The sequence below is a fragment of the Loxodonta africana genome, chromosome 18 (genome assembly GCF_030014295.1).
Source record: "Loxodonta africana isolate mLoxAfr1 chromosome 18, mLoxAfr1.hap2, whole genome shotgun sequence".
In the NCBI taxonomy this organism is placed as follows: Eukaryota; Metazoa; Chordata; class Mammalia; order Proboscidea; family Elephantidae; genus Loxodonta; species Loxodonta africana.
In genome coordinates, this window is record NC_087359.1 from 23,740,347 (window position 1) to 23,960,959 (window position 220,613).

A 220,613-nucleotide genomic window follows, 5' to 3' on the forward strand; every position below is an offset into this window, starting at 1 on the left:
TTGGTCTCTGCTGCTGGCAGATTGGGTGCTCAGCAGAGGCTGTAGCTAAGTCAGCCTTGGTGAGTGGAAGTCCATGTTGCTAGGCCCATGCAGAGCCCCCATTCCTGCCACCGTGACCACTTTGTTCATGAGCCTATTGAGCAATGACAGGAGTGGCTGGGGAAAGAGGTGACTGATTTCCACAGAACACATCATCGTATCCCCTTGACTCTTAAAATCATCCTCTGCTAAGATAACCCTTTGGTGAGCATTCACACGAGACACAAATATCTTCACTTCTTTGGCCCATTCAGAGAGGTCTATCCACGTACTTCTTTCCCATAAATCATTGTCTCTGATTTTCCAATCATGTTTCTTCCAAGTCCCTGAACATCCAGCCAAACCATTGGCCACAGCCCTTGAATCAGTATACAAGCCCACATCTGGCCATTTCTCCTTCCGAGCAAAGCGAACAACTAGGTACTCTGCTCGAGGTTCTTGCCATTGGGAGGATTGCCATTCACCACTGTCCTTCAGGGTGGTCCCAGAGTGGGGCTGTAGAGCTGCTGCTGTCCACTTTCGAGCAGTGCCTGCGTATCGCCCAGAACCATATGTAAACCAGGCACTAATTTTCTCTTCTTCAGTCAGCTGATCGTAAGGAACTCCCCATGAGGCCATAGGTGCAGACTGGGAGATGGAAGGTAATGTGACAGGAGTAGAGACTGTGAGCATGTGGGCCACTTCCTCACGTGACTTGCTCGTGCCTTCAGGTCTTGCTCAGGCCGGATTTTGTATACAACACTTTCATTTAATGACAGAGTGCGGCTGTGCACGTCCAGCTTTATGACTTTGTGGGTCAGACAACATGCAGTTCATGATGGGCAGCTCAGGCCGCATGGTGACTTGGTGTCCCATGGTTAAGCATTCAGTCTCTACTGAAGGCCCAGTAACAAGCCAAAAGCTGTTTGTCAAAAGGAGAGTAATTATCTGCAGAAGGTGGCAAGGCTTTGCTCCAAAATTCTAAGAGTCTGCACTGTGATTCACCAATAGGGGCCTGCCAAAGATTCCAAACAGCATCTATATCTGCCACTGACAGTTCAAGCACCATTGGATCATATGGCCCAAATGGCAAAGCAGCTTGCATGGCAGCTTGAACCTTTTGCAGAGCCTTCTTTTATTCTGGGTCCCATTCAAAACTAGCAGCTTTTCAAGTCACTTGATAAATAGACCAGAGGAGCACACCCAAATGAGGAATATGTTCCCTGAAAAGTTCAAAGAGGTCCACTTTTTAGTTGTGGGAGCAGCCAGATGCAATAATTTATCCTTCACTTTTGAAGGAATGTCTCAACATGTCCCACACCACTGAACCCCTAGAAATTTCACTGAGGTGGAAGGTGCCTGAATTTTTGTGGGATAATTTCCCACCCTCTGTCATGCAAATGTTTTACCAATAAGTCCAAAGTCATTGACACTTCTTCCTTACTCGGTCCAATAAGCATAATGTCATCAATGTAATGGACAGTGTGATGTCTTGTGGAAGAGGAAGGTGACCAAGTTCCCTGTGGAATAAATTGTGACATAGGGCTGGAGAGTTGATGTAGCTTAGGGTAGGCAAGTGAAGGTGTGTTGCTTGCATTGCCAGCTGAAGGCAAACTGCTTCTGATGACCTTTTGAAACAGGCATGGAGAAAAAGGTGTTAGCCAGATCAATAGCTGCATACCAGCTACCGGGAGATGTATTAATTTGCTTAAGCTATGAGACTACAGCTGGAACCCCAGCAGCAATTGGAGCACCACCTGGTTAAGTTTTTGATAATCTACTGTCATTCTCCAAGATCCATCTGTTTTTTGCACAGGCCAAATAGGCCAGTTGAATGGGTATGTGGTGGGAATCACCACCCCTGCATCCTTCAAGTCCTTGATGGTAGCAGTAATCTCCACAATCCCTCCAGGAATCTGGTATTGCTTTTGGTTTACTATTTTCCCAGATAGGTTCAGTTCTAATGGCTTCCACTTGGCTTTTCCTAGCATAATAGCCTTTACACCATTTGTCAGGAATCCAGTGTGGGGGTTCTGCCAGTTTCTGAGTATATCTATTCCAATTATGCATTCTGGAACTGGGGAAATCACTGCAGGATGCATTCAGAGACCCATTGGACCTACTGAGGGACAAACTTGAGACAAGACTCCATTAATAACCCGACCTCCATATGCCCTCAATCTGACTGGTGGGTCACCGTGACAGTTTTTTCTCCTGGAATTAGTGTCAGTTCAGAGCCAGTATCCATTAATCCCCGAAAAGTCTGATTATTTTCTTTTCCCCAGTGAACAGTTGCTCTTCATAAAAGGCTGTAGATCCCTTTAGGGAAAGCTGGGAGAGAAATTAACCATATAAGTTTTGGGCAGTGTATTGGAATCTTTCCTCAAGGGGGCCCGGCCTCCCCTTCATTCAAGGGGTTGTGGGTCTTTAAACTCACTCAAGTCTGGGAATTGATTGAGGGACCACCCCTGACCTAGAATTAATCCAATTGTACAGATCAAGTAAATATTTAGTAGGTTTCCCATCTATTTCACTCCTACTTAGAACATTGACTAAGTAGCCAAAGCGATAAGTCCATACAAGTCAGACTATTCTGATTACTGCTTTGATTCTGCTGTCTATTACTGTAACCACGCCCACCTTGCCTTTGTCGATTGAGTGCCGCCACTTAGCCTCTACCACCATGGGATCCAATCAGTCCTATTATAGTTAGGTGCCTTAATTCACTTAGGGCAATTTCCACTGTCAAATATGGTTTACATAAAGTAGGAGTTGCAGCCATCTTCAAGGATGCTGGAGTTCCCTTCACAAATTTGTTCCTCACAGTGTGGTAAAAGTTGTGTTCTCTGGGCATTCCACGTGTGAGTCTGTGGGTCTGACCTGATAAATCTGCTCTAACATACTAATTTCCCTAAGTCTTTGGATACCTTCTTCTGCACTATACAAAGACAGGTCTGGTACTTCAACCTGATTTAGTGTAAGCCACCGCATAAAACATGCTTCAGCAGCCCAACCAAATAAACTATTACAGCCTTTCCTAACTTCTCAAGCTGAAGCATTGAATGAAAATCTGTGCTTAGTGGACCCATATCAAAAAACTCAGACTGATCCATCTGTATGTTCCTTACACAATTATCCCACACCCTTAATAGCCATTCCCACACACATTCTCCAGCTTTCTGTTTGTACATATTAGAAAAGTCAAGCAGTTCTTTTGGAGTGTAGCATACCTCCTCCTGGGTCATACTTTATACTTCACCTTTTGGGGTTCTCTGGGACTTAAGTTTAATTATAGGTCTAGTTGCCAGAATCAGTAGTGTGGAGTTGTTTTGAGAAAATTCAGCGTTGTCTTGTAAAGCATCTGCCTCAGGCAATGACTCAGGCAAGGGCTCTTTAGAGGCAGCTGGGCCAGGGCTAATCTCATTAGATGGGAGTGGAGGGGCTAAGGGTTTTTCTGGGCAGGGTGGTGTAGCAGACAAACATGAAGTAACTGCTTCAGATGGGAGTGGTTCTGTTCACAGGAATGATTCAGCAGGATTTAGGGGCCCTGTGTCTCCAGCTTCCTGATTATCTGCCCATATGTCCCCCTCCCAAGTTTTGGCATTCCATTTCTTCTCAATCAATGGCCCGTACTTTAACTTCAGACACCTCTCGAGGTTGGCAATTGAGCTGGCATTGTAATTCTTAGACTCATGTTTTATACATCTTCTTCTCATCCATAAATTCCTTGACTACCTACAGTAATAACAAGTATATTTTTTAAACTTTTCATGTATAATTTTTTCTTGGAAAAAAAACTTCTAAGTGGGAAAAATTCTTTTTACGCACTTTTGTTGCCTTCTTAGGAGGCACTGAGTGAGGTGTTGTGTGTAAAGATGCAAGAATAGAGAATTAGAAATAGAGCCAAAGGCTTTTGCACGGGAAGCAGTAGAACACCAGGAAGGCTAAGGTGAATGACTCCATGTGGGAGAAGAGTAAAGAAAAAAAAATAATAAGCTGGAAAGAGATTCAGTGGACAAAAGAGAAATTTTTGCTGTGTGGTGTGTAGTTTAACACTTTTCTCCATGAAATCTGAGATCTGAGGTAAAATAAATTTATTGTGTCAGTGGAAACCCTGGTGGGATAATGGTTAAGAGCTATGGCCCCTAACCAAAAGGTCTAGCAGTTCAAATCCACCAGGCGCTCTTTGGAAACTCTATGAGGCAGCTCTACTCTGTCTTATAAGGTTGCTATGAGTCGGAATCAACTCGACGGCAGCAGGTTTTTTTTTTGTATTTTATCAGTTGTCTGTTGCCACAATAATGCTGTGTAAGAAACCAACCAAAACTCAGTACCCTTAAATCAATAAGCCAGAGGATTGGCAATTTATGGCAGGTTCAACTGAGGGGATTTTTGGGTCTGCACAGGGTTCACTCATGTGTTCAGGGGTTGGCTGACCATTGGCTGGGGTGACTTAGGTGACACAGTCCTGCTCTAGGTGTATTTCAGCCTCCAGGTAGCTGAAAGCTCAGGCATGTCTTCATGGCAGTGGCTGAGCCTAAAGAGAGCAACTCTTGATGCATGATCCCATTTTAAGCCTCTGCTTGCCCAGTATTGGCTCATCTGCCACTGGCCCAAACGAGTCAGATGGTGGAGGCCACTGTCAAGGAGTGGGCAGGTCACTCTTCCCATAGTGGCAGAGCACTGCAAAGTTACACAGCAAAGTGTATGGATAACAGGAGAGGTTGTGAATTTTATGGCAGTGGTCTAGCTGTGGGGGATGTAGTAGACTCCCAAGTCCTGCTTCAAGGAAGGCATGGGAATAAGAGGTGATGTTGAACCCAGGGGCTCAATTACATCAAGGTTATATTTAAATAAAAAAATTCATTCAGCTTACTGATATCCAGAGTAGAGAACTGTGATGGTTAAGATCATGTGTCAGCTTGGCTGGGCCATGATTCTCAATGTTTGTATGTGATCACTCCCACCATTGAATCTGCTGTGAGTGGCCCATCAGTTGAAAAAGAGTTTCCTTGGGGGTGTGGCCTGCATCCAAATATAAGCAGACATTCTGGCTCTTTTGCTCACTCTGGATCCTGCTCTGCCTCCTGTTCATCTGATCTCGGGCTCTTGGGACTTGAGCTATCAGCTAACCCGCAGATCTTGGAATTTGTAGATCTTCACAGCCTGAGAGTGTGAGCCCTGCTCTCTGACCTGTCAGTCTTGGGTTTGCAAGCCCCTTAGGCTACATAAATTGAGAGAAACCTCTATCCTGATACACGGACTTGGGACATTTCAGCCTCTACAGTCGCATGAGCCATTTCCTTGATATAAATCTCTCTCCATATATATACAGTTATACAATTTACTGGTTTTGCTTCTGTAGAGAACCCAGCCTAAGGCAATAACATACTCTCCTAAGGAATTAGAATTTATTCTTTCTTTCTTTCTACTCAGATAGGAAAGTGTTTCTGTCTAGTGGGAAGTTGAAATGTGTAGAATCATCATCGTTTCTGAAGTAAAAATGGGAAATTGGATATCTTTTAAGGTAGTGCTTGTTAATGTATTCTGGGAAGGAATTTTTAATACTAGGGTAATATTTCACTTGATTCTTTAGAAATACAAAAAAGTCAACTGAATTATTAGTGGAGACTGATTTACAACAAGTAATGCAAAACGTTCCTCTCATTAATATTTTCCTTATTAATTATCTCTTGGTTTTAAGCATGTAAATTCCTAAAAGCATATGTATCATTCAATGCAACATTTTTGGGGCTGATATGTATGTAGGGGAAACCCTGGTGGCATAGTGGTTAAGAGCCACATATGCTACCCAAAAGGGCAGCAGTTTGAATCCACCAGGCGCTCCTTGGAAACTCTATGGGGCAGTTCTACTCTGTCCTATAGGGTTGCTATGAGTCGGAATCGACCCCATGGCAATGGTTTTTTTTTTTTTTTTTGTATGCAGGAGAAAATGTGTTTTTATGTTCTCAAAAAGCAATTGATCCCTTTTAACAAAATGATCTAAAAGTCCCAGAAGTCTGAAGTTGCATTCCAAATCCACTTGATAAAGTGTTAGAATCACATGTGATATTTGGGAAAGCACCTCTTGTCAACAAGAGAGGGTCTGCAAATAGGAACTGCTGGCATTAAGAGAGGTCATTTTACTGCATAGAAAACAACTATTTATTAACAACCATAATAATTTTTCTGTTACCCAGAAGAGCAATCTTTCAAGCATTTTACATGTTATCATGATTTTATATATAAGATGTAAATATGTATATTTATACAGATGTGTGTGTGTGTGTATATAAAATATATTCCCCTGGGTGGCTCAAACAGTTTGCACTCGACTACTAACCTGAAGTTTGGTCATTCAAACCATCAAGAGGCACTGTGGAAGAAAGGCCTGGCAATCTGCTTCTGTAAAGATTACAGCCAAAAAACCCACATAGAACAGTTCTACTCTATAACATATGGGGTTGTCAGTCAGAATGAACTTGATGGCAGCAGGTTTGGTTTGGAGTGTGTGTGTGTGTATATACACGTGTGTGCATATGTATACACACGCATCATATATATACACACACACTTATGCACGCACATATACACACGCATACACACACATACGTGAAGCATCGGTGGTTCAATGTTAAATTCTCACCTTCCATGACAGAGGTGACCTGAGTTGAATTCCTGGCCAACGTACCTCATGTGCAGCCCCCACTGGTCTGTTAGTGGAGATCGTTAGTTGTTATGATGCTGAAAAGTTTTCAGTGGAGCTTCCAGATTGGAGAGCAGTCTACTTCCAAAAATCAGCCAATGAAAAACTTATGGGTCACAACAGAACATTGTATGATCCACAAAAAATCATGGGGATGGCGCAGGGATGGGCAGTGTTTCATTCGGTTGTGCATGTGGTTGCCCATACACATAAACATACTACACACACACACACACACAATGTTCACTGTGCTGTTGGCATGTAGTGTGCCATATTTTTCCCCATTTGAAATAATGTGATATAGACTCCCAATTAGCACTTAAGATGGAACATCTGATTTGTAGGAACTGATTATGAGGTTTAGCAAGATGTTTCTGTAACATATACAGACCATTTAGTCAAAAATTATCTTTTTCCTGAGTGGTGGTGTTGATGAATTCAGAAGACTTGTCTTCTTTTGAAACATTAGTTTACACATGGGTGGAATGTGTGACCCACAAAGAATCACATCTCTCATTAAACAGCACACCCCCAAAGCCAAACTGAGAGCTGAGAGTGAAGACAAGCTTGTGTATATTTTATCCTTGGAAAGGACAAATTTCCAGATGATGTACTGTATGGTCATATTGAATGCAACTGAGGGTCAATGATTATGCTTATGGAAATGCAAATGAGGGCCCAGGATCATGCTCACATGGAGCACCACTGAGGGCCCATGGTCATGCTCACACAGAATACCACTGAGGGCCCATGGTCATGCTCACACGGAATACCACTGAGGGCCCATGGTCATGCTCACACGGCATACCACTGAGGGCCCATGGTCATGCTCACACAGAGTACCACTGAGGGCCCATGGTCATGCTCACAAGGAATACCACTGAGGGCCCATGGTCATGCTCACACGGAATACCACTGAGGGCCCATGGTCATGCTCACACAGAGTACCACTGAGGGCCCATGGTCATGCTCACACAGAATACCACTGAGGGCCAGTGGTCATGCTTACACAGAATACCACTGAGGGCCCGGGATCATGCTCGGACGGAATGCCACTGAGGGCCCATGGTCATGCTCACATAGAATACCACTGAGGGCCCCCTTGCTCACACAGAATACCACTGAGGGCCCATGGTCATGCTCACACAGAATACCACTGAGGGCCCGGGGTCATGCTCACACATAATACCACTGAGGGCCCGGGGTCATGCTCACACAGAATACCACTGAGGGCCCATGGTCATGCTCACACTGAATACCACTGAGGGCCCAGGATCATGCTCAGACGGAATACCACTGAGGGCCCATGGTCATGCTCACACAGAATACCGTTCAGAGTACATGATTATGCTGATTGCATTTTGTATTGTTTTATGAGTTGGATTTTAAAGCCAATACAAAACATTTAATTAATTTTCCTTGGATTCTTTTGACAGCCCTAATATGAAAATATTTTAGATTTGTCAATTCTGAGTCAGCTTTGTAAAATAGTATTTTAACTGTACTCATTAGCAATTTCAAATGCATCAATTTGTTATCAGCTCTTTAGTGATCTTGATAAGTGTTCTGACCAGGGGGTAGTGAATTATGGTGTTTCCATGACAACGCTGAGCAAAGTATTCTTGAACCTAGAAGGAAAATCAGCAATTGATGAGCCAGGTATAAAAATTCGTGTCTAACAGAAAATTTAAAAAAAGAAAAAAAAAAAAAAAAGCCATGAATGAATTCATATTTGTAAATTTTTACGTGGAATTCTGCCTAGAATATATATTAGATGCAAGATACGGTTGTCTACTTTTTAAAGTATCATAATTATTTTATAGCTAACATAATCTGGCTTGGTGCTAGGCAGATTATGAATTTGTCTACTTCCCATGGCAATGATGATCACATCTTCTTGAGATGGCCACTTCTCCCTTATCATCAGTATCTCTGCTAGTGTCATGAATTCTGGGTTTGTATTCTACACGCTATTCCCTATTAAAATGTGCTCAGTCTTAACTAATAAACTAATTCTTATTGATGTATTAATAACAGATAATAAAATAAGATCTTTTTAGTCTGTAATCATAAAAATGAGAAAATTTAGGAGCCTACTATGTGCCAACCACTGTGCTCAGTTCTTAGATTATGTTGCTCTCAATTTTCATAATAACTTCATGTTGAGGTGAGAATACCGAGATGTACAGAAGTTGGGTTATTAGCCAGGGCCATACAGCTAACGTGTGGTATATGTGGGATTCCAACAGAAGGTCTTTTTATGGACTTCGCATTTTCTAAAACCACCAAGTCTCAATCCAGTCACTAGGATGTCAGGCATAGTGATAAACTATTCCTGTGAAGGGAATTCCAGATGACAGAGGAGACCTCCTAGAAATCCAGTGAAATAAATTTATCCTTGTGATTTTGCATAAAATTTGCCCTGCAAAAAAAAACCAAAAAACAACAACAAAAAACCCTTAGTGGAGAGCTGCTGCCGTTGGTTTGAAAGCGTAAATGCTTCCCAAGAAGCCTAAACAATCCTTGGAATTTAGTTTACTCGCTCATTGGAATTGAATCCATTATATTGTTTGAAGGAAAGATTTTGCATACAAGATTCTGGATATCAGTATTTTAAGTTGTTAGAAATATTGTCCAAATGTTCTAACATTGTTTTAATGTTTCTAAAGAGAAAGTGTAAATAACATAGCTTATTATAATGGTTTATTATATGATTATAGATTTTGGCATTTGGAAACAAGAAAAAATAGATATGACAGGAGATATTGAAACTAAGTCTGAAATGCAACAGGCTCTCTGTTCTCTTCCTGAAATGAGAAAATCCACCAGGGATGGAACTCTCTGGAGAAGGCAGGTCTGTGCTGTGGCAAGTCTTCAGTTTTTAAAGTTAAGGCATGACAGGAAAACTCTTTTGTCTTTGTATCAGGCTCCTTTAAATCCGTTTAATCAATATACTGAAAAAAGTTTCAAATCTGAAGGAAATAACTCTATTCATTTCTTCACTTATTTAAAAAAAATTCTGAGTGCCTTAACCAATTCTATAGTGGTTGGTAAAATTGACCAAGTCTTTGAACTTACTCTTTAGTGGGGGAGAAAGTGGCCAATTAAATAATCAGACAATAAATATGTTATTTATTCACTACACGCCTCTGTGGATATATTTCTCCCTTCCTGCCTTCCTACCTTCTTTTCCTTCCCTCTTCTCTCTCTCTCCTTCCTTCCTTCTTTCATACAAGGGTGTTTCTGTCTGATGGATTGTATTTTTTTCCCAGGAAATATGAGGCTGAGAGGGAGGAGAAAGGACGTAGAGTCTGTGGTTTGAGGAGAATTAAGTATAAAACAGTCATTGAAAAGAGCAGACTCACACACTTAGTAGAGAAATAGATTGCTTGGAAGTGTTTTATTCACAGTTTGACTTCTGGAATGAATTCTAAGATCTGAAAATAATACATTAAGTATTATATCTAGTTTCCGGAAATTAAAATACACATAACAGCTGATGAAAGTTAAACATTTACTTGCAAATTGTGCATATTTCAAGCTTGGGGCCACAGCATGAAATAAGTCTCAATTTCCTTCAAAACCACCTAAACAGGCAGTTTGAGACCCTGGTATGTCATAAAATCAGACCTCTTCTTGTCCATGTTGTCCTGGTCAACTAGCATACCCACAGAGGAATGCCCCTGTATTCCACCTTTTTTCTTGAAGTGTCACCCTTGGGTATCCTGCAATCTTATGCAAATCATATAAAATCTTGAGCTCATTTTCAGAATAATCTTACCCTCTCATGACCTATCGTACATTTGATATACTACCCATTTTTTCCAGCTCTCAGGTTCTTTGGGAGTATACTTTTACTGCTGAAAGCATTTGCTGCCCCTCCGGTGGGGACTTGTGTAATGGCAAAAGTCAAAAGAAACGTTAGTTGAAGCAAATTAGCTGGGGCATGAGGCTTGCAAGTAAGGTAGTATGACCAGGAAGTGTGATTGGATAAAAGTTTTGTCTCTTTTGGCTTTTGTAGCCCTAGATAAGCCTTGTAAGCATATTTATGGATTCCTTTGTGTATTTAGGGATCCCTGGTGGGTTTTGTTTTGTTTTTTTTTTGTGTCATATTTGGAAAAGTAGCATTTCCCCATGTAACTTAATGAAAACCAAACCAAACCTGTTGCTGTTGAGTTGATTCCAACTCATAGCAACCTATAGGACAGAATGGAACTGCCCCTTAAGGTTTCCAAGGAGCAGCTGGTGGATTTGAACTGCTGACCTTTTGGCTAGCAGCCAAGCTCTTAACCGTTGTGCCACTAAGGTGCCTAATGGAGGGTGTCACAAAAAAAAAAATCAGCAACCAAGATTCATTGGTACAGATGGGTGACCGCTAAGTATAGGTTCAAGAACTTTAAAAGTTCTGTGGTAACCATGTAGTACCAGATAATATTTCTCAAAATCCATATTACCAACCAAAAATTTAAGCACACTCCTCAGCTCAGCATGCTTCCATTAATGAAAACACATGGTATTAAAAAAAAATTCAAAGCAGAAAATAATTGGACCTTGAAAGGGTTAAATTTTATTTGACTGAACTAAACACTGTGTGCATAATTTCCATAGGCTGGCATTTATGTAACATGTTAGTGACTTATATAATAAAAGGGAAATTGTTCTAGACTCATTTTTTTAATTTTCTTTTACTTAGATTACTGTTGTTTTCATTTGTGCTTATCTCTGTCATTTTGGGAAAGGTAGTACATAAAGTATAACGTCAGGCTTATTGGGAATTTTCACTAGTTTTTTTTTTTTTTTATGTATTTCCTTTCACTGGAACAGCTTCCACAGGCTCCTGTTACTGGCTTATTAATCATTGATAATGCAGAGAAGTAGGACTTTTGTTTATTCTTGATTTTTATTACCAAAGGTCTATAGAAAGCACAAACTCGAGAGGAAAAAGAGAAGACCTATATTAAAAACAACTTGAGGGACAATAGGGGAAATGGTATCTATCCAACTTGCTCTCCTTTTGGAATTGATGGGTTCATTTTCAAATTAAGGAAAATAATGAAAAAAGGCAAATATCAAATTTGCTTGTTTTCATAAAGATATTTTAAGTAGGTCACTAGTACTGTAAACACACTCTTTTGGGTGTTCCTTAACATCAGTGGAAATTATTATTTTAAAGCTTTGACATTGATTTTCTCAGTTTTAACTGCCTTCCTAGGATCAAATATTGACTAAACCATCAGAATATAGTTGTGGAAGTAGATGACTTTGGAAATAGAAATGGCTTGGATGATCCTTTGTACAATAGAGCCATCATTGTTGTCTGATGATGAGAAGACATATTTTACTTCCAGGTGTTATTTAATTGTAAGTGGCTTTTTGCCACATACTAATGTTTTGAAACTCTATTAAGGCAACTCTATCATTCTATATAATCATAACTCAGAACACTACCTAGACCCTTTTTGAGTAAGGCATGAAATTTTAATCCTTTAAAGGGCATGTTTTCCACCTTCAGTTCTTTTTTTAAATTGTGTTTTAGGTGAAAAGTTTACACAGTTAGGTTTTCCTTTAACGGTTTCTATACAAATTGTTTCATGCCATTGGTTACAATTTTACATTCTGTCAGCATTCTTAACATTTCCATTCTGTTTGTTCTGTTTCCTTTGGTCTAGCTTCCCTTCCCCTCTTTGTTTTTGGGTAAATGTTGACCACGTGGTTTATTTTATGGGCCAATCTGTTATTTGGCTGAAAGGTGGCCTGCAGAAATAGCTTTAATTTCAAATTCAAAGGTTATCTTAGGGCAATAGTCTCAGGAGTTCTTCTAGTCTCTATTGGTTTAGTAGGTCTGGTGTTTTTTAGGAGTCTGAGTTCTGTTCTACATTTTTCTTCCATTCTACCTTGGGACCTTCTATTGTGTCCCTTGTCAGAATGGTCAGTGGTGGTAGCCGGGCACCATCTAGTTCTTCTGGTCTCAGGTTAAAAGAGGTTGTGGTTCACATGGGCTATTAGTCCTGTGGATTCAGTTATTTCTTAAAGAAATAATTTTTATTGGTGATTTTATTTGTTATAAAAGTAATACGTGTTTAATAGAAAAATTTAAACATTACAACAGTGTACAAGATAGAAGGTGAAATTCTCTCTGTAATATCATCCCTTTCTTTTTCCATATTATAGCTCTGTTAGCAGTTAAGAGTTTGGTAACTGTTCTCTGTTATTTTCTTACATAAAATCACAAACCCACTATAGAGAGAATGATTTCATATTTTAAAAATTTTAAATATATTTTGTAAATTGAAATCATGTTAAATGGGCTCTGCAACTTTGCCGTTGCAGAGCCCACAACTCTATGATGACACCTAACAACAACAACTGTAACATTTTGTAGGATTATTATGAGGATTAATGAGTTTACTTAAGTGCCCATAACCTAAAAAACAAATCCATTGCCATCAACTCGATTCCAACTCAGAGCATGGCATATATATATATATTTTTTTTCATTCATTCAACAAATACTTCTTGAGTGACTACCAGGTACTTCTAGGTGCTGGGGGTATAGTAGAAACAGAGCAGATAGAAGTTCTTGCCTTTATGAAGCATTACATTACTGTAAGGAAGAGAGTAAGCATTACACATTAGCTATAACTTAATCTGAAAGATCATGAATTTGTCAAACCAACTTAAGTTTAGTTTCATTAATTTTTTTAAATTAAAAATTTTAATGGAAAACTTTAAAAAGTGTGACAAACTTCCTTTAGCAAATTAAGTGTACCTATCACTTTCTTTCCTTGAATCTTGATCTTTTTCCTGTTACATTTATCACTGCTTAATTATTTTTAATATACTACGTAGTTATTTTTCATTGCTTATCTCTCTCGTCTAGTCTAAAATCTTGTCTAGTCAAAAATTGCAGCTCACTTTCCGAGATATAGAATGTTAAAAGAACTAAGACCCAAGAAGACTGTAGAATTTAAAACGATAGAGAAAAAACTAAGAACAGTGAAAAAAATCATAACTTGGGCTTTGGTTCAATGTGACAGCGGTAGTGTCTTGAACAGCGCTTGGCACCTACTAGGTACTCAACACATGTTTGTTGATATCAATGAATAGACAGATTTGCAGGGAAAATTAGAACACCAGAGAAGCCTCAAACCCCAAATCTCTAATCTCGTATCAGATCTTCTTAGGGGAATTTGCATATAAGTCATATACACTGATAAAGCACCGCAGTAGGATTTATGAGAATGTATGACCAACCCTAAAACTACCATTCTTTAACAGTTCTATAGATTTTCTCTATCATTTAATTTTGCAGTGTCCTCTTCGCTCTTTTTATGTTTAATATCTTGGTGAGTGGAGTACAATTTTTCATCAGATATAATTTTGATAAACCTTGCTTAGCCTTCAAATAATTCCTTACAAGTATTTTTCATTACGGTAGAAATTGGGTGAATGCTTGCAAGAATATGAATAGAAACTGTGGAGAGTGAAATTTTACTAGAAAATTCCATGATAACAAATTAATGTTGTGTTGACTCTACTTCCTTGCAAATGAAATAGGATGATTTAATTATAAGTATAAAAGCTATCTCTATAATATAACCACCAAAACCAAACCTGTTGCCCTCGCAACAATTCCGACTCATAGTGACCCTATAGGATAGAGTAGAACTGCCCCCAGAGGGTTTCCAAGGCCGTAATCTTTCCTGAGGCAGACTGCCACAACTTTCTCCCGTGGAGCAGCTAGTAAGTTTGAACCACTGACCTTCAGTTAGCAGACCAATGCTTAACCACTGCACCACCAGGGTTCCTCTATGATATAATTAAAAATAAAAAGTTAAAAAAAAAAAAAACCATTGCCATAGAGTTGATTCTGACTCATAGCGACCCTATAGGAAAGTGTAGAACTGCCCCATAGAGTTTACAAGGAGCGCTGGTGAATTCAAACTGCTGACCTTTTGGTTAACTGCCATAGCACTTAACCATTTTGCCGCCAGGGCTCCATGATATAATTAGAAGAGAGCAAATAATCTTTCTTGGCTAAATAATTTCTAGGCCTTTAGAAATGTTTAAATTGTGCAGCTAGGAACAACTTCTTTTTAGTGGTTGTTATTTAGAATTTATCTGCTTGGAAATAGGGAACTGAAACAAATGACAACTTAGTTCACTGATTCAAAGATTATAAATGTAGCCTTAAAGAGCGTTTGTTCTCCTTCGACAATTCCTAGGCACAAATGTAAAACAGAAACTGCTCACGCCCTTTGGTTTTTTTTTTTTTTTTTGAGTATACTCTTGTAAAATTATGAGTTTGAATTTCTTTTGAAATCACATTTTTCCTGGGAATGGAACCTGCTGCTAAGGTGTCAGACGTGTTTATTTCTTTGTTTGCTTCAGGCGTATGTGACCATTTTGAGTTGTTCACTATTTCCCCAAAACATACCTTATAATTATGTTTGATTATATGATCTGTAACAATTTCAAAAGATTACAGATTTTTTTTTTGAACTTTCTGGATGACGTAAAGCTGGGAATTGGCGTTTTGGATGAGTCGACATCTTTGTTGTTGGTGGCAAACTGCATTTCTCCTTACGTTGGCATAAGCAGTGTCAGTGATCACAAAGTAAGAGAGAGAGATTGATTCTATATGACTTTATTAATTAGAATTTCCTTGTTTTATACTCACAGGATTTTCCTTCTAGAAAAATGTATTTACATATATATCACATTATTCTAATCTCATTATGTTGTTGTTAAGTGCCTTCCAGTTGCCTTTCCACTTACAGCTGCCTCATGTGACACAGTAGGACTGCCCCATAGGGTTTTCAAGGCTGTAACCTTTACAAGAGCAGATCACCAGGTCTGTCTCCTGTGCAGCTGCTGAGCGGATTTGAACCACCAGCCTTTCGGTTAGCAGCTGAGTGCTTAACCTTTGCTCCACCAAAAAAAAAAAAAGCTTGACATCAAGTTGATTCTGACCCATAGCAATATAGTACAGGGTAGAACTGCCCCATAGGGTTTCCAAGGAGCAGCTTGTGAATTTGGGGCAGTTCAAATCCACCAGCTTCTCCTTTTGATTAGCAGCCAATCTCTTAACCATTGGCTCACCAGGGCCCCTTAATCCCCTTATAGATTCTAGTAAATACTTATTCATGATTTCAAAGATGTCAAAAGTTCACTACTCAACACAGTACCTTTGCCTCAGCTTTAAAGGGAACCATGATAAATCAACTTCAGAGATGAAGTTGTGTTACTTTTCATTGCATGCAGTTATTTCACAATTCCAAAGGGAATATAGCATGAACTATAAGATGTAAACATTTCCCAAACTTTTTTTAAAATAGTAGATTTACATATTTTATTGTGCCCTAAGTGAAAGCTTACAATTCAAGTCAGTTTCTCATACAAAAACTTATACACACATTGTTATATGATCCTAGTTACTCTTCCTACAGTGTGACAGTACACTCCTTCTCTCCACCCTGTATTTCCCACGTCCGTTCAACCAGCTCCTGTCCCACTCTGCCTTCTCATCTTGCCTCCAGACAGGAGCTGTCCACATAGTCTCGTGCGTCTACTTGAGCTAAGAAGCACGTTCCTCGCCAGTATCATTTTATGTCTTACAGCCCAGTCTAATCTTTGTCTGAAGAGTTGGCTTCAGGAATGGTTTTAGTTTTGGGCTAACAGAGAGTCTGGAGGCCATATCCTCTGGGGTCCCTCCAGTCTTAGTCAGACCGTTAAGTCTGGTCTTTTTACTAGAATTTGAGGTCTGCATTCCACTGCTCTTCTGCTCTATCAGGGATTCTCTGTTGAGTTCCCTGTCCGCCTCTCCCAAACTTTTAACTATGATTTTATTAACTGGGATTTCAATAAAATATGGTGTAGTCATTTTCATTTTTCTACATTGTTGTTGTTGTTAGGTGCTGTCGAGTCGGTTCCCACTCATAGCAACCCTATGAACAACAGAATGAAACACTGCCCAGTCCTGTGCTATCCTCATAATCGTCATTATGCTTGAGCCCATCGTTGTAGACACGGTGTCAATCCATTTCGTTGAGGGTCTTCCTCTTTTTCGCTGACCCTCTACCTTACCAAGCATGATGTCCTTCTCCAGGGACTAGTCCCTCCTGATAACATGTCCAAAGTATGTGAGATGAAGTCTTGACATCCTCGCTTCTAAGAAGCATCTGGCTGTACTTCTTCCAAGATAGATTTGTTTGTTTTTTGGCAGTCCATGGTATATTCAATATTCTTCATCAATACCATAATTCAAAGGCATCAATTCTTCTTCAGTCTTCCTTATTCATTGTCCAGATTTTGCATGCATACAAAGTGATTGAAAACATCATGGCTTGGGTAAAGTGCACCTTAGTCCTTAAAGAGACATCTTTGCTTTTTAACACTTTAAAGAGGTCTTTTGTAGCAGATTTGCCCAATGCAATGTGTCATTTGATATCTTGACTGCTGCTTCCATGGGTATTGACTGTGGATCCAAGAAATGAAATCCTTGACAACTTGAATCTTTTCTCTGTTTATCATGATGTTGCTTATTGGCCCAGTTGTGAGGATTTTTGTTTTCTTTATGTTGAGCTATAATCTTCATCAATAAGTGCTTCAAGTCCTCCTCACTTTCAGCAAACAAGGTGTGATCTGCATAAGGCAGGTTGTTAATGAGTCTTCCTCCAATCTTGATGCTGCATTCTTCTTCATATAGTCCAGCTTCTTGGGTATTTGCTCAGCATACAGACTGAATAAATATGGTGAAACACTACAACCCTGATGCACATCTTTCCTGACTTTAAACCATGCAGTATCCCCTTGTTCTGTTTGAACAACTGCCTCTTGATCTATACAGGCTCCTCATGAGCACAATCAAGTGTTCTGGAATTCTCATTCTTTGCAATGTTATCTATAATTTGTTGGGATCCACACAGTTGAATGCCTTTGCATAGTCTATAAAACACAGGTAACCATCTTTCTGTTATTCTCTGCTTTCAGCCAGGATTCATCTGACATCAGCAATGATGTCACTGGTTCCACGCCCTCTTCTAAATCTGGTTTGAATATCTGGCAGCACCCTGTCAATGCGCTGCTGCAATTGCTTTTGAATAATCTTCAGCAAAATTTTACTTGTGTGTGATATTAATGATATTGTTCGATAATTTCCACATTCTGTTAAATCACCTTTCCATGGGATAGACATAAATATGGATCTCTTCCAGCTGGTTAGCCGGGTAGCTGTCTTCCAAATTTCTTGGCATAGATGAGCATGAGTTTTCCGTGCTGCATCCATTTGTTGAGACATTTTAATTGATATTCTGTCAATTCCTGGAGCCTTGTTTTTTGCCGATATCTTCAGTGCAGCTTGGACTTCTTCCTTCAGTTCCATCGGTCCTTGATCATATGCTACCTCCTGAAATGATTGGTCATTGACCAATTCTTTTTGGTACAGTGACTCTGTGTATTCCTTCCATCTTTTGTTGCTTCCTGTGTCGTCCAGTATTTTGCCCATAGAATCCTTCACTACTGCAACCTGAGGACTGAGTTTTTTCTTTCAGCTTGAGAAATGTTGAGCATGTTCTTCCCTTTTGGTTTTCTATCCCCAGGTCTTTGCACATTTCAGTACAATACTTTACTTTGTCTTCTTGAGCTGCCCTTTGAAATCTTCTGTGCAGCTCTTTCACTTCATCATTTTTTTTTTTTTTTTTTTTTTCGCTTGAGCTACTCAGTGTTCAAAAGCAACTTTCAGAGTCTCTTCTGACATCCATTTAGGTCTTTTCTTTCTTTCTTGTCTTTGGTTTCTTCATGTGTGATGTCCTTCCACAACTCAGTCGTTAGTGTTCAGTGTGTCAAATTTATTGTTGAAATGGTCTCTAAATTCAGGTGGGGTGTACTCAGGGTTGTACTTTGGCTCTTGTGGGCTTGTTATAATTTTCTTCAGCTTCAACTTGAACTTACATATGAGCAATTGATGATCTGTTCTACAGTTGGCCCTGGCTTTATTTTGACTGATAATATTGAGCTTTTCCATCATTTCTTTCCACAAATACAGTCAATTTGACTTCTGTGTATCCCATCTAGTGAGGTCCACATGTACAGTCACAATTTATGTTGTTGAAAAAGGTATTTTCAATGAAGAAGTTGTTGGTCTTGCAAAATTCTATCATGCAATCTCTGGCATTGTTTCTGTCACCAAGGCCATATTTTCCATCTACTGACCCTTCTTTGTTTCCAGTTATTGCATTCCAATCACCAGTAATTATCAATGCATCCTGATTGAATGTTCAATCAATTTCAGACTGCAGAAGTTAGTAAAAATATTCAGTTTCTTCATCTTTGGCCTTAGTGGTTGGTGCATAAATTTGAATGATAGTCACATTAACTGGTCTTCCTTGTAGACGTATGGATACTGTCCTACCATTGACAGTGCTGTACTTCAGGATAGGCCTTGAAATGTTCTTTTTGACAATGAAAGCCATTCCTCTTCAAGTTATCACTCCCGGCATAGTAGACCAGATGATTGTCTGATTCAAAGTAGCCAATACCAGTCCATTTCAGCTCACTAATGCCTACCATATCGATTTTTATGCATTCCATTTCATTTTTGATGATTTCCAATTTTCCTAGATTCATACTTCACACAATCCACTTTCTGATTACTAATGGATGTTTGCAGCTGTTTCTTCTAATTTTGAGTCATGCCACATCAGCAAATGAAGGTCCTGAAAGCTTGACTCCATCCAAGTCATTAAGGTTGACTCTGCTTTAAGGAGTAAGCTCTTCCCCAGTCATATTTTGAGTGTCTTCCAAACTGAGGGGCTCATCTTCTGGCACTGTATCAGACAACGTTCTACTGCTATTCATATGGTTTTCACTGGCTATTTTTTTTCAGTAGATCTCAGGTCCTTCTTCCTAATCTGTCTTAGTCTGGAAGCTCAGCTGAAACCTGTCCATCATGGGTGACCCTGCTGGTATTTGAATACTGGTGGCATAGCTTCCAGCATCATAGCAACACGCAAGCCCCCAGAGTAGGACAAAATGACAGACATGTGGGGACATTTATCTATATCAAAGCATAAACTAGCTTTACAAATAGGTTAGACTTTTCCTGTTGAGTCAATGACCACACATTCTCCATTTTAGCAGCAGATACTTAGGGGGTTGCTTTTTGTGCTTCTGATCATAGAGGTACTGTTTTCTTTGGGACAGTACTAATGTCTTAGTTGTCCTGATGCCTGCTTCTCTAAACCTGGGCTAGGAAGTTACTGAAACTCAAATTTATTACATGAAATAACATAGACCAAAAAACTGGCTGCTGTTATAAAATACTTTTAAAATGTATTGAAAATACATATTTTCACATAACTAAAATACTTCTCAGTTTACTATTTCAGTCTCTCGTGTATCCTTCTCTTTATTTAACAGAAAAAACCTCAGTCCCAGTTGAGGATTTCAGGCCTCTGCCCTTCAGCTAACTGGTGTGGACAGGCTCTGGTGGATATACCATTATACTATTTGATACTCCTTTCAATGTTTTTAATTGAACACTTCATATTTTTAGAAAACACAATTTCAAGGGGACTCATACTTGCTCCGGTAAGTGATCATTCCCCCTTCCTCCACCCCCCGGCTAAATCTAATAATAGAATCAAAATGTTTTGTCATTAACAAAAGGCGTATATGTGCAAGAACATAGTCTTTGTTGGCTTTATGACCTGATTCTCTTCCTTCACCCCTCATCCTTCAGACCATACATGACCTGCCATCCCTAATCTTGCTATTATTTCCTTTTTTTTTTAATGTGCTGTATTTGGTTGTGTAGCTTCTCTTGTATTCCTTACGTGTGATTTCATTCATTTTTTGCAAGGGGAGAAAAAATAATGGCCTTTGGTTTTTTGGCTTTCTTAATATAAGTATCTCTTTATGTATGTGTGTTTGTGTATAGATATAGCTGGGGCCCTGGTGGCACAGTGGTTAAGAACTTAGGCTGCCAACCAAAAGGTCAGCAGTTCAAATGCACCAGCTGCTCTTTGGTAACCCTTTGGGACAGGTCTGCTTTGTCCTATGGGGTCACTCTGAGCTGGAATTGACTTGAAGGCAATGGTTTTTTTTGTTTTTTTTTTTTGGTGGGAGTATAGATAAAGATATGTAGATAGAGATATACACAATCTCCACATGTATATTTATATTAAATTTTCTTGAAGCTCATTTTTTTTAAATGCAGAGTTAGGTATAAATACATTCCTTAAAAGATAATAAAGTTATTTCTTTTGTAGCTCCATTGATGTTGGACCACATTCATCATTTCAGTTTTTTTTTTTTTTTGTAATTTTCATTCCCCCATTCTCCTTTTGTTCTTTGAGATTTCTTTTATAAACCTCTCTTTCTTTGGAAAGAAGCAAAAATCTGTAAGAATCCTGGCATGTCACAGCTGAAAAATGAGATTCCCTTAGGGCAGTCCCCGACATTAGAGGGCAGGAATAACTGACCCCACTGAGGTTTTCCTCCTAAATAATTCTCCCTATTTAAAAAACCAAGTGGAGTAGGTAGCCATCTAGACTAATAAATTATAAACAAACAAACACATAAATATGAATGGATGTATGGAAGGATGGATGAATGGATGGATGGATGAATGGATGGGTAGATGGATGGATGGGTGGATGGATGGACTGTGGATGGATTTGTTTGTTCCTTCAAATAAACTACTGCATCTCCTTCCCCACCCCTTGTGGATACTTGAGTAGATACCATAGCTTTCTAATCATCTCAGACATTAAAATAGTCTCATTTTATTAATTTAGATTCATTTTCAGAACAACAACAACAAAAGTGGCCCCTCAAGTACAAATAGAATAACTTTCATCTCAGAGGCAGTGTAATGCATCTTCTTTATTTCTCGCATGCATCTCAGGCAGGCCCTGTAGTTTGGGGATCAGTGGTGGGAAAGTGAGCAAGACGAACTCTTACTCCCCTCTTTCCTTTGGATCTCCCATTCTCCTCCACTGCTATGGGAACAGAGAAGAAGGATTAGAATAAAGGTATTTATGTCAGACCTTAGTATAAGCCCATATGTTTCAGTTGTATAATGATAGTTTGATGCTTCCTAAAGGAGAAATCCTAACAATATTGCTGTAGGTTAAAATTGAAAATGGTAATATCTCCTGGGAAAACTGATTATTCATAGAAGAGGCCTTAAAACAGTAAATAAGACTGAGATAATTATAATATCTCTGGATATTTTCTTCTTCTAGATCTCAATAATTATACTCATCTCCATGGTATCAGATCATTGGAGGGAAATCCCAGCTTAATTGTATACATGATTTTAATACCTTCCTACACTTCAATTGGATTTTTCACATAGTTGATAGAGATAAGCAATGTTATCCACTGTCTCACTAGTCTTGACCATGTATCCCATTAAAATAATCTTTGCCCAAAGAAGGAACAGGGCATTATGTGAAATTTAGATATATTCAATGCTGTTAAGTTATGAAAACAAGATTTTAAAACTGTATAAATTTGGAAGTTTTCAAATTCACTAAAACCAGTATTCATACTCATAAAGAGGACAGTAGATCTATATAGAAATGCATCAGAAAGCTCATCCTTGGTTTAGGAATTCCAGAGGAAATTATGGGAAAGGACTAGAACTTTTCCACTGTTAGAAAACGCTCTTGGAGAGAATCAGTCTTACCATAACATAAAAGTTTCCCATTTCAACTTTGACGACTATGCAAAATTCTTATTGTGGTTAAGTGTATCTTTTCCTAAAATATAGGATGACTTGGAAGATGTAACATATTTTGTTTACTGATTGCATACTGCTTAGTGTCAATAAATTGCTCTCTGGGGCTGTGACGGGTAAGGAACTGGCACACAAGGGTACTAAGAGCTTCTGGGAGAAACCAAGCACCCCTGACGAGTTGAGGAAACAGCTGACAAATCTTGCCTACTTCCCAGTTTGATATTTCATCACTCCCACTAAAAAGAAACTTGGAAAACCCTGCTACATGGATTTGGAAAACAAAAAATGTTGGAGGTTATAACCAAGGAAGGATGTCAGCATTAACAACAGTTATTAGCATCAGAGAACAAATCTTTTTTCCCCTAATTTATCCACTATTCACTGGTGCTTAGTGAAATAACAAGTACAGTGTAGGAATATTTAATGTGTAAATTTGATGTTCATAAAACAGAGAAACTTCCATTTGATTGTTTTTATTTGCCAGCTCTCCTTTATCTATATGAGCAACACTGAAAGTGTGAACAATGGAATAAATGAAGTGAATGAAACCATTCTCATAACAATTTTAATTGTAAGAAAAAATTTCTACCTGAATATATATTATGTAACATCTGTAAATATGTGATACACTCGATTTTATTCAAGAATGTCAAATTTAAATATCCTAAAAATACCTACTCTTACTATATTTTTATATTTCAGTATAATGATGGTAGAAGTCAAAATTATTTTTTCTATAAAGCCATAGATAGTATAATATATACCAGAAATTCTAAAGAATTGATTATTATTATGATATACATTGTTGATATGTATCCAAAGACAATTTAACATAATTTTAAAACAATACCACGGATACTGTATGACTGAAAATCATTTAAATATAGGTAAAAAGTCAAGCATTTTAATAATGAAGAAAAAAGAAAAACTCAAATGAAATTTTATTCCAAAGGAAAATATTGAAACAAAATATCCATGTTATTTCTGTGCATCATGGTAGCCGAAGCAGAAGGGCAAACACGATTGATTATAAGTATCTTGATTTCTCTTAATAGAACAGCAGTTTATCAAGGGAGAAATTTTCTTAAATTTTAGAAATTTATACATTTTCACAAGGGTCTTTATATAATGAATGTATATTCTTCTTATTTGCCAAATACATACCAATATATTTCATGTACAATCATTTTTAACTGACCATTAATGATACTTAAAAAAAAATCCCATTGCTGTTGAGTAGAATTCCAACTCTTAGTGACCCTACAGGACAGAGTAGAACTGCCCCCATAGGGCTTCCAAGGCTGTAAATCTTTTACAGAAATAAATGGCACATCTTTCTCCCGCAGAGTGGCTAGTGGGCTCAAACCATCACCCTTTGGGTTAGGAGCTGAGTGCTTAACCACTGCACCACTAAGGCTCCTTTTATTAATAATACTAAAGGCATAAAATTGTTCTAATGGGGCATATATTGATTAGCATCTACAACTCTGGCTAACATAACAAAAAACTCTGGAATCTATGAGACACAAAACAATAGAGATTTACGTTTCGCTCACATAAAGTCCAGTGTAGGTCGCATGGCCCTCCTCCATTTTGTAGCTAGGCCATATGAACTCTTGATTTCCAGGGTTGCTCCTGCAGGGGAAGAGAGGATTACGTCCAGGCCTAGAAGTGGCTTGCAGCACTTCCTCCTGCAAAATGCTCCCAGGCTCCTTATCTATTACTTTTCGGCTGTGAAGACAACTACAATTGTTTTCCAGATATAAGTTTTATACCCAATGTATTTATTTAGTCTGTCTCTTTCTCTCTCTCAATATAAAGATGGCCACTTTAAGGCAATCTTGACAAACAAAATCTGGGAATATCTTTATTTCACCTTCAATTTTGGAGGGCAGCTTTTCTTAGTGGTTGGTTGTTTTTTCTTTTATTTTCTTCTGGCCTTTTGAATATGCCCTTCCACTTCCTTCTGTCCATTGTTTCTGATGAGAAGTCTCACCTATGAATTTTACTGATGATCTTCTTTAAGGGATGAGTTATTTTTCTCTTGCTGCTTTCAAGATTCTCTCCGTCTTGGGTTTTCAACTGTATGTCTGTTTCTAGGTATTTACCCTGCTTGATGCTTGTAGAGTTGCTTTTATGTATGAATTTTTTCCATCAAATTTTAGAAGTTTTCAGCCACTATTTCTTCTAATATTTTTCTGCCCTTTCTCTCTTTTCATTCCTTCTGTGACTCTCATTGGATGTATGTTAGCATGCTTGATGTCTGACAGTTATGTGACACTCTGTTCATTTTTATTTCATTTTTTTCACACTCTGTTCTTTAGATTAATTTCTATTGATCTATCTTTAAATTCATAGATTCTTCTGCAGTCTCAAATCTATTGTTGTGCTCTTTTAATGTATTTTTCATTTGCTATTATATTCTTCAACTCCAGAAAATCTACTTGATTCTTTTTTATAATTTCTATATCCCTATGGAAAATTCCTATTGAAGAGCCATATTTTCCTTTAGTTTTTTAAAACATGGCTTCTTTTCGTTCGATAAACATATTCCAGTGACTGGCTTAAGTCTTTTTCTGCTAAATCCAGCATTTGGGGACACTCAGAGACAATTTCTATGACTGCTTTTTTCCTGAGTATGAATCACTCTCTCCTGTTTTATAATTTTTTGTTGTTTTTCTATGTTTAAATGCTTACCCCTCTGGATAATTTGTATGGTTTGAGATGAAATAGAGACTAACTTTTTATTTTAAATTTTCCAAAATGGGGCATTCAGTTATTTTAATGTCATTTCTGAATACTCCGTTTTATCCTTTCTGAGTTGAAACTGCTCCTTCATCAGCATTAAATTTGCTTGTATAGATGAATCTGATTCTGGTGGTATTCTCTTTTACCCTGTTGATCCATTTGTTCACATCAGTGCCAGGGCTACATTGTTTTAATTATTTTAGCTTTGTGCAATTAATATGAAATGACAAGTACCCCTTCACCATTCTCACTTTTAAAAAATTTTCTGTTTTCACATTCTTTTTTTTCCTGGTGAAAATTAGAATTGAGTAGTTAAGTTCCGGAAAATAGTATGTGGATAATTTTTTGGACATTGTTTTGCATGTCTAATCTATTAGAGCAGAATTTGTGGCTTTAAAATACTGATTTTTAAGTATCTCCTGCTTTTATGTAAGATTTATATTCTTCAATTTTTTTCAAAAATTTCTGGTTAAGTTTATTTTATTGTGTACATTTGCTTATTTATTTTCAGTGTAAAAAGATCTTTATTCTCACTGTGTATTCTAACTAGTTTTTAATGGAATATAGCATTTTTGTATATTTGTTTAATTTAGTAACTTTTCTTAATATTTCCAACCCCTTTTCAGATGTTTATCTTACATTTCTAGTTAGACAAACATATTGTTGTCAAATAATTGTATTTTTAAAATGAAAATATGGATTACATTATATATTCTTGCCCCATGAAGTTGGCTTGACTCTCTAAAAAAAAAATGCCTCTTTCAAGCAGACATCCACATACTGTTTCTGATTTTACTGAAACTGTTTTCAGTGCTTTACCACTAAATATTATATTTACCAGTTGTTTATAATAACGACAATTTATCTTATTCTCAATTCCTAGTGAGATTTTAGTCCTTTTTTTTTTTTTTTGCTTTTAGTTTTTATCAAGAATGAAGTTTAAGTTTTATCAAAAGGCAATGAGCATCTATTAAGTTTGATTGGTTATTTTTTTCACTAAAATCTATTAATGTGATTCATAGTTTTTTAAAATAATTTTTAACGTTTAAGAAATCTTTCTCTCCCCTGTGGTCATGAAGATATCCTTTTATATTATCTTCTAAACAGTAAGTGCTCTTCCTTTCACATTTATGCCCTCAATTATCTAAAATTGATTTTTTTTTCATGTGTTGTAAGGTAAGGGTCCTGTTTCATTTCTATCTTTAAGGATACCCAATTGTCCCTGCACTATATATTGGAAAAGCCTGTGCCTTCCCCATTGATATTCAGAGCCACCTTTGTTCACGTATCAAATTCCCGTATGTGCAGGGTCAGTTTCTGGGATAGTCTTCCCATTTTATTTGCTTCTGCCAAGTTCCTAGGGTGCTACCAAGTTTACTACTTTAAACTACTTAAGTTTTTGGGATTGTTCAGGTGATGTGAATTTGGGCTGAAAATCTGTTCAAGGGCTGTCTTGCGTTTCTAACCTTACTCTCCATGGTCAGTACCCAAGGCAAGTACCTGAACGGTCTCCTGGGTGCTCTTTTCACCCTTTCACTAAGGATGTACTCTTTGAGGTCCAGGCTTTACTAGAGAAAGGACCAACTATTTGCCTCCTCCCTTGGAGAAGACTCTGTGTTTCTGTCTTCTGTCTTCTGTCTTCTGCTTCTGGACAGACCATGAAAAGTAACTGAAGTTTGATGGTTTCAGGGTTTGGAGAATGTTTCAGGGGTAAGAGCTGCTGCAGTGCTCAGCCTAGTTCCCGCATTCACTGAGGTTTGGCTTAAACATTTCTTTCTATTTTATCAGCTGTTCTATGTTTTAAAAAATTTTTTTTAATTAATCTAGGATTTTTAGCTGTATTGAGTGGTACAGTTAGTTTGAATAAGCTCCTCCATGTGAGAAGAATTTTATAAGAATTTTGTGAAATTTATAAGCAAGTGGGCAAATCTATGACAAAAGGTAAATATCACACATTGAATTCAAATGCCATGGTGATGCCAATTCTGATTATCTTTCTTTGCCTTTAGCCATACTTTCAGAGTTTTGTTTTCCTTTTTATTACAAGATGTCTGGAAATGAAGTATGGAAGTGAAACAATGAGGAAAGATCCAGTTTTCAGGTTGGGAGAAAATTAACGAACATCTGAATTTAATTTACACATTTAATATTTATGGTAGTAGTTAACAGCAATTTATTAAAACAGATTTACTAACCAACCATTTGCTAGGGAGCTTGGACAGTGTGTTACTTGGAAAAAAATAAACAGGATTAGATTGAATACAATGATATGTAATTTCCAAGTCATAGATATTCCTGATTTTCGGCAAGCTGAGTTTTAGTTCTGAGCATCTCTACAAGCAACGATTAAACACCAAAACTTGTTTCACTCCTGCTTAAGTCCATTATGTGTCCTGGGGTAAAAGAGACAATACCAAACTGGTGTTCAGTACAAGTGGGTAGAATATTTTGAAAAGGCAGGAGTAGTCAATAAAGTAGTCTTTATTCACGAACATGTGCTTGGACATTTTATTTGAAAAAAGAGGCTGAATTACCACTGGCACAAAATCTGGCTAGGTTCGTGGCCTAGAAAATGGAAGGTAAAACATGAGTGCATAAACTATCTGAAATATAACAGGAAAATCATGCTTTGTCATGCTGTCTTAGTCATCTAGCGCTGCTGTCGCAGAAATAGCCCGAGTGGATGGCTTTAACAAACAGAAATGTATTTTCTCACAGTCTGGTAGGCTAGAAGTCGGAATTCAGAGTGCCGGTTCTAGGGGAAGGCTTTCTCTCTCTGTCAGCTCTGGAGGAAGGTCCTTGTCTCTTCAGCTTCTGCTTCCTGGTCCCTCAGAGATCTCCATGTTTTGCAACATCTGTCTTACCCCATCTCTCCTCTGCTGGCTTGCTTGTTTAATTTCTTTTATATCTCAAAAGAGATTGACTCAAAACACACCCTACACTAGTCCTGCCTCATTAGCATAAAAAACCCATTCCCAAGTGGAATTATAACCCCAAGCATAGAAGTTAGGATTTACAATGTGTATTTTTGGGAGACATAATTCAATCCATAGCACATGGCAAGCTGTTTACATAAAGAATATAAAGAAAAGAAGAAAAGCTGCTTTTCAACGAAAATAGCAATTAGAAATGTTTCCTTCTAAGTTAAAAAAGATTTGATAAATATTCTTTTGTTAGGATGTTCGTTATCTTCTAGGCTTTGGACTACACAGGTGATTTTTTTTTCTGTTCTTGGAGACTGTTCATGTGCCTTGGTTAGCATGTAATTATAAAAATCTTTCACATGTCAGCAAAGAATCTTTTCTACTTCAATATCATGTCATTTCAAACAGTCAGAAACCCAATCTTGGCTGAGAAAGATCAATTTATTCTACTTTAACCCTAAAATCTTTCCATTAACATTTGTAATATAGGAAGTGATGAAGGCGTTATAACTCAGAACCAATCTGACTGAGCATTTTTGTTTCCAAATGTTATTGAATCAAGTGAGTTTAGGTTAGTCGACCTTTAAATTGCATGTATTTATAGGGACTCTTCCTTCCAGGTGAAGTTTTGGGGTTTCTGGGACACAACAGAGCTGGTAAAAGTCTGTCTATTGGAGCAATAACTGGGGACATAAAGCCAACTGCAGGAGTGGTAGATGACATGAAAGAATTATATACTCATTGCTAGGAGAAATTTCATTTTAAAATTAAATACTAATGGTAAAATATATATATAAAAAAACAAACTCATTGCCCTCCAGTCGATTCCAGCTCATGGAGACCCTATAGGACAGAGTAGAACTGCCCCACAGGGTTTCCAAGGAACGGCAAGTGAATTTGAGCTGCTGATCTTTTGGTTAGCCGCAGAACACTTAACCTCTGTGCCACCTGGACTCCAGACATCGATGGTATCCTTATATTATTCCTATTTATAAATCAAAGGATTTTTAAAATTAGTAAATAAGTTAAGGAATTTATAAAATATCTCTTGCAAGCTCAGAGAATGTCGCATCTTAATGGCCACTTTCATCTCCGTTAGTAGAAGGGGGATTGGTGCAAAAGCCCTCTATGAGCCTGACATTTGAGTGTTTTATGTAGGTGGCTTTACAAGGCAGCAGAGCATCACTGAGGTGACAAGAAGACAACACCCTCCAGTTCCTGGGCTACTGTCCTCCGGAGAACTCATTGTGGCCCAACCTCACGATGAAAGAACACCCGGAGTTGTATGCTGCATTGAAAGGACTAGGCAAAGAGGATGCAGCTCTTAGTATTTCACGGCACAGAGAAGCCTCAATGATGCACTGCAGCTGGAGGAAGGGAGGAATACATAATTGCCTCATTAAACATGGAAAGGAGATCATAAACAATATATTTCAATTTTCATGCAAATAGATTAATTGAAAATCTGAATGAGAACCAAATCATAAGATTTAGTATTTGTGAAAATTTATTCATCTTCAGCACTAGGGTTCTCCATACTACTGGTTTAGATAGGTACATTTGCCACGTATTTTCCGTGTAATCACCTCAATTTTTTGGTCAGAAGGGTGGACATGCTCAAGCTGCAGAACCAGCTGGAGGTGCCCATGAAGACCTTGTCAGAGGGGATAAAGAGGAAGGTCCAGGCAGGGCAGGGCTCAGGGTCCCTCCACCCACGGCACAGATGGGGTGGGATGCTGCTCCTCTCGTTCCAGCTGTGCCTTGTGCTGAGCATCCTGGGTGGCCTGGTGGTGGTGCTCCTGGATGAGCCGTCCACGGGGATGGACCCTGAAGCGCTGCAGCAGATGTGGTGAGGAGGTCCTCCTAAGTGTCAGAGCCAAATACTATGAGTCTAGAGTGATTTTTTTTTAATTTAAGTTTTGCTTCAGTGACCTTTGAGGTTCAAATTCTCTATTATTTAGTTCAGTGAAGCCAACATAGCAAACAAAAGTCCTCAAGGAAGAAAGAACAGACATTTTAAAAATCAAATAAACTCGAATGTATTTGGCTGGACTTTTTTTCTCTGACTCCTCCCCTGGCTGCCTTCCTCCTTCTCCTGTTTTATTTTCCTGTCATGGAAAATTCTAGAATGTGGAGTTTCTCTATTTTACTCCAACTTTTGCCCTGGTGCTGCAGTGGCTAAGAGCTCGGCTGCTAACCAAAAGATCAGCAGTTTGAATTCACCAGCCACTCCTTGGAAACCCTATGGGGCAGCTCTGCTCTTTCCTGTAGGGTCACCATGAGTCGGAATCAAGGGTTTATTCTTTTTTTTTTTTTAAGTTTTGTTTTTTTCAGAAAACATTTTACTCCCTATTTCCTAATCCTCTGCTTTGGTTTTTCTCTACAAAGCACAATATATGTCTCAGTCATCTAGTGGTGCTACAACAGAAATACCACAAGTGGATGGCTTTAACAAAGGGAAATTTATTCTTTCACAGTCCAGTAGGCTAGAAGTCTGAACTCAGGGGGCAAGCTCCAGGCAGAAGGCTTTCTCTCTTTGTCGGCTCTGGAGGAAGGTCCTTGCCATCAGTCTTCCCTTGGTCTGGGAGCATCTCAGCGCAGGAATCTCAGGTCCAAAGGACGCACTCTGCTCCCAGAGCTGCTTTCTTGGTGATATGAGGTTCCCATGTCTGACTGCTTGCTTCTCTCTTTTATATTTCAAAAGAGATTGGCTTAAGACACTAATCTTGTAGACCTCATCAATATAACTGCCACCAGTCCATCTTATTACATCATAGTAATGGAATTTACAACACACAGGGAAATCACATCAAATGATAAAATGGTAGACAATCAACCAGTCATACAAAGGAATCATGACCTAGCCCAAGCGACAGATATCTTGGGGGAACACAATTCAATCTATGACAATATGGTAATATAATTAATAAAGTACATTTTCTCTGCTTCTTGTATAGCAAAGACCTTTTATTATAACCTATTATAAACTTTTTCTGTATAGGTTTCATATTTAAGTCTGTTCATTTATCTTCCCAATTTAGTTATTCTAAATGCAAGCAATCCCTTCTTTTATTTTTAGGCAGGCAATTCAGACCATTGTCAAAAACAAGGAGAGGTAAATGCTCATAAAAAGACCAGACTTAATGGTCTGACTGAGACTAGAGGAACCCCGGAGGCCATGGTCCCCAGATGTTCTGTTAGCCCAGGACAGGAACCATTCCCAAAGCCAACTCTTCAGACAGGGATTGAACTGGACTATGGGATAGAAAATGATATTAGTGAGGAGTGAACTTCTTGGATCAAGTAGACACATGAGACCATGTGGGCAGCTCCTGTCTGGAGGGGAGAGGAGAGGGCAGAGGGCGTCAGAAGCTAGCCGAATGGACACGAACATAGAGAGTGGAGATAAGGAGTGTGCTGTCTCATTAGGGGGAGAGCAACTAGGAGTATATAGCAAGGTGTATATAAATTTTTGTATGATAGACTAACTTGATTTGTAAACTTTCACTTAAAGCACAATAAAAAAAAAAGTAAAAAAAAAAAACAAGGAGGGGGTGCCCTCTTGACCGTCCACTACATGGCCGAAGCTGAGGCTGTGTGCAACTGTGTGGCCATCACGGTGTCAGGTGAGCTAAGGTGGGTGCCGGTCCTGAGCCCACACTTGACCACCAGGTGTTAACTTCACAGGGAAGGAATATTGCTGTAGAGAGAATTCCAGTTCAGTGTAAACAGCTGGTGCTCTTTGGAATCTTGATCTATGATGAAAAATTTTTCTCCTGTTTTTGAAATTGGGGGAGAAATTAAGAGGCAGGTACTTTTTCTTTCAAATCTTCCTTCTTTTCCCTGAACTCAGGTATATTGGTTCCTTTCAACATCTGAGAAGCAAGTTTGGTAAAGATTATTTACTAGAAATAAAAATGAAATAACCCATTCAAGTCAAGCCCTCCACATGGAGATTCTAGAGCTTTTCCCACAGGCTGCTCGACAGGAAAGGTAAGGGACAGTTTTTGCTTGTGTGACTAGTGTTAAGGGTTTTCCAGTCTTAATATCATTTAGTTTTAGACTAGTCTGGACAGTTCGATCCCATAATAAGGAAGATAAAATACAAGCTGGTTTGTTCATTACAAACCAAGTTGTTTAGTGGTCACTAAGATATATAGAAAAAAGACAACTATCGAAAAGTTATCTTTGGTGACTTTTTTAGACCTCAGAAAATGTGGATGGTGTGTGTGTGTGTGTGTAAACGGTGGAATGGCTTAAAGATGAGGCACAAAATACAGACAAACTAAATCATCAAATTTTTTTTATTTTGCCAACTTTAAAGAGTGCAGGCATAGAAAGTTAAAAGGAAAATTCCAGAAGTGTGGTTGTCTCAGAAATCGAGAGAGAGAGAGCACTTTAAGAAAAAGTATACACTTTAATGCTTTTGAGAAGTCTAATAAATAAGGACTTCATAGTGTCCACTGGATTGTGAACATGGAGATCATGGATGAACTTTTTTGCGGGAGGAAGTTAAAGGTCAAAGAAGATTTTTTTAAATAGGAGAGGGTTAAACAGTTTTCATTCCTTGAAAATTAAAGACAGAGGGGAAAAATTGAAGCACATGTTCCAGGGGACACGCTGAAGGATTGGCTTTTGAGGGTAACGGCAGTAAAGAGAATAGCACAGGCTGAGGATGAAAGGTTCTTTATCAGAGCTTTTTTCAGAATTTATCTTCAATATTAATCTAGAGGCAAGCAGAATTTTGTGTTTACCAAAATTTTTTTTGTTTAATGACTAAACGTTTGACTCAAATTCATGCTTTATCGAATCAAAGTATTTACATTTTTATTTAAAGGAGGCTTTGAAAATTATTTATTTATTTTTACTATTAATTCCTCCCCATTATTATAATACTGAAATGCAGTGGTAAATTTCACTCTTCCTTCCTCCTTGGTATTCCTCTTTGATGGTGTACACATTGTCTGTGGATGATGTTTACCTTCTATCTCAGGCATTTTTCAAATTAGAGGCAGGTAAGTTTGGACATATTTAAATAAGACTATATATATTGATAGGAAACCCTAGAGCATAGTGGTTAAGAGCTATGGCTGCTAACCAAAAGGCTGGCAGTTCAAATCCACCAGACACTGCTTGGAAACCCTATGGGGCAGTTCTACTCTGTCCTGTAGGGCCGCTGTGACTTGGAATCAACTTGGTAGCAACAGGTTTTTTTTTTTAATTTTTATTTATATATATTGGTAGGAGTCCTGGTGGCAAAGTGGTTAAGAGCTCAGGCTGCTAACCAAAAGGTCAGCAGTTCGAATCTACCAGCCACTCCTTAGAAATCCTGTGGGGCAGTTCTACTCTGTCCTATAGGGTTACTATGGTTCAGAATTGACTTGACAGCAATGGGCCTTTTTTGTTTATTTTTAAAATTTTCATATAGAATACACACTGTATGATCTCAAGTAGAAAAGTTAGATAATCAATCAAAACCTGGAAAACCCTCACTGGAATAGGCTTAAAGATTCTGAAGGGAATAGAGTGGTAACCCTAGATTCCTGATTAAATGTTAAGGATGTTTATGTGTTCACCATTCCATCCTGTGTCAGAAAGTAGGTGCCAACTGAATAATGAGATTGCGGCCACCTTCCCATCTCCCTAGGCAAAGGCAGAGGAATGAAGTTTTGAGTCTGGTCCACTTTGGAAGAGGATGCCAAGTAGCAGAAACTGCCCTGATTGAAACTCCGTGTGAGGGGCTATGGAGTTTTTTTTCCTTTCTTTTCCTGCACAGAGGGCTGGCTCACAACCATTGACAGCAGTCACTGTCCTGCCATCTGGATAACGATGTCTTTTGTCCCTCATGAACTTTATTCATGCTTTATCAGCCACTGGGTGATCAAGTCACTGGGTGGTACAGTTAATGCGCTTGGCTGCTAAATGAAGGGTTGGAGGTTTATGTCCACCCAGAGGTGCCTCAGAAGAGAGGCCTGGTGATCTGTTTCCAAAAAAATCAGCCATTGAAAACCATATGGAATACAGTTCTACCCTGACACACACAAAGTCTTAATGAATCAGAGTTGACTCAATGGCAATTGGTGCTGCTGGTGTTGTGTTTTCAAGAGCAGGAACAGTATTCTAGGGTGGGATAGCATCATATGTTAATTGCTGACTGGTTCAAAAAATACATTGCCTCTGCTATGTAGGTATGTATGTGTATGTGTACATGTGTGTAAACAGATTGAAAACAGGGGCTACTTTATGGAGGGTGGCAGGAGAGCCTGGGAGGTGGATGGTCAAAGGCAATGTTAGTTTTATCTGAAATATTCTAACTTTTTAAAAATAAGGCTCCATTCTTGTATTAACTGAGTAATTAAAACCTATCAAGAAATCTGTTTGTCATTTTGGTAACTGAGGCTTTTTCTATCCCTGGATTACTGTACACATTTGGTTTGGTGGTTCTCAGCTGGGGGCAATTTTGGTAATGTCTAGAGATTATCACAACTTGGGGGTGTTATTGGAATCTAGACAGTAGAGGACTGGGATGCTGCTAAACATCCTACAGTGCATAGGATAACCCCCCACAACAAAGAACCATCAAAGTGTCAATAGTGCTGAGGCTGGGCAATCCTGATTTAGTCTAACCACAACTATTAGCCCATGATTATGCTCTCTCAGCATTAATTACTGAACATCTAGCATTTGGGACTTCCTCGAATCCCTATTACATTTGTGATCCTCCAGACATTTCTTTTATGAGTCTTTTCTTCTAAATTATAATGGCTGAACCACAGAAGAAGGTGCTAGAGGTTTGCTTCATATTTGAAAGTAGATTATCACAATTGGTCAAAAGGAGGAGTTCAGAAAAAAAGTAACACCTCCCACTTTCCCCAAGTGTTCTCATTCCTGTCAAGCAGGGATTTACTTTGGCCAAAAAGGATGCAGCAGCAAGGTTCTATGATTTCTTCTGATACAGCAATTTGGCAATGGACAGTGTTAGCTTCTGGAGTGCTAACTATAGGATAAAAGGACTTCCTCTAAGTCAAGGCAATATAAAGAAATTAAAATAAGGTTAATATTTTGGTAACCATAAAGGAAACTAACAATCCTACACACCAAAATAAAAAAACAAGAAAGACATAAAGACTCAGCAAATACCAAAGCAACAACAATGAAAAAGATGAAAAGACAATATATAAAGAAAAACTACTCAGCATAGAAAATTAAGTGGAAAAAAGAAACTGTCAATAACACACACACACGCACACACACACACACAAAGACATCAAAATGACAGCACTAAACTGATAAAAGAAAAATACCTATCAATAATTATGCTGAACATAAATGGACTAAATACACCAATAAAGAGACAGAGAGTGGCAGAATGGATTAAAAAAACATGATCTGTCTATACGGTGCCTACAAGAGACACACCTTAAACTCAAAGACACAAACAAAGGATGGAAAAAAAATATATCAAGCAAGCAACAATCAAAAAAGAGCAGGAGTTGCAAAATTAATTTCTGACAAAATAGACTTTAAAGTTAAATCCACCAAAAAGGATGAAGAAGGACATGATATAACGATTAAAGGAACAGTATACTAGGAGGATGTAGCCGTATTAAATATTTATGCATGCAATGACAAGGCTTCAAGATACATAAAACAAACTCTAACAACACTGAAAAGTGAGATAGACAGCTTCACAATTATAATAGGAGACTTCACCACACTGCTTTCTGTGAAGGACAGAACATCTAGAAAGAAGCTCAAAAAAGACACGGAAGATCTAAATGTCACAATCAACCAACTTGATCTCATAAACATATATGGAACACTCCACTGAACAGCAGGCAAGTATACTTTCTTTTCCAACACATGTGGGGCATTCTGCAGAATAAACCACATATTAGGCCAGAAAGCAAGCCTTAACAAAATCCAAAACATCAAAATAAAGCCATAAAAGTAGAAATCAATAATAGAAAAAGCAAGGAAAAAAAAAAAAAAAAAAAACACATGGAAACTGAACAACATCTTGCTCAAAAACTACTGGGTTATAGAAGAAATTAAGGATAGAATAAAGAAATTCATAGAATCAAATGAGAATGAAAACACTTCCTACCAGAACCTTTGGGACACAGCAAAAGCAGTGCTCAGAGGTCAATTTATAGCAATAAGTGCACACATCCAAAAAAGAAGAAAGGGACAAAATCAAAGAATTATCCCTATGATTTGAACAAACAGAAAGAGAGCAAAAAAGAAATCATCAGGTATCAGAAGAAAGCAAATTCTACAAATTAGAGCAGAATTAAATGAAATAGAGAACAGAAAAACAATTGAAAGAGTTAACAAGACCAAAAGATGATTCTTTGAAAAGATTAACAAAATTGATAAACCATTGGCCGGACTGATGAAAGAAAAACAGGAGATAAAGCAAATAACCCAATATCACAACAGAACCAACAAAATCAAAAGAATCATATCAGATTCCTATGAAAAACTGTACTCTAACAAATTTGAAAACCAAGAAGAAATGGATAAATTTCTAGAAACATACTACCTACCTAAACTAACACAGAGGTGGAACAACTATATAAGAGATTGAAAGGTAAGTAAAAAATTCCCCAAAACAACAAAAAAAAAAGCCTGGCCCTGAGGGCTTCATTGGAGAATTATACCGAATTTCAGAGAAGAGTTAACACCACTACTACCAAAGGTATTTCAGAGCATAGAAAAGGATGGAATACTCCCAAACTCATTCTATAAAGCCAGCATTTCCCTGATACCAGAACCAGGTAAAGACACCACAAAAAAAGAAAATTACAGACCTACACCCTTCATGAACTTAGATGCAAAAATCCTCAACAAAATTCTAGCCAATAGAATTCAACAACATATCAAAAAAAGTAATTCACCATGACCAAGTGGGATTCATACCAAGTATGCAGGGTTGGTTCAATGTTAGAAAAACAGTTAATGTAACCCACCATATAAACAAAGCAAAAGGCAAGAACTCCATGATCTTATCAATTGATGCAGAAAAGGCATTTGACAAAGTTCAACACCTATTCATCATAAAAACTCTCAGGAAAATGGTAATAGAAGGAAAATTTCTCAACACGATAAAGGGCACTTATACAAAGTCAGCAGCCCTCATCCTAAATGGGGAGAATCTGAAAGCATTCCCCTTGAGAATGGGGACCAGGCAAGGATGCTGTTTATCACCACTCTTATTCAACAATGTGCTGGAGGTCCTAGCCAGAGCAATTAGGCTAGATAAAGAAATAAAGCACATCCAAACTGGCAAAGAAGAAGGAAAAGTATCTCTATTTGCAGATGACATGATCTTATACACAGAAAACCCTAAAGAATCCTCAAGAAAACTACTAATAGAAGAATTTACTACTACTATTTACTACTAATAGAAGAGTTTAGCAGAATATCAGGATACAAGATAAACATACAAAAATCAGTTGGAAAAATTGTTGAAGAGGAAATCACCAAATCAATACCATTTCCAATAGCCCCCAAAAGATAAAATACTTAGGAATAAATCTAATCAGAGATGTAAAAGACCTATACCAAGAAAACTATAAGACATTATTGCAAGAAACCAAGAGACCTACATAAGTGGAAAAACATAGCTTGCTCATGGATAGGAAGACTCAACATTGTGAAAATGTCTATTCTACCCAATGTACTCTATAGATACAATGCAATACTGATCCAAATTTCAACCACATATTTTAATGAGATGGAGAAACAAACCACCAACTTCATACGGAAGGGAAAGAGTCTTGGATAAGTAAAGCATTACTGAAAAAGGACAAAGTGGGAGGCCTCACACTACTGGATTTTAGAACATATTATGCTGCAACAGTAGTCAAAACAGCCTCGTACCGGTACAACAACAGACACATAGATCAATGGAACAGAACTGAGAATCCAGAAATAAATCCATCCACATATGAGCAGCTGATATTTGACAAAGGCCCAAAGTCAGTTAAATGGTGAAAAGACAGTCTGTTTAACAAATAGTGCTGGCATAACTGGATATCCATCTGCAAAAAAATGAAACAAGACCCATACCTCATGCCACACACAAAACCGAACTCAAAATGGATCAGAGACCTAAATACAAAATCTAAAGCGATAAAGATCACGGAAGAAAAAATAGGGACAATGCTAGGAACCCTAATACATGGCATAAACAGAATACAAACAATAACTAACAATGCACAAACACCAGAAGAGAAACTAGATAACTGGGAGCTCCTAAAAATCAAACACTTAGGCTCATCCAAAGACTTCACTAAAAGAGTAAAAAGATTACCTATAGACTGAGCAAAAGTTTTTGGCTATGACAATTTTGATCAGCATCTGATCGCTAAAATCTACATGATACTGCAAAACCTCACAACAAAAAGACAAATAATCCAACTTAAAAATGGGCAAAGGATATGAACAGACGTTTCACCAAAGAAGACATTCAGGTGGCTACCAGATACATGTGGAAATGCTCACGATCATCAGCCATTAGAGAAATGCAAATCAAAACTACAATGAGATACCATCTCATCCCAACCAAAAACAAGGTTGGCATTAATTAAAAAAAAAAAAAAACACAAAATAATAAATGTTGGAGATGTTGTGGAGAGACTGGTACACTCGTACATTGCTGGTGGAAATGTAAAATAGTACAATCACTTTGGAAATCAATTTCATGCTTCCTCAAAAAGCTAGAAATAGAACTACCACACAATCCAGCAATCCCACTTCTTGAAATATATACTAGAGAAATAAAGACCCTTCACACGAACAGATATATGCACACCCACGTTCGTTGCAGCACTGTTTATGATAGCAAAAAGACGGAAGAAATCAAGGTTCCCATCAATGGATGAATGGATAAATAAATTATGGTGTATTCACATAATGGAATACTATGCAGCAATTAAGAACTATGATGAATCTGTGAAACATCTCATAACATGGAGGAATCTGGAAGGCATTATGCTCAGCAAAATGAGTCAGTTGCAAAAGGATAAATATTGCATGAGGCCACTATTATAAGAACTCAACAAAAAGTTAAAACACAGAAGAAAATATTCTTTGATGGTTATGAGGGTAGGGAGGGAGGGGGTATTCACTAATTATATAGCAGATAAGACTATTTTAGGTGAAGGGAAAGACAACACACAATACAGGAGAGGTCGGCACAACTGGACTAAACCAAAAGCAAAGCAGTTTCCTGAATGCAACCAAACTCTTTGAAGGCCAGAGTAGCAGGGATGGGAATCTGGGAAACATAGTTTCAGGTTTCAGGGGACACCTAGGTCAACTGGCATAACAAAATGTATTAAGAAAATGTTCTGCATTCCACTTTGGTGAGTGGCGTCTGGGGTCTTCAAGGCTAGCAAGTGGCCATCTAAGATGCATCAATTGGTCTCAACACACCTGGAGCAAAGGAGAATGAAGAACACCAAAGACATAAGGTAATTATGAGTCTAAGAGACAGAAAGGACCACATAAACCAGAGACTACATCAGCCTGTGACCAGAAGAACTAGATGCTGCCTGGCTACAACCGATGACTGCCCCGACAGGGAACACAACAGTGAATCCCCAGATGGAGCAGAGCAGTCAGATGCAGATCTCAAATTCTCGTAACACGACCAGACTTAATGGTCTGACTGAGACTAGAGAGACACCAGAGGTCATGGTCCCCAGACTCTCTGTTAGCCCAAGACTGGAACCATTCCCAAAGCCAATTCTTCAGAAGGGATTGGACTGGACTATAAAACATAAAATGATACTGGTGAGGAGTGTGCTTCTTGGATGAAGTAGACACCTGAGACTATGTGGGCAGCTTGGGTCTGGAGGTGAGATGAGAAGGCAAAAGAGGACAGGAGCTGGTTTAATGGACATGGAGAATACAGGATCAAGAGGAAGAGTAGGCTTTCTCATTAGGGGGAGAGCAGCTAAGAGTACTTAGCAAGGTGTATGTTGTTGTTTTTAGCTGCCTTACAGTCAGCCCCTGCCTCATGGAAACCCCAGGCACAAAGAAACAGAACGCTGCCCAGTCCTGGGCCATTCCTATGATCAGTTGCAGATTGGACCATTGTGAGTTATAGGGCTTATTGGCTGATTTTTGAAAGTAGATCATCAGGCCTTTCTTCCTAGTCCATTCTAATGCAGAAGATCCCCTGAAACTTATTCAGCATTGTAGCAACATGTGAGCCACCACTGAAAGATGCTGGTGGCTACTCATGAGGTGTGTTGGCTGGGCATGTGTTCCTTATGCCTTTAATTTGTTGTTTTTTAGCAGTTGTAGCCTCTTCATCTTTGGCCACATGGTATGGTTCCCAAGAAAACACATTTAAGAGCTTAATTTTGGAATATGGAAAACATTCTCAATGGTTACTGGCTGTGATATCTTAAGCAATTGCAAAATATCCACATTCTTGCTGATTTCTCTAACCTGTTAGCAATTTCTGTGTTTATTAGGCTTCTCTAGTTGCCTAGAATAGATTCGTATGTGCTAACTCAGGTAATGAGACACAAGGCATATCCAAGAATAAGGTCAGAACTACAAGAGATAACTTGAAGGTCATTGTGGATTCAAGGTAGCCACAGGGACCCCCATAGCCAGAGTTTGTGAAACATCACTAGAGTACTCCTCCAATAATGGGGGCTCAGATTCCTGTTCTGCTGTGTTTATCATTGTGTATAATCTCACTTCTTTCCCTGTTAACTGGCTACCTTATCTGTTGCCTCATACATCTCTTCTCAACCTCTTCTTTCTACTTCCCAAAATTTCTGTTTACTGCTAGATTTGACTTACCCCCTGGCTTATCACATCCTTTCTGCATCATTGCTTCTCTCTGTGAATCCTTTTTATCTTTCTCTGTATTTTTCAGGTCAATTTCCAGAGCCAAAGCTTGTAAGTCCCTTTCTCCCTGTTTCAGCAGAGTTTCTCCAACAAATAAGGTAGGCTGAATGCTCTGAGATTTTGTGCTTGTTGTGGATTGAATTGTGTGCCCCAAGGACACATGTCCTAGAATGTTCATCAAGGGCATGGCCTGTGGCTGATGGATCAAACCAACTACTATAGCAGAAAGCCCATCAGCTTAGACTGAAGGGGACAGAGAAAGAATGAAAGGAAAGAGCACTGCCTTTTGAAATTTTACGGGCAGGAAACAGGCCAAAGGAACTACATCTGTTGTCCTACTAGAAAAGAAAAGGACTATCCCTGGAGCAGCTCAGAGATCAGCAGAACTGTTGGAAGGAGCATGGGAAGCAGGGCCTTCTTGGTTTCAAAGAGTGAGGCCACAATCTCCTGGATCTCAACATGTCGGGCCATAGCCTCCTAGGTTTCAAAGAGTCTTATTTTCCCCAACTTGGTTCCTGAGTGTGAGGCTGCCATTAATATGTGCCAGGGGAATGGGGCCACTGCCCAAACCTGAGGGGTTGGGGCTGTCATGCAAAAGGGGTAGAAGAAGGGATTCTGCTGGGGCCAAGGGTGTGGGATCGCTACTCAGATGGACTAGGAGAATGGGGCTGCCCAAAGTGAGGGAGCAGAGTTGTTATCCCAGAGGGCCTGGAAGGCAGAGCTGAAGGCCAGGGCAGAGAGGCTTCTACCAGAATTCAGAGGATGTGGCCACAACCCAGAGTCTGGAGGGCAGGGCCATTGCCCAGATGGTCTCAGAGAAGAGAGGGTTATTTTCAAGCCTTGAGAGTTAATGTAATTTGTTTTGCTGAGTTTTGGACTTCTTTGGTGCCTGTTATTCCTTCTTTACCTCCAATTTCTCCCATTTGTAATGGAAATGTCTATCTTGTGCCTGTTCCACCACTGTACTTTGGAAAGAGATAACTTGTAGACTGGATTTCATAAGGTCGCACACGAAGAGGAATTTTCCCCCAGGATGGAATATGTCTAAAATCTCACCTATATTTGACTTAGACGATCCAGAAGATGACACTTTGGACTTGGAATTGATTTAAGACTTTTGGGATGATGTGATGGGGTGAATGTATTTTGCACTTGGGAAGGACAAATTTTAGGAGCCAAAGGGTGGAATGTTATGGAATAAATTGTGCCCCCAAAAATATGTGTGTAAATTCTAACCTTTACGCCTGTGGTTATAATCTCATTTGAGAATGGGTTGTCTTTGTCACGTTAATGAGACAGGATTAGTGTAGGGTATGTCTTAAGTCAATCTCTTTTGAGATATAAAAGAGATTAAACAAGTGAGCAGAGAAGAGATGGGATGAGATAGATGCCAAGACACCTAGAGGTATCCACTGAATCAGGATGCAGAAGCTGAAGATACATGAATCTTCCTCCAGGGCAGAGAGAGAGAGCCTTCCCCTAGATCCAGGGTTCTGAATTCATTCTTCAAGCCTCCTAAACTGTTAGAAAATAAATTTCTGTTTGTCGAAGCCATGCACTTATGGTATTTCTGTTAGATCGTAACTGAGTTGGGTGAATTGCAAATATAATCACTTCTGAGTTACAAAAAGAGCAGAATGAATGCAGAGACACACCCAGGAAAGAGGAAGGGAGAGACTAGGGAGGGAGATACATCTACAAGTCTTACTGGAAGATACTAGAAGCTTAAACAGACCAGAAAGGGCCTCCCCCTAGATTCACACCTTGAATTTAGATTTCTGGCTTCCTGAACTATTAGAAAATTAATTTCTGTTCTCTAAAGCTAGCCACTTGAGTTATGACAGCACTATATATACCTACATTTAAATCTACATCTAAGAACTTTGTAGTAATATTTCATATACCTGAGGTTAGAGGGAAAAATCCTAAAATATTCTAGACAGTAAGACAAATACTTCAAATTAACTAGAATCCAAATTATGTCAGCAAAACGAGATGCCAAGAGGGCAATGATAGACTGCTTTTAAAGTGAGTCACTTAGGATATTTTCAGTCTGGGCCAAAAGAAAAAAGAAAAAGAAATGATAGAGTAACAGAAATATAGGTAAAGAGCATGGACAGATTTCTTACAAGGGAAAAAAAAATGTCCAAAAATTATAGTGAACTATGATTGAAGTCACAAGTAATCTAAGATATGTACTTTAAGTCATCAAAGTATACTGTTTTTTAAATCAGATTGGTAAAATAAAAAATTTCTCTAATCTCATAAGAACTACTTTAGGTGAAGGGAAAGACAGCACACAATACAGGGGAGGACAGCACAATTGCACTAAACCAAAAGCAAAGAAGTTTCCTGAATAAACTGAATGCTTTGAAGTCCAGCATAGCAGGGGCAGGGGTCTGCGGACTATGGTTTCAGGGGACATCTAAGTCAATTGGCATAATAAAATCTATTAAGAAAACATTCTGCATCCCACTTTGAAGAGTGGCATCTGGGGTCTTAAACGCTAGCAAGCAACCATCTAAGATGCATCAATTGGTCTCAACCCACCTGGATCAAAGGAGAATGAAGAACACCAAGGACAAGAGACAGAAAGGGCCACATGAACTAGAGACTACATCATCCTGGGACCAGAAGAACTAGATGGTACCCGGCTACAACCAATGACTGCCCTAACAGGGAACACAACGGAGAACCCCTGAGGGAGCAGGAGAGCAGTGGGATGCAGACCCCAAATTCTCATAAGACCAGACTTAATGGTCTGACTGAGACTAGAATGACCCTGGTGGTCATGGCTCCCAGATCTTCTGTTGACCCGGGACAGGAACCATTCCCAAAGCCAACTCTTCAGACCTGGATTGGACTGGACAATGGATTGGAGAGAGATACTGGTGAGGAGTGAGCTTCTTGGATCAGGTGGACACTTGAGACTTTGTTGGCATCTCCTGCCTGGAGGGGAGATGAGAGGGTGGAGGGGGTTAGAAGCTGACGAAATGGACACGAAAAGAGAGAGTGGAGGGAGAGAGCGGGCTGTCTCATTAGGGAGAGAGTAATTGAGGGTGTGTAGCAAGGTGTATATGGGTTTTTGTGTGAGAGACTGACTTGATTTGTAAACTTTCACTTAAAGCACAATGAAAATTATAAAAAAAATTTCTCTAATCTCCATTTTGACAAAGCTATAGAGAATATAATTGCTAGCATTTATTGAGTGCCCACTAATTTCTAGGTACAAGGTTTATTAAGGAAACCCTGGTGGCGTGTTGTTTGGGCTTGTTAAATGGTGTCCTGGTGGTACAGTGGTTAAACTCTTGCGTGCTAACTAAAAGGTCAGTGGTTCGAATCTGCCAGCAGCTCCATGGAGGAAGGATGTGGCAGTCTGCTTCTGTAAAGATTACAGCCTTGGAAACCCTATGGGGCAGTTCTATTCTGTTGTATAGGATCGCTATTAGTTGGAATCGACTTGATGGCAAGGGGTTTGTTTTGGTGCTTATTAATACTTTACATTTTCATTTACTCCTTAAACCAACCCTAGGTGGGTCCTATTGTATCCTCTGTATCTTACAGATGAGTAAATGGAGGCTTCCAGGGTAAGTCAGTTGCAAGCTTTGCACAACTACTAAGAGGCAGAGCTGAGGTTTCAAGACAAAATAATAAAATATCCTGTGATGAGTAGGATGAAGGCACTTACAAATCTTTGTTAACATTCAAGGGTAATGACTAGTAGAATGAAATACTGGCCCAGACCTTTCGTTTAACAAGAAATGGAGAAAGGAGAACCAAAAAAATAAAAAAAGGAACAAAGAAAACACCATGAGTATAGAAATGGAGAAATAGAAAACCACAGGAGAGCTTAATCTGAAGAGACTATAAAATAACATGACTGAGCAAAATGGATTGGCCATCCTAGGGACTTATGGCCCTACATGGAAAGTAGATTTGCAGACTAGGTAAAACTAAAAATAAAATCGTGCTGTTTCAAGAGACATCCTGTGGGCAAAGGATAAAGGTTGTTCATAATATACCTGAGCATTGCAAATAAAAACGAAAGGCAGGTATATATCATACTAAAGATGCTTCAAAGCAAAAAAGCCTGAACCATGACCGTGTAGAATTTGTATATTATATTTCTAAGTAACAAAGAGCAATTGTTGAAAGGGAGCATTGGTGGGTCAGTGGTAGAACGCTCACCTCCCACACAAGAGACCGAGATAGGTTCCATTCTCGGCCAAAGCACCTCATGCACAGCCACCACCTGTGTGTCAGTGGAGGCCTGAGTGTGATGGTGCTGAGCTGGTTTCAGTGGAGCTTGCAGACTAAGACAGGCTAGGAAGAAACACTTGGAGATCTACCTCCAAAAATCAGTTAATGAAAACCCTCGGGATCACAATGGTTCGATCCACAGCTGATCACGGGGATGGCATAGGACCAGGCAGCATTTCACTCCATCGTGCATGGGGTCAACATGAGTTGGGGGGCAAACTCAGCAGAGGCGAACAGCAACATCTGACAAACCTAAATGTAGGCAACGCAACTGGGTCTGAGGAAGGACGAAAAGCCAGAGCAGAAAAACCCCCGGGAAAGGAACAGACATTCTCAGCCTCATTCTTTCTTGGGCTGCTGGACTGCTTCATTTTTCTCTCTTTGCAAGTCAAGATTTTTTTGCTCTTGTTTTTGATTGCACGGTGCTGAGGATGGCTGCACACAGACCTTATGATGAAGGAATCCAACAGGAGGAATGTTTTAGCCTGATGCAAAGTCCGTCACATGAAGACTATGAGACTTCTAGTACTGGAGACTATTGCTTCAAGGTTTATGAAGCGAAAAGCAAAGAGAATCAGAAAATGTGTGTACCTGAAGTGATAAGTGAATGAACAAAGGACATATACAAATGGGCAGTGTAGCATTTATAATTTAGATTCACAGTCTCGAGCAAGGTGATCAAGATTTTAACCCAGGCTCTGCTCCCCATCAGCCATGTGAATTTGGGTATGTTATTGAAACTGTCTGGATCTCGCTTTTGTCATCTGTAAACTAAGGGTGATTATGATAGTAGGTAATCTACTTTCTTAAGATTGTTGTTGTTAGGTATTGTTGAGTCAGTTCCCACTCATAGTGACCCTATGTACAATAGAATGAAACACTGCCCAGTTCTGCGCCATCCTCACAATCATTGTTATGCTTGAGCCCATTGTTGCAGCCACTGTGTTAGTCCATCTCTTTTTAGCTGACGCTCTACTTTACCAAGTACGATGTCCTTCTCCGGCGACTGATCCCTCCTGATAACATGTCCGAAGTATGTGAGGCGTAGTCTCACCATCCTTGCTTCTAAGGTGCACTCTGGTGGTGCTTCTTCCAAGACAGATTTGTTTGCTTTTTTTGCAGCTCATGGTATATTCAATATTCTTTGCCAACATTTCGCCCATTGACACTTCCAGGCGTCAATACTTCTTTGGTTTTTCTTATTCATTGTCCAGCACTCGCATACATATGAGGCCATTGAAAACATCATGGCTTGGGTAAGATGCATCTTAGTCTTGAAGATGATATCTTTGCTTTTAAACATTTTAAAGAGGTCTTTTGCAGCAGGTTTGCCTAATGCAATGTGTCTTCTGAATTCGTCACTGCTGCTTCCATGGGTGTTGGTTGTGGATTCAAATAAAATGAAATCCTTGACAACTTCTTTTCTCCATTTATCATGATGTTGCTTATTTGTACAATTGTGAGGATTTTTGTTTACTTTATGTTTAGGTGTAACCCATACTGAAGGCTATGGTCTTTCATCTTCAACAGTAAGTGTTTCAAGTCCTTTTCACTTTCAGCAAGCAAGGTTGTGTCATCTGCATAACACAGGTAGTTAATGAGTCTTCCCCCAATCCTGATGCTGTGTTTTTCTTCATATAGTCCAGCTTCTCACATTATTTGCTCGGCATACAGATTGACAAGTTATGGATAACATTGCAAAGAATGGGAATTCCTGAACACATAATTGTACTCATGAGCAACCTCTACATAGATCAAGAGGAAGTCGTTCCAATAGAACAAGGGGATACTGTGTGGTTTAAAATCAAGAAAGGTTGTGTCAGGATTGTATCCTTTCACTATACATTTCATAAAAATACAGCCACTGAAAACCTAACAGAGTACAGTTCTACTCTGCGCACATCTGGTTGCCATGAGTCGATGTTACGGATTGAATTGTGTCTTCCAAAAACCTGTATTGTAAGTCCTAACCTCTTTGTCTGTAGTTATATTCCAGTTTTTGGAATGGGTTGTCTTTGTTATGTTAATGGGACAGGATTTGTGTGAGTTTGTCTTGAGTCAATTTGTTTTAAGATATAAAAAAGATTAAACAAGCAAGTGAATGAGCAGAGATTGGGTAAGATAGATGGCAAGACACATGAAGATCTCAAAGGAACCAGGAAGCAGAAATTGAAGAGACAAGGGCCTTCTTCCAGAGCTGACATAGAGAGAAAGCCTTCCTCTAAAGCTGGCATAATGAGTTTGAAATTCTAGCCTCTTAAACTGTGAGAAAATTAATTTCTGTTCATTTAAGTCACCCACTTACAGTATTTCTGTTATAGCAGCACTAGGTAACTAAGACCTAAAATATGGAAGTGGTTTTGGAATTAGATAATGGATGCAAAGACCTGGAGTTAGAATACTAAGCTGAAAGAACTGAAGAAAAAATTCAAGCCTTGAGTTGCAATATTGAAGGATTCTATTTTATGGGCAAAATATTGAATGACACGTGAAGCATCAAAAGAAGATGGAAGGAATACACAGAATCACTGTACCAAAAAGAACTGATCGATGTTCAACTATTTCAGGAGGTAGAATATGATCAAGAACTGATGGTACTGAAGAAAGAGGTCCAAGCTGCACTGAAGGGAATGGCAAAAACAAGGCTTCAGGAATTGATGGAATACTGACTGTGATGTTTCAACAAACAGATGCAGTGCTGGAGGTGCTCACTCATCAATGTCAGGAAATTTGGAAGACAGCTTCCTGGACAACTGACTGGAAGAGATCTATATTTGTGCCCATTCCAAAGAAAAGTGATCCAACAGAATGTGGAAATTATAGAATAATATCATTAACATCACACACAAGTAAAATATTGCTGAAGATCATTCAAAAGTGGTTGCAGCAGTACATCGACAGCGAACTGCCAGAAATCCAAGCCAGATTCAGAAGAGGACGTAGAACGAGGGATATCATTGCTGATCTCAGATGGATCATGGCTGAAAGCAGAGAATACTAGAAAGATGTTTACCTGTGTTTTATTGACTATGCAAAGGCGTTTGATTGTGTGAATCATGTCCAATTATGGATAACATTGTGGAGAATGGGAATTCCACAACACTTAATTGTGCCCATGAGGAACTCGTACATTGACTAGGAGGCAGCCATTCAAATAGAACAAGGGGATTCCACATGGTTTAAAGTCAGGAAAGGTGTGTGTCAGCATTGTATGTTTTCACCATGCTTATTTAATCTGTATGTTGAGCTGTATGAGAGAAACTGTACTATATGAAGAAGAACACAGCATCAGAATTGGAAGAAGATTCATTAACTGCCTGCATTATGCAGATGACACAACCTTGCTTGCTGAAAGTGAAGAGGACTTGAAGCACTTAGTGATGAAGACCAAGACTACAGCCTTCAGTATGGATTGCACCTCAACATAAAGAAAACAAAAATCCTCACAACTGGACCATTAAGCAACATCATGATAAATGGAGAAAAAATTAACGCTGTCAAGGATTTCATTTTACTTGGATCCACAACCAACATCCATGGAAGCAGGGGTCAGGAAATCAAATTACGTATTGCATTGGGCAAATCTGCTGCAAAAATCCTCTATAAAGTGTTGAAAAGCAAAGATAATCACTTTGAGGACTAAGGTGAGCCTGACCCAAGCCATGACATTTTCAATCACCGCATATGCATGTCAAAGCTGGACAATGAGTAAGGAAGACTGAAGAATTGGCACCTTTGAATTATGGTGTTGGCGAAGAATATTGACTATAACATGGGCTGCCAAAAGAATGAACAAATCTATTTTGGAAGACGTACAGCAAGACTGCTCCTTAGAAGCAAGGATGGCAAGACCTTGTCTCACATACTTTGGACGTACTGTCAGGAGGGACCAGTCCCTGGAGAAGGACATCATGCTTGGTAAAGTAGAGGGTCAGAGAAAAAAAGGAAGACCTTCAATGAGATGGACCGACACAGTGGCTGCAAGAATGGGCTCAAGCCTAACAACGATCGTGAGGATAGCTCAAGACCAGGCAGTGTTTCATTCTGTTGTACATAGGATGGCTATGAGTTAGAACTGACTCGATGGCACCTAACAACAACAACAACAACAAAATATTAAAAACAATTATCTTGCTTAGTTAATACACACACACAGGATAATATTGTATCTAGTGGTTTCTGATCTTCTTATCTTCAGTTATCTAGCAGCATGCTAGGAACATGGCATCTTCCCAGTGCATTATATACCTACATAGCCATGTCATTTGTTGGAAATGCCTATGGTAGTATTTCAGTGTTTTCTTGTACCAAAAATTTTTAGACAAAAATTGATTCAGGAATATGTAGGTTGTTTCTAAATTTCCCCAGTACAAACAATGCTGTAGCTAGAAATGTTACACACGTATCTCTGGCAATGACCAACACTTGGAACACATTTCCAGAACGCCTGGTCAAAGCCTGCATGCTTCTAAACTTCTGACACATGTTGTCACAAGGAGTTTCCCCAATACATTCCAGTCTGTTTCCATGGCTTTTCATCACGGGTGGCTCCTCTGCAGCAAATATTTCCCAAGAAAGGCAGGACTTGGAGACTGCTGGCAATAATAACAATAAACTACTGATTCTGACTCATGGAGACCTCATGTGTATCGGAGTAGAACTGTGCTCCATAGGGTTTTCAAGGACTGGTTTTTTGGAAGTATATTGCTGGGCCTTTTTTCCAAGGCACTTTTTGTTGAACCTGAACTGGCAACCTTTCAGTTAACAGCCCAGCATGTTAACCATTTACACGACCCAGGGACTCTCAATAATAACAATAGAAATGCTTATTTCCATAATGCCTTTACTCATGTACACTAAAATGAAGAAAAAGAAGACCCAAAGCAAAAACAACCCTGTGTATGGGGGGGAAGGATGGAATCTACAATGGAGCTACTAAAGTTTCTAAACTCTTATCACACCCCCAGTAATTTTGCTGGCACCCCAAATAATTATTTACTAAGGGAGGGTTACAGGAACCCACACCCAGCACTCCAATTTGTAAGCAGTATAGCAGGTGAAAAGATAATAGAAAGCTGAAAGCCCCTATTACGTTCTCCCTCCTCTGTTGAGAGAGTCCTAAAAGCATGGTCAAGCTAAGGGGAAGTTGTTCTATCACTGAACGTACCCGGAGAGGTGAGTCTGGGAAAGAAAATGCTTAGACAATTGGTATTTCTATCAGGTAGCACTGTATTGTGATTCTTTTCCCCACTCAGAAGCCGTGTGGGGATCACCTGGAGAGAGAGAGAAAAAAAAAAAAAAATATATATATATATATATCCCAAAAAAACCTACCAAAAACTCTAGCAACTGAACCAAACCCCCGGCTGTGGTAGCAATTTCTGTGAAGGGAGCAGATCTTCTGAGGGGTCTTGCATCGACCTTTCTTACAGAGAGAAAGGGAGGGGAAGGCAAGAAGAGAGGTTGGCTTGACAAAGAAAAATAATGGCCTAATCAGTTTCCAAGGGATTTCGTCTGCAACTAACCATACTGATCAGTTTGCACCTCTTTTTACACTATGGGCCAGGAACGGAAAAAATTACTGGCCAGGTGAGGAGAATGAGGCTACAGAAAGACAGAACCAAAGGAGAACCATCAGCAATGGTCTCCACAAATAAAATGGCTAATTCCAGAAACAGAAAAAAAAAAAAAAAATTTTTTTTTTTTTTTTGAAACAGAGGAGATATTAAATATAATACACATTAGAATTATGTAATAGTCCCATTTGGGAGTGCTTGCTCAGCTCACACCAGTGTCCCCTTTCCAGGGAACAGCTTTATCTTCTGTTGGCAAACTTACAGCCAGGGCTTCCAGCAGCTGCACCTGTATCACACGACTCCATCCTTGGGGTAACAATTGATTGGAGTAGGGCCAGGAAGGCTCATCATACCATGTCCTGGAAGTCTGAATAAGTTGTGAGATGCTGGCAGCTGGCTGGAGTATCTATAGAGAGTGCCACTAACACTTGGTGCTGAGATTCTGTTCTAGGGAAAACTAGTATAATCCAATCACGGTATTGGGTCCTAGCCATTCTGGCCACGAGTGAAAGTCTGTGTACGTTCTTCATAATATAGAAGCTTGTAAGAGAAAAGCATGCAAAAATGAGATGAAATAGCTGGCTACAATTATTGCTGCAGCTAAAATTCTGGAAAACTTGTGGTTAGCTCGAATATACTGCCAAACTGTTACGTTCTAGTTTGGTTGCAGAGTTTCTTTCTTTAGGAGATGAATCATGGCTGCCTGTTTGTTTTTCCTCAGTGAAGCTTTGATATCTTCTCAGATGGCACAGCTCCCCGTTGGTGCCCTAAATTCTCGACATCTCTCTGTAGAACAGTTTGTGTTTTCTCTGTGGGACTTGGGCAGTGGCAGTGGCAAGGGTACTACATAGTAGTGGCAGCAGCAGCAACAGATACCATTTGCGAACTTTTGCTGTTTTCCAGGCACTGTTCTAGGTACTTATATTAATGAATTTAATCCACACAAGGACTTCGTTATACCCATTTTTATGGATGAGGAAACTGAGGGGGAAAGGTTAAATAAATGGTGCAAGGTTATGAAGCTTGTAAATGGCACAGGCAGAATTCCAACCCAAGTAGGGTGGCTGTACAGCGCACATATGGGCTGGACACATTACTATGCAGGGAGAATAAATCCAGACCCCTCTCCTATTTCCTGTACCTGACATATGCTGGGGTTTTCATGTCCTGTGAAAGATATATATTTTTTAGCCTGGAGATTAGGTAGGAAGCATATGCTCTTACTCTTCTCTGGGGCAGCAGGTAAAGTTTTCTAGTCTCCATTTCTAGCGCTGAACAGTCCTGCCAAGCTCTGGATTCATGAATGGATATTGCTTCCAGCTTCCCAGCTTGACCAAACTCAATCCCTGGCCACAGGGATGTTAAAACACTGGGGTCTGTGTCTGAGTCCAGTATCTCCTTGGACAGAGAGTGGCAGAAAAACCACCCACAGCTTGGTTTTCATTTCCCTTTCCATTTTTAACACCTGGCATGAGCCTTCCTTTCTTTCTGGGTTTCTTCCATTGTTTTTTCTTTCTTTCTTTTTTGTTTTTTTACTGTTCTTTTAAAAAAAAAGTTTGGCTGCTTATCTGAACTTCTATTTTGCATGTATTTTATCCACTCTTTTCCTGTGCTTCTAGTTGGAGGTCGGCAACTTCTTTATCACATTAGATCACCATTTGTGGGGAAATAGTTAGGCTTAAACAGGAAAAATGGCCCCAGAAGGATGAAAAATGGATCAGAATAAAGAAATCAAGAAAGAGGAAGACAAGGCATACACAAGAAACCATGGTAAGAAGTGAAGCCAGTAAAATCTATTTAATCTAAATAATTACTGATATTGTATCCATTCTGAGTTTTAATGCAACTAGAAAAAAGGCCGGGTAAAAAGGATGCCTAAAATAGAATATATAAAATAGAAAAAAACTATAACAGCAATGAAATTCATAAAAACCTGAGCTACATTCCGACTGATTAAAAAAAAAAAAAAAAACCTTATAATTTTGTTCTGGGCCATTGACCTATTCAGTGATTTAAAGTTTTAACCGTGTTTATGACCTTCCAACCCAATCCTCCCCACCCACATGAGACGTTTAGAAAACCTTTGCTACCTTTTTTCGTGCCGGTTTTTAATGCAAGAGTTCTGTGCTATTTCCCTGTTGACTATTTTTAAAAATAGATGTAATTACCAAGGAGAGAAATGTACATACATATCATAGCTTCAGCTGTGTGTGTGTGTGTGTGTGTGTGTGTGTGTAGGTTTTTAATTATTCCCCTTTTCTCCAGAACATCTCTCGGCTTTATGATTATTAACATCTGTAGACTGGGAGCCACGTCAAATATTTGAGATTTCCCAATTCATAGACTTTGGCTTCCTGTTTTGCCCTTCACTTTGGCAGGAGAAGAAAAGTTTGCAACATCCTAGAGAGATACATATGCAATGAGAATTGAATAAATTTTGTATTTTTTCCTATGTCTTTATACACACACACACACAATTGCCGAAATATTTTTTATGTGCTTTTTATACCTTAGCAATCAATTTGGTTTCATTTTGCTCATCTGTCTTATAAAATGATGTACCCATTATGAACAGAGTGGAAGAAAGAAATTTTTTCTCCATAATTTTTCATTTGTCCAACTTAGGTGATTCTCCAAGGTAGAATAGATTGCTTAGAGTTAATAGGCAAAAGTTCAGCTTCGCAGTATTCTGACCATTTATTCTAAGGGAGTCAAATATATATTTGGCAGTTGTGGTTCAAAAAAAAAGAAAAGGAAAAAAAAAACTCCAAGATTTCTCATATAAATGTAACTGCTTTGTTCTGTTAGCTATTGTTTCCACTTTTGTATTGCTTTGTCTCCCATTTTACTCTAATCTGGGAAACCATAAGGACTAGAAGTCTTACTGATACGTCTTTAAATAATCTGATGGGCTGGCTCCATTTTTCTTGTTTGACCATTTCCGCCCTGATCCCTGGAGTTGAGTTGAAAGGCCAAGTGCACAGACACAGGATTTGTTGTATTCCCTGTGACATGAGTAACCAACCATAGAACAGACATTTCCCCTCAGAATAACTGATTTAGGAAAACAAGACAGAAGACAAAGGAAGTCCAACCTATGCAGATTGGTCTGACTACACCCTTTTATGAGCCTGGGTAGAACCGTGGGAAGCAGGCACCTATTTAAGGAATAAATGAAGAAGCAGCAATAAAGAAGTTCTAATTGTCGCCTTAGAGAAAAAGAGAACTGTAGTTTAGCAGTGTTTCCAGAAAACTTTTGCTAATTTTCTTGACAGTAAGTGGAGCTCTGCATTTGTGTGTGTGCTATGCCAAATATCTGGGTGGACACTGCAAAGATCAATCTATTTTTTCAGATCTTTTCAAATACTTACGTGCTTTATACTGAAAGCCTAATAACTAAAATTGTCTATTTTTTCCCCAGCAATCTTTTATTATGCAGAAACGACAATGGAATTGAGGAACATTATGAAATTTGCTTCTGTGCTAAGGGGGAATTGTCTGAAGTTTGATATGTAAATCTGAAACAATTTAATTTTGATGTTTTTGATATGTAAATCTGAAAGAATTTAATTTTGAGATTATATAAACTGAAAAAATGCTTGTTATAAACATATGGGCAAAATTGCTTTCTAATGTGATTTCTTTCTTTCTTTTTTTAATCTTTCATTGTAGTTTATTTCCTGAGCTATTTAGAGACTTCTGAATCCAGAAAATTCAGACAAATATTTTTCTTCTTCTTGTGTTTGATTTTGGACTGTTATCCTATGGATTAAGTCTTTTGATAAAAGCTATTCGATTCAATCTGGAAGGTAAATCGAAGAGAAAATATTTCTTGCAGTTATATATAATACACATAATTTATTATTCAGATGAATTAAGTAATCAGAAGTTTGATGTTAATTTCTTTAGCTCTGAGATTTCTATCTAAATTCAAAGACAAGAAATTACTATAAATTGGATGAAATGTAATTCAACTACTCTATTCACAGAGTTCTATTATGAAAGACAAACAATGTGAAGTATCTTACAGGCTCTGAACTCTAACTATACTTTTTCACTGGAATAGTCTACATTTTTGTAAAATTGTATCATCACTCTATCCTCTTCCCACCATCATGCCTTCCCACATAAAACTTAAAGTTAATATATTTGAAGTGAAATTTCATATCCATGAATTTATTGAAATAATATTTTAAATCCTGTTTTTGAATAGTTCTCGAAGGTAGGAAATACCTGGCTCTAAAGTAAGATCAAGGCTGTTCTTATGACACTTAATTTTCTTCTAGTCTCTGCTCCACCATACTCATTTTCTCCTTGTATGTAAAATGAACAGGCTAAATGTATAAGAAAAAGAAAAGTGTGTATCAGCAAACCCAAGCGCTTCTGTGCAAGAATTTTCTTAAGAAATGGAGGATGAAAAGACAGAGCTTGTTGGTATGTTTAAAAGTTTACATCTTTCTGCAGTTTGCACCGGTCTTTTCTTTCATTGCCTAATGTTTCCTTATGTTATATTTTAATTAGTAGACTTGATTTATTGGTATCAAGGTCATCTCTAGTTGTTCTTGTTAAGCTGAGAGATTCACAGCAGTCGCTGAAAGTTAAAGTAAAATTGTCAGGACTAGTAGTATTACTCGTTTTTTTTTTTTTTAAAGGAGAGTAAGAAAAAAATTAACTATACAGTTAATTGCAGCAATGATTACAGCTGCTACCACATGTTGTACATTTAGAGCCAAGGAATATTAAAAATTTCAGCTAGCATAAATTGAGGAATTTTAATTTTGGCAACTTATTTTCAAAGCCATGACATTTCTACAAAGACTGTTTCTAAGAATTATGACCAAGTAATAAAACCACTGGTTGTTTGCATTAGGCAGGTGGAATGACTACTGGTAAAACAAAACAAAAACCAAACCCGCTGCCATCCAGTTGATTTTGGCTCATAGCAACCCTGCAGGACGGAGAAGAACTGCCCCATAGGGTTTTCAAGGCTGTAATCTTTATGGAAGCACACTGCCACATCTTTCTTCCACAGAGTAGCTGGCGCGTTCAAGCTGCCAACCTTTTGGTCAGCAGCCAAGCGTTTTACCACTGGGCCACCAGGGCTCCCCTTAACTACTGGTAACAACCCCAAATCTCAGTGGCTTAATACAGCAAAGGTTTATTTTTCACTCTTATGATAGTTTAAATAAGGTGGTTGGTATAAGCGCAGCGAGTGTTGGTGGGTGAGGGAATTTTTCTCCATGCAGTCATTCAGGGACCCAGGCTCCTTCTTCTAGGGACTCTTACACCTCCTAGGCCTTGGATCCTCTGCATCTAGTTACAAGGAAAGAGAGAGGCCAAAACAGAGAAAATATATAAGGTTGTATAAGGTTCCACAAGCCAGGCTTGGAAGCAGTACATATCACAACTGCTCACGTTTCATTGGCCAGAACTCAACCCCGGGGCTCTACTTAATTTGGGGGTGCTGAGAATGTAGTCTAGCGTTGTGCCAAGGAGGGAGAGATCACTGGTGTTGGTGAACCACTAGACAGTCTCTATCACTCAGTTCCTTTTCATTTTCTTTGGTTTCCAATATAAGGATATGACAACTGACAAATGGATTGCTATTTGCTGCCATGAACTCGTGTGGTGCCCTTGCTTCAGTAAACTTGAAATCTGGAATTCCCTGACTATATAGTAACTACAACAATGACCTCTGTTTTTTGTACTTCAGTTCTCTTATGCATGCTTTTCCTGGCATGATATTTTTGATGTGCTTACAACTTACCCTGACATCTGTCATTATTAAAAGTAAATACAACTTTCTAGGACATTAAAAGAAAGTGTCCCTTCTTCCCTCTCAAGTCTGCTGTCCAGACATACAGGGAACATTAGGCTGTTAGTCATCCTGTTAGTTTATCCCATGGTCTCTACAGTCGTTTTAACTTTAATGTAAACGTTTTGCATGCTGGTGAATACTATCTCAGTGTTTATCTTTCACTGAGTTCTCATTGCACTGAAGGACTGAGAGCAAAGAGATGTCAAACTACATGGCAATACTAGAGGTTATCTTCTATTGTTCTTTGATGTTGACTGAGCTGTTTATGGGAATGCAATCTAAATTTTTTCTTTTCCTATGTGTTTTAGGAATGGGGCCTCCCAATCATTTTAGGACTGTATATGGGCCTATTTTCATATTTCAAAGAAAGTAACCATATCCCTGAAACGCCTTCTCAGGATCTGGGAAGAGCAGATAAATTTAATAGCTCTTATATAATGATTGTGTACACACCGGTCTCTAATGTAACCCAGCAGATAATGAATAAAACGGCATCTGCTCTCTTTTTGAAAGGTGAGTGTACTAATGGCAAAAAAAAAAAAGTGTTATTGATATGATATTTCTTTATAAGATGTATGCATGTTAAATTTAAAGTCGCAGTGATACGTTAATAATTTAGGTAACATACAAATTTGGTTAGTTTTTGTCTTTTTTTTTTTTCTCACTACAGTTAGCGTTTTAAACCCTTTCAGCCTGATAGAAGTCCATTCTAGGGAGACCCACATTTCTATGGAAATGTGGCTAAACAACAGATCTTTAATTTCAGGTCTTCAGAATAGCGTCCAGAAAGAATATAGTCATTGGTGGGTATGGGGATATAGTGACTAAGATCAATAACTCAGGAAAAAACATCTAAATAACAGAAACCAAGCCATGGTTATTGAATGATAACTTCAGAACTATGAAAAATAAGGATGAGTAAGCTAAAGATTATTCCGCATATGTTGTAACCTGTAGACATCTTAGAAGGTCTTCATTCTAAATGAGGTCACTGTGTAACCGAGATAACCAAAATAGCCATGTTGGATGTACCCTGGCTATCAATTCTTTGACACTTGAAATTTGTGACTGCTGTAAACACAATCACCTTGTGGTCTTGGGTCCAGTATAAGGCAAATGTCATGCAAGGTGCCTCTGCTTCAGTAAATTTGGAATCTACCGCTGACTACATAATAACTACAACAATTACCTCTGTTTTTTATTCCAAATGTCTTATGCATAATTATCCTGGTATTAATGATTTTTATGTAGCTGAAACTTTCCCTGATACCTGTCATTCTTAAAAGAAAATACATAAATTCTCATGTCTTCCTCCTGATTCTAGATTCTAAAATACTGTTAGGACAAGTTTGAGTTCAATGGAAAATTAGTCTTAGTTTAATTCCAATGGAAAATACATGATGAAACAATTGGATATGCCATTCTGTTTTGGTGCATCTCTGTAACAATATCCTATATCTATTTTTACCTCATAATTCACAGGAAAAGGAGTCATTGGGACACCGGATAAAAAATCCATGGATAAGATAATTCTAGAAAATTTCCCATACGCTGTGGGAATCATCTTCAATGACACTTTCTCATATAAGCTAATGTTTTTTCAGGGATATGCCATTCCATACAAGAAAGAAGATGATTTCTCAGGTAACTTTCCATATAATATGTTATTAAGGCATTTTTCATATTTGCAACAAAAGGAATAGGTGGGGATGGGTGTCAGAAATGCTTCCAATAGCGCATGAGAAAAAAAAAAATGCCGTTTTATTGCCGAACTCATTCCTAGGTCAATCAGATCATCCCACTAAAGGATGACACTCAGTAAATCGTTAGAGTCACCAGACACATGTATAGTCAGTTCAGCATGTGCAAGATGCTAGGGATGCAAAAGTAATCAAAACTGATTGGTCCCAGTCTAGGCCAGATTTTAGTTTATCATGAAAGACAGACATTGAACAATTAATGATAAGTTCCGGGAAAAGTCCCCTGGGGACTTAGACATGGTGGTCCTAATAAGCTCTGGGATCAGAGAAGTCCTGCCTGGGGAAGTGATGTTCAAACTAAGAACAGGCAGAATAGTAGGTGTGAGCTGCTATGGGGGCTGTGTTTCAGAGAGAAGAAAGGCAAGCATGAAGGCTGTGGGATGAGAAAGAGAATCTGCTAGTTGACCTGAAAGAACAACATGAAGAATGTGGTGGGAGAATGAGGCTGAACTGGCACAATGGCTAGATCCTGGGGAGTCTTATATGCTTAGCCCAATGGATTGCCACCAAGGCCATTTAATCAGGGCAGAGATGTGATTAGATTTCCAAGCCTAACGGAGCACTCCAGATATAGCCCAGAGAAAGGATTGCAGTGGGGCCGGGGGAATGCAATGAAACCAACAAGTTAGCTGATGATGGCTGCTTCCTCCAGAGTAGAGGCAGCTGAGAGGGAGAGAGGCAGAGGGATTTGAGGGCCCTTTAGGAAGTAGAATTGATATGATTCAGAATTGTTTCTTTTCCATTCATTCAATGAGTGCCTACTGTGACCCTCATTATTCTCAGCCCTGGGAATTGAAGCAAACAAAACAAAGAGCTTGCTTTTCATGAAACACTGTAGTCCGGGCAGGAAATGGGGAAAAACAGTCAACACAAGAACACGTACATAGGCACTCAGTCAGGTTGTCATGAAAGCAGCGAAGCAAAATAAGGCAGGGCTACAAGATAGACTGCTAAGAGGAGTCATTTAAGATATTTTACTCATGGTGGCCAGGAAAGTCCTCTGTGATGAGGTTACTTTTGAGAAGAGATCAGGATGAAGGGAGGGCCTGGGCTGTGTATTCTTCTGGAGGGAGAGGGTTCAAGTGGCAGAAAAAGTTCTAGTGCTGGATTCATTTGGTGTTTAGAGGCACAGCAAGGAGTAGTTTTTGGCCAGAGCAGAATGTTCTTTGCTCTTGTCTTCTTTGTAATTTCTAAGACCTTCTATGTATGTTCGAAACCCTGGTGGCGTAGTGGTTAAGAGCTACAGCTGCCGACCAAAAGGTTGACAGTTTGAATCCACCAGGCACTCCTTGGAAACTCTATGCGGCAGTTCTACTCTGTCCTATGGGGTCGCTATGAGTCTGAATTGACTCAACAGCAAAGAGTTTGGTTTGGCTGGTTTTCTATGTATGTTGCTGTCTTCGAGTGGCTTCCTTTTTCAATGCAGTTAGAAGTTCTGATTGGTGGCGCTTTCTCTAGATGGTCTTTTCATGGATTCTTGTTTCTTATTCTCCAAATCGGCCTCATTCTATATGATGGTTGTGCTTTGTGCTTACAGCTCGTTGCTGGAACGGATATTATGGGACTTTTTGTTCACAGTCCCTCTATTGGGAAAGAGGATTTGTGACTTTACAAACCGCCATTGATGCTGCTATTATAGAAGTAAGTGCTTAATTGGAAAGTTCTAATAGTTAATGTAAGCTAATTCCAGAAGCATCAAAGATGCATGAAAGATGGCACAGACTCAAATTTTCATGTATTTATATATAATGTGGGTATGCAAACGTTGCAGCTGGGTTTAGACAAAAGAGTATGTTGCTTATTTAAAGCTTTGTATTTTAAAATAACTGTAGATTCACAAGAAGTTTCAAAAACGTTGTATAGGAAGGCCCCATGTACCCTTCACAAGGTTTTCCCCAAACGGCTGTGCTCCACTGTTAGCCTAAAATGTTGGGGATTCAAACCCACCCAGCGATGCTGAGGAAGTTAGGCTGGCAATCCACTTCTGTAAAGACTACAGCCAAAAAAAAAAAAAAAAAAAAAACCCATGGAGCAGTTCTACTCTGTGACACGTGGGGTACCCATGAGTTGGATTAGACTCGATGGCAATGGGTTTGGTTTACTTTACCAAAAAAAAAAAAAAAATTTATAGTTATACATAATATTGTTGTTGTTCTTAGTTGCTATAGAGTTCTGTGGTGCCATTGGGTGGGTTTGAGCTGCCACCCTTTAGGTTAGTAGTCGAGTGCAAACCATTTGCACCACCAAGGGACCTTGTGTGTAACTATATATTTAAAAAAAATGAACCCACTGCCGTGGAGTTGATTCTCATTCATAGCGACCCTATAGGATGGAGTAGAACTGCCCCAGAGAATTTCTAAGGCTGTAGCTACAAAAGCCTACTGCCACACCTTTCTCCCTCGAGGAGGCTGGTGGCTTTAAACCTCAGACCTTGCAGTTAGCAACTGAGAACTCCTTACCCACCAAGCCACCAGGGTTTCTTACATAACCATAGCCAAAACGCCAAGCCCGTTGCCGTCCAGTCCATTCCAACTCATAGACATCCTGTAGGACAGAATAGAACTGCCCCATAGAGTTTCCAAGGAGCACCTGGTGGATTCAAATTGTCGACCTTTTGGTAGCACTTAACCACTACGCCACCAGAGTTTCCTACATAACTATAAAAACAATAGTCTTAAAACTAGGAAGTTGATATTGGTGCACTCCACCGGAAGTCCCGTGTCAGTCCACACAGCAATCCACAGAGCTTATCAAGTTTCACCAGTGCCTACGCATTAAATAATGATTTTGATTTTGTTTGTTTAAACCCCTCTTTAGATCACGACAAATCACTCTGTGATGGAGGAGTTAATGTCGGTTACTGGTATAAATATGAAGATACTGCCTTTTCTTTCTAAGTATATATTTCAAAATGATATGTTTATTTTCTACTGCTTGATTTATTTCTCCCCATTTATATATTTTGCATCACTTGATGTTACAAAAGAAAGAAAAAAGCTTAAGGACTTGATGAAAATCATGGGCCTACAAGATTCAGCATTCTGGTAAGTGACTAACTGGTGGTGTTGTTAGCCATTGAGTCAGCTCTGACTCACGGCCACCCCGTGTACAAATGAACAAAATATCGCTCCGTTCTGTGCCATCTTCAAGATCATGGGTATGCTCATGTCCGTTATTGCTGCCACTGTGCATTTTGAGTGACTTCCCTCCTAGGGGTATCAGCTTCCAGCACTACATTGTACCTTACAAGGTTTTCATAGGCTAATTTTGGGAAGTAGATCCCCAGGCCTTTCTTCCTAGTCCATCCGTCTTAGTCTGGAAGCTCCACTGAAAACTGTCCACCATGGGTTACCCTGCTGGTATGCGAACTTTCAGCAGCATAGCAACATGCAAGCCACCACAGTATGACAAACTGACAGATGGGAAGTGGAATTCACACAGGGCATATTAACACACAGGGAAATTAAAACACAGTGAAAAAATATTACCGTTTCAGAACATCTTGACTTAAACTTGATACATTTGCTTCTTCTTTTGTTCCGATTTTTAAATTTAGTTTTGTTAAATTTTGCCATGCAAAAGCAGTGATCATAATTTGCTGAGCACCTTTCTGTGCCATGACTGTACTGAGCTAGCAATTTGTAAAAAAAAAAAAAATGAGGGTCAAAGAGAATACAGCACACATACACACACACACTCACACAATAAAAATACTAGAGGAATAGGAACAACAACAACAAAAAAAAAACCTAGCAAAATAACAAACAGGTAAAATTAGCAAATCGAAATGCAAACCGTGAAAGCTCTAAGCTTCCAAGTGGGAGAAGCAAAGAAGTTTACAAAACCCACACTCTAGGAAAAGAAAAAAAAAAAAAAGGAAAAATAAGCAGTATATTTTACCCCGAAAAAAACACAACAGTTTTATTATTGAATCCCAAGAAAGATTTCTCTGTATATTCACCATGTCAAGAAAACACTTTTTACAGATGTGAAATGAATGAGGAGCTATTTAACAACCCTCCGCAAGTCATGTGCTTCCCTGAAATGCTATGATGGCCTCGGAACTTTTGATTTTTCTATACAGTACAGTCAGCCCTCCGTATCCATGTGTTCCCCATCCACGGGTTCAGTCAACCGCAGAAAGAAAGAATTTGGAAGAAAAAAAGTTCCAAAAAGCAAAACTAGAATTTGCCACGCGCTGAGCACTACAATGAATCCTCTAGAATAAAGTGATGTGTGGGCACCCCCTGCTGTAGCCTCTCACCATTTCACAGCCCCTCAGTCTCTCTAGGGGCCCTGGTGGTGCAGTGGTTAAGTTTTTTGCTGCTAACCAAAAGATTAGCAGTTGGAATCAGCAGTTCAAATCCACCAGCAGCTCCTTGGAAGCCCTATGGGACAGTTCTACTCTGTCCGATAGGGTGGCTATGAGTTGGGATGGACTCCAGGGCAACTTTTTTTTTTTTTTTTTTTGGTTTTCAGTGTCTCTCCAGCACTCCCTGTTTGAGCATTGTTCACCTCAGGTCTTGTTATTATTCCCTAAACAATACAGTGTAACAGCTATTTGCTTAGCATTTACATTGTAACAGTTATAGGTAATCCAGAGATGATTTAAAGTGTAGAGGAGGCTGTGCAAAGGCCGTTCGCCAAATATTACACCAATTTATATGAGGGCCTGGAACATCCGTGGGTTTTGGTATCCACAAGGGTTCTGGAACCAATCCCCCCTACCCCCATAATGAGGGACAACTGTATATTTTATTATCAGAGAGAATTTTAATTTCAATAAACATGAATTGTGAAATAACAAAAGAGGAAACTGCCTTGGAATAAAAAAGAGAGAAGAAAAAGAGGTTTTTGCAGGGAACTTGGGAAAACACAAAGGAATAGACCTTCCGGCCATCTAGAGCCCTCCTAGGAGGGAACCTTAGGGAACCCCTGTCCTGAAAGGAGCTTCCTCTCAGTGCAGAGCATGGTTTTTGGAATGGCATCTCTGTGCCCACCTGAGGCCAGGGAGGATGGAGCCGGCTCTATATTAAAGTCAGAAAGATATTGGGCATTTGAGTGAGGATTCGGCCTCTATAGATAAAGGATTCTTAGTATGCGTGTACAATGTAATCTGTATGTATTTAAGTATGATATCTGAATTGCTTTATTTTTCAGCATATGGGTTTTCATAGGTTTATTAACATCTCCCCCCGCCCTTGCAACCAGTTCCTTTTTCTAGGTAATGTTTTAATTTCCTTCATTTGTAATTCTCCTACCTTCTGGTTTTTCAATTCCTCATGAAAGTAGCTCCCTTCTGTAACCAGGAAGTGGGTTTTGCAGAGTGTGGTGTGTTTTTTTCAAAAATGCCGATAATTTTAACATAGACTGAATCATTGTAATAATATGAAATTTAAAAAGAAGTCAAAGAAGCATCAATTCCAGCATAAGCCTGCTCTGCTGGGACTTACTGATGCAATGTCCTGGTTTTAATACCTCTGCTGTGTTCTTCAGCTGTTTCGCTCTTTAAACTGGGCAGTTTTATGTGGAGGAAGGAGACCTGTGGCTTCATTTTAGTTTTGTTACTGATTTACTTTGTAACCTTGGATAAGCCCATTAACTAATAATAGGGACTGATGTTTCCTTACCTGTAAAAAGAGAAGCTTGGACTAAAACACCCTATAGGCTTGTTAGATCTAAAATTGTATACTGCTTCTTTATAACTGCATTATAAAAATATCAATGCTAGGTCATCTAAAGCAAAACAATATGAACCTTTAAGTGTGTGTAATGAATCATATATATTTTTTTGTTTTTCTTTTAATGAATCATATCAGTTAAAGTAATGAGATCAAGAATAGAAATAGCAAGAATGGGATGGTCTTAGTGGAGATAAGAGATTTTAATTTTCCACTGCTAAGGAGAGTGGTGGAGCCCTGGTGGCGCAGTGGTTAAGACATCAACTGCTAACCAACAGGTCAGCAGTTCAAATCCACCAGCCGCCCATTTCAGTTCTACTTTGTCCTATAGGGTCGCTGTGAGTTGGAATCAACTCGACTGCGAGGGTTTGTTTGTTTAGTTGGTTTTTTAAGAAGGGTGGAGGGGCTGCCTCCTGAGATCCTCAAGAATGGTCAACTTATCATTGGCCACTGATGCTTTCATAGTTTCTTGATTGATAAGCAGCTATTAAGTTCTCTTACAATTCAACAACTGCAATATTTTTAAAGAAATCCTGGTGCATTTTCCCAAAAAGGCATGTACAAGAATGTTCTTAGCTGCACTGTAATAGTAAAAAAAAAAAAAAAAAATTGGAGATAGCATTGTGATGTATTCATAAAATGAAATATTATACAGTATTGAATGCACACAGCTGCTCTGTGGGAGAAAGACCTGGTGATCTGTTTTAGTAAAGATTACAGTTGTGAAAACACTGTGGGACAGTTCTACTTTGTCACATGGGGTGGTTATAAAGCAAAATTGACTCAATGGCACCCAACAACAACAAGTATATAATATTGCTAACATTGGTTGGTATGGGCAAGTTGCAGAAGAATATATACAGTATGATTCTAGTTATACAACATTTATACTATTTATACAGTAATTCAGCACAGAGCTGACACCCAGCCGGTAAGACCCGCATAGCCATGCCCATATTCACAGTCACATAATTGGTTTTGACAACCTTTCTAGTTGGTTCTTGTCTGTGTTGTACCAGTGTTCAGGATCTTGCCTATCGTCTTTGCCTGCATATGTAGTAAAGGAAATGAAAATGTGTAGGAATTATAAACAGCACGTTTAGGTATGTGGTCACCTTTGTGGGAGGAGAAGGGTTCACTGAGATCAGAAAAGGTGTGAACAGTGAGCTTCAACTATTTTAGTTTTAGTTATTAATCTAGATGGCAGGTCCAAGGGTAATCACTGTGTGATCCTTTAGGTATTTTTGTATGTTTTAAATAGTTTATAAAAATTTAAAATAATTTAAATAACTTTTTGTCTCTCCTTAGGCTCTCTTGGGGTTTAATCTATGCTGGATTCATCTTCTTTATTTCCATATTAATTACAATTGTCATAACATCTACCCAAATTATAGTCAGGATAGGCTTCATGGTCATCTTTACCCTCTTTTTTCTGTATGGCTTATCTTTGGTAAGTTCACAAATTTATTGTTACTTTCCCTGCTTCTGGTCTTAGCTGTATGTAGCGAATATTAATGCCTCAGGGGACTACTACGGTCACCTTTTCTGTAACTATTTTTTTCTGTTTGCTTGAGAATGTTTTTATGGCTGTGCAAAAGTGATATAACCCAAATAAAAGCTGAACTTTCTTTTGTGTAAAGATTTGAATTAACGAAACAATGACTCAAAAAGAAAAAAGAAAGTTTTTTACTCTAAATTTTTCCAAGACTATTCTAGGTTTTGAATGATAACGTTCTTGTGCAGCAGACACACCCTTCTCTCCAGGGGCCCCTGTCACCGATCACAGCAACCCTTCTCCCTGTATATTCCCCCTTCAGTAACTTCCCCCTTCACTGCCCCTCCTTTCTCTGAACAAGCCTCTAATTCTTTTCCCTTCCAGAAAGTCTTCTGCAAAGGGTATGTGGATATCCTTTCTTATGCATTAAAAAAAAAAAAAAAAAGTGCCATTGAGTAGATGCTGATTCATGGCAACCCTATGTGTGTCAGAGTAAAACTGTGCTCCATAGGGTTTTCAGTGGCTGATTTTTTTGGAAATAGATCGCCAGGCCTTTCTTCTGAGGCATCTCTGTGTGGATGCCAACCTCCAACCTTTAGGTTGGCAGCCAAGTGTGTTAACCATTTGCATCACCTAGGGACTCCTAGTACATTAATTTAGAAATTCAGCTTCTCTCGATTTTTCAAGCCTTCATTTCTACCCTTTCCTCAGCCCTTCTTCCAACTTTTTCTATCCTTTCCTCAACAACAAAAGCCCAGCATCTGAGTAGAGCAAACAAGGATCCTCTTTAAAAGGTTGAGGAAGGACTGAGGATAATTATATCTTAATACTTTCATCATTGTTTCAATGATAAATATTCCTATTATAATATAAAGGCCCTTATTTTTAACAGTGACTCTTAGTGAACTAAGTAGGTGATAGCTAAATGCCTTCTCCCTTTTTCAGATAGGGTTAGTGTTCCTGATGAGCGTGTTGTTAAAGAAGACCAGCCTCACCAGCTTGGCTGTGTTTCTCCTTAAGCTTTTCTGGGGATGTGTGGGATTCACTGTGTTACATAAACAACTTCCTTCATCTTTGGAGTGGATTATGAGTATTTGGAGCCCCTTCGCCTTCACTGCTGGATTGGCTCGGGTAAGAGCATGGGTACTGGTTTACTACTGATCTCTCAGAAGATGCTGTACTTCCTGACCCTTATCATCAATGCACTTTTCAAAAGAAGAACTTTAATTCTAAGTGTTTTTCTGCCGTAAAGCTAAATTTTCTTGAAGTTATTATTTAATTGTAGGAGCCCTGGTGGTGCAGTGGTTAAGCCCTAGACTGATAACCGAAAGCCTGGCAGTTCAAACCCACCAGCTCTTCTGCGGGAGAAAGATGTGGCAGTTTGCTTCCATCAAAATTTACAGCCTTGGAAACACTATGAGGCAGTTCTACTCTGTCCTACGGGGTTGCTATGAGTTGGAATCAATTCGATGGCAACAGGTTTTATTTAATTGTAGAAAAACTGTTGTTTCATAAGAAAACTTAAATAAGGAAATTTTCCAGATTGTCACCTCTCAGATGTATTTTGGTTTTGAAGTATTTTCTTCTAGTTTTTTGATTTTCTATATATGAATATTTACTTTTCACTTCACATAAGGAAAACACTCTGCTAGTTCATTAAAAACCTGTTTAAAAAGACATTTTGTGAACTACGAACTATGAAAAATTTCAAAATACAAATATATAGTTTAGCAAATAATTATAAAGTAAATCAAAGTAACCATAAACCAGGTAAAGAAGCAGAGTGTTGCAGTCACCCCAGAAACTCTCAGAAACATGCCTTTCCTTTGATAAAACTTTTGTATAATCATTTTCTTGCTTTCAATTTCCACCTAAATGTGCACCCTTAAATATAATGTTTCAGTTTTGCCTAATTTTGGACCTTATGTAAATGATAGCATACAAAATGTATTTTAGAAAATCTGGATTTTTCATTCAACATTGTATTGTGAGATGCCGTCCATATTTTGTATGTAGCTTTATATAGTATTCTATTGTATGAATATACTATCAATTTTCTTATTAATAATAACAGTATTTTCCAGTTTGGGGTTATTAATATTAATAATGCTGCTACAAATATTCTGGTACATGTAGGTGCTGAATAGTGGAGTCTAGAGTATGTATATCTTAATCTTTGTGCTACTGCCAAATATTTTTCCAAAGTGGTTGCCAGAGCTTACATTTGCACCACCAGAGCTCCAGTTGCTGCTTGCCTTAACCAACACTTAGTATTGCCAGTCTTTCAAATTTTGGCTATTCTGGTAAATATGTAGTAATATATCATCAGTGGTGCCAATTTGCATTTCCCTGATTTTTTATGAAATCATATAACTTTTCATATGTTTACTGTTACTTTTCATGTTTTTTGGATTTTTTTTCTTTTGTAAGTTGCCAGTCAACCTCATTTGCTCATTTCTATACTGAGTTGTCTATTTTTTTCTTATTGATTTGTTGGAATTCTTTATATATGCTGGGTAGGAAACATTTTTCAGTTATTTGTTGATTGCTTTTTTATTGTTTTAATGGTGGCTTTTGATGAACAGAGGTTCTTAATTTTGATAAAGTCCAATTTACCATTTTTTCTTGTATGTAGAGTACTTTTGTGTCTGTTTAAGAAATCTTTACCTATTCCAAGGTCATAAAATATTCTCTTACATTTTATTCTGGAAACTTTATTGTTATAACTCTTACATTTAGATGTATACTGCATTTCAAAACAACTTTTGTATATGTGTAGCTAGAAGTCAATATTAATTTTTCTACATGAACATCCAATTGCATCAGCTCTATTTTTTGAAATGACCACTCTTTCCCTGAATGAATTGCAGTGATTCCTTTATGATAACTCAGCCTATCATGTATGGGCCCATTTGTCTATCCTTGCACCAATATCATATTGTTTTGTTTTATAAGTCTTGATATCTGGTGATTGTTGTTGTTAGTTACCATCGAGTTGATTCTAACTCAGGGCAACCCCATATGTGCAGAGTAGAACTGTGCTCTATAGGGTTTTCAAGGCTGTGATCTTTCAGGAGCAGATCACCAGGCCTTCTTTCCAAGATCCTCTGGGTATGCTTGAACTACCAACTTTTTGGATTGCAGTCCATCGCTTAACCATTTTTGCCACCCAGAGGTAATTTCACCATACTTTTTTCTTTCTCAAGACAGTCTTATCTGGTCTAGGTCCTTTGCAATTATGTAAATTTTAGTATTAGCCTATCGAGTTACACACACAACATGCATGTGTACGTACAAAGCTGCTGAGATTTTGATGCAGTTGAATTTTCAAATTAATTTGGGGAGAATCAAGACCTTATCTGGGTTATTAATATTAATGATGCCTCTACGAATATTCTTGTACACGTTTCCCAGTGAGTATAGGCATTCAGATCTGTTTGGTATATATGTGTTGTTGTTGTTGTTAGGTGCCATCGAGTCAGTTCCGACTCATAGCAACCCTATGCACGATAGAAGGAAGCACTGCCCAGTCCTGCGCCATCCTTACAAGCGTTGCTATGCTTGAGCTCATTGTTGCAGCTACTGTGTCAATCCACTTTGTTAAGGGTTTTCCTCTTTTCCACTGACCCTGTACTTTGCCAAGCATGATGTCTCTCTCCAGGGACTGATCCCTCCTGACAACATGTCCAAAGTACGTAAGACACAGTCACGCCATCCTTGTGTCTAAGGAGCTTTCTGGTCATACTTCTTCCAAGACAGATTTGTTCGTTCTTTTGGCAGTCCATGGTATATTCAATATTGTTCACCAACACCACAATTTAAAGGTGTCAATTCTTCTTCGGCCTTCCTTATTCATTGTCCAGCATTCACGTGCGTATGATGCAATTGAATGAATACGTACATGCGTTTATTTAGGTATTCTTCAATTTCTCTGAATACTTGTTTTAGTTTTTAGTGTAGACGTCTTACACAATGTCATTTAGTTTCTTCCAAAGTGTTTGATGCTGTTATAAATGGAACTAATGTTTAAATTCTTATTTTCTAAATGCTTGTTGTTAATAGAGATACAACTGATTTTTGTATATTGGCCTTGATTCCAGCAATTTCACACACACAATCATATCATCTACAAATGATGGTTTATTTTTTCTTCTCTGGTACTCACTATGAGTTGGAATCAACTCGACTGCAGTGGGTTTGGTTTGGTTTTTGGTACAATATTGAGTAGAAATACAGGCAAATGAAAAGCTTTCAAAATTTCATCATTAAGCATGATGCTTGGTGCTGTTCTTTGTACATTTCCCTTCACCCAATTAAGAAAGTTCCCTTCTCTTCTTAGTTTGCAATGAGGTTTTCCTTATCATGAATGCATATTGGATTTTATAAAATACTTCTTCTGCATCTAGGTTGACTGCATAATTTTCCCCTTTAATCTGTTTTATGCTGAATTAGGAAACCCTGGTGGCATTAGGAAACCCTGGTGGCGTAGTGGTTAAGTGCTATGGCTGCTAACCAAGAGGCTGGCAGTTCGAATCCACCAGGCACTCCCTGAAAACTCTGTGGGGCAGTTCTACTCTCTCCTATAGGGTTGCTATGAGTCGGAATCGACTTGACGGCAGTGGGTTTGGTTTTGGGTTTGGGTGGCATAGCAGTTAAGCTCTATGCTGCTAACCAAAAGGTTGGCAGTTTGAGTCCACCAAGTGCTCCTTGGAAACCCTATGGGGACAGTTCTACTCTGTTTTATAGGGTCACTATGAGTCGGAATCGACTCAACAACAAGAGTTTTTTTTTTTTTTTTTAATGCTGAATTAAATTGATTGATTTTCAAATGTTGGCATAGCCTTGAATCCCTGGAATAAACTCAACTTCATCATGAAAATGTTAAAATTTTAACATAGATTGAGAGGTAATATAATGTGTTGGGTGAGAACCTTGACTTGGAAACTGAACTTCCTGTATTCAGATTCTAGCTTTACCACTTCTAGCTATGTGATTTTGACTTTGGTTGGCTAAGCTACTCAAGCACTCTGTACCTCAGTTTCATCATGTGTAAAATGAAAATAAAAATAATAACGCATGCCCCATAGAGTTATGAGGAAGGTGAAGTGAGATAATATAAAAAGCTGTTAGAGTAGCGCCAAAACCATAGTATAGGTATTACTATATTCCCAAAATTATAAACACAAATCTTTATTTTTGGTAATAACTGAAAAAAGAGGTTAGTTTTCTTTATCATTATCCTAATGAGCATTGCTTCAAAGTATTCCTTATATCATTTTCTAAAATTTATTATTTTTGTATAGAAATAACACTCTGCAATATTGCAATAAAGTCTTGAAAACAGGCAAATGAGTTATAATTTAAATTCCTATTCTTAGGCCATTGTATTTTTTATCAATGTTTTCTTTTAATATTGCTTTGGTATTTTCAGTAAAATAGAAATATTTTGACTTTGTTATTAAGCCTTATGGAAAAAACTAGTTAGTCAAATAATAATTCTTGTTACTATACTGGATTACTTTTAATTTGTTTCCTTTAAGTGTTTTTTTTTTTTTTCTGGACTCTTAGATTACCCACCTGGATTATAAATTGAATGATGCAAGTTTTACTGACCTCTCAGGAGATTCATATATAATGATAGGAACTTTTTCTATGTTGGCTTTTGATGGTCTTTTCTACTTGGTACTGGCATTATACTTTGACAGAATCTTACCCTGTAAGTAATTGTGAATTTTTCTTTGAACTCTATAAGGATTGATTATACTGAAGAGTTTTTCTTAATGTTCAATGAATATATTTTAAGAAACAAAAAATAACAACTGTTTCTACTTTGTAGTTTTAATGATCTGAAGGAATTTTAATGTAAAAACAATTATTATTCTCACTATATTATAGTACAATAATACATATTGTAATTATCTAATAATAATAATTATAGCACATATTATAGTTAGGTAGTAATTAAGTAACGTTACTTTTCCCAAGGACCCTTGAACCTGTTTTCAAAGAATGATATTTCGGATTCATATCAGAACAAGCTGAAATAAATTAGTTCTTAGCATAGTTTTTACCAGCGTAGGACCACAGTACTGTGGAAGTGCCTCTTATTCAATATATATATATTTTTTTTTTACAAGAATGTTGGGTAGGTTGTAAATTAACACGGTTAGATGGGACCTCAGGTGGGATATAATCAGTGTTTTTCTACCTTCCTCCTTTTTGGGAAGGACCATTTCAGAAACAGTTTTCCATCCTTTAAAGAAATATCAGAAAAGAAAATTAGAATGTACGTTTTTAACATCATTCTCAATTTTTTCCACGTATTGCATATATTTACAGAAATGGATTACCCAGTTAGATTCTCTTTTTCTTGGAAACAACCGAAAATTTCACATAAACCAAGAATTTCTTTACATATACTGGAATCAAAATGCTTTTTTCTTTGAAAATCCTTCTTATTTACTTGTCTTCTTATTTCATGTGTTCCTTCCGCATTGGCTGTATTTAGGATTGTCTCATGTTTCTGTGCATTTCCTTATATCTGTTTCTGTCTTTCTGGTTTCTACCTGAAGGTCCTTACTAATAAATATTGTTTCATTAAATAAAGTCTAGAAAATAATTATTTATCCTAAACAAATATAATTTGTTCAAGTATTTCAATATGATATTCAATTTTTTGTGTGTGTGGTGAAATGATTTCTTAAGTTTACAAACATACTTGCTATTGTTTTTTATGTGCCATATTAAGGGTTTGTATTTTTTGCCAAATATTTGGTTTCAGCCATTCTTCCAAGTACCTTCAAAGTCATTTTGTTCAAACCTTTGATTTATACTTTGCTGAAAGTTCTATTATATTGTTTAACTTTTACAATAACATATTATTATCCTTTGAATTGGAGCCCTGGTGATATAGTGGTTAAGCATTTGGCCGCTAACTAAAAGGTCGGCAGTTCAAATCCACCAGCCACTCCTTGGAAACCCTATGGGACAGTTCTACTCTGTCCTATAGGGTCGCTATAAGTTGGAATCAACTTGACAGAAATGAGTCTGGTTTTTGAGTCACCCTTTGAATTTTCACTATTTACTTCATTGTCAAGTTTTCACCTCAGTGGGAAGCTGAAAAGGTAAGAATTTATCTTTGAAGCTTGGAAGTTCAAGACATTCTGTACCATTATGATCATAATATAGCTTCTTTGCTCGTTGGGTTTATATTGCTAATTCAATATTTTATTGCTTCTTGATTACTTAGTTGGAAATGAGCTCTGTTATTCTCCACTGTTTTTCTTGAACTCATCGCCTTGTTTGCAACACCAGAGAACTGACTATGAGGTCGTTGAGAAAGAAATGGACTCTGAGAATTCGGCTGATGATTGTTTTGAACCAATAGCTCCAGAATTCCAAGGAAAAGAAGCCATCAGGTAATCACCAAACCAAACCAAACCCACTGCCATTGAGTTGATTCCGACTCACAGTGACCCTGTAGGACACAGGAGAATTGCTTTATAGGGTTGCGAAAGCTGTAATCTTTAGCGAAGCAGACTGCCACATCTTTGTCCTGTGGAGCAGCTGGTGGGTTCGAACAGGTCACCTTTCAGTTAGCAGCCGAACGCTTAACCACTGTGCCACCAGGGCTGCAGGTAATCACATACATAGTTATATTAACAGAGAGGAGTAAGGCTAAAGAATTATGAACCAACAACAGCAGGGAGAGCCTGAGGCAAAATATTAAGAAATGAAATTTGTTTTTGTGACCATCACTGTGGATTGTTCCATTGCCACCCCCACCAATTTCTCTCAAGTGCTTCTTGAGAGGAAAATTCTCTTTGATTAGCACCACATGGTGTTATCTTGTCAACCTCAGTCTTCCCTTTCTCCCCGCTTCTGTCACTGATGACCTGTGTCGCTTTTATTCTTGCTTTTTTCATTCCCTGGAAGCTTTCTTCATAGTTTTTTTGTTGTTGTTGTACTTTAGATGAAGATTTACAGAATAAACTAGTTTCTCATTAAACAGTACACATATTGTTGTATGACATTGGTTAACAATCCCACGACACATCAATACTCTCCCTTCTCAACCTCGAGTTCCCTATTACCAGCTTTCCTGTTCCCTTCTGCCTGGAAAAATGAATAAATTTCTCTGACCCTCAATGTCCTTTATGAAAAATAAATTTTTTGTGACCCTCCATGCCGTCTGTGAAAAGAAGATAACATCTCCTTTGAAGGGCTGTTAGGGGATTGGGTGTGTAACAGAATCACATGAGGAACTCTTAAAATATCTGTTTTCTCAGACCCTCCCCCCAGGGATTGTAACTCATTTGGTATGGGATTGAACCCAAGAATCTGTGGATTTTAAAGGGCCCTGTAGATTCTTCTAATGTACACTAAGCTAAAAAATCAGAGCTTTAAGTATTAACCATTTATTTATTTAACAGATACCCATCTAGTGCTTCTTACGTACCAGATACACATTTAATTCTCACACACACACACACAAACTTATGAGGCAGGTACTTTTATTTTCCCTATTTTACAAAAGAGAAAAGAGAAGCACTGAAAGGTAAAGTATCTTACCCAAGGTTGTGTAACTAGTAAATGAGATGTTGGGCTGGGAATCCAGACAGCCTGGCTCTACATTCTATGCTCTTAGCCTCTGGATACTGACGAGATGTCAGGAGGCAAAAGAAGATAAATAAATAGAAACTCACAGCTAGGAAGTGAAATATTTCTCTCTAAGACAAACCTGTCTACCTAAGCCTTGTCCTTCCAGTTCTGACTCTATTTCCTGCTAAGCTTTCTGAGACAGCAGCAAGACACCGCCACTTCCAGCCTCAACACCGAAGACACCAGCTCCGTGGAAAACATTTATCCAAAAGAAAAAGGCCAAGTGAGGAATACCAAAACAAACCGAACAAAAAAGAAACACCCAGTTCCTTTTGAGTCTATTCCAACTCATAGCGACCCTGTAGGACAGTGGTTAATTACTCAGCTGCTAACTGAAATATCTGCTATTCGAACCCACCAGCCGCTCCATGGGAGAAAGATACAGAAGTCTGCTTCTGTAAAGATTACAGCCTTGGAAACCCTATGGGGCAGTTCTACTCTGTCCTATAGGGTTACTATGAAAGTGAGGAATAATTTCCCACAATTCAGTTCCAATGTCCTCAACCCCTCTTTACCAGTTTCAGGCACAAAAAATAAAATTATCTTATTGTTCAAATAATAGTAATCTTCAGATCCAATCTAAGAAAATCTTTCTGTTACTCCCAAAGATCAAAAAAACAGTGCTTCTCTTTGTTCTACTGCTGCTTAGTGGCCAAGGAGAGAAAGTGAATGTCCCCCTGTCACTCCCAGGCCATCTACGCTGTGTTGGCTCCGGGCTTCCTTGCGTCTTGGTCTAGATTGTTTGCTAAACTAGAGGCCTTTTGTCACTAACAAAAGAAGAAGTTGTCTGATGCAAGGCCTAGTCACTAAAGCTTTTGGCTCCATTGGGTCATCTCGCTTAGTTCCACACCAAAGTAGAAAGATAGGCTTAGATGCCCAACCTTTCAGCCCTTTGATGAGAAGGTGCTATACACCCAGGTACTATTAAAACAGGTTCTGGGTCAGCAAGATAGCCTAAAACTGCCCTTTGACCACCCAACATTTGATGTAGTTTCCAATCTACAAATCTTATCCCTTCGTTCTTCATGGTGATCTTATCTTAGGAACATCATTGCCCCTTTCCACCACTGGAGAGCAGTCAAATCCCAACATTTGAACTCGATTTTATACGGACATAGCAGGTACTAGGACATTGATGGAGTCCCTGGGCGGTGCAAACAGTTAATGCCCTCAGCTGCTCACTGAAAGTTTGGAGGTTTGAATACACGCAGAGGCACCTTGGAAAAAAAGCCTTGACGATCTACCTCTGAAAAAGCATCCATTGAAAACCAGACACGGGGCTCTGACGCACATGGGGCCACCGTGAGTTGGAATCAACTGAGTGACAACTGGTTTTCGGGATATTGATTTCTTTTTTCCCAGGAAGTCTCTGTGCTTTATATGCACGCCCACCCTTGGCCTTTCCCCAGCTGTCTTTGAGCTTTACATATCAGGAGCTATGGAGGGAATGTTGCAGAATTCTAACCAGAACCAAGAATCTGGTTCTTTCAAGATATCTAGTTTTTTTTTTTTTTTTTTTTTACCATTGGCTCTCTCTCACTGGTGACCCCTCATTCACCTTCTCTGGGAGCATTTGTGTGTACATCTGCATATTCTTGTAACTAAAGATCATTCAGGCCACAGTCCCAAAGCGTAGGCAAGACGTCAGCCCCAGAAGGAAATGGCTATCTCATCTCTAAAATCTGAAAACAACCAGCTGTTCCTAAATGGAAATGTTTTCATTAAAATAATACACTCAAAGCCCCACTTCACAGCATGTACCATCCCACCAAGAAAGACTACGCCTCATCAACTGTCACCTACCAGCAACCTGGTTGAATAAATGTCCTTGCCCTTCATTTGATTCATGCCCAGAAAAGGTGACTGGACACTGTTTGGCTTTGAAATTGAAGATGAATCATACATAATCTTAGTGGTTATGATGTCTCTAATATGTCTGGGCCTAGCTCCTGCCTCACCCTGTGATTAACTATGAACTCTGCATGCTGGCTCAGCTGTCTGCTTCCCCCAGTCCTCCAGCCTCAAGATGGTGACTGTACTTCCATCCAAGTTACTCAGGCCTTCCTGGTAGATTCCATAATTTACTCCTTCATTCAACACACATATTTTTGCATTTGCTATGTTTTTGTAAATTTCAGGGGAAATGATTAACCAATAATAAGTGTCTGTTTTTTTTTGTTTGTTTGTTTTGTTTTTAAGTAGGCTAGTGTCTTGGTTTGAGTAGTGTCTTAGGTTCCTAGTGCTGCTGTAACAGAAATATTACAAGTGGGTAGCTTTAACAAACAGAAAGTTATTTTCTCACAGTTTGTTGTTGTTGTTAGGTGCCGTCGAGTCGGTTCCAACTCATAATGACCCTATGCACAAAAGAATGAAACACTGCCCAGTCCTGCATCATCCTTACAATCGTTTTTACGCTTGAGCTCATTGTTGCAGCCACTGTGTCAATCCACCTACTTGAGGGTCTTCCTCTTTTCCATTGACCCTGTACTCTGCCAAGCATGATGTCCTTCTCCAGGGACTGATCCCTCCTGACAACATGTCCAAAGTATGTAAGATGCAGTCTTGCCATCCTTGCCTCTAAGGAGCATTCTGGCCACACTTCTTCCAAGACAGATTTGTTCGTTCTTTTGGCAGTCCATGGTATATTCAGTGTTCTTTGCCAACACCACAATTAAAAGGCATCAACACTTCTTTGGTCTTCCTTATTCATTGTCCAGCTTTCACATGCATATGATGAGATCGAAAAAATCCATGGCTTGGGTCAGGCGCACCTTGCCCTTCAACACTTTGAAGAGGTCCTTTGCAGCAGATTTACCCAATGCAATGCATCTTTTGATTTCTTGACTGCTGCTTCCATGGCTGTTGATTGTGGATCCAAGTAAAATGAAATCCTTGACAACTTCAATCTTTTCTCCATTTATCATGATGTTGCTCATTGGTCCAGTTGTGAGGATTTTTGTTTTCTTTATGTTGAGGTGCAGTCCATACTGAAGGCTGTGGTCTTTGATCTTCATCAGTAAATGCTTCAAGTCCTCTTCCCTTTCAGCAAGCAAGGTTGTGTCATCTGCATAACACAGGTTGTTAATGAGTCTTCCTCCAATCCTGATGCCCCATTCTTCTTCATACAGTCCAGCTTCTCGGATTATTTGTTCAGCATACGGGTTAAATAGGTATGGTGAAAGAATACAACCCTGAGGCACACCTTTCCTGACATTAAACCAATCAGTATCCCCTTGTTCTGTCCAAACAACTGCCTCTTGATCTATGTAAAGGTTCCTCATGAGCACAATTAAGTGTTCTGGAATTCCCATTCTTTGCAGTGTTATCCATAGTTTGTTATGATCCACACAGTCAAATGCCTTTGCATAGTCAATAAAACACAGGTAAACATCCTTCTGGTATTCTCTGCTTTCAGCCAGGATCCATCTGACATCAGGAATGATATCCCTGGTTCCACATCCTCTTCTGAAACAGGCCTGAATTTCTGGCAGTTCCCTGTTGATACACTGCTGCAGCCGTTTTTGAATGATCTTCAGCAAAATATTGCTTGCGTGTGATATTAATGATATTGTTCTATAATTTCCACATTCAGTTGGATCACCCCTCTTGGGAATAGGCATAAATATGGATCTCTTCCAGTCAGTTGGCCAGGAAGCTGTCTTCCATATTTCTTGGCATAGACGAGTGAGCACCTCCAGCACTGCATCTGTTTGTTGAAACATCTCAATTGATATTCCATCAATTCCTGGAGCCTTGTTTTTCGCCAATGCATTCAGAGCATCTTGGACTTCTTCATTCAGTACCATCGGTTCCTGATCATATGCCACCTCTTGAAATGGTTGAATATCAACTAATTCTTTTTGGTATAATGACTCTGTGTATTCCTTCCATCTTCTTTTGATGCTTCCTGCGTCATTTAACATTTTCCCCATGGAATCCTTCACCGTTGCAACTCGAGGCTTGAATTTTTTCTTCAGTTCTTTCAGCTTGAGAAATGCTGAATGTGTTTTTCCCTTTTGGTTTTCCATCTCCAGCCCTTTGCACATGTCATTATAATATTTTGTCTTCTCGAGAGGCCCTTTGAAATCTTCTGTTCGGTTCTTTTACTTCATCAATTCTTTCTTTTGCTTTAGCTGCTCAATGCTCAAGAGCAAGTTTCAGAGTCTCCTCTGACATCCATCTTCGTCTTTTCTTTCTTTCCTGTCTTTTCATCATGTATAATGTCCTTGATGTCATTCCACAACTCATCTGGTCTTCGGTCGCTAGTGTTCAATGCGTCAAATCTGTTCTTGAGATGGTCTCTAAATTCAGGTGGGGTATACTCAAGGTCATATTTTGGCTCTCGTGGACTTGCTCTGATTTTCTTCAGTTTCAGCTTGAACGTGCATATGAGCAATTGATGGTCAGTTCCACAGTCGGCCCCTGGCCTTGTTCTAACTGTTGATATTGAGTCTTTCCATCATCTCTTTCCACAGATGTAGTCAATTTGATTTCTGTGCATTCCATCTGGCGAGGTCCATGTGCATAGTCACCATTTATGTTGGTGAAAGAGGTATTTGCAATGAAGAAGTCGTTGGTCTTGCAAAATTCTATCATTCGATCTTCAGCATTGTTTCTATCACTAAGGCCATATTTTCCAACTACTGATCCTTCTTCTTTGTTTCCAACTTTTGCATCCTAATCGCCAGTAATTATCAATGCATGTTGTTGTTGTTAGGTGCCATTGAGTCAGTTACGACTTATAGTGACCTTATGTACAACAGAACAAAACACTGCCTGGTCCCTCGCCATCCTCACAATCATTGTTATGCTTTAGCCCATGGTAGCAGCCACTGTGTCAATCCATCTCATTAAGGGTCTTCCTCTTCTTCACTGACCCACTACTTTACCAAGCATGATGTCTCTCTCCAGGGCCTAGTCCCTCCTGATAACATGTCTAAAGTATGTAAGATGAAGTCTCACTATCCTCACTTCTAAGGAGCATTCTGGCTGTATTTTTTCCAGGACAGATTTATGCATTTTTCTGGCAGTCCATGGTATATGGAATATCCTTTGCCAACACTATAATTCAAAGGTGTCAATTCTCCTTCTGTCTTCCTTATTTATTTTCCAGCTTTCCCATGCATATGAGACAATGGAAAATACTATGACTTGGGTCAGGCGCATCTTAGTTGTAAAAGAGACATCTTTGCTTTTCAAAGAGGCTAGAAGTCTGAATTCACGTGCCGGCTTTAGGGAAAGGCTTTCTGTCTTTGTAGGGTCCGAGGCCATGTCCTTCTCTCTTTTCAGCTTCTGTTCCTTGGCTCATTGGTGATCTTCATGTGGCATGGCATCTATCTTCCCCCATCTCTGTTTGCTTAATCTGCTCTTTTTATATCTCAGAACAGATTGACTCAAGATACAACCCACACTAATATTGCCTAATTAACGTAACAAAGAAAACCCATTCCCAAATGGGATTACAACCACAAATAGAGGGGTTACAATTTACAACATATATTTTTGGGAGACACAATTCAATCCCTGGCAGTTGATGATACCCCATTTTGAGGCCAAGGCACCCTTGCTACAGCAGCCTTATTTCACATGAATTGGTTGACAGCACCCATCAATCTAACTAGTGTTGTTTATGATCTGAAATATTTTTACTTCTGCATTGGTTAAATAAGTGCCCCTTTTGTCATTTCAGAATCAGAAATATTAAAAAGGAATATAAAGGGAAGTCTGGAAAAGTGGAAGCATTGAAAGGTAAACAAAACATTTCACTGTTTCATTGACAATTTTTAAGAAAAAATGGGAAAAATTCAATGTGAAAAATTTGAAAATATGTATCAACAAAACAAAAAAGAAAGAAAGAAAAATGCAAACAATGTAACTCCACCATGTGGAAATTAACTAGATATTTCATGAACTAATTAATTTTACAAAAACAGTACTACACAATGAAAGAATGTGATTTCACTTTGTTTTTTTAGATGAATCTTAAGCACTATTTTATTTTATTTGAACTATGAGTAAAGAAGAACATCAAGACATAAAGTCTGGTAATTTTTTTTTTAATGCTAGCAAGGGATTTGTGTAGTTTATATGTACTGGCTAGGTTAATTTAAACAAAGTGAGTAAAGACACTGATCATCAATTAAATTTCACAAGTCCATGTCCTAGGACAAACATAGTTTATAACCTCAAATGAACAAACCTGTTGAGATGAAATAGTCCAACAAATAGTTTTCTGTAAAGAAATCATTGAGGTCATAATTTCATAATTAGTGGCTATGTTTTATAGAGGAAAGCTTGCTTTTATTAATAATGAATTTTAGGAGGAAGAGAAATCATTGTTACAAGAGACAGAAGCTGTAAGAGTTAAAAAGAGCCATGAACCCTCCTGAAGGCTGAGAGTACTCTGTCCATTTTCCTAATATTGTGTTTATTTTCTAACAAGTATCAGATTCCTTAACTCACTCTTACTTCAAAAAAGTATTTAAGATTAGGTCTTTATTTTGAGAATTTAATGAACTTCTATCAACGAGTTTATTCTTTCCAGGTTTTTCTTATCAAATTCCATCCAGATCTGTGATTTCTTTCTTAAGTTTAATGAAGAATATATTGAAATGTCTTTAAATTTATAATCTCAATTTCCAGAGCTCATTACAAACTATCTTTTCACTCATCAATAATCATGAACTTCTTTTTGTATCTAAACATCTTCAACTTCTGTAAGGATTTTTTCCGTTTTTAAAGGTAGAAGCACTTTAAAATTTTTTTTAGTGAACGTCACTGGATAAAAAATATATGAAAACAGAAATAAGTAGAGTTGTTCTTTTGGACATAACGATGAAGGACCTGGAGCTGCACTTTCTCAGCCTTCTCTCTAAGTACCCCCTAGTGTTTGTAGCAATGTTGGGACACCTTTGGAAACACACTGTCAAAGTCCCTCAACTACAGCCTATTTTTAAATGGTTAAATAACATTCCATTGCATGGACATCCTGATTTACTTAACTAACGCACTGGGGTATGATATTCAGTTTATTTCCAATTTTTCACTATCATAAAAATACTAGAATGAACATTAATTATTTCACTTAAAGGCCATTAATTATTTCACTTAAAGGCCATTAATTATTTATTGAGTATAAATATCTGGAAGCATAATGTATTCAGTCCAAGGAACCAAATATGTAAGATACTCTTCGTATTTCAAGTCATTCACCTGCAAGCTTATAAAAAGTCAGACTTTCACAAGCAATACTCGATAGCAATAATCATATCAATTACAATTAACAGTTGAAGTTTACTGAGTCCTTACTGTGTGCTGAGAACTCTATTCATTGATTTCTATGAACTTTTTTCACTTACTTTGATGAGAAGCATGTGAATATTTCCCATTTTGCAGTTGAGGAAACTGAGGTTTATGTTTCATATTTCCAGTTAATAAAGGTTATTTCCAGGTTAGGTAGGGCCACTTTCCTTTTGCTCTTGAAGTCCTTATGTAGTTCCCGTTTATAAACAGCAACATAAAATTTTTTTAATGTGCCTGTTTAGTTGTCCCAATATGGTTTATTAAATCTTTGTTTTTTTTTAATAAATCCAAAAGATCCTTTTATCATTCCTAATTTCTTAGGCTTACTTTGGTTCATTTTAAACTTCTGTTATATCCCACTGATACTGGTTACTTGATCCTGCATGAGTAACATATTATTTTAATAGTTATATTTACTCCACCAGTGTCCCTGTATCAGTGACCTGTTATTTTAGTTACTATAGGCCTCCAGTGTATTTTAATATCTAGTAGACCAAGACCAGTTTCTTACTCTTCTTTAATTTTCTTCTTTGTATTTTGGGTTTGTTCTTCCTAATGGCCTGTAGAATCTTTCAGTGACTACAGCAGAAAGAATTTTCCCTTTATATATAATTATTGTTACTATCACATTTTCTAGCTGAGAAACTAATTCTTAGAGGGTTTAGTTTATCTAAGATCATCCTGCAATAGAAAATGGAGGAACTGGAATTTTAGTGCAGGCATTAATTGATTTCAGTAATGTGTGAAACGCAGGTCATTTAATTTAATTGAAAGTATCTTATTGTTCAGATATAATGTGTCATAAGGTTCTTAAGAAAGTCACCTTACTCTGTCCAACAACTTTTTATAATAAAGTTTGACTTTTATTTTGTGGTAAAGCAAACAGAAAAAGGATTCAAAGGATTCTTAGCTACATAATTATTTATATTGATATGTAAATGAAACATGTTTTAAGAAAGAATAGAAAAGTGGGTAAAGAAGGAAATATAAATGGTTTGTGAATATATTTTAGAAGATAATAAAAGCCATGCAGAAAGCTTATGATTTAACATTTGAAAAGTCAGGCTGGCAAATAATTGAGTACGATCACATTTTGTAAATACACATATTTGAATATTTGTATACACACAGGAAACTCTGGTAGCGGAGTGAGTGGTCAAGTGCTACAGCTGCTAACCAAAAGGTCAGCAGTTCAAATCCACCAGGCGCTCCTTGGAAATTCTATGGGCAGTTCTACTCTGTCCTCTAGGGTTGCTATGAGTCAGAATCAACCCAATGGCAATGGGTTTATATACTCAGGCATATACACAGGAAGTAAGTACATTGCAGTGTTAGTATTTGGAATTATGGTTAATTTTATCTTCTTAAATGATTGTATTTATTTTTCAAATGTTCTACAATAATCATGCCGTTTTGACAATTAGGGATAATATTTAATATTATATATATTTTAAGTATTGAAATGTACATGAAATACACAATTAAAATATTTTTAGGATAAATCTTTATTTAATATCATTCTATTTATAATATCAATATTTTATTCTACAAGCAGGCTTATTTTTTGATGTCTATGAAGGTCAAATCACAGCAATTCTGGGTCACAGTAGAGCTGGCAAATCTTCACTGCTGAACATTCTAAATGGATTGTCTATTCCAACAGAAGGTGAGCAAAAATAAATTTCTGGAAGGCAAGCTGTCTGATAATAGAACGAGGTCATGTGTATACTACTCAATTTAAGTTTTGAATTTGATTGCTTTGATGGTGTTTATTTAAAGCTGTTTCCCACAATTACATGATTTGAATGTATTTCCCAAATTTGTAGGAAAATTATTATCATCTTTGTTACATCATTGTGTGATATTCTAGGAAAAATGTGCACTACTCTGGTCATTAATATTTATTAGTTGTTAATTATGCAGTCACCATTTCAGATATTTGTGAACATAGGCTAATATTTTCTTGAATAAGATCTCTAAGAATTAATTAAACACATTATCTTGCTAATATTAAATTGTTTTTATCTTCTGTTCTTAGGATTAGTTACCATCTATAATAGAAAGCTCTCTGAAAAGCAAGACTTGGAGGAAATCAGAAAGATTACTGGAGTTTGTCCTCAATTCAATATTCAAGTTGGCGTACTCACTGTGAAGGAAAATCTCAGGCTGTTTGCTAAAATAAAAGGGATTCAGCCACAGGAAGTGGAGCAAGAGGTAGATAGCCATGCTAGGATTAAACTGAGCTGCCAACGATTTACCAAGTTAAATCATGACCACAGAATTCCCTTCCGTTATTTTCTCCCCCTGCTATGGATTATGGAAACCCTGGTGGCATAGTGGTTAAGAGCTATGGCTGCTAACCAAAAGGTCAGCAGTTTGAATCTATCAGGTGTTCCTTGGAAACCCCGTGGGGCAGTTCTACTGTTCTATAGGATCTGTATAAGTTGAAATCAACTTGACGGCAATGGGTTTACTATGAATTATATTTAGTCAAGGAGATCCTAGACAATATATCTATTTTTTAATGGGCGGTTAAAATTACAAAAGATAAATCATTTTGAATTTTAAGCTTTGTATATTTGTTTTGATAGGTGCAAAGGATTTTATTGGAATTGGACATGCAAAGCATTCAGGATAACCTGGCTAAAAATATAAGTGAAGGACAGAAAAGAAAGCTGACCTTTGGAATTGCCATTTTAGGAGACCCGCAGGTGAGTGAGATTATGAGTGGGGAGACATGCAGATTGATTATCAGTAAAAGTCACACTTTTCCTTTACCACTGAAAGTATTAGGGCTTTCACTGGAAAGCTTTCATTGTCTGGTCCAACAAAAGGTAAGCAAAAAGACATTTCTTAAAGGCGGGGTCCACTGTAACAGAATGAGGTTGTATGTATGCCTCTTATTTTAAGTATTAAAATTGATTGCATAGGAGAAAACATTTTTATTTTTTACTGAACATTGTAAGAAAGCTTATTAGGTTTACAAAGACACTGACATGTTTAACTATGAATAGATATATTGAGGATCCAAAAACCAAAACCCAGTGCCGTCGAGTCGATTCCGACTCATAGCCAATCTACAGGACAGAGTAGAACTGCCCCATAGAGTTTCCAAGGAGCGCCCGGCGTATTCGAACTGCCAACCCTTTGGCTAGCAGCCATAGCACTTAACCACTACGCCGCCAGGGTTAATGGATGGAAAGTCATTATTATTTTTTTTTTGGTTATTATTGTTTTCCAAGCTGTCATGTGGAAGTTCATATGTAAGAAGAGACATGTATATTATATATCTTCATCCTCTGTAGGTTTTGCTATTAGATGAACCAACTGCGGGATTGGATCCCTTTTCAAGACACCGAGTATGGAACCTCCTGAAGGAGCGGAAAACAAACCACGTGATCCTCTTGAGCACCAATTTTACGGATGAGGCTGACATCCTGGCTGGTAATCGCTGGTTTCATTTCAGTATTACAATCACGAAACGGGAAATTTTAAAGTCATTTTTATTCCCAGGGCAAGAGACTCACTCTCATTATCCGTTCCATAGCAGTCTGGAGGATACCAGGATCTAGTCCTACTGGGGGGCTGCTCACTGGCTGTACATTAAGCCTAGTTATGCACACTAATGAAAACAGTATAATTTATTTTCAGATCAACTACTGATGAATTTAAACATCCAAATCTTCTTTAGTATATAGTTGGTTGAGAAATACCACTCAGTCTTTTAGCACCCAGAGTAGAGAATATACCCATGTAACTTATGTTTCCTTAAGGAAGTATTAGAGGGCACAGAAATAAACTGGAGCTCAGGAGCTCACATGGATGCATCAATTTTAATGTGTATTTTAAATTGTAAGATGCACCTTAGCTGTGGTTACACCCCACAGAACACTTTGACAGTCTGAGCTTTGACTCCTCACCTGTATTTTCTACAGAGGGAAGAAATGACCCGTAATTTTCCTTCTCACTTGATTCTCTTTACTCAGATAGAAAAGCAATCATGGCGAATGGGAGGCTGAAGTGTGCAGGCTCTTCTCTCTTTCTGAAGAGAAAATGGGGTCTTGGATATCACTTAAGGTACAGACTCTGAGGACAGACTGGATATGTATGTTTTCAATATTGGAATATCAAAAAAGTAGACAATTTCTGTATTATGTGAAAGCAAATGGACCTTATGCTTCATCTCTGCCATACTGAATTGATCAATGTTTCCCAAATGCTTTTCCTGCCTTTCCGCCTACTTACAACTTTACTAATGCGAACGTTAGACAAAATTTCAGCATTATAAACTGAGCCTGGCTGTTCACAGCAGAACTTACCACTTTTCCAGATAGCTGCTCTGTGCAGCCTAAGCCTCCACCTTCTTTCCGCCCTGCAATTTTCTTGGCTGATCCAAACAACCCTGTAATAGGTTTTTATTCTCTAATAGGACACAAAATCAAATAATTCCATTAGCCAGTATCAAAAGGGAGTTTATCTGGTCATAGAGAAGAGATAGCACTGTGTCTACCAAGCAAGTATATGCCCAGTAAACAAACACACAAAGAAACTCTACAGCCGAACAAACATGGATGGAGGCCAAATTTCTCTACTGGCCACTAATTTCTGATCTCTACATGATAAAAAAAAAAAATTTTTTTTTATGATGTAATAATTCTTTCCTAAGAAGTCTCTTCTGCCTGATCTTTCACTTCCTTCTAATCACCCTCATACCTGATATAGAGTTTAAATTACATTATGCATTTGTTTGTATATTTGTAATTGTTCTGAGTTTATACATCTTCTGTGTATAGATCATAAGATTTTTCGAACCAAGGACATTATTATTCTTATTGTCTCATTTTGTTTTTTCCAAAAGGCCAAGTAAAATAGTATTCAAGGGCTAGATATGCAATAAATACCTAGGAACGATAGCAATGGAAGTAATGCAAATAACTTGCCTTCTCTTTTAAACATCAGTTTGTTCAGAAATGAAGCGTGTGATCCAGAAAAAGTCACATTCTTCATTAATCATCACATCCCTGATGCTACATTAAAAACAGAAAGCAAAGAGAAGCTTGTATATACTTTACCTTTGGAAAGGACAAGTGTATTTCCAGGTAACTTTAATATGATTAAAATGGAATAGAATTGGGGAACAAATGCTTGCATTACTACTACAGTTTTCACTGTCTAATGGATTTGGGTTGTGTCATGTGTTGGGTTCCCCAAGAAGCAGAACCCGAGATGAGGGTATGAGTGCACTTGATTTATTGAGTAACTGATCACTGGAAGCACTGCTGGGGGGATGGGGACATGAACCAGGGAAGGGAAGGAGGAAGCCAAGGAAGGCTGCATTATAGGGCAGGTTACTGTGGTGGATAATTGAGGTTTAACCACACTGGGGATAATAAATGAATAAATAAATAAGTGGGCCCAGAGTTCCAGCACTCCATTCCCTATCCATCATTGGTTGAAGGATGCTACCAGGAGCACTAACTTTCTGACCCTTCCCACTTGCTCTGGCTGGGCATGCTTCTAAGGCCAGAAAAACGCCCGCAGGCAGGGGTTCTTAACAAGGAAATTTGCTGTGTAAGGTGAATGCCGAAGGGATATGGTGGGGCATGAATGGTGTCTGCTGTAGGTTTCTTTTTGTATTTTAATTCAATTGTGTATGTATTTATATTACAGAGAGTAACACAGTTTGTTTATCCTACAAAAGTGTTCACTCAACACGAATTCCCAGCCTGCGGGATAGTGGTACCAACCAAGGCTTTCCTTTATAAGTAAACCTTGTTGTTGTGGTGTGCTGTCAAGTTGATTCTGACCCATAGTGACCCTACAGGACAGAGTAGAACTGCCCCACAGGGTTTCCAAGGCTGTAGTCTTTATGGGAGCAGACTGCCACATCTTTCTTCCATGAAGCAGACCTTTCTTTTAGCAGCCAAGCTCTTTAACCACTGTGCCACCAGGGCTCCTTAAGTAAACTTAATAACTACTAATTCTTTGTACAGTGCTTACTGTGTGTTGGGCACTGTTCTAATGAATTCATATATATCAGTTTATAATCCTTACAACCACCTTATGAGGTGGGTGCTATAATTTTCCCTATCTTATAAAAAAGGAAATGTGTTTCATTCACTTCTGATTTAAACATTTAGTTTATTAAAGGTTTAACAGTCCTGATTTAAATAGATTCTTTCAGATAACTCAGTCTCATCAGGCAAATACTCAGGGATTCAGACTTAAGCTCCATCTCCAAGGTTCCTCAGGCCTGACCTATGTTATTCTGTTCCTTTGACTAATGCCCCGTGATGTACAACTGGCTCACCTTCTTTTGGGGCTGGGGAAGGGACATAGGGAGTTATATGCTGGTACCACAACTGGAATATGTCACTTAGTCCTGGTGTTGACATCTCAGCTCATGGCAGCCTCTTGCAAGCCCAGTGGTATATTTAGCCCCTGTATCTCCTCGCCAGGACATGAGGGAGCTCCCATGTGCGTGCAGGCTATGGGCAAACAGTGGTGCTATAGCCTCACCTTCTTGGGCCTCTCAGTAATATTGCTGGTATGTTACGCCACCTGGTGTAGAAATTGGCACTTAAGAGGCTTCTTCTGTAAGCTTACATCCTCATCCAAATACCCCCATGTAAGAGAGCCACAATAAATGTTTGTCGAGAGCTGGATATATAAAAGGCACTGAGAATACAGCAAGGTCCCTAGGTGGCACAAATGCCTTGTACTCAGCTGCTAACCTGAAGGTTGGCAGTTCAAAGCCACCCAGTGATGCCATGGAGAAGTCCTGGTAAGCTGTTTCCATAACGATTACAGCCAAAAAACCCCATGGAGCAGTTCTATTCTGTAACACATGGGGTCTCATGAGTCAGATTTGACTCAATGACAACAAACAACAACACGAATACAGTGTTAAAATAAGATATGTGTATCCCTACCCTCATGGAGCCTACATTTCATTAGGTGGGGAGAAGTACACACACACAATAAACAAAACTGTGAGATAGTGAGAGGGGATGGAACTCAGGACACAATGGAAGAGTTATTAGCCTTTGACAGGAGCAACTACAAGTCTTGCACCAATATAAGAAGAAAGACCCAGAATGTGGTTGAGATACACATTGATTTGTGGTGTGGTATTGAGCAGATGATGCTCTTTTGATTGCTTGTATTTCCTCAGAAATTTGCAGGAAGTTCACAAGCTGAGAAAGAAGATGGTGTGCAGAAGAGTTGGTTAAAGAGAGATAGGTCCAAAATTTAGTAGTTTCAGAGAGTGAAATTCTACTGAAATGTTGCTTTTGATTAATGTGATATTCTAAGTACATTTTTTTTCTGAATGATTTTCTGCATCAACTTTTAAATAAGTGTTAATTTATTAGCTTTAGCCATTCATGTGGGTTTTTTTCCCCCAAATATATCTATTATTGTCCATTGTCTTAGACCTTTTCAGTGACCTCGATAAGTGTTCTGGTGAGGGGGTGATGACTTATGACATTTACATGTCAACTCTGAGTGAAGTCTTGGCGAAACTAGAAGGAAAATCAACTATCAAACAAGGTAAAACCATTTGTGTAATTCATAGAAAATCAATCTCTAGATGATCATGTATCAATTTAATATACATAATTTCTTATGTATGATTCAGAATAAGGAATGTGATTAATTCCAGATTTGGCTTTGCTATTGGAGCCCTGGTGCTGCAGTGCTTAAGACCTCGGCTGCTAACCAAAAGGTTGGCAGTTCAAATCCATCAGCTGCTCCTTGGAATCTCTATGGGACAGTTCTACTCTGTCCTGTAGGGTTGCTAAGAGTTGGAATCAACTCAACGGCAACAGATTTGGTTTTTTACAAGATCATTGTTTCCTAAACATCATTACTAGTATGCACACAGATTGCCTCTTGGAATAAACTGAATTTTTCTTTAGAAACTATCTGCCTCCAATTTCAGCAGTTTTCTCGTAATCCTCAGATGCTCACTGCTTCTAGGGTACATGGAGGCTATGAAGAAGATCTCAATCAGGACCATGAGGTCTGAGCAGATATTTCTCGTAAAAATTTTCTTGTAGGTTGTTAATATACAAATTTCCACTAAGGTCTTAACGGGAAGAAGGCTTGTGATTGTCTTCTGTATATTTTAATGGTGACAATAACAACAGCTCCCATTTATGTGTCCTTATTCAGTAAACTTAGTGATAAAATATGCAAGATTCGTAACAAAATAAGAATTTACTAAAGATTAACCTCATTATACCCAGTCTTTGAAAAGGGATAGAAGGTCCCATATAAAACAATATTCTGAGGGATTTCAAGAGATCTTCTCCATAGGAATAAAAAAAAAAATAGTCAGTTATAAATACTAAAATAGCTACTATGAGCAACGTGTGGATATATTGCATTACTTCCTACAATAAACTTTCCAACAATTGCCATTGCACCATTTTACAGATTATAGGATCAGACCTAAGAGTAGTTAAGTGATTTGCCTTAAATAACATGTTTTTTTTTTTTTAGTTTTTTTTTAACATGTTAGTAAATCATATATCCACCACTTACATGTTGCTGTGATGCTTGAAGGTATGCCACAAGTATTCAAATACCAGCAGGGTCACCCGTGGTGGAAGGGTTTCAGCTGAGCTTCCAGACTAAGACAGACTAGGAAGAAGGACCTGGCTGTCTACTTCTGAAAAGAATTAACCAATGAAAACCTTATGAATAGCAGCAGAACATTGTCTGATATAGTGCTGAAAGATGAGCCCCTCAGGTTGGAAGGCACTCAAGAGATGACTGGGGAAGAGCTGCCCCCTCAAAGTAGAGTTGACTTTAATGACATGGATGGAGTAGCTTTCATGACCTTCTTTTGCTGATGTGGCACAACTCAAAATGAGAAGAAACAGCTACAAACATCCATTTATAATGGGAATGTGGAATGTAAGAAGTATGTATCTAGGAAAATTGGGAGTGATCAAAAATGAAATAGAACATAAAGACAGATATCCTAGGCATTAGTGAGCTGAAATGGACTGGTATTGGCCATTTTAAGTTGGATAATCATATGGTCTACTGTGCCGGAAATGACAAATTGAAGAGGATTAGCATCACATTCATCATCAAAAAGAACATTTCCAAGATCTATCCCGAAGTACAATGCTGTCAGATAGGATAACATCCATAGGATAACACCTACAAGGAAGACTGGTTAATACAACTATTATTCAAATTTACACACCAACCACTAAGGCCAAAGATGAAGAAATTGAAGATCTTTACCAACTTCTGCAGTCTGAAATTGATTAAACATGCAATCAAGATGCATTGATAATTACTGGTCACTGGAATGTGAAAGCTGTCCATTCAGAGAATAAGCATCAGTAGTTGGAAAATAAGACCTTGGTGATAGAAAGGACACTGGAGATCGCATGATAAAATTTTGCAAGACCAATGACTTTTTCACTGCAAATACCTTTCTTTTAACAACATAAATGGCAACTGGACCTCACAGATGGAATACACAAGAATCAAATTGACTACAGCAGTGGAAAGAGAAGATGGAGAAGCTCAACATCATCAGTCAGAACAAGGCTAGGGCCAACTGCGGAACAGACAGAACAGACCATCAATTGCTCCTGTGCAAGGTCAAGTTGAAGCTGAAGAAAATTAGAGAAAGTCCGTGAGAGCTGAAGTACGTGATCTTGAGTATATCCCACCTGAATTTAGAGATCATCTTGAGAATAGATTTGATGTATTAAACACTAATGACCAAAGGCCAGACAAGCTGTGAAATGACATCAAGGACTTACTGATGAGGATCAAAGACCACAGCCTTCAGTATGGATTACACCTTAACATAAAGAGAACAAAAATCCTCACAACTAGACTGATAAACAACATCATGATAAATGGAGAAAAGATTGACTAGACAAGGATTTCATTTTACCTGGATCTACAATCAACACCCATGGAAGCACTAGTCAAGAAATCGAATAATGTATTTCATTGGGCAAGTCTGCTGCAAAAGACCTCTTTAAAGGGTTAAAAAGCAAAGCAATCACTTTAAGGACTAAGGTGTGCCTGACTCAAGTCCTGGCATTTTCAATCACCTCATATGTATGGGAAAGCTGGACAATGAATAAGGAAGACTGAAGAAGAATTGACGCCTTTGAATTATGGTGTTGGTGAAGAATACTGAATATACAATGGGCTGCTAGAAGAATGAACAAGCCTGTCTTGGAAAAAAGATAGCCAGAGTGCTCTTTGGAAGTGAGGATGGCACTTCTTCTCATGTACTTTGGACATGTTATCAGGAGGGACCAGTCCCTGGAGAAGCACATCATGCTTGGTAAAGAAGAGAAGAAAAAAAAAAAAAAAGAGGAAGACCTTTAACGAGATGGCCGGACACAGTGGCTGCAACAATGGGCTCAAGCATAACAACGATTGTGAGGGTGGCACAGGACTAGGCAGAGTTATGTTCTGTTGCACATGGGGTCGCTGTGAGGTGGAAGCAACTCAGTGGCACTTAACAGCAACAACAACAAGTCATGTATGTGGGATTCTGGTACAGCTTTGGTAGTTCCAGAACTGGTGATCTTTCACCTACACTAACTTATTGATACTTTGATAACAGACATTTAGGCATTTATTGGTGTTTCTATGGAGAAGATTTCTGGAAATCCTTCAGAATATTGTTCTATATGGAACTTTCTATCCCTTTTCCAAGACTGGGTATAATGAGATAGTTCTTTAGCAAATTCTTCTTATTTTGGTATGAATCCAATATATATTATCACTAAGTTTATTGAATAAGGACGCCAAAAACGTAATTTGTTGCTTATATTGTTTGCATGGTAACCTCAAACGTTCTAAAGCAATTTTTAATATTACTAAAAAGAGAAAATGTGATGCCCCAAGGTTACATTAATAATTTGTGTGCGTGTGTGTGTAGATTTTGAACAGGCGGAGGTGAAAAGAGACCCAGGAAGCCTAGATGACTTGGAGGCGGCTTGCTCTTCTCTCCCTGAAACGCCGAAGGCTGTGAGTGACATGGCCCTCTGGAGACAGCAGGTCTGTGCCATAGCAAGGCTCCGTTTCTTAAAGCTAAAACATGGAAAGAAAGAACTTTTGACCCTGTGAGTACTATCATATACTTTGGTTTTGTGAGCCAACGAGTTTCAAAAGAGGTTCAAGCCAGAAGAGCATTCAGAACTAGAATATGAAGTCCAACATTCCTTCCAGGGCATGAAGGCAGCACATGATTTTACTGACAGTGAGAACACCTGTATGTTAGCACTTGATTCGGCTTTTGCACACGTGTATTTAGTTTTCATAGTTTGATAGCCTGGTGTTTATGTAGTCATACCTTTCCATAGTGTGCTAATATATGACTTTCGAATGTTTAGCGCCTAGAAATATGGCTGTTGTAGAGTAAAACTGGCACTCAACAAATATTTGTGGGATGACTATGAATGCATTAAACTACTGTAGATTCATAATGTAATGTTTCCTTATTATTAGATTATTCGTGTTTGGAATTGCAGCATTGCCTTTGATTGTGGAAATGATACTTTATGCCATATTAAATCAAAATGGCGATTTGGAATTTAAACCTGATTTGTATTTCCTGTCTCCTGGCCAACTCCCCCAGGAGCCTCATACCAGCCTATTGGTCATCAATAACACAGGTGAACCGAAAAATAAAATTTCAATCCAGAAATTAATTATTTTTATTGTTAAATAGCACATGCTTGGGGAAAAAGCAAATCAGAAGGGAAGAAAATGTGCATTTGAACTTTATAAAAAGAACTTATGAGGAACAGTGCTTAAAGTTTGCTCTGATTTGGGGGATGATGGGAATGGCAAGGAAGATATAAGGAAACTGGATCACCATGCGACCTTGCAGAGCAGAGCTGCCTGTCTACCTGCCTACTCTAAGATATTATGTGTGAGAGAAATAAACTTCTATCTTGGCTGAATGATTTATTTTGAGATATTTGGGAGAATTTCTGTGTCATAGGCCAATATTATTATTGTTATGCCCAAAGAAACATATATGTAATATGCTATGAACATTGACTTTAAATTGTATATGGGAGCTATTTAAAGCATTTGACTCGTATTTTCTTGCTCTTATATGGCTTTCTGTTATTTATTACATACTAGAATCAAATATTGAAGATTTTATACATGCGCTGAAAGATCAGAATATAGTTTTGGAAGTAGATGACTTTGAAAATAGAAATGGAACTGACGACCACTCATACAATGGAGCTATCATAGTTTCTGGTAAACAAAAGGTATGTTTGTCTCTTGTTTTCACTTTTATGGAAACAACAACAAAACCAAGAATTGCTACATTCTAACTGCTTTAAAATCTGCAGGAAGCCAACTCAGTCAGGATATAGCAGTATGATTCAGGAAAACATTTGGCTCACTATTAAATAAACTGTGAAATTTAGATAATTTTTTTTGTACAACATTTTATACCTTCGCTTTGTTTTGCATTAGATGCTCTTTACATTTGAAAGTAGCTAAATTTAGTTGCATTAGTCAAAAAATAAAAAATATTAGCACTTACAGTTATCAGCCAAATATAATTATGAATTTGAAGAATTTTATTAAATGCTTAACTTTCCAATGTTTTTATATATTGAGAAAATACACTGAAAAGTAAAATAGCCACATGAAATCTCTGAGAAAAGTGTTCCGAGTCTACTATCTTCGCATTTTTCAACTTGGGCGAACTAGTTCGAACAGTAGTCGCCAAGAATCAAGACTGTTGAAAATGCACCTAATCATAAGTAGAAGAACTCCTGAGTCTTTTTTGCACTTCAGTAAAAAACTGAGGGACCAAGTCAAAGAAAGCTTCCTCTTTATGCCTCCATTCAAGGGAAATAAAAAAACAAAAACAAAAATGGAAGCCATTGCAGACGTATCATAGAATTAAGTTCTAACCAAACTAAATACATAATAAAAAATTTAACCTCTTGGCACCCACTTGGTGCTTTCCATATTGCTTGTCTAACACATTTGCTGCATGAACCATTGGTAATAATTGAACCATATCGAACTGATCAATGAAGCCATAAACATTTTCATAAACCTGAAATGCATAAATATTGTCTTAGTGTGAAATGCTTCATTGGTGAAGTAACCATGAGTATTTTAAGAATCTCATCTGCTTTTCAGAAAGTCAGTGTCCCTTTGCTTGCTCACCATAAACTGACAGTGTCTCCCTGCCTGTGCCACTCTCAAAGTTTGTGAGCTGACGTTTCCTTATCTGCAAAATGGGGGGAAATGATCTAAAAGGAGTAATTTTTAATAATATCTTAAAGTGAGTCGATGCTGACACTGTGCTAGGTTCTGATATGCATTATCTCATTTACATCATATTACAACCCATTTATTGCTTCCTTTCACAGGTGAGACAGCTAAAGCTCAGAAAGGTCAATTAACCTGAAGACACTCACACAGCTAGAATGTGGCACTTTTACGGTCTTATATACCAAAAGCTTTCTTTGTTCTTTAAGGATTTAGACTTAATACTATTTATTTTGTGTTTTCTTCTTTTTTGGTTTATTACAAGGATTATAGATTTTCAGTTGTGTGCAATACCAAGAGGCTTCACTGTTTTCCTGTGCTTTTGAATATTGTTAGCAATGGACTACTTGGAATGTTTAATCTTACAAAATATATTCGAATTGAAAGAGACATGCTGTTTTCTGTAAGTATTGCATTTACTCCTTCTGAACAATCAGAAATTTGACAAGTAACCTGTGTTTTCCCTCTTCAGATTTTAGATATTAACAATTCATTGTTAATCCTAAAAATTATTTTATATTAACATTTTAAACAAAGTATACCTAACACAATAAGATTCTTCCCCCACCCTCACCCCACCCCCAGTCGGTCAGTATCAAAGAATTGTCACGAAGGAATACCCTTCAATATAATGTCATATTCTTCTAGAGAACCTTCTGCAAATTTATACACACTTATGGAAGAAATGTAGTAGAGACAGACAGAGAGAGAAGCCAAAATTGGAAATTGGCAGTACTTATAACTCAGCTTTAGATTTTCATAAGTATAATATAATTTGCCAGTGGACCCTCCATTGACTATATGGAAAGTGAGTTGACTAAATGTGAAGGAAAATGTGCAGTTCTGGGCCAGTATATTTTTCAAATTCATTCCTTCCCCTACCCATGGTCGTTCTACAGTGCAGGAAGGTCTGATCCACACAGCTGCATTTTCAGGATTCTGTGGCACAGTAGTGATTTGCTTGGCTGCTACCTGAAAGGTCGGCAGTTCAAACCCACCAGCTGCTCCAAGGGAGAAAGATGTGGCAATACGCTTCCATAAAGATTAGAGCCTTGGAAACTGTGGGGCAGTTCTGCTCTGTTCTGTAGGGTCGCTATGAGTCAGAATTGACTAGACAGCAATGGATTGGTTGGGTTGTTTGTATCAGCTGGTTATAGGCAGGTTTAGACAACGGAAACGCTGGTGGGAAACAGGAGAGCAGGAGGACCCCGCCACCCGGGCTCCAGTCACATCACTTCCTTCCTTTGTCCCTCTAGCCCAAGGGTGACAGGAGAACTCAAAGGAGTGGCATCTGAAGGGAACTCACCAGCAGTGGGCAAGCGAGAAAGCGGGACCAGCAGGTGGCAAAAACAGACTTGTTAGCTTCCCTTGGTGTTTTAGTATCTTCATGCCAGTACCTGTCTGCATGGGATCAGAGTGGTCCAAGGTACCCATGGCTACTCTTACAGGCATCCCTTAGTCACGCAAACCTTTCGTCCTTGGTCATTCCTGGAATGATGTTCACACATTCTCCCACCTAGTGGAAAACTGGACTTATGGATGTAGCTGCCATGCCCTTAAATAAAGTTTAAGAGTTGAAGGACTACTTTGAGAGGAGCTATCACTCTGCTCTCCTGTAATTAATGTGCAGGAAGCAGGTCTGTGCACTGCTGGTGCATAAGACCAGTCTCAGACAGGTCCTGTTTGGGAATAGTGATTTAAAGTTCTTAAGGATGGGTTCATTGGTGTCTGTCTTAGTTTCCTAAAGCTGCTGTAACAGAAATACCACAAGGGGGTGGCTTTAAACAACAGAAGTTTACTTCCTCACAGGAAGGAGGCTAAAAGTCCAAATCAGGGTCTTGATCCTGTTGATTCCTTCTTTGTTGGTAGCTGCAAGCATTCCTCTGTCCTTGATGATCCTCACAAGGCTCCTGTCTTCTCCAGTATGTGCTTGCTCTGTTTATAACTCAGAAGTGATTGAGTTTAGGACAAACCCTACACTGATATGCGTTTATTAACATACCAAAGAAAACCCTATTTCTAAACAGAATTGCGTCCATAGGAATAGGAGTTAGGATTCCAACATTTACTTGGGGGGGGGGGCACAATTGGATCCATAACTGCATTTGAACTTCCTTTTGATTGCTGAGCTTCAGAATATACCCACCCAAAGGCCAGATCTTCACATAGCCATCACTAGGACTGCTGAGCAAGACTTGCTGCTCAAGCCTGAATCATCTGTTCATCTGGGGTCACAATTACTAAATTGTTTTTGACTGCTTGGGTGCTAGGAGTTGAAGCCGTGTGTAAAATTATCAGGAATCATTGCCCCTCTAGCCTCCACGTGTAGATGTTGTTGAGAGGGATGTATACTTTGATTTCGGTTTTTCAGTATTCCAAAAAACACATTCTTTATGGTTATTAGTATTTAATTTTAATCAATGTTCACTGGTTTAAAACTCCTTTTATGTTCACAGCATTACATACCAATCTGGACTGAGCTGCCGGAAGGCTCCTTGTTCTTAGTTTTGGTTGTATGCAGCATTTCTCCTTACATCGCCATGAGCAGCATCAGCGATTACAAAGTAAGAAAAAGGGGAGCAAATAAAGAAAATTCTGGAACTTCAGGGATTGCATTGTGAATGTTACCTGTTCAAATATTTTCTTTCAAGACAAACATTTTAAACACATGTTTCACTGAGGTAATGTCATTAAGCGATATTTTAACAAATCAGAAAATTGATTTCTAAAAACACAAAATAATCTTTACTTCAAAATCACAGAAGAAATGCATTCATTTTGCAAAGACTCAATAAATAAAAGCCTCCCAATGGAAATATTATAAAGCTTCTGACAGTGTTACTTTCTAACTCAAAAAGGAAACCTTTGATGTTTAATTTGAAGATCAAATTTAAGACTTGAATCCTCTTTTCACTGCAGAAATTGTGATTTTATGTTGTATTTGTATTTGGTCATTCTCATTACCCAGACAAAACAAAGCATGTTTAGATAAGGCAGCCTTTACCCTCTTGAGCCAGTAACTCTCCAAGAGGATGTTTCTGCAAAAGGAGCGTTTATTATGCCCCTTAGGCCACAAAATAACATTTCTTTTGAAGGAGCTTAATACCTTGATCAGGAAGTCCCTGGGTGGTAAAAATGGCGACCTGCTTCGAAAAGGTCACAGCCTGGAAAACCCTGTGGAGCTGTTCTACTCTGTACACATGGGGTCACCATGAGTCAGAAACAACTCCATGGCAGCTAACAGCAACAACAACAATGCGTTGATCATTCTGAGGTCTACTTTTCTCTTCATTATTCGTGAGTGAAAGTGGTGTTGCCAATCAAGTCTATCAAATAAAAAAAAATGTAATTTTTTTAAATGGCCACCATTATGGAATTGGCTTTATATATCTCAGGTTTCTAAATGGCATAAGCATTTTAAAAATCTTACATGTATTGAAATAAATCTTACAATGTGTCTATTATGGTTTAGGATTGCAATTGAATCTATGTATATCCTGTGTTTTCTCATCAGAGTAAAGCTCAATCCCAGCTATGGATTTCCGGCCTCTATCCTTCTGCTTACTGGTGTGGCCAGGCGCTGGTGGATATTAACCTCTATATCTTTATTCTCCTTGCAATGTATTTAGTTTTCTACTTAACATATTTAGTGAACTTTCACCTGACAAGTCGAATTGTGTTTGGTGTGGTAAGTAACATATGACCTAAAACATATTTTATAAGATTTTGGAAACCCTGGTGGTGTAGTTGTTAAGAACCATGGCTGCTAACCAAAAGGTTGGCAGTTCAAATCCACCAGGCGCTCCTTGGAAACCCTCTGGGGCAGTTCTACTCTGTCCTATAGGGTAGCTATGAGTCAGAATCGACTCAACGGCAACAAGTATATGGTATAATTACAAATTTTAGCATTGATATTTTATATTATCAAGACATTTTATTTTTATTATTCCATAGCCCTAAAAATCATGCAAAGTGTAAGTGCAAGAAGATATTTTTAAAATACACATAATTCAATTTTTCTTTCAGTATTTTCTCTTTTGTCTTTGCTTTTGTTTGTTATTATCTTCAGGTTGTAACTACACTTGGTTATGCAGCTTCTCTTGTCTTCTTGACATATGTGATATCATTTATTTTTCACAAGAGGAGAAAAAATACTATCCTTTGGTCACTTTGTTTTTATGTGGTAAGTGTACATACATACAAACAGACAGCATTCTTATTCTAATGTTCAGTGTAAATTACTAACAGTTACTTTTGCCTGGAGCAGTGGGGATAGCAATACCAAACCCAGTGCCATCGAGTAGACTCCGACTCATAGCGACCCTGTAGGACAGAGCAGAACTGCTCCACAGAGTTTCCAAGGAGCGGCTGGTGGATTCAAACTGCCAACCTTCTGGTTAGCAGCTGAGCTCTGAACCACTGTGGCGGTACTGTAAACTTACACCATTAAAAAAAAAAAAAAGCAGTTGCCATAGAGTGGATTCTGACTCATTGCAAACCATGTATTTCAGAGCATAACTGCACCCCATAGGGTTTTCAATGGCTGTGATCTTTCAGAAGTAGATCACCAGGCCTTTCTTCTGAGGCGCCCCTACATGGATTCAAACTAACAACCTTTCAGTTAGTAGCCGAGTGCTTAACCATTTGCGCCACCCAGGGACTCCTAGTGTTATGTTATGATGTGTTTATAATTTCTGACTGCTTTTCCCTTTTTCTTTTTTGTATTTATCTTTTTCAGTGTATTTATCTATTTCATTTTTATATCATTGAAAAAGAAGGCACATATTTATAGAACCCTAGAATATCAGAGTTGAAAAAAATTCCAAATCACATAGTTTAATTCCCCTTATTTTATACAAGAAAAAAATTAAGTGGCCTGCTCAAGGTAATTATGATAGACTTAGGAATAGTCAAGGTATCAGACCTTATGTTATTCCACAAGTCAAAAAATATGCGGTAGTAGCATGGTTGACAACACGGATTCAAAGCTTGTGTTGATCAACACATCTGGATTTGGGAGGCTAAAATGTTTCCAAATTTGGCTTCTTCACAAAGACCTCACGCGGTTTGTAATAGCTTTTGCGTTTTGCCAGACACAGATAACTTATAATTTCATCCAAAGTATATATTGAGGATATAGACCCGTTGCTGTCGAGTTGATTCTGACTCACAGCGACCCCTATGTGCATGTTGTGATGATCAACCTTTTCCTCATGTAGCTAATATATACTTGAACTCGGCTGCCTTAAGACTGAGGTTATTTTTTATTCCTCAGAGAATCAGACGTCAGAGTGTACTGTAAGTTGATGGCCAGCCCAGTGGTCCTTTTGTGATGGGAGACACATTTGGGTTCACTCCATCATTGCATGAAACCATTGTCAGCAGTTAATTTGTTTCTTGAGGCCAAAGGACTCCCGGCCATCCAAGGATGTGGAGCTTCATGGATATCCTAGGCACTTGTCTGACAAGCAAGCACCTTTCCAGCTGGTTATGCTCAGTAGTAGAGGCATGTCAGCACATCCTCAAAACTCTGAGCACAGAGCATTTCCTTTGACACAGCTTGACACCCTCTCCTGTTCTAGTGGATGAGAAGAAGGTGCAGGAGAAGGAAAGAAAAGAAAGAGGCATAAAGGTAGAAGCTTGGAGTCCTGGTAGACTAGGAAGAGTCAGCTAAGTGGACTTAAGGACTTAGAGTTATCAGAAATGAGAAGATAGGAGGAAAAATAGAAAAGAATAACATCTTGGAAACCAAGAAAAGAGAAATGAAAAGATGATGATACCTATACAAAGAGATTGTGGAGTTTATAAAACGAAACGAGTCCTTTAGATTTGCCATCTAAAATGCATATTATGCTTTTACTGAATGCTTCATTTTTTTTTCATTTTAAGTTATATTGCCCTATTCCAGATTATTTCATTTAGCATTGATGCAACATAACCCTATAAAATGGTCCCTCAAAAAATATACTTTTCTGACATCAAGCCTTACACATGGAGTTTTGAATTACAGTTCTGTGGGGTTATATGATATGATTTAACCTCTCTGAACCCTTAATTTCTCATCTATAAGGGGAGGATAATAACAGTAGCTATATTATAGAGTTGCTGTAAGGATTAAAATATATAATACGTGCCTGGCATTTGTAATATTCAGTGAATTTAGCAATTATAATTCTTACTATTTTTATTCTAATTAATACATTGATGATCTAGCAAAGGTTCAATACAGTGCTTAATATATACTGATTTACCAAAAAATTTATCCTTAAAACAGAAAAATAAAAAATTTTACTTTCCCTCCCCCTGCATTTCCAAGTATTCTAATAGAAAAAGAGTCCATTACAATCAAAATGCACAATCTTACAAAAAGCATCTATTTGGAATGAGGAACAAATGGAGCAGGGAAATGATGAGAAAGCTTTACAGTAGCCTGAGAAGCTAGGTCAGAGGCAAGAGGTATTCTTTTTCTATAACTGTCCATGTAACTTTTCATTGGCTACGTATTCTTCTACATTAGCAATATTATTACCTTAGCTATAAAAAGATATTTCCTCTGTTTAGCTTACTGTCTTGGATTACACTTAATAATGTCCTTCCAGGAAGTCTATTTGATCATTTTAGCTTTTACCTTCATCCCCAGACTTTTTATCTATTTACAATCTTCTACTGCAGAGCTAAGGAGCTTCTATTTGCCCATCAATGAAAGCTTCCCTACTTCTCCTCCTCCTTCTGAAAGTGGAAATTGTGATGGCCATTCAGGTGTATTTGCATATATGAGAAAATACTTATATACATGATGAGAACACTTAGCTCTGTTTTCTCAAATGTCGGTGGGCTAATTTGTCTGACGTGCCACCTATCTGGTCTTGCCTTGTAGATCACGGTACTCACATTTGATGGCATTATACTGTACCAGTTCAGCTATACCATCCTGATTGTCATCATGTTCTTAGTTCCCTCACTTACCATAAGTGGATTTTTCATGTTTGCAACAGCGGTAAGAAATATTACTCACTGTGTTATTTATTATGACTATGCAGTGTGTTCAAGTGCTTTGTCTCAATCTATAGAAACAGAGAGTAGGTTAAGTGGGGATAGGGAGGGACAGTGAATGGGAATGAGGGGTCTCTTTGGGGTAATTGAAATGTTCTAAAATAGAATTGTGGTAATGATTACACAACTCTGTAAACTTAACTAAAAATCCTTGAATTGTACCCTTAAAATGGGTGAACTTTATGATATGAAAATGATACCTCAGTAAAGTTGTTAAAAAAGCTTTGCCATATGCACTTTGCAAAATACAACCTACTGCCCTTGAGTCAGTTCCAGCTCACAGCGACCTCATAGGGTTTCCAAAGCCATAACTCTCTATGGAAGCAGATTGTCACATCTTTCTCCTGGGGAGCCACTGGTGGTTTTGGACCACAGCCCTTTCAGTTAGCAGTCAATCACTTTAACCACTGCACCACCAGGGCTTGTCAAATCTTACTCTAATCTGTCATATTGAAAACAGTGTAACAGTGTCTAGTTCAATAAGTAGTCATTTGTCCATTGAGAGGATAAATTCATATATAATACTATTCATTCATCAAAAAATACATTTTTGTTAAACACTTCTATGTGCCAGGCACTGTGCTAATAATTGGAGACACTTGATGAACAAGAGCATACAGTCCTTCCTTTCAGATAGCTTAGTGGTGATTAAAGGAACCCTGGTGGTACAGTGGTTAAAGTGCTCAGCTGCTAACCAAAAGGTCAGTGGTTTTAACCCACAAGCCACTCTGCAGGAGAAGGATGTGGTAGTCTACTTCCCTAAAGATTTACAGCCTTGGAACCCCTATGGAGCAGTTCTACTCAGTCGTATAGAGTAGCTGTGAGTCAGAATAGACTCTAGGGCAGTGAGTTGATTTGGAGTAGAGATTAAAACAGACCAGCCTCAAGCAAATCAAGGCAAGAGTTACAAAGGAAAAGTGTAAAGGACCAGGGAGCACATATGAGGCATAGCTGATGTGCTCTGGAGAGGTAGAGAATCCTTCTGGGGGAAGTGGTGTTTAAATAGAGCCCTAAAGGATGAGTGAGAACTAATTAGTACAAGGGTAGGGAAGGAGGCAAGCACATTCTGCCAAGGGAAGCAAAGGCATTGAGGCAGGAAAGACCAGGAGACCTTAGAGAAATGGAATGTGATTCCACCCATGAGCAGAAGTACGGTATGTAAGAGGCTGGAATGTGGGATGAGATAACTTAGAAACACACTCCCTGGGGCCCTGCATCATCCTGGCTGAACTGGTTTTAAAGGAAGGAGAAAGGACTTCCCTAATGGTTTGTATTCTTGGGAAACTGGGAAAGCTTTTCATCTGCAAAAATGCTTTGTTACCAGCTGAGTGATGCCTAGAATTCTTGATTGGAAACTAATTCCTTTGCTGAAAGCATTTCCCCCCTATAAATAGACCTGCTAAGTGAAATATATTAACATATATCTGTCACATATTATTTATGGGGAACGAGTTAACTTCTAAATGTATTGCTTGATGAAGGAAGACTGAATAACAACTAATTATTGTGGTGGTGAAGCACCACTGGGACAGGAAAGGACACTAAAAAGACTTGTGTGGGGCAGTTAGGCTAAATAATATCAATGCTCAGAATCTTTCACAGGGCCAGCACCTTTTCCTGTTACACTTTTGGCAGGCTTTTGGCAAACTTTAAAGCCAAGAGACTTAATAATAATAAAAAGAAAAAAACAGATTGAAAGAGAGAGCCAGGTACGTTACCAGGTCATTGAGAACTAGTCAGATTTGAATAAAAGACTCTTCTCTCTTCTCTGCAGGTAATTACTTGTCATCAGTGTGCATGGGGTATCCAGCTTAATAAAAGAAATAATGCTCCATATGTAAAATTTCATATTATTTAAATGCAAACTTTAAAACTGAGCAATTTCCATTTGGCTTTTTTTTTTTTTTTTGCAGAGAATCAATGAGCAGTATAGAATATCTGAAGGCGAAGATCATGACCTGAGTGAAGTTGATCTTCTAGTGTCCTTAATAGTGAGAAGGCCTTTCTACCTAGCCACGTGTTCTTCTGGATGTATATCATTTAGGATCACTATCTGCTCTTAAGTGTGCTAACTTTTAAAGTGTTTTTAACACAGCCTTAGGTAGAAGAATTATATTCAGACATAATGATTCTAAGTCCTAGATTTACTTTTTATGTATATGAATGGACTAGATGATAAGTCCAGAGTTCAATATAAAATTTTTGTGTATGTGTTTGTTTTAAAGACTCTACTACTCCCTCCCTCCAAATCTGAGACAGCTTGTAACAGAAAATACAGATGGAATATAACTTAAATCCTTTAAATCCTGGATTAAAAGGGCAAAAGTCAAATAAGAAGAATGAAAGGGGAAACTATGTCAGTATGTTAGGCTGAGGAAAGCTCCTGTCTTTGAATACTATGCGTCAGCACTTTTCTATGCACAGAAGCATACGCAGACAAAAATCCCTGCCCTCTTGGAGCTTATATTCTAGAGGAAGAGACAGATAGTAAACTAAATAAATAATATACACTGTGTCAGATCGGTGGTCAGGGAAGATCCTGCAGAGAAATAAAGATCTGAAGGAGTCCAGGAAGCAAGCTGAAGAGGTGGCAGGAGCAATCCTGGCTTGTTCGAACAGCAGCCAGGAGGTGGTTTGGCAGAAAAACCAAGGGGGAGCCTTGTAGGAGAGAAGATGACAGAGGTAATGGGGTGAGGGGTGGGGTTACCTAGAGCTTTCTGGATCACCATATGGACTTTGACTCCTACTTTGAGTGAATGAAGAGCCAGTGTAGGATTTTAAGTAGAGTGATAGGACCACACTTAAGTATTAAAAGAGTCACTCTGGTTACCATGCTGACAATAGATGATGGGGCAAGGAGAAAAGAGGGAGCCAGGTAAGAAGGTATTGTAATAATCCAGGTGAGAAATGATAATACTGTGGACATGGGTAGAAGTAGCACAAGTAGGGAGAAGAAGTAGTTAATTTCTGGATGATTGTAAAGCTAGAGCACACGGACTTTGCTGCCAGGTTGGATTTGGGTTGTGAGAGGAAGAAAAGAGGCAGGTTCCACTGCGCTGATTTTTCATTGTAGAGCCAGAACTATCTCCCCAATGGACAGGAATGAGCCCCATCTACCTTACCTGCAGACAAAAGATCGTCCACTTAATTCAAATGGTTAAATAATGTTTGTGAACTTTTTCCTAAATATCATTGTTTTTCTTTCCTCCTAGCCTTACTTTCAGGTTATGATTTTCCTGCTTGTTCTAAGGTGCTTGGAAATGAAGTGTGGGAAGAAAACAATGCAAAAGGACCCTGTTTTCAGGTTGGGATAAAAATAATTCAATTTGGCACTTCACATCATATTTCAATATTCCCAGATCGTGGCTACTGTATTGACCTAGCAGGGATTTACATGTACTACGTAAACAGCACTATCTTGTCCTTTTGGCTAGTGGATCACTGACTTCCTTGTAAGGAAATATAACCTCTAGGCAGAGTTCTGCCACTAACCAGCTGAGGGAGCTGAAAGTAACTTCCAGCCCCTCAAATATTTCTTGAGTTTTTTTCTTACCCAAATAAGTCATTCTCCCATTCAAGTTGACCCTGCATCCTTGAACCAAAGAGATGGGATGAAATTGAGTTAGTTCAGAGTTGAGAGTGTTTTGCAAGTAGAGGGATTCTAGAAGGGGTTATCAGTAAAAGATGCTAAAGAGAATATCTGAGTATGATTAAGATGAACTCAGAGTGAACCCAGAAAATGCAGTCAACTGATTTTCAAAGAGGAAGCAGCAGTACTTGCTGGCTGATTTGAAAGAGTCAAGGTGTTAACTGGAAGAATGGTTACAATACTGAGGAAAGGATTCTGGCTATTGGGGTGGGAGTTCTTGGCAAAAGCAGAAGCAGGTATCCACAGTTTCAACTTTGCCAGTCTGTTGAAAGAAAGAACAATGGTAGAGTCACAAGGAAGCTGATTTTTGATACATCCTTGACACCTAGAAAACCACATGTAATATATCTAATTTTCTCCACAGAATTTCTCCCCAAAGTAGAGATGCTCGACCGAATCCAGAGGAACCCGTAGATGAAGATGAAGACGTTCAAGCAGAAAGAATAAGAACAGCAACTGCCCTGACCACTTCGAACATCGATGAGGTAGAAAAACAAGTGACAAAATAAATGTTAACAGAAATATTCAAGAACGGTCAAGATCTGCTAGTTTTTATTTTGAAACTAATCCTTAAATATACAGGCACTTCTTTGGAGCTTCACTGAAGCTTTATCCAGAGAGGAACCTCAAACGTGATTACTTTATTTTTCTTTTGAGGAAAACGGATTTTGATAAGTAGAGCTATAATTTTAAAATCAAACAAGACCTTATGAGTTGAAGAGTTTAAGTAGAATTTATTATAAAATGCTAAGTAGAGAGTACAATTTCAAACTTTACCTTTTATTTGCCTTAGGTATGGTGATGTTTCCATGAGCTTAGCTACTTCTGTGCTGGAAAGACAGTGAGCCAGCTTGCATGAAACTATGTTGTCTTCCCAGTTCACTGAGAAGCGTGAAGTACTGCTTACATTAAAGAGTGCATATTACATTTGAAACAATCAATATGGATTACCCTCAACACAAAATATTATTTGGTTTATGACAGAACAGAAAAGGGCCCAGCAAGGAGAACATCGAAACATGAAATCTCTGAAATTTAAGAGGAAAATCATGTTGTCATCTCTTGCAGAAACCAGTCATTATTGCCAGCTGTCTCCACAAAGAATATGCAGGCAAGAAGAAATGCTGCTTTTCAAAGAGAAAGAAGAAGATAGCTACAAGAAATATCTCTTTTTGTGTTAAAAAAGGTTTGCAATAACCACTTTTCTATTAGTCATTGTTTTTAGAAATGTTTTAGGCACGATTCTACTTGCTGGCGCATTCATTCATCCATTCATTAAACATATATTTTTTAGTGTGCTATGGTCTGTTTTAGGCTCTGGGCATGCAGTTATGAAGGAAGTAGGCAAAGTTCCTAGCTCATGGTCCTAGCTGGGGGTCCATAAACAAAAATAACTTATCAAGAAAACTTTCAGATATTAGGTAAGCCCTCTGTGGAGCATTAAAATAAGTGAAATGAAGGGAATGAATTGGGGCTGCATTTGGCTAGATGGTCAGAGAAGACCTTCCTCGAGGAGCAACATTTAAGCCAATATCTGGGTATTAAGAAAGTGCCAACCACGTTGTCATTAATACTTATGAGCTTTCTAGGCAGAGAAAACAGGCGGTAGAGGAACTCAGGTGTGTATTGTAGACACGTTTGGAATGGTTGAAGAACAACACAGTGGATGCATCTACTCATGGAAGGGAAGAGGTCAGAGAAGTGGGCAGGGACCGGATTAGGTATAGCTCTGTAAACACAACAAGGAGTTCATATTTTAAACCAAGTTTGTGAAAAGCCATCAGAGGCTTTTTCTCAAAATTGTGCCATCGTTTAATTTATGTTTTGAAAATGTTACACCGTTTGCTGTTCGTTCATGAATTTGGAGGAAGGGCAAATTAAGAAGCTTTTATAGCAATTTAGATAAAGTATGATAGTGGTTTGGACACAAGTGGTAAAATTTGGGATGGACAAAATATCCCTGGCTTCCCAGGTTTAGGAATCATTTTATACATGGACTCAGCACAGTAGCAATTTACTATGGAAAACAATTTGGAACCTTTTTAACTCAAACAAATATCCAGGAAAAGGACAACAGATATATTGACATAGAATCTATAAACTTTCCAATAATATTCTGTATAACATAGAAGGTAAAGAATGTCTTTTGGTGACATGAATTACACACATATTATAAATTTCAAAATGATAATAACTGGGTGGAGGTTCAAATATCTCAAATTTTATTGAAAAAACAAGTTTATGTTAATATTTAACTTCTGTTATTAACAGTCAGTGATTCTTGCTTTCAGGTGAAATTTTGGGATTGCTAGGACCCAGTGGCGCTGGTAAAAGTTCATCTATTAGAATGATATCTGGGATCTCAAAGCCCACGGCTGGAGAGGTAGTAAAAAATAAAGGAATGGTTCAGTTTTATAGTTATAAAACCATACTTCAATATGGGGGCCCCTGGGGGGTGGGTTCAAATGTTTAATATGCTCAGTTTCTAACTGAAAGGTTGGAGGCTCACATCTATCCAGATGCTCCTCTGAAGAAAGACCTGGCAATCTACTTCCAAAAAATTAGCCACTGAAAACCCTATGGAGGATAGTTCCACTCTGAAACACATGGGGTCATCATGAGTTGGAATTGACTCTGTGCCAACTGGTGTATTTGTATATTAGTAATTTATATGGTTTTCTATAACAAGCATATGAAGTAATTTCTCTAATATTTCTTTGATGCTCAAAAATTCAGGCACTTATTATTATTATATGTCAGTTTCTTGAGTAATTGCATGTCTGAAGAAAAGGCTACACGTGTTTCTAAAACCTTTTTACTTTTTTAGGTGGAGCTGAAAGGATCTAACTCAGTTTGGGGTCACCAGGAAGACAATGTGGTCAAATTCCTGGGGTACTGTCCTCAGGAGAACCCGCTGTGGCCCAACCTGACGGTGAGGGAGCACCTGGAGGTGTACGCAGCTGTGAAAGGGCTGAGGAAAGCAGACGCTGCAGCCACCATTACACGGTACAGAGAGAAGTCACGTGTTTCCTTTGGGTCAAGAGGTAGGGTGACTGTCCAGTTTGTGACAAATTCACTAGTAAAGAGTAGAAACTAGAAGAGATGCCTCCAACTTTGTAGTGTCAGTGTTTAGAGCAGGAATAGGGGACAAGACCTTGTTTGGTTCCCACATCCCTGAACAAGGGGTCTTTAAAAAAATAACCACATAAAATTATCTACAATGAATAAGGTATGAAAAATCATCCACTTCTGTCTCTAAGTCGCAATTCTGATTTTTCTTAAAGGATTTTTAAGAGGTGAAACATCTTTTTATTCCAAAATAAACTGATTTTTAAAAATGTTATCCCTAGAGTTTTGAGAGTAATAGCACAAGGCTATGACATTTAAAGAGATTAACGGTTTATTAAGAGTGAGAGTAAAAGAAAGAGGGAAAGAGGGAGAGGTTTGCAAACAGGCAGGCAGTTCTGTGGAAACTGCTGAGACTATCACAAGGCAGTTTTTGGTTACATGCTATTTACAATCACGTGACGTGCAGCTGGTTCTGTGAAGGCTATGCAGTAGTGCAGGAGAACAAGTCCCATGGAATATACGAAATTCTAGAGGTAAAGGTCTTGGGGAAAAGAAACTTGCAGGCTAAACATCTACCATCTGGTACTTCAAAGTGAGCGTGGTCCTTGAGAAACAAAAAGACACAGTCTTTTTTAGGGGTTGGTGGTGAAAACACACACATTACCAATTCTATAATTTCTACATGTACAATTCAGTGACATTGATTATTACAGTCTTCACGTTGTGCAACCATTCTTGCTATCCTTTTCCAAATGATTTCACCACCAGCCTCAAGAGGTCTAGCTTCTGCTGGGCCAGGCTAGGCAGTGGTTAGAGATGGGGTGTGACCAACAGTCTCTGGCCCGGCAAGGCTGTGTGTGGAGCTCTTGACTGCCAAGAAGGGGCATTTTTGAAGGATTAATGAGGTTGGTTTGCAGGGCTATATTTAATGAAAAGACACCAGAAGTCTTGAAGCATTGTCCAGGCATCTGGAAAGTTGTGTAATTTTAACATCTCCAGTGCTGTTACTCTTCTGTATACTTACATTTGCCAAATATCTTCTCTTGCCCTAATATCCTCATCCTATTTTCCATCAGATTGGTGGATGCCTTCAAGCTGCAGGAGCTGCTGAAGGTACCAGTGCAGAAATTAACCCCAGGAACCAGTAGGATGGTATGTGTGGCGTGGGACGGTCCTCTGAGAGCTGGCACAGTGTGGCAGTAAACAAGGGCGTTTCTCTGCATTTCAGTTGTGTTTTGTGCTGAGCATCATGGGAAACCCACCTGTACTGCTTCTGGATGAGCCGTCTACAGGCCTGGATCCCACCTTGCAGCAACAAATGTGGTGAGAATGATCTTCTCTTTTGCTGACCCTCTGCGCATGAGCTGGGAGTAGACGCAGTATGTAAAGTTGCATTTTTAAACTGATCTTAGAAAATCAACTTTCACATCCACTGGTTCCTAATTCAGTGGCGTTTTCCACATTATTAGGAAAACAAATACTTCCCAAATAGATTTTTAAATGTTGCATCATATTCATATGTTATTCAGGTAAAAAAGAAACTCTCTAAGACCTTTGTTGGATTTTTAGATCTTGTAATTTGGAGTATATTTTAATTTTGCCTTTGAATTACTGAGATGTCTATAATGGTCTCCTTGTTTTTTTTTTTTTTTTTTTTAACTCCTACTTTGATTCCTCAGAGAACGTTAATTTACTGACCCAACTTCCTTTTTCTCCTCCTTTTGACCAAATCTGTCAACTTGGCTTATCCAGTTTTTAAGCACAAATTTTCTCTTCTTGCTTTCCAACCTAGGACTTCGCTTTAGATTAATAAAAATTCTCCGATGGTGTTTCATATTTGTGACTGTCCAGTATTCTTTTCAACTTATTTTAAAATGTACTGTAGACATTATATACAATGTAGAGAGACTCAAGAAGCCCTGGTGGCACAATGGTTAAGTGCTCAGCTACTAACCCAAAGGTTGGCACTTCAAACCCACCTGCCACTTCTTGGGAGAAAAGACTTGGCAATCAGCTTCCATAAAGATTACAGCCTAGGAAACACTATGGGGCAGTTCTACTCTGTGCTATAAAGTCACTACGATTAGCAATTGACTGGACGGCGCACAACAACCACAGAGAGAATCATTTATGAACCCAGCACCCATTTTCTCCGATTACCAACATATGGCCAGTCTTCTTTGATCTGCTCTACACCTACCAACCCACTTCTTTTCCCCACTCTCCAATTATCTGGAAGCAAATCCCAGGCAGCATATCCTTTTATTTATAAGTATTTCAGTTAGTATCTCCAAAAGATAAAAAATCTTTTTTTAAAAAACACGCACTTCACTAAAGGAGATATTCAGGCAGCTAACAGATACATGAGAAAATGCTCTCGATCATTAGCCATTAGAGAAATGCAAATTAAAACTACGATGAGATTCTATCTCACTCCAACAAGGCTGGCATTGATCCAAAAAACACAAAATAATAAATGTTGGAGAGGCTGCGGAGAGACTAGAACTCTTATACACTGCTGGTGGGAATGTAAAACGGTACAACCACTTTGGAAATCTATCTGGCGTTATCTTAAACAGTTAGAAATAGAACTACCATACAACCCAGAAATCCCACTCCTTCAAATATACCCTAGAGAAATAAGAGCCTTCACACAAACAGATATATGCACACCCATGTTTATTGCAGCTCTGTTTACAATAGCAAAAAGCTGGAAGCAACCAAGGTGTCCATCAACGGATGAATGGTTAAATAAATTGTGGTATATTCACACAATGGAATACTTGCATCGATAAAGAACAGTGAGGAATCTGTGAAACATTTCATAACATGGAGGAACCTGGAAGGCATTATGCTGAGTGAAATTAGTCAGAGGCAAAAGGACAAATATTGTATAAGACCACTCTTGAGAAATAGTATAAACTGAGAAGAACACATACTTTTGTGGTTAGGAGACGGGGAGGGAGGGAGGGCGGGAGAGGGTTTTTTACTGATTAGTTAGTAGATAAGAACTACTTTAGGTGAAGGGAAGGACAATACTCAATACATGGAAGGTCAGCTCAACTGGACTGGACCAAAAGCAAAGAAGTTTCCAGGATAAACTGAATGCTTCAAAGGTCAGCGGAGCAAGGGCGGGGGTTTGGGGACCATGGTTTAAGGGGACTTCTAAGTCAATTGGCAAAATAATTCTATTATGAAAACATTCTGCATCCCACTTTGAAATGTGGCGTCTGGGGTCTTAAATGCTAACAAGAGGCCATCTAAGATGCATCAATTGGTCTCAACCCACCTGGATCAAAGGAGACTGAAGAACACCAAGGTCACACGATAACTATGAGCCCAAGAGACAGAAAGGGCCACATGAACCAGAGACTTACATCATCCTGAGACCAGAAGAACTAGTTGGTGCCCGGCCACAACCGATGGCTGCCCTGACAGGGAGCACAACAGAGAACCCCTGAGGGAGCAGGAGATCAGTGGGATGCAGACCCCAAATTCTCATAAAAAGACCATACTTAATGGTCTGACTGAGACTAGAGGAATCCCGGTGGTCATGGTCCCCAAACCTTCTGTTGGCCGAGGACAGGAACCATTCCCAAAGACAACTCATGAGACATGGAAGGGACTGGACAATGGGTAGGAGAGAGATGCTGATGAAGAGTGAGCTATTTGTATCAGGTGGACACTTGAGACTGTGTTGGTATCTCCTGTCTGGAGGGGGGATGGGAGGGTAGAGAGGGTTGGAAGCTGGCAAAATTGTCACGAAAGGAGAGACTGGAAGGGCTGACTCATTAGGGGGAGAGCAAGTGGGAGTATGGAGTAAGGTGTATTTAAGCTTATATGTGACAGTCTGACTTGATTTGTAAACATTCACTTGAAGCTCAATAAAAATTAAAAAAAAAAAAAAAACTTAACCACACCTAAAAATATTAAAAACAGTGCCTTAATGTTATCCAATATCTAGTTAGTATTTATATTTCCTTGATTTGATTGAACTACAATCTGAATAAGCTTCATAAACTGTGTTTTACCTATTAGTTTCCCCCGCCATCTCTCTTCTTTTTTTCTTACATTTATTTAAATATAAAATGCAGTATTTTGTTTAAATAACCTCTTGATTCACTCCAGGCAGGCAATCCAGGCAGCCATTAAAAACAGCGAGAAGGGGGCCGTCCTAGTCACGCATTACCTGGCTGAGGCCGAGGCCTTGTGCGACCGCGTGGCCATCATGGTGTCTGGGAGGCTCAGGTGGGTGTTTGTCCAGAGGCCACAACTGACCCCTCAAAAAATATGAGAGTTTCTCTGTGGGAGGGGTGTGGCCGCCCTCAGCAGCTGGAGCTCGGCTTCTCACTCCTTCACAGACACCCTTTTCCTTGCATTTCAAATTGGAGAATAACATCAAGAAATTAAGGGACAATTTTTTTTTCCCCAACACTTTGTCCTTCTTGCCTGTAGATGCATTGGCCACATCGAACACCTGAAAAGCAAGTTTGGCAAGGATTACATTCTAGAACTAAAACTGAAAGAACCTTCTGAAGTGACTGTGGTGCACGCGGAGATTCTGAAACTTTTCCCTCAGGCTGCGCGGCAGGAAAGGTGAAGGGAGTTTTTGATTATGGTGGAAAATGCAGGCTTAGCCTGCTCAGTGGTTCCTTTTTTGCTCTGTGACGATGTCAAGGTAACTTGACTTCTTAGTAAAAGATAGAGATCTCAAAAACTTGATTTGTTGAGTCTTCCAGATCATGAGTTGAAAGATGCCCAGGAAGCTGATTACCCATTGTCCTCGAGTCGGTTCCGACTCATAGTGACCCTATTACAAAGATGCAAATATTTACGGTAAATTCCCCTTATAGAAAAACAGCAATTGAGATAATAAGGCTCCCCTTAATGGTGTTTTCTTGCCTCAAAGTGAAGTCTAGAATGGGGTGTGTGTGTGTGAGAGAGAGAGACTGGGGGAAGGGAAGGGAGGCAGAGAATGAATTTGAAATTCCTTGGAGGGATAAGCTCACCTAAGAAGTTGGACATAAAAGCTGCTACTTTCATTTTAACACGGTATGAATATAATGGAATTATCTGTAGTTTATAGGCCAGGGCGCCATATAAACAAGATGCCAAAATATTTTTCTGGTCTTCCTCAGAAGCCAGGGAAGTTTAAGTTAGTCTTAAATACCTCCTCCGCTCTTCTGTTTCTCTCTCCCAACCTCATATCTCTCGTTTCAACTTAGCTTTCTGGAAGGTGACAAGGATAAACTCTTAGGTTGACGTTAGTTCCCAACCTAATTTGAACTAACCAAAGATCATATCCGAATATCTGAATTCATTGAGCAAAAGGTTTGCATAAACTGAGCCAAAAAAAAAAAAAAAAACCTCATTATGGTCAAGTCGATTCCAACTCATAGTGACCCCATAGGACAGAGTAGAACTTCCCCATTGAGTTTCCAAGGAGCGCCTGGCGGATTTCAACTGCTGACCTTTTGGTTAGCAGCTGTAGCACTTAACCACTATGCCACCAGAGTTTCCATAAACTGAGCATAAAAGTAATTATTCCAGATTATTACATGGAGAACTGTCTTCAATAGCCACTACCAAGAGTAATTTTTTAAATTTTCATTGATAAATGATTTTATTTATATCCTATTTAAGCCACATATTAATTTGTGTGACTATTATTTTTAGAAATAAATTGTTAATAATATCAATATTTATTTCGGTGGTGGTTTTCTGCCATTGAAGCTCATGCTCAAATATGACATTTTCCTATTACCAGGTATTCCTCCTTCGTGGCCTATAAACTACCAGCAGCAGATGTTCACCCTCTGTCTCAGGCCTTTCACAGACTAGAGGCAGGTAAGAATAATGGTATCAAACTAAAACTTTTGAAGAATCAATTCATATGTAGATAATAGTTTAATGGGAGAAAATTGTGTAATAAATGGTAAAAATTTAAAAAATAGACCTTGAAGTGGCATGATGGTAAGAATTCCAAAGGTAGAGGATGGTGGTATTTAACCTCAACTTTGGCTCATCCAGCTCTCTGGAAAGAGGTTAATCACCAGTGCAGGGATCAAAGCTGCAGAAAGCACACAAACATGGTGATTGGTCTTACTGTGAATTCATGACGCTAGCCTCAACATGCCCCTTAGTGCTGCCTGCTTTGCCCATATTTACATAACCCATTCATTCCCCAAGTCTTCATTGCTACTTCTCTTCTTCTCCTCATTCCTTACGTGTTCATTTCCACCCCCTTCACCCTGGGTTTTCTATGTCAGCTAATTCCCTTGATTTACATTTCACTAATAAAAGTGACAGAGAAATTGTCCATCCTTCCAGGAAATCTTCCTCATATGTGAAAATATATCAATCAGTTATATAGTTCCTCAAGGAAATATATATTTCCCCAAGACATACACACTAGGTAACAAAACACGTATTATCAAACTGTTTGTTTTAGCACAGTATTCTTTTAATGTCAAGATTAATTTAATATGTATTTGCTATAACCCTTTATGACTTTTCATTATTTCTCCAACTTGTTTATTCAGCTTTATCTTCCATTTGTATTAATGATTTATATTTTTACTTTGTGTGACTGAAACAATTCCTGGTGAAAAATTGTAAACATCTAATATGAGCCCTTTGCGTTTGTTTGTTTTTGTAGTGAAGCGTAACTTTAACCTGAAAGAATACAGTCTCTCTCAGTGCACACTGGAACAGGCAGGTCTTTTTTTATGGTTATGTATATCATCCCTGTGAATTTCATACACAAGCAACATGCATGTTTCCTCTTCACTGGGAAGGCCATCAACACCTTGATAATTCTTTTCCTTCTTTTGTCTCCAACTTAGGTATTCTTAGAGCTTTCTAAAGAGCAGGAACTGGGCGATTTTGATGAAGAAGTTGATACAACCATGACATGGAAGCTCCTCTCTCATTCAGACGACCCTTAAATCCTCAAGCTTAATAACTCCTTGTTGAGCTCATGTAAACTTTTGTTATATGTAATAATTAGCACTTTGTCTCATTTTAAAACTCACTGAATATCAGTACTAGGCATATTTTGTATATTCAGTTAATAAATGAATAAATTTTATTAAGAGTCTTCCCCTCAGATTTAGAGGTGATAGGCAAGCTGTGACAAAGGTAATACAAAGTATTGTATTAACAAAGACACCCAAAGAGCCAGGCACTGGGTGTGTGGTAGAAATAAAACTACACTTTGAATTTTTTGAAATATTTATATATATATTTTACCATTTATTAAAAATTCTCTTGATAAAATGTATGAGGAGCATTTTCAACAGGTAGGAGCTGCATGGATACTTCACACCAGTTGATGATACATCGAGTTTATGGTTTTTCTTTTACATACGAACACAGCCCAAGATTCACTTACTGAAACCTTCCAGAAATTGTTTTGGAGGCCACAAGGTTAAGAGGCTTTTGGACTCACAAGTAAACAAGCATATACATTTGAAAAACAGTTCAATTATGTCATTTGAAAACAAGGAGAGTCACAGTAGTATTTGTTTGGATTTTTAAATTTTTGAGTATGTTATATTAAGTTTTATGATTGTGGGGGAGCGGTGACTTCCCGAATTACCTCATCAATCATTTTCGGTGATTTTAAGGTCATCTTCCCCTCACATTTGTATGTGTGTATGCGTATATATTATATATATGATCAATTTTTTAAAAATCTGTGCCAGCTTTACATATTATTTTAGCTTTTCCCTTAAATAATAGCATATCATCAGAAAACCTTTTGAAAACCAAGCAGTATTGCAGTTGCTTTTTTTTTTTTTTTGTGATATGTTATATAACTTTAATTCTTTTTTAATGTTCACTGGAGAAAATTTATATAATGGAGAAAAAGATAGAATGGAATTGAATAAAAAATCACCACAAACTTACCATACCGAAAAAACAAAACAGAACAGAAACCACACAGGCTAACATTTTCAACTGTTTCCTTCTTTTCTTATTGCACTTTTTACGTAGTTGAGATCATACAGTATAGGTAATTTTCTAAATAAATATATATGCGTATTTGCTGATCTAACATTTAAATTGCTTTGATTTGCATTCAAACTTCTGCTGAGGCTGCAGCTCAGATGTTTGTGTGCTGTCGTGTGTTAATCATTGGAATCCTTTGTTCATTTATTTTTGTGCTCTAACCTTTTTCTTATCCATGTTACATATTTTGTCTATGTATTTTTATAAATATTTGAATTAAATCTGTGAAGTTATATTTCTAAATCTTTGGCAAATAATCTATAGGAGACTTTTATGCCCTATACAAAATGAATTCATATTATAGTGAGAGTTGAATTCACTTAAATTATTTCTAAAACTCAAGCAAGAAATCCTATTGTCTTCCTCTAATGTATAACATACCTCAACATATGTAAACATTTGGTATTTCATATAACAATATATAAAATATTTGCTTATATTCTTTATAAATTATACATTTTTCTGAACTATTACAGAAACATGTTTACAAAATACTGACTAACCAATATCAGATGTAGTACCAATATCATGAAAATATTAAATGGATGTTGTTTGCTAAAGCTATCACAATATGGTAGTTTTTGAAGCTGTTAGTTTAGGTTTTTATTAGGATTGTGTCCAAGAACAGATGAATGGGTATGAAAGGAGAAAATCAGGATAAAACAAAGGACTGGTGTTATAGATTGGAAGGCATCCCCCCAAAATATATGTTGAAATCCTAGCCCTTATACCTATAAATATGATTTAGTATGAAAATTAGGGATTTCTTTGTTATGTTAATTAAGTCATACCCAAGTGGGTGACTTCCAAATGTAAACACTTCTGCGTTACCAAAAGAGCAGAGTGGACGCAGAGACACACCCAGAGAAAGAGGAAGAGAGAAACCAGGGAGACAGATGCATCTACCAGCATTGCTGGAAGCTACTAGAAGCTGAAATAGACCAGGAAGGGCCTCCCCCTAGTTTTACACCCTGAATTCAGATTTCTGGCTTCCTAAACTATGAGAAAATTAATTTCTGTTCTCTAAAGCTAGCCACTTGAGATATTTGTGTTATGGCAGCATTACATCTACATTTAAACCTGCATCTAAGAACTTTGTAGTAAAAAATTCATATGCCTGATGTTAAAGGGAAAAATCCTAAAATATTCTAGACAGTAAAACAAAATACTTCAAATTAATGAGAATCCAAATTATGTCAGCAAGACTAGATGCAAGAGGGCAATGATGGACTGCTTTCAAAGTGAGCAATTTAGGAAATTTTCAGTCTGGGCCAAAAAAAAAAAAAAAATGCTAGCGTAACAGATGTATCAGTAAAGAAAATGGACAGATTTCTTACAGGGGAAAATAAATGGACAAAAATTATATTAAACTATGCTTGAAGTCATAAGTAATCTAAGATATGTACATTAAGTAATCAAACTGCACTACTTTTTAAGTCAAATTGGTAGAATTAAAAATTTCTCTGATTTCCAGTTTTGACAAGGCTATGGAGAATAGAATTGTTAGCATTTATCAAGTGTCCACTAATTTCTAGGTTCTGTGCTTATTAAAAGGAGCCTTGGTGGTACATTGGTTAAGTACTTTGTGCTAACTGAAAGGTCAGGCATTCAAACGCACCAGATGCTCCACATGAAAAGATGTGGCAGTCTGCTTCCGTAAAGATTAAAAAAAAAACATGAAAATCCTATGGGGCAGTTCTACTCTGTCCTACAGGGTGGGTATGAGTCGGAACCAACTTGACAACAACAGGTTTGGTTTTGGTGCTTATTAACACTTCACATGTGTTGTTTCATTTACTCCTTAAAAACAACCCTAAAAAAAAATACCAAACTCGTTTCCATTGAGTCAATCCCAACTCATGGCGACTCTATAAGACAGAGTAGAACTGCCCCATAGGGATTCCAGGGAGCATCTGGTGGATTTGAACTGCTGACCTTTTGGTTAGCAGCCAAACACTTAACTACTGTGCCACCAGGGCTCCAAACAAACCCTAGGGGCGACCTATTGTATCTTCTGCCTCTTACAGATGAGTGAATGGAGGCTTCCAGGTAAGTCATTTGCTGGCTTCGCACAGCTACCAAAGGGCGGAGCTGAGGTTTCAAGACAAAATAATAAAATATCCTGTGAGGGGTAGGATGAAGGCAAGTACATGGCAGAGTGTGGGAGAGACTATTGCTAGAGATACAGGCTGATTTTTAACACCGTCAGAGTATGCAGGTTCAAACGTTTGTTAACACTTAAGGTAATCACTAGCAGAGTGAAATACTGACTCAGAGCTTTTGTTTAACAAGAATCGGGGAAAGGAGAACCAAAAAAAAAAGGAACAGAGAAAACACGGTGAGTGTAGAAATGGAGAAATAGAAAACTACAGGAAAAAAACTATAAAATAAGATGACTGAGCAAAATGGATTGGCCATCCGAGGGACTTATGTCCCTACATGGAAAGTAGAACATTTGCAGACTAGGTAAAAATAAAAATAAAATTGTGCTGTTTCAAGAGACATCCTGTGAGCAGAGAATAAATGTTGTTCTAAATATACCTGAACATTGCAAATAAAAATAGAGGGCAGGAATATATCATACTGAAGATGTTTCGAGGCAAAAAAGCATGAACATGACCATGTAGAATCTGTATATTATATTTCTAAGTAACAAAGAACAATTGTTGAAAGGGAGCATTGGTGGGTCAGTGGTAGAACGCTCACCTCCCACACAAGAGACCGAGGTAGGTTCCATTCTCGGCCAAAGCACCTCATGCACAGCCACCACCTGTGTGTCAGTGGAGGCCTGAGTGTGATGGTGCTGAGCTGGTTTCGGTGGAGCTTGCAGACTAAGACAGGCTAGGAAGAAACACTTGGAGATCTACCTCCAAAAATCAGTTAATGAAAACCCTCGGGATCACAATGGTTCGATCCACAACTGATCACGGGGATGGCATAGGACCAGGCAGCATTTCACTCCATCGTGCATGGGGTCAACATGAGTTGGGGGGCAAACTCAGCAGAGGCTAACAGCAACATCTGATAAACCTAAATGTAGGCAACGCAACTGGGTCTGAGGAAGGACGAAAAGCCAGAGCAGAAAAAACCCCAGGAAAGGAACAGACATTCTCAGCCTCATTCTTTCTTGGGCTGCTGGGCTGCTTCATTTTTCTCTCTTTGCAAGTCAAGATTTTTTTGCTCTTGCTCTTGATTGCACAGGGCTGAGCATGGCTGCACACAGACCTTGTGATGACAAGTGCTCTATACAAATAGCTTGCAAGGAATCCAACAGGAGGAATGTTTTAGCCTGATGCAAAATCCATTGCATGAAGTCTATGAGACTTCTAGCACTGGAGAGTATTGCTTCAAAGTATATGAAGTGAAAGGCAAAGAGAATTGGAAAATGTGTGTCCTGAAGCGAGAATTGAATGAACAGAAAGACGTGCACAAATGGGCAGTGTAGCATTTGTAATTTAGACGCACATTCTCTAGCAAGGTGATCAAGAGCTTAACTCAAGTTCTGCTCCTCATCAGCTTTGTAAATTTGGGTATGTTATTGAAACTGTCTGGGCCTCACTTTTTTTTTTTTTAATAACTTTTATTAAGCCTGAAGTGAACGCTTACAAATCCAATCAGTCTGTCACATATAAGTTTACATACATCTCACTCCCTACTCCCACTTGCTCTCCCCCTCTTGAGTCAGCCCTTTCAGTTTCTCCTTTCTTGACAATTTTGCCGGCTTCCCTCTCTCTCTATCCTCCCATCCCCCCTCCAGACAAGAGTTGCCAACACAATCTCAAGTGTCCACCTGATATAATTAGCTCACTCTTCATCAGCGTCTCTCTCCCACCCGCTGACCAGTCCCTTTCCTGTCTGATGAGTTGTCTTCGGGGATGGTTCCTGTCCTGGGCCAACAGAAGGTCTGGGGAGCATGGCCGCCGGGATTCCTCTAGTCTCAGTCAGACCATTAAGTTTGGTCTTTTTATGAGAATTTGGGGTCTGCATCCCACTGATCTCCTGCTCCCTCAGGGGTCCTCTGCTGTGCTCCCTGTCAGGGCAGTCATCGATTGTGGCCGGGCACCAACTAGTTCTTCTGGTCTCAGGATGATGTAGGTCTCTGGTTCATGTGGCCCTTTCTGTCTCTTGGGCTCTTAGTTGTCGTGTGGCCTTGGTGTTCTTCATTTTCCTTTGCTCCAGGTGGGTTGAGACCAATTGATGCATCTTAGATGGCCACTTGTTAGCATTTAAGACCCCAGACGCCACATTTCAAAGTGGGATGCAGAATGATTTCATAATAGAATTATTTTGCCAATTGACTTAGAAGTCCCCTTAAACCATGGTCCCCAAACCCCCGCCCTTGCTCCACTGACCTTTGAAGCATTCAGTTTATCCCGGAAACTTCTTTGCTTTTGGTCCAGTCCAATTGAGCTGACCTTCCATGTATTGAGTATTGTCTTTCCCTTCACCTAAAGCAGTTCTTATCTACTGATTAATCAATAAAAAACCCTCTCCCACCCTCCCTCCCTCCCCCCCTCGTAACCACAAAAGTATGTGTTCTTCTCAGGTTTACTATTTCTCAAGATCTTATAATAGTGGTCTTATACAATATTTGTCCTTTTGCCTCTGACTAATTTCGCTCAGCATAATGCCTTCCAGGTTCCTCCATGTTGGGCCTCACTTTTGTCATCTGTAAAATAAGGGTGATTATGATAGCTGGTAATCTACTTCTATAAGATTACAGCCATTGAAAATCCAGTGAAGTGCAGTTCTACTCTGAAGTACATGGGGTTAGCCATGAGTCAGAGGTGATTCAATAGCAACAAGTCTGGATTTTTTTTTTAATAGTAGAATCTGCCTCATGGGATTGTCGTGTAGATTAAATGTGTTAATATTTAAGTGTACCTTGCACATAGTAGTGCTATATGTGGCTGCTAAATAAATACTCTGCTAGAAAATCAATGCCATTTCATTTTTTAAATCCCCAAAGGACTATTTTTTTTAATTGGCAAGCTGATTCTAAAGTTTATTTGGAAGAGAAAATGCATATGACTTTTCCAAAAAAAAGCTGATAAAAGAACATTAACTAGGGTGGATATGAGAATACATCAGATCCTCACTTTTCACATCTCTGCTCAATTCTGACCCCAGATGCATATGCACCACCCAGTGCTGGGTCAGAGCTTATAAGTTATAGGGCACAGGCCTGTATACTGCAAGTCTGCCTAAGATCTCAGATGCCAGCTGCAAGCTTGAGAGTCCCCAGGTCCCCCCTCACTTCTGACCTGCTGGCTCCCACTACTGCCTTGGGTTTGATAATTCTCTAGAATGAATCAGAGAACTCAGAGTTAATGCTATACTTATGATTACAGTTTTATTACAGAAAAAAGGATCAAATGAAGAGACACATAGGACGAGGTCTACGAAGGTTCCCAATGCAGAAATTTCACATCCCAAAAAGTGCTGTGCTACCCTCCCATGTACATCAATGTGTTTCACCAACCAGAAAGACCCTGGAGCTTCCATGTCCAGAGCCTTTATTGGGGCCTCATTACATAGTCATGATTGATTGAATCAGCCTACATTCCTTGAGGTCAGCTGATATCACATGATGGTCTTTCTGACTTGGCCAACCCCCACCTGAATCACCTAATTAGCATAAACTCTCAGGTGTGGAGTGGAGGCATAGATAAAAAAGGTACTTCAGTTACTCAGAAAATTCCAAGAATAAAGACCGAATTACTTTGGGTAAAGTTAATGGAAACCTCACAGGAGGCTTGCCCTATTATAGTGCTACAGAGATTAAACAGTGTGGTAGGCATAAAGACAGAGGCCAACATATTGAAGGAAATCCAGGAGTTTACTAAGCTAGAACTCACAAACCCTATCCTAGAAACAAAGTTCCTTCTAGGAAACAAGTTACTGAAAAACTTTTTCCTAAATTATATTCTCTGTATACAAAATGTTGTGATAATTTTGTTATCTTCGGACACAGAAAGAATTCCAGATTTTTTTTTTTTTTAAATGAGCTATCTTTTTGCTTGTTGAGAGATTTCTGGGCCTCGCATAATTATCAAGAGGAAATCTGATTGGAAAAACATTGAGGGAATGGGAAATAGGCAAGGAAAAATTCCTGCCATTACCACTGACCAAGGATACAGGTGCAAGTCTGTTTAGTTCAGGAATACCAAGTATAGCACATTGTCTCCCTCTCTTTTGTAATTACAGTACAGAAGAATTTAATAGACTTACTGGCTGTAAGCAAAGAGTGTCCCATTTCAAGCTCCTTCTTCAGATAAAGACAAACCCCATGAGTTACAAGAAGTTTTGGATCTGTTTGTCTTCTACTTAAATGAGATGCTCAAAAAACATGTAATACCAGCAATTGCACGTTAAAACAGGTTTCTTGAACAATTCTGGAAAGCAGGACACAGTAAAAAAAAGAAAAAAACAGTGATTGCTTATAAAGCAAGTAGTTTGTTTTCTGGGACCTGTTGGAAAAATAACCAACGGGTAGGCTGGAGGAGAGCAGGTATTTTTATATGATGCTGCTCTAAAGAGTCTCCTGTTTTTCTACTCCAAGAAAGATGCTGAAATTAGTGCACATGCCATGCCACTGAAATGCAGAAAGGATGCAGAGTTCCTTTTGTTATCCCAGAAATAAATTACATTGCTCCATTACCCTATTTCTATGAGTTTAATTTCAGTGGAAGGTCTGAGTTACTTTCTGGCCTGATTTATATGTTTCTGGCGATCATTTTTACAAAAACCCTTTCCTGTAGGTCTCGTCACTTCATCCTGCTCCTCTCTGAAATGACTTTTAACTTTGTTGAAAAGATTGTGTTTGGGCATCAGCTGTCCCAATAGACTAGATTTTCCCTGGTTTGTATGTTTTGATAGGTCCAGCCAACCCTCTGCAGCTATGAACTCCCTGCTGAGGAACTGGCTGGGAGACAAAGAAATGCAAAACAGCAAGAGAATCATCATGTGAGCACAGAGCTTTTGGCAGCCTGGCTGAAATGAGACCATAATCCTTTTTGGAAATCAGTCTACGAGGGAACTATTCACAATAAACACGTTAAAAGCGTGATGTAGTATGACCGAAAAGGAATGTGAATTTTTCTCCAGGACATGCAGAGACCCGTGGATGAACTGTGTTTCTAGATTCTTGTTGCAGCTTTGCCGAGAGTAAGTTAACCTCTAAAACTGTGGTTGTTCTGCATATGTTAATATAACATGTCTACAGATAGAGAATGCCAAATATTTGGGTGGACGCTACCAAAAGCAGTAAGTTAGTAATAAGTTGTTATGACTTTTCCATTTTCAGAGTACTGTATATTGCATGGATAAATAACCAGTCTGGAAACGAAGATTTTCTACTCCATAACTAAACCATAAGAAAACCGTGGTGGCGTAGTAGTTAACTGCTATAACTGCTAACCAAAGGGTCGGCGGTTTGAATCCTCCAGGCGCTTCTTGGAAACTCTATGGGGCAGTTCTACTCTGTCCTGTAGGGTCACTATGAGTCGGAATCAACTGGATGGCACTGGATTTGGTTTGGTTTGGTAACTAAACCATGTTTGGGCAAAGAGCATCTATTACTCCAATTAGAATAAATTGAAAGGAATATAACTGTATGTTGCCACTTTGCCAGCATGAGCTATTGCCAAAGTCATTTGAATTACTTATTCTGTTTCATTCGCTTTCAATCTTACCGTAAGCACTGGGGAGATGTATGCTTTGTTTTCTGAGTTTTCAACTGTTTTTAGCTGACTTGAGAATATGGTTATCAGGAAAACTTATAGGAAAACTTGGAAGGATTTTGATTTCATTTGCCGTGCACTGTATTTATTTTCTGAATAATAACAATTCTATCAGACTGGAAAATCACTGATTTTTTATAATCAAGTTATTATATGGTAGTAACACCACTGTCTATTCAGAGCAATTTAAACCAACTAGATGCTTCATGCTACTACAGTAAACTCTTTTTCCCCTACTATTTACATCACTGGAAACCCTGGTGGAGTAGTGGTTAAGAGCTACGGCTGCTAACCAAAAGGTCAGCAGTTTGAATCCACCAGGTGTTCCTTGGAAACTCTACGGAGCAGTTCTACTATGTCTTATAGGGTCGCTATGAGTCAGAATTGACTCCACGGCAATGGGTTTGGTTTTTTGGTTGTTTTATTTACACCACAGAGGGAAAAAAATCAGTCTTAATAGTCAGAAACGAATAGCCACATTCATGAGAGCTACATCATGATAATTGTTCTTGGTTTGTAAATATTCTCCAGCACGTACATTAATTGACAGAAAGCAGAGTAGGCACTTGAAGGATATAGTGAAGCCTGTCTGCCCTGGCAGCTACCACAGCATTGCTTCCCTAACTGGAGATGTGTCAGTTTGGTCTCAGTTGGAGTTGGCAGGCATCCCCGGCCTGCACTGATGGCACGGCAAGCAAGAGTTCTTCCACCTAGCTGGAGAATCACTTTGTTCCAATCTGCACATTTTTTTCATGTAACTCCATGTCTTCCTTTGTGCCATAACGAGGCGCATCATAAAAGGAACGTCGAGGGGTTATTTTTGTCCTAGCGCCTTTTCCTTAGATCTACTTTAGAATTCTTCCTGCCTTCTTCTCAGTCCTCATCCTACCAATTTTTTTTTCTTTTGGTTTGTTATTTTGGTTTGTTTTTTTTTTAATTGCTATCGTTACAAATTAAAACAAATTTAGTGGCTTAAAATGACACAGATTTATGGTTTTATAGTTCTGGAGGTCAAAAGTCTCACACGGGTCTCATTGGGTTAAAATCAAAGTGTTGGCAGGGCTGTGTCTCTTCCTGGAGGCTCTAGAGCGTCCATTACCTTGCCTTTTCTAGCTTCGAGAGGCTGCCTCTGTTCCTTGGCCCATGGCTCTCTCCCTTCATCTTCCAAACCGGTGACTGCTGGTTGATCCTTCTCACATCCCATTACTCTGACCCCCCTTCTGCCTCCCTCCTCCATCTTTAAGGACTCTTGTGATTCCATTGGAGCCCTGGTTGCATCGTAGTTAAGAGCTCCGCTGCTAAGCAAAAGGTTGGCAGTTCGAATCCACCAGCCGCTCCTGGAAACCCTGTAGGGCAGTTCTATTCTGTCCTGTAGGGCTGCTCTTAGTCGGAATTGACTTGACAGCAACCGGTTTGGTTTTTGGTTTGGTGATTACATTGGGCCCAATCAGATAATCCAAGGTAATCTTCCTATTTTAAGGTCAGCAGATTAAAAAAAAAAAAAAATAGTAGATTAGCAATCATAATTTCATCTGCAGCCTTAATCTCTCTTTGCCACTTAGTTTAACATAGTCACAGCTTCCATGACTAGGACATGGACATCTTTGCAGGACCATTTTTCTGTCTACCACATTCTTCTTCAACTATTCCCTGCCTTTCGGAGTTGAATAGCAGCACAGCCTTACCCACAGACAGTAATTAATGCCACTGTTCTTCTCAAGCTTCTTCTGCTCACACTGTCCTGGAAGCATATCCAATCCTTTTAGGCTCCACCTCATGAAGTAGACTTTGGTAATTGTCCCCCGGGTCGAAGGGTGGGGATCTGAATTATACAGGACACAAGATTCAGGGCTTGATTTTCTTAACTTGTTGAATAGGTACTATATGTTCATGGCAAAAAAAAAAGGAAAAGGTAAAAAATTGTGTTTTTCTTCCCTCCTTCCCTCCTCCGTGCCAGAGCCCCTTGGCTTCTGTTGTTGGAGGCTACAGTTATTACCAGTTATTAAATACTGATCTGAACCATATGAAATTGCCTTTTTTAAAGGAAAAAAATTATTGCAGATTTTTATTCAGTAATATTATATAAGTTAATACTTGATCGTGGAACAGAGAAATCCCCAAATCCCAGAGGCTTGTCAATCTTTCATGATGTAACAGTCCAACTCCAATGCTTCTGGTCTCTGCTCCAAGCATTTTTGTCTCCCTCATTATTCCATATGTTTTTATTTTCTTGTGAAATTTGAGAGGATCACAAAAATTTCTCTATTATCATGGACAGATTTTTTTGTCATTTACGTTTAATTTTAATTGTATTTTTTGCTTTTCATTTCTCTTTACCTTTCTTGTTTCTTGAATTTTATTATTGTCATTAAATGGAAGGTTTAAAATTTTTCTTATGTTTATTATAATGAAGTTGTTTTTCAAAATTGTGTATTTTCTCTGCATCTGGAGGGTAACCTTCCTTTTCTCATGTTCCAACATTTTGGGGCTCCTGATAATGACTGCACAGACCAAAGCCTGTGAATAAACATCTTTAGCGGATCCCTCCTGCAGAGATCCTACCAGTATCCACAGCCAGTGTGGATACTGGTAGGATCTCTGATCTTGCACTGGAGAGAGAATTGATATGGCTAACCACTAGCTAAATTTCTACAGCAGTATGGCACGCTGGTCACAAGCATGGTGTCCAGAGCTCCACTGTCTAGGTTAGGGCTCTGGCTCGGCCGTTATTAGCTGTCTTTGTCAAGTCACTTCACCTCTGTGCCTCATTTTCCTCATCTGTAAAATGGGGAGAATAATCATATCTACCCCAAAGTTTTTTTGTAAGAATTAAACTAACAAATTCATATAAAGCACTTAGAAATACTTGAAACATAAGAAACCATCATGTTAGTTTCTCCAATATCCTATATGCAAACTACCCCCTCCCCCCGCCCAATCTCTTTGGTCCAGCCATAATGAGCAATAGGAAACCTTCTAAAATTTTCATGAGATTTTCTATCTATTGCTTTTAGGTTTTGTTGCTGTTGGGCTTACTGTTTATTTGTTTGGATGGTTGGCTTGGGATTTTTTTTTTTTTAATCTCAATTATAAAGTGTTAAGTTAATCATATTCCCGAGTTCATAGCACACCAAAATGATTGGCTTATGTTGTTTTGGTTGTATAGTTTCTTTAATTTCCAACTTCCATTTCCTATCCTACCCCCATTCCCTTTTGCAGCTTCTGCAGACAACTTTTTATTGTATTTGATGGAGATTCTTTAGTTCCTCATGTTTTTGTAGAAAGTGCATTGCATATTGTATTAATTAATGTAAATGATATTGTGCTGTGACTCTCACCTTTTCTTAAGCTTTTAAATGGACACTGTGGTTTAAAAATCCCTCCCCACTGCTAAGTGGATACCAATCCATTGCTTCTGATTGATTCATAGTACTCTACGATCTACATCCATGAAAACTGATTTTCTAACACCCTACTACAATAACCTACATTATGATAAACATCCTTGTACAGGTACCCTCATATACCCATGCAAGAATTTTCTTAGGATACATATCCAAGAGCAGAATTGATTAATGTTAGGATATTGCTAAAAACAAAACAAAACAGAAAACCAAACCCACTGCCGTCGAGTCGATTTCAACTTATAGCGGCCCTCATAGACCCATGCAAGAATTTTCTTAGGATATATACATATCCAAGAGCAGAATTGATTAATGGTAGGACATTGCTAAAAACCAAAAAACAATACAACGGCAAAAAAACCAAACCCGTTGCCGTCGAGTCAATTCCAATTCAGAGCTGACCCTATAGGACAAGGTAGAACTGCCCCATAGGGTTTCCAAGGAGCACCTGGGGGATTTGAACTGCCGACCTTTTGGTTAGTAGCCGTAACTCTTAACCACTACACCACCAGGGTTCCCAGGATATTGCTAAGTAGTAATAAATTGCTCGCCAAAGAGGCTGGATAAGTCTATGTTTTATCAGCAGTGCATAAAAGTTGCTTTATCCCTATGAGAAAATTTAATTATGCCAAGTGTTATGGGGACAACATGTGGCACTCTTAAACTATAAATTTTGTCAGGCCAATGACAGATAAGTGATATCTCATAATTATTTTCATTTTATTTCTTTCAATACTAATGAGTTAGAATATCTTTCTTTTCTTTTTTTTTTTTTTTTAAGTGTTTTGGCTTTCTTATTCTGTAGACATGTTATGACTTTTTGTTTGATTGCACAATGTTTTCTATTTCAGACCTTCACATATACTTCCTTTATTTGCTTTTTTAAAAAATAAACAGGTCAAAATGAGCAAGAGGCACATCAGTGCGAGTCAGCAAACATGGGCACTTCTTTGCAAGAACTTTCTTAAAAAATGGAGGATGAAAAGAGAGACTTTGTTGGTATGGTTCAGAGTATATGCCTTCTCATATTTAGAAGAGCAAAGTGTATTTTCTCATGCATGTGAATATATGTTATCTTCATTCTTTAACATTTCGTATAATACTGAATTTTGAATTAGTTTTTTTTTTTAATTATGAGATCTGACATTATTGCAAACAAGATTGCTTTGAATATATATCACTATCTTTGGTCTTACAGAAGATATTTTTTAAAGAATTCATATTCAGAAACTGTGAAAAATAAAGTTACATCTTTATACTACGAAGTTAACAATTCTTAATATCTAGACTTATTTGAATTTCATGAAGGCATAGGTCCAGAAGTTCAAGGCCAATTTCAAAGAAAGGTTCAGAATTTAATTCAGAATTAATCAAGAAAGCAGTCCCATATTTAGTAAATACTCCAAAGACAAATTGAGGCACTTTCACACAATTGTACCATGGATACAGACAACGGCAATTCGAAAGAAATGCAGAGCATTTAAGCCAACAGGAAAGGATAACTGCATTTTGAACTTTTATTTCTCTTAAAATAGTAATAATTTTCTTCTGATTTTAAAAATAATTATGTTCTTTGCATATAAAAAAGAAGATAAAATCAGTCACTAAGTATCTATGGTTCAAGAGTTGGTACACTAACTTCTAATTTTATAAACATTGTGTGTGTGTGTGTGTGTGTGTGTGAATGTGCATATGTGTATATTCCTTCATCCAGCACAGTTCCAGATGCTGGCAACGGGTAGTGAATAGACAAAAATCACTGCCTTCATGGGGCAAGGATTATATAAACACAGGTATGTTAATTGGAATCCTACTCTGTATAGATATGCTACTTCAAATCATTTAACTCTCATATATAATGGTTCTAGGTATATAGTCGGATGGGTGAATGGCTGGCTGGCTGGCTGGCTGGCTGGCTGGCTGGCTGGCTGGCTGGCTGGCTGGCTGGCTGGATGAATGGCTGGCTGGCTGGCTGGATGGATGGATGAATGGATGGCTGGATGGCTGGATGGCTGGATGGATGGCTGGATGGATGGCTGGCTGGCTGGCTGGCTGGCTGGATGGATGGATGGATGGATGGATGGATGGATGGATGGATGGATGGATGGATGGATGGATGGATGGACAGATAATAACAACAAAACTGTGAGCCCATCGATTCGATTCTGATTCATAGTGACCCGATAGAGGTAGAGCTGCCCCACAGGGTTTCCAAGGAGTGACTAGTGGATTTGAACTGCCAACCTTTTGGTTAGCAGCTGAGCTCTTAACCACTCTGCCACCAGGGCTTCAGATAAACAGAGATAGGTATTTTATGTATAGACATACACAGAACAGAATCATGATGAATATGACATAAACAAACATAAAAAAAAAAAAAAACCCATTGCCAATGAATTGATTCTGACTCATAGCAACACTATAGGACAGATAGGACTGTCCCCATAGAGTTTTCAAGGCTGTGAATCTTTACAAAAGCATACTGCCACTTTTTTCTCCTGTGGAGTAGCTGACAGTTCAAACAGCCAACCTTTAACCAGCGCTTTAACCACTGTGGCACCAGGGCTCTGAATATGACATATACCTTTTCTAAAAGCCATGAGTTTAGAATTACGTTGAATTTTAAAGTGGGTTCTTCTCACTGGGCTGCAGATGCAGTCTGTTGTGTTTTTAATTCCAGGATGTTGTCAGCGATGAATACTTTTTTTTTTTTTTTTTGACTCTTTTCTGAGAAATGTCTAGGGGCTATCTTCTTCCCCAAGCAGGCAGCAAAAGATAAACAAACAAACAAGACACGACCTTGCTCTTTTGATGGAAGCTGGTTGTCTATTCCATGCCACCTAATTTTTCTTTATCCTTGTCACTCAGGTTTCACCATGGCTATAAACCACTGGGCCATTCATGAAGTAACCCAGCCCTTCTCTCACTTGTGTTAAACTATGATAAACTTTGATTCTCAATTAAAATCGAAATTGTTGCTACAACCCTGTCTTGATGGACAATGTGTATATTTCAAAATGTGCAGATTGAAGGGCAAAAGAGAGCTGAAACATTAAAAGCTCGAAAAGAGAGCGAACGGAATCTAAGCTAAATAGTAGAATTGTTTTAAATTGTTTGTGGTTGATGAATCTGTAGCTGAACACATATTTATTTGCTTTATTTTTCTCCCATTGCCACGTAGGAATGGTTTTTCTCATTTCTTCTAGTACTGTTTGCTTATCTGTCTTCCTCACATTTGCACCAAGTGAATGACTTTCCTCAAATGTCTGCCATGGATCTGGGACGTGTGGATACTTTTAATGATTCTGATTATGTTGTTGCATTTGCACCCGAATCCAAAACAACCCAAGAGATAATGAACAAAGTGGCTTCAGCCCCATTCCTGAAAGGTATGGTCTCCGGCATTGCGCGATAATTTCCTTATTCACCAAGCGCACACATTCATTTGGGATTTCCTTGATCGGCTGTTAAATGTTCAACTTTCTAGACTTTATTAGCAACATTAATGTATATTCCTTTCCTCCAATACTGAGGAGGTTTTCATAAAGAATTTGTCCTTTTGTGATTGACTTACTTCACTCAGCATAATGCCCTCCAGATTCATCCACATTGTGAGATGTTTCTCAGATTCATCACTATTCTTTATTGTTGTATTCCATTGTGTGTGTGTGTGTGTGTGTGTGTAAACCCTGGTGGCATAGTGGTTAAGTGCTATGACTGCTAACCAAAGGGTCGGCAGTTTGAATCCACCAGGCGCTCCTTGGAAACTATGGGGCAGTTCTACTTTGTCCTATAGGGTGGTTATGGGTCGGAATCGACTTGATGGCACTGGGTTTGGCTTTTTTTGTGTGTGACTAAGCTTGTTAACAGCTTGTTTATTCATTCATCTGTTGACGGGCACTTAAGTTGTTTCCATCTTTTTGCTATTGTGAACAATGCTGCAATGAACATGGGTGTGCATATGTCTATTCATGTGACGGCTCTTATTTTTCTAGGATATATTCCTAAAGTGGGATTGCTGAGTCATATGGTATTGCTACATTTAGCTTTTCATATAAGCACTGGATCGTTTTCCAAAATGACTGTACCATTTTGCATTCCCACCAGCAGTGCATAAGAGTTCGAATCTCCCTGCAGCCTCTCCAACATTTATTTTTTTATTTAGTGCCAGTAATGTCAGGATGAGATGATATCTCATTGTCATTTTGATTTGCATTTCTCTAATGGCTAGTGATCGAGAGCATTTCCTTATGTGGCTCTTAGCTACTTGAGTGTCTTCTTCGATGAAGTGTCTGTTCATATCCTTTGCTCATTTTTTAACTGGATTATTTGTCTTTTTGTTTTAGAGGTGTTGGGTTTTCCTGTAGATTTTAGAGATTAGACCTCCGTTGGATTTATAATAGCCAAATTTTTTCCCCCAGTCTGTAGGTTCTCTTTTTACTCTTTTGGTGAAGTCTTTTGAGGAGCATGAGTGTTTAATTTTTAGAAGATCCCAGTTATCTAGCTTATCTTCTGGTGTTTGTGTGTTGTTAGTTATGGTTTGTATCCTATTTGTGCCATATAGCATTGACTGTATTTTTTCTTCCATGACCTTTATACTTTTTGGTTTTGTATTTAGGTCTTTGGTCTATTTTGAATTAGTTTTTGTGTATGGTGTCGGGTATGTGTCCTCTTTCATTTTTTTTGCAGATGAACATTCAGTTTTTCCAGCACCTTTTGTTAAAAAGACTGTTTTTTACCCATCTGATGGACTTTGGGCCCTTGTCAAAGATCAGACGACCACAGGTGGATGGATTTACATCTGGGTTCTCAATTCTGTTCCCTTGGTCAGTGTGTCTGTCTTACTAGTACCAGGTTGTTTTGACTACCATAGCTGGATAGTAGGTTCTGAGGTCAGGTAGTATGAGGCCTCCTACTTTTGTTCGTCTTCAGCAATGCTTTACTTATCTGGGGTCTCTTTCCTTTCCATATAAAGTTAGTGCTTAGTTTTTCTATCTTGTTAAAAAATGCTGTTGGTATTTGGAGCGGGATTGTATTGTATTTGTACATTGCTTTGGGTAGAATTGACTTTTTCACAATGTTGGGTCTACCTATTCATGATGATGGTACTTTTTTCCATTTATGTAGGTCTCTTTTGGTTTCTTGCAGTAGTATTTTGTAGTTTTCATTGTATAGACCTTTTACATCTCTCATTAGATTTATTCCTAAATGTTTTATTTTTTTAGGTGGGTATTATAAATGCTATTGCTTTCCCGATTTCCTTTTTGTCATTTTCTTTATTGGTGTCACAGGAATCCAACTGGTTTTTTTTTTTTTTTTTTTTAGTTTCTCTTATATCCTTCTACTTTGCTGAATCTTTCTATTACTTCTGGTAGTTTTCTAGAATTTTTTTTTTCCATCTTTGATTTCTTCTATTACTCAGTGGTTTTTATTTACTTATTTCCTTCTTCTTTTTTATTTTGTTGAACTTTAGATGAAGGTTTATAGAACAAACTAGTTTCACATCAAACAATTAGTACACACATTGTTCTGTGACATTGGTTAACAACCCTACGACCTGTCAGCACTCTTCCTTCTCAACCCTGGGTTCCCTATTACTAGTACTCCTGCTCTATCCTGCCTTCCAGTCCCTGCCCGAGGGCTGGTGTGCCCCTTTAGTCTTGTTTTGTTCCATGGGCCTGTTCAATCTTTGGTTGAAGGGTGACCCTCAGGAGTGGTCTCATTACTGAGCTGAAAGGGTGTCCAGGGGCCATACTCTCATGGTTTCTCCAGTCTCTGTTAGGCCAGTAAGCCTGGTCTTTCTTTTTGAGTTAGAATCTTGTTCTGTATTTTTCTCCAATTCTGTCCAGGGCCCTCTATTGTGATCGGTGTCAAGGAAGTCAGTGGTGGTAGCCAAGCACCATCTCGTTGTACTCGACTCAGTCTGGTGGAGGGCATGGTAGATGTGGTCCATTAGTCCTGTGGACTAATCTTTCCCTTGTGTCTTTAGTCTTCTTCATCCTTCCTTACTCCTGATGGGGTGAGACCAGTGGAGTATCTTAGATGGCCTTTCACAGACTTTTAAGATGCTACTCGTCAAAGTACAATGTAGAACATTTTCTTAAAAATTCTCTTATGCCAATTGACTTAGATGTTCCCTGGGATCATGGTCCCCACAGCCCTCAGCCCAGCAATTCAGTCCCTCAGGGAGTTTGGATATATCTATGGAGCTACCATGGCCTTGCCTTGTACAGGCTGTGCTGGCTTCCCCAATATTGTGTGCTATCTTACCCTTCACCAAAGTTACCACTTATCTTTTGTCTATTAAGTGTTTTTCCATCCCCACCCCTCCCCTCACTTGTAACCATCAAAGATTGTTTCTTTTTGTATGTAAACATTTTCACGAGTTTTTACAGTAGTGGCCTCATACGATATTTGTCCTTTCGTGATTGACTTATTTCACTCAGCATAATGTCCTGTGCTGAGTTCCTTTTGTTTGTGGAATTCTTTTGTTTTTGTAGATTTTGTTTTTATTGAGACTTTATGTTTTTCTTCTTTATTTTGATGGGTAGGTTTGTTAACTTTCTTTGTGGTTACCTTGAAATTTACTCTTATCTTCCTAGGTTTGAACCAGTCTATTATTACTTGATCCACCAGGCTGTCCTTGGAAACTCTATGGGGCAGTTCTACTCTGTCCTATAGGGTCGCTATGAGTTGGAATTGACTCGACCGCAATGGGTTTGGTTTTTTATTATTGCTTGGTATCACCTTGCCTCCCTCTCCACTATAGAGTTCTATACCTATGCTGTTTATTCCCTCTTTTATTGTTCTGATGTTGTTGTCATTTACAGATTAACCTCTCTGGCTTCCTGTTGCAATTGTTTTGTTTAGGATAGTCCTTGAGAGTTCATTTCCTATGTTGGTATCTGACTGGTGCAATCTTGCGTCCTAGATTCAGGCTCTGGTCTGATGTTGTTTGTTCTAAGACTGAAAAAAAAAAAAAAGACTGAAGACTCCCTTTAATAATTCTTGTAAGTTTGGTTTTGTTTTTACATATTCCCTTAATTTCTGTTTGTCTGGAAATGTCCTAACTTCACCATCATATTTGAACAAAAGTTTTGCGGGATATAGTATTCTTGGTTGGCAATTTTTTTCTTTCAAGGTTTTATATATGTCATCCCATTGCAGTCTTGCCTGCAGGGTTTCTGCTGAATGATCAGAGCTTACTGTTCTTGTTTCACCTCTGTATGTGACTTTTTGTTTTTCTCGAGCTGCTCTCAGGTTTCTTTCTTTGTCTTTGGTTTTGGCAAGTGTGATTATGATATGCTTTGGTGTTTTTCTTTTGGGGTCTATCCTATATGAGGTTCATTGAGTTTCTTGGATGGTCAGCTTTTCATCATTCATATTAGGGAAGTCTTCTGTCAGCAATTCTTCAGTGATCCTCTCTGTGTTTTCCATTTTCTCTCTCTGTTCTGGAACTCCAATCACTCATAAATTTTTGCTTTTGATTGTTTCCCACATAATTCTCAGGGTCTCTTTATTTTTCTTCCTTCTTTTTTTTTTTTTTGATTTTTCCTTTAACAGAGTTGTATCCAAGTGTTTGTCTTCAGTTTCTGGTTCTGTCTTCCATTGTTTCAAACATGCTCCTCAGCCCTTCTATGACACTGTCCATTTCTGAAATCTTGTTGTTTATCTTTTGGATTTCTAATTGTTTTTGCATGATTTCTGGTTGTGAATTTATTTTGGCATTTTGTTCCAGTATTACTTCCCTGAATAGTTCCATTTTTTTTTTGTCTGTATTTTTTATGAATTTGCCTTTTGCAAAACTTTGTCTATTTTTTCCTCATTTTTGTCACTTTTTGCTTCAACTCTTGAATTGGTCTGAGTATTAGAGATTTGAATTTCCAGTCAGGTAGTTCTAGTGCCTTTTCTTCTACTGGAAAATCATCTGGTGTCTTATTTTGGATGCCTACTGGGCCCATCCTGTTCTGTTTTTTATATGCTTTGGTATCTTCTTCTATCTTCAGGATATTCAGTAGTTATTTTCTTCCTTTCTTGATTATAGATTTGTTTGTTTTGTCCTGCTTTTTTGTTTTATTTGGTTATGTCTGAGCAGGCAGGCTGTGCGTTCTTTGTTGTTTGCTCATCTGTAGTCAAGATACTTTTCACCTCCTTGGCCAATGGGCAGGGCCAGTTGTGCAGCAGTGGTGCAGCAGGGCAGGTCCTGAAGGGGAAGGGCTGGGATGGGTTCTTTGTGGCAAGTTCTAGGGCCGACAGATCAGACCAGGAATCAGGGCTGGGCAGCTTCCAGAAGGCTGTGCCTGTGCTGCTCAGTGGTGTGATGTTCAGTGCATGGTGCAGGTAGGCAGGAAAGAGTAGGGAGGTTGTGATGTGTAGAGCTAACAGAGGTGTGGGAAAGAGGAGAGAGAGGAGAGAAAAAAGGAGCCAAAAACAAACAAGCAAAGAAGGAAAGAGAAAAAAAAAAGTGCTAAGGGAGCTTGTTGTTGGAGTGGAGAGATGAGAAACGGAGAAATGGAGAAAAGCAAAAAGAAAATAAGGGCGGGGGGAAGAAAAAAACAACTAGATAAAAATTTGGAAAAGAAAAGCTCCCAGGAGTCCCGGAGTCCCACCGGTGGGGCCACTAAGACCTGGGAAGTGGCTCCCAGGCTGCACAGCATAGCCTGGCTGGGTGGGGGGGGGTATAGATGTCACACATCACCAGGTATTCAGGAAACAGGGAAAGAAGATAAGTGTAGAGAGACAAGAACTGAGAAGTGAAGACAGACAGGGAAAAAGAGATAAAAAAAAAAAAAAAGAAGAAGAACAAAAGAAATGCCCCCAGGGATCCCACCCGAGTGGCTGCACAGATTTGGGGAGTGGCTCCTAAGCTGTGCACTGCAGCCCAGCTAGAAGGGGCTCCCAAGCTGCAAAAAGAAAAAGAAAACAAACGAACAAAGCAAAACAAAGGAGAAAAAAGCCCCAGGGATCCCACCAGCGTGGTGTTCCGGGTAGGGGGAGTGGTTCCCCAGTCAGGTGTGGCTTCACAGCCTTTCAAGAAGAAGCAAAGATGCCACACAGAGCCCGGTGTTCCAGAGGAGGGAGGGGGAGGTGGTAGGAGTCTCAGAAGAAACCAAAAGAGACGGAAAAAACCAACACAAGCTCAGGGGCTCCACCAGTGTGGGCAGGGAGAATCCAAGCAGCCTGAGGCCAAAGCAGTTGCCTCCCAGCCAAGAGACTGCCGCTGGTGGGAAGCAGAGGCGGCTGCAGGGGGTGGGGGAGGGAAGGGGCTAGGAAAGAGTATATTGCTCATTACCAGGTGCTCTGTCTCCTGGTGGGAACATCATGAATCTGTTTTCCCATACTCCCTGTCCTCTGATCTCCAATGTGGGTGGGGTGAATCCAAGCGCACGGATGCTGCCCTCCTGGTCAGCTGAGCCACCGCAGCCAGCCAGGAAGCTTGGAGGTAGAGCAGCAGGGAGAGAATGGGGGGTGGGAAAGTGTGCATCACTGGTTACTGGGTGCTCTGTCTCCTACTGGGAGTTCCATAAAGCTGCTTCCCTGTGCTCCCTGTCTGCGGATCCCCGACTGGACTCTAAGATGGTGGATCTGTGCTGCGTTAGCTGATGGGGCCCTCCACACGTACCTCCCCTCTCTCTCTGTCCTCTGTCAGTTTCTTAGTGCATTAGGCGTTTGGCTGAGTTCTCTATCTCTTCATTTGGCACTTCAGGTTCCAGGAATGACATTTGTCTCTGTTTTCCTTAGTTTTTCGGGTCTTTGCTGTGGAGGAACGGCATGATGCTTCTGTTTATAGCACCATGTTGGCGGGAAGTCTCTATCCAGTGGTTTTTAAGGAAGATGTTATTCAGTTTCTGTATTTTTTTTTTCCCCTTGCGCTTCATGTTATTAATTTCTACTTTCATGACGTGATCAGAGGAGATGCTTTGTATTGTCTCAACCTTTTGGATTTTGTTGAGTGTTGCTATGTGGCCTAAGATGTGGTCTACTCTGGAGAATGTTCCATGTATATTGGGAAAGAATTTATACTTTGCTGCAACTGGATAGAATGGTCAATATATGTCTATGAGGTCAATATGGTTGATTGTGGCCTTCAGATCATCTTTATCTTCTTTGAGATTCTTTCTAGATCTTCTGTCATTTACTGAGAGTGTTGTGTTGAAGTTTCCTACTATTACTGTGGAACTATCAATTTCTCTTTTCAGTGCTGTTAGAGTTTGTTTTATGCATTTTGAAGCCCTGCTCTTGGGTATGTAGATATTTATTATGGTTATGTCGTCATAGTGGATTATTCCTTTAGTCATGATATGTGGTGGATTTTGCCCTAATGTCTATTTTATCTAAAATTAGTATTGTCACTTCTGCCTTTCTTTGGTTGCTGTTTGCTTGATATATTTTTTCCATCCTTTGATCTTTGATATATTTATGTCTTTGTCTCTGAGGTGTGTTTCTTATAGACAGCATACTGATGGTCATTTTTTTTTTTAAATCTATTCTGTCACTCTGTCTCGTTATGGGTACATTTAAGCCATTTACATTCAATGTGATTATCAATAGGTGTGAGTTTATCGCTGTCATTATTTATTTTTTTTTTATAGTGCTTTTTTTTTTTGTGGTGCTGAGGTTTTCTTTGTTCTTCTTACTCTCCTGTGCTGAGTTCCTTTTGTTTGCGGAATTTCTTTACTTTTATTATTGTGGATTTTGTGTTTACTGAGACTTTATATTTTTCTTCTTTATTTTGATGAGGAGGTTTGTTAACTTTCTTTGTGGTTAACTTGAAAATTTCCCCTATCTTCTTAAGTTTGAACCAGTCTTTTATTACTTGATATCACCTTGACTTCCTCTCCATTTGAAAGTTCTGTACCTACACCGGAAACCCTGGTGGTGTAGTGGTTAAGTGCTACGGCTGCTAACCAAAGGGTCGGCAGTTCGAATCCACCAGGCGCTCCTTGGAAACTCTATGGGGCAGTTCCACTCTGTTCTATAGGGTTGCTATGAGTTGGAATCGACTCGATGGTACTGGATTTTGGGTTTATACCTACACCGTGTATTCTCCCTTTTATTCTGATGTTGTCAACATGTTCACATTGACATCTCTAGTTCTGTGTTGTAAATCTTTCAGTTTTGTTTTATCCTTGACAGTTTGTTTGACTTATTGACTGCGTGCTTCCATGGGTGTTAATTGTGGATCCAAGTAAAATGAAAACCTTGACAACTTCAACATTTTCTCAGTTTATCATGATGTTACTTATTAGTTCAGTTGTGAGGATTTTTGTTTTCTTTATGTTGAAATTTAATCCATACTGAAAGCTGTAATCTTTGATCTTCATCAGTAAGTGCTGTACACTTGGATGATAAAATTATCAACCCCAGGGGAAAAAGTAATTACTCCTCAAGAGGTCCAATAAAAGTGTCAGGTCTGGTGCTCATTGGTTCTGACTGAATGGTTTAGTTCACAGGCCCACCCCTGATCAAATCACTAAGACGGATGAGTGTCCTCTTTGGCTCAATGTAAGTTAGACTGGGCCATGCTTCATATAGCTATCTCAGAGCTCTGAATACTGGCTCATATTGCAATTTACTCTCTTAGCCCAGATCTCAGCCTTAACAGTCATGAGTTTTTCTTATGTATTTTAAAATAAAAGTCTCTTGAGAAAACACTATTAGAATTTAATATGTTATGTTGTCTTTGGAAATTTGGCCATGTTGACATCATTGTCAAGTGGAAATATATACTGTACTAACATATATACATATATGTTGCATGTATATATGTGAATGATATGTATATACATATATACATATATGTTATATGTATGTGTTCTTATGTTATATATAGTTACATATTATACAATATAACTCTAATACATAATGATATATTATTATATATAGTATAAATTGTAACTCTGAGTAAGCTTGTATTTACGTGAGTTTAAATGTCTGTATCGATATTGCTAGTAGTATTACAAATTCATTCCATTCTAAATTACTTATTAAATTGCCTATTTGGAAAGGCAGAATATCTTTGTGATTAAACAATTCTAATTTTATCCAGCACATTAGAAGTCAATCTCTCTGTCTTTCACTCTCTCTCTCTTGCTCCTCCCTCCGCTATCATTCTCACTTGCTCTCTCTCTGCGTTGAAAAGTTTGAGTCTCTTATTTAGGACCAGCACTACAAACAGTAAAGAAATAATCGTAAAGCAATTGAAATATGGCATGCTGTCTTTGGACCACATGGAAATCTTCTTATGTAGCTATTTCCTTTTTTCATGTGGCAGGAAGAACAATTATGGGATTCACTGATGAAGAAAGCATGAATGAACTGGAATTAAACTACTCTATTGATGCAGTGAGAATTATCTTTAATGATACTTTCTCATATCATTTGAAGTTTTCCTGGGGACAAAGAATCCCCAGGATGGAGGAACATAGAGACCATTCAGGTAACTTTCTTGTTAGAATTTTTTTTTTTGCTATTATATCATGAACCACAAGGGAGCATATTTGATAGCAGATGTGAAATGAACTAAACACACACACGTACGCACACATGCACACACATTTTTGATTTCTAAATTTAAAAGGGATTAATCCTTACTAAATAAAACCTATATTCTTAAGTAATTTATTTTATTAAGAAATTATTATATTGGCTATTATTCCTATGCTACCCCTATAAATGGGGCCCTGGTGGTGCAGTGGTTAAGCTTTTGGCTACTAACCAAAAGGTCGGCAGTTCAAATCCACCAGCCACTGCTTGGAAACCCTGCGGGGCAGTTCTTCTCTGCCCTATAGGGTCTCCATGAGTCGGAATCAACTCAGCGGCAATGGGTTACCCCTATAAAAGGTCTTATGAAAAGGCTTTTGCTCAACGATTACCAATATATATTTTTTAATTTAATGGCTTCATTTATTTTTTTGGCGCCAACAATTGAAGAACAACACTCAGTTAACTATTGGAGAAAGTCATAAAATTGAATAAAAAAATCACTCAGAGCTGATCTTAAAATGAATAAAGCAATTCTACTGTGGTTTCTTAGGGTGAGCTCTACAAACACAGTTGAGAATTCTTAGCATATACTATATTATCATGGACTTTGGGTTTACTTTAGAATATTTGAAGTATTGTATAATATGATTTTTCCTATAACAAGAATTGCCCATCCCATATGAATAGTTGTGTTCTTCTTTTCCTAAAGCTCATTGTCGTGCAGTGGATGAAAAAATCACATGTGACAGTTCAAAATTCTGGGAGAAAGGTTTCATAGCTTTTCAAGCTGCCATTAATGCTGCTATCATAGAAGTGAGTATTAGGTTGAAAGAAAATGATTGCATTGTAAATTAAATTTTGATGGATGGTGATATAATGAATCGTCCTATACTAAATTTCATTCAGTTCATTGATTTGGTGCAATATACTGAAAACTACGATATTTGAGCTATTTTGCTAAGCACTGGGGATGAGGAAATAAATAGAACAGAGGATACTAGGTAGTAGGGGAGATAGAAATGTGAATATGTAGTTATAATAAGACTTTAGGTTTTAGCATGGAATTATAAATGGTGTGTTGGGCAAGCAAAGAAGCAGACATTATCTGCTAAGAAAGGTAAAACTTACTAAATGAAGGACCATTTCAGCTGAGTCTTGAAGCACGAGTAGAATTTTGTTGAGAGAAGAAGTTAAGGAGGGATGTTCTTAGGAGTCAAGACAAAATCTGGAGCATTCCAGGAAACATACGGAGCATATATTTTAAAATGTGGCTTGCACAGGAGTATTTATAATTGGGAGAAAAAGCACATGATGTTAATTAGTCTAATAATAACAACTTGTTCATTGATATCTTAATTTAGATTACAACAAACCATTCAGTGATGGAAGAGCTCATGTCTGTTACTGGGATACATATGAAGATATTACCTTTTGTTGCCCAAGGAGGAATTTTGACTGATTTTTTCATTTTCTTCTGCATTATTTCTTTTTCTGCATTCATATACTATGCATCAGTCAATGTTTGTCAAGAAAGACAGTCCATTAAGGCAGTGATGACAACGATGGGCCTTCGAGAGTCAGCATTCTGGTAAATCATACATTACCCTCCATCATGCCGCATTAACAAACAAAACAACTTAGCTGGTTGGACTTCACAGGACTCTAAAGTACATTTAAACTTGAAGTTTTCATAAAGTAGTAAGTGATAAATGTATGGAGTAGATGGACTTCCAGGCCTGATAACTGGAATTTTCCATATTCCTCTGAATTAAAGAAAGCCTAGTGCGGTAGAGATTTATAGCCTTGGAAACTCTATTGGACAGCTCTACTCTGTCCTATGGAATTGCTATGAGTCAGAATTGACTCTGCAGCAGTGGTTTGGTTGGGTTTTCAGTGCGGTAGACGTACAAACCATGATTCTCCTCACTAGTTACCATGTCTGGGTGAACCCAAATATGTACACTCAGTGAAATTTATGGGACATATGCTTTGTTAGAGATGGCAATTGATTATGAGCCCATGTTGAATGAGTCAGCATTTTTATGACATTGAGGAAAAGAAGTTGACCTGCTTTTTAAGCATAGAACTTTTCTAAGTGGAGGCAGTATAGCAGGTGGTAAGAGCATGGGCCTGGGAAGGAGGAAACCATGGATCTCCATCTCAGCATTTAGTTACTACCTTCTTGCACAAGTTATTTTCGTCTCTTTAAACCTCAGTTTCTTTTCTGTAAAAAATTGATAATAATACCTACCTCATATTGGCCATGAGGATTAAAGAAAAAAAATGTATGTAAAGTGACTTTTATGGCGCTTAAGAAAGATTAAATACTCAGTAACTTATAGGAGTTGATAGAACTTTGGAAAGTATTGTGGCATGAGAAGACAGTAGATTGCAAAGTAGGAAACTGGGGTTCAAATCCCCGGGCATCCACAAATTTTTCAATGAGTTTAGCCAAGTGATGTATTAGACACAGATAGTGGTAAAAACATGAGTTCTGAATACAGAAAGCAGCGGTTTCAGTCTTGAATTTGCCTTTCACACACAGTGAATATTATTCTCAGTGTTAAATATGATACGTAGAATATATAGGATAGTTCTAGGCATGTGCTATATATACAGTCTTTAAAATAATGTCAGACTGTTGAGTTGGGAGGTTACTTATTTTTAGTATTGCCAAGATAACACTAAATGTGTTTTATTTTTCCTCCAGATGTGCTCAACAAACTGAGTGTAAGAATGGAGATGTCTTGATGGTTTGGTCTAGAATGGGAGTTTTTCGAGGCGTCCCTTTTTGTGTTAAAATTGTGTAACTCAATACTGAAAGAAATTTTGGTCGTTATATTTTTAAAAAGTAGTGAAAATCTACAAAGAGAGAAAAGTAACCAATATTATTAAAAAAAAAAAGGCAATAAGAAAGAAGCAAAATAAATCCAATTTTGTTTGTATAAGAAAAGGGCATGACATCCTATCTGTACAGCATTTTAATAAAATTAAGGAGAAGTCAATGGAACTCAGAGAAGTGAACAGTTTCAGATGAAAAAAATGGTATAGTGAAAAAGGAATCATTACAATTAGGCATTAAAAATAAGACCAGACCATGATGGCATTTTCTAGTTTGGAGAAAAGCAAACTAAGTGTTCATTGTGCACGTACTATAAACTAGTCACCATGTTAAACTCATAACATACATCCTTTCATTTAATTCTCTTATTATTTTCCAGTAGAGGGAAGTGAAGTTTAGAGAGACTAAGTAACTACCTCTTAGGATCACATAGTTAAAATATAACAGAGAAAACTTGAACCCAGATCTGCGTAATTGGAAAGCTTATTCTCTTTCCACTATAAAGAATTTTCTTCATTTTCCTTTGGCATCGATAGTAAGAAAAAAAAAATCTTCATAACTATACTGGTATCTAGGTCCTATGTCTATGTCTATATCTAAACATCTGTATTAAGAGTTGGCAAGCTGTGGGCCAAATCTGGCCCACTGCCTGTTTATGTATGATCTGCAAGCTAAGAATGGCTTTTGCACTTTCAAATGCTTGAAAGATCAAAGGAACGATAACGTCTATGACACGTAAGACTTATACAAAATTCAAATTTTTGTCTCTACAAATAAAGTTTTATTGGAACACAGGCACGGTCATCCAGTTCCATATTGTCTCTGGCTGCTTTTGTGCTACAAAGGCAGCACTGAGTAGTTGCGACAGAGACCATATGGCCCACAAAGCCTAAAATATTTACTATTTGGTTCTTTACAGAAAAAGTTTGCTAAACCCCATTGTATCTTCTATTTTCTGTCCAAAATTTCACTTTACTGGAAGAAGTTTAGCGCTAAAAATCCTCATAGACATTTCCCCCCAAAACCAATCCCAGTTACTCTCATTATTTCACACAGTTTATTTTCTTCACATGCTGCAATTAACTACCTATTTTACCAGTTTTGTTTGTTCTCTACAGTCCCCCCAGAATATGAGCTGCAAGGTCAGGGAAGTTTTTTGCTCCTTTAGCTGTTGTATTCCCTTCATCCTTAATTCATGGTAGTCGTGACAAATTATTTGCTTAAAAAAATGAATGAACGAAGTGATATAATAACAGCATGCTGAATTCCTGCTTTTGTTTCTGTGCTAGGCTCTCCTGGGGTTTGATATATGCTGGTTTCATCTTTATTATAGCCACCTTGATGGCTCTTATTGTAAAATCTGCCCAAATTGTTGTCCTGACTTCCTTCATGGTGGTCTTCATACTATTTCTCCTCTATGGCCTGTCTTTGGTGAGTTGGTGAATTTAATACCTCTTCCTCTTCTCTTCTTCCTCTTCCTCTTTTTATTCCTCTTCCTCTTCATCCTCTTTCTCTTATTCTTCTTCCTCCTCCTCTTCTTCCTTTTCTTCCTCTTCTTTCTCTTCCACCTCCTCCTCCTTCTCACTCTCACTGCCTTGACTAGGACTCTTTCCCATAGAAACGTGCTAGTTGTCTGTCACTGGGCTATGATTCTGATAACACCTCTTCTGTTTGCAGTATTTGTATGAACCAGTATCTAGAAGTGGAAAAATGGATGAACTATACTTTCGTGGAAACCCTGGTGGCATAGTGGTTAAGTGCTACAGCTGCTACCCAAGAGGTTGGCAGTTCAAATCTGCCAGGCACTCCTTGGAAACTCTGTGGGGCAGTTCTACTCTGTCTTATAGGGTCACTGTGAGTCGGAATCGACTCGACGGCAGGGGGTTTGGTTTGGTTTATATTTTCGTAATATAAAGTTTTTCTATGATGCTACCAATGATTCTCAGAGCATTATGTACCAGCTGAAGTTTTTGTCCCCTCTCAGATAACTTTAGCTTTCCTGATGAGCGTGTTGATAAAGAAACCTTCCTTTACTGGCCTGGTCATGTTCCTTCTCACTGTCTTTTGGGGGACCCTGGGATTTACTGCATTGTACAGACACCTTCCTGCATTTCTGGAGTGGACCTTATGTGTTCTTAGCCCCTTTGCCTTCACTGTTGGAATGGCCCAGGTAAGACTCAACAGAACTGTTCCATTTATTACAAAAGCTTTACAACAGATTTTCTCTGAATAATTCATGTTAGATGTTCTAAGCATTAAAATTCCCACCCACTGTTGCAAAGATAAACACTTAAGGAATAGGAGTGGTTTTATTTTTCTCTCTCAACACAATTAGTTTTCAAGCCACAAAATAAAGGATACTACTCCATTATTGATAGGGTTCAGATTCTACTTTTAATGGATTATCCCAATAAATATTTGTCTGATTTAATGCTCAGAAAACATGACCCTCAATATTATCACAAGCATTAAAAAATCAGGAATTGAGTAGAAATTGAATTTCTACTTTTAATTGTCCAGTTCTATAATTTATCATTTTCTTCTTACATGAAGCTGAACCTCCTTGCAAAATAATTAATTCTGTTTATGACATTATCAATATAAGTTAAAGGATATGCTACCTATAAGGAGCCCTGGTGGTGCAGTGGTTAAGAGCTCAGCTGCTAAACAAGAAGTGGGCAGTTCGAATCTACCAGCCACTCCCTGGAAACCCTGTGAGGCAGTTCTACTCTGTCCTATAGGGCTGCTATGTGTCAGAATCAGCTCAACCAATGGCAAAGGGTCTGGCTACCTATAAACACCTCATACCTGAGTATATTTCAGGAAATGATTATTCTTGTGTTTTTCTCAACTATTGAAGTACTTTCACTCCGCCATATTTTTATTTTCAAATAAAGGCCCCTGTCTGGAACGTCCTCTGTTTCTCCTCGTCCTAAACCTGATGAAATCCTAGGTGAGGTTCAGCGAAATAGCACTTTCCTTGAGTGTTTACTTCCTCCTAGAGGACCTACCTGCTTAGCACTCAGTACACACCTCCACCAAGGTACTTCCCAAATTGCTTTACAGTTAGATGGTTTCATTGCTATGCCTTCCAATAGGTCTGAGCATTGTAATGATAGGAATTATGTCTTATTTATCTTTTGCAACCCCAATGCTGACCAGAAATAAGATAATAATAAATCTTAGCAATATATAAATTCTTTTAAATTCGATGTATTTTTTTTTTCAGCTTATACATTTGGACTATGATGTGAATTCTAATGCCCCTTTGGATCCTTCAAGCAACCCATACCTAATAGTAGCTACTTTTTTCATGTTGCTGTTTGATGTGCTTCTCTATATGGCATTAACGTTATATTTTGACAAAATTTTGCCCAGTAAGTAGTAGCATGATTTTATTCCAATACAGTTTCATTAATTTATTCTTCTAAATGACTGTCTACAATGTTTGAACATAAATTGAATATATATAGGGGTAAAAGTATGTGTAACAAAACATTTGCCAATTCAACAATTTTTGCATGTACAGTTCAATGACATCAAGTACACTGATCATGTTGTGCCACCATCAACACTATTCTGTTCCATATTATCCCACCACAATTAACAGAAACTCAGTACCACCCCTTAGCAACCTCTCCTCCTTTCCTCCTCCCTCCCACGCCTGGTAATCACTAATAAGCTTTGGTCTCTATGCATTTGTCTATTTCATAAAAGTAGTATCATACAATATTTGTCCTTTTGTGACTGATTTATTTCACTCAGCATGTTTTCAAGGTTCATCCATAGTATAGCATGCTTTAGGACTTCATTTCTCTTTACGGTAAATATTCCATTGTGTGTATGTAACACATTTTGTGTATATCCATTCATCTGCTGATGGGCAAGTAAGTTGTTTCCACCTTCGACTATCGTGAATAGTGCTGCAGTGAACATTGGTGTAGCCTAATGGTATCGTACACTTTGTTTATAGACTCGTTCTCTACAAATTTTTTTCACTATAACACCCTAGATTTTTCTTTAAAAAAAAATCTTGTAAGAGATTATGGATTAATTACACTGTCAGTGCTTGTATCAGAACTAGATGAAGAATAGCTTTACTTGACATTCAATCTTAGGAACTTCCAAGTGCTTCCCCATTTAACTCACCTGATAGACAATAAAAAAAAAAAAAAGACAATAGTGGGTTTTTAATCCACAATACTGTAATTGTGTGTTGAATGCACAATCTGTCCTATGGAGACACAAGGTCTTTTATTTATTGTATTCATTTCCTGGGGCTGCTGTTTGACTTTAAACAGCAGACATTTCTTCAGGTGATAATGCTTGTTCGGGTTTAACATCAAAGAGATTGCCTTAACTTGCTGCCCTAGGTAGATTATACCTCCTAAAGTGGCCACTGATCCCGTATTTAATTGCCTCCTGCTTGTGTAGATGAATATGGACATCGGCATTCTCCTTTGTTTTTCCTGAAGTCCTCTTTTTGGTTTCAACACCAAAGGGCTAATCACATGGCTCTTGAGAACGAAATAGATTTTGATCCTTCGTCTAACAACTCTTTTGAGCCAGTGTCGCCAGAATTCCATGGGAAAGAAGCCATCAGGTAATAAATTACATGGGGGAGCAGATGGAGAACAGGTCAGAGGCAGGGATCTAATCAAGCAAAAAACCGATATGAGTAGAGACTTCTTTCTGTGCCCCTTTATACCCTGACACCCAGACTGCCCCACTCATGAGGGGTTATACTCACTCTTAATAACACTCTGCTTTTTTGCATTCACCATTTACATTACTTAATGGAGCGACAACTGTCCATGAATAAACAATTTTCATGTTTCTACTCTCCTTATTATCTCGTTTCTCTTCTTCATGCTTTGCTTCCCCTTCTACTGGCCTCCCTCTTTATGATACACTCAGCCATCACTTCCTTTTTTATTCTCACCCCTTTTTCTTGTAATTCACTTTGTTTCATCTTCCATCTCTGTCCAGTAAGATGAGGAGGAAGAAACAGGTAATGCAGAGAAGGAGAAAGAGAGATATCTCAAAGAGTTAGGAAGGAAACACAGAGAGTTAGAGTGCTGGTGCCATGTGTATCTTCCCTTTGAGGTGACATACATGTCTCATTCAACACCAGTTACCTTGATTTCCAAACATCTAGAAATTCCTAAATTCCCTAGATTGTTGCTCAAGTTTTGCCCATTACTCAGTGTTGCACTTGGCTTACCCCTTCAATAAAACCTTTCCATATCCCCCTCCTTCACTAATCTTTATTAACTCTAAATATTTATGATACAGCCTCTAAATATTATCTTTAAGAACATGGTCCAATATGAATAGACAACAAACAGTGGCATTCTCTCATTCCTGATGCCTTAGGGCTGTATTTCAAGAATTGGGATCTCCCTACAAGCTGGAGCTCTAACTTCTGTGTCCTTCCCCATGCCTAGGCCAGAATCAGGTGCTAGCAGAGCAGTCACACAGTAAGCCCTGAATGCAAGAGAAGGCATTTTGACTTTGGCAAGGAGAAGGGTAATGAAGATTTATGAATTATAGGTAAAAAGATTAACCCTATGCTGTAGGAAAGTAATCTGCCAGCAATGGGAGGCGGTGTTGGAAGCAGAGATTCCCAAGTAGCTAATGGTTGGAATTATCTAGAAGGTTGGATCTATGGCATGGCAACCCAAGACTGCCTGTTCTGCTTCACTGCTGTGGCATGTACTGTGTCCAGGGGGCCAACATCTGGCACCCTAAGGCTCTGGATTACTCTGTACCAGGCTCATAATCACCTGTCAGTATAAAGGATGAAAACAAAATGTTATTTAAGATGCATTATTATACCAGCTAGCAAGTAGGTCCTACCCAATCTAGAAACTACTACTTAAGCACCAAGGCCAAATTTCATTAAAACATATGGGAAAAAAAGCCATCATTTGTGTTGCTTACATGGAAGGAAGTAATAAAACAAGCTAATATCTATTATTGCCTTAAAAAAAAAAAACTGGGAAACAGGCTAGAAAAAGCCAAGCAACTCGCCTGAGTTCACATGGTTTAGGAAGAAAGACAGTATTTGAACCCGTATGTACTCAATTCCAAGGCCATTTCACCTCGCTGCCCATATTTTTCATAGTTATTTCCTCATCTAACTGGATAATACCTACCTGCTTGTTTGTTGTGATGATATAAGAAAATAATGCAAATAAAATGTCTACCACAGGGCCTGGCTTATTGTGGTAGTAGGCGAGATACATTAATATATTTGAAATCTTTTTCTCCATGATCACTCTTTTCCTTATCTTCCCCTTCCTCTCTCATCATTGGGGATTCACCATGTTTAAAGCATTATGCATGTTCACATTTTATCTTATTTACAAATCAACTGTATGAGATTGTTAATATTATCATTCCCATTTTGCTGCTGAAGAATTGAACTCACTGAGGTTTGGGTACATAGCTCTTGGTAAACCGAGCGCAACTGGGGCCTGACCCAGAATGGTCTGACTCCAAAGCCATAATTTTTCTTTTAGCATAAGAAGCTCCTCTTCTTATCTCCACCATAGTATCTCCAAACCACTGGTTTTGTCTCCAGTTTTTCTCTCCCTCAGCCATTTATCACAAGCGTTAGGGAATATTTCCATAGGCTAGCTGCTACCGCATAGTGTAGCGTCGTCAATTTATGATGATTAAGCAAGCTGCTTTAATGAGATGTCCTACATGTTTCTGCCAGTCACCTGTGCCTATGTGAAGGAAAAGACCTCTAGCCTCAAACACTTGATGTATCTCCCCCCGCAACACCTCCACTGTTTCCTCAAAACATTTCTTTTTTTTTTTTTTTTTTACAGAATCAAAAATCTTACAAAAGCATATAAAGGAAAGCATGAAAAAGTAGACGCTTTGAAAGGTAAAGAAATAACATTATATTTTAGATGGCTTTTAAATTTAGTGACTATTCCTCATTTGCTGATGTGGCACAACTCAAAATGAGAAGAAACAGCTGCAAACATCCATTAATAATCGAAACTTGGAGTGTACGAAGTATGAATCTAGGAAAACTGAAAACTGTCAAAATGAAATGGAACACATAAAGATCGTTATCCTAGGCATTAGTGAGCTGAAATGGACTGGTATTGGTCATTCTGAATCAGACAATCATATGGTCCACTGTGCCGAGAACAGCAACTTGAAGAGGAATGGCAGTGTATTCATTGTCAAAGAGAAATTTCAAGATCTATCCTGAAGCACAATGCTGTCAGTGATAGGATAATATCCATACACCTACAAGGAAGACCAGTTAATATGACTATTATTCAAATTTACACAGCAACCACTAAGGCCAAAGATGAAGAAATTGAAGATTTTTACCAATTTCTGCAGTCTGAAATTGATCAAACATGAAATCAAGATGCACTGATAATTACTGGTGATTGGAATGCAAAGTTGGAAACAAAAAAGGACAAGTAGTTGAAAAATGTGACCTTGGTGATAGAAATGATGCCAGATATTGAATGTTTGAATTTTGCAAGACCAACAACTTCTTCATTGCAAATACCTTTTACTATACACATGGACCTAGGCAGATGGAAAACATAGAAATCAAATCGACTACATCTGTGGAAAGAGATGATGGAAAAGCTCAATATCATCAGTCAAAACAAGGCCAGGGGCTGACTGCAGATCAGACCAATTACTCATATGCAAGTTCAAGTCAAAACTGAAGAAAATTAGAACAAGTCCACGAAAGCCAGAGTATGACCTTGCATATATCCCATCTGAACTTAGAGACCATCTCAAGAATAGATTTGACAAGTTGAAAACTAATTATCGAAGAGCAGAAGAGTTGTGGAATGACATCAAGGACATCATACATGAAGAAAGCAAGAGGCCATTAAAAAGACAGGAGAGAAAGAAAAGACCTAAATGGATGTCAGAAGAGACTCTGAAACTTGCTCTTGAACATCGACTAGCTAAAGCAAAAGGAAAAAATGATGAAAAAGCTGAACAGAAGATTTCAAAGCGTGGCTCAAGAAGACAAAGTAAAGTATTATGGATGACAAGTGCAAAGAGCTGGAGATAGAAAACCACAAGGGAAAAACACACTCAGCATTTCTAAAGCTGAAAGACCTGAAGAAAAAATTCAAGCCTCGAGTTGCAATACTGAAGGATTCTATGGGGAAAATGTTAAATGATTCAGGAAGTACCAAAAAAAAAAAAAAGATGGAAGAAATACACAGAGTCACTATACCAAAAAGAATTTGTCGACATTGAACCATTTCAGTAGGTAACATATGATCAGGATCCGATGGTACTCATGTGAAAGTCCAAGCTGCAATAAAGCCATTGGCAAAAAACAAAGTTCAGGGAATTGATGGAATACCAATTGAGATGTTTCAGCAAAGGAGTGCAGCACTGAAAGTGTTCACTCGTCTATGCCAAGAAATTTGGAAGACAGGTACCTGGCCAACCAGCTGGAAAAGATCCATATTTATGCCTATTCCCAAGGAAGGTGATCCAACCGAATGCGGAAATTATCAAACAATATCATTAATATCACATGCAAGCAAAATTTTGCTGAAGGTCATTCAAAAGTGGCTGCACCACTCTATCCAGAGGGAACTGCCAGAAATTCAAACCAGATTTAGAAGAGGACGTGAAACTAGGGATATCATAGCTGATGTCAGATGGATTCTGGTTGAAAGCAGAGAATACCAGAAAGATGTTTACCTATGTTTTATTGACTATGCTAAGGCATTCGGCTGTGTGAATCATAACAAATTATGGAGAACATTGCAGAGAATGGGAATTCTGGAACACTTAATTGCACTCTTGAGAAATCTGTACATGGATCAAGAGGCAGTCGTTCAAACAGAACAAGGGGATGCTACATGGTTGAAAGTCAGGAAAGGTATGTGTCCAGGTTGTATACGCTTTCACCATACCTGTTCAATCTGTATGCCAAGTAAATAATCCAAGAAGCTGGACTATATGAAGAAGAATGGGGCATCAGGATTGGAGGAAGGCTCATTAACAACCTGCGTTGTGCAGATAACATCACTTTGTTTGCTGAGAGTGAAGAGGATTTGAAGTACTTCCTGATGAAGATCAAAGACCACAGCCTTCAGTATGGATTTTACTTCAACATAAAGAAAATAAAAATCCTCACAACTGGACCAATAAGCAAAGTCATGATAAATGGAGAAAAGTTTGAAGTTGTCAAGGATTTCATTTTACTTGGATCCACAATCAACACCCATGGAAGCAGCAATCAAGAAATCAAAAGAAGCGTTGCGTTGGGCAAATCTGCTGCAAAAGACCTCTTTAAAGTGTTGAGGACTAAGGTGTGCCTGACCCAAGCCATGATGTTTTCAATTGCCTCATATGCATGCTAAAGCTTGACAGTAAATAAGGAAAACCGAAGAAGAATTGACACCTTTCAAATTGTGGTGTTGGCAAAGAATATTGAATTTACCATGGAATGCCAAAAGAATGAACAAATCTCTCTTGGAAGAAATACAACAAGAATGCTCCTTAAAAGCAAGGATGGCAAGACTATGTCTCACGTACTTTGGACATGTTATCAGGAGGGACTAGTCCCTGCAGAAGGACATCATATTTGGTAAAGTAGAGAGTCAGTGAAAAAGAGGAAGACCTTCAAGGAGATGGATTGACACAGGGGCCGCAACAATGGGCTCTAGCATAGCAACAATTGTGAGGATGGCGCAGGACCGGGCAGTGTTTTGTTCTGTTGTTCATAGGGTCGCTATGAGTTGAAATCAAGTAGATGGCACCGAACAACAACCTAACAACCTCACTGTAGAGTGGCTTGGTAAGGATTAAGAACAGATTTCCAGATAATATGGCTATCTTTTCTTTGAACTCATTACGTTTCCTTTCAAGTAAGTTAAAACCCATGTAAGAAATTTAGAAAATCAGGGGTACCATTCGGAAACTTATGGGTTTGAAAGATACATGATAGCTCCCTGAAATTCTTTTACTGTCAGCTCATAATATCCTCTAATTCTAAAACTATCTTTATTAAGGTCTGTCTTTTAAGATAAAACCTCTTTTATCCAATAAATTGTTAATCACATAGGCGATGTACAACTGTTAAAATGTGTATCACATGAGGTACAATTTTAAAAGAAGGAATTTTGAGATGGATTTTCTGTTGACTATTGCTAGCCAAACATATTCATACTGTAAGACATTATAAAAGTTTCAGAGAACGTAAAGCTAGTAAGTTTTAAGTATGTCTATGTGTATGTGTGTGTGTATATATATATAATTTTTTTTTTAAATAATGCCAGGTCTGACATTTGATGTATATGAAGGCCAGATCACTGCCTTCCTTGGTCACAGTGGAGCTGGAAAAACCACGCTGTTAAATGTGCTCAGTGGGCTGTCAGTTCCAACATCAGGTGAGAGAATAATGATCCAAAGACAAGTACAGGGGCAAACCAATCAACAGTTCATTTCCATTAACTATTAATCATCCCCAGGTATTTAAGACAGAAGTTTGAGGAATTTCTTTAAGTTATTGTTTTATATAATTCTCCTTCTGTGGGAAAATGTTGTTCGTGATTTAAATATTTCATGATACTAGCTGTTAAAAACAGTAAGACTTTGGCATTTAAAGACATCGACTATTCATTAAGAGTGAGAGAGGGAGCGATTTGCAAATGGACAGTCAGTTCTAGGGAAACTGCTGCGAGTATGGCAAAATGTTTTTTTGTTTCTATGCCACTTACAATCTTGTGATAAAAGAAGGCACAGTTGGTTCTTTGAAGGTTATGCAGTAGTACAGAAGAACAAGTCACACGGACCTAGAGATACAGGTCTTGGGGAAAAAGAAACTTTTAGGCTACATATCTACCACCTGTTACTTCAAAGTGAGCATGGTCCTTGGGAAGCTAGAAGGGGCATCTTGAGGGATTAATGAGATTGGTTTGCAGGAGTGCAGTTAATGATAAAACACTTAGAAGTCTCGGAGGGTGGTCCAGGCTTATGTGGGAATTGTTTAATTTTAGCATAGCTTTATGCTTCTTAGGTTACTAAATAGTATTCCAGCTGAAACAGATGTTATTGTGAACGTTACTTTGAAGTTTTTAATTGGTCAGTTGTGTATTCATTACTGGCAAATATATTTAAACAAATCTGGTGATTGACTTAAATTATTTTCCATTTTAAAACGTCTTAAACGAAGCTTGATGCATCATCCTGATGCTAACTCTCCCTTCTGCATACAGGTTCCGTCACCATCTATAATCGCACACTTTCAGAAATGGCTGACTTGGAAAGCGTCATCAAGCTGACTGGAGTGTGTCCACAATCCAACGTGCACTTTGGCATTCTCACAGTGAAAGAAAATCTCAGGCTGTTTGCAAAAATAAGAGGCATTCAGCCACAGGAAGTGGATAGAGAGGTACATGAAGATGTTAAAAAAAATTTTTTTTTTAGAAGTCGCCAAACCATGAAAATGAAATTCTTTGTCTAGAAAATTCTTAAGTATTTGTGTTAAATAATTTCTACATGATTCGTTGTCTAAAGGCTAAGCAAAAAGTCCTTTTGTAAAGTAAAAGGGCCAAATGACAGTGTTTTAAAAATGAACATTTAAGGGGTTTGGACCAAGCGTTTTTTATTCCATTAGGTACGACGAGTTTTACTGGACTTGGAGATGGAAAATACTCAAGACATCCTTGCTCAAAATTTAAGTGGTAGACAAAAAAGAAAACTAACCTTTGGGATTGCCATTTTAGGAGATCCTCAGGTAAGTAGGACTAAAATCGCTGGTGAAATCAGATCGAAGACTACAAGAATATTGTTTTAGATCAAAATTCACAAATGATAGATATAGGAGAACTTTTACAGTGAAGCATTCAGTACTGAAATATTTCTCCCAAATACTCTTATAAACTGATTACTTTTTAAAGGAATATTGCCCCAAAGAGGAAAGTTATTTTATGTGCTTTCCCACTGTGCAGATTTTATTATTGGATGAACCGACTGCTGGATTGGATCCCCTTTCAAGGCACAGAATATGGAACCTCCTGAAGGAGCGAAAATCAGATCACGTAATCCTCTTCAGCACCCAGTTCATGGATGAGGCTGACATCCTGGCTGGTGATTGTTGGTTTTCTTCCATGTATCTTAGTGAGGAATCAGGGGCACATGTGGGATATGCATAGATATGTCCACACATTTCCCTGCTGAGTGCCTTGCACCAAGACGGGAGAATCTTGTTCCCACCCATTTGAGCGTCTGCATCCCAAAGTGCTCTATCCCATGGAAGTATTCTGATTCCATTGCAAGGCAACCCAGCGATTGTAAAAAATATGCCATATTCTCAAGGAGATATTAAGTTTTGTTCATTTTAGATGTCAGATAATTTAAAACAATTAAATCCTTTTGATGCATGCTAATTTTAAAAAATATACACTGATTCTGACTCATGGTGGCCCCATGTGTGTCAAAATAGAACTATGCTCTATAAGGTTTTCAGTGACTGATTTTTCAGAAGCAGGTCATTAAGACTTTCTTCCGAGGTGCCTCTGGGTGGACTCAAACTTCCGACCGTGCGGTTAGCAGCCAAATGCATTAACCGTTTGCACCGCACAGGGACTCCCTACTAGACAATAAACTAACATATTTTAACCATTTTAGTTTTTGCATGACAAAGAAAGTGGCTTACATACAACTGGAGGTAGAATGCATGTATTTTATTGAGTCATGTTCCTAAAATATATTGTTTAGTAATGAATCTGCTCTGCCTTTTATAAATAGTGAAGGAATAGCTCCTTACTACAATTTCTTGTTTATACTTTCTACTTAGATCGGAAGGTGTTCATATCCAATGGGAGCCTGAAATGTGCAGGCTCTTCTCTATTCCTGAAGAAGAAATGGGGCATTGGCTACCATTTAAGGTACAGCCCTTAATGTCGAAGACACTTTGGAACATGTTGGAAATATTGGAAACCTGTGATATCAGTATTAGCCTGTCAAAGTAGGCCATACAACTATGTTCGTTTCAAGATAACTGTGCTACAACTAAGCTATAACTCCTCTCTTTTTTAGACAGAATTTAGAATAGGTGAGTGTGTATACGATGACAATATAAAGATGATTAGACTAAATTTAATTAAAATTTTTGGAAAATATTTTTACAACATGTCGCTTGCTAAGAACAATTTAAGATATTATTGCATTGGGAAATCTGCTACAAAAGACCTCTTTAAACTCTTGAAAAGCAAAGATGTCACCTGGAAGACTAAGTTTTGCCTGATCCAAGCCATGGTGTTTTCAATCTTATATGCATGCGAAAGCTGGATAATGCATAAGGAAGACCGAAGAAGAATTGACACCTTTGAATTGTGGTGTTGGTGAAGAATATTGAATTTACCATGGCCTGCCAAAAGAATGAACAAATCTGTCTTGAAAGAAGTATACCTAGGATGTTCCTTAGAAGCACTGATGGTGAGACTATGTCTTACACACTTTGGTCATGTTATCAGGAGGAACCAGTCCCTGGAGAAGGACATCATGCTTGGTAAAGTAAAGGATCAGAGAAAAAGAGGAAGGCCCTCAATGAGATGGATCGACACAGTTCCTCAACAATGGGCTCAAGTGTAACTATGATTATGAGGATGGCGCAGGAATGGGCAGTGTTTTGTTCTGTTGTACATAGGGTCATTATGAGTCAGAATCGACTAGATGGCACCTAACAATAACAACAACCCTTGCTTTGTTTTTGTTCACCTTGATGTTTCAGTAGTTTTCTCTCTGGTCCTCCTGACTTCGTTCTTTCCACCATTCCATTCTTTTCTGCCTCTTTCTCTTCCTGATAATTATTATCATTATTAAATAATGTCTATCACTTATTAGGAGACCTGGTGGCGCAGTGGTTAAGAGCTTGGCTGCTAACCAAAAGCTCAAATCCACCAGCCGCTCGTTGGAAACCCTGCCCGGCAGTTCTACTCCATCCTATAGGGTCGCTGTAAGTCAGAATTGACTCGACAGCAACGGGCTTGGTTTTGATTTATCACTTAAGTGTTGATTACGTTTTAGGTACTTGCTAAGACATTTTTATAGAGAAATTTATACTATTATATTCAACCTTCCAAATAACTCTAAGAAGACGGTATTGTTTGTGAGTGGCAGAGTCTTGGGACTAAGATTACATTTGTGATGTGTACCACTTTGTATTCTTCCCTTTATAATTTTCTTATTTCTAAGAATATAATTCAAAGTACATCATTCCCAGTGGTTGAATGGATCGCCCCCTTACTTACTCAGAGTGCCTAACCTGCTCAAATCTACCGTTTCATCATTATTGCTTGTTACAACCCAACTGAATCAATGTCCTCCAACTAAAACAAACCACTCACTGTTCTCTAGGTATGTTCTGTGGCTTAGTTCTCCCGTTTCTAGCTGGGGTAGGACTTCTGTCTAAGGTATCTTCCTCCAACTCATTTGACCATGTTCAAATCGTATCCGTTCTTGAAGGTCTTTTTTGAGCTTTTCAGTGAGCTCCCTCATTGCTGCAACTCTAAAAGCATTCTTTTAAATTTTTGCCTTAGTTGTCATTGTGTGCCATCGAGTAAATTCCAACTCATAGCAACCCTATAGGACAGAGTAGAACTGCCCCACGGGATTTCCGAGGCTGTAATCTTTATGGAAGCAGATCGCCACATCTTTCTCTCATGAGCAACTTCATTAACTTCGTTGATCCTCAGTAACTTCCTTTATAGAATGGGGGTAATAATACCTACTTTGTGGAGAAGGCTATAAAATATTGAATGAGTGAATACCTGGTAGGGTGCCAAGGGCTCGATTGCTTTAACTCATCTTCCCTCTCCCTCACTTCTGTACTCTGCTGCTATACTTTACAGTTATGTTAGAAGCTCTTTGAAGGAAGGGATTGCATTCTTCCCATTTGGTATCCTTGACAGTGCTTAGCACAGGGCTTTGTAAGCACAGGATAGTTTTTTTTTTCTAAAATTGATTTTTTAGATTTGTGCCATCAAAGCCGTTGTAATGCTCTCAGTACATTTCAATGGATGTGGCTAATAACGGAGTTTCTTAAAATCCAATGATTTCCTCAGAAACTTTATACCTTCTCATCAAAAAGACAGACCAGCTTTGATATGAATGATTTTGGGTTAAAAAAAGGAGTGAAAAAAAGAGCTAACATTTAGTGAGGGTTTACTTACTGCAAGGCCCTGTGCTAATTCATACATACTTTTTTCTTTCTATCTTCAGAATCCCCTTGAGAGATGGCTATTATTTCACCTCACAGATGAGGAAACTGATGCTTAGGGACATCAAACAACTTGTCTAAATTCTAGAACCTGGATCAGTTTGACATTAAGCCCATGTTCCTAATGACTGAACCAAATTATCTCCATTTTTGTTTTACCATGTTCAAGTCCTAGTTTTTGCAGAACTTATACAGCAGTGGAAAGGCAGAATTCAAAGTCAAGTTTTTGAATAAACTGATAAAAATTTGGGCATTCCCCCCACCTCACCCCAGCTGAAATCTGGATAAGATCTCTCTTCTCCAAATAACCGCCCTTCCGTCACCTCATCTGTCTCTAATTATCCCTGGTAGTAATTTCTCTGCCACCTTGTATAGATTATACAGTTTGGACCATAATAGTATTTTTATGAATTGCTTCTTCCAGTATATTATACATATTTTGTCTCATAAATATTAATGAGATGATAGACATATGCCACATAAACAAACAAACAAAGAAACTGTTGCTGTCGAGTCGATTCCAACTCATACTGACCCTATAGGTCATGGTGGAACTGCCCCATAAGGCTTCCAGGGAGCTGCTGGTGGATTTGAACTGCAGACCTTTTTTGATTAACAGCTAAGCTCTTAAGCACTGAGCCACCAGGGCTCTACATACCACATAGTTAGGAAATTATTTTTTTAGAAATACTGTTGGATAAAAATAACTTTAACTTACTATTTAACTTTTTTTATTGAGGTGAAATTTACATAACATGAAATTAACCATTTTAAGATGTACAATTCAGTGGCATTTAATACACACACAATATTGTGCAGCCGTCACCTCTATCTAGTTCCAAGCATTTCCATCACAGCAAATCAACCCAATACCCATTAATCAGTCACTCCCTACTCTCCCTTCCCTCCCCCCAGCTCCTGGTCACCACCAATTTACTTTCTATCTCTACCGATTTTCCTATTCTGGACATTTTCATATGAGTGGAATCTGTGACCTATTGTATCTGGCTTCTTTCCCTTAGCATAATGTTTTCAAGGTTCATCCATGTCATAGCATGTATGGGCCCTTCATTCCTTTTTATGGCCCAGTAATAGTCCATACCACAATTTGTTTATACATTCATCCATTGATGTGCACTTGGGTAGTTTCCACTTGTTGGCTAACCTACCCGTTTTCAATTCCAGTTTGCACCTGAATGAAATGTGTGATCCAGAGGGCATTACGTCACTCATTAAACATCACATCCCCGATGCCAAATTAACAGCACAAAGTGAGGAAAAGCTTGTATACGTTTTGCCTTTGGAAAGGACAAACAAATTTCCAGGTAACAGAATGTGGAGACCACAGAATGATTTGAGAAACACGTTACTAACATTAAAGGTGACTAATATTTAATATTTTAAAACTTGCTAGGTATATGGAACTGTGCTTTAACACATTTAATATTCTTAACCATAAGGTCAGTTCTAATATATGTTGCTCTGTGCTATGGAGTCGATTCTGACTCATAAAGCGAGCCTATATGATGGAGAAGAACTGCCCCATAGGGTTTCCTAGACTGTAATCTTTATGGAAGCAGATGGCCAGGTCTTTTCTCCCACACAACCAGTGGTAGGTTTGAACCACTGACCTTTCAGTTTGCAGCTGAGCGCTTAACCATTGCACCACCAGGCCTCCTTGTTGTAATATTAGCCTCTGGTATTATCCCCACATCAGTTACATATAAACTGTAGCATGAAGATGTTAAATCTGCTAAAAGTCCCAAGATGTAGAATTAAGAGGAATGTTTGGGGAATTTGCCTCAGGAGTGAATGAGAGAGTACAGCCAGAGCAGAAAGAGATCTGAGCAAACAACAGCAGACTGTTGACAGGGAGCTGTAGGAATGGTATACACAATATGTAGAATGTTTTATAAACACCATCACGTAATATTATCATTTAAGTAAATCAAGAGTAATTGTGCCTGACTGTATGCTGGTGAACATTCTAGAATTCCTAATTGAGGTGGAAACATAAAAGCCTTGAGGATCATTGCCTTTACCACTTTTCTATCAGGTCTTCCAATGCGCTGTTTCATATCCAAGAGTCTTAAGGTAGATTTTTTTTTTTCTCCTTTTTAGAGTGTAGATTTATTGAGTTCAAGGAATTTTTCAACTCTTAATGGAGGACTCTGGAACCACTCTGCATGCTTGAATCAATAAGTCTGCCATGTTGTTGCTGTCAGTTTCCACAGACCCACTGCTGTCAAGTTAATTCCGACTCGTAGCAACCCTATAGGACAGAGTAGAACTGCCCAATAGGGTTTCTAAGGCTGTCATCTTTATGGAAGTAGACTGCCACATCTTTCTCCTGTGGAGAAGCTGGTAGATTCATGTTTAAAAAAGAAACACAGCACCAGACAATGAAATGCAGTGGTTGAATTATCAGACACTGGAATGGACGGCCTAGATTCAAATCCCAGCTGTGCCATTATGAGCTCTGCAATGCTGGATAAGTTACGTCACTCTTCTGTTCCTCAGTTTCCTAGTTTGTAAAAATGGAGATAGTAATAGTACCAACTTTATAGCATTGCTATGAGGATTAAATGAGTTAATGTATTTAAATTTATTATTCAAATATTAAATATAAGTAATGCTCCTGGAATAATACCAAACATGTAGCACATATGGTATTTTCAAACCTAAGCCACTCTCAACTATAGGATGTGCCACTAAGAAAGAAACAGAAAGAAGCAATGCTGCCATTTAAAATATGGCCTACCATTTCATATGATACATCCTTATATCATTTGTGTTCAAAATTGATGAAACTTAATTATCAGAATCAGTGAAATAATGGTAAACCTAGATGCATTCACAGTACATTTGAGATACATATCACTTATAAAATTGAAATCTTTATGAAGACCACAAAGCAAAGTGTTTCCTGATTGCTTATGAAATGAATTTCAAAAGGGATGAACAATTTAGAGGAAGATTGAAGAAGAGCCAGTACTTAGGTGAATTTAAGAACTTAATAAATAAAAAAAATAAATAAATAGTGAGCATGAATTCATCTTCTCTTTTTCTCTTCCAATATTTGTATTAGTTTATCCTTTATCCTACTTTCAGTTTTCCTGAACTTCCCAAGAATTATTCCCAAAATATGTCAAAAAGGCCCCATAATCCTTCAAAAGGACCTACTCTCTCTTAAGGCTCTTATGTAATTTTTATACCATGGTCAGAGCTAGCAGAAAGAGAGAAGGCCTCCAGTGTGCAAAGTAACATAATAATTTGTTCTTTCCTTTGATTTTTATTTTATTTTTACAAACGAGGGAAGATTTTGTGGCACTTAAATATTTGTATAAACTTTAGTTCTTTTGTTTTTTATCATTATTGTTGCTTAGCAGTTATCTTTAACATGAAAACACAAATCTCTATTCTCTGGAAAATATCCTGTAACTAATGGGGGCTTAGAATTAAACAATCCCCATAATTTAACAGCATTAAAAGTTTTAAAACACATTACATAAAATATAATACAATGTTTTCAAAGAATTTATACATGTATATATATACACAGTTTTCTAAGAATGAAAAAATAAATGGACTTTTATACAAGAAAGACATGGAAATTAACAAATTGTACAGATCATTTTAGAAACAAGGGGAATTTGTATCACAGTTTTGTTTATGATGAATGCATTTAGCCTATCACATTTAGCCTATTTTTGACAAAGTATAGTTATTACCAACTTTGTTATAAATTATATTATTTTAATCTATTTTTGTGCCTACTTTTAGACCTTTACAGGGATCTTGATAGATGTTCTAACCAGGGCATCGAGAATTATGGTGTTTCCATGACAACTTTGAATGAAGTGTTCTTGAAACTAGAAGGAAAATCAGCTATTGAAGAATCAGGTAAAAATAGATCCTCATGGAACAGACAATGCATATGTACTATAATATCGTTGCTGTTGTTAGGTGTCGTCCAGTCATAGCAACCCTACATGCAACAGAACAAAACACTGCCCGGTCCTGCACCATTCTCACAGTCATTGCTGTGCCCATGAGCCCATAATTATAGCCACTGTATCAGTGCATCTTATTGAGGGTCTTCCTCTCTTTCACTGACCTTCTATTTTACTAAGCATGATGTTCTCTAGGGCCTGGTCCCTCTTGATAACATGTCCAAAGCACAGCAATCAAAGTCTTCCATCCTTGCTTCTAAGGAGCATTCTGGTTGTATTTCTTCCAAGACAGAGTGTTCACTCTTCTGCCAGTCTATGGCGTATTCGGTATTCTTCACCAACACCTTAATTCAAAGGCATCAACTCTTCTTCGGTCTTCCTTATTCATTGTCCATATGAGGCGACTGAAAACACCATGGCTTGGGTCAGGTACACCTTAGTCTTCAAAGTGACACCTTTGGTTTTTGCAGATGTACCCAATGCAATACGTCATTTGATTTCTTGACTGCTGCTTCCATGGGTGTTGATTGTCAATCCAAGTAAAATGAAATCCTCGACAACTTCAATCTTTTCTCTATTTATCATGATGTTGCTTGTTGCTCCAGTTGTGAGGATTTTTGTTTTCTATATGTCGAGGCGTAATCCATACTGAAGATTGTGGTCTTTGATCTTTATCAGTAAGTGCTTCAAGTCCTCTTCACTTTCAGCAAGCAACGTTGTGTCAGCTGCATAATACAGTTTGTTAATGAGTCTTCCTCCAATCCTGATGTCACATTTGTCTCATATATTCCGACTTCTTGGATTATTTGCTCAGTATACAGACTGAATAAGTATGACAAAAGTTTACAACCCTGATGCACACCTTTCCTGATTTTATTCCACACAGTAGCAGTATCCCCTTTTTCTGTTCGAACGACTGCCTCTTGGTCTATGTACAGCTTCCACATGAGCACAATTAACTGTCCTGGAATTCCCTTTCTTCACAATATTGTCCATAATTTGTTATGAACAACACAGTCTTTGCATAGTCAATAAAACACAGGAAGACATCTTTCAGGTATTCTCTGCTCTCAGCGAAGATCCATCTGACATCAGTAACCATATTCCTCATTCCACATTCTCTTCTGAATCCAGCTTGAATTTCTAGCAGTTCCTTGTTGTACTCTGCAACTGATTTTGAATTATTGTCAGCAAAATTTTGCTTGCTTGTAGCATTGATATTGTTCGATAATTTCCTCATTCTGTTGGATCACCTTTCTTTGGGATGAGCTCTAATACAGATCTCTTCGAGTTTGTTGGCCAGGTAGCTGTCTTCCAAATTTCTTAGTATAGATGAGTGAGCACCTCTAGCTCTGCATCGGTTTGTTGAAACATCTCAATTTGTATTCTGTCAGTTTCTAGAGCCTTATTTTTCACCAATGCCTTCAGTGCAGCTTGGACTTTTTCCTTTAATATCATCTGTTCTTGATCATATGCTACCTCCTGAAATGGTTGAAATGTCAACCAATTCTTTTTGGTACAGTGACTCTGTGTATTCCTTCCATTTGCTCTTGATGCTTCCCATGGTGTTGAATCTTTTGCCCATAGAATCCTTCAACACTGAAACTTGAAGCTTGAATTTTTTCTGCAGTCCTTAACAGCTGGAGAAATGCCAAGTGTGTTCTTCCCTTTTGGTTTTCTAACTCCAGGTCTTTGCATGTTTCATTGTAATACTTTGTCTTCTTGAACAGCCCTTTGAAATCTTCTGTTCAGCTTTTACTTCATCATTTCTTCCACTAGCTTTAGCTGCTCTGTGTTTAAGAGCAAGTTTCACAGTCTCTTCTGACATCCATTTTGGCCTTTCCTTTCCTGTTTTTTTAATGATCTTTTGCTTTCTTTATTTATGATGTCCTGATGTCATCCCACAGTTCATCTGGTCTTCTGTCATTAGTGTTCAATGTGTTAAAGCTATTGTTGAGATGGTCTCTAAATTCAGGTGAGATATACTCAAGGTTGTACTTTGGTTCTCATGGGCTTGTTTTAATTTTCTTCAGCTTCAACTTGAACTTGCATATGAACGTTTGATGTTCTGTTTCATAGTCGGCCCTTGGCCTTGTTGTGACTGATGATATTGAAGTTTTCCAGGGTCTCTTTCCACAGATTTAATAAATTTGATTCCTGCGTATTCCTTCTGGCGAGGTGTACATGTATAGTCCCAGTTTATGTTGTTGAAAACTGGCATGTGCAATGAATAAGTCACTGGTCTTTCAAAATTCTCTCATGCAACCTCTGGTGTCATTTCTATCTCTAAGGCCGTATTTTCCAGCTACTGAACCTTCTTCTTTGAATGGACAACTTTCACATTCCAATCACCAATAATTATCAATGCATTTTTATTGCATGTTAGATCAATTTCAGATTGCAGAAGTTGGTAAAAATCTTCAGTTTCTTCATTTTTGGACTTAGTGGTTGTGGTGTAAATTTGAATAATAGTTGTATTAACTGGTCGTCTTTGTAACCCCTTGCGTTGAGTTGATTCCAACTCATAGTGACCCTGTAGGACAGAGTAGAACTGTTCCATAGGGTTTCTAAGGAGCAACTGGTTAGCAGCTGAAGTCTTAATCACTGTGCCATCAGGGCTCCCTTGTGGAAATATGGATATTATTCTATCACTGATAGAGTTGTACTTCAGGATAGATCTTGGAATGTTCTTTTCGATGATGAGCGTGTCACCATTCCTCTTTAAGTTGTCATTCCAGGCATAGTTGACCATAGGGTTGTCCGATTCAAAACGGCCAACACCAGTTCATTTCACCTCAGTAATGCCTATGATATTGACCTTTATGTTCCATTTATTTTTGACAAATTCCAATTTTCCTAGATGCGTATTTTGTACATTATATGTTCTGATTATTAACGGATGTTTGCAGCTGTTTCTTCTCATTTTGAGTCATACCACATCAGCAAATAAAGGTCTTGAAAGCTTGACTTCTTTCATGGCATTAAGGTCGACTCTACTTTGTGAAGGCAGCTCTTCCGTAGTCATATTTTGAATGCCTTCCAACATCTGAGGCTCATCTTCTGGCACTTTATCAGACAATGCTCTGCTGCTATTCATGAGGTTTTCCCCAGTCAATTTTTTTCGGAAGTAGACTGCCAGGTCCTTCTTCCTAGTCTGTTTTAGTCCGGAAGCCCCGCTGAAACGTGTCCACCATAAGTGACTCTGCTGGTATTTGAAATACTGGTGGCATAGACTCCAGCATCACAGCAACAAGCAAGCCACTACAGCATGGCAAACTGACAGACAAGTGGTAGAATATAATATTAGCAAACTATAAGTGCTACAGAGAAAATTAAAACAGAATTCTAGGTTGGCAGTTATATTTCTTGTAGCATTTTGAAGGCATTATACCAATAGCCTCAGGATTCTATTATTATTAAAAGATCTGTTGTCAATCTTATTGTCATTCCCTGTAATATATTCTGTCTTTTTTCTCTGATTACTTCTATGATATTTCCTGGTTTCTGGTTCACTATCATTTACTGTGTTTACTCTTAATTGTGATCTTTTATTTTCATTTTTGTCATTTCCTGGGTTTTTTTTTTTTTTGAGCATTTTTTATCTTCTTTATTTTATGCACTTCTAAAGTTATATACTCGACATCTTTTTTCAGTGCTTACATCTAACTTTTAATGTACACGTAGCTTTCCAGTGAAGTCTAGAGTTAATCAGTTTTTCTAGGCTCCTATTCAAAAAACTTTTAACTTGTTTTCTAGTAACTTTTATCTTGTTTTCACCAAGGCTGTATTGTTTCTACCACTTCCATGTTCTTGGAGAGGCATGGGGAAGTTGTTATACATACTAACTCCCCTTGGTTAGAAATATTACAATGGTTTATCTTTTGTAATCAAAAGATTTTTCTAGGTTGTCTATATATGAGTTTCTTTTCATTGATTTTCCTAGAATTAATTAAGTCCTTTAAAACTGAAGATACAGAACTTTGTTTTTTAGAAAACACAAGATTTTCTTCTATTGTACCATTATTTTTTGCTTCTTTCCCATTTCTTCAGCAGTTGCTCTAATAACTCCAGCACCCTTTAGCAAAAAGATGAGCATAGGAAAAGCTAAAAATGTACACCTAAAGTCACACTTTACAATTTACTGGTTTTGTGTTTTATAGACATTGGAATTTGGAGACAGGTACAAAGTGATGGGGCAAAAGACATGGGAAGCCTTGTTGGCCTGGAACAAGCTTTGTCTTCTCTCAGTGAATCAAGGAAAGAAATCAATGGCATGTCTCTCTGGAGGCAGCAGGTCTGTGCAATAGCAAAAGTTCGCTTCCTAAAGTTAAAGAATGAAAGAAAAAGCCTGTTGACCATGTGAGTATCAGAGTGTTTTTGATTTGTCTGGTCAGTGCACTAAAAATAATTCAACAGCGCAAAACATTAAAAGAGAAAACTTGTGTAATTTCAGCAACTGTGTGTGGTATTTTAAACACAGAAACCAATTTTTAATTGCTCAGGTGGGTATATTTAAAATAGATTAAAAATTAGGACTCTTTTTTAACTTTCACAAGAGTCTGTTCTTATCAGAAGGTTGAAGTCCTTCTTCAAAGCACATGGAAGTTATCACTTAAAATTGCTCAGGTGGGTATAGTTAAAAGATATAAAAATTAAGACTCATAAAAATTTCACAAGAGCCTGTGCTTATCAGAAGCTTGAGGTAGTTCTTCAAAGTACATGGAAGCTATCACTTAGATTTCATCCTAAAGCTTTACCCCTTTCCCTTCAAATAGCTCTGTATTAGGCTTTGCAAAGATTTCACACCACAATCTGGGGTCCATTGAGTGGTTCATACATTCCTATACACCTTAACCTCTTCACTGAGCACTGCCCCCTTGCTTAAGCCTATCTCTCCACTGCAGACATTCATTCATTCAAAAATATCTGTGAGACCCTCTGTACAGTACTCTGTGTTAAATGTTTTTAAAATATACCAAAATAAATCAGACATGAGATTACACCATTGAGTGTGGGTGATTAGAAGCACACTAAATAACTATAATACAAAATAGACAACCCTATAAACTATACCATTCAATGAAAGAGGAATTATGTCCAAGTATGAGCATCAAAATTTTTTCTTTTTTTTTTTATGAGCATCAGAGAAAGAATTTTACATGAGGGAGAATTGAATTTGGTGTAGCAGAATGGAACATACTTAGCTAAGCAGAGAAAAAAAAAAACAAAAAAAAAACTCGTTGCCATCAAGTCAGTTCTGACTCATAGCAGAGTACGAAGGATGGAAATTCAGGCAGAGAGAGAAGTCCTGAGCTTGGGGATACGTGAGGACTATGAAATCCTGTTACTAATCTAAGTTAATTGCAACACAGAGTATACGAAAAAGTAAAAGTAATTTGAGAATATATTACATAGAGCTAAAGAGTTTGAACTTCATGAACAATGAGTAAGTTGTTTGTTTTTTTAATTATGAAAAGGATATTCATATAATTAGCACACAATACAAAGAAGCTTAACTGGGTAACAGTTTAAAATGGTTTGGAAATAGTAGACATTGGAGGCAGTGAAAACATTCATTTAAGATGATATTGAAAGAGGTTGGGAAAGAAATAATAAAGGCCCAAATTTGGAAAGTGGAAAATAGAAGATTGGGAGGCAAGCAATAATGGTAATATGATAGAAAGGTTCAACCTTTTATAAAATGGACTTAGAGAGAAATGAATTAAAGTTAACTGAGCTTTGGAACCCAAATGTTGTAATTTAGAGGAATTAGGAGGAACAGATTCAGAGTATATAGTAAGTTTGGGTGTTGGTGATATGCCAGGTTCCAGTGGTCCAGCAAAATTAAGAAGCACAGGACCAAAGCAGAGCAATGAAGGAGGCATTGGCAAGAAAGATTTAAGAGTTGTCATCAGCAAAGCCTCAATGAAATGTCCAAAGAAGATTATTTGGAGAGAAAGACCAACTACAGATATGTAGGAACCATCTCATTTTAGAAAGAACAAGGGGGAAAAGGCATGATTCATATGTTTGGTTAGTGTTTATAATTTATTTCGAACATAATATTTGTTATCTGCTTATGACGAAAAAACCTACAAAAATTGGTATAGATGAATTTTTTCTTTTACATTTTCCTCCATGCAGGTTGTTGCTTTTTGGAATTAGCTTTTTCCCTCAGCTTTTGGAACATCTATTCTATGAACTATATCAAAAAAGTTATTCTTGGGGGCTATCTCCTGATATGTACTTCCTCTCACCAGGACAACCACCACAAGACCATCTGACTGATTTATTGGTCATCAATAAAACAGGTGAACATGACGCAAAAATGCAAAGTGCAAAAATGTTGTTCTGGTCGAGAGATTTTCTAGAAAACAAAAACCATGAAGACAAAATAACTTCTGTGTGTTTTAGAAGGCACTTAATGAGACCAAAACAGGAAATTAATTAAAAAACAAAAAAATACAAGATGGAAGAGTTCTTTTAGAAACACACTTTTTCAACTTTATCTAAGCTGTAAAATTCATTGCAAAAAGCAACCAGGGGGGCTTTAGGACGGTGACTCACTGACTGCTCTTTGAAGCTTTTGGTATCCATTTTGTAAGTCTATGCATTCCTGGGCTCTGGAAAAATCTACCAAGTTTATTAGGAGATAGAAAATGAATATCTACAATGAATACAATGTTAACTGGAATTAATATTTTTATGCTAACATAAATTGTAAGTAAATGCCTAGGTTCTAGGTAAAGCGACTTTGTCCTATCCATGATATCAGAAGCAATTTTAACACCGCAGCTCCAGATCTGCTATGCTAAGAAAATTCTCAGTAAGTGACTGTGGAATGCTTTCAGTGACATCGGTTAGGTTTTTTCTTTTTTAAGATTACTTACCATTTTATTTTATTTTTGCTTTTTCTTTACCTTCATGGTAGGGTCAAGCATTAATAACTTTATTCATTCACTGAGGCGGCAGAACATAGCTTTGGAAGTGGATGCTTTTGGAACTAGAAATGGCACAGATGACCCATCATATAATGGTGCTATCATTGTGTCTGGTGATGAAAGGGTATGTTGGACTCTGATTTTTGCACATCATCAAAGATAGAGTTCAAAAGGAAAATTTGAATACTATCTATCAACAGACATAAAAGGCCAATTTGATTCAAACAAATGGGTTATTTTTCCTTTTTTTTATAGGAGAAGCTGGGTCTCAATTATTTGCCCAAGGTCTCCATTATAATCACAGAAAATGAAATGCTGTTTAATTTTATTTGAATTATATACAATGGTACAGTTAATAATTAAAATCTTATTATCACCTGGATTCCATTTTAACAATTAATTTAAATCCAAGCAACTGGATTTCAATTCAAATGACATCTTAGTGTAACTTCCAAACATATATCTGATAATGCCTATTGTGAATACCATTCCAGTTGCCAAGAATTAATACTGGACACTTAATTTTTTTTGAGTAGATTTGTACGTGTGTGTGATTTTTGAAAGGCAAAAGCTCAAGGCCTAGCTGCTAAACTTTACACGAGTAAGTCAAATCTTCCAGTAAATATGTTTACCTAACTGATGATTGAAAAAAAAAGACTTAGTTTCTTGCAACTCAAAGTAGGCTCATGGACCATCATCATTGGATCATCTGGGAACTTGTTAGAAATGCAGAACTTCAGGTCCCACTTCAGACCTACTGAGTTAGAATCTGCATTTATTAAGATCTGCAGGTGATTAATATACTCATTCAATGTGGGATGGGCTGCCTTATTTGGCAACACTTAAAAATTGATATATTTCACACACAATTTTAATTTCTGGATTCTCTTGAACTATAACTCCATAGACCAAGTCTGAGAAACAGCCATCCAATTTAGACCTGACCTTTACTCCATACTGCTTCACTCATTTATGTTACCTGCCTAGCCCTTCTAGGAGTTTGAATTGACCATCCCTAGAGTAAGCAAACGGGAAAAGATAGGAAGATAGTGTTAAATGTATAAATCACAAATGACCATTTGTAGCTTGTCAGAGTTAGTTTTCAGGGATAATTTCCACAGTAAAGTAAGAAATTACCTTCAATCAAAACACTCCTTGATATGTTCTAATCAAGTTAGTTTCTAGTAGGCTCAGAAAAATAGTTTTAAAAAATGGCACTCAACTTCAATGAACATTGCTTTAAGTAAGCAGATCAGATACAATACTGTTGATTTATTTATGATTACAAAAATGCTTTCTCAAAACTTACCCATTTTGGACAATATAGACAAGGAATTTATTTTAACTCTTTTTCTTTGTGGAAGAAATGATCAAAGTTTTAAAAAATGTATAAGTACATATTATATGTCATTTTTAAAGAGATTTAACTTGCAATGTTGCTCTTGCTAGCTCAGGGTTTGTGAGACCCTGTGCTGTCATTACAACAGCTGCCTCCCTCCTTCTTCCCAAGCATCTACACATTCTTATAAAACAAATATATCACATTTTGAAACAAAATACACTCCTATGTTAAAATGAGGTTGCATTGTGGAGTTCTTACAGTGTTGCTGCTGAAAATCATTTGAGGTATTTTGTTTTGTGAGAGTTTAGGCATAAATACCTACATGGCTGATGTTGTGGTAAGTAGAAGCTAAAATACTGGATTGCTGGAAGTATACTGAGAATTAGTCAAATAATAGAGGAATCACATTCTTTGCTTTCACCTTATTGTATTATCACTAATCTGAAAGATTTTTAATCATAGGAATGAATGAATATTCACTCATTAAATTTTGTATTTGCTTTCCGAGGACTTAGAATTCATTTTTATTCTATTTTAGGATCACAGATTTACAATAACATGCAATACCAAAAGATTGAATTGTTTTCCTGTCCTCATGGATATCCTTAGTAATGGGTTACTTGGAATTTTTAACTCTTCCAAACGTATTCAGACTGACAGAAGCACGTATTTTGAAGTAAGTGTACTATTATCTCACGTCTGCTGAGCCATCAGAAATTTGCAAGAAAATCCTTGAAATGCTGAATCATATCATATTAATTTTTAGGAACTTATTTTAAAATACATTTGATGCTACATATACCACACACATTACATATACACGCATGCACGCAAATTTAACATTTCATTGACTCTGTTATTATCTAGTGTCTCTCTGTGGGTCCCTCCAGGCATAGCCCCACAAACTCTGACCGTGGGTGGGTATAATCTAACATGGACTTTATATGTTGTTTATAAACCAAGATATGAGTAAGGGACTGTTGAGATGAATTGCAAATTCTAAGTTTGGAAAACTGTGGATTTTCCTTCCTTAGAGATCTTCCAAAGCAGAAAAATCAACAAAGGTGACTAAAACAAAGTATGAAATTGGTGAGGCCAGTCAGATTGTCAGACTGCGGGGCTTGTGTGTTACTGTGGTGCTGGAAGCTATGCCACCGATATTTTAAATATCAGCAGGGTCACCCATAGTGGACAGGTTTCAGTGGAGCTTCCAGACCAAGACAGATTAGGAAGAAGGACCTGGTGATCTGCTTCTAAAAAAAAAAAAAAAAATTGGCCAGTGAAAACCTTATGAATAGCAGTGGAACATTGTCTGATATATCAGAAGATGAGCCCCTCAGGTTGGAAGGCACTCACACTAAGGCCAAAGATGAAGAAATTGAAATTTTTTACCAGCTTCTGCAGTCTGAAATTGATCAAACGTGCAATCAAGACACATTAATAATTACTGGTGATTGGAATGCAAAAGCTGGAAACAAGGAAGCATCAGTAGTTGGAAAATATGGCTGTGGTGATAGAAACAGCGCCAGAGATCACATGATAGAATATTGCAAGACCAACGACTGTATTGCAAATTCGTTTTTTCAACAACATAAACTTCAACTACACATGTGGACCTCATTGGATAGAATGCAGGAGTCAAATCGATGATGAAGAAGCTCAATATCATCAGTCAAAACAAGGCCATGGGCTGACAGGGGAACAGAACATTAATTGCTCTTATGCAAGTTCGAACTGAAGCTGAAGAAATTAAAAGAAGTCCACGAGAGCCGAAGTACGAACTTGAATATATCTCACCTGAATTCGGAAACCATCTTAAGGATAGATTTTATGTAATGAACACTAGTGACAGAAGACCAGATGAATTGTGTGATGACATCAAGTACATTATACATAAAGAAAACAAAAGATCTTTAACAGGGCAATCAAGAAAGAAAAGGCCAAACTGGATGTCAGAAGAGAATCTGAAACTTGCTCTTGAAGGTAGAGTAAAGCGAATGAAAGAAATGACGTAGTAAAAGAACTGAACAGAAGATTTCAAAGGGCAGCTCAAGAAGACAAAGCATAGTATTATCATGAAATGTGCAAAGACCTGGACTTAGAAAACCAAAAGGGAGGAACACGCTGGGCATTTCTCAAGCTGAAAGAACTAAAGAAAAAATTCAAGCCTCCAGTTGCAATATTAAAGGATTCTATGAGCAAAATGTTGAACAACACAGGAAGCCTCAAAAAAAGAAGAAAAAGAATACACAGTCAGGGTACCAAAAAGAACTGGTCAATGTTCAATTATTTCAGGAGGTAGTGTATGATCAAGAACCGATGGTACTGAAGAAAAAATCCAAGCTGCAGTGAAGGCATTGGGGAAAAACAAAGCCACAGGAATTGATGGAACACCAACTGAGATCTTTCAACAAACAGATAGATGCAGCACTGGAGGTGCCCACTTGTCTATGCCATGAAATTTGGGAGACAGCTACCTGGTCAACCAAATGGAAGAGATTCATATATGTGCTTATTCCGAAGAAGGGTGATGCAATGGAATGCAAAACATTATTAAACAATATCATTAATATCACATGCAAGCAAAATTTTACTGATTATAATTCAAAAACCGTTGCAGCTGTACGTAGACAGGGAACTGCGAGAAATCTGAGCCGCGTTCAGAAGAGGATGTGGAACAAGGGATATCATTGCTTAAGTGAGATGAATCTTGGCTGAAAGCAGAGAATACCAGGAAGATGTTTACCTTATTGATTATGCAAAGGCATTCAACTGTGTGAATCATAACAAATTACAGATAACATTGCAAAGAATGTGTATTCCAGAAAACTTAATTGTGCTCATGCCAAACCAGTACTAGACCAAGAGACAGTTCTTCAAACAGAATAAGTGGAAACTGTGTAAATTAAAATCAGGAAAGGTGTGCATCAGGGTTATATCCTTTCACCATACCTATTCTATCTGTATACTGAGCAAATAATCCAAGAAGCTGGATTATATGAAGAAGAATGCAGCACCAGGATTGGTGGAAGACTCATTAACAACCTGTGATGTGCAGATGACACAACCTTGCTTGCTAAAAAAGCAAACAGGGCTTGAAATATTTATGAAGATCATAAGACTACAGTCTTCAGTATGGATTACATCTCAACATAAAAAAAACAAAAATCCTCACAACTGGACCAATAAGTAACATTATGATAAACAGAGAAAATATTGAAGTTGTCAAGCATTTCATTTTACTTGAATCACAATCAACATCCATGGAAGCAGCAGTCAAGAAATCTAACGATGTATTGCATTGGGCAAATCTGCTGCAAGTGACCTCTTTAAAGTGTTAAAGAGCAAAGATGTCACCCTGAGAACTAAGGTGTGCCTAAACCAAGCCATGGTATTTTCAGTTGCCTCATATGCATGCAAAAGCTGGACAACAAAAAAGGAAGAGCAAAGAAGAATTGATGCCTTTGGATTATGATACTGGTGATGAATGTTGAATATACTATAGACTGCCAGAAGAAGGAAAAAATTTATCTTGGAAGAAGTACAGCTAGAATGCTTCTTAGAAATGAGGATAAGAGAGGCTTCATCTCACATATTTGGACATGTTGTCAAGAGGGACCAGTCCCTGGAAAAGGACATCATACTTGGTAAAGTAGAGGGTAGAGAAAAAGAGGAAGACCTTCAGTGAGGTGGATTGACACAGTGGCTGTAAAAGTGGGCTCAAACATAACAATGATTCTGCAAATGGCACAGGAGAGGGCAGTGTTTTGTTCCTTTGTACATAGGGTGGCTTTGAGTCAGAACCAATTGGAAGGCACCCAGAAACAACAGCATGAGTTTGGTGAGATGGTCTTTGATGCTTTTTCTTCCCCTACCAGAGCCTTACCTCCACATATACATTCTTATCCAAGCAGGAGGGGCCCAGAATGATGCTAAGTTTTAGGAGGTGGTATGAGTAGATAAGAGCTTGGCTGCTAACCAAAATGTCGGCAGCTGGAATCCAACAGCTGCTCCTTGGAAAATCTATGGGGCAGTTTTACTCTGTCCTATAGGGTTGCTATGAGATGGAATCAACTCAATGGCAGCGGGTTTGTTTGTTTTTTCCAAGAGGAGAGAGAAGTAAGGAGACCCCAAAACTCATGATTTGTGTTCTCAGATGACTTACTGCAGTGACACAACTGATCTTAGATCAAATTAAGGCTTCTGAGAAAATCCAAGACTCTCTCCAGCCTACATAGGTTTTTGAAATTTTTTTAATTCCATGTCTTTATGTACGGTGTATGCTGTCCATTTTTCTCCAAGCCCCATCACTCTTATTTTCTCACATCCATCCACTGGACTCATTAATTTGTATCTCTCAGGTCCCTGAAGGCATTGGAATTCACTACTCCTTCATTAGATGCAAAACCAGGGCAAGAGTGGGGGGATCTTCATAAATGTTGAACTGAACTGATTGGGCACCAGTTTCTGAGAATAACAAAATAGTTCCACCATTGACAGTTCACAACCTCCGCTTGCTATTAAAACAACAGCCTAAATGTTATAACCATGAAGTCGGATGATCAGAAGTTTCATGCTGACCTCCCTAGTTATTAACTGTGGGCCCTTAGCCGATCATGTAACTTGTCTCTACCTGCTTCTTCGTAAGTGAATCAGGATACATGTCCAGAATCCAAGTTGCCTCAACACGGGATTGAGAATGTGGGTAAGGAGTTACAAATAAGACCTCAAGAAGTGCTTTGGGTGGTCAGACCAACTCATTTATCTGAGTGGGTAAGTTAAGAATGTAGAGATGAACCATTTGACTAATTGTCATCAGCTTACAATGTTCTTCATGATTTCAGGTGCACGTGAATTATGAGTTTGGATTCCTAAGTAATGCCTTCTTCTGGATACCTGTGGCAACCTGTTTCACACCTTACATTGCAATGAGCAGCATCAGCGACTACAGAGTAAGGAGAGTAACAAAGCCCTTGTGTGTTTTTAATACTTAGAGGACCCCCACCCCATGATAATAAACACACATTCAGGCGGTACATCTCATTATGTGCTTGATACAATGAATAATCTAGCATCTTAACCGTGAGTTACCAAATATGAAGAAAATGCTATTTTTTCTTAAATAAATATGAGACCCCAGAAAGGACAGCTTAGCCAATACCACTGATTAACAGGGAGCTGCAACTCTTACCTGGTAAATCACTTCGAGCTTTCTTTACAGATACTTGCACTGACACAATTACATACCTTCTCTCAAAGATAGTTCCAACTTTCCAGAAGTTGCAAAAGGTATTTGGTTAAACAGCCCTGACCTACTCACCACAGCACTTTGATGTCTTGTGGAAAAAGACGGTCCCTTTAAAGCTTCATGGGATGATTTTATGTAAAATTCAAGAAGCCCTTCCTGGTGTCCCAGCATCCTTAGCATCACCACCTGATGATGGCTTTGTGCTGATGAGCCTTGCGAAAATTCAAAAAATGTCTTGGATTGAATTTATTTTCATTCATTCTTCTTTTCAACTATGCTTCTCTTTAGCAACTACTCCCATGGCCAACACAAAATACTCTTCTTCCTTGACTTTTATGAGACCACGTATTCACTGTTTTCTTTCCACTGCTCTTCTCACTCTTTTTAGGGCTTCTTTTGGAATCAACCTGCCTGGGTTCAAATCCTGACTCTTCCACTTTCAAGCTCTACGACCTTCCGAGTGTTGCTTAATCATTCTGTGCCTCAGTGGTTAGATAACCATTCTTATATTCAACATAATAGAATGTTGATTACAGATGCACCATTTATGTTCAGTATAAACCTTAAGAATCATGCAGGAAATTGTAAAACAACTTCTGTTGAGCCTTTGTGCAGTTTGCAAGTTTTCATGGTGTCAAAGGAAAGAGCAGCTTTGGGAAGCAAAGGATAGGGATCTTGTTATTGAGTCAGTGCCCCATCATTCCATGATGGGACATGAGCTAGTGATGTTGTGCATTTTCCTTTTAGAAGACGAAGTCGTCATGTGGTTTGCTGCAGTATTAAAGCCTTGATTGGCAAGAGATCTGCATGCCTCTGAAGCAGGAGTGTAGTAAATGGTAGTGCTATTTGCTGAATCCACACAAAATTTATTAAAGGGGTATTGCAAAATGAATATTTTTGCAACTATATGTTTGCAATTTTTCAAGCCTCAATTTTCCAGGGTCTTTTAATATGTCTCCTATTTCTTTATCAGAAAAAAATTCACTCCCAGCTACGGATTTCAGGCCTCTACCCTTCTGCTTACTGGTTTGGGCAGGCGCTGGTGGATATTCCTTTGTATTTCTTGATCCTCCTTCTGATGCAAATATTGGACTACGTTTTCAGCCCAGATGAGATTATATTTATAATTCAAAACCTGTTAATTCAGGTAAGTGGCCAAAATTACAGGATGAATTTATTAGGCTATTTTTCATTAATGCGGTAACATTGTTGAATCTTAGACCAAAGAATTTCGAATTATCTGTGCAATGTAGTAATTTTGGAGAATTGAGGTTTCAGTATGAAATATTTTCTAGGTAGCGTTTATATGATCCAAACTTCATATTCCTTTTTTCAGATCCTGTGTAGTATTGGATATGTTTCCTCTCTTATTTTTTTGACATATGTGATTTCATTCATTTTTCGCGATGGGAGAAAAAACAGGGGCATTTGGTCATTTTGCTTCATAATTGTAAGTATGCATATTCTTTTATTTTAAAACCATTTTTACACAAATCTAAGAATATATATTTTAGTCTTTGTACTAAGCATAATGATAAATTAATACTACTTTCTAGAAAATTTGATTTAAGATAATTATGTTGTTGTTAGTTCCATCAAGTCTGCTCTGAGTCACGGTGTGACCTTATGTATGAAACAGAATGAAGTGTTTCCTAGTCCTGTGCCATCTTCATGATCATTGGTATGTTTAAGTACATTCTGTGGCTATTGTAGATGTAAATTATATGTATGGGTGTAAACCATGTATAAACCCTCCAACACGTCTTCAGCTTTGACTGAACTAGAGATTTCTGCCTCCAAAAATTAACTTAAAATTACATATGAATATTTAAAAGGTAGCTCAATGATGACATAGCTGAGACATAACACTCTGTAATCCTATTTCTCCTCTTCTTTAACTATTTTACATAACTGCAACACAACCTACCCAGCTACTTGTTCATGCCAAAATTCTAGGATCATCTTTAATTCCTCTCTTTTCATCCCTTCCCACATTCAATCCCTTTGCAAATCCTTTGGACTCCAAATATCTCCTGAGTCTGTTTGCTGCTTCCCAACTTCTCTGCCACCACCTTTATTGTTTACTTTTTTTTGTCATCTGTCACCTAGAGTATTGCAGCAGATCTGTTAACTGGTTTCCCTGCTTTTACTCTTGCCTCCCATAGCCTATTCTGTACATAATAACCAAAGCGATATGTTAGGAATACATTTTTAATGAAAAGTATAACCTACGTAGAGCATAGTGCATGTATTTGAAGTGCACAGCTCTATAAAAATTTGAAAATGAACATTTGGATGATACCACCACACACATCAAGAAATAGAACATCACCAGAACCTCAGAAGCCCCCTTATGCCCCATTCCCAACCTTGCCCCTGCCCACAAGAAACCACTTTCCTGAGCTGTAATATCATAGGTGAGTCTAGCCAATTCCTGAATAGAATATAAGTAGAATCCATAGAGCCCATTATCTTGGATCTGTTCATGCTCAACATTGTGTCTTTTAGAGTCACTCATGCTGTTGTATCTGATCTACATAATAGGTCATTCCTTTCCGTTGCTGTACCCTTCTATTGATGAACATACTGTGATTTGTTTACCCATTCTATTGTTGACAGACATTTTGGGGCTTCCTGTTTTGAATTGTTATGAACAATGTTGTCATGGACTTCCTTGTATGTCCTTTAGTGCACAAATGAGTGCATTTTAGGGTGTAAACCTAGGAGTAAAATGATTGGATAATAAATTATTCCTATATTTAGCTTTAGTAGATCTTGCCAACAGTGTCCCAAAGTGGTTGCTCCCCCAGCAGGGTGAGAATTCCAGTGGGTGACATGGAGGATGCTTCACATCTTTGCCAACATTTGGAAGAAACTAAAAGAAAATGCAACAAGTAAACGGGAATTATAAAATAAGAAAATACAATGACTTCTAGATTAAGTTAAAGAATAAAATTCCGTTCTATGTTGTTTATAAGAAACATACCTAAGTCACGGGTAATAACGTAAGAGACATTTTTTTTAAAAAGATAACATTAGATTTATGAATAATAGATAAAGTAAAATTCAAGACCAAACATATTAAACAAACAAAAAAAAAGAATACATTGAGAAAATCTACAATCCGTGAAGATGCAAGACTCGTATTCTGTTTACAAAATAATAATAATAATACACAATAGCAAAATACATAACACAGCTATCTTTTCTTAAGCAAATTTAAATCACCTCTTTCAGAACTGAAGGAGCAGGCGAAAGTAAACGAGCCAGCAAGTAGAGACTTAACACATCACACAAGTTGGATTTGATTAGCTATGTAGACAGAAGACACCTGTGTAAGGACAGCAGACTGGGGGCAGATAATAAGGATCAAAGAGGAAAGTGATGGCCATGGAAAAAAGCAAAATTCTGGCCTGATTTGGAGAAAAATCAAACTTTACTTCTACCCTCTTCAAGCAATTCTGATGAAGGAAAGTGAGTTGACGAAATACTGATAGCACAAACAAACAAAAAACCAAACCTGTATGCTGACTCATAGTGACCCTATAGGACAGAGTAGAACTGCCCCATAGAGTTTCCAAGGAGCACCTGGTGGATTCGAACTGCCAACCTTTTGGTTAGCAGCCTGAGCTCTTAATCACTGCACCACCAGGACTCCAAAATACTGATAACTGTCTCTGTAAGGAGGTATTTAGGAGATTGAATTGATAGTCTAGGAAAAAGTAAATAAGAACCCCTGAGAAAAGAATTCCTTACCTAGAGAGGATGGATGCTGAGGGCTCTGAACTGAATTTGGGTGTGGTCCAAGGTCCAACACTGTGCGCCTCTTGGCAAGAAGATGCATCAGTCCCTGGGTAAAGTGAAAATTGATCCACGACATCCCACGTGAGCCACAAAAGAAAGCAATAAAGCTACGACACCCAGCCCAGGCTGAGCACACTATGTCCATCCATGTCCCCAGGCTTCAAAGATATTAGCAGAAATCAATACCTAACCTCAAACTGTCTGTCAAAGGAGAAGACAAGCTGATGTCAGCTATGAAGAAACCTGTCTTCAAAGGAAATCATAGATACTTTATCAGGGTAAATAGAAGATCTATACAGAGCTGCACAGGTTAAATATGTCCAAAATAAAAAGATATATCTTGGCAACTCTGCAAACACTCACCATGATGTGAGAAATCCAAAACAATTAACAACAGCTAATGAACAAAAAAAAAAAAAAATTTTTTTTTAATGAACAGTGGCAGCAGCAACAATAACTAATAAAAGATATTAACACAGCATCAAAAAAAACAGATGCAGAACAAATAATACTTCCAGAGGAGCTTTGTTCTCTACAAAGTTTTTTTTTAAAGCATTAATGCAATAAAATGAAAGTTCAGTGACACAATAATAAAATGTCTTGAATGACAAAAATGAGATACGAAGAAGACCAATATAAATATAAAACTAATAGTGAATTCTGAAAATGGCTGAAAATTTAATTACAGATATAAAATAAAGGATTAAAATAATCCCTGTAAAACAAACAAACAAAAAATAGATGCAAAGGACAAAGCCAATCCAACATAAGAATAATTAATGTTATTGATAGAGTGAATCCAGTTAGTGGTGTAATGAAAACAATTTTCTGACAACAAAATTGTTGAATTATTGTCTATTCATTCGAAGAAATACTATGCAGTTATGAAAATAAATAGCTGGTATACCTAAACCCAAAAGGATGTCCATGGCCTATTGTGAAATGAAAAAAGAAAGAAAAATGCAGAGTAATATGTAATTTAAAAAAACTCGTTTATCAGACTGATTTTTAACAAGATCCCCAGCAGACTTGTATGCGCCTTAGGTATGAGAAGCACTGTCCTATCTTTTAAACATTCGTAATCCAATAGAGTTTATCTGTATATATGTACATAGAGAGAGAAAAAAAAAAAAAAAAAAGATAGCAGTACTGGTTTGGGGAGTGAGGTGGAAATTGAAAGTAAGAACCTTCTACCCTTTGGAAATGTCATTAAAATTCAGACTGATACACTTTAGTGAAACTTTGCTGTGTTTTTATTTTAGATCACAGTCTTCACAATAGTTGCTACTGACCTAAACGATTATGGATTTCTAGGGCTACTTTTGTGCACCTTATTAGTACCACCCTTCACACTGATTGGCTCTCTATTCATTTATTTTGAGGTAAGCCATTCCACTCGTGTCTCAGGGTCATGAAATGGGTGGCCATCTGACAAAGCTTTGATTTTGTAAAAATGCAGGTACAGCCCTTAGTCCTAGGCAAAATTTGAAGCCTCTGTCTTTGGAAAGCCAACTTTCATTCTACATAACAAGAGTCATGTTCTCATTCAGTTGCCTTATGAAGGTCAGAGGCAAAGCCAGGGTAGTAGAATTTTATGGTTTTCGTGATAGCTCTCACTCCGAGGAGCAAATAGCCTTAGTAGGAGGCTGGAGAGTTGACTTCCCCCTTTTTATGCTTTGGACGTGTTAGATTTAAGGTGCCTGATAGACATGCATAAGGAAATGTCAGGTAAACATCTGAATATATGAGTCTGGATTCAGTGTGTGGAGATTGGGACAGCAGCTTAAATATTTGGAGATTCATTAGTATGTAGAAGGGTTTTCAAGCCATGGAACTGAATGATGAAACCTACAGGGAAGCATCCATAGAAATGAAAAGAGTGCCAAGGACTTGGCCTTGAAGTCCAAAATTTAGAGGTTGGGAAGAGGAAGAGTTAGCAAAACATCTTGAGAAGGTGCCAGTAACACAGGATGAAAAAATGTGAAATTAGTATATTCCAGAATCTCTTCCCTGAATCTCTCCTTAAACACTAAAAGTGTCAGTATACCAGATGGCAACAAAGGTTTCAAGGAGGAGAGAGTGATTAAACCATCAGATGCTAATGAGAAGTCTATAAAGATATCAGTTGAGAAAGGACCATTGGATTTGGCTACACTGAGGTCATTGGTGAGGTTAGCAAGATAGATTTCAATGAAGGGGTGAATATGAAAGTCTAACAGGTGTGAGTTAAATAGAGGATGTGAAGCAAGAAAGTAGTGGCCATGGGTATAGACAAGTATTTGTAGGAGTTTTGCTAAAAAGGGTAGCAGAGAGATGGAAAAGTAGATTAATAGGGAGGGTGGATTTTTGTTTGTTTGCTTTAAGAAGGGAGATACTATGCTGATATGTGAGAAATTTGTAATAGGAAAGAGAGAGGGGCTACCTAAGAAGCCAGTTTCTTGAATAGCTGAAATAGAATGGCATACAGTGTACAAGTGGAGGGGTTGACTTCCATAAGATCAAGGACATTCTATTTAACAAGAGCATAACCAGGGTATGTTAATACAGAAGTAGGTATTTTAGAGGCTTTGCTGGTAGAAATCTGAGGTGATTCTCTTACGGCTGATTCTAGTTTCTTAGAAAAACAAGAAGTGAAGTCAGAGGTGTAGGTGAAGAGGGAAATAAGAAAGGAGAAAAAGATCTGTGAAATTATTTTAGGGAGTGAGTGAGTGGAACTGACAGTCAGTGCTAAAGGACCACCTGCGCTTTTTGAGTGAAGTCGACATGGTTGACTATTTTTCTTGTTCTAGTTTGCTTCTCAGATGCAGTTTAGAGCAGGTGGAAAGTTGGGTTCAACCAGAGTTGGAGTTTTGCCAGGCTAGCCTGATAAATAACAGGATAAGGGAGTGATGGCTCCGTGTAAGGAGGAATGACAATGGACCATGGAATCTAAGCTGGGGGATGAGGGAGTTAAGAATATGAGAGGATTTATGGACAGTGAAAAAGTGGTGGGGCTGGTGGGTTGGAGGTCCACCAACTCCATGTTATGGAGTAAGGCTGCTAGAGCAAGAGAGCTGAAAAACAAAAATGTGGTGGCAGGCAGGGCAGAGGGCAGGGAGCCTGAAATTGATTTTGGACATGGTATCGTGATTAGAAGTGGATGACTGAGATACTTAGGAGAACAAGATCACTTGAAATGATGTCAGGGTCCTGGCAAATTATCCAGTGTCAGAAATGCAACGTCTTTACTAGGTGGTGCGTGGTTATGATAGTTATAAATTTTCTGCATGGGCTTAAAATTACTCTGAAAAAGAAGTTTTGGTAAATATGGTTCAAGAAACAAATTAGCCCTTAACTCTATGTTGGCCATTTACTCTATATTCACTAATGTGTTGAAGGATGTTAAAAAAAAAGGAATTGTGAATCTAATGAACACCATGGGTCTCCTCCATAGAAAAATGTGCTTATGTGTACACACGCAAAACTCCAGGTGAAGAACTTTGCCTTCGATGTGAAGAGATTGACATGATCATTCTCAGCAGTGGGTGTAGCGAGGGCAAGAAGAGTGTAATACATCTAGGTCTCTTTTGGGAAAAAGAGAGGGATGGAGCACAAGTGAGAGAAAGCAGGTAAACTTAGGACACAGGGTTTGTCTTAAGGCAAACCTTGCCCATGGCTTCTACAGGTCCTGCTGGCATTGCCTCCGGAGTCTCTCAGTAGGTACCCAGTAACTCGGTCTATAGCCCAGCACAGGTTAACAGTTCATTGAGAGACCTGGGAAGCAAGGAAGACATACTGTACAGTGAGAAATTTGCTTTTACCTGATACACAAGGGGGAATTACGTAGAATGGTGACAAAGCTATTTAACAGTTATCTTAGTGGTGCAGTGGTTAAGAGCTTGGCTGCTAACCAAAAGGTTGGCCATTAGAATCTGCCAGTGGCTCCTTGGAAACCCTACTGGGCAGTTCTGCTCTGTTCTATAGGGTCTCTATGAGTCAGAATTGACTGGACAGCAATAGGTCTGTTTTTTAATTTGTTTTAAATGCGGTGAAATTTAGCAACAGTTGAAGGTTCATCTAAACATTTTTCTCCTCGTTTTGCAGATCTCTCATGACTCTATGGATTATTTAGGACCTTCGGAATCTCAAATTGCATTTCTGGCATTGCTAATAGTAAGAAGTCATTTCAGTTTGAACGTTTTGCATGAGGGGACATAATATTTCTATCTTTTGAGCTTCTGTGAATTGCATCGAATTAAAAAAGGTTTAGGCATTTTGAGCATCCGAAGCAGCACACACACACACACACACACACACACACACACACAGTGGCTTTAAACGTGGACCATATTTTATACTTTGTTATAATATATAACTGGGTCACTATAGGGTAGCTATGAGTTGGGATCGACTCAATGGCAATGGGATTTTTTGTTTTGAGTGACGCCAGTATGAATTTACTACTATGATATTTCTGACATGCTTTCTCTGAATAGTGGTGATGCTAACTTTGAGAGTTTTATAGAATATTAACTAAATTGTCTTTCAAACTTGTGAAAATGCTATCACATCTATCCTGTATATGATCAAACTCCCCAAATCAATGCCAATATTGAAATAGCTGTTTTTATGTTGATGCTAATTTTGATTTTGTTTTTCCCTAGCCTTACCTTCATTTTCTTATTTTCCTTTTTGTTCTGCGGTGTCTGGAAATGAATTTCAGGAAGAATTCAATGAGAAAAGACCCTGTGTTCAGGTTGAGAAAATTAAAGTAGAATTTTATGTTTTATTTTAATATTCATTGTTTAAAGACATTTTAGTGTGCCTAAATTAATTAAATAAAAAATGCTACACTGGATTCGTGGGATACAAAATTATTATAACTCATGGTAGTTTACTGTAATAAGCATACAATTTAGTGAGAGAAATAAATTAACACACAAGAGACACTGAAAAATTAAGGCAAACCATGATTTCACTGGCACAGTAGGGGGAAGTTACATGCAAGTGGCAGAATCTTTGAAATAATGGGTATGTCGGGGCTTTGGTGGTGAAGTGGTTAAGAGCTTGGCTGTTAACCAAAAGGTCGGCAGTTCAAATCTACCAGCCATTCCTTGGAAGCCCTATGGAATAGTTCTACTCTGTCCTATAGGGTCACTGTGAGTTGGAATTAGCTGATGATAACAGGTTTGGTTTTCATGGGTAGATAAACAGTTGGGTAAGTGTAGCCAATACAGGAAGGAAGGATAGTCTGAGCAATAGACAAAAATTGAAATGTTTCTGTATATTTGAGAAGGCAGCTGGAAAGAACTAGAAAGCTTGTGTTGGAGGATCATGGAAAATTAAATGGAAGCTAGAAATTGCTGGTCTTGAAATAAGGAAGGTTTTGCAAATTACGTAGTGGGAAACATAGACACAGGGGCGGCTTGAACGCCTTCCCCATCTCATAAAATGTGAATCAAGCTGAAGTCTAATATATGTGGTAGAATGGGAGAGTGACACGTTAACAGCTGTGTTTTAGGACATCAACCAACAGCATTAATTTGGGGTGGCATGAGGGAGAGAGGCAGGAATCAGCACTAATCCGTGGTGAGGATGATGAAGGAAAAAACTAAATTGCTACCCGTGAGACCAATAAGGAAAGCATGGTTCTGATGGGGGACACCCAGGTTCCACTCCCAGTCAATGCAACCCAAGGGCAGCCACCACTTTGTCAGTGTACGCTTGCGTGTTGCTGTGATGCTGAACAGGTTTCAGCAGAACTTTCAGACTAAGACTAGGAAGAAAGGCCTAACAATCTACTTCCAAAAATCAGCCAATGGATCACAACAGTCCGATCTTGTTGTGCAGGAGTTCACCATGAGTCAGGGATTGACTCAACAGCAGCTATAATGATATGGTGATTTTATGTCCTGGATTTTCTGGGGACACATCTATGATTTCAAATGGTCTAACCCATTGTTCTCACGAACGTCTTCAGAATTCCAAAACATCTGTGTCAAAATTATATCTCCTAGATTTCTTGGCTCATGCATCTCAGCCCCCAGTTCCTTTGCCGGATAGTATGTAATGTTTTATTACTTGAAAAAGGAAGTCACCTAAAACAAGGAGAGTTAAACTTAGACAAGAAGCAAAGGTGATTAAGAGTAGTATCAGTGAGAGAAATGAGGCTGTTTGAAAGGCAGATGGTGTGTTGTGGGAGAAAGGAGATTGTGTTGTGCTCATAGTTACGCAATCCACTCACAGAATAGTCAACAGTATACAGAAAATACATTATTTTTGCTGCTAGGTTTTCAGCCAGAAACTGATTAATTTCATACTGTTTTGATTTTAGGATTTCTCCAAGAAGTAGTGAAATTTTTCCAAACCCAGAAAAGCCAGAAGGAGAGGATGAAGATGTTCAGATGGAAAGAGTGAGAACAGCAAGTGCTGTAACTGCCCCAGACTTTGATGAGGTCGAGTTTATAAAAATGTTCTTCATCAAGTAATTCTATTCGTCAGCTTGTGGACAATTTTGAAATATTGATTTTTGAATAACATTGGTGGTTCTCATTACTTGACTTCACTGGGGATAAAGGGATACAACACCCAAAAAGCTAAGTGAGCAAAGGACACACACACATACACACATAAAACCATAAATTTATTTATAAATTTATAAATAAATCTATTTTTCAGTCACAGTTTTGATAAGTACATCTAAATAGTAAAAAACCAAAGTAAAACGTTGTGAGCTTTAGAACCTGAGTGAATTCAGAGTAGAGAAGTAGTTTAAGGCGTGTGTGCACGAATGTTCATCCGTGTGTGCTGTCTCTTTTATAATTTATTTAATTTTTGTTGTTGAGAATATACGCAGCACAATATACACCAATTCAACAGTTTCTACATGTACAATTCAGTGACAGTGATTGCACTCTTTGAGTTGTGCAACCATTCTCATCCTCCTTTTCCAAGTTGTTCCTTCCCCGTTCACCTATACTCAGTGCGCACTAAGGTTCCCCATCTAGTCTTTCTAGTTGCTGCTGTCAGTTTGATCCCATATGGATAGATGTTAAAAAAAGCACAGTCCTCAAGGTAGGCATTCTTCACTAGTTCAGCTGAACTTTTGTTTGGTTTTATGGGTGTGTGTCTTGACAGACCTATTGGTTTGGCGAACCTCTTTATTTCTACTCTCTGAAGAAAAGTGTGCTTGACTAAATCCCATGACACACTGCAAATGCTCTTTTACCTGCAGGGATGGATATAGGCTGGGAGAGTGTGCTCGAAAATGGGAGTCCCTGGGTAGTACAAACGATTAACACACTAAGCTGCTGACCAAAGTGTTGGTGGTTGCAGCCCACCAAGAGGTACCTTGGGAGAAAGACCTGGCAACCTACTTCCAAAAAATCAGCCATTGAAAATGCTGTGGAGCACAGTTCTATTCTGACACACACAAAGTCACCATGAATCGGAGTCAACTTGACAGCAACGGATTTAGGGAAGGACAGGGTGGGCTCCTGATTTTGAATAGGGAAAGGTTTGGTGAGAGGGAGTGTGGAACACTGTCAATTCAAAGTGAGAATAAAGCCCACTGCTGCTTTCTCGTCTTTACAGAAACCAGTCATCATCGCCAGCTGTCTACGGAAGGAGTATGTAGGCAAAAAGAAAAACTGCTGTACGAAGAAGAAGAAAAAACTGGCCGCGAGAAATGTCTCTTTTTGTGTTGGAAAAGGTTGGAAATAGTTCACTTAGGAGATCGACCTTCACCTCTGAAGATTAGGCCTTTAAAAAAAAAAAAAGAGAAGGGAATAATAGTGTCCAAATCTGGGGCTATCTGTTAATAAACAAGAAAGGCAGCCAGCCCATCAGCATGCCAACACTGATCCATTCCACATAAAAGCCTCAGTTCCAATTGTAGCAAAGCTTTTTCTCTTTGCAAAGAAAGACAGTTACATCTAAACGTACGGTATGGTTTGTTAAGAAGGATTGTATAGATTTCTGTCCATCGCTGTTGAGTCAATTCAGACTCAAAGCGACCCTGTAGGACCAAGTAGAACTGCCCCCATAGGGTTTCCAAGGCTGTAATCTTTACGGAAGCAGGCTGCCACATCTTTCTCCCATAGAGCCGCTGGTGGGTTTGAACCACCAACCTTTTGTTTAGCAGCTGAGCGTTTAACCACTGTGCCACCAGGGCTCCTTACAGATTTTTAGGTAACAAAATTTTATGGCAGAGGATACTACACAGAAGGGAACTGACCAGGACAGAGTACAAGAAGCACATTCTTCGTTCCTAACAAGTAGCACGTTTCGTGGCAGTGTTGGAAAGTGGCAAAGGGTTTTGGAATCAGGATTTGTTTCCAAATTCCGGCTCAGCCTCGAACTGGCTGCGTGATGTTGGACAAGTTTTCCTGTTTAAGCCTGAGTTTCCTCACCTATAAAATGAAGTTAATAATAACTCTTAGGAAGGTAGGGGTGTGTGTGAAGAATAAATGAAGCAATGCACATTCGACACAGTGCTTGGCACACAGTGAGTGCTCGAAAGGCATTTGGTGTATTTATTTTGTTATTTTTGAAGTTATAATTCTGAATGTACCTCTTTCAGGTGAAATTATAGGGCTGCTAGGACACAATGGAGCTGGCAAAAGCACAACTATTAAGATGATAACTGGAGACACAAAACCAACTGCCGGCCAGGTAGGTAACACATGAGAAATATCATGGCTAATGAGGCCTAGCACCAACCTTTCTACAATAAATAATGATTATAATCTTAAAAATGCATAGATGATCCTTTCTTATTAAACAATATGATTTATGCATGAAAGGAAGAACATTAATCAAAAATTTCTCTCTTTCACGCCAAAATTAGTTAGTTGAAGAGAAGGGATACATATTATTTATACTATGTTGTTATTGTTGTTAGCTGCCATCAAGTCAATTCTGACTCGTGGTGACCTCATGCGTGCCGAGTAGAACTTCTCCACAGGGTTTTCAAGGCTGTGACCTTTTGAAAGCAGATTACCAGGCCTATCTTCAGAGGCACCTTTAGACATTAAAAGGAAATATGTGTTCTCTGAGTTTGGAGATCTTTATTTTTCAACTGAAGGATATGAAGGACTTGTTGAATCGAATTGACTTACCCTTAGTTACACCAGAAACCATTGTCATAATAATGGCAAACTCTATATATGTGGCCACAGAGTCATGGATCTTTTTATTTAATAACTGGTCTCTTACCTGTATGCCATGATTATTATTTGCAGCTTGTGTGACTGTAACAGTTTACTAGTAATTAAGACTTTCTAGGTCTTCACAGAGAGCCTGTGGGAACAGGAGCTCACATAATTATTGGGTATCTCCTGGCCCAACTGATGTAATGCTGCAACCAGTAATAGTGCATAAATTGAGCAGCTGAGGTTGTTATCACAGATACAATGAAGTTCATGAAGCACAGTAATGATGCTGGGTTAGTGTTAGTAGAGCCAGGATATGTTAAGACAACAGATCATAGTTAGAGAAAAACGAATAGTTTTCCAAATTCTAAAGAGAAAACTACAATAATGTCTGAATAGCACTTGGTGGTATGTCTAGGTCATGTTGGGCAAATTCATTGGACAGAGGTCGAAAGGAATATGACTTTAAAGGGGAGATGACATTGACATTTGACACAAGGTCAAGGTCTGAGTGGGTTTTCATGAAGAGAAGTTGCACAGCCGTGTTGGCTGATTACTAGAGGTTTCCAAAATTGTCTTTCCATTTTCATTCGTGCCCACACAACAGCCAGAGCAATCTTTTTAAAATGCAAATCAGGTCATGTCACTCTCCTGCTTACAATACCTCCATTAGAATTAATTCAAAATTCTTACCATGGCCAAGGAAGGCACGGCTTGACCTAGCCTCTGCCTCCCATGTCCACCTTTCACACCAGTCTCTCCCCCTTGCTCATATCAGCCTTATGTTGCCTTCCCACCATAGGATCTTTGGGTGTTTGATCTTCCTGTGACTAGAGTACCTTCCCTTGGCTCTTTACATGGTTGACGATCCCCTTCTTAAAATATACATCACCAAAGGGGCTTTTCCTGACTACACTCTTAGCTAACTTGTGTTGTTGTTACAAAAAAAAAAAGCCCCGTTGCCATCAAGTCAATTCTGACTGATAGCAACCATATAGTACTGCCCCATATGGTTTCCAAGGAGAGTGCCTGGTGGAGTTGAACTGCCAACCTTTTGGTTAGCAGCCATAGGTCTTAACCACTCCACCACCAGAGTTTCATTTTTGTTGTTAGGTGCTTTCAAGTCAGTTCTGACTCATAGTGACCCTGTGTGCAACAGAATGAAACACTGCCTGGTCCTGCGCCATCCTCACAGTCATTGTTATGCTTTGAGCCCATTGTTGCAGCCACTGTGTCAATCCATTTCGTTGTGGGTCTTCCTTTTTTTCACTGACCTTCTATTCTACCAAGCTTGATGTCCTTCTCCAGGGACTGATTTCTCCTCATAACATGCCCAAAGTATGTGAGACATAATCTCACTATCCTTGCTTCTAAGGAGCATTCTGGCTATACTTCTTCCAAGACAGATCTGTTTGTTTTTTTGGCAGTCCATGGTATATTCAATATTCTTTGCCAACAACATAATTCACAGGCATAATTCATCTTCCATCTTCCTTATTTGTTGTCAGCTTTCGCGTGTGTATGAGAGGATTGAAAACACCATGGCTTGGGTCAGGTGCACCTTCGGCTTCAAGGTGACGTCTTTGCTTTTTAACACATTAAAAAGATCTTTTGCAGCAGATTTGCCCAATGCAATATGTTGTTTGATTCCTTGACTGCTGCCTCCATCGGTGTTGGTTGTGGATCCAAGTAAAATGAAATCCTTGACAACCTCAATCTTTTCTCCATTTATTATGATATTGATTACTGGTCCATTTGTGAGGATTTTCATTTTCTTTATGTCAAGGTGTAATCCATATAGAAGGTTGTGGTCTTTGATCTTCATCAGTAAGTGCTTCAAGTCCTCTTCACTTTCAGCAAGCAAGATTGTGTCATCTGCATAACGCAGGTTGTTAATGAGTCTTCCTCCAGTCCTGATGCCCCATTCTTTTGATATAGTCCAGCTTCTCGGATTATCTGCTCAGATTGAATAAGTATGGTGAAAAGATACAACCCTGACGCACACCTTTCCTGACTTTAAACCGTGCAGTATCCCCTTGTTCCATTTGAGCGACTGCCTCTTGAACTACCTACAGGTTCTTTACGAGCACAATTAAGTGTTCTGGAATTCACATTCTTCAAAATGTTATCCATGATTTGTTATGATCCACACAGTCAAGTGCCCTTGCATGGTCAATAAAACACAGGTAAACATCTTTCTGGTATTCTCTGCTTTCAGCCAGGATCCCTCTGACATTAGCAACGATATCCCTGGTTCCACGTCGTCTTCTGAATCTGGCTCGAATTTCTGTCAATATACTGGTATAGCCTCTTTTGAATGATCTTCTGCAAAATTTTACTTGCCTGTGATATTAATGGTATTGCACGATAATTTCCATATTCAGTTGGATCACTTTTCTTGAGGATAGGCATAAATGTGGATCTCTTCCAGCCGGTTGGCCAGGTAGTTGTCTTCGAAATTTCTTGGCATAGATGAGCGAGCACCTCCAGCGCTGCATCCATTTGTTGAAACATCTCAGTTGGTGTTCTGTCAACTCCTGGAGCCTTGGTTTTACCAATGCCTTCAGTGCAGTGCAGCTTAGACTTCTTCCTTCAATACCATGGGTTCCTGACTTAGATTTTCCCTATTATTCTTTAAAAAAAAAAAAAAACCCATTGCTATCGAGTCGATTGCGACTCATAGTGGCCCTACAGGACAGAGTAGAGCTGCCCCATAACGTTTCCAAGGAGCGCCTGGTGGATTTGAACTACTGACCTTTTGGTTAGCAGCCATAGCTCTTAACTACTACGCCACCAGGGTTTCCTCTTATTCTTCTTTAGCACACCTATATCCTTAAAAGCATTAACAAAGACTGTGATTAATATATGTGTTTATTTTCTGTTTTCTCTCTCCAGGTTGAAATTCCTGTGAGACAAGGTTAACTATTTCTCTTCTCCTTTGTAGTAGGGAGAGACAATATAGCATGGGGGTCAAGGGTGTGAATTCTGAAGCTACAGCCAAGTTTCAAATCCCAGGTGTACCTTGTGTGACTTTGTTCAAGTTTCTTAATCTATGCATATCTTAGTTTTATCATTTTTAAAGCAAGGATGATAAAAGAAAAAAGTAGTTTATCATTTGTAAAACAGGGACAATAAAAATAATATCTGCTTTAGTTTTCTTATATGTGAAACAAGGATGATAAAAATTATAACTAACTCATATAGTTGTAAGGATAATGTAATTAAACACATATAAAATGCTTAGATTCTGGCTCATAGCAAGTACTGGGTACATATTAGCTATGATCTATAGCATAGTGCATGGCTTGTAATAATAATCAATGGTATCAGGTTTTTACTGGCTACCATGTGCCAGACATAGTGGTAAGAGTTTTTCATTTATTACCTTAATTCAGGGTTTCCCCACCATGGCAGTATTGACATTTGGAGACAAGGACTACAAATTCTTTGCAATGGGGAGCTGTCCTATGTGTTATACAATGTTTAATAGCATCCTTGGCTCCTGCACACTAGATATTAATAATACCCTTTCCCAATTGTGACAACCAAAATGTCACCAGTCCTTGTCTAATGTCCCCTACGGGGGATGAGGAGTGGGAAAGTGGGGGGGATTGCCACTCCTTAAGAACCACTGCCTTATTTAATCCTCACAATAAACTTGTGAGATAGGTTCTATAACTACAGACATTTTACCAGTGGAAAAAGGAAATCAATTCAAGCAACAGACGACCAATAAACAACCTTGAATTTGATAATGATGATGACATTGGTAATAAACTCTAAATTATAATGGAGAAATATAACAGTGTGGGATATCTGACTTTGCAATTATTAAGGTTTTAGGGCTAAGTGATTACTTATTTTTTACTACTAGCACCCATGGGTATGAAGAGGAGGGTATCACTGAAACACACACACACATAATTTTGGGCAGAATCTTAGAATGAACTCTTTGTGTAGGTGATTTTGAAAGGCAGCCGTGGAGAGGACACCATCGGGTTCCTGGGGTACTGTCCTCAGGAGAACGCACTGTGGCCCAACCTGACGGTGAGAGAGCATCTGGAGGTATATGCGGCCGTGAAGGGGCTGAGGAAAGGAGATGCCATGACCGCCATTACACGGTACGCCAGGGAGCTACACTTGTCATATGTTGTGGCGGAGGGAGGTGTGATAGTAGTGATGTTCAACCAGAATTAAAGGAGAAAGATTTTAATTTATGACCTCATGTTTGTGGAGTAAGACTTGGTCATCTGGAACCCAATCCACTGTTAGTGGTTTCTCTCACATTAAGCATGGGGAGAAAAAGTTTATTAATTATTCTTAATATGGAAAAAAAAGTCATTGAAAATACGAGTTTGACAACCAGGAAAGAGTGATAAAGCATTCTTTGTGGCCTCAATTTTGTGACCACTCTGATTGCTGTTTAAAAATTTTTTCCACTATAACTTTTGTTCTGATTTGCACATTCTCCCCTATACATTCTCCATTGTTCGGGGGGGATGTAGGCTTCATTGACTTGTCCTTTTTTTTTCTTCTTTAAATCAGGTTAGTGGATGCGCTCAAGCTGCAGGACCAGCTGAAGGTGCCCGTGAAGACCTTGTCGGAGGGGATGAAGAGGAAGGTGCGTGCAGGGCTCAGGGTCACTCTGCGCCCTGAGCAGACAGGGCCCAATGCTGCTCCTCTTCTTCCAGCTGTGCTTCGTGCTGAGCATCCTGGGCAGCCCGGCGGTGGTGCTTCTGGACGAGCCGTCCACGGGGATGGACCCTGAAGGGCAGCAGCAGATGTGGTGAGGAAGCCATCATGAGTGTTATTTAGCATCATTTGTAGTGACCCTGCAGTGAGCTGAATGGCGGCCTCCATAAGATATATCCACATCCTAATCCCTGGACCTGTGAGTGTTACCTTACTGGGAAAAGGAGTTGTTGCAGATGTAGTTAAGTGAAGGATCTGGGGATAAGGAGATAATCCTAGATTATCTGAGTGGGCCCTAAATCCAATGACAAGTCTCTTTACAAGAGAGAGGCAGAGGGAAATTATACAGTCGGCAATGTGACCACAGAAGCAGAGACTGGAGTGATGCAGCCACAGCCCAGAGATGCCTGAAGCCACTAGAAGCTGGAAGAGGCAAAGAATTGTTTCTCTCCTAGAGGCTCCAGGGAGCGTGCGGCCCTGACAACACCTTGATTTGGGGCTTCTGCCCTCCAGAATCGCGAGAGAATAAATCTCTATTGTTTTAAGCAACCAAGTTTGCAGTAATTCGTTACTACAGCCACCGGAAACTAACAGAAAACCTAAGTGAATGTATTCATCTTGTAATAACCGACCTTCCAAAGTGTCGTTTACTTATAAAGTGAAAGAGACCCACATTATCAGAAAAAGCGACGTTAAGGGAAAAAAAATAATCATCTACTGTTATCGCACAGCCAGTTTTCATTGAGGAGAAAAGGAAATATTTTAAGAACCTGTTACTCTAAGAACTTTGTTTTCTCTTTAGGCCCTCTGTGTATGCAGGGTGCATTTTTATACTTAGTCAAATCAATCTAGTATTAAGTTTGAAATCTTTCTTAAACATCACCTGGGACTCAGTTGCTATTAAGGACAAAAAAAAAAAAAAAAAAGAAAGAAACAGCCTATGCCCTCAATATACTCTAATTAGGCAATTTCTAAAATCTGTCATTTTGTAACTTTAATGTATATTTTTTTTAGTTGGTTCTCTTCACCCTCCCTCTGTTTTCCCACTACCTTCTCAGAAATATTCTTGAAAGTCAACGTTTTTCTTTCCAAACCATCTTTTACCCAACATTATTTTCCACATTCAATCCAATTCATGTTCATGGTTATAAACCCTAACCAAGTAAGTTCTGTTATTTCCAAGCCTGTCACCCCTCCAAAAATCCTTTCTTTGTCTAGTCTGAATTTACTAGGTGTTTTAAACGTGTTCACTGAAATTTTCCTTGTATATATATATATATTTCCAGAACCCCTTGAGCATTTTCTTTGATTGGCATTTTCCCTAAACCTAAATTCAGGCAGGCGATCCGGGCCACCATCAGAAACACGAAGCGGGGCGCCCTCCTGACCACACACTACATGGCCGAGGCCGAGGCTGTGTGTGACCGCGTGGCCATCATGCTGTCTGGGAGGCTCAGGTGGGTGCCCATCCAGAACTGCCGTGGGTCCCCAGGGAGCAGGACGGGGAGAGTTTCTCTATAGAGACGGAGAGGTCACTGGGGTCTGCAGAAGCTACTGCTAACAGTGAGGACCTGTAGGCCACGTTAGCGGCAGATCATGGGTCCCAGGTCTTGTAGTCTACGTCTTGTTCTCCTTTCTGCTATGGCTTCTTCCTCCTCCTGCCCCCAGATGTATCGGTTCCATCCAACACCTGAAAAGCAAGTTTGGTAAAGATTACCTGCTGGAGTTGAAGGTGAAGCCCCCCGCACAGGTGGAGCCCCTCCATGCAGAGATTCTGAGGCTCTTCCCCCAGGCTGCTCGGCAGGAGAGGTAAACAAAGGCGTTGTTTTGTTTTTTTGGCATGGTGACAAAAAAGATAAGCCTTATTCCCTCATTACGTTTATTTTTTTTTTAACTATGGTAATTGTGGGTACTTTAACTCCTAAAAAAAGGCCCAATTCCATGGAATAGCACAGGATAGAGGCAAGAGAGCGAAGCGCTGATTTAGAAGCTGATTTTAGTAAGAGAATGAACATTTGTGAGGCCTCTAGACATTGGCACTTCACTCCTGTGGCCTCAGTTAGTGCTCCCAGGGCCGTTCCTACAGGCTAAAACCATCCCCATTAATAAAATCACCCATGCCCCAGTCTCAGGCATCAAAACTCAAACAATGCTGTCTCTTATCATTTTTGTTATCAATATCAGCACTTGAGGCTCAGGTAGGTTAAAAAAAAAAAACCAAACCCATTGCCGTCGAGTAGATTCCAACTCAGCTGACTCTATAGGACAGGGTAGAACTGCCCCATAGGGTTTCCAAGGAGCACCTGATGGATTCGAACTGCCGATCTTTTGGTTAGCGGCCGTAGCTCTTAAGCACTATGCCACCAGGGTTTCCTCAGGTAGGTTAGGTAAGGCCAAATGACTAGTGATGGAGTTAGGAGCTGAATCAAGTTCTTTTTTTTTTTTTTTTTATTGTGATAAAATGTACATAACATAAACTTTACCATTTTTATCATTTTTGAGTGTACAATTCAGTGGCTTTAAGTACATTCACAATGTTGTTTAACAATCAGTATTATCTAGTTCCAGATCTTTCATATCACCCCAAATAGAAATTCTATGCCCGTCAAACAATAACTCCCCATTACTCCCTCCTTCTACTCCCTGGTAACCTCTATTCTACTTTCTGTCTCTATGCATTTGCCTGTCCTACGTATTTCGTGTAAGTGGAATCATACGCTATTTGTCTTTTTCTGTCTGACTTATTTCAGTTAGCATAGTATCTTCAAAGTTCATCCACATCATAGCATGTATCAGAACTTCATTCCTTTTCATGGCTGCGTAATGTGTCATTGGGAGCCCTGGTGGCACAGTGGTTAAGTGCTCAGCTGCTAACCAAAAAGTGGGTGATTCGAGCCTACTGGCTGCTCTATGGGAGAAAGACGTGGCAGTCTGCTTCTGTAAAGATTTACAGTCTTGGAAACCCTATGGGGCAGTTCTACTCTGTCCTATAGGGTCAGCAGGAGTTGGAATTGACTTGAATGCAAACGGTTTTGTTTTTTTTTTTTAACATTTCGTTGTATGGCTATACCACATTTTGTTTATTCATTCATCTGCTTTTACTTAAAGCTCTCTTCTCACTGAGAATGAAGAGTGATAAGTAATTCTGCCTTTTCCTTTCTTGAGACTTAGCCACTATCAGTGTTCTTGCCTTTATCCTCCAATTTACCTTTCAGTAAATTGATTTCCAGTTATTAAAGAGCACTCATATTATATTTGTCTCCAACACCATACAGATACATATGTTTAAACCAATCATTAATGAGAGCATTGCTCTTTTTTCAGATATGCATCCATCAGTGGTTTTGACCTTGAAACCCAGAGGTCAGCCTCACTCTTTTTCTCCTCCCAGGTACTCCTCCCTGATGGTCTATAAGTTGCCAGTGGAGGACGTGCAGCCTTTATCCCAGGCTTTCTTCAAATTAGAGACAGGTAAGAGTGACTGCTTTGAAAGAAGACTCTGGCAGACAGATGAATTCAAACCTTAAATAAAACCAGTATGATCAATACAGGGACACAGTTGCAATATTATGTAATAAGTTAATTATTAAGACTTCTAATTCAGTGGTCCTCAACCACAGATAATTTGGCAATGTCTGGAGATATTTTTGCTTGTCACAACTGCAGGAGGTGGGGGTGGGGTATGCTACTGGCCTTTAGTGGCCAGAGGCCAGGGTTGCTGCTAAACATCCTACAATGCATAGGTCAACCCCCCGCAACAAAGAATTATCCAATCCCGAAAGTCAGTAGTGCTGAGATTGAGAAACCTTATTATAACTGAATGAGGCTCTGGAGAGAAGAAACCACTGCACTGGCATTTGGGGTACTGAATATTTACAAAATTATAGAAACAAAAACAATAAAAATTTATTTTTGTCACTACGTACTTTTTATAGTATTAGACTGCCGATAAGGAGCTTTCTCTCTGTTCAGGTGGGCTAAGCCATCATTCTCTTTAGGCTTTTGGATTTTGGTCTTTGCATACTGCACTGACTGATCATGGACTTAATTTTCACCTGCCATGTTAGCGCATGAACGCTGATAAGCTGAGAGTCCACCCCGTGCCTCTTTTGATCTCTACTTTCTTGTTTCTCATTTGCCCCTAATCAGAGACCCTAGTTCTTAAAGATAGTCTTCTCTGACTCCTTGTGACAGTGTTAAGGTCACCCCAGATACGTTTGCTTTTCAGTCTCTAGTCCTGCTGCTCCCCCTTACTATGTTGTCTGTGTGGTCATTTTCTGCATTGACCAGGCTGACCTAGTGGTCAGTTCTCCTTGCAGACTGCTGCATCATTGCAGTGGGACGGATTCTCAATGGACTCTGATCAAGAGGCAGCACTTTATAACCTATTAGGGACAGGGAGGGAGATGTTCTAGGAAGGCTGTCTTCCTAAAATACCATGGAGCCTTTTCTCAAAAAGCCTTTCAATGCTTCCCTTTCAAAAATATTCCCTCTCACTTCAAATTCCTTCCATTGTCCTTAATTTGCTAAAACTGTGGCTGTCATTTAGGGGAAACAAAAGAAAACCTTTTTATCACTGTTTTCTGTTGCACTAGGTGAAGATTGCACAAAGTGTGAAATATGGAAACATAAACTAGCATTTTTTTCTCCAAATGTTGTTTAGACACAGTGAAATTCTCAGCAGCAGTGCATTTATCAAATGAGGTGGGCTCCGTAGCCTGCAAGCACAATGCACACCCCGTGAGTCTTGCTACATAAATTCATTCTTCTGTACTACCAGATTACTGCTGGACAATGTGAGCTCCAGCAAGTCTCCCCCATCACATGCTACCTCCAGGTCAGATCTGCCTTAGGCTTGGAGACCTGCAGTTAGAGAAAGAGCACATGGCCACTTTCTCCATCTCCTTACCCTATTCCTACCCTACTCATAAACTGATGTTTGGGTGTCTCTAAACCCAAACCAAACCCACTGCTGTCTAGCCAATTCTGACTCACAGGAACCCTGTAGGGAAGGATAGAACTGCCCCACAGGATTTCTAAGGCTGTAACCTTTACAGAAGTGGACTGCCACATCTTTCTTCCGTGGAGCAGCTGGTGGGTTTGAACTGGTGACCTTTTGGTTAGCAGTCGATTGCTTAACCACTGCACCACCAGGGGTCCTTAGGGGAGGAAGGGAGGAGAGATAATATGGTAGCAAAATCTGACTTGCTCACTAGAGGTGTGATATGGCTTCATGGCCTCCTGTGTTGAGATGGACAATTGCTGCACCATTCTTTCATGAGGCGTGTTTGCAGGTTCCTTGATGACCCCTCTGTCTTCTCATCTGTAACCTCTAACTTCAGCTCTTTGGGTTGGTGTGGGTGATGCCTCCTCCTCTTGGACATTTGTAACCAATTTGCAGCCCTTAGACCCCATACTTGGAATCACCTTTCCCTGCCAGGCAGTCCCCTTGAGGTTTGTCCCCTTTGAAGGCCATAAGAGACACACAAGCATCTTTTGCTTCCCCAAATTCTGAGCATACAGGGAAGCCAGCCATCTGTAGTATTTCTTCCTTGCATTTTTCCAGACATGAGTTATGGGCCAATCCCCATGTCCAAAAATTGCAGGCCAACCCCACCCCATTCCCTGTCCACAGACAGGAGAAAGGAAATGCCTCAACTTTCTCTCTAAAAGAAGCCTTTGCTCTCCAGTCTCACCTTTCAATTCATTATTTCCCTCCTCTTATGTACCTACCTACAAGCAAGTGGTCGCCATGGTTTCAGGGGACATCTAGGTCAATTGGCGTAACAATATGTATTAAGAAAACATTCTGCATCCCACTTTTGTGAGTGGCGTCTGGGGTCTTAAATGCTAGCAAGCAGCCATCTAAGATGCATCAATTGGCCTCAACCTACATGGAGCAAAGGAGAATGAAGAACGCCAAAGACATAAGGTAAAGATGAGCCCAAGAGACAGAAACGGTCACTTAAACCAGAAACTACACCAGTCTGAGACCAGAAGAACTAGATGGTGCCTGGCTATAACTGATGACTGCCCCGACCGGGAACACAACTAAAAATCCCTGATGGAGCAGAACAGTGGGATAAAAAAAAAAAAAGTGGGATACAGACCTCAAATTCTTATAAAAAGAACAGACTTAATGGTCTGACTGAGACTAGAGGGATCCTGAAGGTCATGGTCCCTGGACCTTCTGTTAGCCCAAAACTGGAACCATTCCTGAAGCCAACTTTTCAGACAGGGATTGGACTGAACTATAAGACAGAAATTGATACTGGTGAGGAGTGAGCTTCTTGGCACAAGTAGACACATGAGACTATGTGGGCAGCGCCTGTCTGGAGGGGAGATGAGAAGGCATAGGGGGATAGAAGCTGGCTGAATGGACACGGGAATACAGGATGGAGAGAAGGAATGTGCTGTCTCATTAGGGCGAGACCACCTAGGAGTATATATCAAGGTGTATATAAGTTTTTGTATGAGAGACTGACTGGATTTGTAAACTTTCACTTAAAGCACAATTAAAAAAAAAGAGAGAGAGAGAGAGTGGTCTGAGTCATAGGGCAAATTGGTAACAGATGGTAAACTCAAAATAGGATAATTCGAGGAAGTTTTGTTTATAAAGGAACTGTTTGCAAAGGTACAAGGAACAGTGTAATTACCGGAGGCAGGCTGTAACCATTCCTCAATTTGAAGGGTTTAAGAAAGGAAGCACTGACTGGAACCTGGGAGTAGAGTCATATAGAAATTGCCACCAGAGAGAAACAGGACCTTCAATCCGGGGACACAGCCGGTCTCAGGGAGTCAGTGAAAGGAATAAATGCCTTGAACCCACCACTTCTCTGTCCCTCCTGCTAGGCTCTTTGGTGGTAGATCCTACCAGGAGGAACCGTTTAAGTCAGTTGTGAGTACAGAAAACAGGATAGAGAAGAAGTAGGACCACGTGGAAGGGCACATGGTAATTTTTCAGCACAGAGGGCACCATCTCTTAGCTCATCCCGCATAGGTGGTCTGGAACCCCTTATGTTGTTTCCCACTCTTAATGGCGTCTCTACTGGAACTCTAGGATAATGGGAGAGTATTTTCACATGTTATATGACTGTGGAGCCCTTAAAAATACGTAGATGATCCTTTCTTGGAGCCGTGGTGGCTCAGTGGTTAAGAGCTTGGCTGCTAACCAAAAGGTTGGCAGTTCGAATCCACCAGTCCTCCTTGGAAACCCAATGGGGCAGTTCTACCCTGTCCTATAGGGTCACTATGAGTCGGAATTGATGCAACTGCAGTGGAAATGGATTTATATATATATATATATATATATATATATATATTTTTATTATGACGATAGGGTGATTTTGCATTCTCATATTTGGTCAAAGAATATTTATTACCTTATCTGTTATATTTAAGATCTACTTGTATTTATTTTTGTACATGACTTGGTAAAACTGTTTGAATAGAAATTATATGAACCTCTAACATAAGTTCATCCTTGTGTAGTGAAGCAGAGATTCAACCTGGAGGAGTACAGCCTGTCTCAGTCCACCCTGGAGCAGGTGGGTCAGTTTAGTTACATTCTATCAGCCACATGGCTGTAATGGATCAGAAAGCATCTTCTTCCCACTCACTTGGAGCTACAGGAGATCACGTGACAGCCTTCTCTCTCTATTCCTTTCACCCCTTTCAGATTTTCCTGGAACTCTCCAAGGAGCAGGAACTAGATGGTTTTGATGAAGAACTTGATCCCTCAGTGAAGTGGAAGCTTCTCCCCCAGGAAGAGCCTTAAAGACCCCAAACACTCAATGATGCTGTTTAAGCCTAAGAGTTTTTTTTAAGACAATATTTTATAGCATTAATATACCTTATCTCAGATATGGTACAAAATACTTTTGAAATTCTTATCATAGTTTACTCAGTAATATTAATTATAGTGGAAGGAGAAAGGGTTGGGATAAAGTCAGTGGGAGCCATGATAGGGTATGGGATTAAGGCAGACGGTGTAGCCTCTGTGTCTGTAACTGACTGACCATGTTCTATACAGCATAACATTTACAAAAACATTTACTATAGAATTGTTTATATCTCTGAGGATGATACAGAGTTGGTTTAATTTTCTCTGAGCTTCAAAATATTGAATGCTTTCTTACCTTTTTTGGTTAGGCAAAGTGCAAATGAAGACATGTGCAGGTTTTGGGAGGAGTCAATTGATCACACGGCAACACAGTACTTGCTTTTTGTCATTCACTTATTTTTTTTTAAGTTTTCCTTGATTCACTGATCTTCCTTTTCTGTCATTTTTTAGGTTTTAGATGTCAAGTTCATGTTTTGTCTGTTGGGTCTATAATGGAAAATTGAAACTTGTTGACATAAATAATTGCAGTAAGAATTTGAATGATCAAGTTGATAAAAATTCTAAAATAAATAAAATACATAGCCAACATTAAATCTTGAAACATATTTCTGATTTTATATGTTTTCTTTAGATGCAAGGGTCTACTATTAGGCAAAGCACTAAAACTTTATCATTCTTAATTTCCTATAAAGTTTTTATATATGTTGTGGAAACCCTGGTGGCATAGTGGTTAAGTGCTACAGCTGCTAACCAAGAGGTCGGCAGTTCAAATCTGCCAGGCGATCCTTGGAAACTCTATGGGGCAGTTCTACTCAGTCCTATAGGGTCGCTGTGAGTCAGAATCAACTCGACGGCTCTGGGTTTGGTTGGGTTTTTATATATATATATATATACATATTGCATCCTATCCAACTAAGAACCCTGTAAATGTGAAACCTTAAAATAATCACAAAATAATTGGACACTCTTATTTAGGTAAGTTCTTGTTATGGTTTCTAGCTAGTTGAACATAGGAAGGAAGATGTGTGAGGACCTTCACTTTGATTTTAGTTGCTTCTACAACTAAAATCTACATTGTCCTAGTTTATGAAATTTTGTATCTTCATAGTTTATGAAAATACCACTGTCAACATTTAGAATACTCATATATGACCTTGGGCAAATTATTTACTCTAGAAGAGCTCCAAAATCCTTATTTTAAGAAGGAGACATTAATACTGGACCTACTGACTCACTTGATTTTCATGAGACACAAATGTGTTGTTACAAATAAAGATGTTGAAAACTATAGTGTGCTTTACTTACGTTATTAGTAGAGTAGTACTCCTTGTAATGAGCCAAAGTGCCAAAGGCTCTGCCATTATAGTTATATGTGAGGCTTGCTTCTTAAACAGGACATGGCTTTCTAAGTCTTTATCCTACTGCACTAATGATCTTCTAGACTCAGGACTTTAGTGTGCACTTTTCAATAAGAAAATGTTGACGTGTGATATTCTGGGAATTAGCCAAGGGATACATTTGTAGGCTGGGTTCTCTAGAGAGAAGCAAACCAGTGAAGCATATGTGTGTGTGTGTGTGTGTATATATATATATATATATACATATATATATATACATATATATATATATGGCTTATGCAGTTATAAAGGCTTGCAAGTCCCAAATCTGTGGGTCAGACATCAGGCTGGAGGCTTCTCCTGACTTATGTAGCTGCAGGGGCTGACGAACCCAAGATCAGCAGGTCAGCTGGCAGGCTGCTGGCTCACAGGCTGTAGAGGCTGACAAATCCCAAGATCGGCAGGCAATAAGGCAGGCCACTGACTCAAGTCCCAAGAACCTGAGGTCAGATATCGACGAGCCAGATGCAGGCTCCAGAAGGAGCAGAAGCCAGTGATCTTTGCCAGAACGTCCATATATATTGGATGCAGGCCACACCCCCTGAGGAAACTCCCCTTACAACTGATTGTCTGATCACATGGGATCATATCATGGAGGTGACAACATTATATGACAAAATGAATGACAACTATGTCATTACATAACTGCCAAATTACATCATTACATAACTGCCAAACCTCTGAGAATCATGGCCCAGCCAAGTTGACACACAACCTTAACCATCACAGACAGATTATTTTAGCCTTCTGAAAATATGTCCTCCAAACTAAGAAATGAAGAACAAGCATGCAATTTTCTCAGTGAGAGTTTGTTAAGTAGAGGATTTATACCTAACAGTCCTGTAAAAGAAATAGTAAATTTGAGTCACATAGAATTTCTGATCCGCAATAATTTCAGAAGCATGGTACAGTAATGGCAATAGTATTCTCATTTTAATACGACAAGAATACACATATATTTGCAGATTCTGTGCATATATTGATTATTTTATTCAGGTGTCACAAAAACCCTGCAAATAATTATTTTTATTCTTAATGATCACTGTGGTAGGCAGAATTTCTGAAATGATCTACCAAAGGAAACAAACGTTCTTCCCTAATATTCTGAGCCTGTTAATATGATGTGATATCACTACCATGATGGTATTATGTTGTATGGAACGTTTGCCCTTAAGATAGAAAGATTATCTGAGTGGGCTTGATCAAATCACATGAGCTCTTAAACATAGAGAGCTTTCTCTGGTTGGTAGCAGAAGTCAGAAATTTGAAACCCAAGGAGGACTCAGTGGGCTGGGGCTGACTTTGAAGATGGGGGTATGGATGTAGAGTGGCTGCTAATGGGCTTGGGGTCTATTTGGAGTGATGAAAAGGTTCTAAAATTAGATTGTAGTGCTTGTTTCACAACTCAGTCAATAAATGAAAAACCACAGAATTGTATACTTTACATGAGTGAATTGTATGGTATTTAGATTTTACCAATAAGACTGTTCTTTTTCTTCCTTTTTTTTTTTTTTTAAAGATCAAGAAAAAAGAGGAGGGATATGAGGGAATGTGAGAAGGTGCCCATGGTTTGCACCTAATAACGATCCGTCATCAGTCAATCCATTATATCTTTAACCAGAACTTGTTTACCTTGTTGCACCGGAAATCTTGTGCTTTGCTGAGGACACTGCTTCTCCTACAACCTTCTCAAATAGTAAACCCACACCATGAGTATTATAGGGATATAAGATGAAGTAGATACTCTCTTTGTTCCACCATGTTACTTTAGGCTATTTTTCTTTTTCCTTTCTCAAAGACACAAGTTGCTTTAAAGGTTGTGATGAGACAATATCATTCATTTCTTAAGTCATCTACCAATCTCCTGAATACTCCTCTTCATTTTTCAAATATTTTGGCATCTGAATCACATGTGATACTTCTCTTTACCACCACTCCTGACATTATTCTTGGATGCTGAACATCTAAATAGACCACCCATCCAATATTGTAGTTTCTCGGTTCCTGGACCTTCTAACTTCCAATGGTTGTTTCCTTTCTTTTGTCTCAGTAGTTTCCCTCCCCAATAAAGAGTTATCTGGCCCCAAATGTCAAAAATATTGAGATTGAGAAACCCTGAGATAGAGGAAAGTGCTATGTAAAGATAAACAACATAATGTGATTGAGTGACAGAAAAGGTGGAGGGCAACATTGGGTAGATTAATCAGAAAGGTCCTTTGTGGAAGATATACTGAGAACTCAATAACAAGAAGAAAGCAGCCATGTTGGAATTTGGTGAGAGCTGGACAGGCCAAGAGAAGAGCACATACAGTGGTCTCAAGTCAGAAACATGTTTGAATGTTTAGAGACGATGCTGGAGAAATAGATAGGGGGCAGGTAAGATAGGGTAATGGACACCATTAAACTAAATATAATGGGAAGTCACCAGAGGGAGGCAAGGGAGAATTACGTGATCAGATACACATTTTTTAAAAAGATGGCACTTGCCTCTGAGTGAAGAATTGATTGTATGCTATTAACTGTGGGTGCAGGGTGATTAGTTAGGAGGTGATGGCAATAGTCTAATTGGCAGATGCTAGAGGCTTGGCACAGGGTGGTAGCAGCGGCTATGGAGACAGTGAGTGGATTGGGATATATTTTGAAACTAAAGTTGATAAAATGGGCTGATGGATTGGGTGCAAGGGGTACTGAGCAGAAGAGGGTAGTAAAAGAGGCTTCCTATATTTTAAAAAATTGAACAATTGGAGCGTGATGCTATTTCCGGAAATACAGAAAATGGAGGAAAAAAATAATACGGAAAGCAGGATAGAGTCAGGAATTCACTTTTCAAAGTGTTCAAACCTCATTAGATTACCTGAATCAACATGTCAATCAGAAGGGCCAGAACTCTGGGTAAAAATAAAGGGCTTTTCTCTGACTAAGCTCTTTACTTTCTCTGTTAAAGATGTTGTGTTATGTTTTGAAATTGCCCACTTCCTCTTGAGGCACAGAAGAGTTACAAGTATTGGTTTTCCTCTGTAAGACAGCTATTTATAGTATGATTCAGCCAGCCAACCAAGTACAGCTGGCACTTCTGTACGTAGGAACTTGCTGAAAGTCAAAAACACAAGTCCAAGAGAGTGGTCACATGTTTGGTCAAATATTTGGAAAGCCAGGGGCATTGAGATCATAACCTCCCTTCAGAAGGCACTCTTAACGGGAACTTTCAAACCAGCCAGTTATAGCATAATGTAGAGATTTTGTAGAAACCAGGAAGAAATGTGAACTGCTCTAGAAATAATGTTACTGGACCTCCAGGTCTTGCTCGAGGTGACACTGCGGCACCGGTGGGTGAAAGCGAAAGAAGAAAAACTTTATTTGGTTGGCCAGGCAAAGGAGCACATTGGGACCCGTGTCGCCAAGATGGCCCTCTGATGAGCAGGCATTGGGTTTATATACAGTGAGGAAACACACTAGGGGTTGGCTCTTCTTCAGGGTAGTTGGGGGCATGTCCAGAGGCGTGGTCCATCAGGATTGGTGGACAGCTCCTGTAAAGATGCTGACATCATCCGGTCAGCACAGCAGCACTGGGGCCTTGATGGAGGGGAGATGGCGGCCCACCTCAGTAATGAGACCTGAGGACAAACTGAGCTTCTAGATTACCCTCTTAGTATGTTCCCAAAATAAGGTCTTCTGTATTCCGTTTTGTTTGTATAAAACCCCCAAACCAAACCCACTGCCATCAAGTCAATTCCAACTCACAGCGACCCTATAGGACAGAGTAGAACGGCCCCATAGGGTTTCCAAGGAGCGCCTGGTGAAATCAAACTGCTGACTTTTTGGTTAGCTGCTGGACCTGACTGTAGTTTACTACTGCGCCATCAGGTAATTATAAAAAAAAAAAACAAAACAAAACCCTTCGTCGTGGAGTGGATTCTGACTCATAGCGAGCCTATAGGACAGAGTAGAACGGCCCCATAGGGTTTCCAAGGAGCGCCTGGTGAGTTAGAACTGCTGACCTTTCGGTTAGCAGCTGTAGCTCTTTACCGCTATGCTACCAGGCGACTGTAAATAAGATCCCATATACTAAAAGCCGAACATGTCTGTAGAGATTATTTTTTAAATAGTTAAATGCTTCTGAATATCTGGTGATTTATAATCTACAAGAAAAAGGGTTGGGTTAATAACTTCTTTTAAAAAACAATTTTTGCAACTATTATGTTAAGGCAAAAATGTGAGTATGTGAATAAGTTGAAATTTGCTAATGGATTCATCATCATGAAGAACTTAAGAAAATCTTGTGAACCCAATGGCAAGTTTAAGTTGTGAGATTTTATGTATGTGTGTATATATACACAGACTGTTTTGTTTTTCCTTGCACAGTAATCTGCAGGCATTTTGAATACACTGTTTTTCTAACTGAAATTTTTTCAACAGTAACATTTAGAGCAATGTTTTTAATGCCTCTGCTTCTCTCTCAGGCTTATATTTTTAAAATGTAAGATGCTTTCCTGTATCGTTTACTCTTTGGATACAATGTGTTGAATCAAAAGGAGAAATATGTACTTTTCATTACAAAGGTACTATTTTAAATCCACATAGTGTGCAGTTCAGAACAATTTGTAACAAGCAGTATTTTCCCACTCTCATGGTGAATTGTAAAGGTTTTCTTCTGACGTTAATAGCATGGCAGGAGAAAAATCAAAACCTTTACAGTTAGAAGCAAACTAGTGAAATCATAATAACAAGTTCATGTTGCTGTTACTTCTGATTCACACAGGATCTAAAGAGCACACGTCTTGGAATGACGGCAGCAAAGTTAACTGGTTTACACTTCAGGGCTGGTTTGCAATGAGAAATCTAAGGAGTTTGGAATTAGAATGGTCTGCAGGCTACTGTTGATGGTGGCTGATTCCATAGTAAGGAGACCACCTTCTCTTCCAGCTCACCCTGTATCATCCTGCACAATCCCTTATAAGTGTTCACACTGCCAGGAACAATCCATGGGGGTCCTGGACGCCCTGTCGTAATGATTTTTTTTGTGGAATAGTATTCCCCTCCTCCAATTGTCACCCCATGGGCCTTCTGGTCCTTTTACTTGGTCTCCTTTCTACTTAGACTTACCTCTCAGCCTCATTCAGCAGCCACGTGTAGGTTCTTCTTCTGGCAATGCTGTCTGATGTTGCCTTGGATGATACGCCTCGCACTGGAACTGGCCCCTGGTCACCTTTCTCCATCTTCATCTCTAGGAAATAGTGCCTCCCCATGCTTAATCCTGTCTATGAATGGGATGAGGACTTCAGGCGGGGACATACCCACTCCTTATCTCTATATAATAGTTCATGACAACTGTGGGGTCCTGTCTCTGGCCAACATGGTGTAGAGGGAGGAGGTCACTTCCCTCAAATATCAGGACCTAAAAGCCAAATGACAGAGGCCAGCAGGGAGCTGTTGACTTCATGCCTAAAAGTCTCAATCTAGTTATTCAAGTCGTACCCCTGGCAGCCTTCTCAGAACACCAGTGTTTCTGCTAGAACCAAAACCAAACCAACTCTATTGTGGTTGAGTCAGTTCTGACTCACAGTGACCCTATAGAACAGGGTAGCACTGCCTCATAGGGTTTCCAAGGAGCAGCTGGTGGATTCGAACTGCCAACCTTTCGGTTAGCAGCCATAGCCCTTAACCACTGCACCACCAGGGCTCCTTCTACTAGAAGAACTTTTTTTTTTTTTTTGGTCATTCAGCTTAAGCAAATGATTTCCTTATGCAATTAAGAAACAAGTTGCCATGGTTTTCAGGAGAGGCCCAGCAAACCATATTTGGGGAATATTGGTTATTGGGGCTATGGAAAGATGTGAGCATGGATTTTGCATTGAAGCATCTCCTTCTGGGAGATAGTTTGTGCTCCTGTTGCAATAAAAAGCGTGTAAAAACTCCCGCACTAACTTCTGAGAACCCCCGCCCCCACATCCAGCTAAAAGCCCTTTTGCTACCCGGGGAGAGTGCTAAGGCTGTGATTTGTTGCTTCTACCAGGGGAGGTGGCTGGTATCATGTTGTACTTCCATTTCCTGATTGCAGATTCAAAGGGCTCTTTTCAAAGACCTCCAGATATAAATTCACCTGACACATCGCTGCATCTCTGCACTGCTAATTCCCTCCCCAATGCCATCTGCCTCCCACCCACCTACCCACACTCAAATCATGAGCGTGCACAAACATACACACACACACAAAAGCAGAAGTAGCATTTTGTATCACATTCTTGGAAGTTACAAGTGTTGCTCAAGCTCCTAAGAGTTGGGTGACTGAACCTTCCAAATACCAAGTGCATCCACATCACCTGCGTTTGTATTCACAACACCCCCTTTTCACAGTAGCCACTACTTCCCTGTTTGAACAAGCACGCGCACAACTCCAGCAGACTGTAATCCTTTGGAAGGATTCCATCCTCCCAGAATATTCTACAGCAGTAGTTCTCACACTACTGGTGGTGAAGGCACCATTTTATTTTTTATTTCTAATCTACAGACCCATATTTTTTTTTTAAATGCAAAAACGTGCTGCAGTGTTGCAGAAATGTTAAATTGCTACAAAGCCTTCTAAAGCATATCTTTGGGTTTTTTTTTTTTTTTTGCTATTTCTTCACTGACCAGAAGCCAGGGCTTCGGTCCCTGGACCACGCCTTGAGTGGCACTGCTACAAGTGCACGACGTACAGAGGCTGGAGCTGGCTTCTGTGGCAATAAGCAGCCCTGATCAGGGAAGGTGATACGGGAAGATGTTATACTCTGGCTCATATTCCATTACAGCTGCATATCCAATCTTGCTACTAACCAAGACTCCAGAACAATAACAATAAACGCATTACTCCCCATCCACATTTTCTCCCACCCGAGTACACTCATCCCATTTTCCTTACTATGTGTGTACTACTGAAAACATAATCACTCATTTAATAATCCATACTATTTTGGCTATCCCAGGTGATCAATAACAGGAGCTAAAGAAGATAAAACAAAGGTTATGGGTTTTTAATTCGAGGGAAAGCCTATCCAAATCCTTAGTTCAGCAGGAGACTCTTCAAATCCACCTGAAGCACAAGTCCCAAAATATCACAGCCTTCCCTTGGTAGCCTGTGTAATCCATTAAAAAGTATAATCAGCTCGTGATTGTCATATTTGTTCTTATGGATCTTAAACATAGAAAGTACAACTAAAATTCCATACAGTAATAACAAGGGCGATGGTCATCGGAAATTCTGCAGAGAGTTAAGGTATGTTGAAGTTTCTTTCTAGTAAGTCAAGAGGATATAGATAGTAAATAGTGTCAGGCTTTGATAGACGAGTAACGGTTACGTAGGAATGTCCAAAATTTAAGGAAGAATGCTGAAATATTAATAGGGTTCGTTATGGAACTCATCGAAATGTTTCCAAAATTCATGTGGAAGGGTGTATTTGTCAGGGCAGTGTAAACTGCAATAGCAAGTCAACCCCAAATAGTATAATGGTGCAAACAAAATAGAGGATTATTCTTCCTCACAGAAGAGTTCAAGGTAGCTATGTGGATGTCCTTCCTCCAGTGGTGGTTTAGGGCATTAGGCTTATCCATCTGTTGGCTCTACCATCTCCTTAGGTACCCAGGGGAAGAGGCTACACTGGACACACCCAGTTCTTAAAAGCCTTGGCTCAGAACTGGTTCACATCACTACTAATCACATTTGCTTGGCAAGATCTCAAATTTATGGCCACAGCTTACTACAAAAGAACTGTGAAATGGAGTGTAGCTATATGTTCAGGAAAAAAAAAAAAAGGGCAGAAGGGAGAATAATAAAGAACAAAATAAATGTGTTTTGGTGAAGAGCTAACATTCTCAGCCACAGAGGGTTAAGTCCCCACTCAGCCAGAGTAATTTTATTTATTTATTTATATTGTGGTGGAAATATGTACAACGAAGCATTCACCATCTGAACAATTACTACATGTACTCTTTAGAAACATTAATTACATTCCTCAAGTTGTACAATCATTCTCACTACTCTTTTCCAAAACATTCCACCACCACCAACATAAACTCAATGGTCCAGGGCACTTTTTAAGGAAAGATGTAAGGAGAAGGATCTATCCTGCCATTTGTGGAGGCTTCTTACAAAGCCCTTGTAATTAAGACAGTGTGGCAGGGGTGTACAAAGAGATTCATGGAAAGAGTAGCATGCCTGGAAATGAAAGGGGAGGGGGCATAAAACGTCAGTGAGGAAAGAAAGAACTATTAAGTAAATGGCATTGTGAAAATGAGCTTGATAAATGAAAGAAAAAAAAAGAAGGATCCCTTGTGCCTTCACAAAAATAAACTCCCAGTCAATTAAGGAAATAATTGTGACAAATAGAATTTCAGATCGATTAGAAGGAAGAGTGTATTTTGACTTCCATTAAGGGAAGTGTTTCTGAAGCAGGTCATGCCAAAAAACCAGTCATACACTACAAATTGTTAAATTTGATTAGAAGAAAATGTATCATTTGTTTGTTGTACAGGAGTTTTAAGTGAAGGTGAAGAACGTTAAAGAACTGGTATGTGACTAAAGAAGGGTTCTGAAACAGCAAAACCTAGGAAGGGATATCCAGAATTTATGAAGAACTCTTACAAATACCATTTTTTTTTTAAGTCAAATGGAAAAAATGGGCAAGAAATACAAAAAGACAATTCACAAAAGAAGAATTTAAATGAAAAGATGCTTGAGCTCTTTGGAAAGGAATACAAACTCAGGCAGCTGTGAAATACTGTACACATTGACCTGTTAGGCAGGGAATGGTGATATCCAGCATTGGAGTGGATGTAGGAAGGGTGAATTCTCACAGAGTTCAGGTGGGAGTATAAACAGGCAACTCATTTTTAACAGTATATTGGTGAAGAGCTAACATTCTTAGCCACAGAGGGTTAAGACCCTGATGTGCCAGAGCAATTTTATTTATTTATTCTTATTGTGGTGAAATGGAAAACCTGGTACCATAGTGGTTAAGTGCTACGGCTGCTTATCAAAAGGTCAGCAGTTTGAATCCACCAGGAGCTCCTCGGAAACTCTATGAGGCAGTTCTACTCTCTTCTATAGGGTTGCTATGAGTCGGAACCAACTCGGCAACAGGTTTGGTGTTTTTGGGTTTTTTTTTTTTTTTGGTATTGTGGTGCAAAGATACATAACAAAACATTCACCATCTCAACAATTACTATATGTACACTTCAGAAACATTGATTACATTCCTCAAGTCATGCAACCATTCTCACTATTCTTTTCCAAAACACCCCACCACCATCAACATATTTAAAACTGTGTATGTATGTAAAGGAGGTGTGGTGGCACATGGTTAAACCGTTTGGCTGCTAACCAAAAAGTCTTCAGTTTGAACCCGCCAACCACTCCACAGGACAAAGACGTGGCAATCTGCTCCATGAAGATTTACAGCCTTGGAAACCCTGTGTGGTTGCTATGAGTCAGAACCGTTGCAAGGGCAGTAGGTTTGGTTTGGTTTACATATATATAATTTCCGTACCCTCTAACTCTGCCATGCCTCTTCCAGACACTACATCTAGAGATAGTCTCACACGTGTGCACAAGGGGTCAAAATTATCGTTGATGTGATCTTCTTTACATTGTAAAAAAGCGCAGAACCTTCCAGCTCCAAAGCTCTGGTAAATTTCCTGTTTCAACACTCTCATGTTTTCATAGAAGGAAAGTGGAGATTAAGTTTTCTTCATGGAGAAAAGGGAATTCTGTAGTCGTCCACCATCAGATCAGCGTAAATGAAATACATATAAAGAATTAACAAAGAAGCCCTTAAATTGAGTTAGATAAATAAATTTCTGAAAATTTGTATTTATAGAGGCAGAATCTAAGTTAACTAACAGATATATTAAAATGTATTTATGGAAATAGTATGTGTATTCATTTAAAGTACCAAGTTGAAACAGAGTCTGGGCTGGAGAGGGAAAGAGGAGAGCATCCAGAAATATCAATATATGCTAAAAGTGGAACTCACGTTCTAAGCACATAATTGGAAATGTGACAAAAGGTCGGCAGTTTGAATCCCCGAGCCGCTCCTTGGAAACCCTATGGGGCAATTCTATTATATCCTATAAGGTCACTATGAGAATCGACTCAATGGCAACGGGTTATGGGTTTTCGTGGTGCAATGGTTAATAGCTTGGCTGCTAACCGAAAGGTTGGTAGTTCAAACCCATCCAGCAGTCCTGTGGAAGAAAGACCTGTTCTTCTATAAAGATTACAACCAAGAAAACTCTATAGGGCAGTTCTACTCTGTCACATGAGGCTGTCATGAGTTGGAATCAACTCAGTGGCACTCAAGAATAGCAACAAGGGTCATTTTATATTAACAGAATATGAAAGGGGTTAAAGTACATAGGATATTTGTTGTCCATATCAGGAAAAAGGTGAACCTCATTGTAAAAGTTTTTGGGATAAGAGAGAGGTATGATAATTAGCCATAAAGAAGGATTTCCTAATTCCATGGAAACCCATGACTTTTTTTTTTTATTATTGTTGCTGTCGTTTGTTTTTCTGTTTTTACCCCAGAGAAGTGGAACATAAACCAAAAAAAAAAAAAAAAACCATTGCCATGGAGTCAATTCTGACTCATAGCAACTCTATAGGTAGAAATAGTTGCTCGGGAATTGCCATGTACCAGGAAAAGGCCCTGCACATTCACCATCTCATTGAACACGCATTAGTGTCATTTCTGTTTTCCACAGGAGGAAAAGCAGTTTCAAGTAGTTCCGTAGAATGCCTGAGATCACAAAGCTGGTATGCAGTAGAGACACAGTCTGAGTCCAAACCTGTCAGATTGGAAAGGCTACTTTTCTTCCAATGTTCATATTTTTTTCCTTGTTTTTCTTTGTATTGATTTTAAGATGAAGAATATCTTCTCTCCCAGATAATCACGTACTAATTACATATCCTAGAAGAGTCTATGAATAACTGTTACATGAGAGAATGAATGAATGATGCTAATATCCATTCTTAGGCCCTTCTTTTCAGTTGAAGATAAAAACGAAAACGACATTTTGGTCCCTCATTCGGCAATCCCGGCGTCTGCGCTATGCTGGTTTCATCTTCGTTATGGCCCTGTTCGTGGCATATTATTAAATATATTTTATTGTTACATTTTCCCAATTTATTATCCTGACTGACTTCATAGTGGTTTTCACCCTCTTTCTCCTCTGTGATTGTCTTTGGTGAATTGGTGAATTAAACCTCTCCTTTTTGTGCAGGTTTCATTCTAAGAAACAAGTATTGCCATCTAATCAGGTTATGACTCTATATGATGCTTTTCTGTTTGTTCTGTTTGCATGAAAAAATCTGCAAATGGGAACATTTTGTTGTGTAGTGTTCTATGATGCTAACTTGTAGTACAATTCTATACATACATATATATATACATATTTTATTATGTTAAAAATAATTGTTAAGGAAACAGAAACCAACTGGATCTTGTTTTTAGATAGCCTGGACTTTCTTAATGAGCTTCTTAGTAAAGAAATCTTTTTTTACTGGCCTGGTCCTCTTCCTTCTCGCTGTTCTTTGGGGGAGTCTGGGATTCACAGTCCTGTACAGACAACTTCCTACAGCCTTGGAATGGATTTTAGGTTTCTTTAGCCCCTTAGTTTTTATGCTTGGAATGTGCCAGGTGAGAAGCAATGTAATTACTTATAAAATTTCTAAAACATCTTTCCCCTCTGTGATTTATTAGTTCATAGTCATTTCCATGATCCATGTCACAAACTTTAAAACCCTGGAGAAGGCTCTTGGGAGGTTGCAAAGATGAACTTTTAAAAACCACGAGAAGTTTTATCCCAACAAATATGTTCTTGTGTAACTAAGAAGTGGAAAGTAGACTCCTAATTCTTTACATGTAATATAGTGTCTCATCAGACCCCCAAGCTGGGGTTGATGTTACAAAACTAATTCTAACTTATTCTAGTTAATCATTTGGTTTCGTTAAGAAACAAGACAAAAACACAGACAGGACGCAAAATTTTATTCTTAAAAGTACAAATAAAGTGAAATAAGAAAGTATACTTTGGTAACAAAAACTGGTGAGCAAACCGCTTTTTATTCCTAAAACCTCTTTTCTTTTTCCTTATTTACTTCTATACCACGAGACCGTCATTTTTTTCCCCACCTATGGAGTGTTGGCAATCATTAAATTCCATTATGAAGTGCTTCAGAAAAATGTGAGCTACGCAGTACTTCTCCTCTTAAGAATTATGGGTCAGCCAGATTTTTCTACTGGCCTTTCCTAGACACACCAGCGCATTTCATAGCATTTCCATTTTCATGCACTATTCTCCCCAGAACACCCCTATCTTTTCTTATTCCAATTTGGTGAACTTCTATTTAAGGACTGGCTCAGATGCTGCATCTTCCCTGATTTCCTTACCTCTACTTTTTTTACCAGGTGCTCCTGTTTTATTTGGACCAAGCCTCTGTCATACCGGAAAACCAAACTTGTTGCTGTTGAGTTGATTCTGACTCATAGAACATGGTAAAACTGCCCTATAGGCTTTCCAATTCCGTAATCTTTATAGGAGGCAGACTGTCACATCTTTCTCCCACGGAGTGGCTGCTGGGTTCCAACTGCCAGCCTTTCAGTTAGCAACCAAGCACTTTAACCACTGCACCACCAGGGCTCCTCATACTTCTACCATAGCAATTACTTTATTATATTATAGTTGTCCATACGCCCATGTCTTCCAGTTGTTGTTGTTGGATGCCATCAATTCGATTCTCACTCATAGCAACCCCATGTGACAGAATAGAAATGCCCCACAGAGTTCTCTTGGCTGTAACCGTTACGGAAGCAGATATCCAGGTCTTTCTCCTGCAAAGACACTGAGCAAGTTGAAACTGCCAGCCTTTTGGTTAGTAGCCAAGCACCTAACTCTTACACCGCCAGGGCTCCTTCGTTTTCAAATAGAGAACTGTAAACTAGACAGCCACATGGTTTAACATTACGTTCCCAGTGTCCAGCAGAAAGGAACAATTACATTCTAAACTATAATGAAGTTTTAAAATAATTTTTAAAAGAATTAAAAAGTAATTCCTTCCTTTAATGGATTTATTTTAATTTCCAGCTCTTACACTTGAATTATGATGTGAATTCTAATTCAGACTCTTTGAGTGACTCAAATATAACCACAGTTACAATTTTCATGTTGGTTTTTGCTATTTTCCTCTACCTGGCATTGACAGTTTACTTTGAAAATGGTTTGCCAAGTAAGTAGCAGTATAATTAAAACTTAATATAATTTAATGATTGCATCCTTTTCCCCGAAAATCTCCCATACATGTATTATTTATGCTTTAAGAACTACTTTGTCATCAACAAGGAAATGAACACCGTCGTCAGTATGGGAGACTTCGGTCTTCATTTCTGCCTTGCAACTTGACTGGTCAGGATTGAACTCTGAATTTTGTACACAGAATCACTAATCCTTTAAATTAATTAAGCATGTGGTTTTTAATTATTTACTCTAATGCTTAGAGATGCATTTCCTAAATGTTTCTGGTCTTGCACTTAATCATAGGAATTTGTAGTTGCTTAAAGCTCAGTGGCTGTAAACTCTGACTGCATATTAGAAACACCTGAAAAGCCTTAAAGAAAGACCAAGCCCAGCTCAACCACACGACACTGATTCGATGCACCAGGGCATCCGCATCTTCCGAAAGCGCCCCAGATGGTTATGATATACAACCAGCCTATAACATGCAGTCACGAAGGAAGGGTATAAAGTCATACATTTATAATTGTTGTTGTTAGATGCCGTCGAGTCAGTTCCGGCTCATAGCGACCCTGTGTACAACAGAATGAAACACTGCCTGGTCCTGTGCCATCCTCACAATCATTGTTACACTTAAGTTCATTGTTGCAGCCACTGTGTCAGTCTATGTTGTTGAGGGTCTTCCCCTTTTTTGCTTACCTTCTACTTTCCCGAGCATGATGTCCATCTCCAGGGACTGATCCCCCCTGATAACATGTCCAAAGTATGTGAGACGTAGTCTCACCATCCTTGCTTCTAAGGAGCATTCTGGTTGTACTTCTTCCAAGACAGATTTGTTTGTTCTTTTGGCAGTCCATGGTATAATTCAATATTCTTCTCCAACACCGCAATTTCAAGGCGTCAATTCTTCTTCAGTCGCCCTTACTCATCATCCAAAAAATGTGGAAATTATCGAACAATATCATTAATATCACATGCAAGCAAAATTTTGCTAAAGATCATTCAAAAGCAGCTGCAGCAGAATATCCACAGGGAACTGCTAGGAATCCAGGCCGGTTTCAGAAGAGGACGTGGAACCAGGGATATCATTGCTGATGTCAGATGGATCCTGGCTGAAGCAGAGAATACCAGGAGAATGTTTACTTGTGTTCTGCTGAGTATGCAAAGGCATTCGACTGTGTGGATCATAACAGATTATGGATAACATTGCTAAGGATGGGAATTCCAGAACACTTCATCGTGCTCATGAGGAACCTGTACATAGATCAAAAGGCAGTTTTTCAGACAGAACAAGGGGATGCTAATGGTTTAAAGTCAGGAAAGGCGTGCGTCAGGGATGTATCCGTTCATCATACCTATTCAAGCTGTGAAAATAAGCAAAGGAGAAAAAACTTTTTTAAAAACCTCAGCATATTTAAGCACTGAATAAATTGAGCTATTATTATTTTATTATTATCATAGTTATAAGAAATCCTGCAGAAAATATTTGCTTGCTGGAAAGTTCAGATTAGAGAAACAGACTGGCTGCATCAGAATTACTTCAAGTTCTTTTAAATATTACAAATTCCCAGCAACTACCCCAGATTTAGGAGTCCTGATGGCGTAGTAGTTAAAGCACTCCTTTGCTCACTGAAAGGTCAGTGGTTCCAACTCACCAGCAGCATCTCGGCAGAAAGATGTGGTAGTCTGCTTCCAGAAAGATTACAACCTTGGAAACCCTACAGCGTAGTCCTCTTTGTCTTGCAGGGTTGCTATGAGTTGGAATTGACTTGACAGCAAAGGGGGTACCCCAGATCTACCAAAGAAGAGTTTTCGTATGTGAGGCAAGAAAACCTGTTTTGGACAAAAGCACAATGTGATCTGAATGTGTGTGATTGAGACCCAAAACACCGGCAATGATCATAATTATTAGTTGTATAATAACTTGATAAATGTACTTCTCCTCATTACAGATTTCTTTGAGCACAGGGACCATGTATTTTTAACAATATATCATACCCTGTCCTGGCATAGGGCCAGGAACGTGGTAAGCACTGAATACATATCTGTTAAACTAATAAATAAATGAAAAAGGACATCAGTTTATTTTGTGTCCATACAACTCTAGATTTTATGATAATATAGAAAAACAAGTCACATTTGTACATTGGTGTATAAAATGGACCACATATTCCTTGTTACTTTCATATACTCCCGTAAAATCTTGAGTTACCTTCTCACACCATACCTAATTGTGTGCTCAGGAAATAAATTAAAAGGCGTGCTAGAAGTTTAATTCTCAAGGTAAACATTTATAATATCCTATCAAATATTAATTACTTTTATAATATATGATGTGCTATATTTAATTAATCAAGTGTGACTGTGAAGGCCTATTTGACTTCCTGACTTCTGAGGGCAGGATATAAGAATTGGGCAAGTGACTTTTGGTCTTCACCCATGAAGGCATACTGTTTTAGCTAAAGTGAGCTTGATATCAGTCAACCCAGTTGACCTTATATTCACTTGTCCAACAATCTAATTTTGATTAACACCTCTGACAACCATTGTCTTCCACTAGTCAAACTGTATCGGCTTATTATCCCACATAACTCCCAACATCGTACACCCCAAGCAGAACTTTTCTGTAGTTCTAGACCTTCCTTAAGAGTCCTTGCAAAGGATTACGGTGCTTCGCTGCTAACCAAAAGTTGGTGGTTCAAGTACACCAAAAGGTGCCTCAGAAGAAAGTCCTGGCCATCTACTTCCAAAAAATTAGTCACTGAAAACCCTATGGAGCACAGGTCTCCTCTGACACATATAGGCTCACCATGAGTAGAAATCAACCCAACAGCGGCTGGTGGTGGTGGTAGACCTTCCTCTGGCTCTACCCAAAGTCAGTGGATTTGCCACCGTCGTGGATTTACTCTTGCACTTTTCTAGTTCACAGGTCACTCCGGAAAGATCCCTGACAGTAACACGACCCTACATATTCTAGCCTAAGTGAAACCATCAGTCCCTACAGCATTACAGGTGTGCTTCTGAAGGGCAGGCTGAACCTCTGCACACTCTGGCTTTGAGTTTCTACAGTAGTGTACTTAATCACACGCGCACAGACACGCGCACACACACACACACACAACATCCATTGCCGTTGAGTGCATTCTGACTCATAGCCACACAAAGATATACAATTGGCAAACTATACAATAACATGGGTAGTGGTTTTTGAGATAGTTTGTAAATCTTCCATTCTTGACAATGCTTGACAACGGTAACAACGTTAGGTGTAAATAAGGTCAGAGGTTTTAGCCAGAGGCTTCCCTTTCCCTTCTGCTCCTTTATGTCTACTCTGTGTTCCTCAACCTGCATTGATTTAGAGTTATGAGAGTACAAAAAAGACATCTCCCTATCACACTGTCCAGAGAACTTCTAGTACACTTTTTTAGTCAAGCTGCTATATGTAAACAAGAACCAGGAGATGAAATTTATGAGCTGTGAATTCCTAATGCTGAATTAATTTGTACCAGCCTAAACTACTAAGGTGTCACAGTACTGATGTAAAAATAAAGATCTTTGTTAAGTATCAGTGTGAATTTTAGAATTTTATGGTCAGAAAACAAGAATCCTCACCACTGTGTCATTACTTTCAACCTGTGTAATCTTATCAATTTATTTAACTTCTTTCAACTACTTTTTCTATTTATAAAATTGGATAGATAACCAAAATCTGATATTCAAAACTGGATTAAAAAGAAAAGAAGATGAGGATCTCAAAATGAGCCTAAAGCAGGGTTTCAGATAATAAGGCTCATGGGCTTTTTGAGAAATGCAAACCAGAAAACAAATTTTTACTTTGTGCCTTGAGCTCACTGTGTTCCTTACATTTTCAGGGTGATAATGTCCCTTAACAGTTTGAAAGCATGGATTGTCCCATATTAGGCTGACTGTGACGTCCAGTTGTTCTCCTTATATTGCCGTGAGCAACATCAATGACTATATGGTAAAAAAGAATAATGGAAACTTCAGCTGATTTACATAATTTGAAGTTGGTTGTAGTATGATTACAGGATTTTTCTTTAGGATGGTATTGCTAGTTGCTGTTGAGTTGGTCCTGACTCATGGCAGCCTTTTGTATAGCAGATCAAAATGTCTGGATCTGCGACATCTTTATGATCATTGGTATGTTTGAGTCCATTGTTGTGGCTGTTGTGTGAATCCACCTCACCTAGGGTTTCCTTCATTTTTGTTGGCTCTCTGCTTTACCAAACATGATGTCCTTTCCTAGCAATTGGTTGTTCTTGATAATGTATCCAAAGTAAGCAAGTTGAAGTCTCGCCATACTCTCCTCTAAGGAACATTCTGATATACATGTTTACAAATTAAGCTTCCAATTCATATACATTTCTAGGTTATAAAAGTAAAAGGAAATAAAAACAGAGATAGAGAGGTAGGTAGGTAGGTAGGCCAGCAGATCAGATGATTGATAGACAGACAGACAGATGGATGATAGAAAAACAAAGGAGGGATATAAAGGGAGGGAGGGAAATCAATGAAATGTTGGGTTGCCCCACTTCTGGCTTTTGAACAAGCTTATATGAGATTGGGCTCCTACCATAAACAATTTGGGAGATATG

The 220,613-nt window shown here is 38.6% G+C and overlaps 3 protein-coding genes and 1 pseudogene across 14 annotated transcripts; 3 read left to right on the plus strand and 1 right to left on the minus strand.

Moving 5' to 3' along the window:
* LOC135228009 (uncharacterized) overlaps positions 1-3,722 on the minus strand; it is a 4,496-nt pseudogene extending 774 nt beyond the window's left edge.
* Positions 3,723-8,322: 4,600 nt separating this feature from the next.
* On the plus strand, positions 8,323-45,888 carry LOC104846557 (ATP-binding cassette sub-family A member 10-like). Its single transcript, XM_064270307.1, is given in 14 exon segments — positions 8,323-8,383; positions 9,445-9,578; positions 27,227-27,318; positions 28,282-28,368; positions 28,760-28,853; positions 29,300-29,478; positions 29,745-29,990; positions 31,221-31,255; positions 31,693-31,777; positions 31,995-32,077; positions 32,080-32,133; positions 33,076-33,156; positions 41,046-41,115; positions 45,666-45,888. Coding segments are annotated over 14 exon segments (1,524 nt in total).
* Positions 45,889-53,979: 8,091 nt separating this feature from the next.
* On the plus strand, positions 53,980-118,001 carry ABCA6 (ATP binding cassette subfamily A member 6). Of its 9 annotated transcripts, XM_064270827.1 has the most exons (41): positions 53,981-54,127; positions 54,275-54,365; positions 54,526-54,662; positions 55,187-55,287; positions 56,980-57,184; positions 58,154-58,315; positions 59,969-60,072; positions 61,249-61,475; positions 65,421-65,562; positions 66,553-66,738; positions 71,176-71,323; positions 72,857-73,025; positions 79,958-80,016; positions 83,123-83,236; positions 83,609-83,784; positions 84,162-84,281; positions 84,876-85,014; positions 85,557-85,647; positions 86,530-86,669; positions 89,005-89,121; positions 92,504-92,687; positions 93,073-93,239; positions 93,718-93,851; positions 95,141-95,278; positions 97,332-97,439; positions 98,390-98,563; positions 98,945-99,058; positions 101,753-101,872; positions 103,842-103,919; positions 105,141-105,232; positions 105,942-106,062; positions 106,646-106,763; positions 107,869-107,960; positions 108,405-108,583; positions 109,723-109,798; positions 109,875-109,969; positions 112,775-112,894; positions 113,102-113,242; positions 114,414-114,493; positions 115,305-115,360; positions 115,492-117,995. In XM_064270827.1, the coding sequence occupies exons 4-41, from the start codon at positions 55,192-55,194 to the stop codon at positions 115,591-115,593; spliced, it is 4,884 nt and encodes a 1,627-aa protein (XP_064126897.1). In that variant the 5' UTR covers positions 53,981-54,127; positions 54,275-54,365; positions 54,526-54,662; positions 55,187-55,191; the 3' UTR covers positions 115,594-117,995. The 9 variants fall into 9 exon arrangements, with proteins under 9 accessions (XP_064126898.1, XP_064126900.1, XP_064126901.1 ...); XM_064270828.1 differs by lacking the exon at positions 54,275-54,365 and having other exon boundaries at positions 53,980-54,127; positions 55,140-55,287; positions 115,492-117,997; XM_064270826.1 differs by having other exon boundaries at positions 53,981-54,365.
* A 3,186-nt stretch (positions 118,002-121,187) lies between these two features.
* Positions 121,188-202,619, plus strand: ABCA9 (ATP binding cassette subfamily A member 9). Of its 4 annotated transcripts, XR_010318309.1 has the most exons (40): positions 121,188-123,826; positions 128,703-128,804; positions 130,987-131,194; positions 140,080-140,244; positions 141,001-141,104; positions 141,653-141,879; positions 144,423-144,564; positions 145,118-145,303; positions 146,363-146,510; positions 147,568-147,736; positions 149,973-150,031; positions 153,435-153,545; positions 154,374-154,549; positions 154,775-154,894; positions 155,109-155,247; positions 155,957-156,047; positions 159,566-159,705; positions 162,164-162,283; positions 166,494-166,692; positions 168,478-168,644; positions 169,265-169,398; positions 171,155-171,292; positions 175,461-175,568; positions 176,838-177,011; positions 177,201-177,314; positions 180,931-181,050; positions 183,752-183,820; positions 184,312-184,403; positions 185,982-186,102; positions 187,241-187,358; positions 188,229-188,320; positions 192,760-192,920; positions 193,345-193,420; positions 193,491-193,585; positions 194,829-194,948; positions 195,160-195,300; positions 196,883-196,962; positions 199,236-199,423; positions 200,983-201,038; positions 201,170-201,188. XR_010318309.1 is itself a non-coding variant. In XM_003417288.3 (39 exons), exons 2-39 carry the CDS (start codon positions 128,709-128,711, stop codon positions 201,266-201,268), a joined length of 4,875 nt encoding a protein of 1,624 aa, XP_003417336.2. In that variant the 5' UTR covers positions 121,188-123,826; positions 128,703-128,708; the 3' UTR covers positions 201,269-202,619. The 4 variants fall into 4 exon arrangements, 3 of the variants coding, with proteins under 3 accessions (XP_003417336.2, XP_064126902.1, XP_064126903.1); XM_003417288.3 differs by lacking the exon at positions 199,236-199,423 and having other exon boundaries at positions 201,170-202,619; XM_064270832.1 differs by lacking the exon at positions 199,236-199,423 and having other exon boundaries at positions 131,012-131,194; positions 201,170-202,619.
* Positions 202,620-220,613: the final 17,994 nt, after the last annotated feature.

What these genes read in the sequence shown, in the direction of transcription:
- ABCA9 (XM_003417288.3), top strand. Translation starts at nt 128,709, where the DNA reads ATGAGCAAGAGGCACATCAGTGCGAGTCAGCAAACATGGGCACTTCTT. An exon ending in GCAGCATCAGCGACTACAGA is followed by an intron (nt 175,569 to 176,837) that starts GTAAGGAGAGTA and finishes TTTCTTTATCAG; the next exon opens with AAAAAAATTCACTCCCAGCT. An exon ending in ATGCTGTCTGGGAGGCTCAG is followed by an intron (nt 194,949 to 195,159) that starts GTGGGTGCCCAT and finishes TCCTGCCCCCAG; the next exon opens with ATGTATCGGTTCCATCCAAC.
- ABCA6 (XM_064270828.1), top strand. Translation starts at nt 55,192, where the DNA reads ATGTATAAGAAAAAGAAAAGTGTGTATCAGCAAACCCAAGCGCTTCTG. An exon ending in GAAAGAAGATGATTTCTCAG is followed by an intron (nt 58,316 to 59,968) that starts GTAACTTTCCAT and finishes TTGTGCTTACAG; the next exon opens with CTCGTTGCTGGAACGGATAT. An exon ending in TTTTCATGTTTGCAACAGCG is followed by an intron (nt 101,873 to 103,841) that starts GTAAGAAATATT and finishes TTTTTTTTGCAG; the next exon opens with AGAATCAATGAGCAGTATAG.